This window comes from Erythrolamprus reginae, chromosome 6 (assembly GCF_031021105.1).
Source record: "Erythrolamprus reginae isolate rEryReg1 chromosome 6, rEryReg1.hap1, whole genome shotgun sequence".
In the NCBI taxonomy this organism is placed as follows: Eukaryota; Metazoa; Chordata; class Lepidosauria; order Squamata; family Dipsadidae; genus Erythrolamprus; species Erythrolamprus reginae.
The window spans coordinates 15,452,933-15,724,396 of NC_091955.1; the positions used below are offsets into that span (position 1 = coordinate 15,452,933).

Genomic DNA, 271,464 nt, shown 5'->3' on the forward strand with positions numbered 1-271,464 from the left:
AAGAAGTTTTTTATAAAATTTGGGACAAATGGTATAATTGGCTACAAAAAAGATTTAAAAATGGGAATAGCTAATTTATTTATACTTCAAAGAGGTGCTATTGTAAGATCGAAGAGAAATAATTTTTCCCTTGTGGGTCAGACATGCTATAATGGCACCTTCATGGCAATGGACCAGGGTATCTACGAGACTGCCTTCTGCCGCACAAATCCCAGCGACTGGTTAGGTCCCACAGAGTTGGTCTCCTCCGGGTCCCGTCAACTAAACAATGTCGTTTGGTGGGACCCAGGGGAAGAGCCTTCTCTGTGGCGGCTCCGATCCTCTGGAATCAGCTCCCTCCAGAGATTAGAACTGCCCCCACCTTCCTTGCCTTTCGTAAACTCCTTAAAACCCACCTCTGTCATCAAGCGTGGGGGAACTGAAACATCTCCCCCTGCCTATGTAGTTTTTTGTGTACGATATGACTGTATGTATGTTTTCATATATTGGGGTTTCTTGTTTTTTAGACTTTTTAAATGTATTGTTCTTATTTTAGATTCTAACTATTAGATTTGTCATTATATATTGTTTTTATCATTGCTGTAAGCCGCCCCGAATCTACGGAGAGGGGCGGCATACAAATCTAAATAATAATAATAATAATAATAATAATAATAATAATAATATACATAAATCCTAACTGAACAAAATTGGATCTTTGAGATCTAATAAGAAGTTTCTTTTTACAAACTGGAAAAAATGTATTTATGAAAATCAGTTTTTACCTTTTATTTTTTTATACACTTTGAACTGAATTATATACGTTTATTTTAAAGAGACATAGAGTTAAATTAATAGAACATGAAAAATTGCTGATATGGATAACTACAAATTACTTACCATGTAGAGCTATATATAAAATACAATCGGGAAAGGAAGAGAGAGCAAGGCATCTCGAATTTTTTTAAAAAAATTGTATGTATTGGTGCTTGTTTTCTTTTGTATTATGTACAGTGATACCTCGTCTTACAAACGCCTCGTCATACAAATTTTTTTGCCTCTTCTTACAAACTATTTTCACCTTACAAACCCACCACCACCGCTGGGATACCCCATTTCCGGACTTCCATTGCCAGCGAAGCACCCGTTTTTGCGCTGCTGGGATTCCCCTGAGGCTCCCCTCCTTGGGAAACCCCACTTCCTGACTTCCGTTGCCAGCGAAGCACCTCTTTTTGCACTGCTGGGATTCCCCTGAGGCTCTCTTCCATGGGAAATCCCACCTTTGGACTTCCATTGCCAGCGAAGCACTCGTTTTTCAGCATTGCAAAAACACAGAAGTCCAGAGGTGGGGTTTCCCATGGAGGGGAGCCTCAGGAGAATCCCACCAGCGCAAAAACGGGTGCTTCGGCTCGCAAAAGGGTTGAATTTTGGGCTTGCACACATTAATCGCTTTTCCATTGATTCCTATGGAAAACATTGTTTCATCTTGCAAACTTTTGAACCTCGTCCCGGAACCAATTAAGTTTGTAAGACAAGGTATCACTGTACTTGAATTTATACTGCTTAATAAAAATTAAAGAAAAAAAAGGAAAAAAACCTGCCTTTCTAAACAGAGTAGATCCCAAGTTGTATTGGCTCAGCTGTTTTTCCCTTTTAAATTCAACCCGAACACCTTTTTGCTCTGAGAACACTCCCTGCTCCCTGCTTCTCCCCGTTTAATGCATAATAGCATTAAGTATTCTCACTGATATGGGTCACCAAGAGATACTTTGATATATTTGTCTGTTTGGTTGTGCACAATAGACACAGCAAGCTTGCTGGTTCCTTTTTAAAACCCAACTGCTTCCCTGGGAAGCCAAATGTTTGGTTATAACTCCAGTGAAATAACTTAAAAAGTGGAGGCAGACAAAACCCTGGGAATCTGAAGTCAAAAAGATCTCACCCATAACAGAAATCCGGATTTTGTTTTTAATTGTTGTTGTTGCTACAATGAACTCCAGTGCGTTTTATCTTTACAATGCATTTGTTATGAGACTTTTATCTTCTTTTAAATTCCCTGGAGTAGCTGTGTTCTCAGTAAAAATGGAGGTGACTTGCCGTAGCCAACTCAGGTTTCATTCTTTTGTTAATGCAGCTTAAAGATTCTTCATGTATCATCTGCTTCTTTTGAAAACAACAGAAGGGGGCCATTTGATCGTTCCCATTTCTATAAAGTTTTTTCATCCTTCCTTCAATGGTTTTTTAAGTGGCTTACATACCTGTTTCGCCCCAAATAAGACATTCCCTGATAATAATAATTGGGCTTTTGAGTGCATGGCAGTAAGGCAATGCGCTTATTCCAGGGTTCAAAAAATTATAAGATAGGGTCTTATTTTTGGGAGAACACAGGTATAACCAATTTAAAAATTCAGTCCCACTTCTTGTTCTGTTGGGCTCTCTGGTAGAATCCTCCCAAAAATTCACAGGTACAAATTTCAGACACACACACGTTTGAAAAGTCAAAACAATGTTTTTTATAATGAAAATTCACTTAAACCAAGCCCTCTTTTGGTATAGCAAAGAGCACTCGTCTCCAAACTGGTAATTTATACAAGTCCCTTATCAGTTCTGTGATACTTAGCTTGCAGCTGTGAGGCAATTCACAGTCCTTCTTTCACAAAGTGAAACACACTTTGCTCTGGTTTAGTTTCAAAGCAGGGAAAAATCAGCACACAAAAAGTCAAAGTCAGTAAGCAGTCACGAAACACAACGATCAGATAATCCTCCACAATGGCCAAACCCACAGGCTGCTATTTATAGCAGCCTCCCTAATTACCACAGCCCCACCCAACCACAGGTGGCCTTATTTTCTTTGATAATAATCTCTCAGTTGTTGTTGCCTATGCATCGCTCTCCTCATGCGTGGCTGTAGCATTAACTCTTGTTCTGAATCCAAGGAGGAGCTAGATAATTGATCTCCTTCTGAGCTGTCTGCCACACTCTCCTCCTCCCTGTCACTCATGTCTTCTTGGTCAGAGGAGCCTTCATCAGCAGATTCCACCAGGGGCAAAACAGGCCTGCAGCATGTGGATGTCTCCCCCACATCCACAGTCCTTGGGGCAGGAGCTGGGTCAGAGCTAACCACAACATGGGGGAGGTTGTTTTTACTCTCCCCTGGCTCCAGGGAAGCCTTTGGAGCCTGGGGAGGGCAAAACACAAGCCTACTGGGCCCACCAGAAGTTGGGAAACAGGTCGTTTCCAGCCTCCAGAGTGCCTCCGGGGGTGGAGGAAGCTCCCCACGCATTGAATTATGGGTGTGGGAACTTGCACATGCTATCGCGCATGCGCAAGTTCCCACACCCATAACACGCTCTTTCGGCACCTAAGGGAAAAAAGGTTTCCCATCACTGCTGGATAGTGTGAAGCTATTACACAAAAAAGTGAAGAAATTGCAGGGAAGATGAAGAAGGGGAGATCTTGATATTTATTTATTTATTTATTAATCAGATTTGTATGCCGCCCCTCTCTGCAGTTTCGGGGCAGCTCACAGCAGTAATAGTACAATGCAAACAAATCTAATATTTAAGTTTAAGTTAATTTAAAACCCCAATTTAAAAACCAATCATACATACTAGCATACCATGCATAAATTTTATAAGCCTAGGGGGAGGGAAAGTATCAATTCCCCCATGCCTGATGACAGAGGTGGGTTTTAAGGAGCTTACGAAAGGTTAGGAGGGTGGGGGCAACTCTGATATCCGGGGGGAGTTGGTTCCAAAGGGTCGGGGCCGCCACAGAGAAGGCTCTTCCCCTGGGTCCCGCCAAACGGCATTGTTTAGTTGACAGGACCCGGAGAAGGCCAACTCTGTGGGACCTAACTGGTCGCTGGGATTCGTGCGGCAGAAGGCGGTCCCGGAGATATCCTGGTCCGGTTGTATTCTAGACTAGTTCTGTTTAACCGGTTAAGGATCAATATAAGGCAACATTTTATTTTTCATAATAACCAATGTGATACCTTATCACAATTCAAGGTGTTGGTTATTATATGTCTCAGGGACAGAGTATCTTCGAGACCGCCTTCTGCCACACACCTCCCAGCAATTGGTAAGATCCCATAGGGTTGGTCTTTAGGGGACTATTTAGAAGTTAACGGTATCTAGATGAAATAGGGATTACTATACAGTTTTTAGCTAACATGATAGCTATTAGAGTGGAAGGCCAATTGTTTTAGTTCTGCATGGAGAGCCCTTCTTCACAGGACGCATATCAAGTGCTTATCTTAAGAACATTCAAAGAACTACACATATCATTTGATACTATTTTAATAGCCTCAGCTTGTGTTTTGCTCTTTTCCTTGACCAAAAGGAAGAAATTCTTAAGGAGTAGTTAATAATTGCATACAGATGGGAGGTTGAACAACTAGCCTCGTTGTGCGACAGGAACAATCTGGAACTGAAGACGTTCAAATCCGTAAAAATGGTGGTAGACTTTAGGCGATACCCTCCCATCCTACCACCTCTTACAATACTAGACAATACAGTATCAACAGTAGAGACCTTCAAATTTCTAGGTTCTATCATATCTCAAGATCTAAAATGGTCCCCTAACACCAAAAACATCATCAAAAAAGCACAACAAAGAATGTTCTTTCTGCGCCAACTTAGGAAGCTCAAACTGCCCAAGGAGCTGCTGATACAGTTCTACAGAGGAATCATTGAGTCTGTCATCTGCACCTCTATAACTCTCTGCAACCCAACAAGACAGACAGAGACATCAGAGGGTAATCAGAACTGCAGAAAAAACAATTGCTGCCAACCTGCCTTCCACTGAGGACCTGTATACTGCACGAGTCAAAAAGAGGACTGTGAAAACATTTACTGACCCCTCACATCCTAGACATAAAATGTTTCAACTCCTACCCTCAAAACGTCGCTGTAGAGCACCGCACACCAAGACAACTAGACACAAGAACAGTTTTTTTCCAAAATGCCATCACTCTGCTAAACGAAGAATTCCCTCAACACTGTCAAACTATTTACTAAGACTGCACTACTATTACTACTAGTTTTTTTCTCATCATTCCTGTCACCCAGCTCCTCCCATTTATGACTGTATGGGTATAACTTGTTGCTCGTATCCTTAAGATTTTTATTAATATTAATTGTTTCCTGATTGCTTATTTGACAATCATTAAGTGTTGTACCTCATGATTCTTTACAAATGTGTATTTTCTTTTATGCGCACTGAGAGCATATGCACATGTTCTGCCGGGCTCTTTGGTAGGAGCCTCCCGAAAATTCAAGGGTGCAAATTTCAGACACACAGACGTTTGAAAATTCAAAACAATGTTCTTTATCACAAAATTCAAAATAAAGTAAGCACTCTTTTTGTATTGCAAAAAGCACTCATCCCAAAACAACCGGGTAGTCTGTACAATTTCCCTTAAGCAGTCATTAAGTACTTAGCTAGCAGCTGTGAAGAAACTTCACACCCCTTCTTCTTCCGACGAAGTGAGACACACACACATGTTGCTCTGCTTTGGTTTCAAAGGTGTGAAAAATCAACAAAGTCCAGAAAACAGCAACACATGATTCCTGAAGAACTGCGATCAGATACTCTTCCACAACGGCCAAACCTACACGCTGCTATTTATAGCAGCAGCCCTAATTACTGGAGCCCCACTCAAACACAGGTGGCCTCTCTTATCTCCTGTAATATGTCCTTACTTGGTCTCTTCTATGCATAATTCTGCGCTTGCGTGTGTCTAAGACTTCTTCATCTGAATCAATGTGCCAAGCCCCCCTCTTCCAAGTCACTCCCACCTTCTTCTTCATCAGAGGAAACTAAACTCTGAACTGACTCTGTCAGCAATAACACAGGCCTATGACATGTTGAAGTTTCCCCTGCATCCACCTCCACATTCCCTGGGGCAGGAGCTGGGCCAGAGCCAACCACAACATGCACCAAAGACAAATTCCTTGTGTGTCCAATCACACTTGGCCAATAAGGAATTCTATTCTATTCTATTCTATTCTATTCTTCTTAAGAAGTCTGAGAAAGTTCCATAAAACTATTTCCCTTCTTGGATTATAGCCTAAGATTTCATTGTCAAAATACGTAAATCACAGAGTCCTCCGAGAGGAGCGGCATACAAATCCAATCAATCAATCAATCAATCAATCAATCAATCAATGGTCTCAATCACTTATTGGCAATGATGATTATAAAATCTCCAGGATTTGTTAGAAGGAAATTGGCCAGGTTAATTTTTGGATTGTTGACAAGAGCTAAAGAGCTTCTGGTTTACTGGAAGCAGATTTTAACTCTGAGTTCCTAAATTCTTTCCTATTGGGAGAATAATGCTCCCAACACAGACACATATGCCTGCACTCAAGGAGAAACATGTTTCTCTCAAATAATTGCGGGTGTCATTTTCTTTTCCAAAGCTAGCAAGGTATTTGCTTGTTAAAATCAATAAGGCATGCAATATTTAGATCCACTAGCAGTTCTGGCATTTCGTTTTTCTACTTCTATGGTTCATGATTCAGAAAACACATTTAGGACAACTTGTTAGGAAGGGGAATCAATAAGACTTAAAAGCATTTACCTTTTACTATGTTGCTCTCACTTAAAAGGCAGAACACCGGGGTTCTGTCAATGGGATCCCAGGAGTTATGACCTGGGAGCTGGGGCTAGGAAACCAGAGCTGAAGAATCGAGCAAGGGAACAGAATTGAGGAACAAGGAAAAAATAAAAAAAGCAAACCAGGGCATTTCCCTTTAAATCACAGTTCGCAGAAGGAAGTGTTCTCTGTCCAAGCACAACAGTTTTATTAGCTGCAATCTTCTGCTTATTTATTTTGTCTTATTTAGCTAGCCCTCTCCCAATCCTGGGCAGCAAACAAGGTTTAAAAATAAAACAATATCAATAACTTAAAGTGACAACATACAAAAGAAAAGAAAAATAACCTGGCAACAGAGAATAAAATAATGCCACCCACACATACCAGACTCCACAAAGTTCCTGACCATCATCACTCAGTAAACAATCATATTTTCAATGCTTGGGTGAAGAACATTCTAATTGTGTTGGGTTCTGTTCTGTCTGGGTCACTTCGGAAGCTATGACCAACCCAAAAAGATAAGCCAGACACACCGGTTGAATCCAAACACAGTTTTATAATGATAAAGAGAAAAGAAGCCAACAGAAAATGTCCTTACAGATCAGGAAAACAGTGGAACTCCAAATAGATACACGAAGGCAATTGTTCATACAAAAACACAGGATCCTTGATGCCAAACGAGGCTGTTGCTAACAGACACCAACCTCCCACGGGTCTTCAAGACTGCTGGGCCATGAGCCAGGAACAAAAATGCTGAGAGAAAATGCAGATAACAGCAACTCCACTTTGATAACACTCCACGCTGCCAAAAGGGTTTGCCTGCCTTATAAACCCTTCCCTGCTAATGAGGACCACACCCAACCCCCTGGTGTTCCTCATTCAATGCTGATAATATCTATTCAGTTGATTTCTCCTTTGATCTATGCATCTCTGTCACATACTAATGATAGCTTGTGCGTCGTCCTCCAGGGACTCCAGAGAATCAAAGCTACTTGCTGGAGAGAGCCCTTCCCCAGGGCTCCCAGGCCTTTCATCAGCATCACTTTCATGTCTGACTGCCAAGAACTCTCCTCTCCGCTCTCAGCCTCCCCCGGGCATGGAGCCAGCAGAGATGCAGCTGGTCTTGGATCTGGCTCAGGCTGAACCACAACAGGTTCTGTCTAGCTCTCAAACACCACCAGACTTGGGAGGCCACTAAAACCCAAAGCCTCTCATTGTGGTTTGACAGGTTCAATAACCAGCTTAAATCGCTGATGCCTAAAGCAGGTGCCACCCTGTAGAAATTTCATCTTTAGTGACTTACCATGTGGGACTTCTGATATGACAAGACTAGAGTTAGTGGTATTGTGAGAAATATCCTTCTGGGTTCAGTTCCTAGTGGGGAAAAAGAATAGAATAGAATAGAATAGAATTTTATTGGCCAAGTGTGATTGGACACACAAGGAATTTGTCTTGGTGCATATGCTCTCAGCGTACATAAAATAAAATATACATTTGTCAAGAATCATGTGGTACAACACTTAATGATTGTCATAGGGGTCAAATAAGCAATGAAGAAGCAATATTAATAAAAATCTTAGGATATAAGCAACAAGTTACAGTCATACAGTCAACATGGGAGGAAATGGGTGAAAGGAATGATGAGAAAAACTAGTAGAATAGAAGTGCAGATTTAGTAGAAAGTCTGACAGTGTTGAGGGAATTATTTGTTTAGTAGAGTGATGGCGTTCGGAAAAAAACTGTTCTTGTGTCTAGTTGTCTTGGTGTGCAGTGCTCTGTAGCGACGTTTTGAGGATAGGAGTTGAAACAATTTGTGTCCAGGATGTGAGGGGTCAGTAAATATTTTCCCCGCCCTCTTTTTGACTCGTGCAGTATACAGGTCCTCAATGGAAGGCAGGTTGGCAGCAATTGTTTTTTCTGCAGTTCTGATTATCCTCTGAAGTCTGTGTCGATCCTGTTGGGTTGCAGCACCAAACCAGACAGTTATAGAGGTGCAGATGACAGACTCAGTGATTCCTCTGTAGAACTGTATCAGCAGCTCCTTGGGCAGTTTGAGCTTCCTGAGCTGGCGCAGAAAGAACATTGTTTGTTCTGCTTTTTTGATGATGTTTTTGATGTTAGGTGACCATTTTAGGTCTTGAGATATGATAGAAGGCACTGGATTCATGGAAGTTGCTTGGAAAGAAGGTTTAATGGTGGACAGGAACTACTGAACAGGAAAAAAAGGTGGGTCACATGTTGGGTAAGGTGAGCAAATGTCCTTCTTTTGGCGGGACAGTCCTGATTTTGAGCAATTTGTTCCGCGTCCCGTGGTGTTTTTAAAAAGTCCCGATTTTTTAAAAAATGGGACATCTGGTCACCTTAGCTTTGGAGGTTCTGATTGGTTGGGAGCGCCCGACGCCAACGGAAGCTTTGCCGCGCTGTGCCAAAAATTAAATAGAGGAATGAAACAGAACGACTGGAAGAGATTGAGGGGAGGCCCGTCGGGGTTGTATGAGGCGTTGTGGCCGCTGCTCATGGCTTTTGCTCAGATACGTTTTCATCTTCTCTCTCCTACATTCGACGGTAAATAAATAAACCTAGTTGAATCTTTCCCCATTCGGTGGAGGGGCCGAGGATTTTTCTTCCTCCCCACTCCCACCTCCTCAAAGGAAGGTACAGACCCATGACATAGGTTGACCACATGGAATGTGCGTGGGACTCACCCCTTCGTACACCCGGCCCTCCTGCTCATCCACGCCTACAAGATAGGGGAACTGAGCCTCCCTGCGGATGCTGCCAAAGCAGCCACCCTCCTCAGCAAGCAGCCCTGCACTATCGGGGTCAGGAGGAACCACAGCCCTGCCCACGGCTGCTGTCCTAAAGGTATTTTTACACACACACAAAAAGCCATCTGTTGTCCATCCCCCCGGCAATGTAGTTACTGTATTTACTTTAATAATCTAGTTACTTTAATGTAGGGTGAAGAGAAAAAGACTGAGATGCTGAGGGTGCTTGTTTTATACCCTCTCTTATTTATTTTATTTATTGGATTTGTATGCCGCCCCTCTCCGTAGACTCTTGAACCCCACCTTAAGAGTTTCCTGTTCCTGTACAGAAATGCACCCCATTGGCTGTCAGACACCTAGGGGGCATATTGGGGCAACTCTTTAGGCTATTCTGAATCCAAGGTTGGGCTGACATAATCTCCCCAGGTACCATTGCTGAGATGGGTAGAGGGCTAATCCTATCATGTCCTAAGGATAGAGGCAATAATAATAATAATTTAATTTAATTTATTTTTATGCAGCCCACTCCCTAGGGACTCCTAGGGATAAATAGTGAATAACGAACAATAAATAAAGAATAATGAATAATGAATAATAATTAATAATTAATAATTAATAAATAAAATAAATAAATAATACATAATAATAAATAAAATAATAAATAATAATAAATAAAATAATAATAAATAATAAATAAATAAAATAATAAATAATAAGTAAGAAATAAGAAATAAGAAATAAGAAATAAGAAATAAGAAATAAGAAATAAGAAATAAGAAATAAGAAATAAGAAATAAGAAATAAGAAATAAGAAATAAGAAATAAGAAATAAGAAATAAGAAATAAGAAATAAGAAATAAGAAATAAGAAATAAGAAATAAAAGAAATAAGAAATAAGAAATAAGAAATAAGAAATAAGAAATAAGAAATAAGAAATAAGAAATAAGAAATAAGAAATAAGAAATAAGAAATAAGAAATAAGAAATAAGAAATAAGAAATAAGAAATAAGAAATAAGAAATAAGAAATAAGAAATAAGAAATAAGAAATAAGAAATAAGAAATAAATAAGAAATAAGAAATAAGAAATAAGAAATAAGAAATAGGAAATAAGAAATAAGAATTTTTAGTTTTTAATTTTAATTTCACCCCTGGTTAGTGTTCTGATTTCAGTCTCATACAGATAATACTTGGAACAGATGATTTCTCAATGTGTCTCATTGTAAAACACATCCTCTTTATTTCTCCTCTTAACTAGTGTTGGGAGAACCGAACTTGCAAAGTTCGGGTTCGTGCCGAACCCGAACCTGAACTTTTTTAAAAGTTCAGGTTCGGTGTTCGCTCGAACACCGCGAAGCGCCGCTGCCCAGGAGGAAAGTGGGGAATCCCATTGTGGGATTCCCCACCTCCTTTTGCTTGTGGTGCTGCAAGCAAAACATTATTTCAACAATGAAAAAGCAATGCAAGAGATACCACTAAGACAGGGATTCTCAAACTTTTCAAGTAGATTAAACATAGAAACATAGAAGACTGACGGTAGAAAAAGACCTCATGGTCCATCTAGTCTGGCCTTATACTATTTCCTGTATTTTATCTTACGATGGATATATGTTTATCCCAGGCATGTTTAAATTCAGTTACTGTGGATTTACCAACCACGTCTGCTGGAAGTTTGTTCCAAGGATCTACTACTCTTTCAGTGAAATAATATTTTCTCACGTTGCTTTTGATCTTTCCCCCAACTAACTTCAGATTGTGTCCCCTTGTTCTTGTGTTCACTTTCCTATTAAAAACACTTCCCTCCTGAACCTTATTTAACCTTTTCACATATTTAAATGTTTCGATCATGTCCCCCTTTTCCTTCTGTCTTCCAGACTATACAGATTGAGTTCATTAAGTCTTTCCTGATACGTTTTATGCTTAAGATCTTCCACCATTCTTGTAGCCCAAGAATTGATTTTTCTCATCACTGTTATATACCAAATTTAGGATTCTGCTCTAAAAAAATATAAATTTATCCCTCGAGAAATATAGTTTGGTAATTAAGACTGATAGAAAGTGTATTTCATGCAATAATTCCTCTTGTGATGGATGGCACTTCTCAATAATATGTTAACAAAAATGAGTCCTAGTTATTTTACTCACAGAAATGAGTACATAAGGCGAAATAGCTGAATATCTTTCTTGAATGACAATGATGAAAGCATGAATGCACACAGATAATTTTTCCTTATTTAATTTCCCCTGCTTCTTTTTCATATCGCTGATAATAGCACACAATGAGGTTATTAAAAACCATTTTAAAACATTTGCTAGTTAATAAGCATCAGCTGCAACCCTAAACTAATTGGCCAGACTCTTCCCCAAGAACTGGGCTGATATAATACACATTTATGCCAAGATGTAAATAGGCGTAAAAATACATAGGGCATAAAATTTGGGATAAATTTTCATTCATAAATGCGCACGAGTTTCTAATAAAAATGAACGAGAGAAATTAAAATTTCCTCCAGAGCTTGCATTCCAGTATTGTCAATTAAATGAATGTTAAAATAATTTCCCCTACTCCAATGATGATGAACCATTTTTGGCTCATGTGCCAAAAGGATGTGTGTATGCGCTAGTAGGCACATAGGTGTCCACACCCATGCCCTCCCCTTGCACATATTTACTTACTTACTTACTTACTTACTTACTTACTTACTTACTTACTTACTTACTTACTTACTTACTTACTTACTTACTTACTGTTCTGTCTGGGTCACTCCGGAAGCCAATACCAACCCAAAAATAGAAGCCAGACACACCGGTAAAAGGCAAAGGCAGTTTATAAAATTCAAGAAAAACACAGGTAACAGAAAATGTCCTTACAAACAGGAAAATGCTGTATCTTCAGATATATCCACAAAGGCAAAAGTCCATGCAGCAATACAGGATTCTTGCTGCCAAGACGAGGGTGTAGATAGCAGACCTACACCTCCCACGGGTCTTCCAAACTGCTGGGCCACAAGCCAGGAACAAAGACGCCGAGAACAAAGCAGGACACCGTAGCTCCAACTGATAACACTCCACATGGCTTCAAGGGCTTGCCTACCTTTTAAACCCTACTAAGGAGGACCACACCCAAGCCTAGCTGTTCCAAATTCAGTGCTGATAATACTTCTTTAATTGCTCCTTCCTTTGATCTGAACGTCTCTGTCGCATGTCATTGACGGCCTGTGCTTCATCACCTAATGACTCCAAGCTACTGGATGGGGAGAGCCCCCCCCCCGGGGCTCTCATGCTGTTCTCCTTCATCCCATTCCTGACTTTCCTCTCCCCCATCCGACTGTTCAGCCCCCTCCTCTTCGCTGTCATCCTCCTCCGGGCATGGAGCCAGCAAAGACACAGCCAGTCCCTGAGCAGCCTCAGGCTGAACCACAACACTTACTTACTTACTTACTTACTTACTTACTTACTTACTTACTTACTTACTTACTTACTTACTTACTTACTTACTTACTTACTTACTTATTTACTTATTTACTTATTTACTTATTTACTTATTTACTTATTTACTTATTTACTTATTTACTTATTTACTTACTTACTTACTTACTTACTTACTTATTTATTTATTTATTATTGGATTTGTATGCCGCCCCTCTCCGTAGACTCGGGGCGGCTAACAACAGCAATAAAACAGCACATAATAATAATCCAATACTAAAAACAGTTAAAAACCCATTATTATAAAAACCAAACATACATACAGACATACCATGCATAAAATTGTAAAGACCTAGGGGGAAAGAGTATCTCAATTCCCCCATGCCTGAAGGCAGAGGTGGGTTTTAAGCAGCTTACGAAAGTCAAGGAGGGTAGGGGCAATTCTAATCTCTGGGGGGAGTTGGTTCCAGAGGGCCGGGGCCGCCACAGAGAAGGCTCTTCCCCTGGGTCCCGCCAAGCGACATTGTTAAGTTGACGGGACTCGGAGAAGACCCACTCTGTGGGACCTAACTGGTTGCTGGGATTCGTGCAGCAGAAGGCGGTCCCTGAGATGCACCATCTCCATGCTGCCTCTGCACATGTGCATCAACGCCCCACTGTGCAATGCCTTCCTGAAGCCTCCGGACTCCTGAAGTGAAAAACAGCACTTCCGGTTTGTTCTTTGGGTGATTTTTTTTTCACCTTCAGACAGTGGTAGATTCCTAACCCATGTGGTCCAGAGTACCGCACCAGCAGGAACCCACTGATGATGCAATTTTTGGTGATTTTTTTTCCCGGCGTCTCTGAGTCGGAAGAAGACCTCCCACCTGCCGTTGCCTTAATGTTAACCTTTACTCTTTGTCCGGAGCACAATTGAGAAGCTCCTTCTCAGGAGATACCAGGAAAAAAATTGCCAAAAATTGCATCATCAGTGGGTTCCGGTCTCGCAACTTTTTGCTCTTCAGCCCCTCAGCCTCCAGCAGCCGTCGAATAACACATCCGGCCCCCCTTCCCGTCTTTCTCCCCCCCTTTATATTTTTCGTTCTTTCTTTTTATTTGTTTGCTTCCCCCATCTTATTTATTTATTTATTTTATCTATTTATTGGATTTGTATGCCGCCCCTCTCCGTGGACTCGGGGCAGCTAACAACAGTGATAAAAACAATATATAGCAATCCAATAATAAAATAACAAAAAAAACCTTATTATAAAAACCAGACATACATACTGACATACCATGCATAAACTGTAGAGGCCCAGGGGAAAGAATATCTCAGTTCCCCCATGCCTGACGGCAGAGGTGGGTTTTAAGGAGCTTATGAAAGGCGAGGAGGGTGGGGGCAATTCTGATCTCTGGGGGGAGTTGGTTCCAGAGGGCTGGGGCCGCCACAGAGAAGGCTCTTCCCCTGTGCCCCACCAAACGACATTGTTTAGTTGACGGGACCCGGAGAAGACCCACTCTGGGACCCAATCGGTTGCTGGGATTCATGCAGCAGAAGGCGGTCCCGGAGATAATCTGGCCCGGTGCCATGAAGGGCTTTATAGGTCATAACCAACAGTTTGAATTGTGACCGGAAACTGATCGGCAACCAATGCAGACTGCGGAGTGTTGGTGTGACATGGGCATTTTTGGAAAAGCCCATGATTGCTCTCACAGCTGCATTCTGCACGATCTGAAGTTTCCGAACACTTTTCAAAGGTAGCCCCATGTAGAGAGCATTACAGTAGTCGAGCCTCAAGGTGATGAGGGCTGTTCCTCTTCCACTCTTGCTCGCTCCTCGCCCCTGGCTCCACACCTTCCTGTGGCCACTGCCATGGGGCTGAGCCACCTCCCACTCCCCCAACAGCCCGTCCACTGTGCTTGGAGGTGGGCGGGCAAAGTGGCATTTGTGCTGGGTGAAAAAACCTATCTGCTCCTTCCCAGCAGCAGCTGGCCCAGCGAAGACAGATGGCTCCATCCCGTCCTGGCATTCTCCCCAACGCCGCCAATTGAGCGACTGAATGCACTCTGCTTCTTCCTCTGGGGCGATGTCGCCTCGGAAGAGGTGAGAGAGGCAGTGCAGGAGCCCACCACCGACAGAGAGAGAGAGAGAGAGGAGAAAGAAAGAGAGAGAACGAGAGACAGCAAAAGATAGAGAAAGCAAGAGTGAGTGAGAGAGACAGAGAGAGAGAGAGCAAGAGAGAGAGAAACAGAGAGGGAGGGAGAGAGAAAGAGTGAGAAAGAGAGAGTGAAAAAGAGAGAGAGAAAGAGAGAGGGATAAAGAGAGAGATAAAGAGAAAGAGAGGAAGGGAGGGAGGGAGATAGAAAGAGAAAGAGAGTGAGAAAGAGAAAGAGGGATAGCAAGAGAGAGAGAGAGCAAGAGAGAGAGATAGTAAGAGAGAGAGAGAAAAAAATAGGAAAGGAAGGAAGAGAGAGAGAGAGAGAATTTGGGGGGGGCTAAACTTCCCCCCTTCCCCCCAGCACTCAATGGTGTCCCTCTTTCCCAGTCTTAAAATCTTGTCACTTTAGACTAGATGGATCGTGAGGTCTTTTTCTGTTGTCAATCTTCTATGTTTCTATGTTTCTATAAGATGCACCCAAATTTTCAGCCTCTTTTAGGAGGGGGAAAAGGTGTGTCTTATACTCCGAAAAATGTGGTATTACCTTTTAATACTATTTAGAGCCGGAGTGACGCAGCAGGTAGAGTTCTGTACTGCATTTCCACTGAAGCTGACTGTAGATCTGTAGGTCAGCGGTTCAAATCTCATCACCAGCTCAAGGTTGACTCAGCCTTCCATCCTTCCGAGGTGGGTAAAATGAGGACCCGGATTGTGGGGGCAATAGGCTGGCTCTGTTAAGAACTGCTATTGCTAATGTGTTGCAAACTGCTCTGAGTCTAAGGAGAAGGGCAGGATAAAAATTGAATAAATAAATAAATACATTTTGAAGACAGAAATGTAAGCCAGGCATCATCAGATACTGGTATTGAAGGGGACTAAACTTAGTTTTCCATACCTAGTCAATAATTACATTAAAATATGTGAAATCCTTTCTAAGCCACATTCCAAAATATTTTGTATGTATTATTATTATAATATGCATATCTAAGTTTAAAAGATTATTATTTTGAGGTGTCTCATTTTGTTTCCTTAGCATTGTTGTATAAAACAGAATATAAATTTGATTATGAGACTGTTCTGTTGGTATTATGTTATCACCATGAGTTGATTGATGCTTCTGACTGGCTGAAATGAGATACTGTCAAGAATAATGCCAACATTACCATCAGATGACAAGATTATCAGGAACTCTGGAATAACCATTGTTGCTGCCTTCTTTTCTGCTATTATTGCTATGTTTTTGTTATTATTGCTGTATAAAGACAGAGAGGAAAACTGTATTGCGGTCACAGTGGAAAAATACAGAATATCTTCAAAATGTAAACTTCAGGTGATTGATCTGTAAAAACTTTCATCTGCTCTTTAGATTGCTCTCCCAACCATTGAAGCCTTTCCATTTGAATTTTTTTCCACCCAGAATCACATTCCCCCCCCCCCAGGTTCATAGGGCCTGTAAATACTTCTTGTCTAATCTTAGAAACATTGAAACAGAAGATTGGCGGCAGAAAAAGACCTCATGGTCCATCTAGTCTGCCCTTATACTATTTCCTGTATTTTATCTTACGATGGATATGTGTTTATCCCAGGCATGTTTAAATTCAGTTACTGTGGATTTACCGACTATGTCTGCTGGAAGTTTGTTCCAAGCATCTACTACTCTTTCAGTAAATTAATATTTTCTCATGTTGCTTTTGATCTTTCCCCCAACTAACCTCAGATTGTGCCCCCTTGTTCTTATGTTCACTTTCCTATTAAAAACACTTCCCTCCTGAACCTTATTTAACCCTTTAACATATTTAAATGTTTCGATCATGTCCCCCCTTTCCCTTCTGTCCTCCAGACTCTACAGATTGAGTTCATTAAGTCTTTCCCGATACGTTTTATGCTTAAGACCTTCCACCATTCTTGTAGCCCGTCTTTGGACCCGTTCAATTTTGTCAATATCTTTTTGTACGTGAGGTCTCCAGAACTGAACACAGTATTCCAAATGTGGTCTCACCAGCGCTCTATATAACTGGATCACAATCTCCCTCTTCCTGCTTGTTATACCTCTAGCTATGCAGCCAATCTTTAGTTTGGATGGAATCAGAATTTATTTATTTGTTTATTTATCCGATTTTTATGCCGCCCACTTTCTAGGGGCTCTGGGTGGCTCACAACAAAATATAAACATCCAAAATACTAAAAAAGTCTATAAAAATAGTTTAAAAACTATTAAAATAAGACAGTGAAACCCATGCATACATATATGGCCAGATCTCAACAGTTATCATCATTAGATCAAAGCCTGACAGAAAAACCAGGTCTTTACCACTTTCTGGAAGGCCAACAGGTTGGGAGTAGTCCAGATCTCAGGAGGTAGCTGATTCCAGAGAGCCAGGGCAGCCACAGAGAAGGCCCATTTGGCCAATAAAGAATTCTATTCTATTCTACTATTTTATATAACTGCAGATTATTATGAGTATTTGACAACGAAAATACTTATTTGAAAAACTATTTTATTCATGCCCCATGAGATTTTTTGATTGTCACTTCACAATCTACTTTTGAAAGACATGTAAGATTTAAAAGTGACTTTTCCATATGGCAAAAACAGCTGTTGATCAAGAGGGCTGAACACAGGGACCCAACTGAGCAGAGCAAAGCATTAAAATTCCGACTATATAAAGTGAGGTAAAATATAGTACTCTGGTCACCGATCAGCTTTAAATAACATTAAACATAAGCATAAAATAAAAATGTGATTAAAGATCAAACAAAATAGAAAAATAAACCAGAAATAATAAATTGAATAACCAGTGCAGGTGACATGTTTAAAATTCAAGGAAACCCCTTTGAGTGTAGAAGTTACAAGCAGCACCGATTCAGTGAAACAGACAATGTAAGAGGTAATAAGAACAGATAAACAGAAAAGTTAACCATTTTAGTTATCATTCAATTTTGAGCAAGTTTAATCAAATCAGTTTGTTCCCAGTGAGGTCATGCTGGCTATTAAGCAGTAGTTGGCAACAGAGGAAAATGAATCACTCTGATTAGCTAAAAGATAATTGAGATAAAAAAAGTCAATAAGGCCTGGTATAATTAAGTTAATATAGATTATAATAAATATATCTCAGAGATTTTCATGGGACTAACAGTGAAGAAGCAAGTTGGTTGTTACTATCGCAACAGTGACATGATAGCAGCCCAGTGGTACCTCTACCTATGAACGCCTCTACTTAAGAACTTTTCTAGATAAGAACTGTGTGTTCAAGATTATTTTGCCTCTTCTTAAGAACCATTTTCTACTTAAGAACCCGAGCCCGGAAAATTTCCCAGGAAATTTGAGAGCGGCACGAAGGCCCGGTCAGTTTCTTGCCATTCCCCCTTTAATCCCGGCCATTTTGGGCTTTTCTGGGCTGACAGAGGAGCCTTTCGGTGGCGCTTAAGGAGGCTTTAGCCGCGTTCAATCTAATAGCAAAAATCTACAAAGTCGTAGAAATGACTAATCTACAAAGTCGTAGAAATGACTAAAATCTACAAAGTCGTAGAAATTACAGGACAAGGATATGGAGGATTTTCATAAAACTTGGGACAGATGGTATATCTGGATTGCAAAAAATAAACTAAAAGAAAAGAAAAATGGGAACTTAAAATTAAATTGAGAGGGAAAAATCAAATTGATATTAAGAATACAAAGCATTACTATACCATTGAGAAAATGAAACCAAATGGATACATAAACAGGAAAACTAATAGGATGTATATATATATGTAATAACTATTAAAAGGAAATAATTCCTTTTTTACTATGTATGAGCTGCAAACCAATTATGCCACTATTTAAGTGGTATTGATACTAAGATAAGGTACCAAATACTCCATGTATAAAGCAAGATGCTTTATTTTTTTTCTTTCTTTTTTGTTGCTGTTGTATGTTATATGTATATATTGTTATTTTGTTGTCTTTTTGTACTATTTCTGTTTTAATGTACATATTTAATAAAGTTTTTTTTTTTTAAAGGAGGCTTTGGCAGTCAAAGCGAATGAAGCATTTTCCTTTCTTTGGGCGCTTGGAGAGAGAATAAACCTCTGCCAGCGCCCAGAGAAAAGAAATGCTCCCTTTGCTCTGGGCAGCCCAAAGCATCTGGGCGTGGAAAGGCAAAAGGGGGCATTTTGCCCCGTCCAGATCAACTTGGCTTCAGCCAAACCAAGGAGTCACCGCAGTGAAGGAAAGGCGCCAACTACAAAGTGAGCGAGCGAGAGACAAGGGGAGCCCTTCAGCATGAGAAGGAAGAGGAAGCAGGTACCATCAGCAGCAGCCACTGCTTTTCAATCAAAGGAGCGGGAGGTTCCCACCTCTTGCCCGCCTGGGTTTCTCTCTCTGGCCCAGTGTATGGGAGGCAACCTCGCGCCGGGATTTTGAGAGGCACGTCCTCCTCGCCGCCTCAGAGTCCCTCTTTTTTTTTTAAAGCCTTAAAGTTTTGGATTTTTTTTATTTCCCTCACCTGACCTTCTTTCTTCGGCAGCGACTGTCCTCGTCCTCTTCTTCCTCCTCCTCCTCCCACCCAAATTCTGAGCTTTTATTTCTTTTCCAGTGGGTTTCCACGCATTATTTGCTTTTACATTGATTCCTAAGGGAAAAATTGCTTCTACTGTACTTACAAACTTTTCTACTTAAGAACCTGCTCACGGAACGGATTAAGTTCTTAAGTAGAGGTACCACTGTATTTCAGTGCTTGAGAGGTTGCCACAAAGAATAAGGGGTTAACTTGTTTTTCAAAGCATGAGGGCAAGACAAGAAACAATGGAGGGAAACTAATCAAGAAAAGAAGCAACCTGGAAGTAAGGAGAAATTTTCCTAACAATGAGAGCAATTAACCAGTGGAACAGCTGGCATTCAGAAGTTATGAACGCTTCATCATTGGAAGTTTTTAAAGAAGAGACTGGACAGGCACTTGTCTGAAGTGTTATAGGGCAGTGATGGCAAATCTTTTTTTCCCTCAGGTGCCAAAAAAGAGTGGACGTGTACAAATGCCCACACCCATAATGGTGGGGAGGGTGAAAACAGCTTCCCAGGCCCCCTGGAGGCCCTCTGGAGGCTGGAAACAGCCTGTTTCCCAACTTCTGGTGGGCCCAGTAGGCTCGTGTTTCGCCCTCCCCAAGCTCCCAAGGCTTCCCTGGAGCTGAGGGAGGGTAAAAATACCATCCCCCCAGAGGCCCTCTGGAAGCCAAAAACGCCCTCCCAGAGCCTCTGTGTGAGCCAAAAATCAGCTGACTGGCACACACATGCACATTGAAGCTGACTTAGGGCAGCAGGAAGGAAGGAGGAGATCGCTGCTCCGCTGGACTACGGCAATAACATCAAAAATAAAGGGCTATTTTTAATTAAATTCTGAAAGTCAGCATATAGTCCAGCGAGGTGAGAACTCCCCACCACGAAAGACCTCGGTGCCCTGTTTTTCTGTAGTGGTTTTTGTATTTTTTGCCGCAGAAGAGTCGGGAGCCCCCGATCAGCTGGGACTCGGAAAATGGCGACCGCTCCAATGACTGAGACCGAGATTGAGCTGATTTAAACTGTTTGAGCAGAAGAAGACAGCTGTACTTAGCCAAACAGACCTGATCCATCGAGCCTTCTCCGGGTCCCGTCGACTAAGCAATGTCGTCTGGCAGGACCCAGGGGAAGAGCCTTCTCTGTGGCGGCCCCAACCCTCTGGAACCAACTCCCCCCCAGATATCAGAGTTGCCTCCACCCTCCTTGCCTTTCCTAAGCTCCTTAAAACCCACCTCTGTCGTCAGGCATGGGGGAATTGAGATATTCCATTCCCCCTAGGCTTACATAATTTATGCATGGTATGTTTGTATGTATGATGGGTTTCTTAAATTGGGGTTTTTAAACTACTTTTAATATTAGATTTGCTTATATTGTTTTTTTACTGTTGTTAGCCGCCCCGAGTCTACGGAGAGGGGCGGCATACAAATCTAATAAATGAATGAATGAATGAATGAATGGATGGATGGATGGATGAATGGATGGATGGATGGATGAATAGATGAATAGATGAATAAACAAATAGATAAACAAATAGATAAATAAATAGATAAATAAATAAATAACTCGTGTGCCAGCAGATATGGTTCCAAGTGTCACCTGCGGCACCCGTGCCATAGGTTCACCATCACTGATATAGGGTCACCAATGTGAGCAGGAAGTTGGCTAAAAATACCTCCAAGGTCCCTTCCAGCTTTATTCTGATTGATCCCAGACAAAAACAACATTTTTGATGCTCCTTTGTGCTGGCAGAGCAGCCAGCACAAGGGAGCATCAAAAACTGCTGTCTTTCCATTTCTCCATTGCAGCACAGCACCCAGGATCCATTTTGATAGCAGGGGAGGGTATATTTAACAACCGGTTTGCCCTGGGTCAGGTTGACCATCGTAGCCGGTTCATCCCACATGTGCAGCAGAGCTGGAGGGTGAGGATGGGCGACGTCAAACTGACCCTGGGCGAACCGATTGTTAAGTTACTTGAATCCCACCATTGGCCCTGTTGTGGTTCAGCCTGAGCCAGATCAAAGACCAGCTGCGTCTCTGCTGGCTCCATGCCCGGGGGAGGCTGAGAGCGGAGAGGAGAGTTCTTGGCAGTTGGACAGTGCAGACAGCAGTCACGAAAGTGAAGAGATTGCAAGGCCTGGGAGCCCTGGGGAAGGGCTCTCTCAAGCAAGTAGCTGTGAGTCTCTGGAGTCCCTGGATGACGACGCACAAGCTATCATTAGTATGCGGCAGAGACGCATAGCTCAAAGGAGATCTCAATTGCGTAGATATTATCAGCGGTGAATGAGGAACACCAGGGGGTTGGGTGTGGTCCTCATTAGCAGGGAAGGGTTTATAAGGCATGAGAACCATTCCGGCAGCGTGGAGTGTTATCAAAGGGGAGTTGGTGTTATCTGCATTGTCTCTCAGCGTTTTTGTTCCTGGCTCGTGGCCCAGCAGCCTTGAAGACTGGTGGGAGGTGTGTGTCTGCTTGCTCAACAGCCTCGTCTGGCATTAAGGATCCTGTGTTTCTGTATGAACAATTGCCTTCGTGTATCTATTTGGAGTTCCAGTGTTTTCCTGATCTGTAAGGACATTTTCTGTTGGCTTCTTTTCTCTTTACCATTATAAAACTGTGTTTGGATTCAACCGGTGTGTCTGGCTTATCTTTTTGGGTTGGTCATAGCTTCCGGAGTGACCCAGACAGAACAGGCCCTATTGAACAATAGGCAATTCAATGGTGAGAAAAGTAAGGTCCTGCACTAAGGTAGGAAAAGCCAATTGCATAGGCATAATATAGGAGGCACTTGGCTCAACACTAATAATTTTTAGAGGGTGTCCATTAGCGGATTTCTGCCTGTAAGGCTTGACGCCATTGCACTGGCAGTGAAAATTGAGCTGTGCACGCAGCTCCATGTCTCGGGTGCGTGTGCGTGTGTGTCTGAGCAAGAGATATTTCACTGGGTTTTTTGCTTCTGCAAATGCATGGGGGAAAACCCCACTGAAATCTCACGTGCATGTCCCCTTGCAAGAGTTTGCTTTCTGCGCATGTGCAGAATCAAAATCTCACTCGGACGTGCGGATGTGCATGCTGGAGACTGAAACTGCATGCGCAGCGCATCAGGAGCATCAGGAGCGGCAAACAACCCCCCCCCCAAGGATCCCCTTGTCCTAGTGGAACTCAACAAAGGTCAGAATGGGGCTGGAGGGGCAAGAGACATGTTGTGGTTAGCTCTGGCCCAGCTCCTGCCCCAAGGATTGTGGATGTGGGGGAGACATCCACATGCTGCAGGCCTGTTTTGCCCCCGGTGGAATCTGCTGATGAAGGCTCCTCTGACCAAGAAGACATGAGTGACAGGGAGGAGGAGAGTGGGGCAGACAGCTCAGAAGGAGATCAATTATCTAGCTCCTCCTTGGATTCAGAACAAGAGTTAATGATACAGCCACGCATGCGGAGAGCAATGCATAGGCAACAACAACCGAGAGATTATTATCAAAGAAAATGAGTCCACCTGTGGTTGGGTGGGGCTGTGGTAATTAGTGAGGCTGCTATAAATAGCAGGCTGTGGGTTTGGCCATTGTGGAGGATTATCTGATCGTTGTGTTTCATGACTGCTTTACTGACTTTGACCTTTTGTGTGCTGATTTTTCCCCACTTTGAAACTAAACCAGGGCAAAGGGTGTTTCACTTTGTGAAAGAAGAAGGACTGTGAATTGCCTCACAGCTGCAAGCTAAGTATCACAGAACTGATAAGGGACTTGTACAAATTACCAGTTTGTTTGGAGACCAGTGCTCTTTGCTATACCAAAAGAGGGCTTGATTTAAGTGAATTTTCAGTATAAAGAACATTGTTTTGACTTTTCAAACGTGTGTGCGTCTGAAATTTGTACCTATGAATTTGTGGGAGGAGTCTACCAGAGAGCCCGACAGAACAGAGACAGATGACGATGTTTCTGAAATCATGTGTCTTCTGACTTCTGCAGACATGGTGGGGTTTTGGAATAACCCCCCCCCCCTTTTTTTTTTCTCCAGCATGAGTCAGGCTGCATTTGAACAAACGTAAGATCCGTGCAGAGAGAAAAAATTGTTTCTGGTGACTTTTCCACCTTGAATATTCAAATTCATATGATTGAGAAAGGTCATCCTATAACACACAGCACTTTGAAAGACTTGCAAAGTATTGTAAGGCGATAACAAAGGAATCTGCAAAGGAAATGAGGTGGAATTCACAACTTATTTACCTCCCCCCCCCCCCCCATGCAAACCTATTTACTTAGGTTTCCTCAGAACAGATATTTTTATTGTTCTGGGAGAAGCATGGTGCCCTAGTAAGCAAAGTGAAAATTTGTACTTTACAATTATCTTTCCATTCAGTTGTGGTTTTGTTTTCTCTGCAAACAATTAGCAGTAGAAATAGTAATTTTAATCATCAAAACTGTTGGAAGAAATATCCGGATCTGGTTCATTTCCAAGTCAGGAAAAAGGACACCGGAAACATGGAGGCTGCTTGGAAAGATGGCTTAATGATGAAGCAGAACCACCAAGCATATTGTTTTGGTTCAGTTTGACCATATGGAGTCGAGAATGGGGGGTATGTATACTTTTTCTTGGGCTTTGCACTTGAACTTCCTGTTCCTGTGCAAGAAGATATATTCTATTGGCTATTGTCAGACTTCCACGGGGCCATGCAGGGATCATATTTGACTGAGCTAAGTTTGGTTGAAGTTTGGACTGCTGATGTAATGAAGGGGCATGAGGCAATTCCTATTGTGGCTGAAGGCTAATTGCTGCATGGTATTTTTGTCTATGATTGGAGCTGCCTAGATCTTGCTATCTCTTAAGTGGTGACATCTGCTATGGGCTATTCAGAAAGGCGGGGGCTGCTTTCTCCCTCTAAAAAAACCATGTATCTCTGTTTTTCATCCAGCAAAATATAATACTGTAGTGTGCTTTTAAAAATATTTCTCAAAATATAATAGGAGAGGGGTGGGAGCTAACTTTCTACAAAACATACAGTATTGCTCTCTGGAATTGTGGTGTAAACTATTTAAAAGGGTTGATGCCCCTCACAGTGCATATACATTAGCCTTAGCTAAATTATAAAATCCTATCTGCGATACTAAAATTTTGTGCATTGAGGATGTTTTAAAAACAACAACAACACATAGTTCGATATACCATCTTCAACTACTCAGTTTCCTCTGTTAGTCATTGCCAATTAATGTAATATATAAAAGGCAAACCCTTAATTAAATCAACTGCACAATCTGACCTTTGGAATAAGGATTATGCTATTTTTAATGCCACAGTCTGCTAAATTACCTCACTGAACGGTTGATTTTCAGAGCTCACTATATTTTAATTATTTGCACACACCTCCTAATTTCAACTGACTACTCAAGACTGCAGGAATTTGGTTTGGTGTAGTTAAGTATTTTAAAATTGCTGATTACTAACTCAATCAAAAAAACAACTACCGGTATGTATACCTACAAACTTTCTTGACACTTTTATTTATTTATTTTATTTATTTATTTTATTTTATTTATTTATTTATTAGATTTGTATGCCGCCCCTCTCCGAAGACTTTCCAGGGCTTTCCAGCAATAATCAAGAGAAGGCAGTTCTTGTAAGCTGAAAATGTTTATAAGCTGGTTTTTCAAGTTCTTTTATGGCAGTTAACAAAAGTAGAATTGGATCCAATAATATTATTGGTGATTTTTACATGTCCTAGTAGCATTCAGTAGCTTGTCAAAATGATGCAGGGAAATAATTAAGGGCTCACATAGTAAAAATTTTTTTTTAAAAAGATAGATAGAATTCTTTATTTGCCAAGTGTGATTGGACACACGGGGAATTTGTCTTTGGTGCAGATGCTCTCAGTGTACATAAAGAAAATCTAATTTGTCAAGAATCATGAGGTACAACATGTAATGACGATCATAGAGGTCAAATAAGCAATCAGGAAACAATCAATATTAATAAAAATCTTAAGGATACCAGCAGCAAGTTACAGCCATACAGTCATAAGTGGGAGGAAATGGGTGATAGGAATGATGAGAAAAAAATAGTAGTAATAGTAGTGCACGCTTAGTAAATAGTTTGACAGTGTTGAGGGAATATTATTTGTTTAGCAGAGTGATGGTTTTTTTGTAACAAAACTGTTCTTCTGTCTAGTTGTCTTGGTGTGCAGTGCTCTACCAGGACGTTTTGAGGGTAGGAGTTGAAACAGTTTATGTCCAGGATGCGAGGAATCAGTAAATATTTTCACAGACCTCTTTTTGACTTGTACAGTATCCAGGTCCTCAATGGAAGGCAGGTTGGCAGCAATTGTTTTTTCTGCAGTTCTATTTATCCTCTGAAGTCTGTGTCGGTCTTGTTGGGTTGCAGAACCGAACCAGACTGTTATACAGGGTGCATTCCAAATGTAATGCAATTATTATTTTTAAAAAGTAATTTATTGAACAGATTTGCACAAACACTTAAAATTCTTCAAGTTACTGTCCTTGGGCCTCTACACATATTTTCCAGTGACTCTACCATGACTGGTATGTGCCCTGGAAGGTGTCTTCAAGGACCTCTCGCAAGATTTCGTCACAGCTGATTGGATCACTTCTATGGACAAAAAAACCGGGTTCCTTTCAGGGCTGGGAACAAAAAGAATTTTGCTGGGGCGACGTCAGGGCTATGGGGGGGGGCAGAGTTGGCACTGGTGTTTGGCCAGGAACTTGCGGACTCATAGCGCATTGTGGCAAGGCGCATTTTTCCTCCATAGAAGAGAACCAATCTTCCAAGAGCGCATGCATAAGCGCATCAGCATGCCTACCATCTCTGTCCTAAGTTTCTCTCTTGTTAGTATGTGTTGTGGTTGGCTCTGGGCCAGCTCCTGCCCCAAGGGACTGTGGGGGTGGATGTGGGTGAATCCTCCCAGTGTCAGCAGCCAGTTTTACTGCCAACTGCTTCTGACAACGAAGCGTCTGTAACTGATAGTGAAAGTGAAATGAGATCCTCAGAGGACTCTCTTTGAACTGTTTCCAGGACTTTTGAACTAAATCATAGTCAAGTTTGTGACTTGAGAACTCTTGAAGGAGAGTGGCTGTGACGTCTTCACAGCTGCTTGTGTTCTGGTTTGTGTTTGTTTATTGTTCTTCACAGCATTCAAGGCTGTTACTGAAGCCCGGCAGAACAGTACCAGTTGCGGCCCTATTTGGACAGGGAGTCATTGCTCACAGTCATGCCCTCATCACCTCAAGGTTTGATTACAGCAATGCTCTCTACATGGGGCTACCTTTGAAAAGTGTTTGGAAACTTCAGATCGTGCAGAACGCAGCCGCGAGAGCCATTGTGGGGCTTCCCAGATTCGCTCACGTTTCTTCAACACTCGGTGGCCTGCATTGGCTGCCGATCAGTTTCTGGTCACAATTCAAAGTGTTGGTCATGACCTTTAAAGCCCTACCTGGCATTGGACCAGAGTACCTCCGGAACCGCCTGCTACCGCACGAATCCCAGCGACCGATAAGGTCCCACAGAGTTGGCCTTCTCCGGGTCCTGTTGACTAAACAATGTCATTTGGCGGGGCCCAGGGGAAGAGCCTTTTCTGTGGCAGCGCCAGCCCTCTGGAACCAACTCCCCCCAGAGATTAGAACTGCCCCTACCCTTCCTGTCTTTCGTAAACTACTTAAGACTCACTTATACTGCCAGGCATAGGGGAGTTGAGACACTTTTCCCCCAGGCTATTTTTTATACTTTGTTTTATGTTTGGTATGAATGTTGCTGCTTGGTTTTTAAGTAATGATAGGGTTTTATATGTTTTTAATATTAGATTTGTTCCACTTTATATTGTTTTTATTGCTGTTGTGAGCTGCCCCGAGTCTTCGGAGAGGGGCGGCATACAAATCTAATAAATAAAATAAAATAAATGTATATAAAAATTTCTTTGTACACTACCAATATAGACTTGACAAATAAAATAAAATAAAAATAAATCTCTGTAACCTCCTCAGCAGCCTTGCTACAAAAGTACAAATTTCCAGAATATAGAGAAGATCTCCTCAGGAAGGAAATGTGTCTTTTTGCTTATAAGAGAGATACTGTATAGCAGTGATGGTGAACCTTTTTTAATTTGCGTTCCAAAAGGGGGAGCCCAAATGCCGGAAGTTGGCAAACAGGCCATTTTCAGCCTCCGGAGGGCCTCCAGAGGGGGTGGGGAAGGCCCTTTTCACCCTCCTCGGGCTCCTAGAAAGGCTCTAAGGCCTGGGGAGAGCAAAAACTGGCCTTCCCCATCCCCTCCGGAGGCCAGAAACAGGCTGTTTACAGATTCACAATGGGTCCAGAAGGCCCGATAACCAGCTGGCCGGCATGGACATGCGCCCTCGAACTGATATGGCTCCACGTGCCACTTGGTTTGCCATCATTGCTGTATAGGAATCCGTTTTTAAACCAAATGACTAACCTGAAGTATAAGCAGCCTTTTCTTTCTTATATCTATTTGCCCCATTGACTTTTTAGTTTTACCATAGCTTTCAGGCAATGCAACTCTTACAATCCATTCCCGATTCAGTTATATAACTGTTCTCTTGAGCTGGTAAACAACAAATGTAACCTAAGGCAAGGACAAGTTTTGTTAGAGCTCCCCTTAAGAAATTTCATACAGATGTAAAGAAATTCCAGAAAACTTCATTTGCAAGCTGGGCTTAGCCTTTGAAAGAGTGAGCCAAGTTCATTAGTTGGGGGCATGTTAGGTGAATGCAATGCAAACCAATGACATTTATCAAAGAAGAATGAAGCTGGACAGCTGAGGAAACTTATGTTCTGTAATCTAATCATGTCTTTTGTGATATATTTAATGAACTGCCCTAAAGCATCATCGTAAAATAACTAACATATGGGCTTCTTCCAATTAAATCCATAGAAGCAGCAATAGAATCTGGGAGAACTAACATTTATGTTTGTCTAGGAGTTATTGGAATATTTCCTTAAAATATAAGCTCCGCAGAGAGTTATATGGAATGTAGACAGAACAAAGAGAAGCAATCTCATTTGTGGAAATAATACTGAGGGGGAAGAAAAATAATTGAAAACTAGAAAGAATTATAGACCCAGGGGACTAATGAAGAACTAATCTATGAAAGATTGTGAAAGAAGAAAAAACCCTATATTTTCTCTGCTGTTGTATCCGCTTCAAACTCTTACAAATTTGGTGGCGGGATCACTGAGCACATGTTATATGTTATATGTTGTGTGTGTGTTTTATATTATAAAAATCAATACAAATATTAATTAAAAAAAGATAAAGAAAGAATTACTGTAGGCAAGGGGTGTCAAACCTTTTTTTACAAATACAAATTTTATTTTTCTCCAACATAGGATAAAAAATAGTACACAGGTACAAACACTAAAACCGTGCTTAAAATAAAACATTTTTTTTCTTTTCCTATTAATCATTCAATGGAGGCTTATCTTTCTTCCATTAAAAAACATTCTATAGAACTTATATAATATTATCCAATGAGAAAAACCTCAAAAAAGAAAATAACTAATCTTTTTCCTACCTTACATGAAAAAAAATTATATGACATCAGTATCAACAATATCGAACTCTCTTTTATGCCAATCTTAGCTCAAACTTGCACTTCTATATTAAATTAATTAATCCAGTATCAACCTATCCTGTAATTGCTAGAGGTTCTATATATATCTGAAATAAAAAATACTTATTATCATATATCACATAAACTATATTAGATAATTCTATATGTTTAAATACTTATTAATTAGTACATTTCTGTCATATCATTATATTGTGCTACCACCAATTCTTATCTTGCCATTTGGCTAACAATATTTTAATTCAATTTTCATATCTCATCTTTCACCAAAATAACTAAGTGATTTAATTCAGGGCTGCATCCAGTTTGATCTTGAGTGACTGGAGGAGGGCATGGTCAGCTTCACATCACTCATGTCAGGGCGCCTGTAGTGACCCGAGCAGTCCACCAGTGAAAATGTAGCTCACGAGGGCCATGTGCGACCCATCCGAGCTCCATTTTCACTGACAGAGGGTTTCAAGATGCCATCACAGCCGAAAACGGAGCTTGGGAGCCCATTTTCGCTGACGGAGGGTCCGTTGATCGGGTGGTTTATCTTCTGGATCCAGTCAAAAAAGAGATGTATGACTTTATTAATCGGGTTTTAAACTGTCTTTTAAAACTGTTTTTGATGTTGATTTTCTCTGTAAGCCACACAGACTCCCTCGGGAGTTGGGCAGCATATAAATTTAATAAGTAAGTAAATAAATAATAATAAATATATGAAATCACTCATTATGAATTTCTGAGAAACTGGCTTCAGAAATAATTTCACTGTGAAATGTCCTCAGAACATAGCTGCAGGAGTCTTGCCAAAAGTTAAACAGAAGCAAAGAACTTGGGCCAATAATCTTTTATATATTTACTCAGAAAATATGAGATCATACTCAAATATTTTTTTTAAATCAACTCCATGCTTCCTTTTCATAAATATGGGTGGAATTAAAAATGCCATTAGTTGAAAGCCGAGTAGAAGATTTAATATTTCAAGGGCCGCGACAAAGACAAGGAGGTCAACCTATTTTCCAAAGCACCAAAAGGCAAGACAAGAAACAATAGAACGGAAATTAACCATGGAGAAAAGTAATCTAGAACTATGGAGAAATTTCTAAACAGTGAGAGCATTCAATTAAATGGCTTGCTTTCAAAAGTGATGGGTGGGACAGCACTGGAAGCTTTTAAAAAGAAACTGGACAACCACTTGTCTGGAATGATATAGAGCCATGATGGCAAAACTATAGCCATCTCCCCCCAGAGATTAGAACTGCCCCCACCCTCCTTGTCTTTCGCAAATTACTTAAGACCCACCTGTATCGCCAGGCATGGGGGAACTGAGACACCTCCCCCAGGCTTTTTATATTTTACGTTTGGTATGCGTGTGTTGCATGTTTTTTAAATGATGGGGTTTTTAGATGTTTTTTAATATTAGATTTGTTTCATTGTAACATTGTTATTATTATTGTTGTGAGCTGCCCCGAGTCTTCGGAGAGGGGCGGCATACAAATCTAATATATTATTATTATTATTATTATTATTATTATTATTATTATTATTATTATTATTATGTCAGTACAACACAGCAAACAAGATCACTATGCTGGATTTCGTATTTCATCACCAGTCGGGCGCTTCCCAAGCACCTAGGACTGCGTGATGTAGCGGCGAATTATGTTTGCCGATCCCAGTAAAGTGGCCTTTTGCAATTGACAGATGGAGATTTTGTCAATTCCGATGGTTTTCAAATGTCCGCTGAGATCCTTTGGCACTGCGCCCAGCGTGCCAAGTACCACTGGGACCACTTTCGCGGGCTTACACCAGAATCGTTGCAGCTCGATTTTTAGATCTTTGTATTACACTCATTTCTCTAGCTGCTTCTCCTCAATTCTGCTGTCTCCTGGGATTGCGATGTCGATGATCCATACTTTCTTTTTCTCCACGATCACAATGTCTGGTGTGTTATGCTTCAGAATTCGGTCAGTCTGAAGTCGGAAGTCCCACAGTAGTTTTGCTTGCTCATTTTCGACCACTTTTTCGGGCTTATGATCCCACCAGTTCTTTGCCACTGGTAAATGGTAGTTCCGGCACAAGTTCCAGTGGATCATCTGTGCCACAGCATCATGTCTATGCTTGTAGTCAGTCTGTGCGATCTTTTTGCAGCAGCTGAGTATGTGATCGATTGTTTCATCTGTTTCTTTACAGAGTCTGCACTTTGGATCGTCTGTTGATTTTTCAATTCTGGCTTTGACAGCATTTGTTCTAATGGCCTAGCATTTGTTCTAATTATTATTATTATTATTATTATTATTATTATTATTATTATTATTATTATTATTATTATAGCACTCGTACCACAGGTGGCACAGGGAGCCATATCGGAGGACATGCGAGGTGTTGCCCTATATCAGCTCCAGCAAGCATGTGTGTGCTAGCCAGCTACATTTCTGCCTTGGGCAAGGCCATTTCACCCTCTGGAGGCTTCAGGGAAGCTTCCCTGAAGCTCCAGAGTGCAAAAACTTGCCCAATGGACAAACTGGAAGTTCAGAAAATAGCCTTCTGATTTCCCACTGTGCTGTTTTTCACACTCTGGAGCTTCAGGAAGCACAATGGGCAAACAGGAAGTCCGTTTTTCCAAACTTCCAGTTTGCCTGTTTGTCCATTTTTTCACCATCCCAGGCTTCAGTGAGGCCTGTGCACATGCACAGGAATGGGGGGGATTGTGCACATGCGCAGGGCAGTATCGGAGGCATAGTTCCCTCTAAGCTGAGCAGTGAGCAATCGCTCACTTAAAAATCATCATCAACTCAGAGTTTTCCAAACCTGCCCAGAAGCCGAGAGGGAAAGAGTGAGAGGGAAGGAGAGAGAGAGGAAGAGAGAAAGAGAGAGAAACAGATAGAAAAAAGAGAGGAAGGAAAAGAGAAAGAAAAAGAATGGGAGTAAGGAAGAGAGAAAGAAAATCAAAATCTAGTTTGAAACTATCTCAACTATTTAAGTGGCATTTTGATATTGATAGAGTTGCCCTATTATGAGCTCACTGTTATAGACACACAGTATTTTATTTTGAAATTCTCTGAGGCAAAACAGGGTGGGTTTTTTATTTGTTTGTTTGTTTGTTTATTTATTTATTACTTCTGTGCCGCCCAGTCCCAAAGGGACTGCCGCTCAGACACTATACTTTTCCGCCCCCCCCAAAAAAAATTAGAGGGAACACTGATCGGAGGGGTGTGTTTTTGCATGGGGGAGGGAATGGATATTGGCATGTGTGATCGTGCTAGCAATCCCATACATACCCTTTTGGCACAGGAACCAAAAAAGGTTCGCCATCCCTGATATAGAGTCTCCTGCTTGAGTAGAAGGTAGGATTAGAAGACCCTTCCAACTCTATTATTTTATGTTCTGTGTTCTAACTTCCTGTTTCCAGTTGCTACTGCCTAATTGGCTTGAGACAACTATAACTTCAGACATCAAGAAATAGCAAGATGCAAGCAAAAGCTTCGAAAGCGGCCGATTAGATCCCACAGAGTTGGCCTTCTCCAGGTCCCGTCAACTAAACAATGTCGTCTGGTGGGCCCCAGGGGAAGGGCCTTCTCTGTGGCGGCCCCGGCCCTCTGGAACCAACTCCCCCCAGAGATCAGAACTGCCCCCACCCTCCTTGTCTTTCGCAAACTACTTAAGACCCACCTATATCGCCAGGCATGGAGAAATTGAGACATCTCCCCCAGGCTTTTTATAGTTTTATGTATGGAATGCGTGTGTTGCATGGTTTTTTAAATGAGGGGGTTTTAGATGTTTTTTAATATTAGATTTGTTTACATTGGCACACTGTTTTATTATTCTTGTGAGCCGCCCCGAGTCTTCGGAGAGGAGCGGCATACAAATCTAATAAATTATTATTATTGTTGTTGTTATTGTTGTTGTTGTTGTTTTGCCGGGCTCTCTGGTAGAAGTCTCCTAAAAATTCACCGGTAGAAATTTCAGACACACACACGTTTGAAAGTTCAAAACAATGTCCTTTATCACAAAATTCAAAAGAAACAAAGCACCCTTTTTGTATTGCAAAGACCACTCTTCCCCAAAACAACGTTGTTGGCTGTACAAGTCCCTTAATCAGTCCTTAAGTACTTAGCTAGTAGCTATGAAGAAACGTCACAGCCCTCCTTCTTCCCATGAAGTGAAACACACACACACTTTACTCTGCTTTGGTGTCAAAGGCGTGAAAAATCTACAAACAAAGTTCAGAAACAGCATGGCACGATCCTGAAGAACTGCGATCAGACAATCTTCCACAACGGCCAAACTAGCACGCTGCTATTTATAGCAGCAACTCTAATTACTGGAGCCCCACCCAAACACAGGTGGCCTCTCTTATCTCCTATAATATTTACTCAATTGGTCTCTTCGATGCATAAGTCTGCGCCTGCGTGGGTCTAACACTTCGTCATCCGAATTGACCGAAGATAATGGTGATTGGCTTCCTGGGCTGTGTGCCAAGCCCCCCTCTTCCAAATCACCCCCACCTTCTTCTTCGTCCAAGGAAACTGCACTCCCTGACTGCCGGCAACAAAACAGGCCTAGGACATGTTGATGTTTCCCCTGCCTCCACCTCCACATTCCCTGGGGCAGAGCCAACCACAACACTATTATTATTATTATTATTATTATTATTATTGTTATTGTTGTTATTATTATTATTATTATTATTATTATTATTATTATCTGAGCATGTGTAGAAGCAGAATATTGCCAAAATCATGCGCACGCATGCATCCCCAAGCAAAATTTTACTTCCTGCGCATGCACAGAATCGAAAACATGCTGGGACATGCACACCAGAAACTCAAAGCTGCACAGGCAGCTCAACTTTTACTACTGGTGTTCCATCCTCTACTGTCCGAGTAGGAACCCATTACTGATGAACACCACATAGAGATATTTGCAGTTTACAAAAGATACTATTAATACATGTGCATTTATTTTAAAACTTTACTGATTTTAATTCGCAAGAAATGGATTTTTATGATTACATCCGTACTCTTGTATTAAGAATTAATAACCTGAGATCACGAAAATGCCTGAGAATGAAAATATCTCACAACATCCCGACTTTTTTGATAATATTATTTTTTATGTTGGATTTTTGCCTACTTGTCTTTTGCAGATAAGGGGTGGAAAAAATGGTTTAATAATTGTGCATTAGGGCCCTGCTGATGGCTAATAGAAAAGGGAAGTGGAACAAAGGCGGGTGTGCATGAGTGCATATGAATGACATAGAATGGCATTCTCAGCTTCCCTATACTGTTGCCAGAGCAGCTGTCATCTGGGAAAGTAAGTAAAGCTAGGAGTATTAGTAAATTTAATTTTTCATATAAAATCCATTGCTGTGCTCCAGTTTTCTCCATTTCAGATGATTAATTTTGTTGAAATTTGTTGTTGCTACTGGAAACAACCGGGAGTCAGAAATACTCAGGAGTTCTATTAGTTCATCTTCCTCTATTTTGATCATTCCCGATTTATTGCATCTCTTTCAGCAAGGTAAATTTATTGAGTACAGTGATACCTCGTCTTACAAACCCCTCGTCATACAAACTTTTCGAGATACAAACCCGGGGTTTAAGATTTTTTTTGCCTCTTCTTCCAAACTATTTTCACCTTACAAACCCAAGCCGCCACTGGGATGCCCCGCCTCCGGACTTCTGTTGCCAGCGAAGCACCCGTTTTTGTGCTGCTGGGATTCCCCTGAGGCTCCCCTCCATGGGAAACCCCACCTCTGGACTTCCGTGTTTTTGCGATGCTGCAGGGGAATCCCAGCAGCGCAAAAACGGGTGCTTCGCTGGCAACAGAAGTCCGGAGGTGGGGTTTCCCAGCAAGGGGAGCCTCAGTGAAATCGCAGCATCACAAAAACATGGAAGTCCTCGGAACCCTACCTCCAGGGTTTCAAGGACTTCCGTATTTTTGCGATGCTGCAATTTTGCTGAGGTTCCCCTCGCGGGGAAACCCCACCTCTGGACTTCCGTTGCCAGCGAAGCACCCGTTTTTGCGCTGCTGAGATTCCCCTGCAGCATTGCAAAAACATGGAAGTCCGGAGGTGGGGTTTCCCATGGAGGGGAGCCTCAGGGGAATCCCAGCAGCACAAAAACGGGTGCTTCGGCTGGCAAAATGGGTGAGTTTTGGGCTTGCACACATTAATCGCTTTTCCATTGATTCCTATGGGAAACATTGTTTTGTCTTACAAACTTTTCACCTTACAAACCTTGTCCCGGAACCAATTAAGTCCGTAATGCGAGGTATCAATGTATTTGGTTTCTTTCCATCTTGTTATCCATTTAGTGTTTTTAAAAAATCCCTTGACTTTACACCTTAATAGGCAAAGTACAATATAGAGTACATATGGATCAGCATTAAGCTACCTGTAATGGATTTGGGCAATGAAAGTTGCTTAATTAGAATAACTCATCCGAAGATCTGGTATTAAGGAGTTTATGACAATTTGCCATGGCCAACTCACTATAGGATAACTCACTGTGGGACAAGAGCTACACTAATATGCACAGAACACTTTGCACATGCACAGAGGTAAAAAGAACCCAAATGGAGGCATCTGGGCAGGTGGGTGGAGCCTTGCACTTCCTTCGTGACTGACAACTGACAGGCACAAGCAGTAATGGGCAGCCAAAATTTTTACTGCCACACTGTGGGTGTGGCTTATTTTGTGGGTGTGGCCTAATGGTCATGTAACTGGGTAGGAGTGGCTTGCCAGACATGTGATCAGGTGGGAGTGGCTTGAACGATCATCATCGTTCAAGTGAACTGTTAAGTCCTTGACTTACAACCTTCCCAGTGTCGCTTGCTGGGGTGACAATTTGCTTCGCATTTTCTGCGCTCTCCTTCCTGGGTCACCCCCTCGCCTCAGGCTGTGAATGGGTGCTTTCAGAAGCATCAATGCTGCCAGCACCACTTCCACCCATGTCTTCTGTTTGCACCTCAGGCGGGAGGTGGCCGAGTGAAGCTGGAAGGGAGCCGGGCAGGAGAGAGGGAATCTTGTCCAAGGCCAGGAAGGAGGAAAGAGGGAAAAAGCAAGGAGTGACACAACAAGGAGAGACACAGCAGCAGCAGGGAAAAAAAGGAGACCCAAGCCAAGACCAGTAATCCAGGAAGTGACAGCCGCCGATCAGCTGAAGCTGCGCACACATCTTCATTTACACCTGTAGAACTGCATTCCACCCCTTACTGCCTGCTCCCCACCCCTGGACACAAGCAAACTGGGACCATTTAATCCCTGATCTAAACCTTATCTAATTTCCTTTTTTTCAAATCTCTAATGTCTACTTCTCCGACTGTTTTTTCCCTTTCTATCCAATGATACAACTTATCCCGTATTTCAAAGTATTCCGTCTCCCCCTTGTCTTTCCTCTCTAATGTTAGTCCGTCCATTTCTACACATGTCGACATTTTTCATTATTTCTTCTTCCCATGGATTTTTTCCCCCATTATTACACATAAATCAGTCTTGCCGCAATTGTTATATGTAGAATTAGATATATCTGTCCTTTTTCATATTTCTCATTGATGATTTCTAGTAAAACCATTCTGGTTTCATATCTATGTCCTTATTTAATATCTCTTCTTTTTTATTTTTTTTCCTCCAACTTAAAAACATACATAAATGAAAACACATATACTATCAATGCTTAACATACATAGATAAGATGCCTAACATACATAGATTTTACTTCTTTTAAACTAAAACTAGTTTATTTTAAATAATATTATTTTTCTTTTATGTAAAATTTTCACTTTTATTAACTAAGCTGTTAGATAGATGGAGTAAATATTGTTGAAATGAATTAAGGATGTTTTATTAGTTTTCTATATAAGAAGATTGTATAAGTATTGTTGTGGTTAGCTCTGGCCCAGCTCCTGCCCCAAGGACTATGGATGTGGGGGAGACATCCACATGCTGCAGGCCTGTTTTGCCCCCGGTGGAATCTGATGATGAAGACTCCTCTGACCAAGAAGACATGAGTGACAGGGAGGAGGAGAGTGTGGCAGACAGCTCAGAAGGAGATCAATTATCTAGCTCCTCCTTGGATTCAGAACAAGAGTTAATGATACAGCCACTCATGCGGAGAGCGATGCATAGGCAACAACAACTGAGAGATTATTATCAAAGAAAATGAGGCCACCTGTGGTTCGGTGGGGCTGTGGTAATTAGTGAGGCTGCTATAAATAGCAGCCTGTGGGTTTGGCCATTGTGGAGGATTATCTGATCGTTGTGTTTCGTGACTGCTTTACTGACTTTGACTTTTTGTGTGTGCTGATTTTTCCCCGCTTTGAAACTAAACTAAACTAAAGTGCGTTTCACTTTGTGAAAGAAGAAGGACTGTGACTTGCCTCACAGCTGCAAGCTAAGTATCACAGAACTGATAAGGGACTTGTATAAATTACCAGTTTGTTTGGAGACGAGGGCTCTTTGCTATACCAAAAGAGGGCTTAGGTTAAGTGAATTTTCATTATAAAGAACATTATTTTGAATTTTCAAACGTGTGTGTGTCTGAAATTTGTACCTGTGAATTTTTGGGAGGATTCTACCAGAGAGCCCGAAAGAACAATTTCCAATAGTTTTCTTCATTTTCATAGGGGCAGCGGTGGGCAAACAGCATAGAATTATGGGATATTAACTCTTCCAGAAAATTAGGACTTGCCATTACTGCCAGATGCCATGTTTCTCCTTATGAGCTACTGGCTGCCTGCACTGGCTGCCGATCGGTTTCCGGTCACAATTCAAAGTGTTGGTAATGACCTTTAAAGCCCTACATGGCATTGGGCCAGAATATATCCGGAACTGCCTTCTACCGCACCGAATCCCAGTGGCCGATAAGGTCCCACAGAGTTGGCCTTCTCCGGGTCCCGTCGACCAAACAATGTCATTTGGCAGGCCCCAGGGGAAGAGCCTTCTCTGTGGCGGCCCCAGCCCTCTGAAATCAACTCCCCCCAGGGATTAGAACGGCCCCCACCCTTCTTGTCTTTCGCAAATTACTCAAGACCCACCTTTATCACCAGGCATGGGGGAGTTAGGATATTCCTTCCCCTAGGCCATTACAAGTTATGTATGGTATGTTTGTGCGTATGTTTGGTTTTTATAATAAGGGTTTTTAGTTGTTTTATTGAATTGGATTGTTACATGTTGTTTTTTTATCATTGTTGTTAGCCGTCCCGAGTCTGCAGAGAGGGGCGGCATACAAATCCAATAAATAATAAAATAAATAATAATAATACTCCCAGATTTGCCTATTGGAAGAACAGCTCCCTGCCAACTTGCTATCGTGCAGGGCAGTTTGTGGATAACTTGTGATCAACGGGCGGTGTGTCAGGGTTCAAAATCACTTTTAAAAGTGTCACAAGGATTTTTGTTGGTGACGAAGGACTGCTGATGGTTCTCCTTTTAAAGCTGAAGAAGAGATTTGACAGAGTGAGAAAAGGAAGAAAGGAAACTTGGCACAGGTATTAAGGTAATAATTCTGATATTTTCTCCTGAGAATTTCGGGTGGCTGCTGTGAACATTTATTCCAATTTCTTGGCAAGCGATACTTGTCTCAGCAGCAAGTGCTCGAAATCACAATAGTGAGATAAAAGAAGGAATATTCAGGTTGCGTCAAGGGTGACAATAACATGTTCTTGTGAGATTTGGCACTCTTCTTGGAAATCTAAGGATTCCCAGGTGGTGCTTTAAAAAGTCTGTAATCAGATCTCCAACTTTAACAAGAGTAATATTGCAGAAAGTTAGCACTCATCCTTCTCTTAGAAGAATAAAATATTCTAGGAAATATTAAAAAGGCAGAATATTATACCTCATTGGATGAGAATACCTGGCCCTAGAAAGTTTAGAAATAGCTTGACCCCCTCCTCTTTGTGGCAGACCCTCAAATATTGGAACACTGCTATGCTGTCTTCCCTGGTCCTTCTCTTCTCTTCACTATATTTCTGACTGGTCCAATACATGGCAACTCCAAATCTCAACCAGCAAATGCTCTGTTCTACACATCGGCAAAAAGAATGAGAACTTCAAATACAAACTTAATAAACAAATTATCACAGATAATCCCCACTCGGCCAAGGACCTCGGAAGACTAATTACAAAATACCTAAGTGTCAAAGCCCACTGCAACAACATCACTAAGAAGGCTTCAAGAGTTGTATATCTAATCCTATGTAGCTTCTCCTCTGGAAATCTCTACTTACTACTTACCAGAGTTTACAAAACTTTCACCAGACCCATCCTCAAATACAGCTCATCTGTTTGGAACCCACATCGCATCTCAGACATTAAAACCCTCAAATATGTTCAAAGATACTTCACCAGAAGAGCCCTTCACTCCTCCACTCGAAACAGAATACCCTACGAAACTAGACTTACAATCCTGGGCCTAGAAAGCTTAGAACTACAACGCCTTAAACATGATCTAAGTATTGTCCACAAGATCATATACTGCAACGTCCTGCCTGTCGGCGACTACTTCAGGTTCAACCATAACAACACAAGAGCACACAACAGATTTAAACTTAATATTAACCACTCCAAACTTGACTGTAAAAAATATGACTTCAGTAACCGAGTTGTCGAACCATGGGACTCATTACTGGACTCCATAGTGTCATCCACAAACCCCCAACACTTTACCCTTAGATTATCTACGGTTGACCTATCCAGATTCCTAAGAGGTCAGTAAGGGGTGAGTACAAGTGCACTAGAGTGCCTTCCATCCCCTGTCCTATTGCTCTCCTATATCTCCTATACCTTTCTTCTATTCCTATATCTCTTCTTCTATTCTTTCATTGATATGTTCTATTACTATATCTTCTTTTCTATTATTTCTTAGATATATTTTACTATGAGTATCTCCTCTATAACCTTCATCATGTATTTTACTATGTGTATATAGATATATACCCATTAAAACCCTCATTGTGTATTGGACAAAATAAATAAAAAATAAAAAATAAAAGGCAATACATGCTCTTGGAAAGCAGCCCCCAATTTTGTTAATAGCCCCAGAAACCTGGACCATTCTATCTACAAGACAAAAGCCTGGGCCAGCTTATCTGCAACACAAAACACCTTCATCCTCAGGACATAATAGGATTAGCCTTCTACGCATCTCACTACATGGCACCTGGGAAGATCACATCACCTAGCAAGATTCAACCAGGCCTGAGATTCAAGACAACCTACAAAGTTACCCCTGCAGGGCCTCATGGGAGTCTGACAACCAATCAGAATACATTTCTTTCACAGGAACAGGAAGCAAATCCAAAGCCCAACAGAGGGTATAAATATACAGTGGTACCTCTACCTAAGGACGCCTCTACTTATGAACTTTTCTAGATAAGAACCAGATGTTCAAGATTTTTTTGCCCCTTCTCAAGAACCATTTTCCACTTACAAACCTGAGCCTCTGAAACTATAACCGGAAAAGGTAGGGAGAAGTCTCCGTGGTGCCTCTCTAGGAATCTCCTGGGAGGAAACAGAGCTGGAAATGGTGGGGGGAAGCCTCCGTGGGGCCTATCTAGGAATCTCCTGGGAGAAAACAGGGCCTCCACCCTCCCTGTGTTTTCCCCAATCGCACACATTATTTGCTTTTACATTGATTCCTATAGGAAAAATTGCTTGTTCTTACAAACTTTTCTACTTAAGAACCTGGTCACAGAACGAATTAAGTTCATAAGTAGAGGTAGCACTGTATCTCACTCTCCACTCCATGGGATCAGCTACCCAGGACTTCAAACTCATGTGGTCTTGTCCACCATTAAACCATTTTTCCAATCAGCCTCCATGTTTCCCGTGTCTTTCTTCCTACCTGGAACTGAACCCAGATGGACATTGCTTCCAGCAATATACATAGCAATTTTTTGTGCTTTGAGAAATGGTTATTGCTATGCACTAGACGAAGATACAATATCTGGGGGAGAAGTGAGGGAGTGGAAGAAAGGAAATAAACAAAGCCAAATTTAGCATCAGAGGCAAAAACCTTTGGCGGAATCAATGTGAATATAAATTATCCCACTATCTATTGTTTATTCCATTTATTATTTTGGGGAAGCTGTCCAGATGATAAAGTAATACATTAATGTTTACTAAAATAATCATGCTTTGTGTAAATCATTTTAGAATGTCTTACAATATTCTGCTTTTTAAAATCTGCTTTCCCTAAGAATTAAATTCTTAGGATTTTAAAAAGGATCAATATTAATTTTGTTTCCTGTCCCATTAAAGGCATTGGATTGCTCCTTAAATTAATTCTGCAAATTGCATGATTTTAACAGTCTTGTTGTCACTCTGCTGGGTTTTCACAATAACATAGAGCTAAAACAGATTTAGTTAGATTACTTCCGTTTTCCCCCTTATCTAATGATTTCCAATGTATTTTGCTTGCCATTTAATGTTCTTTCTCTGTGCTTTGCATTGCATTGCTTACATAGAAAAGGAACAGCATCATTGATGAGCATATATGTAATGCTCTGACTAGTCCAACACATGGCAACTCCAAATCTCGACCAGCAAATGCTCTGTCCTACATATCGGCAAAAAGAATCAGAACTTCAAATACAAACTTAACAAACAAACTATCACAGATAATCCCCACTCGGTCAAGGACCTCGGGATACTAATAACTAAAGATCTAAGTGCCAAATCCCACTGCAACAACATCTCTAAGAGTTGTTAATCTAATCCTACGTAGCTTCTGCTCTGCAATCTCACACTACTTATCAGAGCTTACAAAACTTTCGCCAGACCCATCCTTGAATACAGCTCATCTGTTTGGAACCCATATCGCATCTCAGACATTAACACCCTTGAAAATGTCCAAAGATACTTCACCAGAAGAGCCCTTCACTCCTCCACTCGAAATAGAATACCCTACGAAACTAGACTTACAATCCTGGGTCTTGAAAGCTTAGAAATACGACGCCTTAAACATGATCTAAGTATTGCCCACAAGATCATATGTTGCAATGTCCTTCCTGTCAAAGACTACTTCAGCTTCAACCACAACAACACAAAAGCACACAACAGATTCAAGCTTAATATTAACCGCTCCAAACTTGACTGTAAAAAATATGACTTTAGTAATCGGGTTGTTGAAGCATGGAACTCCTTACCGGACTCTATACTATCATCCCCTAACCCCCAACATTTTACCCTTAGACTATCCACGGTTGACCTCTCCAGATTCCTAAGAGGTCAGTGTTCTGTCGGGCTCTCTGGTAGAATCCTCCCAAAAATTCACAGGTACAAATTTCAGACACATACAAGTTTGAAAATTCAAAACAATGTTCTTTATAATGAAAATTCACTTAAACCAAGCCCTCTTTTGGGATAGCAAAGAGCACTCGTCTCCAAACAAACTGGTAATTTGTACAAGTCTCTTATCAGTTCTGTGATACTTAGCTTGCAGCTGTGAGGCAATTCACAGTCCTTCTTCTTTCACAAAGTGACACACACTTTGCTCTGGTTTAGTTTCAAAGCGGGGGAAAATCAGCACACAAAAAGTCAAAGTCAGTAAAGCAGTCACGAAACACAACGATCAGATAATCCTCCACAATGGCCAAACCCACAGGCTGCTATTTATAGCAGCCTCACTAATTACCACAGCCCCACCCAACCACAGGTGGCCTCATTTTCTTTGATAATAATCTCTCAGTTGTTGTTGCCTATGCATCGCTCTCCTCATGCATGGCTGTATCATTAACTCTTGTTCTGAATCCAAGGAGGAGCTAGATAGTTGATCTCCTTCTGAGCTGTCTGCCACACTCTCCTCCTCCCGTCACTCATGTCTTCTTGGTCAGAGGAGCCTTCATCAGCAGATTCCACCGGGGGCAAAACAGGCCTGCAGCCTGTGGATGTCTCCCCCACATCCACAGTCCTTGGGGCAGGAGCTGGGCCAGAGCTAACCACAACAGGTCAGTAAGGGGCGTACATAAGCGCACTAGAGTGCCTTCCGTCCCCTGTCCTATAGTCTCTCGTATTTCTTCTCTACTATATCCTCTATAACCTTCGTTGTGTATTATTGTGTATTGGACAAAATAAATAAATAATAGAATAGAATAGAATAGAATAGAATTTTATTGGCCAAGTGTGATTGGACACACAAGGAACTTGTCTTGGTGCATATGCTCTCAACGTACATAACATAAAATATACATTTGTCAAGAATCATGTGGTACAACACTTAATGATTGTCATAGGGGTCAAATAAGCAATGAAGAAGCAATATTAATAAAAATCTTAGGATATACGCAACAAGTTACAGTCATGCAGTCAACATGGGAGGAAATGGGTGAAAGGAATGATGAGAAAAACTAGTAGAATAGAAGTGCAGATTTAGTAGAAAGTCTGACAGTGTTGAGGGAATTATTTGTTTAGTAGAGTAATAAATGAATAAATAAATAAATAAATAAATAAATAAATAAATAAATAAATAAATAAATAAATAAATAAAAATTAGTTAATGATACTTTTAAACTCCAAGCAAGTTATGAAAGAGGAAAACTGAAACACAGCGTCCCACAGGCCCAGTACTTATTCTTCCCCATCAGAAAGAAGCAGGAATTATCCAGGCATTTAATGTAACCCCACCCACATTCCAGCCAGTAAACTCAAAAGATTTCTCATGCCGGAACGTACATTATTATAAATAGAAACATACACTCCTTGAAACGGATCTCAACAAGAACAAAGCACACAAAACAGAAAAGCAAGGGATTGTCCAACTGTAGGATTTTTCTTCTTTCCTACACACACACACACACAATGTTCAGGTGTTGAAGCGGTAGCTATGAGGAAATCCACAACCACTGAGTCAAAATGAAGCAATGCTTAAATAAGGATCTGACAATCAAGTATTTTTCCTTCATAGCCTTTGCTTGATTACACACTTCATCACTTAAGCAAAGATTTCCCCTTTTTCGAATGCTGCGGATGAAGATTAATACAGTAAGGTAACCATGGCAACAGGAAACGTATCCCCCCCCCCCCCCCCCGTCAACAAAATACAGGGCTAATCTAAATTTCATTCGTACAAAATCCTGGGGATATTTTTTTAAAAAAATTATTTTTGAGTCGTTGGTGATCTCTGAGCTTGGTTGTTTCTCGTAGACGTTTCATTACCTTGCTAGGTAACATCTTCAGTGCCAGAAGGGAATGGGTTTTGCTCTCAAGAGTGTAATTAGCCTATTTATTTATTTATCTATCTATCTATCTATCTATCTATCTATCTATCTATCTATCTATCTATCTGTTCTGTCTGGGTGCCCCCAGACTTCAACACCAACTGGAAAAAGCAGCCAGACACGCTGGTAAAAGCAAAAGCACTTTATAGTTTGAAAAATAAACACAGAGAAAAACCTGTTCTTCCCAACAGGCAGGCTATGAGGCTTCACAGCAAAGTCCTGACGGCCAGACAATACAGCAGACTTCTTGCTGGCACACCCACCACTGTAGAGAATAAGCCCCCACGCCTTTTTCCCCAAGGTTTCAGCCTTCAAGGCCACAAGTCAGAATCAGAGACGCCAAAGATCACAGCCAGGTCCCAGGACTCCCAAAGATACTACTCCACAAGACAGGAAGGGTGGGTCTGCCTTTTCAGCCTTTCTGGGGAGAACCACACCCAAACCCAGCTGTTACCTATTTAGGACTGGAAGTACCTGGCTAATTGTCCCCTTCGTTGTGCTGCTCTTCTCTGCCTGTGATCAATGATGGCTTGAGCATTTTCATCTAAGGACTCCAGGCTGCTTGCTGGGGAGAGCTCCACCCCGGGGGACTCTGGCTGTTCTCCCTCTCCCTCGGCCTGATATTCCTCCTCCCCTTCTGCCTGGGCCTCCTCCTCCTCCTCCTGTTCCTCATCCTCCCCCTCTGAGCAGGGAGCCGGCAGAGGTTCAGCTGTTCCCTGAGGAGCCTCAGACAGAATCACAACACTATCTATCTATCTATCTATTTATCTATCTATCTATTTATTTATTTATTTATTTATTGGATTTGTATGCCGCCCCTCTCTGCAGACTCGGGGCGGCTAACCACAGTGATGAAAAACAGAATGTAAAAATCCAATACTACAACAGTTGAAAACCCTTGTTATAAAACCAATCATACATACAAACATACCATGTACAAATTGTAGAAGCCTAAGGGGAAAGATTATCTTAGGTCCCCCATGCCTGACGGCAGAGGTGGGTTTTGAGGAGCTTACGAAAGGCAAGGAGGGTGGGGGCTATTGTAATCTCTGGGGGGAGTTGGTTCCAGAGGGTCGGGGCCGCCACAGAGAAGGCTCTTCCCCTGGGCCCCGCCAACCAACATTATTTAGTTGACGGGACCCAGAGGAGGCCCACTCTGTGGGACCTAACTGGTCGCTGGGATTCGAACTTCAATTGACATACAAATCTTGAAGATCCAGTTCAGTTTTCTTCAGTGTCCATGTATTGCTTATCTTGACCAGAAAATAGCAGTTTATTTATTCAATTTTATTTATTCGATTTTTATTCCACTCTTCTCCTTAGACTTAGGGCGGCTTACAACATGTTAGCAATAGCACTTTTCAACAGAGCCAGCCTATTGCCCCCACAATCCGGGTCCTCATTTTACCCACCTCGGAAGGATGGGAGGCTGAGTCAACCTTGAGCCGGTGATGAGATTTGAACTGCTGACCTACAGATCTACAGTCAGCTTCAGTGGCCTGCAGTACAGCACTCTACCTGCTGTGCCACCTCAGCTCAAATTGAAATAAATGAGGGGCTGCACTTACCTCCTTTTACCGGGACGCCTCCAGGCGGGCATGGGCAAGCATGGGGCAGTCACAGATGTGCAAATGGGGGTCGCATGCCTGGTGAGAGATTTATTTATTTATTTATTACATTTGTATGCCGCCCCTCTCCGTAGACTCGGCTAACAAAAATAATAAAACAGCGTATGACAAATCTAATATTTAAAATAGTTAAAAACCCTTATTAAAAACCAAGCATACACACAAACATACCATGCATAAATTGTATAGGCCTGGGGGGAAGGAATGTCTCAATTCCCCCATGCCTGACGACAGAGGTGGGTTTTAAGGAGCTTACGAAAGGCGAGGAGGCACAGGAAGCTACATCTCATGCGACGACACTTGGGACTGTGAGATTTTGGCAAATTTCACTGTTTTTTTGCTTCTGCGCATGTGCAGAAGCAAAACATTGCCAAAAATCACCGAAATCGCACAGTTGCATGCATTTTCGCATGAGATTTCACTTTCCGCACATGCTAGTCAGGTGCATCTACTCATGCAGCTCCATTTGCGCAACCGGGACTGCATCCCCCTCCCTATCCCGGGAGCTGCCCGCCCCTAACTTGCCACTTGCATAGTGTCATACCCACAAATATAATTTGTGTATATGCTGTTGTTGTTCTCTGGCCTTGCTGCATTTCCATGCTCAAAATCTACCTAGCAAAACTAAGAGCTATTTTCCTACGGGTTGTCCTTTGACAGGTCAGCCAGCGGGAAAATTACAGTCCCACTATTGGCTACCAGTATTGACAGCCGCTATATAAATAGCAGCCTGACAAAGATTTGCCGGTTGCCAGTTACTGCTTTGTTCTATTGACAGCTGTGCTAAATAAAGGGGTTCCATTCTAATCACCGTCTCACATCAGTTCCTGATCCTGTGGTTTTACCTATAACAGTCCCCATTCAGTTACTCTAGAAAGGGTGCAGAGAAGAGCAACAAAGATGATTAGGGAACTGGAGGTTAAAACATATGAAGAACGGCTGCTGGAATTGGGTAGTTTAATGAAAAGAAGGACTGTGGTGACATGATAGCAGTGATGGGATCTGAAGAAGACTGAGACAGTCGGTCCTTTTAAATTCTTTATTTTGATCAGCAGGAGAAAGCTCTTTTTGGAAAGTGACTTCAGCTCAGAATGCGACTGACTGTAACAGTGTCAGAGCGCTCCTTATATACTTTCAGTTTTCCCGCCTAAACTCAACTGCCATTGTTTCAACCAATCAGAACGCTCGATCCACATTCAACTTATTTACATTGCTTCAATGCATATTTAACAGGATCCTACGTGTATGGCCAGGTACGCAGAACCAGTAGAAAAATTTTGGTCAGGTATGGAGAATTGGTAGAAAAATTTTAGTCAGATTCAGAGAACCGGTAGAAATTTTTTAATTTTTTTCCCCCCCTTCTGAACTCTGGGTATGATTTTCCTATCACAGTAAATGAGGTTGAATGTGTATAATTTTAGAAGAGCTGTGCTTGCGGGTTTTTTGGATATTCAGTAATAGTAAATAGATAGAGAAATTATATCTTTGAGGCGAGGAGAGGCCAGGTACCCTAACCCTAACCCTTGACATGAGTGACATCAAGTTGGCCACCTTTAAGCCAGTCACATGACCTTTAAGCCACCCCCTGGTCACATGATTGTCAAGCCACTCCCACCTGGTTACATGGCACACCCACAAAATAAGCCAAGCCCACAGTGTGGTAGTAAATTTTTTTGCAGCCCTTCACTGCATGATAGCAATGTTCCAATAACTCAGGGGCTACCACAAGTTAGGCAAAGAACTGGAGTTTAGCATGGTAAAGATAACTTACTAAAATGGCTTTTATGAGAAGATTTAAAAATAGGAATTTTACCGTAAATAAAATGATCCGTATGGAACTGGCATTTATTTCTCTTGATAGAAATAATTTACTGTTTGAGACTTCCCGTTTTTTTAAAAAAATCAACCAATGAATGAATGAAGTCGGAGGTTGTTCCTGTGCAAATTACTCAATTATAAATTATTCATCTTTTTTTTTCATAGCTGGAGTTCATGCAGTTTGTTAGCACATAAATCGTTTAACTTGGAGCAAATATAGGATTTTGAGTGGGCAGCAATCAGATTTCAAGGACGTGCCCAGCCTCAAGCACCAAGAAAACCTGTGTTATATCTTACCATCAAGGAAAAAAAGTAATTTTAAACCCCAAAATAACAGAATTCGTGGTCTTCAAGATGATCTTGTTTCCTTTGCTCTCCCAGATGTAGCTGGATTATGTGATTATGTGGAGGAGAAGAACACTGACAGTACAAATCAAACAGGAAATGATTGAAAGGTCTAACATATTATGGAGAATACTGCCATCTTCGGTGTAAGCTTGCATGGCTTCTACGGAAGCATTAATTTTGTACAAGAACTAGAGAAACACTCTAAAATCTACTCTACTAAACAAATAATTCCCTCAACACTGTCAGACTTTCTACTAAATCTACACTTCTATTATACTAGTTTTTCTCATCGTTCCTTTCATCCATTTCCTCCCATGTTGACTGTATGACTGTAACTTGTTGCTTATATCCTAAGATTTTTATTAATATTGCTTCTTCATTGCTTATTTGACCCCTATGACAATCATTAAGTGTTGTACCACATGATTCTTGACAAATGTATATTTTATTTTATGTACGCTGAGAGCATCTGCACCAAGACAAATTCCTTGTGTGTCCAATCACACTTGGCCAATAAAAATTCTATTCTATTCTATTCTAAAATCTTGTAGAGAAGATTATAGAGAATCTTCTATAAGGTGGCAAGGGAGTTGGCATCACAGGTTCTCTGGGACAGTGTTTCCCAACCTTGGCAACTTGAAGATATTTGGACTTCAACTCCCAGAATTCCCCAGACAGCGAATGCTGTCTGGGGAATTCTGGGAGTTGAAATCCAGATACAATGTACAAGAAACCCAAAGTGGGTGCAGTGACAAAAAAAATTGTGGGAAGGTTGTCACTAAAATGGTGACACAGACCATAGAATAATTAGGTTAGAAGGGCCCTTTGAGGGTTGGCCTTTTAGTCCAACCCCCTACTCAAGCAGGTGACCCTCTACCAGAGGTGTCAAATTCAATTTCACTGATGGACACATCAGGGTTGTGCTTCACCCCAGGGGGTGTGGCCAAGGGGGGCGTGGTCAGCTTGACGTTATTTCTGTTGGGGGCACCCGTGGTGGCCCGAGTGCTCTGCCAGAGCAAACCGGCTCCTGAGCTCCGTTTTCGGCTTTGACGGCCTCTTGGAGCCCTCCACAAGCAAAAATAGAGCTCAGGAGGGCTGTGTTGCAGCCCTACAGAGTTCTTTTTTCGCTGGTGGAGGCACTACAGGCTGGTCCTTCCCTGTTTCCAAGGTGGCCCCAGGGGCCAGATCTAAGCACCCAATGGGCTGAATCCAAGAAATTATAAAATAGTACTATTTCATTTCATTTATTCATTTGTCCAATACACAAATACATAGGAAGAAAAATAGACATGTAGTAATATATATAAGGGCAAAAGTAAACTTAGAGGAGCGGATATATGAAAGAAAGAAAATATATATGATAAGTGAGAGAAAGGAAAGACAATTGGACAGGGGAGGAAAGGCACACCAGTGCACTTATGTACGCCCCTTACTGGCCTCTTAGGAACCTGGAGAGGTCAATCGTGGAGAGTCTAAGGGAGAAATGTTGTGGGTTAGGAGTTGACACAATTGAGTCCAGTATATATAAAAGCAATGAAACCAACACAGAAGTGATGCAGCTTCTTAATTCGAATTTATACGTGGAAATACTGGAGGAAGTAAAATCACAATCACAGCACATATTAAGAACATCCTTTGGCAAACAATACAAGGCAAATAGCTAAAGTAGGTGCTAAGCACAAGTATTGGGGTGGTCAAAAGCACATTAAGGTCTTTTTTTATTGTGTGTGACCTCAAAAGCATCACAGGAGGCATTGTTTTACAATATAATCATCAGGAAGAGATCTGAATTCAGACTCTTCAATTTCATGTTGAAAACTTTTGTGATTGATCTTCTCTGCATTTGAATTAGAAATTTATTTCACAGAGAACGCCTTTTTAATAATTCTACAGATCCGAAAATTGTTTCCACCAATCACTGATTCTGAGAGATGCATCTCTAGCTGCTGACATTCATTTCTTGAGAAAAAATGGATCATGTTGTAAAAGAGATGCATCTCTTCCTACACAATAATAATGTGAGCATTTTCTATCTGACCGAGTCTCTTGAATTGAATCCCATGAAATGAGTAGCCACCTGATCTATCCCACTGAAACCGATAGACAGGGAGATCTGAGTTAACCAAGATCTAGTTTGAATTTGCAATGTGATCCAACAGTCCAAGTTGATTCTTTAGGTTGGAAGGATGCAACAAAATGGACAATTGAGTTTTAAATTATGGATATAAAGATGAATATGATTAATAAAAATAAATTGTAGGAACTGATGGAACGATGGAACAGGGTTAGAGGTTATATGGCCAGTAGAATTCAAGACCAAGGTATAAAGAATAAATTGGAATCACTCTATAATATACAAATATTGTAATGTTCTTGGTTTGCCTTGCACCACTAGGAAACCCCGCCTCCAGAGTTCTGTTGCCATCCACAGCGCAGGGATTCCCCTGAGGCTCCCTTCGCTGAGAAACCCTACCTCCAGACTTCCATTGCCAGCCGAAGCACTGGGATTTCCCTGAGGCTCCCATTGCTGGGATTCAAAGCAGTGCCGGCAAAAATGAAGGGATTTCTTTCATTTTTGCCAGCGCTGCTTTGAATCCTAATGAGGGTCCCCTCGGGCTCCGGAGGAGGGGCTACAGACGTCCGGAGGAGGGGTTTCCCATTGAGGGGAGCCTCAGGGGAATCCCCGTGCTTCGGCTGACAATGGAAGTCTGGAGGTGGGGGTATCTCAGCGGTGGCAGCTCGGGTTCGTAAAGTGAAAATAGTTCGGAAGAAGAGGCAAAAAAATGTTAAGCACCGGGTTCGTATCATGAAAAGTTCGTATGAAGAGGGGTTCGTAAGATGAGGTATAACTGTACTTTTATTGGGAACGCTCGACAGTAATATTAAAAAGGATAGCAAATACCTAATTATACATTTGATTACTGCCGCCAGAATTTGTTATGCTCAAAATTAGAAGAAAGACTCCACACCTACCAGTGTACATGTTATAAATAAAATAATGGAATTGGCTGAAATGAATAGATTAACTACGCGCATTAAATAGAAAGAAGACACTGTCTTCTATAAAGTTTGGGACAAATGGCATAATTGGTTACAAAAAAGAATAAGGAATGGGAAAAATGAATTTATTTACATTACAAAGAGGTGCCCAAGATTGAAAATAAATAAATTTTTTTTGTGGGTCAGTCATGCTATAATATATATAAATTAAAATTGGATTAAAATCGGATCTTCGAGATCCAATAAGAAGTTTACTTTATGATCTGGAAAAAATTGTTAAAATTTGTTTTTACCTTTCACTTCTTATATATTTTGAATTGGAGCATATATTTTTATTTTCAAGAGACATAGACTTAAATTTATTGAGCATGAAAAATACCGATATGGAAAACCGCATACTGTTTACTATGTGTTGTGATTCCGTCTGAGGCTCCTCAGGGAACGGCTGAACCTCTGCCGGCTCCATGCTCAGAGGGGGAGGATGAGGAACAGGAGGAGGAGGAGGAGGCCCAGGCAGATGGGGAGGAGGAATATCAGGCCGAGGGAGAGGGAGAACAGCCTGAGTCCCCGGGGTGGAGCTCTCCCCAGCAAGCAGCCTGGAGTCCTTGGATGAAAATGCACAAGCCATCATCGATCTCAGGCAGAGAAGAGCAGCACAACGAAGGGGACAATTAGCCAGGTATTTCCAGCCCTAAATAGGCAACAGCTGGGTTTGGGTGTGGTTCTCCCCAGAAAGGCTGAAAAGGCAGACCCACCCTTCCTGTATTGTGGAGTACTATCTTTGGGAGTCCTGGGACCTGGCTGTGATCTTTGGCGTTTCTGACTCTGGCTTGTGGCCCTGAAGGCTGAAACCTTGGGGGAAAAGACGTGGGTCTTATTCTCTACAGTGGTGTGTGTGCCAGCAAGAAGTCTGCTGTATTGTCTGGCCGTCATGACTCTGCTGTGAAGCCTCATAGCCTGTCTGTTGGGAAGAACATGTTTTTCTCTGTGTTTGTTTTTCCAACTATAAAGTGCCTTTGCTTTTACCAGCGTGTCTGGCTGCTTTTTTCAGTTGGTGTTGAAGTCTGGGGGCACCCAGACAGAACACTATGTAGTGTTATGTATAATATAATAAGGATCTCTTTTAAATTTGTATGTACTTGTGCCTGCTTTTTGTATTTTGTACTTGAATTTATATTGTTCAATAAAGAATTTTAAAAAAAAAAAAATTTAAGAAGAAAGTTCAGTTGACTCCTGAAAAAGCATCTTTTGGGAACACAAGCAATAAGGTGCAATGTTTTGTTGTCTTCTCTGCTGGGTTCCTTGGGTGTTCAGCCACATGTTAGTCTCCAACTGCTGGTTTCCCACACCACTATAAATACATACACTAAGAAGAGAAAGCAGAAAAACCCAGAGGATTTTACCACCATAGAGGGTATGACTCAGCCGACTCGCTTGGAGAATTACCGTTCTTCACTGGGCTGCCTGTAAACATCACCTTTGAAAACAGGTGCCTCCGTTCCAAACACAGGCCAGGCAACTTCAGCAGATACATTGCTATTTTTAACTTCTCATCAGGACAAGTGAGTGATGCAGGAGCCCAAGAGGAAAGCGAGCTGAATACTTACCTCTCTGACTTGCTGGAGATGAGCCAGAGAATTGCAATGGTTAGAGTGCAGCATTGCAGGGTACTTCAGCTAACTGCTAGCTATAGTTCAGCAGTTCAAATCTCGCCACCGGCTTAAGGTTGACTCAGCCTTCCATCCTTCCGAGGTGGGTAAAATGAGGACCCAATACAGTGGTACCTCAACTTACGAACTTAATTCATTCCATGACCAGGTGTATTATGGAACTTCCAAAAACAAGATTTTGATCAATTCAAAGAATCACTGGTAGGCTCTGATGCTAAGAGAAACTACCAGTAATCAGAACGGGCTTGAGAAGAGTAAGGTTTCCTAAAGATATAAGACAATATACAGTGGTACCTCTACTTACGAACTTAATTCATTTCACGACCAGGTTCTTAAGAAGAAAAGTTTATAAGAAGAAGCAATTTTTCCCATAGGAATCAATGTAAAAGCAAATAATGTGTGCGATTGGGGAAACTACAGGGAGGGTGGAGGCCCTGTTTCCTCCCAGGAGATTCCTAGAGAGGCCCCATGGAGGCTTCTCCCACCTTTTCCGCCTCGGTTTCCTCCCAGGAGATTCCTAGAGAGACCCCACAGAGGCTTCTCCCCACCTTTTCCGGTTACAGTTTTGAAGGCTTGGGTTTGTAAGTGGAAAATGGTTATTGAGAAGAGGCAAAAAAATCTTGAATACCCGGTTCTTATCTAGAAAAGTTCATAAGTAGAGGCATTCTTAAATAGAGGTACCATTGTATACTGATTTTGCAAACCACTTAGAGAGGGCTGTAAAAACACTATGAAGCGGTATATAACTAAATGCTAATGCTATTGCTATCTTCACGGCCTGAGGAAGTTGTGGAGGAAGACCTACTTGGTGAAGAAAATCAGAGAAAGAGGAACCTAGCTTGGAAAATAATACCTATAAGATAACAAAAGCCTGGTTTATTTTTAGAGGCAGAATATAACTAATTTAGTTGCATTTCACGCATGACTGGAAGGCGTAGGTGTAAGAGCACTGAAATAGGGTTTATTCCCTGGGCACAAAACATTCACATGGTTCAGATGCTTTGATCCATTCAATATTCTTCTGAAAGCGACGGACTTTTTCTTCCCATAACTGTTCCAAACTTTATCTCTTCCACTAGTCCGAACAGATAAAGGCAGTGATGGGCTTCTACGGGTGCGGTAGAAAATTTTTGAGGTATTCTCTTACTATTTCTTTGCTAATTACCTGTTCTATCTTTCTCAGTGCAGCTTTGGATAGATTGGTCTCATCTGTCCCCCCCGCTTTTTGCATAAAAATATCTACAAAGACGTGGTGGTTCAGTGGCTAAGATACTCAGATTATTGTTCAGAAAGGTTGGTAGTTCAGTGGTTCGAATCCCTAACGCCGCATGATGGAGTGAACTCCCATTACTTGTCCCAGCTTCTGCTAGCAGTTCGAAAGCATGTAAAAATGCAAGTAGAAAAATAGGGACCACCTTGGTGGGAAGGTACCAGTGCTCCATGCACCTTCGGCTTTTAGTAATGCCGGCCAAATGACCACAGAATTGTCATCAGACAGCGCTGGCTCGTCGGATTTGAAATAGAGGTGAGCACCGCCCCCTAGAGTCGGGAATGACTAGCATGTATGTGCAAAGGGAAGTGGGATGGTTAGGTCCCACAGACTTGGCCTTCTCCAGGTCCTGTTGGCCAGACAACGTCATCTAGTGGGTCCTAGGGGAAGAGCCTTCTCTGTGGTGGCCCCAGCCCTCTGGAATGAACTCCCTCCTGCTCTTTCATAAAACTCTGAAGACCTACCTCTGCTGGCGAGCATGGGGACCGTGATTGACGAGATTGTCCCCAGCCGATGTGAATGATTGAATTGGATGAACATGGATGACTGTATAAGGGTTTTTTTTTTAAGATTTTGTATATGTCTTTTTAAAAGTAATTAGATTTCTCACATATATTGTCGGCATTTACAATGTTGTACACCGCCCTGAGTTGCTTCGAGAAGGGCAGCATAGAAGTCTAATACAGTGATCCCTCGATTTTCGCGATCTCGATCTTCGCGAAACGCTATATCGCGATTTTTCAAAAAATATTAATTAAAAATATTTTCCCACCCGATGACGTCACTCTCTTCCTTTCTCATCTTTCTTTCTCTCTCTCTTTCTCTATCTTGCTTCTTCCTCTCTCACACTCTCTTCCTCCCTCTCTCATCTCTTTCTTTCCTTCTCTCTCTTTCTCTATCTCTCCCCCTCTTGCTCTCGAGCGGCGGGCGGCGGGCGGGCGGGCAGCAGCAAGGAGCCGAAGATCGGGGTTTCCCCTTTGCGTGGGCGGCGGGGAAACCCTGATCTTCGGCTCCTCGCTGCTGCCATGCTGCCGAGCAGATCAGCTGCTGGGCGGCCAAAGGAACCTTCCCTGGGTCTTCCCCGCCGCCCACGCAAACTCCACCATCTGCGCATGAGCGGCCATGGAAAAAGGGCACGCATGCGCAGATGGTGTTTTTACTTCCGCACCACTACATCGCGAAAAATCGATTATCGCGAGGGGTCTTGGAAAGGAACCCTCGCGATAATCGAGGGATCACTGTAGATAGATAGATAGATAGATAGATAGATAGATAGATAGATAGATAGATAGATAGATAGATAGATAGATAGATGATAGAGAATGAAAGAAAGAAAGAATGAATGAATGAATTTGCTTTATATACAAAGAAGAAATTAAACAGTTCTGCTTTCTCTATACTGTTCGTCACCTTGCCATCTCCTCCCATTATTGGATCTATTGTTTCCTTAACTTTCTTCTTGCTTTTTAGATATTGAAAAGCAACTTTTAAAATGATTTTTTTGGTATTAGTTACCAAGTCTTAGCTAATTCTGACCGTTATCTTTCCTGACTTCCTCTTTGCAGATTGGGTCTGTTTGCTGGTATTCAGTTTTAGTTATGTGCCTTTCTTTCCATATTATTTTAAATATTTAACCTTTTTCTCCTTCAGTTTATCGGACAGCTCTTTGTACCACTATGATGGTCTCATCTGGTGTCTTTAGTTCTTCTTTCCCTGTGGCGTTATTTTCACTTGGGCCTCATTTTTCAAGGTTTCCCAAGCATCTTCAATTGTTTTACCTTTTACCTAGACTTTCTCTTAGTCTGTTGATGTCAGCTCCATTAAAGTCTAAAACGCTAGTCTGACTTGGCTCAATTATGTGTGGTGAATTATAATGAATTCAAGTATGAATTCATAATCGCTCTCCCCCAATGTTCCTCTAACTTCAACCGCCATTATTTCACTTCTATTAATAAAAATCGAGTCCAGTATAACTGTCCTTCTAGTTCCCTCCTCTACCTTTGAAATGTCAAAGTTTATTTTATTTATTTATTTATTAGTTGGACTTGTATGCCGCCCCTCTCCGAAGACTCGGGGCGGCTCACAACAAGTAAAACAGTCACAACAATCCAATTAATTAAAATATTTAACGATTTAAGAAAACCCCATGTAATAGCAAACACACACACAAACATACCATATATAAATTTAACGTGCCCAGGGGAGATGTTTAGTTTCCCCATGCCTGACGGGGATGTCAGCTGAGCCTCTCAAATTAGCAATCTCTTAGACAAAAAAGCAAGTGTACTGGAAGCTAAAACATATGAAGAATAGCTGCAGGAACTGGGCATGGCTAGACATGATAGCAGTGTTCCAATATCTCAGGGGTTGCCACAAGTTCTGTCCTCCACCTGAGGGTAAAAGAAGAAGCAATGGGGGGAAACTAAACAAGGAGAGAAGCAACTTAGAACTAAGGAGAAATTTTCTGGCAGTTAGAACAATTAACTGTGGAACAGCTTACCTCCAGTAGTTGTGAATGCTCCAACACTGGAAGTTTTTAAGATATTAGATAGCCATCTGTCTGAAGTAGTGCAGGGTTTCCTACCAAAGCAGGAGGTTGGACTAGAAGACCTCCAAGGTAACTTCCAATCACTATACCCTCTAAGCTGCGCACATGCGTGCGCACCCCAAAACACCCCCCGCGCACCCATTTCCAAGGGCGCGCAAGGAGCCGTGGCCGCCCCCACCCCCCAGCACCTCTGGCCCCCTTGCGCCCCTGGCTTCTTGCCGCTCCCCCCACCCGCCTGCCCGATCCGCCTCTCTTTCTCCTCCTTTGCTTCCCGCCTTGGGGTACGGCTCCTCCCGCAGTGGCGGTGGCGGCTGCGGTTTCTCGTCCTCCTCATCCAGCCGCTAGCTGCTCCAAGTGCTTTGGGAACACCCTCTTACAGTCTCTTTGCCGAGAGTGCTTTAATCTCGGGCTGTCAGCCAGGGGGCTGCAGGAGAGGCGAGGCAGGCGTTCTCACCACGGAGGCTGGCAAAGGTGATTTTCAATGTCGGATTTGAAGGTTTTTCTTATTTTGAATGTTACGGGTGGGCTGGCAGGGGGATGGGGAGCGCACGCGCCCGCATGTCCGACATTGAAAATCAGCTTCACCGGCCTCCGCTGTGAGAAGAACGGAGAGAGAATGAGAGAGAGTGAGAGCAACAGACAGAGCAAGATAGAGAGAAAGTGAGAAAGAGAGAGAGAGAGAGAAAGAGGGGGGAGAGAAAGAGAGATAGCAAGAGAGAGATAGAGTGAGTGAGAGAGAAAGAAAACAAGAGAGAGTGAGAGAGAGAGAAAGCAAGAGAGAGAGAAAGAAAATGAGAGAGAGCAAGAGGGGGAGAGGGAGAGAAAGAGAGAGAAAGAAAGCAAGAGAGAGAGAAAGAGAGAGAAAAGAGAGGAAGGAAGAGAGAGAGTGAGAGAGAGAAAGAAAGAGAGAGAAAGAGATGAGAGAGGAAGGAAGGGAATGAGAGAGTGAGAGAGAGGAAGAAAGCAAGAGAGAGAGAGAGACAGAGAAAGCAAGAGAGAGAAGAGTGGAAGGAAGAGAGAGAGAGAAATGATAGAAAAAAGGGGAGAAAGAAAGAGAAATGAGAAAATGATTGAGGCAGAGAATGACAGAAAAGAGAGAGAAACAGAGAGAGAAGTGACTCTTGATTTAAAGCATATGGTAAAAGCACTTAAATAATAACAGAGGAAAAAAAAAACCAGCCCTCACCTGTTTTTATTAATAGTTATGTTTTTGGTTTTGCTGGTTGCTTTAGTTTTAATAGTAATGGATTTTGGGTTTTTTTTAATTATTAATTTCTTTTAATAAAAAAGAAGGGATTTTTTTTCTATCTATCTATCTATCTATCTATCTATCTATCTATCTATCTATTTATTTTCCTATGCCGCCCAGTCCCAAGGGGACTGCTGCTCAGACACTATACTTTTCCGCCCACACCGGAAAAAAATTAGAGGGAACATTGCTTCCAATTCTGTTGTTGTTGTTGTTGTTTCCACAAAAAACAGTAATACATAGCAAATGATATTTATATGCTGGATTTCGTATCACAATATCACAAGTCGAACACTTCCCAAGCGTCTAGAACTGTGTAATGTATTTTTGTATGATGCACACAGATCCAAGTACGGTGGCATTTTGCAACCAATAGATTGTATTTTGTCAATGTTTATTGTTTTCAAATGCTGGCTGAGGTCTTCTGGCACAGCACCCAATGTGCTGATTACTACTGGGATTTTAAGATCCTGATATCAGCTAAGTTTTTCTTGTTTCTTGTTATTATTGTTGTTGTTGATGGTGATGATGTTGTTGTTACTATTACTTTTATTAAAGAAAGGATTTATTTTTTTATTTTTTTTATTTATTCTTTGTCCAATATACAATACATATGAAAGGGAATAGACATTAAGTGATATATAAAAGATAGGAAGTGAAGAAGAAGAGAAGTAGGTGGGAAGGAAAGAATATATATGATAAAAGGGAAAGGAAAGACAATTGGACAGGGGACGAAAGGCACATCAGTGCACTTATGTACGCCCCTTTCTGGCCTCTTAGGAACCTGGAGAGGTCAATCGAGGAGAGTCTGAGGGAGAAATGTTGGGGGTTGGGGGTTGACACTATTGAGTCAGGTAATGAGTTCCACGCTTCGACGACTCGATTGTTAAAGTCATATTTTTTACAGTCAAGTTTGGAGCGATTAACATTGAGTTTGAAGCTGTTGCATGCTCTTGTGTTGTTGCAGTTGAAGCTGAAGTAGTCGTTGACCGGAAGGACATTACAGCGAATGATTTTGTGGGCAATACTTAGATCTTGTTTTAGGCGCCGCAGTTCTAAGCTTTCAAGATCCAGGATAGTTAGTCTGTTTTCGTAGGGTATTCTGTTTCGGGTGGAGGAGTGGAGGGCTCTTCTGGTGAAGTATCTTTGGACGTTTTCGAGAGTGTTGATGTCTGAGATGTGGTGAGGGTTCCAGACAGATGAGCTATATTCGAGGATGGGCCAGAAAAGCCATCATTCTTGATGTACACCTATTGACCCATAAGTAAATCATGGGTTTTTAAAAGAGTAGGCCCCTAAATTCACACTTGCACCAGGAAACTGCACTGGGTTAAAAAAAAATTACAGATGGTCGCTGTTTAATAATCAAGTGTTCTGTGACTGTCTCATCTTGTGATTGTAAAATAGTACTTTTGACTGAACCTTGTATATAAGGCAACACTACACCCCATAGGATCATAGGATCACAATTTGCAATGTTCTCTACCAGACAAAGACAATAATGAACCTGTTAGTAATTGAGCTTCCTGAAGTTCTCATTCAATGATTAATCAATGACAACACCCAAGACTTCCTGAAGTGGCCTTGCAAAACAGAATGGTCATATGTTTGCTTGTTTGTTTTCACTTATTACTACACTGCTCGATGACAGAATTGATGACAGAAGCTTGGCACACTGACAAATCAGATATCAATAGAGCTATAAACAATATCCACAGACTATGCAAAACAGTCAACAAGGCAAATAGGGAACAAAAGAACCCAAATATCTCTCCATCAGCAAGCAGCACCCAGATGGGCACAGATAAATTTATTTATTTATTTATTTATTACTTAGATTTGTATGCCGCCCCTCTCCGAAGACTCGGGGTGGCTCACAACACGTGGAAACAAATCATAAATAATCTGACAGATTTAAAATATTTAAAGATTTAAAAAAGACCCCATATACTAACAGATGTACACACAAGCATGCCATATATAAATTAAACATGCCCAGGGGGAGATGTTTCAGTTCCCCCATGCCTGACGGCAAAGGTGGGTTTTAAGGAGTTTACGGAAGGCAGGAAGAGTAGGGGCAGTTCTAATCTCCGGGGGGAGTTGGTTCCAGAGGGCCGGTGCCGCCACAGAGAAGGCTCTTCCCCTGGGGCCCGCCAACCAACATTGTTTAGTTGACGGGACCTGGAGAAGATTAATGTCAGATCAACAATTAAGTAAATAGCACCCCAGTCAAGAAGCTGGCAACAAGCTAATAGTAAACAGCCCAACCAAAATACTTCTAAGATCACTTCTATTAACATGGACAGGGAGAACCTCTAGAACAGTGATGGTGAACCTTTTTTCCCCTCGGGTGCCAAAAGAGCGTGGGAATCTCGTCTTGTCTAGTTTATCTGTCCACCCCACCAAATTTAGAAGAGAGGTCGTGTTACAGGTTCCATCATCTAAGTGGCATACTTTTCTGCTGTGGTATCCACACTATGGCATCTTTAGCCCTCAGAGATGAGGTCAACATGGGTGAGCTTTTGAGGGTCCCTCAATATCTCTGGTGATGGCAGCACACCCAGAGACCTCAGGAAATGTGTGAACTTGTGAGGCGGTTATTACATCCCTTTTTTTATTTGCCTTTCCTATTTTAGTTTCATTTTTATTGTTTGCTTTTTTTTAAAAAATAATTACTATATGTTCTGTCGGGCTCTCTGGTAGAATCCTCCCAAAAATTCACAGGTACAAATTTCAGACACACATACATTTGAAAATTTAAAACAATGTTCTTTATAATGAAAAGTCACTTAAACTAAGCCCTCTTTTGGTATAGCAAAGAGCACTCGTCTCCAAACAAACTGGTAATTTATACAAGTCCCTTATCAGTTCTGTGATACTTAGCTTGCAGTGTGAGGCAATTCACAGTCCTTCTTCTTTCACAAAGTGAAATACACTTTGCTCTGGTTTAGTTTCAAAGCAGGGAAAAATCAGCACACAAAATGTCAAAGTCAGTAAAGCAGTCACGAAACACAACAATCAGATAATCCTCCACAATGGCCAAACCCACAGGCTGCTTTTTATAGCAGCCTCACTAATCACCACAGCCCCACCCAACCACAGGTGGCCTCATTTTCTTTGATAATAATCTCTCAGTTGTTGTTGCCTATGCATCGCTCTCCACATGCGTGGCCGTATCATTAACTCTTGTTCTGAATCCAAGGAGGAGCTAGATAATTGATCTCCTTCTGAGCTGCCTGCCACACTCTCCTCCTCCCTGTCACTCATGTCTTCTTGGTCAGAGGAGCCTTCATCATCAGATTCCATCGGGGGCAAAACAGGCCTGCAGCATGTGGATGTCTCCCCCACATCCACAGTCCTTGGGGCAGGAGCAGGGCCAGAGCTAACCACAACATTATATCATGGCTTTTTTGTAATGACTGTTTTATACATAGAGACCCATACACATACTGTTTTATTGCATTGATGTAGTGGTTCTCAACCTTTCTAATGCCGTGACCCCCTTAATACAGTTCCTCTTGTTGTGGTGACCCCCACAACATAGTGCTAATTCTCCCGATAGAGCTTTAAGCTGATTGGCAGGAAGGTCAGAGGGACACCCCCACTGTAAACGCCTGATTGGTCGGATTGTAAAAATATGTCCCAAAGCGCCAGAATAGAAGCTTTAGTCCCTAACACTATGGGAAATTTGTTTTTTCCCATGGACTTATGCGACCCCTGTGAAACGGTTGTCTGACCCCCAAAGGGGTCCCGACCCCCAGGTTGAGAACCACTGTACAGAGTCACCTTCCCTGAAAGGGAGAGGGCATATCAATTTGATGTATATACTAATCTAAAATTGGGTGCATTTTACCATTGATAGTTATAACACTTTGGTGTTATAGTGGTGATGAAGAACTTCTCCAAGTCCCAAGATTAAGGTGAAAGATTAAACAATCTGGTCCTTCCCATTTCTGTGACATCACATCCCTGATGTGGGTCCATGCATTGCCAGCAAGGAATGCTAAGAACTTGATTTCTTATTCTGTAACTTTTTTTGGAGTCCCTAGCTGGTTATGAAAATACAGTTGGCCGAAGACATTTCTCTGCCTCAGGCAAAAATCCCGAACTCAAAATGTGCAAAACCCAATGGACTTTGCCACCAAAGACTTTTAAACTCCCCTAGACCTTTTCAACAGTCCTCAGGCTTTTGTGCTTAACTATGTTTGCCAAAGCCGAACTGCCAGTTGTCTTATATTTTCCCTAAGAGAAATGTTATTTTGCTTTTAATTTTTTTTTTTTTGAAACTGCATTTTAAGGCAGATATGGAGGAACTGTGGATAGGATAGGAATGGATAAGATAGGATAGAGATGGAATGGAATGGGTAGAGGAAAGGTAGGGTAAGGTAGGATAAGATAGAAAATGGAATGGAACGGAACAGAATAAAAATAGAATAGAATGGTAGGGTAGGATAAGATACCGTGTTTCCCTGAAAATAAGACACTTTGTATTAATTTTTGCTCCAAAAGTTATGCTATGTCTTATTTTCAGGGGATGCCTTATATTTCTCAAATAAGATAAATTCACAGGCAGAAAAGCTGACACCACCAAAGAAAGTGTACCGTACGGTACACTGATTATGGTACGGTACCGGTCAGTATGGCACCCACACACGCAAACGACGGCACTTATATGGTACAACAGTATACTCCCGCTATTGCAGCTTCTGGCCACTAGAGGAACTACAGTCTACGCACTGTAGTGGAGACTGTAATGGCGGTGAGACAGCAGCAGACTCTGTCTGCTATACTGGACGGTACAAAGCGATGGAAGGGTCCAGCAGGGGATGCCACATTATTAAGGTACCGCTATGAACAGCTTTGAATGGTACCGTATGTTTTTCCACCGCACCGTATGTAAACTTGACTACGCCTTATTTTCGGGGGGTGCCTTATATTAGCAAATTCTGCAAAACCTCTGACATGCCTTACTTTCGGGGTACGTCTTATTTTTGGGGAAACAGGGTAAGATATGATAGAAAATGGAATGGAGTAGAGTAGAGTAGAGTAGAGTAGAGTAGAGTAGAGTAGAGTAGAATAGAATAGAATAGAATAGAATAGAATAGATTTGGACTGATTCTATAGAACTATTAGTAATTTGGCGGCCTGGATTGCTGGAACTGGGTATGACCCAGGCCTGCCATATCTCCGAGCCAGTTCTCTCAGCGATGTCATCAGTACCGCCATTTTGTTTTGTTTTTCAGCACTTGCTTTTTTTATACTACAGCGAATGTGCAGAGGGTTATTTTGGAGAAGTGACAAGTGCGAGAGCGAAGCGAGCAAAATGTACATTTCCATCTTGATGTGAACCAGAGGGGAAGGCAAGTAGACCCCACCCCTGAATAGAATACTTTATTGGTAAAGTATGATTAGAGACACAAAGAGTTTGTCTGTAGTTCAGAAGCACCCAATGTACATACAAAGCAACGGTATAATAATCGTAATCAAACAATGATATCATTACGTGGAGATAGTAAAGAAGATGTGAAGGATAATAATACTACAGCCATACAACATGGGGGAAATATCCTTAGACCTAAGACAGTACTGTAAGATAATCTGCTTTCCCCAATCAGGTATTATTTATTTATTTATTTATTTATTTATTTATTTATTTATTTATCTGTCTATCTGTTTATCTGTTTATCTATTTATCTATTTATCTATTTATCTATTTATCTATTTATCTATTTATCTATTTATCTATTTATCTATTTATCTATTTATCTATTTATCTATTTATCTATTTATCTATTTATCTATTTATCTATTTATCTATTTATCTATTTATCTATTTATCTATTTATCTATTTATCTATTTATCTATTTATCTATTTATCTATTTATCTATCTATTTATTTGTTTATTTATTTATTAATTATTCATTCATTCATTCATTTAATTGGATTTGTATGCCGCCCGTCTCCGAGGACTCGGGGCAGTTCACAGCATATATAAAAACAGAACAATAATGTAAATCCAATTAATACTACAATTTAAAAACAATTAAAAGAAAAACTTATCAACTAAACACTCAACAATCATACATAAGCATTCAGTGGTCAGCGGGAAGATCTAAAAGTCCCAAGAATGGGGGAAAGATGAGTTTTTAAGCTTTTTCAGAAGGCAAGGTGGAAGGGGGCAGTGCGAATCTCTGGGGGGAGCTGATTCCAGAGGGTCGGGGCTCCCACAGAGAAGGCTCTTTTCCTAGGTCCCACCAGCCGACATTGTTTGGTCAATGGGACCCTAAGGAGGCCAACTCTGTGGGACCTCACCGGTCGCTGGGATTTGTGCGGCAGAAGGCGGTCTCGGAGATAATCTGGTCCTGTGCCATGTAGGGTTTTATAGGTCATAACCAATATTTAGATATACAACTTCCCCATTTCTCAACCATCTTGCAATTTCAGGGTAGTTCTCTCATTGTGTTCTGAGGTTTGGTCTGTGAAAAGCTGCAATAGCTCATTTCGAAGCATTGTAATTTTCCTATATGTAGAATGTGACACAGAGGTGGGTTCCTATGCGCCGCTCCAGTAGCGGTTTGGAGTACTCCGGTCTGTTTTTGCCAGTCGGTGCGCGCTGCCATCTTTTTAAAATAATTTTCCATTATTTTCAGCTCTCTGTGCATGGGCAGAAGAAAAATTGTCCCTCTGCGCATGCACAGAAGCAAAATTGTTCTGGGGACGTGCACGTGAGCGTAGCAAGCACAAAATGTCACAATGCGCACACAACCAGGGTTAGGCTACTGCCGAGATGGGGGGAATTTATTTATTTATTTTTATTTATTAGATTTGTATGCCGCCCCTCTCCGAAGACTCGGAATGCAGTGAGGTAGCAAAAATGGAGCTCCACTCCAGAGCACCCAATTTGCACTGAAATATATTTAAAGAAAATGCAGGGCATCCTGCATAAGCCAAGCCCATAGTGTGATAGTAAACATTTTGGTAGTCCTTCACTGCACACAATGCACTGGTAGGAAAAAGGAACCCAACCCTGATGTGACAAAAACTCAAAGCAGGTTCTGAGTGGTTTGCAAGGGGCTCCTTCCTTTAATAGTCCATGCAGAAGACGCCTTTGTGACGCTGAATATTGCCAGCCCTCAGAGACATTCAGTAACTAAAGAGTTAACTTTGTGTGTTTTACTAAGATCCTCCTATTATGATGTAATATTCTGCCAAAACTAACATCACTTTCTTCTTCTTCATGCTGAAACTCTATTCTCCATTTTACCTCTATCATGTGAAGACATGGGCTTCCCCAGGTATGCCCATGTTACACCAACACTCCGCAGTCTGCATTGGTTGCCGATCAATTTCCGGTCACAATTCAAAGTGTTGGTTATGACCTATAAAGCCCTTCATGGCATTGGACCAGAATATCTCCGAGACCGCCTTCTGCTGCACGAATCCCAGCGACCGATTAGGTCCCACAGAGTGGGCCTTCTCCGGGTCCCATCAACTAAACAATGTCGGTTGGCGGGCCCCAGGGGAAGAGCCTTCTCTGTGGCGACCCCGACTCTCTGGAACCAGCTCCCCCCAGAGATTAGAACTGCCCCTACCCTCCTTGCCTTTCGTAAACTCCTCAAAACCCACCTTTGTCGTCAGGCATGGGGGAACTGAGATATTTCCCCCGGGCCTATATACTTTATGTATGGTATGTTTGTATGTATGTCTGCTTAATAATGGGGTTTTTAAAATATTTTAAATTGTAAATTATTGGATTTGTCATGAACTGTTTTATTGTGTTGTGAGCCGCCCCGAGTCTACGGAGAGGGGCGACATACAAATCTAATAAATAAATAAATAAATAAATAAAATAAAATAAAATATTTGTTTTGTCCCTCATGACATGTTTTATTTTTCTACTTTTATAATAAAAGAAATCTTGTTTTGAAGAAATGATTAAAGGCCTCGTCCATCGCCTCCGCAGGGTTAATGTTCAAACGGACATTAATCACTTACAAACCGTGACAATTTCTATTCAAATGAAACTTTAAAAAAAAAATTGATCTGAAAGCCACCTGAAGAAAGTATTCGTTGATGAGTGTCCATATCAGCATGATCGCTCCATCCCACATCCACGCTTGAGAGAGCCTGGTGCCCATTCAAGAGTGAAAAGTACTATTCTTAATATACTCTTGCCTGGAAGGGAGTCTCTTTAAATGACACATCTCCTGCCATAGAATTTTAAATTGCCCCCCTAAACAGCACCGCATATGAGAAGACATCAAATCTCTGGAGGCAAACTCAATCATGCCAAAGAAGAAGGACGGTCCTATCGTTTGGAGAGTGTGCGTGTTTGTGTGCATTCACAAATTATACTTTGCAATTTTGGACTGAGAGCAAAAGAAAGCTGCTCCTTATAACATTGGTATCTTTTTAAATAATTGTCCCTGGGCCAAAAGTTTTCTTTCTTTCTTTCTTTCTTTCTTTCTATCTATCTATCTATCCATCTATCTATTTATTTATTTATTGGATTTGTATGCCACCCCTCTCTGTGAACTCGGGGCGGCTAACAACAGTGGTAAAAACAACATGTGACAATCCAATACTAAAAACAGCTAAAAACCCTTGTTATAAAACCAATCATACATACAAACATACCATGCATAAATTGTAGAAGCCTAGCGGGAAAGAATATCTCAGTTCACCCATGCCTGACGGCAGAGGTGGGTTTTAAGGAGCTTACGAAAGGCAAGGATGGTGGGGGCAATTCTAATCTCTGAGGGGGAGTTGGTTCCAGAGGGCCGGGGCCACCACAGAGAAGGCTCTTCCCCTGGGTCCCGCCAAACGGCATTGTTTAGTTGACGGGACTCGGAGAAGGCCCACTCTGTGGGACCTAACTGGTCGCTGGTATTCGTGCGGCAGAAGGCGGTCCCGGAGATAATCCTTGCTTATAAGCGCACCATTGTGCCTACCGTCCCTGTCCTATTGTCTACTTTTTATCATTACTTATCTAATGTTTTATATGTACAAATTATCACCCTATAATTGTTTGACAAATAAATAAATAAATAAATAAAATAAACAAAAACAAGACCTTTGCTTTTGCTACAGAAATCAGTTTATAATGAATGAATTCTGGAGCATTGCAGAGTTAATCAGACTTTATTGCTAGTTTCTTGCCTTTTACCAGCTGTAGTGTACCGTATTTTTCAGAGTATAAGATGCACCTTTCCACCCCCTAAAAGAGAGTGGAAATGTTGGTGCGTCTTATACACCGAATGCAGCCATTTTTTCGGTCCCAAAGCCCTCTCCCCCACCTGCGGAGAGCTCTTGGGTGCTGGGGAAGGGCAAAGATGGCAATTTTTGTGAACAAGCAGGGAGAACCAGGAAGAGGGAGATTGTGATCCCACTGTAGAGAACGCTGGTGAGACCACATTTGGAATACTGTGTTCAGTTCTGGAGACCTCACCTACAAAAAGATATTGACAAAATTGAAAAGGTCCAGGCTACAAAAATGGTGGAAGGTCTTAAGCATAAAACGTATCAGGAAAGACTTAATGAACTCAATCTGTATAGTCTGGAGGACAGAAGGAAAAGGGGGGGGCATGATTGAAAGATTTAAATATGTTAAAGGGTTAAATAAGGTTCAGGAGGGAAGTGTTTTTAATAGGAAAGTGAACACAAGAACAAGGGGACACAATTTGAGGTTAGTTAGTTGGGGGAAAGATCAGAAGCAACATGAGAAAATATTATTTTACTGAAAGAGTAGTAGATGCTTGGAACAAACTTCCAGCAGACGTGGTTGGCAAATCTACAGTAACTGAATTTAAACATGCCTGGGATAAACATATATCCATCCTGTTCTGTCGGGCTCTCTGGTAGACTCCTCCCAAAAATTCACAGGTACAAATTTCAGACACACACACGTTTGAAAATTCAAAACAATGTTCTTTATAATGAAAATTCCCTTAAACTAAGCCCTTTTTTCGTATAGCAAAGAGCACTCGTCTCCAAACAAACTGGTAATTTGTACAAGTCCCTTATCAGTTCTGTGATACTTAGCTTGCAGCTGTGAGGCAATTCACAGTCCTTCTTCTTTCACAAAGTGAAACACACTGCTCTGGTTTAGTTTCAAAGCGAGGAAAAATCAGCACACAAAAAGTCAAAGTCAGTAAAGCAGTCGCGAAACACAACGATCAGATAATCCTCCACAATGGCCAAACCCACAGGCTGCTATTTATAGCAGCCTCACTAATGACCACAGCCCCACCCAACCACAGGTGGCCTCATTTTCTTTGATAATAATCTCTCAGTTGTTGTTGCCTATGCATCGCTCTCCGCATGCGTGGCTGTATCATTAACTCTTGTTCTGAATCCAAGGAGGAGCTAGAGAATTGATCTCCTTCTGAGCTGTCTGCCACACTCTCCTCCTCCCTGTCACTCGTGTCTTCTTGGTCAGAGGAGCCTTCATCAGCAGATTCCACCGGGGGGGGCAAAACAGGCCTGCAGCATGTGGATGTCTCCCCCACATCCACAGTCCTTGGGGCAGGAGCTGGGCCAGAGTTAACCACAACACATCGTAAGATAAAATACAGGAAGTAGTATAAAGGCAGATTAGATGGACCATGGGGGGGGGGGGGTTATTTGGTCAATCTTCTTTGTTTCTATGTTTCTAATAGAACAGCTAGCTGGTTGGCCCAGCAGTTTCCAGTAGACCCAGATGACTATGGGATTTTATTTGATCCTATAAAAGAAGGACATTGGAATAATCTGTCAAGCTACCCTCTCTTACCTTTTCTCTCTCTCTCCCTCCCTCTCCCTCCCTTCCTCTCTCTCTCTCCTTCTCTATCCATCTAACTGAGGAAGGCAGGAAGATTGCTGTGGTCAGAAATCTAAATTATCGTGGAATATGTTTCCCATGCCACCAGTTTTTTAAAATTGCTAATCATTCACAACCCATCATTTCTCCATATTATCCTCCCTACTTGCAGTCTCAAATAGAGAACTTTCAAGATGATGTTGCCAATCCACAGCTTGTAGAGAATTCCTTTATTTAATCTTTTTTATTTTCACATCCTGTTGGCCAATATTTAGGAACAACAAATGCGGGTGTTGTTGGTTTTTTTTGTTGTTGTTGTTCTATTTTAAGCTGGACCATCACCGAACAGACTGCTCCCACCCCCAGCTTTCAATGTTCCAGGAATAAGCAAATACACCTTCACATACCCTTCACAGAAGACTTTAAAAAAGCTACCAGCTGGACAATATGGAGAGCCGAGATAGAGAATTAAGCATCTGAGCAAATCTACTGGTTTATTTATTTGTTTCTTTCATCAATCAATCAACAATTGCCTCTAAGTGGCAAACCACAGACTAAAAAGAATCGTATCATGGATACAAAAATCAAATGCAAAAATTAGCAACTGAGAAAAACCACCAGAACATGCAGTCAATACAGCCAAGAGATGGAGCTTTTGCACAGATGGAGTCATAGGCATGGTCTTTACTGCCGTACAAAAGGCTAACAGGCGAGCAGGATCTGGGCTAGGCCCATCCTAATCTGTATGTCCTATAGAGCAGATACTACAGCAGGAAAAGTTTGGGTCTTGGTCCCACTAACCTCTTACCTATAAAGCCCTTCATGGTTTAGGACCAGATTATTTATGGGATCATCTTCTGCCTCACATGTCCCAGTGACCAGTTTGGTCGCACAGAGTCGGCCTTCTTTGTTGCAGAGGAGGAGGAGGAGAAGGAGAAGAAGGAGAAGAAGGAGAAGGAGAAAAAGAAGAAGGAGAAGAAGAAGAAGAGGAAGAGGAAGAGGAGGAAGAAGAAGAAGAGGAAGAAGAAGAAGAAGAGGAAGAAGAAGAAGAAGAAGAAGATGATGATGATGATGATGACAAAACAACATGATACCACGAGTAACAATGAGCAGGACCTCCTTGTCTAGGAAATGGGTCAACTGGTCTACAACTCAAAGGTGTTCAAAGGCCCTCCTAGCCATGGCTGCCACTTCTCTTCATGAAGGTGGCAGTAGTAGGAAGGAATGGGAATTTTGCAATATCCTTCCCCCAGGAGTGGTGTCCTTGCAGTATCCTTCTCCTGCCATGTCCACCATGCCACGTCCATCAAGCCACACCTACAACCAGTAGTAAAACAAAATTGAATCCCACCACTGCTTAGATATATCTTGCAGTCTGGCTCTTTCTCTAAGTCACTCCATAGAAGGACTCTTGTATTTATCTATCCTCAGAAAAATCATATTTCTTTTTCAATTCAATTCTTTCTGTCAATGAATTATAATTTTTGATACTTTTTATTTTTATTTATTTATTCATTTGTCCAATACACAAATACATAGGAAGAAAAATAGACATGTAGTAATATATATAAGGGTAAAGTGAACTTAGAGGAGAAGATCTATGAAAGAAAGAAAATATATATGATAAGTGAGAGAAAGGAAAGACAATTGGACAGGGGACAAAAGGCACATCAGTGCACTTACGTACGCCCCTTACTGGCCTCTTAGGAACCTGGAGAGGTCAATCGTGGAGAGTCTAAGGGAGAAATGTTGGGGGTTAGGGGTTGACACAATTGAGTCCGGTAATGAGTTCCATGCTTCGATAACTCGATTGTTGAAATCATATTTTTTACAGTCAAGTTTGGAGCGGTTCGTATTAAGTTTGAATCTGTTGCGTGCTCTTATACTGATGTTTTCTAGTTCTGTTCTCTAATTCCTGTTTCTTAATCATCTATGTACTATTTTCCTGAGCTATTCTCCTCCACCTAAGACTGTCCAGGGATTCTCCAGATTTATCTGTATTCGTTTAATTGCCAGGTTGCAAAGCATTTCTCCCAATTAGATACCATGAGGCAGATTAGAAAGAATGGTTGGTTTTAAAAAGTATTAACGAATGCACCAAGGAGCCTCTAAACAATTCTGTTCGCCATGGAAACAGATTGCTGTTGCAAATTGTAATCCTTATGAAAGTAACAGTAGAGTCCTTCAGGTTTTTTGAAGACTATCTCAAGACTTAAAATGGACACCTAACCTCAAAAACATCATCAAAAAAGCTCAACAAAGAACATTCTTTCTGCGCCAACTCAGGAAGCTCAAACTGGCCAAAGAGCTGCTGATACAGCTCTACAGAGGAAATCAGCTACACCGTAAATGTCTGGTTTGCCTTGCAACACAGACTTAAATGGATAATTAGAATTACAGAAAAAGAACAATTGCTATCAACCTGTCTTCCATTGAGGACATGTAGACTGCATGAGTCAAAAAGAGGGATGTGAAAATATCTACAGACCCCTCACATCCTGGACATAAATTGTTTCAACTTCTACCCTAAAAAAAGGTGTTGCACTATAAGGCATTGCACATCAAAACAACTAGACATAAGTACAGGTGTGAGTGCCCACACCCATAATTCAGTGCCTGGGGAGGACAAAAACAGCTTCCCCCACTCGCCAGAGGCCCTCTGTAGGATGGAAGCATTGTGTTTCCCCACTCCTGGTGGGCCCAGTAGGCTCGTGTTTTGCCTTCCCCAGGCTCCAAAGCCTTCCCTGGAGCCAAGAGAGGGTAAAAATTCCCTCTCCATCCCCCTGGAGGCCCTCTGGAAGCAAAAAATGCCCTCCCAGAGCCTTTGCGTGAGCCAAAAATCAGCTGGCTGGCACACACATGCATGTTGGAGCTGAATTAGGGCAACTGCTCATGTGCCAGCAGATATGGCTCCACTTGCCACCTGTGACACCCATGCCATAGGTTCGCCATCACTGATATATACCATCATCTTTCTCCTCTTACTATACATAATTCCATGATTCTAATATTAGTATCTAGAACAGGTTTGTAATATGTCTTTTGCTCTCTCTCTCTCTCTCTCTCTCTCTCTCTCTCTCTCTCTCTCTCTATCTATCTATCTATCTATATATATATATATATATATATATATATATATATATATATATATCTCACATGATTTTTTGCTGAATTTGAAAATTAAGGGAGACTAGGATAGATCTATTTCAGCCTTATTTTGGCCTCATCAGCTAGCCATACCCATTGGGACTTGAACCTGCAACCTTTGCCTTGTAAGGCAGACAATTATCCTCTAGGCTACAGTATCCAATCCCTTCAGCTCTGCACCAGGGAAGGGTTACATATTTTTGTGTCAAATCACCCTGGTGCATTGAAGGAACATCACAGCTCCTTATTTGCCTCTCGGCCCAACCCAGGTCCATTTCCAAGGCAGTTAATTTTATTGATAGCCGACAATTCTATCTGTATGTGTCATATGTTTTTTTTGCTGAATTTGAAAATTAAGGGAGACTAGGATAGATCTATTTCGGCCTTATTTTGGCCTCATCAGCTAGCCATACCCACTGGGACTTGAACCTGCAATCTTTGCCTTGTAAGGCAGAGAATTATCCTCTAGGCTACAGTATCCAATCCCTTCAGCTCTGCACCAGGGAAGGGTTACATATTTTTGTGTCGAATCACCCTGATGTATTGATATATGAGATCTTATATATGAGATCTCTTTCATATCCCCAATACCATTTAAATAATTTGGAAAAGATTGCCTGGACAATCCTTAAATATTGTACGAGCTGCCCTGAATTAGTGCTGTTTCCCATTAAGCTATGGATTTGTGAGGCAATCTGACAATTAATGATCAGGATATTAAAAGATTAAGTTCACACCTCACATTTTGACACATAAACACATAAACCATATTGTACCGGGTTTCTCCTAAAACACGATCCACCTCAAAAAAGGGGGGGGGGGGGTTAAGACACCTTTAAAAAAAGTCCTAGCCATTTTTTCAGGGGTCAAAAGAAAATAAGACACGGCCGTATTTTCGAAGAAACATGATAATAGTTTCAACAAGTGAAGTAAGTCCTTGTGGTTTCACATGATTGAAAATCCAGACATTTGAGTTTAAAATAAATATGTTTTAAACTCAAGTGAGATCCATTTATTGACTATACCTTACTTCTTTTCTTTTAGTCAGGACTGGTTTTTTTAAAGGGTTGGAATAATTTTTTTTTATCATGTATAGCTGACATTTGTCTTAAGTATTATTTCTATAAGAGATCAAACTCCTATACTATAATACTCTTGCCCATGTCACATGATTGACAGAATTTCGGCGTATCCAAGCCCAAAATTTCATCTGATACCCTTATACAGTGGTACCTCTACTTAAGAACTTAATTCGTTCCGTGACCAGATTCTTAAGTAGAAAAGTTTGTAAGTAGAAGCAATTTTCCCATAGGAATCAACGTAAAAGCAAATAATACATGCAAACCCATTGGGAAAGAAATAAAAGCTTGGAATTTGGGTGGGAGGAGGAGGAGGAAGGAGAAGAGGAGGACAGTCGCTGCTGAAGGAAGAAGGTGAGGTGAGGAGAATCAAAAAAATCCAAAACTTTAAGGCTTAATAAAAAAGAGGGACTCTTAAAATCATAAGATAAAACTATATAGTTTATATTATAACTAACTTAGAAGTGTTTATATTATCTCCTTTTTGTATTACTAATAATTTGTTTATTGCTTTTATATATATATATATATATATATATATATATATATATATATGTATGGATATTATTTTTCATGATTTTTCTTTAAAAAAATGCATAAAGAAACTTAATTAATAATTTTAATTTTAAAAATTTATAACTAAACTTAACGATAATGTAATCTTCAAGTGTGGTTTTTCTGCTTAGATCTGATAATAGTTAGAGTTTTTTATATTCTGTATTAGTTAGACTTCTACGATAAGCGGAGCAATGGTAGCTCCTTAAATGTTCAATGTTGTATGTCTTTGTTCGTTTTCTTTTGAAAATAATAAAAAATATTTTTTTAAAAAAAAAAAAGAGGGACTCTGAGGTGGCGAGAAGGAGCATGTGCCTTCCAAGTACCTGGCGTGAGGCTGCCTCCCATACACTGCACCAGAGAGAGAAATCCAGGCGGGCGAGAGGGGGGAACCTCCCGCTCCTTTGACTGAAAGGCGGCTGCTGCTACCTGCTTCCTCTTCCTTCCCATGCTGAAGGGCTCCCCTCTCCTCTCGCTCACTCGCTTTGTAGCCGGTGCCTTTCCTTCACTGTGGCGACTCCTCGGTTTGGCTGAAGACAAGTTGATCCGGCCGAGGTGAAGTGCCCCCTTTTGCCTTTTTACGCCCAGACGCTCCGGGAGGCAACCTCATGCCGGGTGTATGGGAGGCAGCACAAGGGAGTCACCAGAGCAAAGTGGTTTATTTCCTTCTGCAAGCGCCCAGAGAAAGGAAAACGCTCCGTTCACTCTGGGCTGCCCAGAGCGAAGGGAGTGTTTCTTTTCTCTAAGTGCTGGCAGAGGTTTATTCTCTCTCCAAGCGCCCAGAGAAAGGAAAATGCTCCGTTCACTCTGGGCTGCCCAGAGCAAAGGGAGTGTTTCTTTTCTCTAGGTGCTGGCAGAGGTTTATTCTCTCTCCAAGCGCCCAGAGAAAGGAAAATGCTCCGTTCACTCTGGGCTGCCCAGAGCAAAGGGAGTGTTTCTTTTCTCTAAGTGCTGGCAGAGGTTTATTCTCTCTCCAAGCGCCCAGAGAAAGGAAAATGCTCCGTTCACTCTGGGCTGCCCAGAGCAAAGGGAGTGTTTCTTTTCTCTAGGTGCTGGCAGAGGTTTATTCTCTCTCCAAGCGCCCAGAGAAAGGAAAATGCTCCGTTCACTCTGGGCTGCCCAGAGCGAAGGGAGTGTTTCTTTTCTCTAAGTGCTGGCAGAGGTTTATTCTCTCTCCAAGCGCCCAGAGAAAGGAAAATGCTCCGTTCACTCTGGGCTGCCCAGAGCAAAGGGAGTGTTTCTTTTCTCTAGGTGCTGGCAGAGGTTTATTCTCTCTCCAAGCGCCCAGAGAAAGGAAAATGCTCCGTTCACTCTGGGCTGCCCAGAGCAAAGGGAGTGTTTCTTTTCTCTAGGTGCTGGCAGAGGTTTATTCTCTCTCCAAGCGCCCAGAGAAAGGAAAATGCTTTGTTCGCTCTGGACTGCCAAAGCCTCCTTAGGCACCACCGAAAGGCTCCTCTGGCAGCGCAGAAAAGCCCAAGATGGCTGGGATTAAAGGGGGAATGGCAGGAAACTTTGTGCCACTCTCAAATTTCCTGGAAAACTTTTCCGGGGTCGGGTTCTTAAGTAGAAAATGGTTCTTAAAAAGAGGCAAAAAAATCTTGAACACCCAGTTCTTATCTAGAAAAGTTCTTAAGTAGAGGCATTCTTAAGTAGAGGTACCACTGTATTTTGAGTGTTGCAAATATTCGTGTATGAGACTTGCAATACTGACTGTTAGAAAAACAACAGAGAAAAATATCTGTTTTCCTCTTCCTACGCTGTCGTGCTGATTTCCATTGTCCTGGCTTTTTCTTCTTCGTCTTGGAAGTGTGTGACATTTAAAAACTTTCCATCAAAAGGTATCACTGAGCTATAAAATTATAGCTAAGAGCACATCTACAGAACACTGTCAAAAAGTATTTAGGAAAGCAACTATAAAGTCTTTGCAAAAAAAAAAACATGTCTATTTCGTCTCCCTATCTTATTGACCTAACTCTGAAAATGTGCCAAGTTGTTTCCAGAGAAGTTCATGCCTTGCAGGATTTCAGTGATAAATGTCAGAATCTTCTATTTGTGACAGAAATTGCAGCAAGGAAAAAAATCAGGAAAGGGTGAAGAAAGGATCATCAGCTGTACCCACAATCACCTATTCCACTTGCAAATAATTCCCAATGAACTTTAAAATCCAGCTTCTGGATTTAAATCTGTTCCCCCCACTACGTCTTTTGCCTACAGATCAAAGATGTATTTAGTATCAGATTGCTCATATAGTACATGGGCTAAACTGAGTAAAGTCATTGATTCATATTGACAAAATTGAAGGGGTCCAAAGACGGGCTACAAGAATGGTGGAAGGTCTTAAGCATAAAACGTATCAGGAAAGACTTAATGAACTCAATCTGTAGAGTCTGGAGGACAGAAGGAAAAGGGGGGACATGATCGAAACATTTAAATATGTCAAAGGGTTAAAAAAAGGTTCAGGAGGGAAGTGTTTTAATAGGAAAGGGAGCACAAGAACAAGGGGACACAATCTGAAGCTAGTTGGGAGAAAGATCAGAAGCAACATGAGAAAATGTTATTTTAATGAAAGAGTAGTAGATCCTTGGAACAAACTTCCAGCAGACATGGTTGGTAAATCCACAGTAACTGAATTTAAACATGCCTGGGATAAACATATATCCATCCTAAGATAAAATACAGGAAATAGTATAAGGGCAGACTAGATGGACCATGAGGTCTTTTTCTGCCATCGATCTTCTATGTTTCTATGTTTCTATCACTGCACCCACCCCCATATTGAATGAATGAATACACATGTATGTCAGAGGTGAGTTTTTAGCAGGTTCTGACCAGTTCTGGAGAACTAGAAGCGGGAATTTTGAGTAGTTTGGAATACCAGCAGTGACAATTTTGAGTAGTTCATAGAACCAGTAAATGCCACCTCTGACTGGCCCCTCCTCCGTCTCTTCTTGCCTCCCGAGTCACAGCTGATCGGGAGGAAATGGGGATTTTGCAGTATCCTTTCTGCAAGTGGGGTGGGAATTGAGATTTTACAGTATTTTTCCCTTATCCCGCCCACCAAGCCACACCCACAAAGCCACGCCCTGCCCACAAAGCCACGCCCACAGAACCGGCAATTTTAAAAAACTGAATCCCACCACTTGGGTAAGTGGAGGCATGGATGAGTGGGTTTATCCTAGCCACAAATAATGCAAAAAGTATTTAAAATGCAGGAGGCAGAGGGCAGGAGGGGATGGGACGGGACCCTAATCCCTGTGACTAAAAGAGCAGCACATTTCATCCTGGGAGCCGACAAGAAATACAGAAAACAGCAGGTTCTGAAATAGCAAGTGCGTAATATATTTAATGAGGTTGCCAAGGACACAAAATACAGTAGTACCTCTAGATACGAGCTGCTCTACATGCGAGTGTTTCAAGATACGAGCCAGGAGGGGAGAGACATTTCTGTTCAACTCCCGAGCTCAAATTTGGGATACGAGCCGAGCGTCCACTAGGTGGCGCAAGAATCCTTGCTTTTGGTTATCTCGTAGGGGAAAAACAAAGTCTAAAGCAATTTGTTCCAGCGAGTTTGCTCGAGATACAAGCTCCCTTCTGGAATGAATTATGCTCGTATCTAGGGGTACTACTGTATTTTTAAAAGAAAAAAGCAGCATATTGGTACAGGGCCACTTTTGAGGCAAGTTTTAATTATTGAATTATTATCCTGGTCTATTGGGGGAGGGGGAAATAAGCAAGCCAGTGTCAGCCTCACAGTTAAACCAAGTAATCCTGGCTTACTTAAGCTTGATTTCCATCCACTTTAGTTATCCTGATGGATTGATTGATTGATTGATTGATTGATTGATTGATTGATTGGATTTATATGCTATTTATATACTAACTGGAATTTGTGATCCAGTTAGAGGCTGGATGGCCGGAGAAAGCAGAAATGTGTCAAAAATCGCAAACAAGGCATTCATCTGTATTTGTGTGTTGTGCCAAATTATTATTATTAATAATAATAATAATAATAATAATAATAATAATAATAATAATAATAATAATAATAATAAATTAGTTAAATTTGTATGCCGCCCCTCTCCATAGACTCGGGGCGGCAAATTACTGTTGGAACTGGTAGGTTTTGCAGTATCCTTCCCCTAGAGTGGGGATTTTATTTGTTTCTTTGTTTGTTTGTTTGTTTGTTTGTTTGTTCGTTCGTTCGTTCGTTCGTTCGTTCATTCATTCATTCATTCAATTTTTACGCCACCCTTCTCCTTAGACTCAGGGCGGCCTACAACATGTTAGCAATAGCACTTTTTAACAGAGCCAGCCTATTGCCCCCACAATCCAGGTCCTCATTTTACCAACCTTGGAAGGATGGAAGGCTGAGTCAACCTTGAGCGGGTGATGAGATTTGAACCTACAGATCTACAGTCAGCTTCAGTGGCCTGCAGTACAACACTCTACCTGCTGCGCCACCCCGGCTTTTGCAGTATCCTTCCCCTGGAATGGGGTGAGAATGGGGATTTTGCAGTATCATTCCCCTGCCATGCCCACCAAGCCATGCCCTCAAAACCATATGGAATTTTGAATTTTATCTCGGACTGGACAGGTAGCACATAATGACAAAACCCCATGAAGCGACTATTTCCTTTGTGTGGCCTTCAGAACATCCTCTCCCCATTATTGTTGTAAACTGGCAGCACTTCTTGAAACAGAGGAAGACTTTGGTCAAAGACCTAAAATATACTTACACATGCTGATTGCAAAGCACCACAGCATAAAACATTCCCATCTTTTCAAAGAGTTATGACATGCATGTATGCATACTAAAGAGCCCACAAGTGCATTTTTGAGTGTAATCTAAGAGAAATGGAGCATGCCTAACCCAGTACAAAATTTGTGTTGAACAAACAAACAGATCTTGTTCCAGAGTGTTCTTCTATTTCCAAATAAATGTACATTTGCGCTATATTGCACATTTTGAATGGGTTTCCTTCAAATTTGTCAGCACTCATCAAATCCCAATAATGGTGTCATAGTGGTTAGAATGAAGTATTGCAGGCTAATTCTGCTGACAACTAACTGCCAGATATGGGGCAGTTCGAATCTCACTGGTTCAAGGTTGACTCAGCCTTCCATCTATCCAAGGTGGATAAAATGAGGACCCAAATTCTTGGGGACAATAGGCTGTGTCTGTAAACTGCTTAAAGAGGGCTCTAAAAGCACTGTGAAGGAGTATGTAAGTCTAAGTCCTCTTGCTACCTGTGCTCTAAGATACAAAGCTTATACAGTGATACCTTGTCTTACAAACTTAATTGGTTCCGGGACGAGGTTCTTAAGGTGAAAAGTTTGTAAGACGAAACAATGTTTCCCATAGGAATCAATGGAAAAGCGATTAATGCGTGCAAGCCCAAAATTCACCCCTTTTGCAAGCTGAAGGGCCCATTTTTGTGCTGCTGGGATTTCCCTGAGGCTCCCCTCCGTGGGAAACCCCACCTCAGGACTTCTGTGTTTTTGCGATGCTGCAGGGGAATCCCAGCATCGCAAAAACGAGTGCTTCACTGGCAACGGAAGTCCGGAGGTGGGGTTTCCCAGTGAAGGGAGCATCAGTGAAATCGCAGCATCGCAAAAGCACCAAAGTCCTCAAAACCCCACCTCCAGACCTCTGTGTTTCTGCGATGCTATGATTTCACTGAGGCTCCCCTTGCTGGCAAACCCCACCTCCGGACTTCCGTTGCCAGCGAAGCGCCCGTTTTTGCACTGCTGGGATTCCCCTGCTGGGATTCTCCTGCAGCATCACAAAAACACGGAAGTCCAGAGGTAGGGTTTCCCATGGAGGGGAGCCTCAGGGGAATCCCAGCAATGCAAAAACGGGTACTTCGCTGGCAACGGAAGTCCAGGGGCAGGGCATCCCAGCAGCGGCGGTGGGTTTGTAAGGTGAAAATAATTTGTAAGAGGAGGCAAAAAAATCTTAAACCCCGGATTTGTGTCTCGAAAAGTTTGTATGACGAGGCGTTTGTAAGACAAGGTATCACTGTATATCCCTTTCATAGATACTCTTTTGCTCACTCTGCAGAGTTCTTTAATGTCCTATTTTTTTCCTAGGAAGAGCAAGTTAGACATTTATTCTCCATGTTGGGGAGCATGAATAGATTCTGACAGAATTTACAGAACTAGCTACGCTATTCTGGGGGGGTTTTCAGATTTTCATCTTTGCCCATTCGTAAAATATAAACACTGCAAAAAGTCTTCTTTTGCCAGAACCGAACACATTAAGCAAGGGAGCCCTCTAGCTTCCCTTCTCCATGTCGTTCAACCTCCTCTTCTTGCAATCCTCACAAGGCAATACAATTTACATTAAAATACTTACCAAATTAACACTCTCTATTTAAACTGCATGTATCTAAATTTATTTATTTATTTATTTATTTATTTATTTATTTATTTATTAGATTTGTATGCCACCCCTCTCCGAAGACTCGGGGCGGTTAACAACAATGAAAAGACAATATAAACAAATCTAATATTAAAAATAATCTAAAAAACCCCAATTTAAAGAACCACTCATACATACAAGCATACCATGTACAAATTCTATAAGCCTAGGGGGAAGGGAAATTTCAATTCCCCCATGGCTGACGACAGAGGTGAGTTTTAAGGAGCTTGCGAAAGGCAAGGAGGGTGGGGGCAACTCTGATATCTGGGGGGAGCTGGTTCCAGAGGGTCGGGGCCGCCACAGAGAAGGCTCTTCTCCTGGGTCCCGCCAAACGACATTGCTTAGTTGACGGGACCCGGAGAAGGCCAACTCTGTGGGACCTAACCGGTTGCTGGGATTTGTGCGGCAGAAGGCGGTCTCGGAGATATTCTGGTCCGATGCAATGAAGGGCTTTATAGGTCATAACCAACACTTTGAATTGTGACCGGAAATTGATCGGCAACCAATGCAGACTGCAGAGTGTTGGTGTAACATGGGCATACCTTGGGAAGCCCATGATTGCTCTCGCAGCTGCATTCTGCACGATCTGAAGTTTCCGAACACTTTTCAAAGGTAGCCCCATGTAGAGAGCATTACAGTAGTCGCACCTCAAGGTGATGAGGGCATGAGTGACTGTGAGCAGTGAGTCCCGGTCCAGATATTTAATATTCCCTATATTTTCAGGTGTACAATATGCATCCTTTAAACCAGGGCAGTATTGGATTGCTACCGGTATGGATGAGGGATGGCGCACGGGTAGCGAAAGTTCCGCTGCGCAAGCAGTTCCCACTTGCCTGCGCATGTGCATTGCAGCGTGTTTTCACTTCTGCACATGCCCAGAAAGCAAAACGTCGCAAGTGATGCGCACGCTTGTGAGATTTTGCCATTTTTTTGCCAAAAGCATGCGTTGAAGCAAAAAAAAATCACTGAAATCTCACATCTCACGAGATTTTGCTTCCTGAGCATGTGCTGAAGCAAAAACACACTGGGACGTACACACACACAAAACCAGAAACTGCGTACGCAATGCACTGGTTGTGGCGGTAATGGGAATCTGCCCCGACTGGAGGTGTCAAACGTGATTTCATTGAGGGCCACATCAGGGTTGTTTTTGACCTCGGGGGGCTGAGTTGGGCGTGGCTAGGGTGAGCATGGCCAGCCCGACGTTACTCATGTCAGGGTTGCCTGTGGTGGCCTGAGTGATCTGCAAGCAAAAACAGATTCCCGAGCTCCTTTTTCAGCTCCCACGGCCTCCTGCAACCCCTCCCGAGTTCCGTTTTTACTGGCAGAGGATTGCAGGAGGCTGTGGCAGCTCAGAAGCCCATTTTTGTTGGCAGAAGCACCATGAACCTTTGCTATTATCGGATTCATAAACATACTGCTGGAAAAAAATAAAGGGAACACTTAATAGAATAGATTTTTTTTTATTGGCCAAGTGTGATTGGACACACAAGGAATTTGTCTTGGTGCATATGGTCTCAGCGTACATAAAATAAAATATACATTTGTCAAGAATCATGTGATACAACACTTAATGATTGTCATAGGGGTCAAATAAGCAACGAAGAAGCAATATTATATAGAAAATAGTATAAGGGCAGACTAGATGGACCATGAGGTCTTTTTATGCCGTCAAACTTCTATGTTTCTATGTTTCTATTAATAAAAATCTTAGGATATAAGCAACAAGTTACAGTCATACAGTCAACATGGGAGGAAATGGGTGATAGGAATGATGAGAAAAACTAGTAGAATAGAAGTGCAGATTTAGTAGAAAGTCTGACAGTGTTGAGGGAATTATTTGTTTAGTAGAGTGATGGCGTTCGGAAAAAAACTGTTCTTGTGTCTAGTTGTCTTGGTGTGCAGTGCTCTGTAGCGACGTTTTGAGGGTAGGAGTTGAAACAATATAACTCCAAGTAAAACAAACTTCTGTGATATCAAACTGTCCACTTAGGAAGCAACACTGATTGACAATCAATTTCACATGCTGTTGTGCACATTCAACTTTGTACAGAACAAAGGATTCAATGAGAATATTTCATTCATTCGGATCTAGGATGTGTTATTTGAGTGTTCCCTTTATTTTTTTGAGCAGTGAACATTTTGGCTCATTTCTTTCATATGGTATAGTTTTACTCCCAAACTGCCCGGGTTTTATGAGTAATTAATAATTATCACTTTTGATTTATCAGAATTTCAAGGAATGGACATTCTAAGTGAAGAGCAAGATAATTTGGCTATCCAACCATTGCAGAAATATTTAATTTATAATTGGAGGAGAACAGTAGTACCACCAGCTGTCACATTTTTAAAAAGGTTTTACCATCACCTCTCAATCTTCAGCAATCTAAATCTGCTTATTAAAATAAAACTCATTGTCTGAATGGGGGGGATTTAAATTTCAGGAAATAATTCCCTGGCCTCAGCCATAACTGACTATAAAATATAGTTAAATTAAAATGAGCTAATTGAGTTTTTGGAAATTATTTCCCACGCTGCTTTAGAAAGCTGTTAGGTGCTTAATCACATTTGAGAAATCTAGATTGTTCGTATTTTTCTGAAAAGTTAGATGTGGCTGAAATTAATAGCATTAGAATGAGTTGTGACATGTTTAATTCTCTTTATATATAATTGGACATACATTCTGCTCAACAAAGACAGACTTGCATCTGTCCAAACATGTTGAGTAATAAAATAGAATGTACAGCTAATCTGGGTAAATGAGTCCCTTAACACAACTGTCTACGACCTGGGATTCTTTATATGTATCAAGGGGCATGCAGAAGCACACTAGTGTGCCTACCGTCCCTGTTCCAAAGTCTCCAGGTATATCGTAAAATTTCATGTATTCAAAACCGTGCTTATAGAATGTTCTGTCGGGCTCTCTGGTAGACTCCTCCCAAAAATTCAAAGGTACAAATTTCAGACACACACACGTTTGAAAATTCAAAACAATGTTCTTTATAATGAAAATTCACTTAAACTAAGCCCTCTTTTGGTATAGCAAAGAGCACTGGTCTCCAAACAAACTGGTAATTTGTGCAAGTCCCTTATCAGTTCTGTGATACTTAGCTTGCAGTTGTGAGGCAATTCACAGTCCTTCTTCTTTCACAAAGTGAAATACACTTTGCTCTGGTTTAGTTTCAAAGCGGGGGGAAATCAGCACACAAAAGGTCAAAGTCAGTAAAGCAGTCACGAAACACAACGATCAGATAATCCTCCACAATGGCCAAACCCACAGGCTGCTAATTCTAGCAGCCTCACTAATTACCACAGCCCCACCCAACCACAGGTGGCCTCATTTTCTTTGATAATAATCTCTCAGTTGTTGCTGCCTATGCCTCGCTCTCCACATGCGTGGCTGTATCATTAATTCTTGTTCCAAATCCAAGGAGGAGCTAAATAATTGATCTCCTTCTGAGCTGTCTGCCACACTCTCCTCTTCCCTGTCACTCATGTCTTCTTGGTCAGAGAAGCCTTCATCAGCAGATTCCACCGGGGGCAAAACAGGCCTGCAGCATGTGGATGTCGTCCCCACATCCACAGTCCTTGGGGCAGGAGCTGGCCCAGAGCTAACCACAACATAGAACATGGCGCATGCTGATCCACCAAGGCTGCCAGATATCTGAGGACAGAAGAACAACCATAGCAGAAGAGAAGTGACCATTCTTGTTATGTCTGCGCCCAGTGACAGATTGCTAGCTAGGGCCTCATTGGCTGTTTTCTATCACTGGGTAGCGCTGGGTTTTGGCAGGACAGTTACCGTTTGACTATTGGTTGTCCTGTCAGTAAGCTGCGCGTACAAAGGTTCTGTCAGCGGGCTGTCCCCATTATTGTTGTTATTGTATCCTGACGTGTGATGATTACCTCCACCGTTGTTTCATTGCACATTCAAGTTGAAAGAGATGGTTTTCCATTGCTGCTCAGGCATATTTCATGTAGATGAAGCACTGCAGATATGAAATTATGGTTCTTACGCTTCCCAATCTTGTCAACTTTAATATATGGCTTCAACTCCAACTCAATTCTAATATTGAGAAGCACTGACTTACACTAAAGTTCTAACTATGTAAAGGTAACCCTCATACATATAATAATAATAATAATAATAATAATAATAATAACAACAACAACAACAACAACAACAACAACAGAGCTGGAAGGAACCTGTGCTTTTTAATATTAGATTTGTTTTCGCTTGAATATTGTTTTTATTATTGTTGTGAGCCGCCCCGAGTCTTTGGAGAGGGGCGGCATGCAAATCTAATAAATTGAATTGAATTGAATTGAACTTTGGAGGTCTTCTAGTCCAACCCCCTGCCCAGGCAGGAAACCCTACACTACCTCAGACAGATGGTTATCCAACAGCTGCTTAAAAATTGCCAGTGTTGGGTCATTCACAACTTCTGGAGGCAGGCTGTTCCACTGATCAACTATTCTGACGGTCAGGAAATTTCTCCTTAGTTCTAAGTTACTTCTCTCCTTGTTTAGTTTCCACCCATTGCTTCCTGTTCTGCCCTCAGGTGCTTTGGAGAATAGCTTGACTCCTTCTTTGTGACAACAGCTGAGATATTGGATATCATGTCTCCCCTGGTTCTTCTTTTCATTAAACTGGGGGGATTGAAATATCTCCCCTGGGCCTATACAATTTATACGATTCATATACAATTTATGTATGGTATGCTTGTATGTATGTCTGTTTATTAATGGGGTTTTTAAAATATTTTTAAATTGTAAAGTATTAGATTTGTTATGAACTGTTTTTATTGTGTTGTGAGCCGCCCCGAGTCTATGGAGAGGGGCGGCATACAAATCTAATTAATAATAATAATAATAATAATAATAATAATAATAATAATAATAATAATAATAAACAACAACTAGCCATGCCTAGTTCCTACAACCGTTCTTCATATGTTTTAGTCTTCAGTCCCCTAATCATCTTTGTCGCTCTTCTCTGCACTTTTTCTAGAATTTCAATATCCTTTTTGAATCGTGCTAGTCATATGTGCTAGTCATTTCCAACTCTAGGGGGCGGTGCTCAGCTCAGTTTCAAAGCCGAAGTGTCAACACTGCCTGAAGACATCTCCGTGATCATGTGGCCAGCAGGACCAAAGATGCATGGAACGCTGTTACCTTCCCACCAAAGGGGGTCCCTATTTTTCTACTTGCATTTTTATGTGCTTTTGAAATGCTAGGTTGGCAGAAGCTGGGACAAGTAATGGCAGCTGCCCCCGTTAAGTGCATTAGGGATTTGAATTGCTGAACTGGCGACCTTTCAAACAACAAGTTCAGTGTCTTAGCCACTGAGCCACCACATCCCTTAATTATATAAAAGATACATACTGTACATATACAGTAAATATACATATACATTTATATACAGTGATACCTTGTCTTACAAACGCCTCGTCATACAAATTTTTTGAGATACAAACCCGGGGTTTAAGATTTTTTTTTGCCTTTTCTTACAAACTATTTTCACCTTACAAACCCACCGCCGCCATTGGGATGCCCCGCCTCCAGACTTTCGTTGCCAGCGAAGCACCCATTTTTGTGTTTATGGAACCTGGGTGACCTCTGCATCAATTTGCATGCACATCGGGCACATTAACTATAATTTCAGGGAAAGCAAGGTATCATTTATTCCATGTAGTTTCTGTGACAAATAGAAATTTGGCTCAGGGTGGACAGAGTCATTTTTCTTCTTGTGCTGAATCCAGCAATAGCGCATGAGAAATGATGTTCAGTTCAGTTCTATCACTTCTCTTTCTCTCAAACACTCCGCAGCTAAAGCTTCCGCTACTAATATTGGAAGAAAAACCAGGTCCCGTTCCAAGCCGAGCTGGAAATGTGTTAGAAATAAAATGGAGGCTGACTGGCTGCAAAGAAGGAAGGTTTATTTGGATTCCAGAAACTTCAGTGACAGCAGCAAACTGAAAATATTTGATTAGAACCAAACCAATTCAAATGACAACATATACTGCTCAAAAAAAAATAACACGTCCTAGATCTGAATGAATGAAATATTCTCATTGAATACCTTTGTTCTGTTCAAAGTTGAATATGCACAACAGCATGTAAAATTTATTGTCAATCAGTGTTGCTTCCTAAGTGGACAGTTTGATTTCACAGACGTTTGATTTACTTGGAATTATATTGTGTTAAGTGTTTTATTTGTTTGTTTTGTCAAGTACGTATCGGTGGTATACAAAGATATAATATTTATATACATGATAGTAGTAAAAGAGAAACATTAGGACAGGGGATAGAAGGCATGCTGGTGCTCTTATGCATGCCCCTGACCTCTTAGGAATCAGGAGAGGTCAACAGTACATAACCTAAGGGTAAAGTTTTGGAGGTTAGGTGATGATACTACAAAGTCTGGTAGTGAGTTCCATGCATCAACTACTCAGTTACTGAAGTCGTATTTCCTGCAGTCAAGTTTGGAGCGGTTTACTTTGAGTTTATATCTGTTGTGTGCTCGTGTGTTGCTGTGGTTGAAGCTGAAGTTGACAGGAAGGACTTTGTAGCAGATGATTTTATTTTATCAAGCAACCAACAGTAGGTAAATTTCAGCAAAGCCCACATGTGAACTATGGTGCAAGTTCAGAAATGTAGAACATGTAATATTAAAATTAAAGAAGGAATTGTTTCATTACTATAATTAGTCATAGGGTAACAACTGGGCAAATGTTTGAAACAGCAAACTTGACTGGTTGCTTCAAAAATGAAATGGAGGCCATTTGCAAACAGCATGACTGTTTTTATAAATAAGGGTTTTAAACTGTCTTTTTTAACCATTAGATTTGTACTATGTATTGATGTATTGTTGTTGTAAGCCGTTCCGAGTCTCCGGAGAGGGGCGGCATACAAATCTAAATAATAATAATAATAATGATGATGATGATGATGATGATGATGATGATGATGTGTCCTTTCACACAATACCACTAACTATTATCCATGAAACCAATCAACCAGAGGCATTAAAGTAGTATAAAAGAATTACGAATTCTCTTAACTTCCAGCCTTTCACTGTCTTTTCTGCTTTTCCAGGAAAAGTGTCAAGATGGTCTAGACCAGGCAAAATTGGCTCTTCTATCACATGTGGACTTCAACTCCCAGAATTCCTGAGCTAGCATGATTGGCTCATGAATTCTGGGAGTTGAAGTCCACGTGTCATAGAAGAGCCAACTTTGCCTACCCCTGTCCTAGTCAATGAACTTATGTCCCTCCAATGATCATGAATAATAGCAATATTATCCGCACAACGTCATGCGTGTATCAATTGTAGTGCTTTTCTGGATCATGAGGCCAGAAACAACAAGAGACATTTCTTTGAAATTTATGCTTTGGAATTTAAGATTGTGAAGGAGAAATATTTCTTTACAAAGTATGTGACCAACTTATGGAATATGCCACATGTGATACTGGCCAAGATTTTAGATGACTTCAAAGGGGACTAGATAAATTTCTAAAGATCAGGTCTATCACTGGTTATTGACTTTGCTCATTGGGTGCAGTCTCCAGCTAGGGGAAGAGTTCACCTCTACATAATATGCACACAGATGCAACGGTGGCCACCTTCATCTCTTATTTGTGGATTGAACGACAATGTCTAAGACAGAATATTGGTTAGATGGGCCTAGGCCTAATTCTCACGCTCTCATAAAAGGTTCATATGAAGATGGGCAAGGCCAAAGACAAACATAATGATGGCTTTCTGCCTTTGCCTTCTTTTATTCCTTTCTTGTGTATTGCGACAAGGTTACATTACATTACAAACCATAGGCCAGAAGCCTGGATGCTTTTCCTTTGATAATTTACACAACTACCCTGTTTCCCCGAAAATAAGACGTACCCCAAAAGTAAGGCATGTCAGAGGTTTTGCAGAATTTACTAATATAAGGCACCCCCCGAAAATAAGGCGTAGTCAAGTTTACATACGGTACGGTGGAAAAACATACGGTACCATTCAAAGCTGTTCATAGCGGTACCGTAAGAATGTGGCGTCCCCTGCTGGCTTTGTACCGTCCAGTACAGCAGACACAGTCTGCTGCTGTCTCACCGCCATTACAATCTCCACTATAGTGCGTAGACTGTAGTTCCTCTGGTGACCGGAAGCTGCAATAGCGGGAGTATACTGTTGTACCATATAAGTGCCGTCGTTTGTGTGTGTGGGTGCCATACTGACAGGTACCGTACTGTAATCGGTGTACCGTATGGTACTTTCTTTGGGGTGTCAGCTTTTCTGCCTGTGAATTTGTCTTATTTGAGAAATATAAGGCACCCCCCAAAAATAAGACATAGCACAACCTTTGGAGCAAAAATTAATATAAGACTGTCTTATTTTCAGGGAAACACGGTAGGTTTGTTTTACAATATATATAGTATATGCAATTTACCAATTTATGTGTATAACTTGTTCTCAAGACAACTGAATTCTCAGTCAAAATGGGGGATTAGGTTTGCTATTTGCCAAGTATCTTCTCTGCAGTCAAGCAGAATCCTGATTTTTGTGCATATTCAGAGTTTAAAGTTACTGCAGACATGCATATGGAATTATGATACCAAGATCTATTTATCTTCCTTCCTTCCTTCCTTCCTTCCTTCCTTCCTTCCTTCCTTCCTTTTGTTGTGGTTAGCTCTGGCCCAGCTCCTGCCCCAAGGACTGTGGATGTGGGGAAGACAGCCACATGCTGCAGGCCTGTTTTGCCCCCCCCCCCCGCCCCGGTGGAATCTGCTGATGAAGGCTCCTCTGACCAAGAAGACATGAGTGACAGGGAGGAGGAGAGTGTGGCAGACAGCTCAGAAGGAGATCAATTATCTAGCTCCTCCTTGGATTCAGAACAAGAGTTAATGATACAGCCACGCATGCGGAGAGCGATGCATAGGCAACAACAACTGAGAGATTATTATCAAAGAAAATGAGGCCACCTGTGGTTGGGTGGGGCTGTGGTCATTAGTGAGGCTGCTATAAATAGCAGCCTGGGGGTTTGGCCATTGTGGAGGATTATCTGATCATTGTGTTCGTGACTGCTTTGCTGACTTTGACTTTTTGTGTGCTGATTATTCCCCGCTTTGAAACTAAACCAGAGCAAAGTGTGTTTCACTTTGTGAAAGAAGAAGGACTGTGAATTGCCTCACAGCTGCAGGCTAAGTATCACAGAACTGATAAGGGACTTGCACAAATTACCAGTTTGTTTGGAGACCAGTGCTCTTTGCTATACCAAAAGAGGGCTTGGTTTAAGTGAATTTTCATTATAAAGAACATTGTTTTGAATTTTCAAACGTGTGTGTGTCTGAAATTTGTACCTGTGAATTTTTGGGAGGAGTCTACCAGAGAGCCTGACAAAACACCTTTCCTCCCTCAGATAGCAGATTGAACATTCTTAATTTCTATGAATGCGCTTTTATGTTTCTGACTCAAAACATAGACATTCTTTATGGCTGATCCTTTCACACTTCTCTTAATTTCAAATATTATTTGTGTTTTTCACTGCTTGAGTTCTGCAATTTTGCTGAATTACGTTCTCAATACTATGACTCATATCATACTGCAACAACCTGCAAAAAAGCTTTTGCTAATTAGAACTCATTCTTGAATGTCATTACATTTTTCCAAAAGTATTGCATCAAGGAGCTCAATTATGCTCAAATGTTTAGCATCAGTTCCTATCTTTATATTGGGTTTTTTTTAAAAAAAAAAATTCAATTGTTCACCATTTTTATGATAATCAGGTTCTTCATCTTAATTCAACTCGCTAATAGTTCAGATCCAGACAATGATACATTGTTATCTAAGGTAGGATACAGAACAAAGGTCTTCAAACTTGGCAATTTTAAGACTTGTAGACTTCAACTCACAATTCTTAAATTTGCTAAGTTTGGGGACCCTGATATAGAATAACAGAATTGAAAGTGACCTTGGAAATCTTCTAGTCCAATCCCATTCAAGCAAGAGACCCTATATCATCATGGACAAATGGCTATCCAAAGCAGTGGTGGAACACCCACAACTTCTGGAGGCAAGCCGTTCCACTGATTAATTTTCTTATCAACAGTAAATTTCTCTTTCTTTAGGTTGAATCTCTCTTCAATAAGCTTCCATCAGATGCTTTGGAGAATAGATGAACCGTTGAAACCTACCTGAACGGTCTTCTCGATGCACTGCAAGGAGAGTCCAGGATGGGTAATTCTCAATCTGATTGGTCGGGACTGAGTTTAATTTAAATATTAGGGAGTCACCGCCCCCTTAGCCCTCCAGTCTAAAAGAAAACGAAGGAGCAGTAAAACTAACAAACTTTATTAAACCATGCAAGATAACCTTCTAACAGTAACCCCGGTCCCGAATTCGGGCGGGTCTGGACTCTCCTTGCAGTGCATCGAGAAGACCGTTCAGGTAAGTTTCAACGGTTCTTCTCCAATGCACTTGCAAGGAGAGTCCAGGATGGGATATACCCAAGACATTAACTAAGGGAGGGAGAAGGTCGGACCGGGGGCTCAGAAAAAGAACACACCCGCTGTAATACCCTCCTCCCAAAAGCTGCCTCCGCAGAGGCAAAGGAGTCAATTCGATAGTGTCTGACAAATGAGGACGGAACTGCCCAAGTGGCCGCCCTACAAATGTCTTCTAGTGAAGCCTGGGTCCTCCAGGCCGCTGTAGTAGCCGTGCTGCGTGTGGAATGTCCAGTAAGTCCCTGTGGAATAGGTGATCCCTTAGATCGGTAAGCCTCTCTGATGCAATCACACAACCAGCGGCTTATTGTCCTAGAAGAGACTCTGGTGCCCAAGGTTCTAGTTGCAAAGGAGACGAATAAAGCCTCCGAAGTCCTGAAGTCCTGAGTCCTGCGGATATAAATCTTCAAAGCTCGTCTCACATCGAGCTTATGCCACCGCAGCTCCGAAGGGTGAGTCCCATGGCTACAGAAGTCCGGAAGCACTACCTCCTGTGCCCTGTGAAAAGTAGAGTTGATCTTAGGAAGAAAGGCTGGGTCCAGTCTCAATACAACTCTATCAGGGTGAAACCTACAGAGGTCCTCTCTGGTAGAGAAAGCTGCAATCTCAGAGACCCGCCTGGCAGATGTGATTGCCACCAGGAAGGCAGTCTTGAGTGTTAACATTCTGAGCGATATATGGCGAAACGGTTCGAATGGGGGACCCGTTAAGGCATGGAGAACCAACGACAAATCCCAGGAAGGAAACCGATGTATTGGTGGTGGCCTGATGTTGGTGGCCCCTTTCAGGAAGTCCCTGATCCAAGGATGTTTGGCGAGGGAACGGTAACTGTCTCCACCTATGATTGTGGATAAGGCGGCCACATGACGGCGCAAGGTGTTAGGCGCGAGTCCTTTTTCTAGGCCTGACTGAAGAAAGCTTAAGACTAAGGGAGGGGAAGCTTTTTGTGGATCCACCTCCCGCTCCTCACAGAACCTGGAAAAGGAAGCCCAGGTTGCCTGGTAAATTCGTCTTGTCGAAGGTCTGCGAGCAGCCTGAATCGTGTCGATAACTGCATCTGGCAAATTCTGACGCTTTAGATGTTGCCGCTCAATCTCCACACGGTCAGCTGCCACCACTGAGGCTCTGGGTGGGAGATTGAGCCCTGTGAGAGGGAGATCCGGTGATCCGGGATCCTCCAGGGGGGTGACACTGACAGTTGCATCAAATCCGCAAACCAGATGCGGCGAGGCCAGTAAGGAGCCAGCAACAGCACCTCCGCTCGTTGCTCCAGAAACTTCCGCATTACTCTGGGAATGATGGAGATCGGTGGAAATGCGTACAGAAGACCTGGTGGCCACTGAATTCGAAGGGCGTCGACCCCCTCCGCACCCGGGGTCGGGAAGCGGGAGAAGAAGCGTGGGAGCTGAGAGTTGCTCTGAGTAGCAAACAGGTCCAAGAGTGGCCTCCCGAACTTTTGAACAATGTCCTGAAAAACTGCGGGATCCAGCTGCCACTCCCCTGGATCCAAGGTCTCCCGGCTCAGCCAGTCCGCGCACACATTCTCCACCCCCGAGATGTGCTACGCTGACAGGGAAGCAAGGTTGGCCTCCGCCCACCTGAGTAGGGACTCCGACTCCCTCATCAGTCGTCGAGACCGTGTCCCCCCTTGTCTGTTGATGTGAGACCGGGTGGAGACGTTGTCGGTCCGAACTAGGACATGCTGACCCCTGACCAGGTCTGCGAAACTGAGGAGAGCCAGGGAAACCGCCTTCAACTCCAGGAAGTTGATGTTCACCTCCCTCAGGTCCGATGGATTCCAAAGGCCCTGGGCCAGATTCGAGGAAAGATGGGCTCCCCACCCAGTCAAGCTGGCGTCTGTTGTCACCGTGAGAAGGTGTCGTTCCAGAAAGAGGGAACCCCTTGTCAGAGCTGGGGATACCCACCACCGTAAGGACCGTCGAACCTCTAAGTCGAGATGTACTTGTAGGTGGGAATGGCTGATCTTCCTTCTCTGGAATGGCAAAAGGAACCATTGTAGAGGCCGTAGGTGATACCTGGCCCATGGAATGACATCGATACATGAAACCAGTGTACCGAGAAGTTTGGACAGGAAGGAGAGTCTGGGGTATCGCTGTGATGCCAAAACCTCGAACGAGCTCCCTGATGGTGGACTGCCTCTCCTGGGACAGGAAGACAAGGCCCCTCCTGGAATCTATGCTGGTCCCCAGGTGAGCTAGACGAGTCGTGGGAGTCAAGTGGCTTTTGTCGAAGTTGACCGAAAAGCCATGATCCTGGAGCGTCTGGATGGTTAGATGTAAGTCCTGAAAAGCAAGGTCTCTTGTCCTGGACAGAATCACGATGTCGTCTAGATAGGCCATCAGGCGCACCGATTGCTGCCTGAGACCTGCCGTCAGGACATCCAGCAGCTTCGTGAAGGATCTTGGGGCCGATGAGAGCCCGAAAGGCATGGCCCTGTACTGAAAATGGGCCCCATCTAGGCTGAAACGCAGATATTGACGGTGAGGCCGAAAAATGGGGACATGGAGGTAGGCCTCCTTTAGGTCTATGGACGTCATGTAGTCCCCCTGGCGGATGGCGGCCAGAATGGAACGCAGAGAATGCATTCTGAACCTCCTGTACTTTACATAGTGGTTCAGCCTTCGAAGGTTCAGTATGAGACGTGCCCCTCCTGAGGACTTCGGGACCAAGAAGATCGCCGAGTAGAACCCCATACCCTGTTGAAGTAGGGGGACCTCCTCGATTGCTCCTATGTCCAACAGGTGGGACACCTCTTGGTAGAGGAGCCTCTTCTTGGAAATATCCAAGGGGGCACGACAAGGTAGATAGCGGCAAGGTGGAAGGCGAAGAAACTCGATCTGCAGACCTTGTGAGACCGTGGCAGTCGCCCATGGGTCCGATGAGGTGTTTGTCCAGACGTCTGAGAAATGGATTAGCCGGCCGCCCAAAGGAATGTCCATAGGGGAGTCATTTGGTTTTCCTGAACCCCCTGCCGGAACCTCTAAAGGGGCGGCGGCCCTGGAAGGATCCCCGATCGAATTGCTGGTTCCTGTCCGAACGAAAGGAACCCTGGCCAAAGGATCCTGGAAAGTAGGACCTCGACCTCTGGTTATTGGCCGAGGTGAGGTCATTCCGAAAGGGCTGCCTCCGTTGGTAGGGGGCAAAGCGCCTTCCTTGCTTTTTGCTGGAGCTGGGCATGACCTTTTTCTTGTCCCTGTCCTCCACCAATACATCGTCCAAGATCTCTCCAAAGAGCTTCTTGCCCTTGAACGGTGAAGAAGCAAGGGCCCATTTTGATTTGACATCGGCCTGCCAATTCCTCAACCAGATGAGTCTGCGGGAGGCGACCGACGAGGCCATTGCTCTGGACGCGAACTTAGCGGCATTAACTGTTGCGTCTGCGGAAAACTCTGTGGCCGCCAGCAGTTTATTCAGGTCCTGGCGCAGCCTCGCGTCTTGGGGATCAACTCTGGACTGGATGTCTTTTATCCAGAGGAGCGTAGCTCGATTAAAGAAAGAGGCCGCAGAAGCAGCCCTTACAGCCCAAGCTGACATCTGATGAGTCCTGCGAATGACATTGTCCGCCCTCTTGTCCTCAGCCCTTAATCCTTCTTGAGACTCCGAAGGAACAAGGGCATTCGAGACCAGGCCGGTTACTGGTTTGTCCACTATAGGTAGCTCCAAGAGATCCTCCATGGCCTGGTCAAAGGTGTAGAAGCGCTTGTCCAGGTTAGACGGGCCCTGGGGTGTCGCAGGGTTCTCCCATGGGCGCTGTACTGTCTCTAGGAACAAGTGGGATGATGGGACATTGACAGTCTCCTGCTGTGGAAACACAAACAGGCCCCCCGCAGGCTGACCCAGAGCCGAAGGAGCTCCCTGACCTCCTTCTCCCGCCTGGTCAATGGTCATTTTTGCCTTGTTCAGCAAAGTCCTGAAGAGGGAGGACTTGAACAGACCGGGCAATGCAGGCAGTTTAGGTGGCTCTTCATCTCCGGATAAGTCCTCCTCCGCCTCGCTGAACTCATCCCTGGAAAATTCATCATCATCTTTGGACTCCAGCATGGATTGAGTGGCTGGAGCTATCCAGGGGTCCCTGAACCTAGGTGGAGCAGGATCTGCTGGTAGCTGCTGTTGCTGAGCCACACTAGCCTGCCCCTGAGTATATGCACTAACAATTAAGTCCTGCAGGGCCTGGGGCATATTCTGCCAGGCATCCTGCGCAGTGCGTAATCCAGCTGCCGTGGGGGTGAATGTGGCTGCTTGTGACTGCCCACCTTGTGGATGGATAGGCTGTGGAGCAGCGAATGTGCAGGGCCACGTAGCTTGTTTTCCAAATGCGAGGGCCTCTGGCCTGGGAGAAATGGAGGATTGGAAAGGCCTCTCTGGTGACCAATCCCTTTCAGAGGCCGAGCCTACAACCCCTGGGGTGAAAATGGGGGAGGCTGGCGGGGGAATGGCACCTAAAGGCTGAGCAGTAGATGCAGAAGATCTCTGGGAGGCCTCTAGCTGTTTTTCAAGCGCTTTGATGCGCTTCTCCGCTTCTCTGAGCGAAGCCCCCTGGGAGGATTTGGATTTGGACTTGGAAGCCCTCTCCTTGGGGGTACTGGGCCTGTTGGCACCGGCCTCCTCCCCGGCCTGGACCGTTTGATCAGCCATGGATTCAAAACAACTCACAATTAGCAATCTACGAGGGTGAAGAAACGACTCTGCTCACACACCACCGACAAGAGACACGAGGACAGGGCAGAAAAGCGCCTGCGTGTCTTTGTAACAGAAATAGGCCCTCAGTAAGCTGAGCCAATGGGAAACGCCCCTCACCGGCGCTGGGGAGGGGGCAGCCTGGCAAGAGCAATAACGGCCTGCTGCTATGGCAACCCTTGATACATTTGGGCGCGAAGCAGCTCTCTCGGCCGATGTGCCTCCAAAATGGCCACCGGGCCGTTGCCCCGGCAACCCTGGATACAATTGGGCGCGTCAGGGGCAGTTCGGCTCATTGCGGCCTCCCAACATGGCCGCCGGGCCGTTGCCATGGAAATGGGCGGGAAGCCAAGCTCTCCCGCCCTCCGGCTTCTCTTTCGTCGGCTCCCCCACTGAGGCCTCGCCGACGCCGATCGCTCCTCTCAGCTGGCAGTCGGGTTCGTAGCGCTAATTAAGATAGCGCGGAGCGGTGGGGGGGGGCGCTTGTAAAGCCCTTCACGGAGGCCCCTGTCCGAAGTGACAGGCGGCCTGTGACCTATTCGCGCCGGGAGGGGCGGACCCCCCCGAGGTGTCAGTCACCCCCTCGGCTACCGGGCGCTGCCACGGAAGCAGACAGCCCGGGGGCTCTCTCTGTCTCCCACAGGCCCTTTTCACAATGTGGGGAGAATCACAGAGGAGCAGCAGCTGGCAGAGCAAACCCTCTGGAGGTTTAAACCCTGGCTGCCCGAGGAAATCCAGTCCCCCTGCTGCACCTGAAAGACAAAAGCAAAAGAGAAAAAAATATATTAGTACATTTTATTAATAAAACTCATTTTGTAAACAAAAAAAGAAAGGAGAACAAACTCAAAGTCCCTTTTACTGCGACTGAGTTTTTAGACTGGAGGGCTAAGGGGGCGGTGACTCCCTAATATTTAAATTAAACTCAGTCCCGACCAATCAGATTGAGAATTACCCATCCTGGACTCTCCTTGCAAGTGCATTGGAGAATGACTCTTTATTGTATTCCCTTATCTAATTCATGTATGATGTTAAAAAGTACCAGGCCTAAGTCAGAAGGGATGCAGTGGCTGTGGCTAAGACCTTGTTGATCAAAAGTAGTTCAATGGTTCGAATCCGTAGTGCCACATAACGGGGTGAGCTCCCATTACTTGTCCGCCAACCTAGTAGTTCAAAAGCATGTTAAAAATGCAGGTAAAAAAATAGGGACCACCTTTGGTGGGAATGCAACAGCATTCCGTGCATTTTTGGCATTTAATCATGCTGGCCATATGACCAAAGAGACCTCTTCAGACAGTGCTGGTTCCTTAGCTTTGAAATGGAGATGAGGACCACCCCCTAGAGTCGGGAACGACTAGCACATATGTGCGAGGAGAATCTTCACCTTTACCTTCAAGATAGAGCCTTGAGATACCTCACTGCATGCTTCCCTCCATATAGATATAATTCCATTGAATGTGATTGGTCAGCAAAGTTATGAATTCATCTAGGTCAGGGGTAGGCAAAGTTGGCTCTTCTATGACTTGTGGACTTCAACTCCCAGAATTCCTGAGCCAATCATGCTAGCTCAGGAATTCTGGGAGTTAAAAGTCCACATATCACAGAAGAGCCAACTTTGCCTACCCCTGATCTAGGTGATGTTGTCTATCCCACATTTTTCTACTTTACAAGAAGACTGTTTACTTTGTCAAATGCTTTACCAAAATCTAAGTAAATCATGCCCACTGTATTTTCCTGATCCATTAATTTAGTAACTTTGTCAAAAGACTGCACCAAGCTTTGGCTGGCAAACTCTTTTTGACACATCCATGTTGGCTTTTAATAATAGCTTTGGAGTTTCTAGATATATTTGCAGATCCGTTGCTTGATTATCTTTTCCAGGATCTTCTTAGACATTGATATGAAACTGACTGGTCTGTAGTTTCCAGGATCAATTTGCCCCCCTTTTTGAAGATTGCAATCGCATCAGCTCTTTTCCAATCCTCTGGTAGTTAGTTGATAAGTTGCACTATTTTTTTTCTTTTGAAATTGAGCCAAAATTTATGTCGCTAAGGGAGACCTGTTCACTTTGGTAAGTGAATTTCACTTCATTTTACAATCTTGCCACATTTGTTAAGTGAATCACTGCAGTTGATAAGTTAGTAACTGGCTGTTAAGTGAATCTGGCTTCCCCATTGACTTGGCTTGTCAGGTCGCAAAAGGAGATCACATGATCCTGGGACAGAGCAAAGGTATGAACAATTTGCCAAGCAGCTGGATCACGTGATCATGTGGATGGTGTAAGTGTGAAAATGGTCATAAGCCACATTTTTTTCAGTGCCATTGTAACTTTGAATGATCACTAAATGAATTGTTGCAAGTCAAGGACTATTTGTATGTAAAAATAATTCTTTTCGGAGGAGTGGAGTAGAATAAACAAAAACCAATGACAAATAATGTGCATTCAGTTATGTGGTGGTGTTTAATTTAAGCAGTGGACTACCTTAAGCTATACATTTATAAGCTCATCTTCTCCATCATTATACCCAATAAAACAGTAAAACGTTTCTCTTGAAAATTATTCTAAACTTTTAAAAATAGCTGAATTTACAAATTAAATCCTGAACATTTGGATAAATTATACATATCTTCCAATCTGCACTCACTACAGCATTTTTAAAATTCACTCAGGAACCCAGTGTCTCTCTTTATAACTCACATATTTACAGTCTCTTTGATACCGTTGTTACAATTCTCTTACGTATCTTGCAAGGTTCACATACATATTTAAAATGTATTTAGCAGCATATCAAATTAGGTTAAAAGGAGATTTTTAAAACATGAGATTAAAAGCACTCCATATGGAAAAATAAAACAAGGTCTTTCTCTATGAATACTGCGGTAGGCCAAAGCCTGAATAAAATGTTAATTGGACAGCATTTTAGTTTTTTGTCCTGAGCACGGAGTAGACATAAGCTGCGCTACTTTGGTCAATAAAAGTTCATGGTTATGTAGCATTCATCGTTAGCAGATTATAGGATGCTTCCAGGATTTTATTGTTTTATTATTGTGTAACTTCAACTAAATTATTATGGTGCAGCTTCTCCTGCTTCAACAATTCTCCACGATGAAATCCAGACAAATTCACTGATTTTGAATTTCCAGTCATCCCATTGGATTCCCAGTCATCCTATTTTTGCACCTTTTTCTTTTAGTGGAAAATAAAGTTAAGAAAGATTTATTAGTTGCCCGGTTTCTTTTGATTTATAATGTCAGGAGTCCTCAGTTTGGAAACAGTAACCATCAAGAGCAGTAATCTCTTCCAGTTTATTGACATTCCAGTCTTAATATTTCATACAGCAGCAAAATTCAAGTAAATGCATTAGGACCCCTTCATTCTCTTCTGTTAAAGGCTTTGGAAAAGAGATAAAATATACCGGTATATTTTGGATAACTGTTGAAGTTTCATTCCACAGAAGGGTCAATGTGAGGTACGTAGGGCAACTTCACATTCCAGGTTACAGTTTTCAGACCACCATTCAAGATCACAGATATCCAGTTTGATTTTGCTATTTATACACACAAATTTAGCCATTATAGGTTACAACAAGCAGTCACACAAACCCAGACGAAAGATATATAAAACCAACATTGTGAACGCGGTACATAAGGCAGCTCTTAAGGGCAGCAGTTTTTAGCAGAATACAAATGCCTAAGAGTAGAACAATTAACAATTCTTTCAGGTAGTGTATTACCATTTGCCTATAAATGCAGAGCAACTTCAGCAAAGCTTATCATCAGTGCTGGAGATATCTTAGCAGTGCAACTCTTGTTCAGTTACTGGCAACATCTTCACTTGTGTCACCTGGATCAGAGATCTGTCCATCTAGACTGCTGGGAACTTTCCAGATTTTCACAGTTCGATCACTGTAAAACATTATTAACATTTATTTATTTATTTATTTATTTATTGCATTTGTATGCCGCCCCTCTCCGCAGACTCGGGGCGGCTAACAACAGCAATAAAACAGTATATAACAAAATCCAATACGAAAAACAGTTAAAAACCCATTATATAAAAACCAATCATACATACAGACATACCATGCATAAAATTGTAAAGGACTAGGGGGAAGTGTATCTCAGTTCCCCCATGCCTGGCGGCAGAGGTGGGTTTTAAGCAGCTTTCGAAAAGCAAGGAGGGTGGGCGCAATTCTAATCTCTGGGGGGAGTTGGTTCCAGAGGGCTGGGGCCGCCACAGAGAAGGCTCTTCCTCTGGGTCCCGCCAAGCGAAATTGTTTGGTTGACGGGACCCGGAGAAGACCCACTCTGTGGGACCTAACTGGTTGCTGGGATTCGTGCAGGGGATGAAAAAGAAAGGTTAATTAAATGTTTCAGTTAAATTAAGCTGACCTCTGAAAGACATTACCGTTCTTTATAAGGTAAATACTCATAAATGACAACAATAAGTCTTCTCCATTGGAATAACTTCCTTCCCAGATCACTCAAGATTAATAGAGTTGGAAGGGACCTTACAGGTCATCTAGTCCAACCCCCCCACTCAAGCAGGAGACCTTACGCTGTTTCTGATAAACGGCAGTCCAATCTCTTCTTGAAAGTCTCAAGTGATGAAGCTCCCATAACCTCCGAAGGCAAGCTCTCCCATTGGTTGATTGTTCTCACTGTCAGAAACTTCCTCCTTATTTCTAGGTTGAATCTCTCCTTGATCAGTTTCCATCCATTATTCCTTGTCTGGCTTTCAGGTGCTTTGCAAAACAGCTTGACCTCCACTTCTCTGTGGCAGCTCCTCAAATATTGGAACACTGCTATCATGTCTCCCTTGCTCCTTTTTCTTCTCTTGACTAACCATGCCCAGTTCCTGTTCTTCATATGTTTTGGTCTCCAGTCCCCTAATTATCCTGGCTGCTCTCCTCTGCACATTTTTGTGGAGTCTCAACATTATTTATTTATTTATTTATTCATTCATTCATTCATTCATTCATTCATTCGATTTTTATGCCGCCCTTCTCCTTAGACTCAGGGCGGCTTACAACATGTTATAGTGTAGTGACCAAAACTGGATGCAGTACTCAAAAGTGTGGTCTAACTAAGGCTTTATACTCGATCTTGATTGTATCCCTGTTAATGCAACCTAGGATTGCATTGGCTTTTTTGGCTGCCGCTACACACTTCTGGCTCATATTTAGCTGATTGTCCACCAAGACTCCAAAATCCCTCTTGCAGTCACTGCTGTTAAGCCTGGTTTAACCCAGTTTATATGTATATTTTTGGTTTTTCTTTTTTCTTTTTAATATATATATATGACGGTCTTGGTATATTCGGGTTTCTTCTCGTGTAGGATTTAGAAATTTCTGGCGACGTTTCAACGAGGTCCTCGTCGAAACGTCGCCAGAAATTTCTAAATCCTACACGGGAAGAAACCTGAATATACGAAGACCATCATATCTGTACCCGTGAAAATCTACGAAAACAAATATATATATATAGTTTTTAAAAAAATATTTACATGTTAATGCTTACAGGTGGATCAACATCATATATTTACATTCATCTCAATATTTTTTACAATTATACATTTATGCATATGATATACTATTCCATCTCTTATTATAAATTTGCATTCCTTTTTTTCTATCCATGTGTACCACTTTTTCCAGATTGAATAATAGTCAGAGTCTTTTTGATCATTTAATTCCATGGTTAATCTGTCCATTTCTGCGCATTTGTATATTTTTTTGATTACTTCCTTATCGTGGGTTCTTCCATTTTTGCGCGTATGCAATTCTTGCAGCCGCTACACTGCGTAGTATTAAGTATCTTACACTTTTAACATATGGTTTTTCTTATGTAAGTGTAGGACTTTACTTTTCTCTACGTTGAATTTCATTTTCTTAGATTGGGCCCAGTGTCCAAGTTTGCCAGTGTTCCTTAATAAGATGATTTTTAAAAGAGAAGGGACTAACTTGGCAAGTGTCAATTTATAAATGGGCACAAATGGGAGTTAATACTGTTTTGTCCTCCATGCAGGGGTGTGCAGCAGTCAGTGCTCCCAGGTGTGTGAGACTCCAGTAGGAAAATCCCGGATGCGTGCACAACTGCGTGCCCTCAACGCGCCCCTGCACGGGATTTGGCTTCTGCACATGCGCAGCAAGCCAAATCTTGCACAAGGATGCACGCAAGAGTGAGATTTGGGCATGCGCGGAAATAAAAATATAGGCAAAAATAGCCAAAATCTCGCTCACGCCCATGTTGGTGCGAGATTTGTCTTGCTGCGCATGTGCAAAAGCCAAATCTTGTGCCAACGGGGTGCATGGGAGTTCTAGTAGAAGGTAAGAAGAGCGGCCCTTCACTGCATCCATGGTTTGTTTACAAAAAATGTGGAGCTATGAAACCATATTAGGGGGACGTCAAATACGCGGATTTATTCAGCTGCAAGACCCATTATTATTATTATTATTATTATTATTATTATTATTATTATTATTATTAATTAGATTTGTATGCCGACCCTCTCCGAAGACTCGGGGCGGCATACTGAGTATGTTTCTACTTCGTGTAATTATCTCTTTCTACTAGTTTTTTCTCATCATTCCTAGCATCCTTTTCCTCCCACTTAAGACTGTATGACTCTAACTTGTTGCTTTTATCCTAAGATTTTTATTAATATTGTTTCTTCATTGCTTATTTGACCCCTATGACAATCATTAAGTGTTGTTCTTGATTCTTGACAAATGTATCTTTTTCTTTTATGTACACTGAGAGCATATGCACCAAGACAAATTCCTTGTGTGTTCAATCACACTTGGCCAATAAAGAATTCTATTCTATTCTATATCATTATTTCATAGAGAAGTGTATGTAATCATAATCCTGGGCAATTTTATTATGTTTATTAATGTATTTCTTTATTCAAATGTATTGTAAAAAAAAGGCCCATGCTTCAACTGAATGATAATGCCCTGAATTAATTCCTTATGAAATGACCATAAGTTGAGGTCTACCCGTATAAATATAGAACATTTAAAAAAAAATAACTCACTCAGACGCAGTAAAAATCTGGCTGGAATTGGAGCAGATGGCGTTAATAGGACTGTCATGTGCTTTTAGTTCACAGATTGGGGCAAATGTGTCTCCAGTCCAGAGCTTCAGAATGCCTCCTCGGCAGCCACTCAATAGCACAGAGGAATCCGGAACCACACCCAGAGCACAAACCCAATCCTTATGAGCATTAGGAACTTGCTGAAAAGAAAACCACAAGTTGAGGCACAAAAATGGCAATACCTGTAACTAGGGACAAAACCGTTTGAAAAAATATGAACTGGAAGATAATTAGGGGTGTAAACCAAAATAATGTGCATTTTATTGCAGATAGTCCTCAATGTATGAGCACCAAACTGAGACCAGAACTTCTGTTGTTAACCAGGCACTTTTTAAGTAAGTTGTGCATAATTTTATGACCATTTTTGGTGGTTGTTATGCTAATCACTATAGTCAACTGAATCATGTGGTCATTAAGTGAATCTGGTTTCCCCTATTGATGTGCCTAGTGTTCAAGTCCATCAAGATCCTTCTGAATCCCGACCCTATCTTTTTAACTATTGATTATTTCCTCCAAGTTGGTGTTGTCTGCAAATTTGATGAATTTCTCTTCTATCCCCTTATCTAGCTCATTTATGAACCTTGGGTTACCTACCTGCATGCTTCCTCCATACAGAGGTGGTTCTATTGAGGGTTATATGCTGAATGTAGTTGATCAGCCAATAATGGTCTAGTCTCTAGTGGATAGTATTGTCTATCCTGTATTGTTTTATCTTACCAAGAAATAGACTGTGGTCTACTTTGTCAAATGCCTTACTGAAATCTAAGCAAGCTATATTCATTCCTGAACTACTAATGAGACAACTTAGTAGAATGCAATAAGATGTGTTTGTTTTTGACAAAGCCATGTTGGCTTTTAGTTATATTTTTTCTAATAACAATTGTGACAGTAGTTCTTATATCTTAATGGGGTTTTTTTGTTTTAATATTACCTGAATTAGGTCTTTTTGAGCCAAGTCCCATTTTTTAATTCCATTATCTCTGGATCCACTAAAGAGGTTGTCACCCATAATAGTAAGTGCTTCAATGCCATCATAATGAGGAGGTTCAAAGTTGTGTGTAGGGCTTACAGTTCCAAGAGCTCCTTCAGTTATATCAAACATCTGGAATAGGAAAATGCAGTTTTATATTTGCAGAATTGTTTTGGCGAGCAATTAAGCAAACATGCAAGAGGAAATGCATCCATTATTTTTAATGAATGTACAATAATCCTTCAATGGACTGTTGTATATCATTAATCCCTTGAAAATTTGGGATAGTGCGTTAGTGAAAATTACTAACTCATTTTAAATCTTTGTGAGTTCAAGTAACATGGGCAGTCAGCCAGGGGTGGGTTCTAAACTTGCCATGTTTACTTCGTCCCGTACCACGTGGCTGTGTGCGTGTATGCGCAATGCCAAAAAATCCAAAAAGAAAATGATGATGCATGCACAGTGCCAAAAGCTCGGCTTTTGTGCATGCACAGAAGAAAAATAAACCCCCGAAAAAAATTAAAAATTTTTTTTAAAAAAAAAGGTCAGAGACCGGCACCAACCGAACTGGTCCAAGATGCAATTTGCTACCTGTTCCGGGTGAAACAGTCCGAACCAGGAGAAACCCACTTCTGCCGTCAGCAATCACAAATGCCTAATTTATTTTATTTACATTCTCTCTGAACCAAAAAATGAAATTGTTTTTCAAAGTCTTATTACTAAAATTATTTTACTGCCACTGTATCTCAAGGAATGGACTTGGAGCACTTCTGATTCTATCAATAATCAACTGAGCAAGAGTAACAATAATTAACCTACTGAACAGCAGTATTCTATTCAAAAATTAAAACATGGTTTAACTATTACTTGCCCATATATTAATTATGGAACATGTCAGTGGCAACATTTTAAAATATTTTTAAGTACCAGCAATTATTGGGGATTGATTGGGATCTTATACATATTTATCCAGGCTTAAGAGTATGAAATTAAGGCTCTTTATATCTAAAAATGTGGACAGAAAAGATCCTGTTCATTAAAAGCAGATAACACCGAACTACATATTTTACTCTCAAACTTCCAAACAAAACCCATGAAAAGTTGAATTCTTTTAGACACCTATTAATCCAGGAAATATTCTCTGGAGGGACAAAGGAAGAGGGGACTTATTGGGGGAATTTATTTCAGGGTATGCCCTGAAAAACCATGTTGGGCTTAATATCAGGACATGTCATATTTTTGCGGAAACACAGTACAGTAGTACCTCTAGATATGAGCTGCTCCACATGCGAGTATTCCAAGTTACAAGCCGCGATGCGAGCAAAATTTCTGTTCGACACCCGAGCTCAAATTCGGGATACGAGCCGAGCTTCCACTAGGTGGTGCAAGAATCTCCTTGCTTCCGGTTATCTCGGCGCGAAAAACAAAGTCTAAAGGCATTCGTTCGAGATGCGAGTTGACCGACTTATGAGCTCAGGTCCGGAACGTATTAAACTCGTATGTCGAGGTACCACTGTATATACATATACATACATACATATACACACACCGTGTTTCCACAAAAATATGACATGTCCTGATATTAAGCCCAAGTTAATTCTTGAAGTTTACTTTCATATGATTTAAAAAATGCATGAGAGGCTACCTTTATATAATGGTCCTTGGAGCCAGTAATGATGAGATCTTGTCCATTAGAAATACGATCTACTGTGAGACACATAACTGGGCCCAAGTGACCAGTTAGTTTTCCTGTAGATTGAAATCTAGAAGAATAGCAGAAGATAAAACTTCAGAAACACAAAATAACTTAATTATTTCAAAACCAAACAAAAATTACCTGCACCTTTTTTCAAAACTACACTAATATTAGGCCAGTGCAAATCATTGAACAAGGATAACATCTGTCTGGATCAGTGGTTAAATCGACTTACTTTCCATATCGGTTCAGAAGCGTGCAATTTGCACCCTCACGCTTGCATGCCATCATTATGTGTGCTTTTCACCCTCTGTGCATGCGCAGAAGACTTTACACCATCCACAGAGTTTTTTTTTTAAAAGGCAGCATCTGGGCGGAGCCTCACACTGCCATCACTACCACTGCTCTGGTAACCATTGTACACTCAAACTGGTATCATATTTGTTGGAGATATGAGTCAGCCACAGTTCTACACTTCCCTCTGCCGACTTTGAGCAGTTCTGCAGACACTAAAGGTATTTCCACAAGAATAGCTGGTAAAGCATTTAATATGTTTACTTGGAGGTAAAGGTATAGATGCTAGACTTCTGCACCTCAGGAGGTACATTTTGGATACGACTATGAAGGAATGGTGGTTTTGAGAGAAAAATCAAGCATTCTACTCATATATACAGTGATTACACCAACTCTATTTTAAAGGACTGTCCTTTACTTCAGGAAGTTGTCCCTTACATTTTACTTTTTGAAAACTCAATTCTGTCCATTATTCATGCAAAAATATGGAAATGGAATGGTCTTTCAAAAATAAATTTAAATAGTCTGGTTTTTTAAATATAATTTTATCAGAATATGCATGTTTCTTGGTTTTGGATTTTTTTCCCTTTGTAAAGCAAAAAGGACAAACCTTTCAAAGGACAGACCATTCTCTTACATGTAGTCACCATACATGTACATTGTCACTATTGCCAGCAAAGTCATACATTGCAATTGCATTTGCAATTCAATGCTTGTGCCATGGGAAAAAAATGATGATCTATCAGGGCACCCACCAGTAGTGGGTTTCAATTACAGTGTTCCCTCGATTTTCGCGGGTTCGAACTTCGCGAAACGGCTATACCACGGTTTTTCAAAAATATTAATTAAAAAATGCTTTGCGTTTTTTTCCCCTATACCAGAGTTTTCCCCGCCCGATGACGTCATACGTCATCGCCAAACTTTGGTCCGCCTTTAATAAATACTTTTTTAATAAACTTTAATAAATAAACATGGTGAGTAATAATCTAAATGGTTGCTAAGGGAGTGAGAAATTGCAGTTTAGGGATTTAAAGTGTTAAGGGAAGGCTTGTGATACTGTTCATAGCCAAAAATAGTGTATTTACTTCCGCATCTCTACTTCGTGGAAATTCGACTTTCGCGGGCAGTCTTAGAACGCATCCCCCGCGAAAATTGAGGGAACATTGTACTTTCGCTACTGGTTTGCTATTGGGAGAGAATGCACAGACTGCTACAGTTTTGCCCGATCCAGAGTGAACAAGTAGCAGCACATTCGTACCACCATTGGTACCCACTATACACATTTAATGAACCCTGTTAGTGACCAGTCCTTGCTAGCTTCCAAACTGAAGAAATCTAGTGCAGATTACAACTGCCAATTCATTTTGTCACCAAGAACTGCAATGCTCCAGTGTGATTAGTAAATAATTTTGAAACACTACCTCTTCAGGTCCCACATTCTGACCACGTTTCCTGCAGCTGCATATAGAAAAGTGCCTGTTGGATTTAAGGCAATCTGATTTATCTGGTTCTCACCAGCTGGAATTGTAACAGTTCTATTGGTATTTGCAGAGCAAGCATCCCCTGGCATGGTCTGGCCTGAAGATCTTCATTTTATCAGGGAAAAGAACAAAACAAAACAAGACAAGATTGAATTAGATTAGATTGTTTTTTTAAAAAAAATAGGACTAATGTTATCTGTCCATTGCTGAACCCAATAAGACGATGAATTAATCAAGGTGTCCAGGGGGAAAGGATTTTGAAATTACCTGATATTTCCCTGACATTTCCCTGTAACTTACGATCTAGTTAAGGCATGGTCGTAGATGACATCATACCAAATGGCTAAACCATGGAGAAATATTGATAGCTAAGGAAGCAAGTTGTTGCCACAGTTATGCTCATTTTTGCTTGACTCTGCCAGGCAGCGCAATCCGTTTTTTAAAACATGTTTTTTCCCTGACTTTTAAACATTTCAATAGTTTGGTTTTTATCCCGATTTATTCCATTTTTTCACAAGATAATTCCCTGATATTTCCCGAACCACCGATTTCCCTGATTTCCCTGTTTTCCAGGTTTGCTGGACCCCCTGATTAATACACATTGTTTTAAATGGAAAAACTTCCAATTTATTTATTTATTTAACACATTTTTTTTATTGCTGCCCATCTCACTAAAAGTTACTTTGGAAAGCATACAATCAATAATGGAAACAATATCACAACTAGCCCACAAGATGGTTTTGTTCTATGTGAGATTTGGGTGCATTCTCCCATGATCTTATTTTATATTAATTGTTTTAAGGGTTATTTAAGATTTGTTTTATTTTGTTGTATACACCAATGAGATAGCAGCTAGACACCTTTGATAAAAATATAGAAACATAGAAACATAGAAGTCTGACGGCAGAAAAAGACCTCATGGTCCATCTAGTCTGCCCTTATACTATTTTCTGTATTTTATCTTAGGATGGATATATGTTTATCCCAGGCATGTTTAAATTCAGTTACTGTGGATTTATCTACCACGTCTGCTGGAAGTTTGTTCCAAGGATCTACTACTCTTTCAGTAAAATAACATTTTCTCATGTTGCTTTTGATCTTTCCCCCAACTAACTTCAGATTGTGTCCCCTTGTTCTTGTGTTCACTTTCCTATTAAAAACACTTCCCTCCTGGACCTTATTTAACCCTTTAATATATTTAAATGTTTTGATCATGTCCCCCCTTTTCTTTCTGTCCTCCAGACTATACAGATTGAGTTCATTAAGTCTTTCTGGATACGTTTTATACTTAAGACCTTCCACCATTCTTGTAGCCCGTCTTTGGAAAATAATGTAATGAAAAATAATGTATATTTATTACACACCTTGCTAACATTGAGTATTCTAATCAGGCAGATATTGAGGCCCAATTTAATGTGAATTGATTATCTCTTCCCTTTGAGATAGAAGAGGCCTAATTTAGTGGCTTCCTCCATGATCTGTGATGCTTTGAACTCTCCAGTTAAAAAAATGGGAAATGCTTTAGGCAGAATCAAGACCAGTTGCCTTGGCTTTGAGAAGATTTTCAAAATGTATTTGGATTCAGAGGCTGATGCAGTATAAGGGAAATCAGAAGAGAAATTGCATGCTTCTCTTTATTACAACTTAAATCAATTTGTCACCTTTGGTTACAGTGTTTAATTTTAAAAAAATGTTTTTGTTTTCTCTTGCTGCATATACCTTACAAGTAATTTTTCAATTTGCCGGCTTACCGAGATGTATGCAAAAGTTAAAGAAAACAAAACAGTTATTTTGAACCTGAATATTCTGCATGATTATAATTGTCTTGGCATTTACTGCAAAATCTATTAATGTTGTAAGATTATGTTTTTGCTTTTTAGAGTCTCAACTTACGTTAGTGTTCGAATACATTTAGCAGAATCACGGATGTCCCACACCTTAATATAAGATGTTGAGACTGTGAACACCAAACTAGTATAATTACAGTATTTTACAGATACAACATTGTTAGGATGACCACTCAGAGACATGATTTCCTGTCCAGTAACCAAATTCCATACTTTACAAGTGCGATCTAAAAAGAAAAACAAAATACAACAAATAAAATATACTAGATTAGTTTGCACAATAAAGGCATTCATACTTTCAGTTTATTTGTTGCTTTGTAATGAATTGTTATTTTCAGAAATTACAAAAATATACTGTAAGTAAAAGATTCAAATAAATGTCTAACAGTTATCTTTAAAAGTTGCTCAGTATCAACTAACACTAGCAAAGGAGCAAACACATAGGCAATAAAAATTCCAAAGAAACATTAAAATTGAGAGCAGACAATAATATTTTCAATTTTAAAAAAACCAGAAGTTTTTAAAAAGACTTTTAAAAAAATCTTTGGCTAGATATCAAAAGGATATTTTAATTGCAGCATCCTATAATTATATTTTATAGACACTGAAGTTTCAATTTATTTCAAAAAGAATTTCACCTGCGCCACACTATGATAACCCAACAATAAGTTATATGGAATACAAATTTGCTTTGTAAGAATATCACTACATGCTGAGAAATACCCTTACGGAAAAGGATTGTACCAAATAACAAAAATCAATACAGTTAATGGCCATAATTGTTACACTAGGCCTGGCGCCTTAGGAAAAATAAATAAATGAAAAATAGCTTTTTATACAAGTTTTGAAAAATAAATAAAAAATAAATTGAAGTAGGACACTTTTTGTATTAATTATTTGAAGCAGTCTTTTTGGAAGCAGTGTGGAGCTTTCCATGCTGTTATTACTTGTTATTAATTACTTAATTGTTAATTACTTCATTACTTGTGAAATCTCTTGAAGGTATAGAGCAGTGATGGCAAATCTTTTTTCCCTCAGGTGCCGAAAATGCACATGCAAGTGTCCAATTATGCCTCCTCAGGCATAATTCAATGCCTGGGGGAGGCAAAAACAGCTCCCCCCCCCCTCCAAGGCACTATGGAGGCCATTTTCCAACTTCTGGTGAGCTTGGTAGGCCCGTTTTTCACCCTTCGCAGGCTCCAAGGAAGCACAAAAATGCCCTCCACTGCCCCCTAGAGGCTCTCTGGAAGCTGAAAACGCCCTCGCAGAGCGTCTATGCAAGCCAAAAATCAGCTGGCCAGCACACACATGCGTGCTGGAGCTGAGCTAGGGCAACAGCTCGTGTGCCACCAGATATGGCTCCGCGTGCTACCTGTAGCACATGTGCCATAGGTTTGCCATCCCTGGTATAAAGTTTATAGATACAGTCTTCTAAGAGTTTTATTATCCCCGCTACTATTATCTTGTCCTACAAAAAAATCAGAGTGATATTTCTATGCTTCCCTGCAGCTATTTTATTTCCAGCCAAATTTCACATTGCTCCAAATTGAATCAATTTGCCCTTGAATCTTGAATTGCAAACTTATGTGCCTCCTTGATTTGACTCTCAAATCTTTCATTAAAATGTAATAAATGGATTCACACAGGCTTAAAATGAGTTGGCCTTCTCCGGGTCCCGTCGACCAAACACTGTCGTTTGGCGGACCCCAGGGGAAGAGCCTTCTCTGTGGCGGCCCCGGCCCTCTGGAATCAACTCCCCCCAGAGACTAACGGCCCCCACCCTCCTTGTCTTTCGCAAATTAGTCAAGACCCACCTTTATCACCAGACTTGGGGGGACTGAGACATCCTCTCCCAGGCTTTTATATTTTATGTTTGGTATGTATGTGTTGTATGGTTTTTAAATTGTTGGGGTTTTAGATATGTTTTTATTTTAATATTTGATTTGTCTCACTGTTATATTGTTTTTGTATTACTTTTGTGAGCCGCCCCGAGTCTTCGGAGAGGGGCGGCATACAAATCTAATAAATAATAATAACCTGTTATTCTTAGAACACTTCGTGATCCATTGGCAATCCCCATCAATACTGAAAGCAAATTTTAGAAAGCTACACCAACACAATGGAAACCCATCAAACCTTTTGATCCAGTGAAGAGAAGGTCGTCAGTAGAATCAACGCAAAGCACAGCCTTCATATGACCTTCAGCAATATAGATACATTGAACAGGGGAGGGTCGGACACATTTAAAAAAAACTGGGTTGATTATGCCTCTAAATGGAAAAAGAAACATATATTAGTCATGGTATCAAGTCATTTTTGATCTGATTTTATTATTCCAGCCATCAAACCCTGCATTAGTGGAAATCTTTCATGAAGATATAGATTAAGAATATGAGCCATGCTTGGCGCAGTGGTTAGAATGCAGTACTGCAGGCTATTTCTGCTGCCTGCTGGCTGGCTGCAATTTGGCAGTTCGAATCTCATCAGGCTCAAGGTTGACTCAACCTTCCATCTTTCTGAGGTTGGTAAAATGAAGACCCAGTTTGTTGGGGGCAATGTGCTGACATTGTAAACTGCTTAGAGAGGGCTGTAAATCACTGTGAAGCAGTATATAAGTCTATTGCTGTGGCTATGTAACAGGCCATACACTTGCTTTTTGATCAAGTGAATTTTTCCCAACCTGTGCTTGTTGGCCAAGAGAACAGCAATGGAAAAGATTAGCTTGATCATGGAACCAAGAGTTCTCAGCAGCACACATATTTAGAAACATAGAAACATAGAAGTCTGACGGCAGAAAAAGACCTCATGGTCCATCTAGTCTGCCCTTATACTATTTTCTGTATTTTATCTTAGGATGGATATATGTTTATCCCAGGCATGTTTAAATTCAGTTACTGTGGATTTATCTACCACGTCTGCTGGAAGTTTGTTCCAAGGATCTACTACTCTTTCAGTAAAATATTTTCTCATGTTGCTTTTGATCTTTCCCCCAACTAACTTCAGATTGTGTCCCCTTGTTCTTGTGTTTGAATATAGCTGGAAGATAGTATTTACAAATACTATCTTCCAGCACAATGGACAGGTCTAATTACTGCCCATAAAAATTATGGCCAAATCTGAGTTTGAACTGCACCAAACAGGGCAGTATGTTTCCTATATCCAGTATCCAAATCCATATTCTATGCTAAGGAAAATTAAATTATTCCAAAAAGAAAAATTACTAGCATTTTGAATTATTTAGAAAATGAAGAGAAGGCAAATATATAATTTCCTCATGGTGCTCTTTAACTAATCATGGCTTATATTATGTGTGAGTACACAGATGCTCGCACATTCGTTTACACATACTTCGCTAGTTTCATTCATGATTGTACACACATATACTATTTGGTAATGATACTAACAAAATAATCTTCAAAGTCTCTGAATGATCTTGGGATGATTTCCCCCAAACAATTTATGAAAGATTTTGATTTCCTCCATTGAGCCTATAGAACAAACCTCTCTCGAGGTTAAAGGTAGATGATTTAAAAGATTCTTCGTATAGCCTTAAAAAAAACACTCGACTGTGATCCAGAAAAGCAGGGGAGTTTTGGAGAAAATTATGAATCCTGGATCAAAGAAACTTTTTTTCAGCAGAAACACACCACATCTACACTTGCATAACCTCATAACAAACGAAGCAATATTAGGTTTGGTTAGTACCACTTGGATTTAAAGATTGTGAAGAAATCCCAGGGCTCTAGTTTAGTGTAGAAAGCTGGAGGGGAGTGGGGAGGCAATGGCAAACCGCTTTTCCACAGACACTAAGAAAATATCATGGCCAGGATCTATGGCCAAAGGTGGAGTTCTTGCCTCACAATCAGGAGGTTGTGAATTCGATCCTAGGTGGAGGCAGATTTAGGTTCTATTGCTTGGGTAGAGAGTTGGACTAGATGACCTGCAAGGTCGCTTCCAACTTTGTTTATCTATTAAATCATGGACTTTTTTCAGGTAATCAAATCTGGCTCCAAGGGATCAGAGGTTTATAAAACCTAGATAAACAAGGAGACAACATTTAAAGTTTGGATTCAGGAAAATGAGTAAGATTAATGATGTATCAGATACATACTTATGATTTCATATCGATTAGCAAATCCCTATCCCTGAGATCCTATTAAGCAGAGCCAATTGAATAGTACATTTTCAAGATGTGAAACCTGAAATCTAAATTATAAAGTGAAGAAGCACAGAAGTCAATATTCCTACACTCAGTAGAGTCACTTTGAATATATCTATAGCAGATCTAAAAGATCTCATATATTAAGATGCTAAAGTATAATATATATAATAAAAGAAGAGAGTTATGCAGATTAAATTAAGGCTCAGGAAATATGAAAAATATTTCTACTGTACAAATTATAGATTAGAAGACTGAAGTAAAATTGAAGCATGTATAGCTTTATACCTGCTTAAGGAATACAACTATAATTGTTGTACCAAGAAAAAGACAATAAATACCAATGTTATTAAGAGCCCTTAAGCTCTTCTATTTCTAACAAATTTAGATGTTTAAATGGTAAAAGTTTGGGACTCTTTGTATCTTTCAAATATACGTGCTTTATGTGTAACTAAAAACTTGCAGGCACATCATATATTTATATGAAGTCGGCCAGTGAAAATTGGATTGCAAACAAGGAAGATAGAAACCGTTTAAGAAAAAACTTGCACGTTGTATCAGAAATTTTCTATAAAATAAAACAAGATGAACTGATATTCATTCAATTTTAAAAAAGGAATTACATCTGCCAGAATTTGTCCATATGGGCTATAGATACAGTATTTTGAAATAGAGATCTATGTGCCAAGAGATACTCTCAGTAACAATGAATGAAGAAACAATTAGAATCAGTTCTAAGTATTCGACAGTGTTCTACTACCTGAAAAATATTATTTGTTACTTCATTCTGTACATACATAAATGAAACCACAATTTAAATACCGGGCAGTTGAAAAAAAATATTATAAATAATTTCTAATTTGCAACGTGTTGATTCAGAAATCCTTCGACCTTTAGTTATATCCTAGTCCCCTCTATTGATAATTGGTCTTCGGAGAGGGGCGGCATACAAATCTAATAAATTGAATTGAATTGAATTGGTTGCAGGGGTTGTTTTTGTCTTAAGTTTAAGATTTAAAACTGACAAATGCTTATGTGATTATTGATCATTTCTATTCCCTTTACTCTAATGGCATAGATTTAATAATAATAATAATAATAATAATAATAATAATAATAATAATAATAATAATAGATTTTCCTTACGGATGGACTGCTTTTATCACACCTTTAAAATTCAAGAACTGTTGTGAATGTATGTGAATGTAAAATGAAAAAATGTCTTTTCTACGTAGTTCATTATAGCTTGTCACTTTCAACAAAGCAAATTGAGAATGTTTGCCACGAGTTTATTAAAAGATTTAAGAAAGAGAAAGACACAAGTAAAAACAGGCACACCACCCGGACAGGATTTCCAAAGAGAAATTAGTGCACATGCTAGAGATATATATTTTTAAATCAAACAGAATAAGAATGCTTCAGAAAAAATAAAAATAAAAATGATTCAAGAGACACATGAACGTTTTGAGGAGCATGGGATTAAAAAAAAAAAAGAAATCATGCAAAAATGTTTAGTCAGTTAATTTAGGAACTGCAAGAAAAAATATTAAGCGTAACACTAAGAGTCCAGAAGATGGAAAGGAGGAATACTAAGTACCTGTGTACCTCCGACAGAGAAGAATCACTTTCATCAGACCTACAATAAACAGTAGTAAGATTATGAAGAAGGATTATAGGTATCATCAGAGTAAAGAAAGAAGAGGGTGGGAAAACAGTATTGTTACGAAAAAGTAGAAAAAACAATGTGTAAACTACACCCAAACAGGCCTAACCAGGTTTGGTAATGATGGAAGAATATGCAGAAAACTCTCTTTATTGGGGGGGGGGGGGGGGGATGGAGCTTCTATCAAACAGATTTTCTACAAGCCATTTCCAGCTTCCTTGATTAATTCTTTTAAAAAGCTGTGGGAGAGAACTTTGATAAAATGGCTGGATTTTAACATGTAGTTTTCTGCCTTTTTGTTCCTTTATACATGCATCGGGCGGGGTGAAGGAAAGGGATCAGTTTTGCAATTGCAGTCAAAATTGTAATTGTGGATAAAAAATTAACTGTTTGGGTTTTCTTCTTTTGAATTGAGGCAGTTACAGGCTTGTAATCTTTTAAAAATAGTCCGGTGTTAAAGAATATATCAATATGCTTTTAACAGTTGAATATACTGCATTCCTCAACACAATCAATCAGTTGAAGTCTGAGTAACAATTATGAAAACACAAAGTATATCATTAGTTCTTGTATATCTTAATGTCCAATTTCAATAATGAACACTGTAGAGAATTGCTATTTCATTTCGCTAGTCTAACATCACTCCAAGCATAGGCTCAAAGATCTCAGTGGATTGTAAGAACTGTTAGAAACATTTATAGCAATCACAGATTTGGGAGGGGGAGACGTGACAAAGTATAGAAAGGCCAGACAAGAAATAAGAGGGGGGGGGGAAGGCCCTCAATACTATTGCCAAAAACATGATAGTTAAACAAAATATATTAGCTGTGAAAGTACAGCACACTTGCAATAAAAAAATCTGGATGAATTCAAACAGCTACCACTGGGGAAAAAATAAATACTGCACAAAGCTAGTACTGAAATTTCCCCAAGTCGATATTTCCATTTCTTCCTTTACCCTCAAAGCGTTGTCTTCAGGCAAATGAGAATGCAGATTGCATTATAATGCAATGCAATAATTATATGAAAAGCTGGGCACTGCATTATTCAACAGCAGAGAAATTCACAAGTTATTCCCATGCCTGAAAAAAATATTTAAATGAAAAACTGGCTATTCAGAGGCCACGAGAAAAATGATTTTACACAGGCATAAGTATAGATTTGTGCGAATTTCAGCAGGAAATGTTTACGTAATTAGGAATATCATATTTTAAAGAGTGTGTGGAAGCAACAAATGAGCTACCGTGTTTCCCCGAAAATAAGACCCTGTCTTATGTTTGTTTGAACCCCGAAATAAGCGCTTGGCCTTATTGCCATGCACTCAAAAGCCTAAGGGGTTATTATCAGGGGATGTCTTATTTTGGGGGGAAACAGGATATATTTTTAACTCTTAGCATGAGATGGCCATAGCCAAAGCATTCTGAAGCTCTGTTGCAGGCTTACATGCGCTTTGGGTACCATCGCTGCTATAGGGAATTGTGTCTTTGTGACTTACTTATCCTTCTGAACTGTTGGGCTTCCCTGAGAAACAGTGAGACGGCTAAAAACATTCAGTTCATTACGGGGCCGGCTTGGTGGGGAAGGAGGAGGTGATAGGCTAGCCTCTGAGGTTCCAGAATCTGAGCTACAAGAAAAAAATTAAACATTAAAAACCAATTGTAAATAAAAATAATAAAAAGCAAATTAAATTAAGAGGTTTAAAATTAAGAAAGTATGCTAGGGGTTATAGGTCACTGACACCTTTAATTTACTGCAAACTTCTCTGCTTATAAAAACAAGATTATAAAACAAACCACCACAAGATGGCAGCATAACAACTTAAAACAACGCAAAGGTTAAAAAAAGTGTAAATAAAGAGAGTTCTACAATGGAAAAAAGCTTGGTTTTGAGATTGAGAACCCTCAATGATAAGTATTAATGAAGTTTACACACTGCTTTCCAGTGTGTCATTAAGTGAGATGCAGGAGTAAGAGTTACAAAGGCAGCTTCTTCAACAAAGCAAAATCACTCCCAATTCCGTACAGCGCTATCCATAAAATCAACCTTTATAAACTAAAGCATCTTACTGTTTTTGTTCTTTTGACTTTGGCTTATCTACAGATTTATCATAGCTTTTTCTCTTTGATACAGGTGACGGTTCTAGTATTTTTTTTTCCGTTGGAGAGGATGACTGTTTGGACCTGTCAGAAACAGAAAAAGAAGACAATGGCTGCGATTATTAGTAGTTTTTTGCTGAAGTTATTTGACAAAAGCATAGCATGATGATATGATGATGATCATAGATGATCCATAGTATCATTCCCTAACCCCCAACATTTTACCCGTAGACTGTCCATGGTTGACCTCTCCAGACTCCTAAGAGGTCAGTAAGGGGCGTGCATAAGCGCACTAGAGTGCCTTCTGACCCCTGTCCTATTTTCTCTCCTATATCCCATATTCAAAGTGTTGGTTATGACCTATAAAAGCCCTTAATGGCACCGGACCAGATTATCTCAGGGACCGCCTTCTGCTGCACAAATCCCAGCGACCAGTTTGGTCCCACAGAGTGGGTCTTCTCCGGGTCCCATCAACTAAACAATGTCGCTTGGCGGGACCCAGGGGAAGAGCCTTCTCTGTGGCGGCCCCAGCCCTCTGGAACCAACTCCCTCCAGAGATTAGAATTGCCCCCACCCTCCTTGCCTTTCGTAAGCTACTTAAAACCCACCTCTGCCGCCAGGCAGGCATGGGGGAATTGAGATACCCTTTCCCCCTAGGCCTTTACAATTTTATGCATGGTATATCTGTATGTATGTTTGGTTTTTTATTATAATGGGTTTTAATTGTTTTTTAGTATTGGATTATTGTTATACGCTGTCTTATTATTGCTGTTAGCCGCCCCGAGTCTCCGGAGAGGGACGGCATATAAATCCAATAAATAAATACTGTATCTTCTCTTCTATCCCTATATCTTTATTCTATTCTCTCTTCGATTTATTTTATCCTATATTCTCTCTTCTATTCTTTCACTATTTCTATTTCCTCAAAGCTGTCCTCTATTATCTTCATTATGTATTATTGTGTATTGGACAAAATGAATAAATAAAATAAAATAAAATAAATAATCAGTTTTTAAGAAATTATTGCAAGATACGGATTTCTTTCATATACTATTAAAAGCCACTTAGAATGGGATACACAGCACATTATAAGCAAGCAAGTATAAACAAGTTTCCAAGGGTGAATGTACGAGTGGAAACACCTACGTTATTCCTACTGGTATCATATCAAGGTTTTTTGGATCACGTTTTCAAAAACTGGGAGGTATACTTTCTTGGAGAGGCATAGACAGAACCCAGGGGTATGAAGAATCTTTTAGTTGTATATTGCTATAATAGATCTGCCTTTTCCCCAGGTTTCATTGTATTGTTTTCATTGTCCATTTGTGTTCATTTTGTTGTTTGGAATTTTAGGGGAGGTATGAAAATTAAGACTGCACTAAAGAGAGATAAGACAGCAAAACAAAATAAAAAAAAATAGGGAACCCTGCTGTAGATGGCTTTTGGATTCTTAGTCAACATGGGGCATTGCTACATTGGCTATGACTTATAGGAGTTGTAGTTCCAATATATTAATCAGGGCTCCAAATTAGGGTAGCTTCTTTAAAGATAAAGCCTTTAATAGAGGCAATTCTCTCTATGCAAATAAAACAGGTATCTTTTACCAATATTGTTAACCATCATTGAACTTTATATAGGTAGTCCTCAACTTATGACAACAATTGAGTCCAAAATTTATGTTGCTATGTGAAACATTTCTTAAGTGAACCTCTGCAGCTGTTTTTTACGACCTTTGTTTTGGCACAGTTGTTAAATTAACCACTGCAGCTGTTAATTTAGTAACAAGGTTGTTAAGTGAATCTGGTTTCCCCTTTGACTTTGCTTGTCAGCAGGTCGCAACAGGGGATGACACGACCCCCATCATAAATATGAACCAATTGCCAAACTTCTGAATCTTGGTCACATGACTGCAGGGATGCTGCAAGATTTTAAGTGTGAAAAGCTGTCATAAGTCCCTTTCTTTCAGCACCGTTGTAACTTTGGATGGTACCTAAATGAACTGTTGTAAGTTGAGGACTACCTGTACATCTAAATGCAATATATAAAAGTCTTCCTTTCTATTCTTGTACAAATTTTTAGACAGAGTTTACGGTTGCAATACAAGGAACTGCTATGCAGAAATATTTAACGCTAGAATTCTGCAATTCTCACGTATCCCAGCGACCGATTAGATCGCACAAAGTTGGCTTTCTCCGGGTTCTGTTATCAGTGCTCCTTGTCCACCTCAGGACATGTCAGATTCTGAGGAGGATGAGCCAGGCCCCTCTGGATACCCTGGGCCAGGGGGGTTGCCAGCTGATGCAGAGAGCGAGAATGAGGGAGAAAGTGACCTGAGTAAACCCGAGGAACCACTAGAGGGGGCTGATATGACAATGGGGGAGTGGTCCGAGTCAGAGGATGAGGAAGACATTAGAGTGGAAAGTCAGTGGATAGACCCTCGCTATAGGAGATTGTTGAGAAAGCAAGAGGATTTTCATAGTAAAAGGTATTAGTTTACGGCCTTAGCCTCTTTGGGGTGTGATGTCACTTTCAAGCAGTATAAAGTATGTGGCGGCCCCGGCCCTCTGGAACCAACTCCCCCCAGAGATCAGAATTGCCCCCACCCTCCTCGCCTTTCGTAAGCTCCTTAAAACCCACCTCTGCCGTCAGGCATGGGGGAACTGAGATATTCTTTCCCCCTGGGCCTCTATAGTTTATGCATGGTATGTCTGTATGTATGTCTGGTTTTTATAATAAGGGTTTTTTAGTTGTTTTATTATTGGATTGCTACATACTGTTTTTATCACTGTTGTTAGTCGCCCCGAGTCCACGGAGAGGGGCGGCATACAAATCCAATAAATAAATAAATAAATAAAGGCAAAGGATTTTGAGAAATTGGGTGTGGGGTTTCAACGTCGTTCAATGGAAGAGATGCGAGACTGGGGTGTGTGATTGAACAAAGCTTTAAAAGCATGATTTCTGCCTCAATAAAAGACGTTCTCTGCTGGATGAATGTTGCCTGGGACTTCGGTGAGCAAGTTCTTATGCTTAAATGATAAATGGACTTGTTATCTAAGGAATGCTGATTAGGCCGAGTGTTTGGTGCCTTTCCTGGACATTGTTTATGTTTAGTTCTGAAGAGAAAAATAACTCCTTTTCCCTTGCTGTTTAAAATCTGCTTTTCATTATTGTGTGTTTTTCTCAATTAAGAGTTTAGTTTTATCATAAAATAAGGGATTTTTGAGTTGGTGGGTTCATTTCGAGGGCTGTGCACAGAACAGGTTCCGTTAGTCAAGCAATGTTGACTAGCAGGGAAGGGCCTACTCTGTGGCAGCTCCAGTCCTCTGGAATCAACTCATCCCAGAGATTCGCAACCCCACCCCACCCCCCACTCTCCTGGCCTTCCGAAAGGCTTTAAAAACATGGCTGTGCCGGCAGACCTGGGGCCGTTGAGCGACAACACTTTGCCAGTAGCATGAATGATAGATGGATGAATGTTTTTTTATATCGGGATTTTAAAGTTTGTTATTTGATTTTATTTTTGTGCGCTGCCCTTAGTCCGTCAGGAGAGGGGCGGCTTACAAATTTAAATACATAAATAAATGTACTGGAATTCCTTTGAACAGAAAAGTTGTTCTCTAGGTATCTTGAAGACAAATGAAATGTGGCCAAACATGTATTAAGGAGCCAAGAGGGAATCTTACATGCTGGCAGCCTTAGAAGGGAAGGGCGACTGCAACAGAAGGGCCTCTCTGTCCCTAGCAGGTGGTTCCTTCGGGTCAGAATCCATTCCACTTTCTTGAGCTTCTGCGACCGATGTAAGAGGACTCGACACAGCTGACTCTCCAGCACTGACATCTGATGTTAAATCACCACTATCAGCATACAGCAGTTCCATCTGGGTTGTTGTCCGACGGCGTGCCTGAAACAGATTAGAAAAGAAAGAACAATTCAATAACATACTCTGTTCTTTTTCAGTATTCACAGAATGGTCTGAAATGAAGATAGAATGGAATAATTGACTTGATCCTAAAATAAAATTATTCCTAGTTATCCATACTCACAAAGGCAGCTACTGTCTGAAGGTAACTAGTTCCATTCATAGTTTGTTGATCGCTAGTAGTAAATGGGCTATAATCAGGCGGGGGTTCCAATTGACCACTGCTACTGGTGCTGATGCCCGCGCACCTCTGGATGACTGCCGGGTGCAGGCACCTGTCGGAGTAAGATTTGGCTTCTGCGCATTTATTTATTTATTTAATTTATTTATTCGATTTTTATGCCGCCCTTCTCCTTAGACTCAGGGCGGCTTACAACATGTTAGCAATAGCACTTTTTAACAGAGCTAGGCTATTGCCCCCACAATCCGGGTCCTCATTTTACCCAGCTCGGAAAGATGGAAGGCTGAGTCAACCTTGAGCTGGTGATGAGATTTGAACCGCTGACCTTCAGATCTACAGTCAGATGTCAGTGCATGCCCAGGAAGCAAATCTCATGAGAAGATGGACAGGTATGTGAGATTTTGAGTCCAGATTTTGTGTTGGAAGCCAAATCTCACTCCGACACATGCGCCCGCCCGCCAGTCGCCCATTTCCGCTACCAGTGCAGTGTCCCCCTCCCGTTCTGATAGGAACCCAATACTTGCTATAACATGTAAGATTACTCTTATATTCTTCTGATCCCCTGGCCAACATAGAAAGCACAAAGACAAAAGCGCTCTGAACGAGAAAACTCTCTCATCTTCTTCCAGGTTTTAGTCAATCAATCGAATCATGAAAAGAAAACGTGTAAGAAAAAAGATTATCACTCCCCTTCTCGCATTCTGAATCTGAGCGATTTCAAAGGCTGGAAATGACCCTGTTTGTACAGAATGATGGTATTGCTTTCTAAAATTCTGCCATATTATTGACTGCAGCAGGAGCCAAAAACTAACTTAATCTTGATGAACTTTTAAAAACTTAAGCAAAGTTTATTCTGGATGTGAGAAGATCAAGAAATCCCTAAGCATAGCCTAGATAGGAAAACACCCCTGGCTCTGCAAAATAGAGCATCATGCCATTTCTCTATATTTGCCAAAACCGAACAGGTTTTGACATTACAAGTTTAAGTCAATATGAGTTCTTTACCATTATCATGCTATTACTCATACCTTACCTTATTTTTGGGTTTGACTTCACTACAAAGTTTCATGAGATCAGAAGATAATGAACTGCGAATAAAAACATATATTTAGTGGCAAAATCTCATCTCCCTTCCTCCTATGATGAATTTGAAAGTTATGTGGCTATTCAACTTTTGTGCTATAGCTTTGGAGGGTCCACAATAATAGCAATAATTACGTAGAAACAATAAAAATACCATCCAAAAAAACCAACAATTCACATAGTTCTAAAGCAACACTCTCCAATACATAAACCATAATAATCCTTGGGCTCCAATCTCATTCTATCCCAATGCACTGTGGTTAAGTCCGCTTTTAAAATATTCTGGAAGGCCTCCTTAAAAGAGGCTGAAAAACTGGGTGTGTCTTATACATCAATAAGTGTGTGTGTGTGTGTATATATATATATATTTCAAAACTTCTTTCCATACCTAATGAAGTGCTAACGATCTTCCCAGCTCTTGCAGGCTTTTCATTGTTACTCTCTCCAAATAATGTTTTTCCAGCCCTAAGTCTTTGCAGGGTTTTTTCATTGCTACTTGCTCAGAATAATTTTTCCCCAGCTCTAACGAGGTGCTAACCATCTTCCCAGCTCTTACCAGCTTGCAGGCTTTTTCATTGTTACTTGCTCCAAATTACATTTTTTAAAGCCCTAACCAGGGGATAAAATAATGTGCTGAAGCTAACCAGACTAAGGACGCTAGCCAGATGAATACCTGGTAAGCAGATATTTCCTCCTATTTCCCTTCCCTAAAACTAAGGTGCCTCTTATACTCCAATTTGTCTTATACTCCAAAAAAATACAGTACCACTTCAGTGCTTTACAATCCTCTCCAAGCAGTTTACAAAGTCGGCATATTGTCCTCAACAATCTGGGTCCCAACAAGGACTAATAAGGGGAAAATTGGCCCCAATTGTCAATTCTGGATTTATAATTTGTCTTCATCCAGATATCTAAGTGACTGAGATGTATCTAGACCTCATATGTATTGGTATACATAAATAGATGTATGTAGATTGTTCTGAGTTTGGGTTTTGCCCCATGTAATATTTTGCATGTCTATGCGACGTTTCGGTGAAATCACATTCACCATCATCAGGCTAAAGTTGTAAGCTTCGTGCTGCTGTAAATATAGATGTATGTGTATATATATGTGTGTGTGTGTGACAATGTGTATATAAAAGTAGATCCTCAAGAACTCCAAATACACTTTATGTAAATTGAAACTCAATCATCCGGGCCAAAAATATATTTTTTTCCCATTTTGGGGTGAAACCCCCTGCAGTCTGTATGGCAACAGTTGGTTCATTCCAAAGACTGACTGCCTACCAAAATGTTCATTTTGACCAGAGGTCTTCAAACTTGGCAACTTCAAGACTTGTGGACTTCAACTCCCAGAATTCTCAAGCAAGCATAGCTGGCTGGAGAATTCTGGGAATTGAAGTCCACAAGTCTTAAAGTTGCCAAGTTTGGGGACCCCTGATTTTGATTGAAGAAGTTACTTGGATGAATAATGAAACATTTGCATTTCAATAAAATTTAGTCCCGTTGCTGTGATTTAACCTTTTTTGGATACAAACTAAGCTATGTTCTTTTAGTTAAAGAAAAAGTTTATGGAAATATATGTGTTAACAATCTATAACAACAGATTATCCCCTTTGTTTACCTTTATTTTTTATAGAATCTGTTCAAGAAAATACTGAGAAAGGTTATATTGAACATGTAATGACTATAGTTTGCACTGGTCTCACCTTCCTTCAGCCCCAGGACTATTCAAAGGAGCATCTTCATCAGTACTGTCTTCCACATTTTCTAGAAAATTTTCAAAATCATTATGTTTGCAAGTCAATTTCAAATCAACAAAATATGTATCTGTTGTAAGGACTTTTCATGCTATCTAAAGATCAGAGGGAGATTAATTAGCATTGTATAATATTCTAATAACACTTTTTACTTAAAATAACATTTAATAGAACTGACTTAGCTTCCCATAATACCCTTATATTTAACTCACTTTTTAAAGTTTTCTGAATCAGTAGGAATAGCTATATTTTCTCATTGTCTATCATCCATATGCAGAAGAAAATTGTAAAGACATGATCAAGAAAGTAGAGATCACACATAACAATGGCATAACATCCCAGCACTTACTCCACCATATACTTACTACTTAGAATAATTATTCTGATTTGCATTAATAAAACATAAACTCATAAAATTGTTACTATAACAATTTGCTTAAGAGAAGCACTTGCTTGAGAGCTTCACGTAATGAATGCCAAAAAGGGCTCCTGCTTTATTGCTGGGCATAAATTCAACATTAATATTCACAAGAACATTAGTAGCTGGAAGGAAACCATTTCAAGATATTAAAACAGTAATTTCTGTCAGCCAATATTTATTTTCATCTAGTGCCAGCGGAAGCTGGATAAAACCTTCTGCAGATCACTATACGAATCAAGGATCGAAAGAAAACTTTAATAGTAGTAGTTGTTCAAAACTCTAAGTAGATATCAAATAGAGATTAACAAAACTGTAAAACAAGAGTGTAAAAAATATGACTTCAGTAACCGAGTTGTCGAAGCGTGGAACTCATTACCGGACTCCATAGTGTCATCCCCAAACCCCCAACACTTTACCCTTAGATTATCTACGGTTGACCCATCCAGATTCCTAAGAGGTCCGTAAGGGGCGAGTACAAGTGCACTAGAGTGCCTTCTGTCCCCTCTCCTATTGCTCTCCTATATCGCCTATACCTTTCTTCTATTCCTATATCTCTTCTTCTATTCTTTCATTGATATGTTCTGTTACCATATCTTCTTTTCTATTATTTCTTAGATATATTTTACTATGAGTATCTCCTCTATAACCTTCATCATGTATTTTACTATGTGTATATAGATATATACCCACTAAAACCCTCATTGGGTATTGGACAAAATAAATAAATAATAAATAATAAAAATAATAAAATAACAGACAGACAGACAGACAGATAGATAAAATGTTTCTCAAAAATAGAAAACTCTGCTGGAGAAAATAGGCTAATCTATCTCCTTAGAACATCTGCCAAGGATGCATAACAAGCATATTCCAATCCACATATATATACCCCCAACCCAGGGAGCAAATCACAATTCTTCCTTAGTATGGAACTCCATCCCTCCACAGTGTCTCTCCTACATCTCCTATATCTTCTCCTATATCTTCTCTTCTCTTCTATACCTATATCTTTTTCTGCTATTCTCTCATAGTTATATTTCACTCCTTTATTTTCTCCTCTATTCCCCCTTTAATACATTCTACCTGATTATATCCTCTATAACCCTCATTGTGTATTATTGTGCATTGGACAAAACAAATAAATAAAATAAAAAATAAATTAAAAAACAATCTGGGATCAAAATACCAAAAGAGAGACAAAAACCCCATCTGACACATGCTTCACAGTTGGAATAGCCTTGTTTTAAAGAAGGAGGATCACTTCCTGTAGTTAGCCTTGGGTTAGTCTGGACGATCCTCACAGCTGTCAGATGAAATCTTACGTCTGAGGCTGGACTAGCCAGCAAGACCTGTCGCTACGAAGCCGCGATCCAGTTAGCGGAAAGACAGAGCAGGGGCCCCTGCTGCGTCCGCGATACTAGAACCTGACGCTGTTAAATATAACCTGCCAGTTGTTGGAGAGTCCAAAACTGAGAGAATCCAATTCTGATCTGTCAAATTATAAATGTCTCTCTCGGCCTAGACTGAGTCAAAAACCGGGGCCAGAGCGGCAACAGAGTATGGCTGCAACTTCTTGGTGCATTAACAAAATGGCATGTACTACCACTGAATATGCTTATCTACGCAATGCACATTGAAATACCCAGCATATTTATAAGAAAACTTTTCAAGTTAAACATTCAGCTCACCATAAAGAAGGAAAAGGAACTACTAAAATGTGTTAAAATTATGTTTTTAACTAAAAAAAAAATTGTTACAGGTGTTACAGTCAGAGCACAGCTGTATCAGGACCAACCTATTAGCTACAGCATCCAAATGAACAAAAACATAAGCTTTTAAGTACATTCACAATGGTTGCATTCATGCCTGTTTCAGTTATCATCCAACTAGTGATTTTTGGTAACAAAAGAAACTTTTAAATAAAAATAACTCTGTAAGCGTAAAACAATAAGCGTTATCTGCATGGGTATCTGTAAAAGGGAAGCAATGGGGAAACAATTATAATTTGCTGTGTGATAACGTCAGGACACCAATGTACATTTCCCAAATAGTACATGCAAACTTTATTGACATTCACACTTGATGATGTGCCAGTTAGTGTACACATATAGTTATTAGTATATCATGCAGCTATGCAGGACACAAAGAGCTATACATACTTACCCAATGGTATGCTATCTAGGTCTGTATAAAACAACAGTAAGGAGGAAACAAAAATCAACACACCAATCAAAACCCGTAAATTAGAAGAATGGCAAATCAAAGAGCCCTATGTTGCATTATAAATGGATTAAGACTATGAGAACTATCAGAATAGATGCCATAGATGACACAAAGCTAGATTTTCTAGAACTAAATTTAATTGCTGAGAATTTTATTTTAAGTACTTCAATTTGTAGACTATTTAATTCTGTCGATAAAATTACTTGGTAATTGAATTCATGCTCTTAAGACTACAGTGATCCCCCGATTATCGCGAGGGTTCCGTTCCAAGACCCCTCGCGATAACCGATTTCTCGCGATGTAGCGGTGCGGAAGTAAAAACACCATCTGCGCATGCGCCCCTTTTTCCATGGCCGCGCATGCGCAGATGGTGTTTTTACTTCCGCACCTGGGAAGACCCAGCAGCTGAGGAGCCGCCTGCCTGCCCGCTTGTCCGCCGCTTTTCCGCTTGTCCGCCACTCTGGGAGTTGAAGACCCAGGGAAGGTTCCTTCGGCCGCCCACCAGCTGATCTGCTCGGCAGCGCAATAGCAGCGAGGAGCCGAAGATGGGGTTTCCCCGTTGCCCACGCAAAGGGGAAACCCCATCTTCGGCTCCTCGCTGCTACTGCGCTGCCGAGCAGATCAGCTGGTGGGCGGCCGAAGGAACCTTCCCTGGGTGCCACCCGCCGCTCGAGAGCAAGAGGGGGAGAGATAGAGAAAGAGAGAGAAGGAAAGAAAGAGATGAGAGAGGGAGGAAGAGAGTGTGAGAGAGGAAGAAGCAAGATAGAGAAAGAGAGAGAGAAAGAAAGATGAGAAAGGAAGGGAGTGACGTCATCGGGTGGAAAAATCGCGATATAGCGTTTCGCAAAGATCGAGATCGCGAAACTCGGGGGATCACTGTAATTAACTAGATTTTTCCCCTTGTATTTTCTTGCTGAAGAACAGATCATTTGCAATATGAACCAAACCCCTTTTACATGCACTAACTTTGGAGTCATATTTTATCATAGAATTTAAATACAGCATCTATTCATAAAACACTAAAGAAAAGACATTCCGTATACCATGCTTCATAAACAAATCCAGCAGGCAATATAATTCCATTGTGTAGAACATTCAGGTTACCTTGTAATGCATGACCCAGTAAAGCGTCCAGTTCAGGATTTAATTCTGCTTTCTCTTTAAACATGTGAAATAAGAGTTGGTTTTGGGTAGTAGTGGTGATTTCCGTTTGCTTAAGGCGACCTTCAAGGACTTTGATCTGTGCTTCTTTCTGGGCTGCTTGGAGACCCTGGAGGAGATTTTAAAAGCTTCCCTTATTCTACTTCTTTTGAAAGCCTCAATATGGGCAGCTACCTTACATAACAAACAGCAAGAGCACTTAAAGTTTATATAATGTTTCTTAAGGCTTTTACAGCCCCTCTCTGAGCAATTTACAGAGTTAGCATGTTGCCCCCAATAATCTTGAGTCCTCATTTTACTGATCTTGAAAGAATGGAAGGCTAAGTCAAGCCTGAGCCATTCAGAATCAAATTTCTGGTTGTCAGCAGAATTAGCCTAATGTACAACATTTTAATTACTGTGCCATCACGCAGTGATGGGCCCCACCCAGTACGGATGGAATCGGCGCTCCGTTAGCGCTTTCTGATGGAAAGGAAAAGGGACATGATTGAAACATTTAAATATTAGTGAAAGGGTTAAATAAGGTTCAGGAGGGAAGTGCTTTTAATAGGAAAGTGAACACAAGAACAAGGGGACACAATCTGAAGTTAGTTGGGGGAAAGATCAAAAGCAACGTGAGAAAATATTATTTTACTGAAAGAGTAGTAGATCCTTGGAACAAACTTCCAGCAGACGTGGTTGGTAAATCCACAGTAACTGAATTTAAACATGCCTGGGATAAACATATATCCATCCTAAGATAAAATACAGGAAATAGTATAAGGGCAGACTAGATGAATCATGAGGTCTTTTTCTGCCGTCAGTCTTCTATGATTCTATGTTTCTATGATGGGTTCCGGAGACGGGCCCGGCTGCAAGCACACCCAACATGTGTGCGTGCACCTCTGCGCATGATTTCAATTCTGCGCAAACACCCGAAGCAAAATCTCATGCGAAGATGATTGTGCGGGTGAGATTTCAACCATTTTTGCCCTCTTTTTGCTTCTGACATTGAGCAGAAGCAAAACAAGGTCAAAAATTGCTGAACGCGGTTCTCGCGTGAGATATCATTTCGGGCGTATGTGCAGAAGCAAAATCTGGCACAGGGGTGCGCGCACATGTGTCAGGCATGCCCGCGCCCCAGCCTCAGCATCCCGTACTGGTAGGAAAAAGTAAGTGGAGCCCTTCGCTGCCACCACGGCAAATTAATACATTTTGTTAGGTATGGGAGTCCACCTAAATGGCAGCAGAATATTTACTCAGTACTTAAAGTGAAAGAAATGTGTCCTCTGCCTCTTAGTCAGATAATGGTTTCAATATCATTAATTTCAGAAAAACCTCTTCCCTCTGTTGATTACCTTATTAATGCCCATAGTAAGGAAATGATCGAGTAAATAACGAGCTTCGGTCAGTGTACAGGCGTTAATAACAGCTGTAACATCTAAAGTGTCTCCTTCCTCCTGTACCAAAAACAGAAAATAATCAGAAATTGATCTGCCTGCAATATAGAGGTTACTATATTAGACCTAGGGATTTATTTATTTATTTATTATTTAGATTTGTATGCTGCCCCTCTCCACAGACTCGGATGCGGTGGCTCAGGGGCTAAGACGCCGAGCTTGTCGATCAAAAGGTCGGCAGTTAGGCCAGGGGTTGGCAAAGTTGGCTGTTCTGTGACTTGTGGACTTCAACTCCCAGAATTCCTGAGCCAACCATGTTAGCTCAGGAATTCTGGGAGTTGAAGTCCACATGTCATAGAAGAACCAACTTTGCCTTCTCGAGTTAGGCGGTTCGAATCGCTAGTGTCGCATAACAGGGCGAGAGCCCGTTACTTGTCCCAGTTTCTTCCAACCCAGCAGTTCGAAAGCACATAGAAGTAGAAAAATAGGGACCACCTTTGGTGGGAAGGTAACAGTGTTCCGTGCGCCTTCAACATATAGTCATGCTGGTCACATGACCACAGAGACATCTTCGGACAGCGCTGGGGCTCTTTGGTTTGAGCACCGCCCCCTAGAGTCGGGAATGACTAGCACATATGGGCGAGGGGAACCTTTACCTTTAAATTAGACCTAAATTAAACACTTTTGAAATTGGAATTTTATTTGATTAACAAAAATTGTCAGAATCAAAAACTTCCTATAAAGTTGAAGTTGTATTAATCAAATGAGCAATGGTAATCTGCATTAATTAAATGAGCAATGGCAAGCAATTATGTATGCACAAGACACAAGAATATTCAGAACTGAATACATTATCAATATGTATATTGAAGTTTAAAATCAAGTGAAGCAAAATTCCAACTTTACCGCCTCAATTGTTCTTGTAAGTAAAAAATGTTTGCGAGGGAAGATATAAAAAATGTTACCAATGCAACTAAGGTTATAGTTCTATCTGTATGCAAAATGTAAATCAAATCATTTTTTTTAAAATTTCAGTCATAAACCAGCATAAATTACAATCAGGAAAAACTTTAATAAAATGCAGGTAGTCCTCAATTTGCAATCCAAAATTTAAATCAGAATTTCTATTAAATTTTAATATTGTAAAGATTGATACCAACACCTTAAATGATCTCCACCAACCCAGATTGTTCTGTTCAGTCACTACATAAATCCCTATATTTTACATGGGATAGCACTTACAATATTTTTAAAGTCAGTCTTACATAAAAAATTTCACAGGAAGTAAAAGGCTCCAAAAGATAATTATATTATCTACTGAAACTTAATAATTTTTTTAAAAATATGTGGGACCTGCCTACCTTGGCTTCTTCCATTTGCATGATATTTGCTTGGCAGTCAGAAATACTATCATTGATGTAATCTATATTGGCCATTAGTGACTCCATCTCTTCATTGATATTATGGATGTTTTTATCTGTATCTGGAATACCCTCTTTGATTATTCTCTCCCTTCTTCTGGAAAGCTTTTCTTTTCTTTTGGTTAGTTCTTCACGTTGCTAAAATTCAAAAGTGTACAGAATGTTATCAGCTGGGAAACACAGCCAATCCAGTATTTTATGGTGGAAAAGAAATCTATTATGTTTGCTGTAGTTCAGCGGGAAAGGAACAAACGTACAGCATCCATAATGCAAAAGTAGTTCATCTTTATAATCTTTAGAGTTTGCATCACATTTATATGTTTATTACTAGGGAGATAATGCCCAAAAAAAATTGTCTCCAAATGCTGTACCTTCAATAATCTATTCATATCACTTTCCATATTAGAAATGGTCATCTTTTGCATAATAATCTCCGTTAATCTCCGTTCAAGTAACTGCCATTTCATTCTTGCATTTTTGGAAGTATAAACTCTTGAAGTCATTGCTTTCCTTTGATATTTGCTCCTGTAAACAATTCAGAAATGTATAGCATTTAAGTGATATAGCATTAACAACTGGGTTAGATTTTGTGCCACTAGCAGTAGGAGAAAACACCAGCCTTAATATTTAAACCTTTGGCAAGGAGGAAAGTAGTATTAATTTTCAGAAAATATAAACAATGGCTCCAGATATGAGCTCACAATCATTGCAACAGCTATTTTGTTTTACAAAAGTTTAAATCAAATAGTTCCCAACATTCCAGAATCATATCCTTAGCAGAAATTATATCATATCCCTAGCAGAAATGTATTATCATCAGATATGAAACCTGAAGATGCTCAATAATTAAAAATATTAAAAAGATATTTTTCCTATTTGCATTTATAAACAAGAAATAAATATGCCAAGTTTAGTGTGGATTGATTAACTTCTACATTGTTATAGTAATAGAGTTTGGGTTTTTTTCTTTGCTTTTTCTTTTCTCTTTTTCCTTCCTTTCTTTTTTTAAAAATTATTTTTAGTGGTTAAAGTTTTTTCTTCTTGTAAGGGTTTTGGAGAATACATAAGGAGTAGGCACGATGGCATGCCTGAATTAGTAAAAGGATAATGATTAATTAATAACATTTAAAGGTAATTAAGACTGAATTCAATTAGAAGAAAATTAGATATCTAGATGACAAAATTAGAGGTCAAGGTTGGTGGGTTCGATGAATACTGGAAGTAATTAATTGGGAACTAATAATCTTTTTTGGGGGGACACACAATTATAATTGGTTTACTAAATAGATACTGTTTTTATTGTATTATGAAAGTATTTTTGAAATGTATTGAAAACGTTTGTATGGAGAAAAATAAAAAAAATACCCCCAAGAAAAGGAAAAAAGTGTGTGTTAAAGATGGTCAGAACTAATAGATGTTACATTTAAAAAATGATGCTATGTATAAGTGTCTATATCACAGTACAGTATGTACAATAAATTTTACTGATATGTAAAAATAAATTATTAAACCTCAATAAATGCTGGGGCTTCTAATGCCTAAGCTTGGAATAAAAGTCTCCTCAAACAATCATTGGTAGTTTTCACGTGTTCTTCTATTATTAATTCATCTGCTATTTACAAGCACCAACTATTTAGAACAGAGAATAAAAAGTGTTTTAGAGGATGTATTCTAGCAGATGGAAGATACAATAGAAAGGACACCTGCTTTCCATGCAGAAGATCCAAGATCCAATCTTAGGTTTCTCCCTGCAGAAACAGAACTCTTGTCTGTAATCCTGGAGAGCTGATGGCCATACTGAAGACAATATGAAGCTGGAGAAACAACCATTTCTGTTAGTGGTTTCCTACCTCCTCCACTATAATCTCTTGAGAATTGCCTACACTAGGAAGAAAATGAAATTATATAACAGATCTACCCTGTTCTAATTTATCCCCATAGTTTAAGTATCCGAGAAAGATGAGGAATCAAGAGTCCTTTGGATCCTTCCAGATTGTCTTTCAAGAAAATCCTCTTCATGTTTTCTCAATATCAGTTTCTAGTCTTGGAATCAATAAGCATAAAGGAGCCTTAATGGCACAATGGTTAGAGTGCAATACTGCAAGTACTACTTCTGCTGATCACCAGCTGTCAGCAGTTTGGAAGATCGAATCTCAGTAGCCTCAAGGTTGACTCAGCCTTGCATCCTTTCAAGGTCGCTAAAATGCGGACTCAGATTGTTGAGGGCAATATGCTTACTCTCTGTAAACCGCGTAGAGAGGGCTGTAAAGCCCTAAATAAGTGTAAATGTTATTCCTATTGCTATTGGGTATAGAGAAATCTGGAGGATTTAACTTGAGAAAGAGGTCTGAGTAATCTTATAGTTCCTAAAGCATGGTCCAACCCATCACAGAGTAAGGTAATGTCCTTGCCTTTCGTAAGCTGCTTAAAACCCACCTCTGCCGCCAGGCATGGGGGAATTGAGACACTCTTTCCCCCTAGGCCTTTACAATTTTATGCATGGTATGTCTGTATGTATGTTTGGTTTTTTATAATAATGGGTTTTTAACTGTTTTTAGTGTTGGATTATTGTTATATGCTGTTTCATGTTGCTGTTAGCCGCCCTGAGCCTCTGGAGAGGGGTGGCATACAAATCCAATCAATCAATCAATCAATCAATCAATCAACCAACCAACCAACCAACCAACCAACCAACCAACAAATAAATAATAAATAACAAACAAACAAACAAACAAACAAATAAATAAATAAATAAAAAGAGCCCTTCACTCCTCTACTCGAAATAGAATACCCTATGAGACTAGACTTTCAATCTTGGGCCTAGAAAGCCTAGAACTAAGACGCCTTAAACAAGATCTAAGTATTGCCCATAAGATCATATGCTGCAACGTCCTGCCTGTCGGCGACTTCTTCAGCTTCAACCACAACAACACAAGAGCACACAACAGATTTAAACTTAATATTAACCGCTCCAAACTTGACTGTAAAATATATGACTTCATTAACTGAGTTGTCGAAGCGTGGAACTCATTACCAGACTCCCCAAACCCCCAACACTTTACCCTTAGATTATCTACGGTTTACCTATCCAGATTCCTAAGAGGTCAGTAAGGAGCGAGTACAAGTGCACTAGAGTGCCTTCCGTCCCCTGTCCTATTGCTCTCATATATCTCCTATACCTTTCTTCTATTCCTATATCTCTTCTTCTATTCTTTCATTAATATGTTCTATTACTATATCTTCTTTTCTATTCTTTCTTAGATATATTTTACTATGAGTACCTCCTCCATAACCTTCATCATGTATTTTACTATGTGTATATACCCACTAAAACCCTCATTGTGTATTGGACTAACTAACTAACTAACTAACTAACTAACTAAATAACTAACTAACTAACTAAATAAATAAATAAATAAATAAATAAATGTTCTTAGGAAACCCTGCTGATCATCTGACAGGAAAAAGGAATGATAGTATTTACTCATTTTAATATACACAAAATAGTATTTGCATAGCATTACTTGGTTCCATTTGTTGCAGGCAGTGCCTGGACTCTTGCTACGGGTATTCTCATCTTCTGTTGGGAGACCACTTTTGATCCATCACTGTCCACTGAGGATGAAGCTTCTTGATTTGAGTGCTCAGGTAGACTCAGCTTCCGACTTGCTCTCCCAGACAATTTATCAGATATAGGTCTGGCTTGTCTACGAAGAGCTGTAACCTAAAATAGACAGCCATTTTCATAATTTAGAAGCAGTAGTGGGTTCTAAAGCCCTTTACTGCTGGTTCGCGGAACCTCCCACCGCCGCTACCATCGGTTCTTAGAACTGGGCCAAACTGGGACTAACCCACGACTGCTTAAAAGCTAGATTATATATCATAATTTCAATATAAATGGCAGAACGAAAATAATCTGGTACCTCTTCAGTTCTGCGACGTAGAATAATTTCCTGATTCCTCTTTTGGGCTTCCACAAGTTTTAGCTGATGCTGTAAAGAAGAACAATCAGAATAAGCCAAAACTGCAATTCTTTTTTTTTTTTTTTTTGTAATTTTTAATTTTTTTTTTACCAACTTTACATACATACATACACTGAAGAGCAGCAGCCAGTGCTTCCAGATACATGGCTCCGGGAAGAAAATCCCAGTTGTGTGCACAGCTGCGCCCCCTCCGATGCACACCCACACGAGATTTAGCTTCTGCGCATGCACAGCAAGCCAAATCGTGCGCAAAGAAATGGGCGAGAACGAGATTTCAGCTGTTTTCGCTGATTTTTTGCTTCCGCGCATGCGCAAAAGCAAAAATATAGGTGAAAATAGCCAAAATCTCGCTCTTGCATGTGTCCTCATGTGAGATTTGGCTTGCTGCGCATGCGCAGAAGCCAAATCTTGCACCAACGGTGCTTGTGCACCCGCGACAGCCTCCAAGGGAGCTCCAGTAGCAGGTAAGAAGAGCAGCCCCTCACTGCATACATATACCACATATCAAGAAGTTACACACTTATACATTTTTCCAATATATCATAAACAAATATCTTAAATTTGCACTGTTTATACTTTTATCTCCCGTCTATTTTCCTTCTATATTTTGTTACTCCCCACCCTCTAACTACCTCTCTTCCCTCTCCCATCTTTCTCCCTCTTACCCACTTCCCTCCCATCTCTCTCCCCTTTCTTCCTACTTCCTCTTCCCCCTTCTTATCTTTCCCTGAGTACTTAATCTTAATCTGTTATGTAGTTGACACATGAGCTTTCCAGAACCCTAAATTTATTCCAACATTATTACCATTCCTAAACTAACACCTTCCCTTTCTCTATATTTAAATATATAATACAGTGTTCCCTCGATTTTCGCGGGTTCAAACTTCGCGAAAAGTCTATACCACGAAAAATATTAATTAAAAAATACTTCGTGGTTTTTCCCCCCTGTACCACGGTTTTTCCCGCCCGATGACGTCATATGTCATCGCCAAACTTTCATCCACCTTTAATAAATATTTTTTAAATAAACTTTAATAAATAAACATGGTGAGTAAATGGTTGCTAAGGGAATGGGAAATTGCAATTTAGGGGTTTATAGTGTTAAGGGAAGGCTTGTGATACTATTCATAGCCAAAAATAGTGCATTTATTTCCGCATCTCTACTTCGTGGAAATTCAACTTTCGCGGGCAGTCTTGGAACGCATCCCCCCCGGAAATTGAGGGAACACTGTATATTCTTCTAGTATAACTACTATTATCTAATGCTGCCTCCTTCCTCCTATTTTTGTCACCAGGGTCCACCACCTTTAATTTTCAATTTTCTTTCATATTATTCACCATGACTTTTCTTCCAAATTTCTTCATTCTCTTGTACCTCTTAATTTTAGTCCTTATTCCTCCCTTTCCTCAATTTATATCTTAATTAGTGCTCCCCCCCCCCCAAATGCAATTCTTTCAATGTTAAAACTACAATGGAAAATTTCAATATCGGATAGGATGGGCAATTTCTCAGAAACCAAGGTTCACAACTCAACTTCCTGTTTTTTGGGGTCAGAGAAGCACTATGGAATCATTAGAAAGGAAGAATTTTTTTGGGAAAAATATACCTCTCAACTTTTTTCATTTCCCCCTTTTTCTCTCTTCTTTTCCACACTGGCATTAGTCTTAAAATTCTTGTGTTTAATATTTTCAGTAAAATTATATTTGGAAAAATAAAGATAAGTGGGATCCATTACATTGATATTTAGTGCCGCCTGCACTAAACCAAAGTTTGATCCCCCTCACCTTTAATTCCAGATCACTTACAATTTCTTAAAATAAAAATCCCAGCAAAAAATCTTAGGAAACCAAACCAGGGCTCATTCTTTGCCCAGTTCCACAAAACTCCTGTTTAAAGAATCAAACCAAATTCCCCACAGCTGGGATACTAAATCCCAATGCTATGGCTGCATTTCAATTCAAGCATTAAATATATTTACTTTTTTGTCATGAGAATGCAATAGATATACTGTATTTTGCCCATTGATTAATCACCTCTCGTTTCCTCTGTTCTTTTTTAAGCTGTGCAATCTCTTTGTTTCTTCTAGATTCATTCATCCTGGCTTTCTCTTGTTCTTCTTTCATTTGTTTCATCAAACGAACCTGTAAAAAAATTTATTTTTTTATTTTAAAGCATCTTTAAAATATATATATTTTCTCTTCATAAAGCACAGTAAAACTCCTTTGCATTAAATCTTTTTGCTGTAAATAAAATGTACCTATCATTCATGGTGCTAGACTGCTTATAATAACTTCCTGGCAGTTTTTTATTATTACAACAGGCAGGACAAAAAATTACTGAGCAGAATTCAGCTCAGTCACTGCTTATGACATTGTAACTTGCTGATTTAGGTGAATCGCTATGTCAAAAGCAAAGATCTCTATAGCACCAGCAGAGTTAAATTTAAATTTGCATTCAAGAATAAATATATACAGGAAGGGGACACCGAAAGGAGCTTTTTCAGGAGGCAACTAGACTGTCTTGGGTTTTTTCTTTCTTTTAAAGACGTTTTGCTTCTTTTCCTACCGCCCGACCGCACTGCTCACCCATTTTGAGACTGTCAGAAATCACTACCCCTAAATCCTTCTCTTCTGAAGTTTTTGAGGATTCCTTTTCCCCAAGTGCATTATTTTACATTTGGAAACATTAAACTGCAGTTTCCATTGCTTTGACCATTTATCTTCTTGGATGAGAAACAAAATGTCTTCAAAAGAAAAAACAAGAAAGCTCAGTTGCCTCCCCAAAAAAGCACCTTTGGGATAACCATGATCTCGATGACTCTAAGTCATTCTACAGACTTCAAGAACGGGACAGTTGTGAAAACTTCGATGACGTATGAATGGAAAAGCAGGTGAAAAACATTATTAAGTGACCATTTAATGTGCACCAAGACAAATTCCTTGTGCAGCCACACTTGGCCAATAAAATTCTATTCTATTCTAATTTATGACCAACTGATACATTTGCAGATCAAATCATTTAAATGATTTCAAGCAGCAAAACAAAAGAGAGTAACACAGCTGCTTATTCACGCACACAGTATTAAGAGTTTGTGAGGTGAGGTGGAATATACCTTTGTTTTCTTCATTTCTGCCACATCCTGCTGCAATTTTTTCAGTTGCTTTTCATATTGCGACTGATTTTTAAGTAACCGTGCGTGCTCTTTCTGGGCTGCCTGAAGCCTGTGCAGTTCTTTATTCATGGACTGAAGCTTCTTTTCATATTCACTTTTAATCTTCTTTGCTTTCTCTTCTGAGCAGGTCTCCACAGAACCTAACAATGTTAATGGATTTCTCAGCACATGAATTATGACCATACATATTCTAAGCTGAAATTAAGCTACAATGCCAAGCTGGGCCACTTTTCAATTTTTGCTACAAAATTATGACCCTACTTGCTGTTGCGGTTAGCTCTGGCCCAGCTCCTGCCCCAAGGACTGTGGAGGTGGAGGCGGGGGAAACATCCAAACGTCACAGGCCTGTTTTGCTGCCGACAGATTTGGCCAGTGAATTATCATCTGAAGAAGGAAGTGTCTGTGAGATGGCAGAGTGGGGCCTGGCAGGCAGCCCAGGAAGAAGCCAGTCCTCATTATCTTCAATAGACTCTGATGAGGAAGCAATGATAGACCCATGCATGCGTAGAGCTATGCATAGGAGAGAACAGCTTCAAAAATATTACAGGCGATAAGAGAGTCCACCTGTGGTTGGGTGGGGTTCAAGTAATTAGGGCTGCTGTTAAATGGGCAGCGTGCCGGCCTCGCAGTGTGGAAGATTATCTGATCGTACTTGTGGACCTTGCCTTGCAGTTCAGGATTGTTCTCAGGACTCTGTGTTTGGATTTCAGGACTTTGACCATAAATCATAGTGAGTTTACAGCGTCTGAAGTGTAGTGGCTGGGACGAATTCCAGTTACTGGTTAATTGACTTGAGTTTTATTGTTCTTGTTATCTCACTGCATTTCAAATGTGTTTTGTTTTTACAAGAAATACCTTTGAAATTAAAAAGGGGGTCTTGCTTCTATTTTTCTTTGGATAAAGAAACTATTGCTGCATTTTCCCGTGTGTGTGTGTGTCTGTTTTGGCTACTTTTACATTTAATTGAAGGCTTGTGTCATAAGCCGGCAGAACGCTTACTTTCCTTTTTACCAGTTCTTTTTTTAACCAAAGAAGGGGATGGGTGGAAAAACAAGAGACCTTTTTTCCTCATGTGTCATGGGCCACCATTTTGATACATCCGTCGGCTGCCACAGACATAGTAGAAGAACAGCACAAGACTTTTTCCCCTTCAATTGTCCCTAGTACAGTAGTACCTCTAGATACGAGCTGCTCCACATGCGAGTATTCCAAGATACGAGCCACGAGGGGAGAGAAATTTCTTATCGAGACCCGAGCTCAAATTCGAAATACGAGCCGAGCGTCCACTAGGTGGCGCAAGAATCCTTGCTTCTGGTTATCTCGGAGGGGAAAAACAAAGTCTAAAGCCATTTGTTCCAGATACGAGTTGTTCGACATACAAGCCCCCCTCTGGAACGAATTAAACTCGTATCTAGAGGTACTACTGTATTACCATATTTTTGAGTATAAGATGCACCTTTTTCCTCCCTAAGAGGCTGAAAAATTGGGTGCGTCTTATACTCTAAATATAGCCATTTGTTCCAGATATGAGTTGTTCGACATACAAACTCCCTTCTGGAACGAATTAAACTCATATCTAGAGGTACTACTGTATTACCATATTTTTCAGAGTATAAGACGCACCTTTTTCCTCCCTAAGAGGCTGAAAATTTGGGTGCGTCTTATACTCTAAATATAGCTTTTTTTAAAACCTTTTTTTTCCTTACAAGATACTAACAATCTCGCAAAGCGACGCGTTTGTGTGCTAGATTATGATGATATTTTGGTTTTGCGCAGGCGCAGAAGCAAAAAGATCACCAAAATATCTCTCCGTGCATCCGCTCATGAGATTTTGCTTCCTGCACAGGCGCAGAAGCAAATCTCGCTGGGAAAGTGCACACACGCCCGCTGGACCTTCGGAGCTGTCCGTGCAGCGCTATTTTTACTACCGATGCGGCATCCTCAAACGTACGGTGGAAACCCAATACTGTTACTGTATTATATTATATTATATTGATTATGACTGTAATTATTCCTAATTATTTAGCTTGTGGGCTTTTTCATTTTATTTAATGCTATCCACCTACAATAAAAAGGTGAGTGGCCATATCAACTGTTGAAGTAATAAGCAAACTTCCAGATTTTGCTACAGGCTTTCCTTCCTAATGTAGAACGGTTTCTTGTTTGCTCAGATCTGCAAAAGGAGGTGGTAATCCCTCTCAATGATTGCAGCTCACTTGAATGCTTATCCCACTCCTTTGGAGAAGTGCAGAAATGACCTTGAATTATCTAGTGCATAAGCACCAACTAATCCTGGGAAAGGAGGAGAGAGTAAGAAAGAAATCCAAGATTGCACCATCTCAATTCTATCTTGAGTGGTGGAGAGAGATAATTTATATAAGAAACATAGAAGCATAGAAGACTGACGGCAGAAAAAGACCTCATGGTCCATCTAATCTGCCCTTATACTATTTCCTGTATTTTATCTTAGGAGGGATATATGTTTATCCCAGACATGTTTAAATTCAATTACTGTGGATTTACCAACCATGTCTGCCAAGTTTGTTCCAAGCATCTACTACTCTTTCAGTAAAATAATATTTTCTCACGTTGCTTCTGATCTTTCCCCCAACTAACCTCAGATTGTGGCCCCTTGTTCTTGTGTTCACTTTCCTATTGAAAACACTTCCCTCCTGAACCTTATTTTATCCTTTAATATATTTAAATGTTTCGATCATGTCCCCCATTTCCCTTCTGTCCTCCAGACTGTACAGATTGAGTTCATGAAGTCTTTCCTGATAAGTTTTATGCTCAAGAACTTCCACCATTTTTGTAGCCCGTCTTTGGACCCGTTCAATTTTATCACTATCTTTTTGTAGGTGAGGTCTCCAGAACTGAACACAGTATTCCAAATAAGGCTTCCAAGCAGTGGTGGAAGTTAATTTATTTTTTGTACTACCAGTTCTGTGGGCATGGCTTGGGGTGTGCGGCATGGTGGGTGTGGCTTGGTGGGCATAGCAGGGGAAGGATACTGCAAAATCTTCATTCTCTCCCCACTCGGGGATCAGCCAGCGGTGGTATTTGCCTGTTCTCCAAACTACACAAAATTTCCACTACCAATTTTCCAGAACCTGTCAGAACCTGATGAATTTCACCCCTGCTTCCAAGACTCTGCAATTAACAACAAAATCAGTTTACAGTAGTTTTTAGAATGTCTCTTTCATGAGCTGGTCTCCACAAATATGACAATCACATTGGATGTTTTTATGTAGACCTATTGCATTGCTGCTTTCATCAACAATACTTTTTTAAAAAAATAATGTTCTCTTAATACAATTATCTGGTGAGTGAAAATTGTCTTACCCAAATTCTGAAGCACCTGATCTCTTTCAAGCTGCGTATCTCGAATTTTATGCTGCAACATCATTAGCTTTTCTTCATACTGCCTTTTCAAAGTCTGAAGCCTTCGTTGGCTATTCTCTAGTTCGTCAATGAGCTTCTGTTTTATGGCAATTTCACATGTAATGTTTGCTAAATCTGCCTGATAATTCACTATAATTAAGGAAATTAAAAGCAATAAAAAGATGTGATGCATCGAGGTACTCAAAAGCTAGCTACTTAATAGAAACTTGATTCAAAATTCAGATTTGTTTGGTGCCCTAAACTGTTGGTCTACATGAAATATTTCCAATATATATTTACATTACCATCTTTTTCCTAGATAATACCATCTATACTGCAAAAAAAAAATAAAGAGAATACTCAAACAACACATCCTAGATCTGAATGAATGAAATATTCCCATTGAATATTTCATTTGCACAACTATTCCAATTGTACAACAGCATGTGAAATTGACTGTCAATCAGTGTTGCTTCCTAAGTGGACAGTTTGATTTCATAGAAGTTTGATTTACTTGAAGTTATATTCTGGTTTTTTGTGTTCCCTTTATTTTTCTGAGCAATGTATATGGTCCTTCAATAGGAAGAATTGATGGCTCTTGCATTAAAGCTTCAATTCTCGTGATAGTCCTCGTTACTTATTCATTAGCAAAACTTATTTTTAGTGTACATTTTTAATAATAAAGTTGCAATTAAAGTTCACGCTTACAACAAAGAAATCTTCATCTGGAGTGCATGATTTATGAATGACCTACTGCCTAAAAATAAGCCTATTGTTTTAAAGTTGAACATTCATTCTTTTCAAAACACATTAAATGTTTATATTTATATTATAATCCAAAAGTAAACTGATGGTTAACTTAAAAGCAGAAAGCCTATTTAAAAATGCAGAGGTCTTCAAACTTGGTGACTTTAACACTTGTGGACTTCAACTCCCAGAATTCTCCAGCCAGCTATGCTGGGTGGAGAATTCTGGGAATTGAAGTCCACTAGTCTTAAAGTCGCCATGTTTGGGGCTCTAATGTCTCACTGAAATCTTCATAACCATAGGGTTTCCCTGCTCATAACATATCATAATCATGAGCTCTTCATGAAATACATATTAAATATAATCTCTGGACTTAATCGTCTTAATTTTAAAATACCTGTTTATGTCAAAAGAGATAACGATAACACATTAAATATATCTATCCCTGTGTTCAGCTTACCTTTTTCATCAGAATCAGAATCTGATTCATCTGAACTTTCAACCACCTCCAAATCTTCATCTTCGTCATCTTCTTCTTCATCATCCTCATTATCGCTATGCTCATGACCATCTTCCTACGAGAATAAAAACAGAACCAAAAACAAGAACTCCTTCACTGTTTCGTTTTTAAGTATAATTTTAATTTGACCCCATAACAAATTATATGCACTGCCTCTCAATATTATATTAAGTTATGAAGAAGATAATTCATCTGGGGTGCATGAAACTCCAGATCGTGCAGAACGCAGCCGTGAGAGCCATCGTGGGGCTTCCCAGATTCGCCCACGTATCTACAACACTCCGTGGCCTGCATTGGCTGCCGATCAGTTTCCGGTCACAATTCAAAGTGTTGGTCATGACCTTTAAAGCCCTACATGGCATTGGACCAGAATATCTCTGGAACCGCCTGCTACTGCACGAATCCCAGCGGCCGATAAGGTCCTACAGAGTTGGCCTTCTCCGGGTCCTGTCGACTAAACAATGTCGTCTGGCGGGCCCCAGGGGAAGAGCTTTCTCTGTGGCAGCCCCGGCCCTCTGGAATCAACTCCCCCCGGAGATTAGAATTGCTCCCACCCTCCTTGTCTTCCGTAAACTACTTAAGACCCACCTATACCGCCAGGCATGGGGGATTTGAGACACCTTTCCCCCAGGCTTATTATAATTTATGTTTGGTATGTATGTGTTGTTTGGTTTTTAATTATGATAGGGTTTTTAGTTTTTTTTTAATATTAGATTTGTGCCTGTATAATACTGTTTTTATCGTGTTGTGAGCTGCCCCGAGTCTTCGGAGAGGGGCGGCATACAAATCTAATAAATTATTATTATTATTATTATTATTATTATTATTATTATTATTATTATTATTAAGATAATACGCCTTACAGTCCTTTATTTATATGCATGTCCTTTCTCTTACTCGTTTCTGTTGAAAACATGATTACAAGACAGAAATCGTATTTTCTCTGTCTGCTTTAATGCAGGCTCCTAGAGAACACAAGTCTCATTATTTATACATGACAAGATGTATTACCACAATACTTACTGCTTCGATGTCATTGTTTTCTCTCTCATCTTTTTTCTCCTGCTCATTATCGGTGTTTTCTTCTTTAACAGTACTATGAGAAAAAACATTCAAAGGGGAGGGGGCATTTAACAATTTGAAGCCTAACTTTCACCCACTTCCCAAATTTGCTAAAGAATAACAATTTAAACATTGCACAAACTTTTTGCAGGATCAAAAATCATAAAAATTCAACGCCAGACTCAACTTTGCATTCCATGCACAACACAGCATTGAGGAGGGGAATACAGAAAGGAAGTTAGCACAGTAACCCAGAAACGAGAGATGGGACTGCGTAGCCAAAACCTTTATAGAAATATAGATAAGATTCGTTAGAAAGTCTGCAGAGTGAGTCTGCCTATTTCATGCCAGAGCAGTGTAAGGAAAGCTGGATGTAAAGTTAGAACCACAGGGGGGGGAAACCTGAAGAAACCCATATATTTATGTACATATAATAATTATGCACAATCATAAAGTCAACACTTTAAAACAGAAGAAAAAATGCACAAAAATCTGAAACCGCCTCCAAGACCGAACCTAATCTTGAAAGAAAGTAATTGCAATGTCGAAGTAAGCGAACATAGAAAAAGTAAAACGATACAGGGATTATGGTTACTGTAATGCATGAAGTAACATATTAATAAATCCCATTGTGGTAAATGTAGTTCAACTCCTAGAAATGGAATTTAGAACTGCACCCGAAATATCCTCCAATAATACTGGTCAACACCAAAAAATAATCAGCAAAGGTAATATGTCTGTTTTATAGAGTTGGATGTGCGGATTCCAAAAAAATGCTTAGTTTTGCTGTACCACATAAAGTTTCTGGTATAGAAGTATTTTTGTTATGTTATTTCTACATTTTCAATTTATGTGGTAATTACTGTTTTCTTAATGTCGCCAGTATATTTCCTATACTTTATAATAATGATGCTGCTCCGTCTAAATTATACCTGCTACAGAAAAACTACAGTGATACCTCGTCTTACGAACCCCTCGTCATACGAACTTTTCGAGATATTAAATTCGAGAACCTGGGGTTTAAGATTTTTTTGCCTCTTCTTCCGAACTATTTTCACCTTACGAACCCGCTGCCACCGCTGGGATGCCCCGCCTCTGGACTTCCGTTGCCAGCCGAAGCGCACGTTTTCATGCTGGTGGGATTTCATGGGAAACCCCACCTCTGGATTTTGCGATGTTGCAGGGGAATCCCATCAGAAGGAAAATGGGCGCTTTGGCTGGCAAGGGAAGTCAGGAGGTAGGGTTTCCCAGCGAGGGAAACCTCAGCAAAATCGCAGTATCGCAAATGCTGTGATTTCGCTGAGACTTCCCTCGCTGGGAAACCCCACCTCCGGACTTCCCTTGCCAGCCAAAGTGCCTGTTTTGCGCTGGTGGGATTCCCCTGAAGCTCCTCTCCATGGGAAACCCCGCCTCCAGACTTCCACGTTTTTGCGATGCTGCAGGGGAATCCCAGCATCGCAAAAATGGGCACTTCACTGGCAACAGAAGTCCAGAGGTGGGGTTTCCCATGGAGGAGAGCCTCAGGGGAATCCCACCAGCGTGAAAATGGGTGCTTCGGCTGGCAAAAGGGGTGAATTTTGGGCTTGCATGCATTAATTGCTTTTCCATTGATTCCTATGGGAAACATTGTTTCGTCTTACGAACTTTTCACCTTACGAACCTCGTCCTGGAACCAATTAAGTTCGTAAGACAAGGTATCACTGTATATACATTTTTGAAATCAGAATAAAAAAATGATTCAGAAAAGTAAGTACAAAGTCAACTGTGATGATTACAAAAAATATTTTTGTACACCTGTGTTACTGTTTTCTTAATGTTGCCAGTATATTATATCACTTAAAATATTGATGCTGCTCCATGGAAACTGCACCTGCTGCAGAAAAACTATATACATTTTTGAAATCAGAACAAAAACATGATTTAGAAAAATACAAGGTCAACTGCAATGATTACAAAAAATATTTTTGTAGACCTGTGTAATGGATCAGGATTTTCAAAAAACTCACAACTATACTTTAGGTCAGGGGTCTCCAACCACCGGTCCGCGGACCGGGACCGGGCCGTTGGGGGTTTTCAGCCGGTCCGCGGCGCCAGGGCCCCCTCGGCCTTTCCGCGCTGCCCACCGCCCGCCCGATTTGCCCCCTCTGCTCCTCTGCCACCTCCTGCCTTTCACCGCAGCTCCTCCCGCACCCGGAACGCACGCCCTGCCCGCCTCACATTTGCCGAGAGGACTTTCGCCCCGGGCTCTCAGCAAGGGGGCTGCATGAGAGGCGGGGCCGGCGGAAGGTGATATTCAATGTCGGGGGCGCACGGGCGGTTTTGCGCGCGCTCCCTATCTCCCTGCTAGCCCACTCGGAATACTGTATTCAAAATAAGAAAAGCCTTCGCCGGCAAAGGCTTTTCTTATTTTGAATACAGTATTCCGAGTGGGCTAGCAGGGAGATAGGGAGCGCGCGCAAAACCGCCCGTGCGCCCCCGACATTGAATATCACCTTCCGCCGGCCCCGCCTCTCATGCAAACCCCCTTGCTGAGAGCCCGGGGCGAAAGTCCTCTCGGCAAATGTGAGGCGGGCAGGGCGTGCGCGCGTCACCGCTGAGAAGAACGGAGAGAGAACGAGAGTGAGTGAAAGCAACAGACAGCAAGATAGAAAGTGAGAAAGAGAGAGTGAGAGAAAGGGGGGGAGAGAAAGAGATAGCAAGAGAGAGAGAACAAGAGAGAGAAAGAGCGTGAGAAACAAAACAAGAGAGAAAGAGTGAGAGAGAGAGAAAGCAAAAGAGACAGAAAGAAAACAAGAGAGAGAAAGTGAGAAGAAGAGAGAGAAAGAGGGGGAGAGAGAGAGAAAGAGAGAGGGGGGAGAGAGAGAAAGAGAGGGAGAAAGAGAGGGAAAGGGGGGAGAGATAGCAAGAGAGGGAGAGAGAAAGAGAGAGGGAAAGGGGGAGAGAGGGGGGAGAGAAAGAGGAGATAAAGGAAGAGGAGAGAGAGAAAGGAAGAGAAAGAAAGAAAGAGGGATAGAAAGAGAGAGAGAGTGAGAGATGCTCAGTGAGCCTTTCTTTGAAGTTGCCTTTCTTTCTTTCTTTCTTTCTCTTTCTTTCTTTCTTTCTTGCTCTTTTTCTTTCTCTCTTTTACCTTTCCTTCCTCTATTTCTTTTCTTTCTCCTTCCTACCTTCTTCCCTCCCTCCCTCCAGTCCTTCCTCTCTTACTCTCCCCTTTCATAAGTTTCCTTGCTTCCTTCCTCTGTTCCTGTCCCTTCCCTCTTTCCTTCTTTCTTCCTTCCTTCCTTCCCTCCCTTCCTTTCCTCCCTCCATTTCTTGCTTTCCTTTTCCTTCCTCCCTTCTTTCCTCCCTCATTCCCTTCTTTCACTCCTTCCTCTCTTACTCTCCCCTTTCACACCTTTCTTTGCTTCTTTGCACCCTTCTTCTGTTCCTGTACCTTCCCTCTTTCCTTTCTTCCTTCCCACCCTCCGTCCATTCATTCACCCATTCCTCTCTTGATCGCCCCTTTTACGGCGCCGCTGACAGCTAGCTCCCCCCCCCCCCCCACCGGGCCATGGAAAACTGGTCTAGCTGAAAGCCGGTCCCTGGTGCAAAAAAGGTTGGGGACCTCTGCTTTAGGTAAACTGCCAGAAATATATTCCTTCTACTTCTTAGAAACTGAAGTAGTGCTCCTTGAAATATGAATGACTAGAATAAAAGATTGCCTATGTATTTACATTTATTATATACTTGATATGGTTTTGCATAATTTTGTTTTATTGACTTTTTTCAAAATACATTTGGTTGCATCTACAGTCAAATAAGACTTTCCATATGAAATCATATGCCTCCAATTACATTTGATTAATCAGTAAAAATTTTTGTGCTGTGCAAAATCCTTTCTAATATCAGTATCAAAAATAAATAAATCCAATCATTTTAGATTAGTCCAAATTGAACTGAACAGAGAGACCAAATCAATTGTGTACATTTTCAGCTGCCTAACAATTATATGCAGCCGGATATGAAGTACTTATCCTATTTTTCTTGCAAAATAGCTTACTGATCTAAAACCATGACTATTTCTTTTATTTCAATCTTTGTCCTATTTTAACTAATACCTACAGCAGTTATTCCTAAATTATTGTTTTTAATCAACCTTTCAAATGAACATCATCTGGATTCAAGACTTTGGGATGGATAATTTTTATCCTTCCTACTCCCTTTTTTTTCTAGTCACCAACAGTAGACTTTGTTAAATTCTCATAGAAAAAGGGATATATTGAAAAAGTAAGTAAAATTTAAATCAAAATTATAATAAAGGTGTATTATTGCTTGACCACAGCCGATTCAATTTTAAAGTTAAATTATTACTAAACACCAAGCTTTCTCAGCTAATCTTTCCTGAAGAGTAGAATGTCCCAAATATGTCTTATCATCAAATCAAGTTGGATTTCTGCAATGCTCTCTACATGGGGCACCCTTTGAAAAGTGTTTGGAAACTTCAGATCGTGCAGAATGCAGCCACAAGAGCCATCGTGGGGCTTCCTAGATTCGCCCCGTTTCTACAACACTCCGTGGTTTGCACTGGCTGCCGATCAATTTCCGGTCACAATTCAAAGTGTTGGTTATGACCTTTAAGTCCTACATGGCACTGGACCAGAGTATCTCCCGAACCGCCTGCTACCGCACGAATCCCAGCGGCCGATAAGGTCCCACAGAGTTGGCCTTCTCCGGGTCCCGTCGACAAAACAATGTCGTTTGGCGGGCCCCAGGGGAAAAGCCTTCTCTGTGGCGGCCCCAGCCCTCTGGAATCAACTCCCCCCCCGGAGATCAGAACTGCTCCCACCCTCCTTGTCTTTCGTAAATTACTCAAGACCCACCTATATCACCAGGCATGGGGGAACTGAGACTCCTCCCTAGGCTTTTATATTTTATCATTGGTATGTATGTGTTGTTTGGTTTTAAATGAGGGGTTTTATATGGGTTTCTTTTTAATATTAGATTTGTTCTTTGACATTGTTTTTACTATTGTTGTGAGCCGCCCCGAGTCTTCGGAGAGGGACGGAATACAAATCTAATTTATTATTATTATTATTATTATTATTATTATTATTATTATTATTATTATTATTTCAGATGGAAAGCATGATTGGCGATTCAATCAAATTTACTTTGAAACACATTATTCAAATGAAATTAGCATGCACAACAGTAAACAGGCTCGCAAAATACTCTCTATATTGGAAATCCCAATTATGAATTGGGATAAATCTAGGCTTTAGTAGATATAACAAAACTAATTAGCATAGTCTAGCAAGGCACATGATCAATGATGTTAAAAACTGCTAAGACTTTGTTGTTTGCATCTTTACGATTTATATTGATTGCTTCCTAGTATACTTTGCTTATTTGTACCCTATGACTATCATTAATTGTACCTTATGATTCTTGACAAGTGTGTCTTTTAAAAAAAAAAGATTTTTATTAAACAATTTTACAACACATCCATATCAGTATACCTCCATTATTGTTCAATTTTTCATCTTAAAACTATATTTATACATGTGGTTCTATTATCCTTTATATTTACTAATATATTATTAATAAATATATTATTATATATATTAATAGTAAATATATTACATATTGAGTCTTCGGAGATACAAATCTAATTATTATTATTTTTATTATTATTATTATTATTATTATTATTATTATTATTATTATTATTATTATTATTATTATTATTATTGCTTTATCAACATACATTTTGTATCCCAGATATTTATACAGATTTATTACTGTTTTCTAATTTCTAAATCTTCTTTCCTTAATATTTTTAGTTTTTACACCTTTCCTCTAACCAATTATACCATAGATTCCATACCAGATAGCATTCAGTTTCTCTTTTATTTCTTTTGTTAACTTATCCATCTCTGCACACTAATATTTTTTCTAATCACATTTTCTTCTGTTGGTACATTATTGTTTGTCCAGTTGTGCACGTATGTTATTCTAGCTGCCATTATAACATGTAATATTAAATATTGTATTTTTGAGGCATAATTTTCTGTGAGTATGCCTAATAGAAATATTTCCGGTTTCAGTTCTTTTTGCTATTTAGTTATTTTCACAAACCAATTTCTTATTTTTTTCCAATATTTTCTTGCTAATGGGCATGTCCACCACATATGATAATATACTCCGTGGGTCTGTCTGCATTTCTAGAAATCTGATGATATGGTTTTGCTAATCTCACCAGGGGTATCTTGTCTTTTTATGTACACTGAGAGCATATGCACCAAAGTCAAATTCCTTGTGTATCCAAATCACACTTAGCCAATAAAGAATTCTCTTCTCTTCTCTTCTACATCAATGGGGGTCAGAATGAATGCACTAGATCCAAATTCTGTTAAATATGATCAAGAACCACAAGCTGTTTCAGTACTACCAATGAGGCTCATCTTACTGAAAAAGGCCAGATAGAAACATAGAAGTCTGATGGCAGAAAAAGACCTCATGGTCCATCTAGTCTGCCCTTATACTATTTTCTGTATTTTATCTTAGGATGGATATATGTTTATCCCAGGCATGTTTAAATTCAGTTACTGTGGATTTATCTACCACGTCTGCTGGAAGTTTGTTCCAAGGACCTGCTACTCTTTCAGTAAAATAATATTTTCTCATGTTGCCTTTGATCTTTCCCCCAACTAACCTCAGATTGTGTCCCCTTGTTCTTGTGTTCACTTTCCTATTAAAAACACTTCCCTCCTGGACCTTATTTAACCCTTTAACATATTTAAATGTTTCAATCATGTCCCCCCTTTTCCTTCTGTCCTCCAGACTATACAGATTGAGTTCATTAAGTCTTTCCTGATACGTTTTATGCTTAAGACCTTCCACCATTCTTGTAGCCCGTCTTTGGACCCATTCATTTTGTCAATATCTTTTTGTAGGTGAGAGGTCTCCAGAACTGAACACAGTATTCCAAATGTGGTCTCACCAGCACTCTATATAGCGGGATCATAATCTCCCTCTTCCTGCTTGTTATACCTCTAGCTATGCAGCCAAGCATCCTACTTGCTTTCCCTACCGCCTGACTGCACCACAGATAATTCACTTCTCAAGCTACAGGCCAGGATTGCCAATCTCACAGCGTCACGTTGTCACCACATGATGTATTACAACTCCCCCCTGCCCTTCGTTAAACTGGGGGTCAGCCAGCACATGATACATCTGGTCCATGGGCCATGAGTTTCACACCTCTGCTGTAGGCCAATCACCTTTCCAACAACTAAAAGGTGGCTCCTCAAAGAAAAGCTTTGACCAGATGAAAATGATCAAACTCCACTGTATTCAGTGAAGGCTTCTTCAAGAACACATTGATGAACATATTATTCAAAGTAAGCAGCATTACCACTTCCCACAAGATGCTTTAACCACTGCATGCATCAAACATAAGTCACTTCCTAGGAGGCTTTAACAAATCATAAAAGGCAAGAATCTAAAACATAGGAGGCTAAATACACAGCTTCAAAGACCCTTGATCATCAGGACCAGGGGTAGGCAAAGTTGGCTCTTCTATGACATGTGGACTACAACTCCCAGAATTCCTGTGCTAGCATGACTGGCTTAGGAATTCTGAGAGTTGACGTTCACAACTCATAGAAGAGACAACTTTGCCTACCCCTGATCTGGACCAACAAGTTCAATTTCTTTCCAGATAACCAGGCAAGCCAATCCCTCAGGCAACTTCACAGGATCTATACAAATAAAATGCAATTCCAAGCAACTTATATTCAGCAGATGTTTAGAGTAATTCCCACAGAAGCCTTTAAATGTTGCTATGGACTCTCCTTATCTGTAAGATGGGGATAAAAAAACATAATTTGTCTGTATGAAATAGAAATCCACCTGCTAATGAAAACTGTATACAGTAGTACCTCTAGATACGAGTTTAATTCGTTCCAGAAGGGAGCTTGTATGTCGAACAACTCGTATCTGGAACAAATGGCTTTAGACTTTGTTTTTCCCCTCCGAGATAACCAGAAGCAAGGATTCTTGCGCCACCTAGTGGACGCTCGGCTCGTATCCCGAATTTGAGCTCGGGTCTGGAACAGAAATTTCTCTCCCCTCGTGGCTCGTAACTTGGAATACTCGCATGTGCAGCAGCTCGTATCTAGAGGTACTACTGTATTACAGTGCAATGAATGGTGACAATGAAAGAAATAAGGTTTGTGCCATTTTGAACAAATGGAATCCAGAGGAAAACCTATTCTGTGGCGTGTCATGAGTGGATATGTAGAAAAAAAAGAGAACACAGAATAATAGAGTTGGAAGAGACCTTGGAGGTCTTCTAGACGAACCCGCTGCTCAAGCAGAAAATCCCACACCATTTCAAGCAAATGGTGGTTCAGTCTCTTTTTGAAAGCCCCTAGTAATGGAATACCCACAACTTCTGAAGACAAGCCAGTCCATTGGTTGATTGCTCTCACCGTTAGGAAATTTCTACTGGGTTCTAGGTTGCTTCCAATTATTATCTTCTAGGGCTTTGAAAGTAAGTTGACTGCTTCATCTTTGTAGCAGCCCCTCAAATACTGGAACAGTGTTATCATGTCACACTAGTCCTTCTTTTCATTACACTAAACATGCCCAATTCCTGTAAACATTCTTTATATTTTTTAGCCTCCAGCCCCACCATTTTCATTGCTCTTCTCTGCACTCTTTCCAGCATCTCAATATCTTTTTAACATTGTGTTGACCAGAATTGGTTGCAATATTTCAAGTGTGGTCTAACTACTGCCTTCTAATCACTGTGCCACCCCAGCTCCTGAATGAAAGTGCATGACTTGATTTAATGGCTTATGATGAAAGATTAGATTAAGAGAATTGACAATAGCTACAAGAGGGATTAAGAGACTTTTTGCGTAGAGACAAACCACTCTGATAGTGTCAATAGTAATCCTGCAAAAAATGGACATGAGAGAAAAGACTATATGTGAAAAAAATTACAGCAAAGCTAGAATGATTATAGGAAGTTTAGAGTATGAGTCCTGTTCTATTAAATTAGTATTGGTTTGGGATATGATTCAGTGGTGGGTTGTGTCACGCTGGAAATTGCCAGCCACAGAGACATTCAGTTATTAAAGAGTTAACATGTGCCTTTGCTTTTAATCACTCCCATGTTTACGTCACATCCCACATATCACTTCCGCCTGCTTACGAAAGCACTCTTCTCTCTCTATTCTCTTCTTCTCTAGACGCCATGCTTTAAGCTGCTTAGATTATGTGTCTCTCATGGCACTGTTTGTTTTCTGTTTTAAAATAAAGAAATGCTTGTTTTGATTTACACTGCTTGAGTCTCTTAACTCCGTCGGCCTCCGCCTTTATCACAAAAGGCGACAGGTTGCTCCCGGTTCGGACGGCTTCTTAGAACCGGTAGTGGTAGCGGCGGGAGACTCCGCCCATCAAGGATACTTCTGCACAAGTACAAGCACGCAAACTGGTGGCAAATGAATTCAGAACCCACCACTGATATGTTAATTTATATAAGGTTAATTCAGGTTGAAAACCTGAATTACTGCAAACAGAAGAAAGATAATATGATGAATGAGTTTGGTGACCGTTCATATACCAAAAACCTAGGTTGTTTTGCTTTGCAAATTAAAAAAATGAATTATGACGCTTTACATAAATGAAAAATTAGATCAAATGGGTGAGTTGTAAAGTTTTGTAGAATGTTTACTGAAGATGGGGAAAGGGATAAACAAATTTGAAGATATGCAGATATTTCTAGAACAACAGTGAGCAGCATGTGGACACAATTACAAAATAGATCAAAAAACATAGAATGGATCAAGTGGAAGGAGAAGACTAAGAAAGCTATGCATGTATAGAGATGAAATCGAATTTTTAAAAATAATTCCACTGTCCAAGATAGGAGTTAACGAGATCCCAAAAAATAACAGAAGTAAAAAATTTAAAGAATAGGCAATATATGACGTAGTATATGGATACAGTTTGGGGAAAAGATGATTTACAAGTAAAAAAGGTCAGAATGCTATAGCGAATGGTGCTGATATATATCTAGCTATCTTTCCTTTTCCTCAGCACGCATCTTAATTTTCTGAGATAATCCTTGCCTACTTTATATAATAAAAACTAAAATTGGCACGTTTGCTTCTGAAAAAGTATCATTTTTGAGAATTTAGGAACATCCAAAAAAATGCTATGCAAAGTATTTCTTATTTTGTAAACTATTTGAAGATTCTTTCTAAAAAATCTGTAATTATAAATTATGTGTTTCAAATAATCATTTATATTCAAAAGCGCATCATTTAAAAAAAAAAGTAAAGATGCTTTGTACCACTATTTATAGACTCAAAATCAAAATGACAGTTTTTATTTTTGAAAAATTATATCAAGAGCTGAAGAACTCAGTTTAAAGGATTTCAAATTTGAATCTGAATTTTTGCAGATTTTGGATGCAATACTTCAAACCTCTGCATAAAATCCATTTATCATTTTATATTCAGCGTAGTATAAAAAGTTAAATGTCTATGGAGAATATAAGTCATCAAGGTCATAGTTATCGCAAAGGTGCTTTTTCAAGTGGTAACTCAACTTTGTTTTTTCTTTGAAGATATTTGAGTTCTCATCCAAGAAACTTCTTTAGCTCTGACTGGATGCAGGGGAATAGAATGATTTATGCTCCTTGTAGATAGCTGGTCATTTCCATTCTGTTAGCAAGTCAGAATCAGAGCTGAAGAAGCCTCTTGGATGGCAACTGAAACTTCTCCAAAGAAAAATCAGAAAGTCCAGTTGCCTCTTGGAAAAGGACCTTTGGGACTGTAGAAAGTAAAGTTCTCATGTAGATGAAAACATATGACTCCAACTTAATCTAGGTCATACTGAAAATGGTTATTTGCTAATGAAGTTAAATATTCATGAAAGAGTACAGTGATACCTCGTCTTACAAACGCCTCGTCATACAAACTTTTCGAGATACAAACCAGGGGTTTAAGATTTTTTTGCCTCTTCTTACAAACTATTTTCACCTTACAAACCCACCGCCGCTGCTGGGATGCCCCGCCTCCGAACTTCCGTTGCCAGCGAAGCACCCATTTTTGCGCTGCTGGGATTCCCCTGAGGCTTCCCTCCATGGGAAACCCCACCTCCGGACTTCTGTGTTTTTGTGATGCTGCAGGGGAATCCCAGCAGCGCAAAAACGGGCACTTCGCTGGCAATGGAAGTCCGGAGGTGGGGTTTCCCAGCGAGGGGAGCTTCAGTGAAATCGCAGCATTGCAAAAACACAGAGGTCCGGAGGTGGGGTTTCGCATGGAGGGGAGCCTCAGGGGAATCCCAGCAGCACAAAAACGCGCTTCGGCTGGAAAAGGGGTGAATTTTGGGCTTGCACGCATTAATCGCATTTCCATTGATTCCTATGGGAAACATTGTTTCGTCTTCCAAACTTTTCACCTTAAGAACCTCGTCCCAGAACCAATTAAGTTTGTAAGACAAGGTATCACTGTATTTCATTTTTAAATTTTAACCAGGATTTATTTGTGGTAAGCGCTCGAGGGGAAAAAAACCCCATTAAAAACAGCTACATTGCTGTTATAGCACTATGTTTGTAATCTGCTGCACCTATTGAAATAGGTTTTTAGTTTACACCCAGCCTCCTTTAAACTGCTCCGGTTATCGTCAATCCCAGATGTACACTTATTTTTGGGTGAGGGGGGAATGAGGTAGTAATCTAATAAGGAAAAGGATTAATCCAGCAAAAAAAATTCATATGATGAAACTTCTTTGCTAGATCTACGGAATGTAGAATTATATATGTTTATATATGATCCAAACATTATTTTTCAAATGACAATCAAAAACCTGGGAAGCATTCCAACCTTCGTTCTTCTTGACTGCCTTCCTCAAGTTTCTGCAGCCTTCAAAAGCACCAGGTACAGTATTGGAAGACCAAGCCAATGAAGGACAAACCAGACAGTGAAAGCGAGAGCAACAAGATAAACAAAAAATGACATATGAGCTCATGGATTTCAAAGTATTTTTTTTTAAAGATGATTAAAAAACCATAAATAGTAAAAAAAAAAAAAAAAAAGAGGCAATTCATTCATTACAAAATAATAATAGCCATGCTGGGCGGAATGAGAACTGCACTTCAATACATTTGCACTTCAATATCTATTCTGGAATGATTGCCCACACCTTTAACACTGCAATATAAAGCAAGGGAACAGGTAAGCTTCCTAGCCAATCAAAGTTAGTTCAATCATTTTTTAAATTTATTCAAGCTTAAATTAACCTCCAATTATTTTCCATATGAGTTTGTAGTTGTTGTTGTTGTTTTCAAAATAAAAAACCCGAAAAGGAACTCATTTTCTAAATTCCTATTTTTGCAAGTATTTTTATCCTTTTGAATGTTACTTCAATATTCTGGTGTGTACTTTCTCTACATTTTTGCAAGCAATTTGAAAAAAATAAATAAAGTAGATTACAATTCCTGAACTGGATTGGAAATACAAAGAAGATGATTTTGTTTATTTCCTGTTCCTACTCTTTCTAACCATTTATTTTTCACAGATCAGCAAATAATTTTAACATGTCACGGCCATTTTTTAAAACCTTATAATCGGCGGCTTGGACATCCTACTAAAACCATGATTTAACATTTTAGCAGTATGAGAACCACCTTATTATGCATATAAGAAAGGTGTTAAGAGAAAAGTTGTAATTTCTTTGAAACCTGTTCTGAATGTATTCTGAAAGCAGTACTTCCTTTTGCTCCTTGCCAAAATATTTATTTAATTATAATTCCATTACTGTATATCAATACAGAAGAAACAAAAGTGGCTTTAGGAGAAAATCTTCAGAAAAGTTTAAGCCTCTAAATCAGGGGTGTCAAACTTGATTTCATTGAGGGCCACTTCAAAGTTGTGTTCAACCTTGGGGGCCCAGGGTGGGTGTGGACAACTTGACATCACACGCGTCGGAGCACCTGTGGTGGCTTGAGCCCTCTACCAACCAAACAGGTTCCGCCTTCTTCCGCACGAATCCCAGCGGCCGGTTAGGTCCCACAGAGTTGGTCTTCTCTGGGTCCCGTCGACTAAACAATGTCGTCTGGCGAGACCCAGGGGAAGAGCCTTCTCTGTGGCGGCTCCGACCCTCTGGAACCAACTTCCCCAGAGATTAGGACTGCCCCCACCCTCCTTGCCTTTCGTAAACGCCTTAAAACCCACCTTTGTCGTCAGGCTTGGGGGAACTGAGACATCCCCCCCTTGCCTATGTAGTTTTGTGCATGATATGACTGTGTCTATGTATTTTATACAGTGTTCCCTCGATTTTCGCGGGGGATGCGTTCCGAGACCACCCGCGAAAGTCGAATTTCCGCGAAGTAGAGATGCGGAAGTAAATACACCATTTGTGGCTATGGACAGTATCACAAGCCTTCCCTTAACACTTTAAACCCCTAAATTACCATTTCCCATTCCGTTAGCAACCATTTACTCACCATTATTACTGGTACTCACCATTGAATAAGACACTTAGTAATCCTGATATTTATAAACAGAATTATTTATTAACAATAATTATTATTTTTATTATTTATTTGCAAAAATTATTAGTTTGGCGATGACGTATGATGTCATCGGGCGGGGAAAACCGTGGTATAGAAAAAAACCCATGAAGTATTTTTTAATTAATATTTTTTTAAAAACCGTGGTATAGGCTATTCGCAAAGTTCGAACCCGCAAAAATCGAGGGAACACTGTATATTGGGTTTTTTTCTTTTTAGACTTTTTAATGTTAAATTGTTATTTTAGATTTTAATTATTAGATTTGTAACCATGTATTGTTTTTATCACTGTTGTGAGCCACACCAAGTCTGTGGAGAGGGGCGGCATACAAATCTAATAAATAATAATAATAATAATAATAATAATAATAATAATAATCCCAAGCTCCATTTTCAGTAGTAATGGCCTCCTGCAACCCTCTGCCAGTGAAAACGGAGCTTAGTAGAGCTGTACATGGCCTTCATGAGCCTTGTTTTCAGCTGTGACAGCCTATTGCATCGCTCAGCCAGCGAAAACGGAGCTCAGGAAGGCAGTGTGGGCCCCTCCTGAGCTCCATTGTTGCTGGCAAAGTCACCGCAGGCCAGCCCTTCACTGTTTTCAAGGCCAGATCTAAGCACTGCATGGGTTGGATCTGCCCCTCCCCCAGGCCTTGAGTTTGACATCCCTGCTCCAAATGAAAGACAGTATATTTTAAACATAGAAACATAGAAGTCTAATGGCAGAAAAAGACCTCATGGTCCATCTAGTCTGCCCTTATACTATTTTCTGTATTTTATCTTAGGGTGGATATATGTTTATCCCAGGCATGTTTAAATTCAGTTACTGTGGATTTATCTACCACGTCTGCTGAAAGTTTGTTCCAAGGATCTACTACTCTTTCAGTAAAATTATATTTTCTCATGTTGCTTTTGATCTTTCCCCCAACTAACTTCAGATTGTGTCCCCTTGTTCTTGTGTTCACTTTCCTATTAAAAACACTTCCCTCCTGGACCTTATTTAACCCTTTGACATATTTAAATGTTTCGATCATGTCCCCCCTTTCCCTTCTGTCCTCCAGACTATACAGATTGAGTTCATGAAGTCTTTCCTGATATATTTTATGCTTAAGACCTTCCACCATTCTTGTAGCCCGTCTTTGGACCCGTTCAATTTTGTCAATATCTTTTTGTAGGTGAGGTCTCCAGAACTGAACACATATATCTTCCATGACAAAATCAACTCTTTATATTTTGCCCTAGTAAATTAATGTTTTATAATTCAGTATGTCGATTATTCCTTGTTGGGGAAAAAAAACTTTAGAAGCAAAAAAAGAGAGAGAGGAAGAAAGGAATGAGGAATATTAGACATGATTGCAGAAAATGGTTTATGCTGAAATATGGCACTGAAACTATGAGATGAAGATGTTACTGAAATACATAGTAAATAAAGGCACATTAACTTAATTAAATTAAGGGACATGGCTATTTTTTAAACTAATTTAGCTAATCCATTATAATATATAAGATAATTATTTCACTGAAGAAACACAAAACCTTTGTTTTATTTGTGGGTAAATATTACTTAAAAGCCTTCTGCAGATAACATCACCTACTTCAGTTTGACTGTTTTTAAGAATGTATGAGAATTACCCTACTTTTCGGAGTATAAGATGCACCTTTTTCCTCCCTAGAAGAGGCTGAAAAATTGGGTATGCCTTATACTCTGAATGTAACTTTTTTCAAAACTTTTTTTCAGCCCTAACAAGCTGCTAATGATCTTCCCAGCTCTTCCCAGCTTGCAAGCTCTTTCATTGTTACTCTCTGCACAGAATGCTTTTTCAGCCTTAAGTCTTTGCAGGCTTTTTTTCATTGCTCTACATGCTCCGAATAGGTTTTTCCTCAGCCCTAATGAGGTACTAACAATATTCCCAGCTCTTACCGGCTAGCAGACTCTTTCATTGTTATTATCTCCGAATAAGGGGATAAAATAATGTGCTAAAGCTGACCAGAATAAGGATGCTAGCCAACTGAATACCTGGTAGGCAGATATTTTCCTCCTATTTTCCTTCCCAAAAACTAAGGTGCATCTTATACTCTGAAAAATAAGGTAATTTTAATGTAATGGTTAAGGCATTAGGTTAGACACTGGGAGACTATGAGTTCTAGTTCCACCTTAGGCATAAAGCTGGGTGGCCCTTGACTAATCTCTTTCTCACAGCCCTAGGATCAAATCAAGTATGAAAAACCTTGCCCCAAAACCTGCAACGTCTTGAGAATCAAACACAACCAGTCACAACTAAATGGAAGATAATCGGAGTCGGTTAAATTTACTGTAAACGTAAGGATGACCAACTAACATAAGAGCGGAGGAAAAATAACTGAGATCTTAAAAGGACCATATGACCTTGAAAGCCTTGGGTGTACCCCCAGAGTTTTCCAAAGATTGCTATCAAAATTAGAAGTACCAAATATATAATGGGACTAGGGATGCAAAAAACCTAAACATTTTAGAAAGCTTCGGAGGAAAAGAATATTCCCATTTTGGGAATGGATGGTAATCCTATTAATTTATTATTTTTATTTTTTATTTTTTTTTATTTTTTATTATTATTATTATTATTATTATTATTATTATTACAACAGCTGCATTTAGCTATGGCTTCCTTCTGGCTCCTTGCAGAATCTCAAACAAATGCTTTGGCCTAATTTTCATAAAGACAAGATGGAAGTAGAACATAGTTCAGTTCGTCACTGGAAGTGTTCCGCATTAGCTGCTGATGTGGAGATGGCATTGGAGATATAGTCTTAAATTACCAGAACTGTGGGAATGAGAAATGGGAAGAGATAAGACAGAGGTGTAACGTTTGGGATCAAATATTACTCTAAACAGCTCCAGCTATTGAAGATTTCTAGTTTTGATAAATAAAGGTATGAGTTGATACATCTGAATTGGATTGGCACTGTTTTATCCTTCTAAATATTCATTAGTTTGAAGGCAAATCTGGAGGAAACTGCCGAAGAGTTTTAAGGCATGGTCCAGAGAAGTGTACTGGAAATTCAAAGACCAACATAAGATGTAGTTTACATTGTACAGATGATCCCTAAGGAATGAAGACGATTAACGTTTTATCCACTTAGAAATAAGCCAGGAGGCAGCCTGACTGACAGAGGGAAAATTGCCATCAATATATGCAAGGACTTTTTAAATTCTACATTAGGAAGTAGATAGAATCACGATATAGAACAACGGACAGATGCATTAAGCCAACATTATAAAGCACATAAATATCTTGGTAAAAAAACAGGCTATAAAATATTAATCAGCAAAAAAAACCCAACCCTCTATTGTTGACTAAGAATGGGGAGAATACAGAATATATTCTGTAATATTCTTGTTATAGAATATAGCTGGGGTATCAAAACTAAATGCTAAACAAATATTTGTTTTTAATGTCTCACTGTTTGTAGAAAAGGGGGGGACAGGGACCTGCAATAGTATTCTGTGTTGTTCTTCCACCAAATCTTGAAAGTGCAGAGAAAGTCCTAGTTACATTTAATTAACTATGAGTGCAAATAAAAAGAAATCAAGTTTAGTGTTTGTCCTAGGGCCACTTTTGAAAAAGAAACCCCTTAAAGTATAATTCAAAAGTTATGAGTGGCTCTCAGTTTAGAAAGAAAAATGATATACTCTTGATGAACCGGTATTTATATACAATATTTCTTGGATCCTTGATTATATAATAATTCGGTATAGGATTATTTGTTTTTAAGATGTTATGGAATGGCAAAATAATACAAATATAAAGTAATATGAAATGAAGTGACACAGAAAGGCAGATATAAATTGAGTATGGGAAAAAAACACCCAAAATATGCCAATCTCAACATTAAAGGAAATCCTAATAGCTACCCAAATCAGCATGTAAATCTAGCATGTAGATTATGGTTGTGATTCTATGACACATTACAGTATTCCATGGTGTACCTTAACAACTATTAACTGAATTAGCCAACTGCCTGGGTTCACAAGACTCAACTATAAACTAACTACACTGGATAGGTTCCCACAATACACTGTTCACCACAAACACGGTAAGCATCCTATGCAAATTTAACCTGTACATGTTACCTGTTTTATTTTCAAATTTAAATCCAAAGAAGTTTTCCTGATTTAAATGTATCTTCAAGAATGTTATTCGCTATTGTCTTAAAAATATAAGAGTTGTGTGCCAGACTCATTGGATCATAAAGTCCTAGCTTGTTTGCAAGATGGATGTCAAGATTCAAATAAATAATCTAATTAAAGATTTCAGATAGTTAAGAAGCATTCAATGTTCTGTTTTAATTTCTACCTTTTCTTCTTCTTCCTTTCTTTTTTCTTCAGTTTTTCTAAATCTTTTTTTGCCATATCTAGGATTTCAATCGTCTCCTTATCAGAGGGAAGCATCGAAGCAGAAAATGCTGAGGTTCCACCAAAGAATGTTGACCTTGATGAAGCTCTTGACAAGTTTCGCCGAAGGTTTTCGTTCACTGCTTCGCTTTCGAGTAGCTTAGCTCTTGAAGAAGAAAAACATATTGGGAAGGCAGCAGAGAAAAACTCAAATAAAAAATTAACTAATTAAGAATGCAATCGCTTATTCAAAATTCTAATCAATTCGTTCACATAAATGCAAAAAGCGGCACGCCGAACTGCATGAAGATAGACAAACAGTAATAGCAATAACATTGGTATCATTATACAGTAGTCCCTCGCTATACCGCGCTTCACCTACTGCGGCTTCACTTCATCGCGGGTTTCTGAGGAAGTCGATCGGCAGATTTAAACAGCCCGCCGAACTCGATTGGCAGGTTTTTTTTTAAAAAAAATCTAAAATTGTAAATACTGTATTTAAATACAGTGGAACCTCAAGATACGAACTTAATTGGTTCCAGGGGGAGGTTCGTAACATGAAAGGTTCGTAAGATGAAACATTGTTTCCCATAGGAAACAATGTAAAGTCAATTAATCCGTGCAAAAAAAAAAAAAACCCGCAAAAAAACGCTGCCGCCCGGCTGTCACCTTTTAAAACAGCCGGGCGGCTTCCCAGGAGCCTCCAAACACCAAACCCAGAAGTTCGGATTTTGCGTTCGTAACACGAAAAAAGTTCGTAAGAAGAGGCAAATTTTTTCTGAACCCCGGGTTCGTATCACGAGTTGTTCGTAAGACGAGGGGTTCGTATCTTGAGGTACCACTGTACTGTATCTAAAATAAATACTGTGTGGGAAGGGTTTATAAACACTTAAAACAATGAAAACTTACCAAACAATTACAATATAAATACTCAAATAAGTACTATCAGTCGATAAATTCCCCATCGCGGATTTCACCTATCGCGGCCAGGTCTGGAATGTAACACCAGCGATAGGTGAGGGACTACTGTATAACATTTTTAACAAAGTAGTTTTCTTCTTCGTACCAAACTCTTACATGCTGTTAAAAGAATATGGACAAGCCAATAGATATATGGCCAGTGTCTGTAAGCTTTTCGTTCATCAGCATGAGAAAATAAGATTAGTTTCTAAGATTAGTAAACCACAGTGCAAAACCAGTTTTCCTTGGAAATAATTCAGTAACATGATTAATGAATTGAACTTATAAAAGCTGCTTCAAAGAAGCAATGGCTTAGTGAGATATGAGAACTCAAATTATTTATTTGTTTTATTTTATTTTAGCACAGTTGTATGGGAGAGATTGAAAAATTGACTCAACTACAATTTAGTGTTACAATATATGGTATACTACATCTTGCCTACATCTTACTAATCACAAATTATTAAATAAATCAGCCTACTTCATAAATAAGAGTTTAGACTGTCACAATTTGTCTGGGTTCAAATATTATGCCCTCCTAATGAAAAAAAAAACATGCTGGCTGTGAACTCTGGAACTTGAGAGACTGTCTCAAATATTAAAAAATAGCTACAATCCTTTATATCAGTGGTTCTTAACCTGGGGCTCGGGACCCCTTTGGGGGTTGAACAACCGTTTCATAGGGGAAGACCATGGGAAAAGACAAATTTCCCATGGTGTTAGGAACTAAAGCTTCTATTCTGGCATCTTGGAACATATTTTTACAATCCGACCAATCAGGTGTTTGCAGTGGGGGTGTCCCTCTGACCTTCCTGCCAATCAGTTTAAAGCTCTGTTAGGAGAACTGGCGCTAGACTTATGGTTGGGGTAATCACAACATGCGGAACTGTATCGCGGCATTAGAAAGGTTGAGAACCACTGCTTTATATTCTAATCCTACACAACCAAGCCAAAATTATAACTGTATCAGATACTACCTGAGATCCTCAATTTCTTTGATGTAGTTATGAATCATATTACTGATTTCTTCATTACCCTCTCCTGTAAGAAGAACAAGATTGAGTTAAGTTGAATATTAGATGGACGCAAAGCACATGGTTTTTAAATATACCATACTTGCGCAAGGATATCAAAACATTTAAATAAACCAGTTTCCTGAAGTTTCACAGAATGATTGGGTTTGAAGGGACCTTGGAGGTCTTCCAGTTCAACCCCAGTATTCTGCCCCAGCTAAGAATGTAGCAAACACAGTTTGTTCAAACTTATTTTAATCAATAACCGTATACTAATAACTGTCTTAGTAGAGGTCACACACACACAAACCTCAAAGCAGTATTTTCTTGGAAAAGCCCAACTGTTAATTAGTCATCATTAACAGTTGGCATAAGTTCAAAAAGTCTTAACTCATAGAATAGCAATTAGTATATGATAGTTCACAAAGTTTGGCAAAATGCCTAGAAGTTGTCTTCAATAAAGAAACCAAAGCAGATAAGCAGAGCAGACATTTTCCAGACAGGAGGCACCATAACAAACACACGAATTTCAAATGTTGTTTCCTGCAGAGATTCAACTGCCTCTTGCTTTCCTTAAATAGACTAGGGGAGTGGCCAATTAGCCCCAAGTCTTACTCCCAAGTAGACCTCCTCTCGAGTAACAAGTCTTGCCTTTTGGCAGCTCTGCGTGCTTGTGCAATAAGAAGAGAAGCCTCTTCTTCCTCATCACTGCTATGAGGTGCTGGAGGTTCCGAAGACCCTGGCTGAATCTCTGTCTATGACAGAGTCCTTGCCGGCCTCCTCACTGTCTGACTCAGGTGCCAGCTGCATAGGCCACTAAGTCGGTCTCCTCTCAAACGGGATCCGTTATCAGCTGCATGGGCTGCTGGCGGGTCATAACACCCAGCTCAAGGCAGCAGCCTTATGCCATCCCATTCAAATGGTTGCCCAATCATTTTTGAAAACCTCCAGTGACTAACCACCCACAATTCTGGGAAGCAAATTATTCCATTAATTATTCCCATTGTCAGAAAACTCTTCTTACTTCTAGGTTGGATCTCTCTTTAACAAGCTTCCACCCATTACTTCTTGTCCTGCCCTCTGGCGCTTTTGAAAATAAGTCAATCACCTCTTCTCTGTGACAGCCCCTCAAGTACTGGAAGACAATTATCACAGACTCCTTAATCCTTCTGTTTGATAGTAGCCATAAATAGCTCCCTCAACCGTCCATCATACAATTTAGCCACCAGGGTCCTTATCATCTTCGTTGCTCTTTCATGTTACCTTTTCTAGAGTCTCAACATACCACAATAACCCGAATTGGGTGTGGTATTCCAAGTGTGGCCTCACCAGTGCAGCATTATTATCACTTCACATGATCTTGATACTATAGCAATAGCATTTAGCATTTAGACTTACATACTGCTTCACAGTGCTGTACAGCCCTCTCTAAGCGGTTTACAGAGAGTAAGCATATTGCCTGCAACAATCTGGGTCCTCATTTTACTAACCTTGGAAGGATGGAAGGATGAGTCAACCTTGAACCTACTGAGATTTGATCTGCCAAACAGCTGGCAGCTGGTGATCAGCAGAAGTAGCTGGCACTCTAACCACTGCACCACCGAGGCTCTATCCCTCTGTTGATGCAGTCCAAGACTGTATTGGCTCTTTTCGTAGCTGCAATATACTGCTGGCTCATACTTAAGTGGGGGTCCACTAGGACATCTAGATCTCTCTCAGAGTTACTACCTCTTCAACCAGGTACCACCTATTCTGCACCTGTGCATTTGGATCTATTTTTTTTCCTTTTTCTAGCAAACCCACCAGAACTTCTTACAGAGCTTAATTCATACAGCAATTTAAGTGATAATAGTACACATTACCTGCTCTAGCAAGGACCTGGTTGACCTGATCACAGGAAACCTGTGTGATTCGAGCTCTCAAAGCATCTATAGTCTCTTGCATTGCCTTTATCCTAACTCGCAGATTGTTGTTCTCCGTTTGCAGCATGGCGTTTTCATGAAACATGTCATTAATACTTTCCACACCTTCCTCATCAATGATCTTTTTACCCTTTAAAAAAAGAAAAAGAGAGCAAGGATTTTACCAAGGGCTAAACTTAACAAGAACTCTTCTAAAGAAAAACCCATGAAAACTGTCAATGTAGCAACTTATCTAGTTCTGACCACTTGAATTACAGTTTGTTTGGAATAAAATTATAGTAAAATGTTTTATACACGCTTCAAATGTGCTCAAATACTCTTACATGATTCAGAAAGACCCCACTTAACAATGGTAATTAGTACCATAATTTCCATCCCTTAAGCCAGTGTTTTTCAACCAGTGTGCCGCGGCACACTAGTGTGCCGTGAGATATGGTCAGGTGTGCCGTGAAACTCAGAGAGAGAAAGAAAACAAGAGAGAGAGAAAGAAAGAAAGAGAGAAAGAAAGAAAACAAGAGAGAGAGAAAGCAAGAGAGAAAGAAAGAAAGAGAAAGAACAAGAGAGAGAGAAAGCAAGAGAGCAAGAGAGAGAGGGAAAGAAAGAGAGAGAGAAAGAAAGAGAGAGAGAGAAAGAAAGAAAGAGAGAAAGAAAACAAGAGAGAGAGAAAGCAAGAGAGAAAGAAAGAAAGAGAAAGAACAAGAGAGAAAGAAAGAGAGCAAGAGAGAGAGGGAAAGAAAAAGAGAGAGAAAGAAAAAGAGAGAGAAAGAAAGAGAGAGAGAAAGAAAGAAAGAGAGAAAGAAAACAAGAGAGAGAGAAAGAAAGAGAGAAAGAAAGAAAGAGAAAGAACAAGAGAGAGAGAAAGCAAGAGAGCAAGAGAGAGAGGGAAAGAAAGAGAGAGAGAAAGAAAAAGAGAGAAAGAGAGAGAGAGAAAGAAAGAAAGAAAGAAAGAGAGAAAGAAAGAAAACAAGAGAGAGAGAAAGAAAGAGAGAAAGAAAGAGAAAGAACAAGAGAGAGAAAGCAAGAGAGCAAGGGAGAGAGGGAAAGAAAGAGAAAGAAAGAGAGAGAGAGAGAAAGAGAGGGAAGGTGGGAGAGAGAAAGACAGAGGGAGGGAGGGAGAAAGATCAAAAAAGAGAGGAAGGAAGGGAGAAAGAAAGGGATGGAGAGAGAAAAAAGAGGAAGGGAGAGAAAGAGGGAGAGAGAGAGAAATAGAGCGAAAGGGAGGAAGAGAGAGAAAAAAATTTGTCCAAATTTTTTTTAGCCCCCCCCCCCCCCCTCAATGTGCCTCAGGGTTTTGTAAATGTAAAAAATGTGTCGTGGATCAAAAAAGGTTGAAAATCACTGCCTTAAGCTATGCAATCATATAGGGAGAAAAGGAGCCCAAGCTTCCCAGCCATTTCCAGCCATCACCCGCCGCTGCTGCTTCCTTCCTGGAGTGGTGAGGAGAGAAGGAGGGAGAAATCCAAAAGTTGGGGGGGGGGGGGGCCTGACCGGGTCGTAGTCTTCCCGTCTTCCCTGTCCTCCAAAAGGGATTTGCCCCACCCAGGTCCCACCGAATGGGCCTCCCTATATAAGTTCCATGCTGAATTATACGACCCAACATTGATCGCCCACCCAAAAGGAGTTTACCCTTTGAGCCCTTCCAAGCACCCGCTTTGTGCAGAGAATAAGCTGGACCACTAAAAGCTCTTCTCCGCTACCTGCATGTTGTTTATTACCGGCTCTTCACACCCGCCTGCACCCAGGTAGCGACCGGTTGCCCTGGGTAGCAGCATCTTGTTGGTCTTAGTGTGTGTGTGTTTATGTTTGTGCAGAGCCAGTAACAGCATGCAAGTAGAGGGGAAGTGCTTTTCGCGCCCCCAGCTCGTTCACGCAGGAAAGAGCAGGAGCTCAGAAGAGATTGTAGGGCGGGCTCCTTTTGGGGTAGTTCAACAAGAAGGCTATGTAGAGAGACCCATTCGGAGGGACCTGGGTGGGGCGAGTCCTGCCTAACCTGACTGTTATTTTTCCTTTCCAGGCCAGCTCCAAGCAAGCTGTGCACAAACGTCAGAAGCTCTTGCACCACCACCTGCACCGCTTGCTGGGAGCTGGTCTGGAAAAGAAAATAATTAGGCCGAATTAGGCTCCTTGACTGTTTAAGGCTGCCGATCCTTGCTCTAAACAAAGAAGCTGCTAAACATGGACTATCTGTGCTTTTATTCCTGCTACTGTGTTTCCCTGAAAATAAGACAGCGCCTTATATTAATTTTTGCTCCCAAAGATGTGCTACGTCTTATTTTCAGGGGATGTCTTATTTTTTTCCAATGAATTGTATCCTGTATCCTGCTGCGGCAAAAACGCATCCAAACACGCATGTTGGATGCATTTTAAATCTGATTGATGCAGCATTTTGGGATGCAATTTATGGACAGCAGTGTTATATGTGTTCTGTTCGGGAATGCTGTGAAACGAAACGTCTCCTACGTCTTACTTTCAGGGGATGCCTTATACTAAGTAATTCCATAAAACCTTTCCTATGTCTTACTTTTGGGGATGACTTACTTTTGGGGAAACAGGGTAGCTGTGAATTCCTTCCTGCAACTTGGGCCTTTTACAGACAGCAACATGCATGAATTAGAATGATAAAGATGATGACCTTGGATTCAAAGGTAAAAGGTGCACTGGGTAAACCTGTCTGCCAATCCTAAGGCAGTTCACTCTGGCACTTGAGGCAGAGGGAGGGGGACAAACGAGGCATTTTCAAAGTGTAATTATTCCCATTATGATAATTATAATAAATTCGCTTTTATTTGAAAAAGAGAACAAATCCCAATAAATGTTACCGTTTTATATTCCATGAGTTCCAACTGCAATCGAGTTATCTCACTTCGCAGAGCATTGATCTGCTGGCTAGCCCTGTCCTGATTAACCATCACTTTATTCTTGATATTTCTTGCTCGGTTTGCGTACTTTAAGGTGTTCAACGTTTCCATGAAGTCTCTGTCGGAAGGGCTTACGCAAGCGATCATGACTGTTTGGCTGGAGGCAAAAAAGAGCTGCTACACATCATTTGGAAACAACTCTTAAAAAACATATTGGTTGCCAGGCATTAATAAACAAAAGCTTGATTACAATGACATTGATAGAAGAGACCAAATCTTGACAGAAATCTCTGTCATTTTGCAACCTGGCTACTGTACAAAGTGATAATAATTGCAATTACATATTCTCAGATTTGATGGCAAATCAGGAATAACACATTCACAATTTCTCTGCAATTGGTCCAGCAAGTTTAGATTTCATATATAAACAAAATCATTTAATGCATTTTCTCAACAAAATGTAAAGAGTATTTGAGTGCCAAAAGCCATTTTGGATGAAAAGTGTAGAATTGCTGTAGAATTTTCCTCTCCTGAATTTTTTTCTTTGTTGCGATTTTAAATAGCATATTAAAAAGACGGAATAGCCAATAAAGTGCACATGCAGAGATACAGTCTTCATAAAAACACAATTATCAGCTAGCTCAGGGGCCTCCAACCTTGGCAACTTTAAGACCTGTGGACTTCAACTTCCAGAATTCCTCAGCCAACAAAGGTGGCTTTGGAATTCTGGGAGTTGAAGTCCACAGGTCTTAAAAGTTACTAAGGTTGGAGACCCCTGAGCTAGATAGCCTCACAGCTAGAACTTCCAATATTACATTCACTCAAATAAGTGGGTTACTCAAAGGTTCCATTTAGGCACAGTACTCTTCAATAACTTCATAAATGATCTTGATGAGGAGACTGAAGGGGAACTCATCACATTTGTAGACGGCACCAACCTGATAGGAATAGTCAAAACCCCAGAAGACAAGCTCAAGATGTAATATGATCTTGACAGATTTGAACCCTAGGTCAGGGGAGGGGCTCCAGCCAGAACACTAAATTGGGCTTGCTGCCGCCGTGAGTGCTTGCGGGGCCACCGCCGTGAGTGCTTGCGGGGCCAGCGCTATTTTGCTTCTGCAGCTGTGGAGATAGCAAAATCACGCACGGATCTGCAGGTGCACCCGTGTTTCAGCATGCGCGGAAGCAAAAAACCCTCGCAGAAGCACGGGCTCCGTGCGCGATTTTGCTATCTCCACAGGTACAGAAGCAAAATCGCGCTGGCCCCGCAAGCACTCACGAGCCTTGGCGGCGAGCCCAATTTAGCGTTCTGGCTAGCAGCGCACCCCTGCACTGGGCCCTATTAACAAAATGAAATCCAATTCTTACACTTAGGTAAGAAAAACCAACTCCATAGGTGAAAATTGGCTTAATGCCAGTAAGTGTGAGAGGGGTCAAAGTGCTAGTGGAACAATCACTTAAACATGAATGAACAGTGTGCAGTGTCAGTGCCGTTGTGTGACAGCCCTGGAGCTTCCAAGATGGCTCCAGGGTTGTCACACTTCAGGGCTGAAATCGCAACAGCAACCAAAAAGCCAATGCAATCGTAGACTGCATTAACAAAGGGGCAAAATCAAGATCATGTGAAGTTCTAGTACCACTTCACAAAGCTTTGGTAAGACCACACTTGGAATACTGCATCTAGTTCTGGTCATCACGATATAAAGAAATGTTGAGATTCTGAAAAAAAAGAGTGCAAAGAAGAGCAACAAGAATTATTAGGGAGCTGGAGGCTAAAACATACAAAGAACAGTTACAGGAATTGGGCATATCTAGTCTAATGAAAAAAAGACTGGGGAGACATGATAACAGTGTTCCAATGTTTAAGGGGCTCCTACAAGGACAAGGGGGGTCAACCTATTTTTCAAAGCACCAAAAGGCAAGACAAGAAACCATGTATGGAAACTAACCAAGGAGAGAAGAAACCTATACCTAGGGAGGAAATTCCTAATGGTGAGATCTATCTATCTATCTATCTATCTATCTATCTATCTATCTATCTATCTATCTATCTATCATCTGTCTGTCTGTCTGTCTGTCTACCTACTATCTATCTATCTATCTATCTATCTATCTATCATCCACCTGTCTGTCTGTCTGTCTATCTACCTACCTACTATCTATCTATCTATCTATCTATCTATCATCCACCCACCCACCCACCCACCTACCTATCATCTACCTATCTATCTATCATCCATCCACCTACCTACCTACCTACCTATCATCTATCTATCTATCATCCATCCATCCACCCACCCACCTACCTACCTATCATCTATCTATCTATCTATCTATCTATCTATCTATCTACCTCCCTATCATCTATCTATCTATCTATCTATCTATCTATCTATCTATCTATCTATCTATCTATCTATTCAACTTCTATGTCACCCGATCCCGAAGGACTTGGAAGGACTTGGGAATACAACCAATGGAATAGCTTGGTTGTATTATAGAAATTTTGGGTACTCTATCACTGGAAGCTTTCAAAAACATTTATCTGAAATGGCATAGGGTCTCCTGCTTGAGCAGGGGGATTGACTAGAAGACCTCCAAGGTTCCTTCCAACTCTATTATTCTATCTTCCTTGGAAGATGTGATTTTTTAAAAAGAAAATAATTTATTTGTATTCTACAAAACCAGTTTTATTTCTGTTTATTCTTAAAAATAAATGGCTATATGATGTATGATTTGCAAGGTCATAAAAAGAATTTGCCATTTAACATGTTTTTTAAAGTACAAAAAATATTTAAACGCAGATAAACAGCAGTAGGTCAAAGTTTTTCATTCTTGCTTTCAAACAAGATTTATGTAATTAAATATTTGCTCATACCTATTCCCTCCAAGAGAATCTTGCAATAGCCGTGTTAATTTTGAATCTCTGTATGGTACATGAGTCACCTTCTTGCTCTTATCTCCCAGGGCACTTATTACATTGCCCAATGCCAGCTGAAAATATAAAAATCTCATTGGTCGAACAAAAAGAGAAAACCTTCACAAACGTATGTAAGCAAAATGAAATCACAACATCACTGCCAAAAAATAAAGTAGCTCAAGAACTGTGTAACATAAGCTGTGGAGAAAAATATCTTCTCATATACAAAAGCTCTGCAAATTTAAGGGCAGTTTTGTTTTGTTTTTTAATGGGCAGGAAGCTTTTCGTGAATTGAATACCTTAGTTTCAGCTGATATTGCATTCTGTTTATAAATCTTTAGAGGAGAAAGGCAACATGAGAAATTGACAAGATCCTTCTATGAAATGATTCAAGTTTATTGGGGAGCAGGAAGCAGCAACAGCACTTAGACCTATATGTATATCTTCACAGTGCTTTATAACCCTTTCTAAGCGGTTTACAGAATCAGCATATTGTCCCCAACAATCTGGGTCTTCGTTTTACCAGAAGCATTGAACTCTGCACACCAAGACAACTAGACACAAGAACAGTTTTTTCCCGAACGCCATCACTCTACTAAACAAATAATTCCCTCAAAACTGTCAGACTTTCTACTAAATCTGCACTTCTATTCTACTAGTTTTTCTCATCATTCCTATCACCCATTTCCTCCCATGTTGACTGTATGACTGTAACTTGTTGCGTATATCCTAAGATTTTTATTAATATTGCTTCTTCATTGCTTATTTGACCCCTATGACAATCATTAAGTGTTGTATCACATGATTCTTGACAAATGTATATTTTATTTTATGTACGTTGAGAGCATATGCACCAAGACAAATTCCTTGTGTGTCCAATCACACTTGGCCAATAAAAATTCTATTCTATTCTATTCTATTCTCTGGGGCAATGAGCAGTGAGTTAGCCTGCAATACCACATTCTAACCACAGCACCATCATGGCTTTAAGTTCTAGTCCTGCTGTTCCGACCTAGCTCCCAAAACACAACAAATCCTCTGTATTTAAATCAGTTATTCCTTTATTAGGAGCGCTAGCAGCCCTGGCAAAAAGTTTCTCTCTCAACACAGAGTAACAAGTTTGTCTGGCAGGTTGTCTGCCATGTTTATTCATCTCCGCCCACTGCCTTTTATCCCCAGAGTTATGGTGGGGCTTCGCTAGTAGCGGTGGCTCTTCCATCCCAAGGATCGGCCCATAGATTTCCACTGCTCTCCTCTCCTCTGCCTGCTGCACATCTGCAGATCTGGCACTGGGCCTAACTGTTCATCCTCTTCCTCATCAGTGACCTCCAGACCTAAGGGCTGTTGATTAGTGTTGGGTGAACTGAACTTGCATAGTTCGGGTCCGTGCAGAACTTTGCGGGGTTCGGCATACTGAACCCGAACCCAGACATTTCCAGAAGTCCGTGTTCAGGTTCGGCGTTCGCGGGAGTGGGAGGCGGGGAGGGCTCTGAGGCTCAAGCCACCGACTCGGCTTGGGGGGGCAGGAGAGGCAACTCCAGACCCGGAACCTGACCTCCCCCCTCCCCAGCGCTTCACCTCATGCCGGGCCAGAGGGATGGGGAGGCAGGTTCTGACGGCCGGCTATTCAGGATCCCGGCTGGCAGCTTCAAGCAGGCGGTGGGCAGGAGCCACCAAAATGAGAGAACTAGGGGCAGGGATTTTTGGCGGCTCCCGGAGCCTGACACCCCCCCTCCAGCGCTTTGCCTCTTGCTGGGCCAGGGGTGTTGGGGTTCGGGTTCGGCGAACCTACCCGAACTCTGACGTCAAGTTCGTCCGAACCCGCCGAACCCAAACTTCAACGGATTAGCCCAATACTACTGTTGATTCTCCAGCTGAGGGCTGTCCCTGTCTCCCTCTTCCTCTTCGGAGCTCTCAATTTGCCTTGATGTTGACTCTGATTCCCATACTTCCACATCTGATTTTGCTGACAGACCAGAACACTTGCATTACGCAAGAAAGCCAGCAGGTTGACGTTATTTTTTTAAAAATCATCTTCTATATTAAAGATTTCTATATCCCCTTTTGTGGGTGTGATAACTGACATTGTAGGAATTTAAACTTACAAGTCCACAATTAATAGATATGCCTTCTTTGGCTCGTTCTCCAGTTGCCCCTGTACGTTTTAATCGTTCTGATCCTGCCAGATCCACAAAATGAAACTTAGCGGTAAGAGTTTCAAACTCATTCATCTGAGAGGACTCCATTATTATTCTGTTGTCTGTCACATTGTCCTACAACAGAACAAAAAGCAACAGAAGAAAAAAAGAATTATGTCAAATTATAGAAGGAGAAGGAGAGAAGGAGAAGGAGAAGGAGAAGGAGAAGGAGAGAAGGAGAAGGAGAACAACAACAACAACAACAACTGCAGAAAAAACAATTGCTGCCAACCTGCCTTCCATTGGGGAACTGTATACTGCACGAGTCAAAAAGAGGGCAGGGAAAATATTTACTGACCCCTCACATCCTGGACATAAACTGTTTCAATTCCTACCCTCAAAACGTCGCTACAAAGCACTGCACACCAAGACAATTAGACATAAGAACAGTTTTTCCCCGAATGCCATCACTCTGCTAAACAAATAATTCCCTCAACACTGTCAGACTTTTTACTAAGTCTGCACTTCTATTTCTACTAGTTTTTTCTCATCATTCCTATCACCCTTTTCCTCCCACCTAGGACTGTATGACTGTAACTTGTTGCTTGTATCCCAAGATTTTTATTAATATTGATTGTTTCTTCATTGTTTATTTGACCCCTATGACAATCATTAAGTGTTGTACCACATGATTCTTGACAAACATATATTTTCTTTTATGTACACTGACAGCACATGAACCAAGACAAATTCCTTGTGTGTCCAATCACACTTGGCCAATAAAAAATTCTATTCTATTCTATTCTATTCTAGTAAAATAAGTAACTAAAAATTATTTTTTAAAAATCACAGATCATTATAGTTCTCGTCTTCTTTGAGCAAGGGTTTGTTTGTTTGTTTGTTTATCTATCTATCGATTTATTCATTCATTCATTCATTCATTCATTCATTTATGTTATAAGCCGCCCTGGGAGGTATAAAAATTGATTGATTGATTGATTGATTGATTGATTGATTGATTGATTGATTGATTGATTGATTGATTGATTGATTGATTGATTGATTGATTGATTGATTGATTGATTGATTGATTGATTGATTGAATGAATGGATGAATGGATGAATAGATAAACAAACAAACAAACCCTTGCTCAAGGAAGACGACCTTATACCATTCTGGACAATGGTTGTTCAATTTATCCTTGAAAACCTCCAGTGATGGAACAGCCCTAACTCCAGAAGGCAAGCTGTTCCATTGATTAATTATTCTCACTGTTGGAAAATTTCTCCTTAAGTCCAGATTGGATCTCTCTTTAACAAGATTCCACCCATTATTTCCTGCCTGTCCTCAGGGCAATTTCCTCTTCTCTGCCACTACCCCTCAAGTATTGGAAGACAGCTATCATGAACTAGGCCTGGGGTAGGCAAAGTTGGTTCTTCTATCACTTGTGGACTTCAACTCCCAGAATTCCTGAGCCAATCAAGTAAGCTCAGGAATTCTGGGAATTGAAGTCCGCATGTCACAGAAGAGCCAACTTTGCCTACCCCTGAACTAGGCTACACATACCTAGTTCCCTTAATCCAATGATGGCAAACCTTTTTTGGCTCACATGCCAAAAGGGTGTGCACGCGCATGTGCATGCCCATACCCATGCCCTTCTCTGCACATGCGCACAAGCCCCCCACTGCCCCTCTGTGTGTGTGCATCCCCTCCCCCTGCGTTGCCCCCTGCGAATGTGCACAGGGGCTCATTGAAGCCTAGGGGCAGCAAAAAATGGGCCAAGGGGCCAACTGGAAGTTCGTTTCTGAAAACGGTCGAAAAGGCGCCCAAAAAATCAGCTGGCCAGCACGCGCTGGTGCTGACATATGGCAATAACTTGCATGCCTTCAGATATGGCTCAGGATGCCATCTGTGACACGCTTGCCATAGGTTCGCCATCATTGCCTTAACCGTTTATCACATAGTTTAATCTCTAGATAAGTGGTTCTCAACCTGGGGGTTGGGACCCCTTGGGGGGGGTTGAATGACCTTTTCACAGGGGTTGCCTAAGATCATGGGAAAAGACAAATTTCCCATGGTGTTAGGAACTAAACCTTCTATTCTGGCACCTTGGAACATATTTTTACAATCTAACCAATCGGGCCTTTACAGTGGGGGTGTCCCTCTAACCTTCCTGCCAATCAGCTTAAAGCTCTTTGGAAGATTTCACACTAGACTTATGGTTGGGGGTCACCACAACATGAGGAACTGTATTAAGGGGTCGCAGCATTAGAAAGGCTGAGAACCACTGCTCTAGACCATATTATCAGTTTTACTTTATTTATATTTCCTAGTTCTAAACCTTCCATCTCCTTCAGAGATCTCCATTTTTCCTCTTTTCTACACTCTTAGCATCCTTTTTTGTATTGGAACTGGAAACAGTGATTTGCTTGATTGGAAGAAAAGAAAAGAAATGAAAATGATTCATGTTTTTTTATTATTGTAAGCTGCCTAGAGTCACCCCTATACAAGCTGGGAAGATAAATAAAATAAATAAAATAAATAAAATAAATAAAATAAATAAAATAAATAAAATAAATAAAATAAATAAAATAAATAAAATAAATAAAATAAATAAAATAAATAAAATAAATAAAATAAATAAAATAAATAAAATAAATAAAATAAATAAAATAAATAAAATAAATAAAATAAATAAAATAAATAAAATAAATAAAATAAATAAAATAAATAAAATAAATAAAATAAATAAAATAAATAAAATAAATAAAATAAATAAATAAATAATAAAATAAATAAAATTAAATAATAAAATTAAATTAAGAAATCCAAGCATGACCTTACTGAATTATGCTATAGGATTCATACAGCTGAAAGATATTCCCAATATATTAAGTTAATGTAATGACCTCTGAAAGTCAAAGACATTAAAAACACCACATAACTTATGTATTAAGTTTGGATGCACAGATATGCCTAGAATAAAGAATCCACATCACTTCCTTAGATACCTACAGCATCAAGTGGTGAACAAACTCTAGTCTGGCATAAGTGGATAGTGAAGATGGCATGTGACCGTGAGCTCTGGACATTCATCTGTGTGCTGGCAGTAGTTCGAGATAAAGCCCCCAGCTTCAAGCACTGCAACATCTGTACAAATGGGAAGGAAAAGAGTGACTGATTAACATTTTTAAAGGTATAGGCATCCATCAGAACTGGTTAAGTTTAGCAATGTGGAACTGTTAAAAGTTTACTACCGTGTTTCTCCAAAAATAAGCCCTCCCCTGAAAATGCCATTTCCTCTGTAATATGGTAAATGATTTAGCTTTACTAGATAAATGGTCAAAGCAATGGAAACTGCAGTTTAATGTTTCTAAATGTAAAATAATGCACTTGGGGAAAAGGAATCCTCAATCTGAGTATTGCATTGGCAGTTCTGTGTTAGCAAAAACTTCAGAAGAGAAGGATTTAGGGGTAGTGATTTCTGACAGTCTCAAAATGGTTGAGCAGTGTGGTCAGGCAGTAGGAAAAGCAAGTAGGATGCTTGGCTGCATAGCTAGAGGTATAATAAGCAGGAAGAGGGAGATTGTGATCCCCTTATATAGAGCACTGGTGAGACCACATTTGGAATACTGTGTTCAGTTCTGGAGACCTCACCTACAGAAAGATATTGACAAAATTGAACGGGTCCAAAGACGGGCTACAAGAATGGTGGAAGGTCTTAAGCATAAAACGTATCAGGAAAGACTTAATGAACTCAATCTGTATAGTCTGGAGGACAGAAGGAAAAGGGGGGACATGATTGAAACATTTAAATATATTAAAGGGTTAAATAAGGTTCAAGAGGGAAGTGTTTTTAATAGGAAAGTGAACACAAGAACAAGGGGACACAATCTGAAGTTAGTTGGGGGAAAGATCAAAAGCAACGTGAGGAAATATTATTTCACTGAAAGAGTAGTAGATCCTTGGAACAAACTTCCAGCAGACGTGGTTGGTAAATCCACAGTACTGTAACTGAATTTAAACATGCCTGGGATAAACATATATCCATCCTAAGATAAAACACAGGAAATAGTATAAGGGCAGACTAGATGGACCATGAGGTCTTTTTCTGCCGTCAGTCTTCTATGTTTCTAAGGTTAAGGAGACAGAACTGGAAATCAGGTAAGATGGCAAGAAGAGCCCCATCTTGCTCCACGCACCCCAAAATAATAAGGCCAAAGAAAAATAAGGCCAAGCGCTTATTACGGAGTTCAACAAAATATAAGACAGGGTCTTATTTTGGGGAAAACGTGTTATTTTTATATTGATTTTACTTTACTTAGGAATAATGTTTTTAATTGTACATCCTTCCAAACCGTTGCTATTGCTCATATTCTGCAACAGCAGGGATGTCAAACTCACAGCCCACGGGCCAAATGTGTCACACGCCGGCCATGCACACACCCGGTTTAACAAGGGAGGGAAAAAATCCCAACATGTCATGTGACGCCGCAATGACAACATGAGTTTGATACCCCTGTGCTAAATCAAACCTTAAATAATGCCTTGAAATGATGTAACAGAAATGGTTGTAATCTATACACCAGCTTCCACCCCATTCCCAAACTTATAGGTAGTCTGTACCAGAGTTGAAAAGTAATGGGACCTTTCCTATGTTCTCAGTGGATATCTACAGAACCATATAATTAATTATCAGGGTTATATAAAGAAGGCTTTCCCCCCAGATTTTACTAGTAGTGAAATCCATTTTTTTTACTACTGGTTCTGTGGGCGTGGCTTGATGGGCGTGATGTGGCTTGTTAGGCATGGCAGGGGAAGGATATTGCAAAATCCCCAGTCCCTCCTGTTGTGGTTAGCTCTGGCCCAGCTCCTGCCCCAAGGACTGTGTATGTGGGGGAGACATCCACATGCTGCAGGCCTGTTTTGCCCCTGGTGGAATCTGATGATGAAGGCTCCTCTGACCAAGAAGACATGAGTGACAGGGAGGAGGAGAGTGTGGCAGACAGCTCAGAAGGAGATCAATTATCTAGCTCCTCCTTGGATTCGGAACAAGAGTTAATGATACAGCCACGCATGCGGAGAGCGATGCATAGGCAACAACAACTGAGAGATTATTATCAAAGAAAATGAGGCCACCTGTGGTTGGGTGGGGCTGTGGTCATTAGTGAGGCTGCTATAAATAGTAGCCTGTGGGTTTGGCCATTGTGGAGGATTATCTGATCGTTGTGTTTCGTGACTGCTTTACTGACTTCGACTTTTTGTGTGCTGATTTTCCCCCGCTTTGAAACTAAACCAGAGCAAAGTGTGTTTCACTTTGTGAAAGAAGAAGGACTGTGAATTGCCTCACAGCCGCAAGCTAAGTATCACAAAACTGATAAGGGACTTGTACAAATTACCAGTTTGTTTGGAGACCAGTGCTCTTTGCTATACCAAAAGAGGGTTTAGTTTAAGTGAATTTTCATTATAAAGAACATTGTTTTGAATTTTCAAACGTGTGTGTGTGTCTGAACTTTGTACCCGTGAATTTTTGGGAGGAGTCTACCAGAGAGCCTGACAGAACACCTCCCCACTCCTGGGGAAAGGATATTGCAAAATCTCCATTTCCACCCCAATCAATCTGGGGCAGCCAAAGGTGTTATTTGGCGATTCTCAAACTACTTGTATAGTGGTGTATAACTGCTATTATTACTTATTAAATTTATAGGCATATAAATCCAATAAATAAATAAATGCTCAAAATTTCCGCTACTGGTTCTCTAGAACCTGTCAGAACCTGCTGGATTTCACCTCTGGACCATACTGGATTCAGCTAAATCTCATGAGTGCAAAAATAAATCAATTTCCAGTGAATAGAAGTCTACCTTATGTTGTTATAGTAACTCCAAGTATGCTAACAATGCCCCCTTGTCGTGCCTCTCTCTCACTCTTTGTTCCCTGTAACTGTGCTTTGAATATTTCATGTAACTTCAGCAACAGCCTGGGAAACAGGGAAACAGAAAAGAACTGCTGCTACAGTTTTTCACAGCAAGCTATTGTCGTATCTTACTTTGTTCTGCATTTCTCCATAGCAGCAGAAATAACAGAACTTGACTTTGGTACTTCTGGAGCAAAGCTGGAAAAAGCTAAGGGAGTAGATACCTGAAATATACAATATTACGAAGGCAGCTTTGGGCTGAAGACCAATATAATTTAAATGCTGGACTTGAGATTAAAAGTTACAAAACTCCCTTGGTGACTTAAGGCAACTTATAACTTCTCGCTCTAAAGTTAGTACATAAGGATAAAAATGAAAGCAATCTTGTGTGCTGACTTAATTTCCTGGAAGGAGAAATGAAATATAAACAATTAAACATTTTGGTTGTTTTCAAGAAATAGTGTAATTTGCCCATAGCCACCTCTGATTCTGCGTTCACAGTCCGTGTTGTGACTCCCACTGTATATATTCCTCCTGCTGAATCTTCATGGATTTTGATATTTGACTTTTTGTTCTTTGAATCAATATCACGCGTTGAATCAAACAGGTCGAGCACTTCTTCATTGTAAAGCTAAAATAATAGGGGGAAATGATGTTACTAAGAGTAAAAAGCTGTGTAACAGAATTCAACAGTTAACTAACTAAATGCATCGTTCCTAACATGCCCCCTAAGAAGTTTATTCTGTAAAGTATAATTTAGCCTAAGATTTTTTATATTTGTTTGTTTATTTGTGTTTATTTGTGTGTGTATGTGTGTTTGTTTGTTTCTGCGACTTGTATGCCACCCGACTCTTCCCAGACTCTGGCCAGCTAACAGCAATATAAAAAACAATAACAACAATTATAAAAAACCCTGAGTTGAAGACATTCATTAAAACATTAAAACATTCATCCATTCAACAATATAAAAACAGCAATAAAAAACAGTCCTTAAAAACCTTCATCCATTTGGCCGGGATAAGATGAAGCCATTTACCGGCTCCAGGCCTGCTGGAAAAGCCAAGTTTTACAGTCTTTCGGAAAGCCAAGAGGGTGGGGTTCGTGCGGATCTCGGGGGGAGTTGATTCCACAGAGCCGGAGCAGAGGAGGCCCTCACACGCAATCCCGCCAGCCAACACTGTCTTTATTTTTTTGAGCAGTATATTAATAAGTGTAAGACAGTAGCAGATTTTAATTAAATTATTCAGATCCCTCATCTAGATGCATTTTTCCAAATAGCAGACCAAAGTTACTAATTCTTTTCAACATACAGAACTCTTTTCTATAGGGAGTGAGACAGGAATAATTTTGATTATTAGTTTCGTGCACTTGGAATATTTTTGCCCCGTTGCTATTCTCAAAAGTGCAATTTAAGGTAGTTTTGTTCTATTTTTTTGGAGATTGGGAATATAATTTTGTTTTTCAATCTGTTCATTTTTATCTTTTACGTTTTAGGTTCCATATTGTAATAAAGAATCCATATTTTTACTATCTGTTTAAAAGTAGCAAGTTAAAAGTTAAAAAGGCACTAAGAAAAACCAAAATAAAAATCTGCCCAGTTGGCAGATTTGACATTATTTATCTATCCATGAAAGAAAACAATCAAAGTATGACAAAAGAAAAAAATATTTTAAAAAGCTAAAAGTGTAAAAACAAAGAAAGAAAGCAAATACAAAGAGGTAGATTCTGATTTTCCTTACTGATTTATAAGTACAATTATAAATTTACCTCTTGCTCTATGGTTAATAAAGAATTGTATCATCCATGATGTCATATAAAACAGCTTATTTGCCAATCTGTTTATTTAGTGGTATGAATACAATATTTTTTTTTTAATATGGCTTTGCACCATCTTTTTATTTAAAAATATCACTTATTTTCACTCTTTCTGTTAATTCCATGATGCTGAAAATGAATGGGGTTTTTTTTCTTAAAAAATTATATTTACTTAATATTTTTCTATTATTTTAAATATTTTCAAATCTTATTTCTGGATCCCAGACATCATTCTAATAATAATCATGAACATTTTAATTCAACTACAAATCTATTTCAAAAACCAAAGGGAATGAAATAAAATGTTTTTATTTTGTTCATAGCCTGCCACTTTCTCTACAAAATATGGTAGCAACAATTTAAATATCAAAGACTTTATAAACCAAAATCAAAGAATCAAATTAATCTGTGCATTTATATCTGTTACATATAACTAGCCAAAAAGCTTCAACCCAATGCTTTCAATTAAGAATATCAGGTATGCGCTAATACTGTATACCCAACTAATATACAATTAGGTTGACATATAATTGTCAATCTTAACTTCTTGAAGTGCATTAGGGTGTCTTTTTTTCAACAGCAAAATGTATGTGTGCTATCTATATTTGCGTTGCATACGTACATGTACAGATACACACACACTGCAATTGCTACTTTGACCAAAAAAAGTGAGAATCCTGTGTCTGAAGCTGTGTACGTTTAGGCAACTATAATTTGAACATTCTGCATGTCAATTCTGAACCCTATATTTAGAGGCATTTAAAAAAGGGAACACCCTTCAAAATTACACGGGTTTAAGACAAGACAAATCTTGTTTTATTTATAAAGAGAGAGGAGGCATCATCTTGCTGATCAATACTGCAAAGGTTTTTCTTGACTTTAAATTATACTTTACTTGTATGGTTTATTGGAATGGGATGTTTGGACACTGTAGTTTGTGTTTATAGCAGTATAATTTTAAACTGTTCCATGATGCAGAGATTCCCAATATGAACCAAATTTCAATGCCCTTCCTATTTCCCCAACTAAAATAAATATTAATCTATTTCCTTACGCACACGACAACAGGAAGCTCTGCAATAATGATTACAAACAAATACTTAAATATCTATTCTATTATAAAGACTTACCTCTAAGAACTGAGCATTGACTTTAAATTCTGGAGGTGGAAGCCCTTGCTGAATAGCTGCAAGCTTTTTCTCTTCAATGCACTTGTAAAGATGTTTTACAGCTCGCGGTATAATGCCTTGTTCCTCTTCCATTATATTGACATCAAATCCTGTGCCCATTGTATAAGTCTTACCAGCTCCTGTCTAAAGTTAAAAAGACTAAACATTATAATTATGGAAACACAACTGAGGCCAGAATTTCAATATGAAAAACATAAATTTTTGATTTCTGAGTCCTCGGAGAGGGGCGGCATAAAAGTCCAATTAATAAATAAATAAATAATAAATGCTATTAAAAATTATGGTTTTTAAAAATAGGTTTTATTGTAAGTAACATAACTGATATATATTTTTACCTGTGTTAACTTTAAGAAACTTTTTTTCAAGATGCAGAAATACAATCAAAATAGCTATGGATTTTCAAGAAGCAACAAAATAACAGATATATACAACAGAAAGAGAGACAGACAAACACACACACACATATCTATATACAGTATATATATATGTCTATCTGTTGTCTATCTGTCTGTCTGCCTATCTATATATATGTACAGTATGTGTATATATATGTGTGTGTGTGTGTGTGTATATATATGTATGTATGTGTGTATCTCCCACCATCCATCCAAAAAGTACTAAGGTCAGGTTTTCCCAATCTTGTTTTCCCAGATGATGTTAGACTGTAACTCCATAATTATCAGCATTCCAAATTTAGACACAACAGAAATAATAACAGTGTATAAATAATTACAAAAAGCTGGTTAAATTATACCACTATTTTTAGACAAAACAAATATCATTTGTTGATAATCACAAAACATCTTTACCTATGACTACCAGGCAAGCTTGATTAGGACAAGAACTTCCATTGTTCAGCTGTCATTAAGTAAGTTACTATGGGATTGCACCTGATCTTGGGACCCTTCTTGCCACAGTTGTTAAATGAATCTGGTTTATAATGGTTTAATAATAATAGTTAATAATAGTTAAATATATTAGATTGAAATGTTTATATATAGAGTTTTGTAATAGATGTGTTTATTTCTCTGAATTGATCTAACCTGTAAGACATTGCAACTCTGGAGAAGGTGCAGAAAAGAGCAACCAAAATGATCAGGGGTCTAGAAACCAAGACTTACAAAGAGAGACTGCGGAAACTGGGCATGGATAGCCTAGAGAAAAGGAGGGCCAGAGCAGACTTGATAGCAGTCTACAGGTATACGAGGGGTTGCCACAGAGAGGAGGGGATCACTTTATTCTCCAGGGCACCAGAGGGCCAGACGAGGAACAACAGTTGGAAGCTGACCAAGGAGAGATTCAACCTGGAAATAAGGAAGAACTTCCTGACGGTCAGAACGATCAACCAGTGGAACAACCTACCAGCGGACATTGTGAACTCCAATACTCTGGACATTTTTAAGAGGAAATTGGACTGCCATTTGGCTAGGATGCTATAGGGTTCCTGCTTAGGCAGGGGGTTGGACTTGATGACCCGCATGGTCCCTTCCAACTCTAACAATAAATAGATAGATAGATAGATAGATAGATAGATAGATGGATGGATGGATGGATGGATGGATGGATGGATGGATGGATGGATGGATGGATGGATAGATAATAGTTTTTCCTTTTTGTATTAAGAAAACTTCTATTCTGAGTGGAGCAATTGTAGCTCCTTTCTATGTTATGTGTTTCGTCTGGTCCTTTCATGTTTGTTTGTAATGTTTTGTCTTTTATTTGAAAAACAATTAAAAATATTATTTAAAAAAAGAATCTGGTTTCCCCCTCTGACTTCAGTTGTCAAAAGCTGGCTGGAAGGTCACAAATGATGATCAAGTGACCTTGGGATGCCACAACCATCATAAATACATGCTGGTTGTCAAGTCACTGGAACATGACCACATGAATGCTGCAAAGGACCGGTTGTAAATCAGTTTAATGCCACTGTATCTTCACATGTCAGTAAATGAATAGGGACAGAGCATAGGGTTCAAAGGGGTGAAGGGAGATCTTTTAGTCTAATCTTGGTCAAGCAGAACTTATGCCATCCTGGACAAATGGCTATCGAATCTTTCTCTCAAAATCTCCAGTGATGGACCACCCACCACTTCCAAGGGTAAGCCATTGCGCTGAGTAACTATTCTCACCATTGGGGAGTTTGTTTGTTTGTTTGTTTGTTTGTTCGTTTCATTCATTCAGACAGACAGACAGACAGACAGACAGACAGACAGACAGACAAATTCGTATTGATACAAATACAAAGATATAACAATGTTTATATATGCTGCTCAAAAAAATAAAGGGAACATTCAAATAACACATCCTAGATCTGAATAAATGAAATAATCTCATTGAATACTTCGTTCTGTACAAAGTTGAATGTGCACAACAGCATGTGAAATTGATTGTCAATCAGTGTTGCTTCCTAAGTGGACAGTTTGATTTCACAGAAGTTTGATTTACCTGGAGTTATACTGGGTTGTTTAAGTGTTCCCTTTATTTTTTTTGAGCAGTGTACATGATATTAGTAAAAGAGAAACATTAGGACAGGAGACAGTAGGCACGCTGGTGCACTTATGCACGCCACTTAGTTCTAGGTTCTCCTTAGTTCTAGGTTCGATCTCTCTAATGATCTTCCACATATTAGTTCCACCTATTGCTTTGAAGAATAAGTCTCTGCGACATTCCCTGAAATACTGGAAGAGAGTTATCATGTCTCCCCTGCTGCTGCAACATAGGACTGCAGTAGGTTTTTGGGCAGCTGCAGCACATTGCTCGTTCATACTTAAATAGTGGTCTACTGGGACAACTAGCTCCTTCTTACAGTTGCTACTATTGCCTGCTTCCCTCCATGCTAATGTAGCTCTATTAAGGATTATAATTCCCAGAACAATTAGCCATCACAAAACATAATTGGACATCAGAGGGAATATATTATCATATCTTTTATCGGAGACTTCTCCTTTTTGTGTCCTCCATAAGCTTCAGATTCCAGAAGTGGAATCTGAAGCCAATTACTGGCGGGCCCCAGGGGAAGAGCCTTCTCTGTGGCGGCCCCGGCCCTCTGGAATCAACTCCCCCCGGAGATTAGAACTGCTCCCACCCTCCTTGTCTTCCGTAAACTACTTAAGACCCACTTATACCGCCAGGCATGGGGGATTTGAGACACCTTTCCCCCAGGCTTATTATAATTTATGTTTGGTGTGTATGTGCTGTTTGGTTTTTAATTATGATAGGGTTTTTAGTTTTTTTTTTCTTAATATTAGATTTGTGCCTATATATATTGTTTTATCGTTTGTTGTGAGCCGCCCCGAGTCTTCGGAGAGGGGCGGCATACAAATCTAATAAATTATTATTATTATTATTATTATTATTATTATTATTATTAATTACAGATAGTCCTCAAATTACTAGCATTGCTGCATAAAGATCTCTCTGACAAACTGAGAAAAATTCAACAATTCTACTATCTCCCTATCTGTCACCTCCTTGCCATCTCCTCCCATTAGCGGACTGATTGTTTCCTTGGATTTTTTCTTGCTTCCTACATGCTGAAAGATATTTTTAAAGTAATTTTTGGCATTTGTTGCAAGTCGTAGTTCATTCTAAATCTGAGCTTTCCTGACTTTGTTGTTGAAGATTTGGGCCATTTGCTGTTATTCTGCTTTAGCTGTATACAGTGATCCCCCGAGTTTCGCGATCCCGATCATTGCGAATCGCTATATCGCAATTTTTCCACCCGATGACGTCACTCCCTTCCTTTCTCATCTTTCTTTCTCTCTCTCTTTCTCTATCTTGCTTCTTCCTCTCTCACACTCTTCCTCCCTCTCTCATCTCTTTCTTTCCTTCTCTCTCTTTCTCTATCTCTCCCCCTCTTGCTCTCGAGCGGCGGGTGGCACCCAGGGAAGGTTCCTTCGGCCACCCACCAGCTGATCTGCTCGGCAGCGCGGCAGCAGCGAGGAGCCGAAGATGGGGAAACCCCATCTTCGGCTCCTCGCTGCTGCCGCGCTGCAAGCGAGCGGCAAGCGAGCAGCCGGGTGGGCGGGCGAACGGGCAAGCGGCAAGCGATCTTGGGGTTTCCCCTTTGCCTGGGCAACGGGGAAACCCCATCTTCGGCTCCTCGCTGCTGCCGCGCTGCAAGCGAGCGGTAAGCGAGCGGCAAGCGAGCAGCCGGGCGGGCGGGCGAATGGGCAAGCGGCAAGCGATCTTGGGGTTTCCCCTTTGCCTGGGCAACGGGGAAACCCCATCTTCGGCTCCTCGCTGCTGCCGCGCTGCAAGCGAGCAGCCGGGCGGGCGGGCGAACGGGCAAGCAGCAAGCGATCTTGGAGTTTCCCCTTTGCCTGGGCAACGGGGAAACCCCATCTTCGGCTCCTCGCTGCTGCCGCGCTGCAAGCGAGCAGGCGGGCAGGCAGGTGAACGGGCAAGCGGCAAGCGATCTTGGAGTTTCCCCTTTGCCTGGGCGGCGCCCAACAGCTGATCTGCTCCGCAGCGCGGCAGCAGCGAGGAGCCGAAGATGGGGTTTCCCCGTTGCCTGGGCAACGGGGAAACCCCATCTTCGGCTCCTCGCTGCTGCCGCGCTGCAGAGCAGATCAGCTGTTGGGCGGCCGACCGCCCACACGCAAACTCCACCATCTGCGCATGTGCGGCCATGGAAAAAGGGGGGTGCATGCGCAGATGGTGTTTTTACTTCCGTGCCGCTACATCGCGAGATATCGATTATTGCGAGGGGTCTTGGAACGGAACCCTCGCGATAATCGGGGGATCACTGTATTCCTCTTTCCATTTTTTATACTTGTCCTTATTTTCTCTCTGTTTATCAGAGCTTTTTATGCAACAATGCTGGGAATTCGAGGACTATCAGTAATTGGCTTCAGATTCCACTTTTGGGACCTGAATGTGACTAATGTCATCATACTCAATTACAAGCAAAAATGGAAAAAAAATTATGCAGGCCTATAAATCCCAGAACTAGCCATTACAAAACATAATTGACCATCAAAAACAATATACCGGTATTCTCATATCTTTTACTGCAGTCCTCTCCTTTTTGTGATTTTTCCAAAGTATTTCAGGAGAATTTAAATGAATGTAGATTGTGAATGAAGCCATTCTAATTCAGAGGAGCTTGCATAATTATGTATATCTCTTTCAAAATACTTGCCCCAATATTGCACACTGATGCTGCATTACTATTTATTTATCCATGTACATTTTCTGTATATTGTTAATTTCTTATCAATCAAATCTGTAATTCTTATCTCTGGCAAAATCTGAATGTGTTTTAATAAGCCCAAATTTTCCTTCTTTTATGCAGAGAACATTTTATCAGAAAATTATTCGATTCTTACCTGACCATAAGCAAATACAGTAGCATTGTAACCTTCAAAGCAGCCTTCAATCAATTTTTCTATGCACTGTAAGTAGATGTCCTCTTGCTGGGATTCAATATCAAACACATAATCAAAAGTGAAGGCCTTATCTTTTCCTAGAAACACCTGAGGTTCACCAGGTGTGACTAATGTGCAGATGTGGCATCCTTCTATCTTCTCTTTGGCTAACTGAGGCCTGATTCTATATTTTGAGAGGAAAGATAAAAACAAAAAATACATTGGCATTAAAATACATTTTTTTTAAAACCTTTTATTATACATTATTAAAATGTCAAACTTGGTAGGAAACTGTTGTAGTTAGCTCTGGCCCAGCTCCTGCCCCAAGGACTGTGGATGTGGGGGAGACATCCACATGCTGCAGGCCTGTTTTGCCCCCGGTGGAATCTGCTGATGAAGGCTCCTCTGACCAAGATGACATGAGTGACAGGGAGGAGGAGAGTGTGGCAGACAGCTCAGAAGGAGATCAATTATCTAGCTCCTCCTTGGATTCAGAACAAGAGTTAATGATACAGCCACGCATGCGGAGAGTGATGCATAGGCAACAACAACTGAGAGATTATCAAAGAAAATGAGGCCACCTGTGGTTGGGTGGGGCTGTGGTAATTAGTGAGGCTGCTATAAATAGCAGCCTGTGGGTTTGGCCATTGTGGAGGATTATCTGATCGTTGTGTTTCGTGACTGCTTTACTGACTTTGACCTTTTGTGTGCTGATTTTTCCCCGCTTTGAAACTAAACCAGAGCAAAGTGTGTTTCACTTTGTGAAAGAAGAAGGGCTGTGAATTGCCTCACAGCTGCAAGCTAAGTATCACAGAATTGAGAAGCGACTTGTACAAATTACCAGTTTGTTTGGAGACCAGTGCTCTTTGCTATTCCAAAAGAGGGCTTAGTTTAAGTGACTTTTCATTATAAAGAACATTGTTTTGAATTTTCAAACGTGTGTGTGTCTGAAATTTGTACCTGTGAATTTTTGGGAGAAGTCTACCAGAGAGCCTGACAAAACAGAAACCAACCATGAATATTCATTGATTCTTTGCAGCAAAAAAAAGGGAAGCCTGTGACCTTTATTTATTTTATTTATTTATTTATTTTGTCCAATACACAATACACATTGAAGAGAATAGACAAGTAGTAATATATATAAAGAAAAGGATAGGAGAAAAGATATAAAAATAGAGAAGATATATGAAAGGAAGAAAAGATAAGTGACATAAAGGAGAGACAATTGGTAATTACATTTCACAGGGGAAATGGTAGCAAAGCAATGTTACATTATGCAATGTAAAACACACTAAATACCAGTGATGGTGAACCTATGGCAAGTGTGCCACAGATGGCACGTTGAGCCATATCTGAGGGCATGCGCAGTGTTGCCATATGTCAGCTCCAGTGCACGCCAGTTGATTTTCAGTCTTCTTTTCAGGTGTTTTCATTCTCCTCCGGTGTAAAGCCTCCTGAACCCTAGAGGTGGCAAAAAATGGCACAACGGGCCAACTGGAAATTTGTTTCCAAACTTCCGGTTGGGGCGGGTTTTTTGCCATCTCAAGACTTCAGGAGTCTGTAGGGTTCAGTGAGACCTCTGCGCATGTGCGGGGAGGTTGTGCATCATGTGCGGGGGTGAAGCAAAAAAAGGTTTGTCATCACTGCTATATACAGTATAGAAGGGCAATCATTATGATCTTTATACAAATCTTGTTTACCCCCCCAACCCCCCAAAAATATTTATTAAGATATTTTTTTGTCAAAGAAAACTACAACTCCATTCATTCTCATTATAATTCCACATTGAATCTTCTGGTACCATACATCAGAGGTCCCCAACCGCCGGTCCGCGGACCGGGCCGTTGGGGTTTTCCAGCCGGTCTGCGGCGCCGCTGCCCTCCCGGCAGAGGACATTATGCAGGACAGGGTGGGGCGTCGGGCAGGGCGGGGAGAATCAGGAGGCTCCTTTGGCTGCTGGGGGCTGCCTGGCTTTGTGATTTTGGCTGGGGGGGAGTTAGGAAGGTCCTACTTCTCCCCCCCCAGCCAAAAACTCAAAGCCTATCTGCTGGATACGGGCGATGAGCGGGACGAGCGGCGCCGAAGCCGGTGGCTGTGGCAGCTGCTGCAAGAGGCTTCCGCGCCGCTCTGTCCCACTCATCGCCCGTATCCAGCAGATAGGCTTTGAGTTTTTGGCTGGGGGGGGAGAAGTAGGACCTTCCTAACTCCCCCCCCAGCCAAAATCACAAAGCCAGGCAGCCCCCAGCCGCCAAAGGAGCCTCCTGATTCTCCCCGCCCTGTGGAGAAGTGTGGAGGGCTGTGTCACTAAGCTCCACCCCTCCATAACCCCACCCCCATTTGACCAAAGCCCCCCCCCCCACCGGGCCGTGGAAAACTGGTCTAGCTTAAAGCCGGTCCCTGGTGCAAAAAAGGTTGGGGACCTCTGCCATACATGCAGCTGGTACAGCTCTAAGAGTGTCAGTTATCATTTACTATTATGTATGTCAAAAAAGCCAATGCAACTCTAGGCTGCATTAACAGAAGGATAGAATCAAGGTCACGTGAAGGGTTAGTACCATTTTATAATGCCTCGATAAGATCACACTTGGAGTACTGCATCTAGTTTTGGTCGCCACAACATAAAAAACGTGTTGAGATTATGGAAAGAGTTCCAAAAAGCACAACAAAGATGATTAGGAGGCTGGAGGCTAAAAGAGATGAAGAATGGTTGCAGGAATTGGGTATGTGTAGTGTAGCCAAAAGAAGGACCAGGAGCAACAGGATAGCAGTGTTCAATATTTGAAGAATTGCCAAGACAAGATGGGGTAAACCTGTTTTCCAAAGTGTTGTGGTTGGCTCTGCACCAGCTCCTGCAGCAGAGAATTTTGATGTTGATTCATGGGAATCCTCGGTTTATCAGAGACCTGTTTTGTTTCCAGTGGAATCAGACAGTGAAGTTGGCTCACAGTCAGGGATAGACAGTGGGGGAGAGGAAACAGACGGGGAGATGGGTGCAGCCAGCCCACCAGTCAGTGCTCCAATTAGTGAGTCATCAGAATCAGAGGAGGACCCTCTTGTGGATGCCCATGTGCGCAGGCTTGTGGCAAGAAGGGAACAGTTGCGCAGGCATCTCAGAAGATAAGTGAGCACACCTGTTCAAGGGGTAATTATGTTAATGAGCTTGTGATAAGTATGGGCATTGGGAAGCGTGGGCTGTGGGCATTTACCTGTTTGGGAAAGAGAGACTTTTGAAAGAAGACTACTACAGCATGGAGAGCTTGTAGTATTCAAAGACTTTTAGTGAACTTTGGATATTTCATGGTTAAAGAACTTTTGAGGACTGTTGGCATGTGTGGCTCTGTGGATTTACAGCTGTCTTATGTATTCCTTTGTTTTGGAACGCTTCTGCATCCAAAGACTTTCAGGTGAGAGTAATTTGACTCCTCTCGGAGCTTGTGTTTCAAGACTGTTATATAAATTTGCTTTATTCCTTTTGACTGTGTGTGTTTGAAACTTATTCCGAACTCACTGGGGGCTAATTGCCAATAGCCCAGCAAAACACAAAGCAACAAAACATGAACCAATTGATGAAAAACAATCAAGGACAGAGCCAAGGTAAAACTAAGGAGAAATGTTCTGACAATGATAACAATTAGCTAGTGGAATAGCTTGCTTTCAGTGGTTTTGGATATTCTGTCACTGAAGGTTTTTAAGAAGAGATTGGGCAACCATTTGTCCAAAATGGTATAGGGTCTCCTGCTTATGCAGGGGGTTGGACTAGAGGACCTCCAATATCTCTTCCAAGTCTGTTATTCTAGTACAGTGATGGCAAACCTATGGTATGGGTGCCACAGGTGACACGCGGAGCCATATCTGCTGGCATGTGACCTGTTACCCTAGCTCAGCTCCAACATGCATGTGTGTGCCGGCCAGTGATTTTTGGCTCACACTGAGGCTCTTGGAGGATGTTTTTGGCTTCCAGAGAGCCTCTCAAGGGATGGGGTGGGCATTTTTACCCTCCCCCGGCTCCAGGGAAGTCTTTGGAGCCTGGGGAGGGTGAAACATGAGCCTACTGGGCCCACTTGAAGTTGAGAAACAGGCCATTTCCCGCTTCCAGAGGGCGTCCGGGGGGGATGGGGGAAGCTGTTATCGGCCTCATCAGGGATTGATTTATGGGTGTGGGCACTCATGCATGGCAATAGCACGCATGCACACTCTTTCGGCACACAAGGGGAAAAAGGTTCGCCATCACTGTTCTAGTACTATGCCTCTTTTGAGTCTGGTAGGAAATGACCATAATAATAGTCTTTGAGATTTATGATTTTTTTTCTGAATCAGGAATTAGATATTTGAAACTTTAAGCAAGTATTTTTCTGTTTGATAGTAAAAATAAACCCCACCCTGTAAATACGCTATGTTAACTTGAACAAAGCCAATTGACTGAAAGCTGCAAACATCTCAATGGCAAAAAAAAATTCTTACACTCCCTACATGGCAAACCAAACAATAAGTAATGTACTGTAATGTAAGTAATGTACAATCTAATGCCAAATAATCCCTTTTAGGTGACTCAAGCAAAGCAAAAGTTTGCACCTGTCCCAAACAAACAGGATAAAACTGCAAAAATCATTTATGTCAATTCTTTGTGAACAATTTATTTCAAAATCACAAAACATAATGACAACCTGCCCATTAAAAAAAACAAATATAAATTATGGAAGACAATATAAACATGAGGATAATCTTAAACTGTCTCTATTCTACAAATCTCTTCCAGAAAACATAGTCATGGTTTATACTACCACTAAATTGGGAGTGTTTTCTTAAAACAAATGTTCCAAGAAAAATCCCATATCCTGTTACATAGCTACATATTTGGTGTGGTAGACACTTGTAATGTAGACAACAAAGTTCTGCTTCTGGAAGCAAAAGCTGTTTGTATTACACTCCTACCATGCCCAACATAAATATAAGCTGACTTCTAACATCCCTTCTTTACTTAGAATAACATTCTGGCTATGAATAGCTACCACCACATTTAAGAAAGTTAACCCAGTTGTCACTTAGGTGCTATTTAAAATGTGAGAGATTACTTTATTTGTTGTATGAATACACTACAAGTTTAAAACTTTACATTCTAGTATATCCTAATGTTTCATTCATGAAAATAATGTTTAAATGACCCAAGGGAGAAAAGGATATATGAAAACACAATGCTAAGTTTCAAATTGTTATATCTATCGATGTCATATGTTGTGTTGAAATGTTAAATAATATAATAAGTAATTGCCAATGAAAGCAAAATAATTTTGTGGCATAGAGCAAGGGTCCATTTGCACAAGCTCATGCACAAAGCTCTAATTGTGCAAACGGCGGGCATGCAGACCCATCACTTATGCAAATAGACCTGCCTGTACTCATGAATTTGCTTGCCACTTTCACAAAACTCTCCCCTTCCCTTCCCCTCCCACCAGGCTACCAAGCTGGAAAAGTTGGGGACCACTGGTGTAGAGGAAATCTAAAACTGTATTATTAGAAGTTAATTTTTGAGGGAGCTGTTTTTCTAGAGACATTTAGAAACATAGAAACATAGAAACATAGAAGTCTGACGGCAGAAAAAGACCTCATGGTCCATCTAGTCTGCCCTTATACTATTTTCTGTATTTTATCTTAGGATGGATATATGTTTATCCCAGGCATGTTTAAATTCAGTTACTGTGGATTTATCTACCACGTCTGCTGGAAGTTTGTTCCAAGCATCTACTACTCTTTCAGTAAAATAATATTTTCTCATGTTGCTTTTGATCTTTCCCCCAACTAACTTCAGATTGCGTCCCCTTGTTCTTGTGTTCACTTTCCTATTAAAAACACTTCCCTCCTGAACCTTATTTAACCCTTTAATATATTTAAATGTTTCGATCATGTCCCCCCTTTTCCTTCTGTCCTCCAGACTATACAGATTGAGTTCATGAAGTCTTTCCTGATACGTTTTATGCTTAAGACCTTCCACCATTCTTGTAGCCCGTCTTTGGACCCGTTCAATTTTGTCAATATCTGTTTGTAGGTGAGGTCTCCAGAACTGAACACAGTATTCCAAATGTGGTCTCACCAGCATTCTATATAGCGGGATCACAATCTCCCTCTTCCTGCTTGTTATATATCTAGCTATGCAGCCAAGCATCCTACTTGCTTTCCCTACCGCCTGACTGCACTGTTCACCCATTTTGAGACTGTCAGAAATCATTACCCCTAAATCCTTTTCTTTTGAAGTATTTGCTAACACAGAATTGCCAATACAATACTCAGACTGAGGATTCCTTTTCCCCAAGTGCATTATTTTACATTTGGAAACATTAAACTGCAGTTTCCATTGCTTTGACCATTTATCTAGTAAAGCTAAATCATTTACCATATTACAGACCCCTCCAGGAATATCAACCCTATTGCACACTTTAGAGTCATCGGCAAATAGGCAAACTTTCCGTACCAAACCTTCCCCTATGTCACTCACAAACATATTAAAAAGAATAGGTTTGTGAGTGACATAGGGGAAGGTTTGGTAGGGAAAGTTTGCCTATTTGCCGATGACTCTAAAGTGTGCAATAGGGTTGACCAGGTTTAACCAGGTTTTATCCAATAAGCAGATCTGTTATTTATATATTTACATTTATTTATTTATTATAATTTTTTTATTGATTTTAAAATATTGAGTATACAACACACACACAACACACAACAAGTGCTCAGTAATTATTTACATTTATTTATTAATTTATATGTCTCCCATGTGATTTATCCCAGTGACTCTGGAACACAGAATATAGAACATTAAAAACAACAGGGATTTTTAACCTCAACAACACGGTGATTTGCCAAGAACTGCAACCAAAACAAATGATAAAATCCATCCCCATTTAACTACACCATTTAGCAATGGAAGATCTGGTCCCAACTGTGGTTATTGGTAAATGCAGTAGCAGCCTGCACTGGACCATGGTAGAAGGTTATAGTCTGACTTTTAGTGAACAAACTTCACTGGATTTATTTGGGCTTATATAGAAAATGATAAATGGTCTAATGCACACCAAAACCAATGATTTCAATAATTTAACCAATAGCTAGGCCATATATTATACAACTATAATTTAAACAAAGGCAAGGAGAGGCCTAAGCTAAGAAAATAATAATTTATAAACTAATCCTTCTAAATGGCAAATAAGACAGAGATAAATAATGATGGCAATGAAATTTAATTAAGAAAAAATATGGCTGTGAAATAATTGGATTTGTCTGGCAACAATTCACATATGTTGCTCTGATGGCTTTGGCTTAACAAGATTTATTCTCTTATTTTTTGGATCTCTAACGGGGATGGGCTTTTCTACCCATTAATTGTGTGCATAAGATTCATATTTATTCTACTGCACCACAGTTCTCTGGATGAATGTTCTATTCTGTTTTAGAGTTTTCAGTTCATTTTTTTGGATCTTGGATCTTCATTACTAGACAGTTGCTAACATTACTTGAAAAATAATGAAACTGTGATTTTTCTATTACTGTTTGCCCAGATAATTCCTTGGCTATTTTATCCCAGTCCACCAGCTCAATACAGATGGCATCCACTTAAGCCTGACAAGGTCTTTTGTTTGCTTGCCAGGGGGAAAAAAGAGAAGAAATGGGAAATTATGTGGCTTGGCTTTCAACTAAATAGATCTCTTTTTTCAAAAAGCCACCCAACATTTTCTTTGAAATCACAATGCATTAGATGCAAAGCTTGTTTAATGTTTTTAGGTGAGTATATCTCACTCTATTATTTAATTCTTTTGCTTACCTGAATGTCTTTTATAATATTATTAATATAATGCACAGACAGTTGTGTGTGTTTTTGCCCATAATGCATGTTTCATGCTATTTGTTTGTTTGTTTGTTTGTTTGTTTGTTTGTTTGTGATATTTATATGCAGCCTCACTCTGGGCAGCTAAAAATAATCACTGCTACCAAAAACAGTATAACAATATAACAATAATAAAACAGCAGCAATATAAAATCAGTGATATCTCGTCTTACGAGTCCCTTGTCATATGAACTTTTCGAGATACGAACCCGGGGTTTAAGATTTTTTTGCCTCTTCTTCCAAACTATTTTCACCTTACGAACCCGCTGCCGCCGCTGGGATACCCCGTCTCCAGACTTCCATTGCCAGCCAAAGTGCCGTTTTCACGCTGGTGGGATTCCCCTGAGGCTCCCCTCCATGGGAAACCTCACCTCCGGATTTTGCAATGCTGCAGGGGAATCCCACCAGTGCAAAAACGGGCGTTTTGGCTGGCAAAAGGGGTGAATTTTGGGCTTGCACGCATTAATCACTTTTCCATTGATTCTTATGGGAAACATTGTTTTGTCTTACGAACTTTTCACCTTACGAACCTCGTCCTGGAACCAATTAAGTTCGTAAGACAAGGTATCACTGTACATGAACCAACTCCCCCCTGGAGATTAGAATTGCCCCCACCCTCCTTGCCTTTCATAAGCTCCTTAAAACCCACCTCTGCCATCAGGCATGGGTGAACTGAGATATTCTTTCCCCCTAGGTCTTTACAATTCATGCATGGTATGTTTGTATATATGGATGTTTGGTTTTACAATAAGGGTTTTTTAGTTGTTTTAGTATTGGATTTACATGCTGTTTCTTTGTTACTGTTGTTAGCCGCCCCGAGTCTACGGAGAGGGGCGGCATACAAATCCCATAAATAAATAAATAAATAAATGAAAGGAACATTAACTACCATGCATACAATCATTCATTTAGTATCTGCAAGAGTTATAATGAAAACCACATACAAATTTGGCCAGCGTTAACTCATGCCTCCCAATATTGCCTCTAGATTTCAGTAGACATTAAATGGGGTTTTATTTATTTAGCATATGGCAGGGATGGCGAACCTTTTTTTCCCAGGGTGCCAAAAAAGCATAGGCATGTGCTATCGCACATGCACGAGTGCCCTCATAATAATAATTCATAATAATTTATTAGATTTGTATGCCGGAGCAGCTATCCATAATTCAATGCCTGGGGAGGGCGAAAACAGCTTCCCACGCCCGATGAAGGCTGGAAACACAGTTTCCCAACTTTTGGTGGGTGCAGTAGGCTCGTGTTTTTCCCTCCCCAGGCTCCAAAGGCTTTTCTGGAGCTGAGAGAAAGAACATCCTCCCCCATCCCCTGGGGGGTTCTCTGGAAGCCAAAAATGCCCTCCCAAGCATCTGTGTGAGCCAAAAATCTGCTGACCAACACACACATGCATGTTGGAGTTGAGCTAGGGCCAGTGTTCCCTCTAATTTTTTTGGGGGGTGGGCGGAAAATAGGCGTTGATTGCTTACCTGAACGCCTCTTCTCGTACGGTGAGCGGGTACAGCAGTCACATGGGTTGCTCATGTCCAATCCGGTGGAACTGAGCCTAGTATTAAAAAAGCTTGCCGGATCCGCCCCTTCCCCAGAATTCGCGAATCCATAGACTAGGCTCAGTTGTGAAGCTCTGTAGTGTTCAACTCTCATTGTTAGAGGAAGAAAGAGATAGAAAGGTAAAGAAGACACATACAAGGGCGGGAAGTGACTGCTGTACCCGCTCACCGTACGAGAAGAGGCGTTCAGGTAAGCAATCAACGCCTATTCTCCGTACTGAAGGAGCGGGTCCAGCAGTCACATGGGACATACCCAATAGATGGTCCCTAGGGTGGGATTAGCTTGCTATCGTGTGAGATAACGGATTGGAGTACCCTTCTGCCGAAGGCAGCGTCCGCTGAAGCGTAAGAATCAATTTTGTAGTGCCTGATGAAGGAATTTGGCGAGGCCCAAGTGGCTGCTTTGCAGACCTCCTCCAACGGGGCTTGAGTCGCCCAAGCGGCCGAGGTGGCTGCGCTCCTGGTGGAATGCGCAGTGATGTTCCTTGGAACTGAGAGGGAGGCCGACTCATAGGCCTTAGATATAGTCCCTCTGATCCAACGGCCTATTACTGTTGAAGACACTTTGGCCCCCATGACTCTGGGATGATAGGCTACAAAAAGTGCTTCTGACCTCCGAAAGGGTCCTGTGCGTTGGATATATATTCTCAGCGCTCTGGTGAGATCCAGGGTGTGCCATCTAATTGCCAAGGGATGGTCTCGTTGGAGGCAGAAGGAAGGTAGGACAATATCCTGAGATCTGTGGAACATGGAACTGACCTTGGGTAAGAAGGTGGGGTCCAGTCGCAAGACTACCTTGTCCTGATGGAATTGGCAAAGGTCCTGCCTGATTGAGAGGGCAGCCAGCTCCGAAATGCGTCGGGCAGAGGTAATAGCCACCAGAAAAGCTACCTTAAAGGATAGGTACCTGAGGGACGCCGATTTTAGGGGTTCGTATGGTGCCTGCGTGAGGGAGTGGAGAACCCGTGGCAAATCCCAGGATGGATACCTGTGGACCTTGGAAGGTCTGAGGTTGGCTATGCCCTTGAGGAATTCCTGAACTTCAGGGAAGGATCGGAGAGGCTGTCTGCGGGGGCCCCCTAGGACAGATGAAATGGCTGCCAGATGACGCCGGAGGGTGCTGGTAGAGAGTCCTTTATGGAAACCTTGCATAAGGAAGGAAATAATTCTGTGTATGGGGATGCACAGAGGGGAGAGACCTTCCTGAAGACACCACTGGTGAAACTTGGACCACGTGTGGTCGTAGATTCGGTTGGTCGAGCCCCTTCTGGCCTTTAGAATGACCTCCACTGAATCAGGGTCATGCCCACGCAGCTCTAAATCTCTCCTGATAACAGCCAGGCGGTGAGGTGGAACCACTCCGGGTCTGGATGGAAAGAGGCCCCCTGCCGCAGCATATCCCCCGAAACGGGGAGTCGCCAAGGGTCCTGGACGGACAGCTGTTGGAGATCTGCGAACCAGGGCCGGCGGGGCCAATGAGGGGCGATTAAGATTACTCGGGCCCTCTCGGTGAGGACCTTGTGAATCACGTCCGGGAGGATTGGAATCGGAGGAAATGCATAGAGTAGGCCTGGAGGCCATGGACTCCGGAGGGCATTGATCGCTTCCGCTCCCGGGGATGGAAATCTGGAATAGAAGCGAGGGAGTTGGGCGTTCGCATTGGTCGCGAAGAGATCCAGGACTGGTAGGCCGAATCTGAGGGTGATTTGATGGAACAGGTCTTGATGGAGGTTCCACTCTCCTGGGTCTATCGTTGCCCGGGATAGCCAATCCGCCTGGATGTTGAGACTCCCCGAGATGTGATCGGCTAGGAGCGACTGGAGATGTTTTTCCGCCCAAAGGCCCAGCTTGAGGGCCTCCCTCATGAGAGCCTTGGATCTCGTGCCCCCTTGCCTGCAGATATGGCTTTTTGTGGCAATGTTGTCGGTGAGAATGAGAACGTGCCGGTTGGGGATGCGAGGAGAGAAATGCTTCAGAGCCAGGGAGACGGCTCTTAACTCTAGCCAATTTATTGGCCTGGAAGCTTCCTCCGGGGACCACGTGCCCTGGGCTATCATCCCCTGGGCGTGGGCGCCCCATCCCGATAGACTGGCATCTGTGGTGATGACAAATTGATCCGGGCACCTGAACGGGGATCCTCTGTCCATGGCCGGAGACTTCCACCACTTGAAGGATCTGCGAACACTCAGTGGGATGACAATGCGTCGATTTGAGTTGCTGTGCCCCGATCTCTGAAAAGGCAACAGAAGCCACTGGAGTTCCCTAGCATGAAGGCGAGCCCAGGGAATGATGCCTATGCATGACACCATCTTCCCCAAAAGAGAAGATAGAGTAACTATGGATACTGAAGGATTAGATAAAATGTTAGAAATTAACTCCACTATACTGAGTTTTCTCTCGGGAGAGAGAAAAACCTGGGAAGATTTTGAATCAATAATGGCTCCCAGGTGAGGAATGGAAGTGGAAGGTTGGAGATGACTTTTTTCAAAGTTGATGGAAAACCCATGGTCCTGAAGGACTGACATGGTGACAGAAAGGTCTGATTTCACTCTCTCTAGGGAGTTCCCATGAATTAAAATATCATCAAGATAACATAAAATGTGGATGGGAGACGCCCGGATATAGGCCGCCAGGGACCCCAAGAGCTTTGTGAAGACCCGAGGGGCCGAGGAAAGGCCAAATGGCATCGCCCTATACTGGAAATGCCTGCCTTGAAAGGAAAAACGTAAAAATTTTCTGTGGCATTTGGCTATAGGAATGTGAAGGTAGGCCTCAGTGAGGTCTAAGGAGACCATGAAATCTCCCGAGTGAATGGCGGCCAAAATAGAAGACAAGGAGTGCATTTTAAACTTCCTATATTTGATGAATAGGTTTAGTTTCTTTAAATCCAAAATGGCTCTCCAACCTCCGGAGGACTTTGGAACCATAAATAGGATGGAGTAAAAACCTAGGCCCTTCTGACCGGAAGGGACCGGCTGAATGGCTCTAATGGACAATAGATGAGAAATGGCCTCCTCCATACGGTTACAATCTGAGGATGACCTGGGCGAAGGGCAGGAAATAAAACGTTTAGGGGGAGGAGAAATAAATTCTAAAAGAAGGCCTGATTGAACAGTGTCAATGACCCAAGGGTCCTTGGAGGTGAGACGCCAATTTGCAGCGAAATGAGCTAGGCGACCCCCTATGGGAATGGAGGAAAGGTTACCATCTAGGTTTTTTTGAAGCCCTGTTAGAGGCAGCTCCCCTTTGGAAACGAAAACCCCTACCCCTGGAGTTCCTACCTTGGGAACGAAAGCGGGGGGAATACTGACCTGGAGATCTCTGATAGGAAGCCGCTTGATTTTGCTGGCGCCCTGGGCGACGAAAGGACTGCGTTTTAGTAACCTTTTTTGTGGTTGGGCCCAAAACCTTCTTCTTGTCTGTGGTCTCCGTGAGGAGAGGATCCAGAAGATCACCGAAGAGAAGGTCGCGCTTTAAGGGGCCCTGGGATAACTGCCACTTTTGGCGAACTCCCGCTTGCCAAGGGCGAATCCATAGGAGTCTTCTTGCCGTTGTAGAGGCTGCAATAGACTTAGCAGAAAATCTAGTAGATTGTAAGGTGGCATCAGCCACGTACTGGGCAGCTGCAAAGACCTTGTTGAAGTCTTGTTGACCTCTCAAGTCATCTGGAGGAATGTGCTGTTGAAGTTGGCGAAGCCACAGCAGCATGGCTCTGGAGAAGAAGGAGGCTGCTGCAGAACTTTTAATGGCCCAGGAATCAGCGGAGAAACCTCTTTTGAGCATTTGCTCGATGCGCTTGTCCTCTGGACGGAGGACTTCCTCCGCCTCGCCTGGCACAGCCGCTGCCGAGTGAAGAATTTTGACAGGTTCATCTGGTTTGGGAAAAGATAGAAGCTCTTCATAGGAAGAGGAGAGTTTATACAACTTTCTGTCCTTGGTAGAGGGATTAAGGCCAGAGGCTGGAAAATCCCACTGTTTAAGTAAGGCATCTTTAAATAATTTAGGCATAGGGATTACCTCGTTATCCTCCTGTTCCTCTGTGAAGTAAGGTAAATTCTCCTCCGGGGGATCAGTGGAAGTGGAGGCTTGTTTCTCCTGGGCCGCTAATCCCGTAGAAATTCTAGCTTTGAGGAGGAGAGATTTGAATAGTTGAGAAGGGAAAATAGTAATGGGAGGAGGGACCTTTATTTGGGATTCCTCGTCCTCAGATAAGCCCTGGAAAGGGTCTTCATCCTCCTCTACATCCTCATATTCATCTTGGGAGGACTCTGAGTCATCCTGAATAGGAGCTCTGACCGCTGGGGAAGAACCCAAGGGGCGGGAGGAACGAGAAGGAGGAAGAGGTAAAGGAAGCTCATTGATGGAGGAGAGTTTGGCATCAATGGCTTTGGACAACACAGCAAAAATAGATTGGAACTCAGGAGGTAAACTGGAAATATCAGCAGAAATGGCAGAAGAATCCCTAAAGGCCTGGGAGGATCCTGGCTGGGGGGAATCTTCCATAATATCTGGTTCCTCTGGACCTATGCCCCATAGGTTAGGTTGGGGTCTGTCTAGGTTTGGCTCATCCAGAGATAACACAGGGACCCCAGAAGGAGGCAGGCTAGAGGCCTCTGGTGGGTCTTGACTACTGATTACTTGGGCCTGCACTTTCAAACGTTTTGCTGATTTATCATGAATCTTTTGTAGGGCTAGGTCCCTTCTCTTCTCGGCCCTGGTGACCTTGGTCGAGGGGCGGGCCCCTGGAGAAGAGGAGGAAGAGGCCTGGGGGATACTAGTAATCTCATCGCCTGTAGGCCTGGCCTCTCTGGGACCTTTAGTTGTGCCTCTCTTGGGAAAGGTAGCCATAGTCTGACAATTAACAGAAGACAAGGCTGAGCCAATAATTAAATTATAAGGAGAAGATTTCAAGGACTTCCCAAGAGGAATGGATCCTGCTTCGAGGCCTCGAAGCTGCTGAAACGTGAGGACAATCTGGGCAAACCCAGAGTTCGTGCCCCCAAATCCAGCGGGGCCAGCCTCCCTAAACTTTGCAATTAAGTAAAACCAAGGCACTCTGGTTGGAGGCTAGGCCGGTGGAGAATTTAGCCTGGGACCCCCAAGGCCCGCTCCCGGATCCACGCGGTGGACTGAGGCCTACGCGGCTGGCAGAAGCCAACACGAGAGGCCTAGATATTTTAAGAAAGGGCGCGAAGGCCTTCGCGCCAAAAAATCGCTTCGTAGAATTTCTTAAGGGGAAAAGCGATCGACTAAGTCCAGGAGACTAAAGGCGTCCCACTCCGCAGGAGGTATTTTATAAGCCCTTAAATATAGTTTTATACAATAATTAAGCAATAATCCAATAATAAATACTTGCACCAGGACCTCCAGGCCAAGGGATTAGAAGAATCCACAAGCGGCCGCAGGAATCGTAACCGGCAAAACCGCCGGGGGAAAACGAAACCGCAACTTCTCCCAAGTAAAAAAGCCTAGCCGCTTTTTATTTTTTTTCCTTTTAAAAACGGCTGGCGCAAATAGTGCAAGTAAATGAATAAAGACAATAAATCTTACTACTTTTTTTGAAGGAAAGGTCGAAGGGAAGGTGTTAGAATGTTGAACGAGCATTCACAATACAACCGCAGGATATGCGAACTGAGCGAATTCTGGGGAAGGGGCGGATCCGGCAAGCTTTTTTAATACTAGGCTCAGTTCCACCGGATTGGACATGAGCAACCCATGTGACTGCTGGACCCGCTCCTTCAGTACGGAGAAGTATAGTGTCTAAGCAGCAGTCCCTTTGGGACTGGGCGGCACATACATACATACATACATACATACATACATACATACATACATACATAAACAAACAAACAAACAAACAAACAAACAAACAAAAAACCCACCCTGTTTTGCCTCAGAGAATTTCAAAATAAAATACTGTACTGTGTGTCTATAACAGTGAGCTCATAATAGGGCAACTCTATCAATATCAAAATGCCACTTAAATAGTTGAGCTAGTTTCAAACTAGATTTTGATTTTCTTTCTCTCTTCCTTACTCCCATTCTTTTTCTTTCTCTTTTCCTTCCTCTCTTTTTTCTATCTGTTTCTCTCTCTTCCTCTCTCTCTCCTTCCCTCTCACTCTTTCCCTCTCGGCTTCTGGGCAGGTTTGGAAAACTCTGAGTTGATGATGATTTTTAAGTGAGCGATTGCTCACTGCTCAGCTTAGAGGGAACTATGGCTAGGGCAACAGCTCGTGTGCCAGCAAATATGGCTCCAAGTGCCACCTGTGGAACCTTTTACTTCTACATATCCTCATTATTTTGATTGATACCAGCGCTTTTTAAAACTTAAAAAGTGATATTTAACATATAGTAGATCAGAAATGGGAAATCCCTGTTACTCAGTTCTCCAGCACATAGGTGGGAGTAGGGGGTGGGCTGCTACAGGTTTGCCTGGGTTCAGGAGAACCCATAGGTAACATGATGGTCAGTTCAGAGAACCTCCAGGTGAAGGGTCAGTCACCATTCGGCCCATCTCTTCATCCAACTGTCATTGAAACCAAGGACAAACTAAAGGTTCTCCCTTCCTGCACCTGCAAGGCAGCTTTGGATATTATGATATGCCTTTTCTCATAGGGCGGAGCTAGTCTCCAAGTTCTTCCCTTTTATTGTATAAATTTTCCTGGCTGGCTGATTTGCTTCTAATGACCAACCATCATTTGGTTGGAGGTGCTTCAACAAGTGGCGAGGGGCTCGGACTTGCCATTCATAAGCGCCCTCTCTAGGGACAGGGGCTTTGGTATTTCCCATCCTTCAGACTCAGTCCTGATTGGCTATGGTCGGTGTCATTCTCATCCTTGGAGACTAGCTCCACCTACTATGGAGAACCTCCAAATCCCACTCCTGGCTGGCCCTGTCCACCCCTCGCCACCCAGGAGTCTCCACGTGGCCCATTTTGGATGTGAGGTAAGTTCAGGGTCCTCCAGGAGGCTCGGAGATGGAGAACAATGGGCCTCCCGGAAGCTCCAGAGGGCCTCCAGGGCCCAGGGGAGGCAGTTTTTGTCCTTTCAGAGGAAAGCCTCTGGAGCCTGGGGAAGGCGAAAATGCCCCCCTCATTTTGGTGCAGGAAGCTGACTAGGCCACAGCCACCATGGTTACATTTACCCAGCAAATGGGCAGCCAAATAGGATGGTCTTCTGATCTTTCGCTCAATTTATATTACCAAAGGAAATTCTCCACCTTTGCTTTGCTTCAGGGCTCCTGTTTCATAACTAGATGACTCTGAGTCACTTGAAAAACCTGTATTAATACTTCAGTGTTAACAGGAACATTAGAACACATCAGTTAGACCGTATCAGCTAATATTCCAAGTTTGTGCATCAATCAATGAAGCTTATTTGATAATTTAGAAATCTATGTTTCTCATGTTTTGTCTTTTAAAAAAAAAAAAAAAAAACACTGATCTACCAGCCCCCTTTATCTTACACTGCCTCTATCAATCTGGGAAACTGGTGCAAAGAGTCTTCTTTTTTTAACACCTAAGAGCTTGGCCTTGGGAGGTGCCCCAAATTCTTTCAAGTTAGAACAGAAGCCAACAATCTCTTTTCCATTAGAATGCAAGGTGAACAACAAAGGGCCATTTTCTATCCCCCCCAAAAAAACTTCCTTCTTGCTTTTACAATTGCTTACAAAAACTGATAACTTAAAAATTAGTTTCAAATAAATCCTGCAAAAGACATAAACCCATGTTTGTTTGTTTGTTCATTAATTGGATTTATATGCTGCCCTCTCCGAGGACTCTAAACGTTTTCATAATGTTTATGGTAAGAGTTCCTTTAAAACAATGTTATTGTTATTTTAAAGGAACTCTTAAAACATTCTGAAAACTTTTATCTGAATTTTGAATTTTCTGTTTATTCATGCCTTGAGTTAAGAGTGGTAAAGAGGTAGATCTGAGAGCTTGGTTGTCTTTTAACAGCTGTTCTTCTCAGGGTGTTTGAGGGCTTTAAAAAAAATATTGTTGTTACACTACACTGCCTATATTCAACCCATATAAATTTCAATTTAAAAAACCTTTAAATATATCAACATAAAAGCTAAAATCTAATCTCTTTAACACTGGTGCCAAAACACACAAATCGACCAAAACCACTGAGCTTATCGATCAAAAGGTCAGCAGTTCAGTGGATCGAATCCTTAGTGCTGCGCAATGGCGTGAGCTCCCGTTACTTGTCTCAGCTTCTACCAACATAGCGGTTCGAAAGCACATAAAAAATGCAAGTAGAAAAATAGGGGCCACTTTTGGTGGGAAGGTAATAACGTCCCTTGTGCCTTTGGCATTCAATCATGCTGGCCACATGACCACGGAGATGTCTTAGGACAGACCTGAGTCTTCGGCTTTGAAATGAAGATGAGCACTGCCCCCTAGAGTCAGGAACGACCAGACATTATGTGCAAGGGGAACCTTTACCTTTATTCAATCTTTTAAAGCCAAACAACATTTATACAGTATGGGGGAGGGGGAGAGATACAATTGATGATAGTAAACATTCTTTTAACAGAGCTGATTATCTTGTCTTTGATTGATTATTTACTCTTATTTTTACCTTGTTTCTCTATCCTATCATTCTGGCAGAGGGACACAGCCAGAGTTGCATCAGCCTACATCCTTTCCAAGGGTTTTCGGAGCACGTCAAAATCAAAGAGATCACATTCTCCCTTTGCTTAGGATGTTTTATAGCTTACACTTGCCTTCTGTGATTGATCAATGATCCCAACTTACTCTGGCAAGAACTCTAGAAAAACATTCCTCAGCTGACTCAGGGTTTTTCCACTATAGTCGTATTTCTATCAGCAATTATTGTGTTGTCCTGCAAAAATGTCCCGTTGGGCACTTTCATTCGCTCTTGGTTGCAAAACATGTGAATTTCTAATACTGTATATGACGATCACATTATTGAAGAGATTAGTTCTGAAAAGCATGGGTTAGCACAAAAAACCCACCCTTAATACTACTAGATTTACCCAAAAGATTGCAGCAAATGCGCCTTCCACCCTGAGCAATTTAAAAAGCATCCAACCTACAGTCTTTCCAACTTTGTGCCTTCAGGTTAATTGGGGCAATACGTTGTCCTTATTTATTGACAGTCTTGTTCGGTGATTGTCTGACATTATAGTGCTGAAAAGTAATTTATGGCTGATCCTCAAACGTGTCATGGTGTCCACATGGTGATCTGATTACAATTCAGGTGTTTGACAGCCAGTATAGGTTTATGACTGTTGCACAGTCCCATAGTCACCTGGTCATTATTTGTGACTTTCTCAGCTGGTTTCCAATAAGCAAAGTCAATGGGGAAGCTAACAGGAAGTCACATGTTGTGGTCATGGGATATTAAAATATTAAAAACCCACATGGCTTGCTTAATGACTGCGACGGAACTGATACTGTAAGACAAGCACAATCAGATGTTTTACTTTATGACCGTGTCACTTAGTGACAAAGTTGCTGGTCTGTAAATGAGGACTACTAATTTTTAGAAGTCCTTTGAAGGACGCTGGTTGGTTAATGCTTCGTTTTATATTTATTTATTTATTTATTTTATTAATTGGACTTATATGCCGCCCCTCTCTGTGGACTCGTGGCGGCTCACAACATTTTAGTAAAAAGTACAATAAATAAAATACTCTAGGCCAATTAATAGGATAATAACTTTTAAAAAATTCTCAAAACTAAAAATTTAAAATCAAAAAGTCACACACATACTATCACACCAGATACATTCATTGGGCGGAGGCTGGGGTCTAATAACCCCAAGTCTGGTGACATAAATGTGTTTTCAAATTCTTACGGAAGGCAAGGAGGGTGGAGGCAGTGCGAATCTCTATTGCAATCCCAAATTACCTAGCAAGTAGTAGATCCAAAAATCCTACTTGAAAGCATAGCTTCTGGAATGTTGGTTTGTTTCTGTGATAAAGATTTTATTTATTTATTTATTTATTTGTTTGTTTGTTTGTTTGTTTGTTTATTTGTATGCCGCCCCTCTCCGAAGACTCGGGGCAGCTAACAACAATATAAAAAACAATGTAAACAAATCTAATATTAAAAATACAGTGATCCCTCAAGTATCGCGAGGGTTACGTTCCAAGACCCCTCGCGATACTCGATTTTTCGCAATGTAGTGGTGCGGAAGTAAAAACACCATCTGCGCATGCGCGCCCCTTTTTCCATGGCCACGCATGCGCAGATGGTGTTTTTACTTCCGCACCTGGGAAGACCGAGGGAAGGTTCCTTCCGCCGCCCAGCAGCTGAGGAGCCGCCTGCCTGCCCGCCTGCCCGCCGCTTTTCCGCCCGCCGCTTTTCCGCCGCTTGTCCGCCCGCCGCTTGTCCGTCGCTTGTCCACCGCTTTTCCGCCCGCCGCTTTTCCGCCCGCCGCTTTTCCGCCCGCCGCTTTTCCGCCCGCCGCTTTTCCGTCGCTTGTCCGGCCGCCGCTTGTCCGCCGCTCGGTGCACGATCGGGGTTTCCCCTTTGCGTGGGCGGCGGGGAATTCTGGGAGTTGAAGACCCAGGGAAGGTTCCTTCGGCCGCCCAGCAGCTGATCTGCTCGGCAGGGCAGTAGCAGCGAGGAGCCGAAGATGGGGTTTCCCCATTGCCCACGCAAAGGGGAAACCCCATCTTCGGCTCCTCGCTGCTACTGCGCTGCCGAGCAGATCAGCTGCTGGGCGGCCGAAGGAACCTTCCTTGGGTGCCGCCCGCCGCTCGAGAGCAAGAGGGGGAGAGATAGAGAAAGAGAGAGAAGGAAAGAAAGAGATGAGAGAGGGAGGAAGAGAGTGTGAGAGAGGAAGAAGCAAGATAGAGAAAGAGAGAGAGAAAGAAAGATGAGAAAGGAAGGGAGTGACGTCATCGGGTGGAAAAATCACGATATAGCGTTTCGCAAAGATCGAGATCGCGAAACTCGAGGGATCACTGTAATCTAAAAAAACCCCAATTTAAAGAACCACTCATACATACAAGCATACCATGTATAAATTCTATAAGCCTAGGGGGAAGGGAAAATTTCAATTCCCCCATGCCTGACAACAGAGGTGTGTTTTAAGGAGCTTGCAAAAGGCAAGGAGGGTGGGGGCAACTCTGATATCTGGGGGGAGCTGGTTCCAGAGGGTCGGGGCCGCCACAGAGAAGGCTCTTCCCCTGGGTCCCGCCAAACGACATTGCTTAGTCGACGGGACCCGGAGAAGGCCAATTCTGATATCAGAAATGACCCTTTTGGGCTATTATGGTCTGCAAAAGTCTGCACCAGGCTGTCCCATCCAACAGATAAAGGTTACTGTATAAATATTATTGATGGTTATATTTCATGCTACTGAGGAATTACTTTGCATAATTTCTGGGAACAATTACGGTATTTGCTTACAAACACACACACACAGTGCTCTGACAGTCTCACCCTGTCCCAGTTCATCATTCAAAGTGGTGAAACTGATCTCATCTACCTAATCTTCACTGCTGCTCCTTGGGGACAATGAAAAATCCATTCCAGTCTAATACTAAAAAAATAATAATAATCAAATTATATTGAATCAAAAGTAAGTCCGTTTATAACTTTTAGAAAAGACAGAGAGAATTATTCCAAATGAAAACCTTTCACATTTTCTGCCCGCAGAAAATTACTAAATGCAAATTACTTTTGGTCATTACATGTTAATCTCCCTAGAAATAAAGAAATGAAAAAGAAATAATGCCCCTTAACATAAATACAACATTTTGACTAAAGAGAATGACATATTACTGTTTTTAATCAATTAAATCAATTGACTTTAATTTTAAACCTGTTCTCATATTTCTCAGGCATTTCTGTACTAGTATCAACAACGCAGAGATATTTTTTAGTCTTGTTCCACCTACAAATTGGTTAATACTTTCAACTCATTGATCTTTAGCTTACTCACATACTTGTATGATCACTGTATGAATAAGCTTACAGGAAAACAGGGAAGGAGGAAACTTGCAAGACATATTCACTTAATGCATTTTTAACAATGAGCCATCAAAGTCATTTGCATGTGTATTTTATTAATGTATTTCTACCCCTCCTTTACTACTTTTGCAAATCAATCAAGGTGGCAAACATGTTCAGTACACCTTCTCCTATTGTCCCTACAACAACCTTCTGAGCAGTAATGGGCAGCCAAAATTTTTCCTGCCACACTATGGCTGTGGCTTATTTTGTGGGTGTGGCTTGCTGGCCATGTGACCATGTGGGAGTGGCTTGAACGATCATCATCGTTCAAGTGAACTGTTAAGTCCTCGACATACAACCTCACCAGTGTTGTTCTCTGGGTTAAAATTTGCTTTGCGTTTCCCGCGCTCTCCTTCCTGGGTCGCACCATGCCTCAGGCTGGGTAGCTAGGTGAATGGGTGCCGATCAGCTGTTGAGAAAAGAGTGGGGAGGAAATAGGGCCCCTGCAACTCCTGCCGGTGCTGGTCTCCCTGCCGCTTTCCGAGGAGGAGGAAGAGGATGGGAGGGGGGGATACTCAGCTGAAGCTGGACACACAGCTTCATTTCCACCGGTGGAACTGTGTTCCACCCCATCCTGCCCACTGCCCATTCCTGCTTCTGAGGTGGTCTAGGCTGAAAGCCCAAGGTCATTAAATTCAGCTGACTTTCATGGCTAAGACCTGACTAGAATTCCCAGTCTCTGACCTTCTAGCCTGGTGCCTTAAACCAGTGTTTTTCAACCAGTGTGCCGTGGCACACCAGTGTGCCGTGAGACATGGTCAGGTGTGCCGCGAAGAAGGAAGCTCAGGTTCCGGTCTCGCAACTTTTTGCAGAGAGAGAGAGAGAGAGAGAGAAAGAAAAAGAAAGAAAGAGAGAAGGAGAGAGAGTGAGAGAGAAAGCAAGAGAAAGAAAAGAGAGAAAGAAAGAGAGAAAGCAAGTGTCAGAGAGAAAGAGAGAAAGAAAGCAAGAGAGAAAGAAAACAAGAGAGAGAAAAGGAGAGGAAGAGAGAGAGAAATGAGCAAAAAGGGAGGGGAAAAAAAGGAATGGGAAAATGATTGAGACAGAGAATGAGAGGAAAGAGAGAGAAACAAAAGAGAGAGAGAGAAGTGACTCTTGATTTTAAGCATATGATAAAAAGCACCCAAAGAATAAGAGAGAAAAACCCCCAGCCCTCACCTGTTTTTGGAAATGGTTCAAAAGTGTGTATAAAAATACCCACACAAGAGTGGGGAGGAGACAGGGATGGAAAAAGAGAGGAGAGTGTGCCCCAGGATTTTAAAATGTAAACAATGTGCCGCGGCTCAAAAAAGGTTGAAAATCATTGCCTTAAACTACTAGATGAAACTGGCTAAAATGTTTTGCAAAACCTTTTTAAAAAGCGATGGTAAGAATCTCAAATATGGCATTTTGAAATGCAAGAAACTTTTTAGCACTGGACTTGACTCTTACAAAGCTGCTTTGTACCAGTGACTTATACTATGATCTTTTCTGATTAGCACCAACTTTATCTATAAAATATTTAGACTGTTTTTCATCAAAACTTAACCCAAACTGGCTTACCAACAAAAAAAAAAGCCATATATAATGATAAATGATGAAACAATACACCCTAAGAATTGAGTGTAAAACCAGAAACATTCCACCTTGGGATACTAGATAGAAATATAGAAAAACTATACCAATATATATTACTCATCCATACATCTGTAAGAATTGTACTGGCACAATATTGGAAACAAGGAGGGGTACCAACCAAAAACTTAATAATTAAAAAGATTTTGGATTGCACAGAACTAGATAAATTGACTATTGAACTTAAAGAAAAATAAGATTTGGAATATTATAAAACTTGAAATTTGTTGTGAGTGGCTTGACAGAAGAAAATAAGATAATATATTAAACATTAACACTAATATTATTTGTTTGTTTGTTTGTTTGTTTGTTTGTTTGTTTGTTTGTTTGTTTGTTTGATTTGTATGCCGCCCCTCTCCGCAGACTCGGGGCGGCTCACAGCAACAATAAAACAATGTACAACAAATCTAATAATTTAAAAAACACTAAAACCCCCATTATTAAAAGCAAACATTTAATATTAGTATTAGTATTATAAGGACAAATGAACACCTCTACAGATCTAACAAAGATTCTATATGTAGAGGCATTGATTTTTTTGACAATTTCATATAATTTCCATGGTATTTATGCATTAAAATTAGTAACTTTTTCAATTATTTATAAAAACTGATAGTTAAAAAAACCACTGACAACATATAATCTAAAAGAAATGTACATATGTATTAACTCAAAAGGAAAGTTTAACCAGTAATTTTGAAAGAATAGCTCACTGCTCAGAAATCATTTACTCTTCAGAACTGAGAAAAAAACACACACCCTAATTTCCAGCTAAACATTATTCTTAGTGCCTAAATGCTAGCTTAATAATAAAACTGGATCCTTATTAGATACTTTCATTTAAATTTTAAATGTAAATTTCAAGCATTCCATTCACTTGAATTAGATATACCCATAAGAACAAGAAGCAAAATGGTAAATGATTCACAAGTTCCCTAATCGTATCCTACCCAGCATGGAGATTAGCCGATAGCTTATCCTGTTTCTCTACATAACAATCCAATTTTAAAAACCTATTTTGCTCAATTTGCTCTGCATCTAAAATTATCATAAAGGTCATAAAGCAATTGGACTTTCTATCTTTGATTCCCCCCAATTTTTTTTTTTAAATTGTTTCTCATGTGCATAATTACATACAGAACTCAATTTTATAATATACATTTCCTCACCTTCCATGTAAATTTCAAATATAGCTAAGAAATAATCTTCAGGAGAAACTGCACTATACTCAGTGAATTTTAAAATACGGCATATCCTGATAAAGATTATCTTCTCCATTGCTCTTAACGAATTAAATATATTTTCCAAGGATATAATTAGGATTATTAGCAAATAACAAATATAAAACCATATAACTTAAATATTATAGGTTAAATACAGTATAGAACATCATTTGTTTTTCTACCGGCCAATGATATTTTTAATAGAGATTGTAATACGTATGTGAAATAAAGAACTTGCAGTCTTAAAGAAATAGATAATGCCAAACAGAATCATCCCTGGGGCAGACATTAAAATTACAAAAGCTATAATGTGTTATAGTGTTTTTAATGTGTGCCAGTGCCCACGGAAAAAAACGACAAGAAAGGTTATCTATCTATGTATCAATGGCATATCTACTGTATATATCTAGATAACAAGAAAGAAGCTTTCATTCTTTGGATGATACAATCTCAAGGACCTGACAGTGGACTTAAACTGAACTCAATTGAGACTTATTTAATCTTCTTTTGCTTTCATGCAGGACACAAAGTGTGAAACATTCAAAATCAAACAATGTGCTCTGTTCAGAGAATAATAATGAGAACATAGCAACTATATCGACCAAGAAATTGACTTATGGTATACAGGTTGAAGATCATTAAAAGGTTCGTGAAATGAGTTTCCTTTACAGTTATAATTTATTTAATATATAAACAAGAAGCTTTCACTATTTCAAACTCTAGCGCAATTTCTTACAGAGTTAAAATATCTGTGTATTGTAGATGTGAAATTTTTAGGTTGAATTGTATAAGTTGATATTTCTAAGATCTATGTGCTTATAAAGCTATTAATAACCTCCATATTAAGACCTCAGAAACTGGTTAATGAGCTTACAATAATACCGCCTATCATTTAGACACTATTGTAATGATATTGTTTACACACTGAATTGCTGCACTTATCAATAAAATATTATAATCTGTTATCTTGGAATCGTTTTACAATACAGTGCACTTATCAATAAAATATTATAATCTGTTATCTTGGAATCATTTACAATACAGTGCACTTATCAATAAAATATTATAGTCTGTTATCTTGGAATCATTTACAATACAGCGAAACTTGGCAAAGAATGTTAGACAAATGTAGTTCCATTAAATCAACACCAATAGCATGTCATTGAGACAAAGTGCCACAGGCATTTGAGAATACTGAAAAGAGGAAGTCAGGGCAAGGCATAATAAGTGAATTAGGAAATAGCTTTTTCCCCCAATTCCTTCCACAATAAAAAAATATGTGATGTTCCTCATCTTTTAGACTCCGTAAGCTAGTTCTCCTTCAAAGAATTTGCCCTTTAAACAATATGTTATCTCAGACAGGTTTTGAATACTCGGCTTTTTCCTCATTATCTAGTCTAGGGTGGAGTGTGAGCTAAGTGAGAGATTTGATAAGTTTTTAATGGGTGCATGTTCTACCAGAATGATCTTTATTCTTCCTTTTCTCTTTGTGCTTGTTATTTGCTACTTGTGTTTTTAATGTTGTACATCAACCAGAATTGTTAACAAGCTGGGCGATTTTTTCCCCCTTTCCCTTCCCTTCAATTGTGCCAAATTGTCAAAAACTGCCTAAACAAGTCCCTGACGTTTTCTTGGCAAATTTTTCCAGGAATTGTTTTGCCATTGCCTCCCCAGAAGGCTGAAAGAAAGTGACTAGTCCAAGGTCATCCAGCTGGCTTTGGGTCTAAGGCAGGACTAATTTCTATTACAGTGTTCCCTCGATTTTCATGGGTTCGAACTTCGCGAAATGTCTATACCACGGTTTTTCAAAAATATTAATTAAAAAATACTTCGTGTTTTTCCCTCTATACCACGGTTTTTCCCGCCCAATGATGTCATATGTCATTGCCAAACTTTCGTCTGCCTTTAAAAAACATTTTTTTTAATAAACTTTAATAAATAAACATGGTGAGTAATAATCTAAATGGTTGCTAAGGGAATGGGAAATTGTAATTTAGGGGTTTAAAGTGTTAAGGGAAGGCTTGGGATACTGTTCATAGCCAAAAATAGTGTATTTACTTCCGCATCTCTACTTTGCGGAAATTTGACTTTCGCGGGCAGTCTCGGAACGCATCCCCACGAAAATCGAGGGAACACTGTATACCAAATTGGTTCTATTGGTGGCTTTACAAAACAAGCAAATAAACAAGCCTCTATTAAAGCTGTGGATACAATTTTTGAGAAAGACATATGGGCCCTCTTCAGTAGGTGTCAATTTACCAAATAACTGTCATCAGACTATAATAAAAACGCAGCATTCTGATAAACATGTACAATCTGCTCCCTCTCAAATCCATCCTCCTTCATGATATTTTCCACTATTCCTGCTTATCTTTATCCTTTTTGTTGACAGATGGGATACTGTACTTTCAATTACATGTTTAATCTTTTTAAAGAGTCATTCTTGGAAATACAGTTAATGCCAGAGGATGACAGTCTGCTTTGCTGAGAGCCGGTTTCCATTTTTTAAAAAAGATACTACAGTGGTACCTCGTGATACGAACCCCTCGTGATACGAACATCTCGAGATACGAACACGGGGTTCGGAAATTTTTTGCCTCTTGTTACGAACTTTTTCCGGCTTACGAACCCACCGCAGACCGCAAAATGGCGCTCGGCTGAAACGTGGCCTCCAGGAAGGACGTCTTCATGACGTCAAAGCTCCACCCATGGAATTCCCTATTGGGATTCCCCACCTCCGTTTCAGCCTCCAGATCGGCCGAAAACGCTGCTGCCGATCGCAAAAACGGCTAATGTCCATCCAGTTAAGTATTTTAGACCATTCAATTTCCTACTGCCATTTTTTTACTCCCATGTGTCCTATCAAATGTCTCTATTTCGGAGTAGACCTATTCTAGTTGTTCAACTACTGAATCAGCTTAAACTAACTTTTACCTCTGGATATTTACCATATCTGATATTATGAGGCAATTCCTCTCCCAACAAAGCTCCAATTACACATAAGCTGCACCACTGCAGGTTTAATAACTATACTTTCCGGATATCAGAGAAGACTAATTTGTCTTTCTGAGAACCCAATTATTATGAGTTCTAAAAAGATCACAATGCAATTTCTGTTCCTACTAGGGAGTGATCTCGCCTTTCCCCTTACATGTAATTATCAAATTGCAGAACCATCTTTATTCTGGTTCATTAATTGCCATATTATCAGCATTACTTGAGGGGAAATACTGGGACACTACCAGGTGTGTCAACACCCAAGGTCATGAAGCAGGTGAGACTAAAACAATTGGTTGTATGTGCCTATAGTCTCCATTCTATTACTATGTATAATGTGCTTATCAGATTAAGCCTAAAGAAGGGCAAAAGAGGCTTGTGATTGGCCTATTGGCAGGAAGCCAGGCTCTACAGTGCCAGTTTGTGAATTATAATTCAGTAAGTGCTAGCTGCATTCATATTTATGTAAATTTTTATTTTAACCATATGTTGTTTTTTCTTGTGGCTCGTCACAGTAACGCAACTGTAACTTTATCACTGAAATCATTATCTTAACTGGAATGTTCTGAAAGGCTGTCATTTTTAAAATGTTGGTTTTAAGATAAAAATATTTTTTTAAAGTAAAAATATAAATTAAAAATATAATCTAAGAAAAGAAAATGATATATTTTAAACTTACCGATAGTCGCTGTTTCACTAATGAATTCCCTGCTGTAATACGACTACAAATTTTATTGTACGATGTTTAACGTTTGTTGTGATTCAGCCTGAGGCTCCTCAGGGACCGGCTGCCCAGAGGAGGAGGACAGTGACCAGGAGGGGGAGGACCAGGCAGATGGGGGAGAGGAACGTCAGGAAGAGGAGGAGGGAGAGCAGCCTGAGACCCCCGGGGGGGCCCCTCTCCCCAGCTAGTAGCCTGGATTCATTGGATGAAGATGCACAGGCTATAATAGACATGAGGCAGAGACGTGCAGCTCAAAGAAGGGGCCAATTAGAAAGGTATTTCCATCCCTGAATTGGCAACAGCTGGGTTTGGGTGTGGTTCTCCTCAGCAGGGTTGAAAAGGCAGGCCCGCCCTTACAGTCTTGTGGAGAGTTATCAACTGGGAGTCCTGTGACCTTGCTTCGATTCTTGGCGTCTCTGATCTTGGCTTGTGGCCTAGAAGGCTGAAAGACTTGGGGGAGGCGTGGGTTTTATTATCTCCAGTCTTGTTTTTGCCAGCAAGAATCCTGTTTTATTGCCTGGCCTTCGTGAAACCTCTGTGAAGCTTCATCGTGTTCCTGTCTGTAAGAACAGTTTTTGTTACCTGTGTTTGCTTTCCAGTATATAAACTGCCTTTGCTTTTTACCAGTGTGTCTGACTACTCTTTTTGGTTGGTGTTGGCATCTGGGGGGACACCGTTTAAAGATGTTCCCCTAAAACTTCATATATACATTAATACACTATCCCAAAAATATACTAAATGAGATGATTATATGTAGTCCAAAGTTCCAGGAAGGTGAAGCTACTTCCCAGAGAGCAAAAAAAGTCAACAAAAAGGAGAATTAAGACCTGCCTTTCCCTAGCAATTCACTCAATATATCTATATAGTTATGCAGCAGATAGTTGCGTTAACTTAGGAAGATTCTGTTTATGAATGAATAACAATAAAGAAGTAACTCCTTATATCATTCTATTATACCCTAACTATAATTTTGTGATGAAACTACCATAATTGCAGTTCTTCCAAAATCATTTAAATATTTTTAAGGATAGGAATCCATTGATGGGACTTTATTGGAGATTCCAGTTCTTTAGTCCAGGTTTGAAATACAGTATTCTAAAAATGTCAGCTTTAAAAATACCTTTTGACAAAGACGCATCTTTTTATTCTATCATGGTTAACTTGTTTATTTACTGTATTAACATTGCATGATTAATTTAATTCTCAAATATCATGAATTTATAAACGATTTTAAAAATGAGCACTTTAGCCTTATATTCTCCTTCTAATCTCCTCTTCTTATAGATCAAGCAGTAAAAGTCTGTAATTATGAGATTATCCATGTTTAAATTCTCATAACACATTCTTCTATGAAAGAGAGTAGTAAACAGAAAATAGGAAAAGGACTTTGTTTTCATGCCTGTCATTTTGTTAGATACAGTTAACATCACATACAAATGACGGCAATATAGAACCAGGAAAATATATGCTTCTTAATTCTATTTCCTATGAGGAAATTTCATTGTGTATCACCTTTAATCAGTGTTACTTTAAACTTGTTCTGTAACAAAGTAGAATTACAAGTTTACCCACAGTCATGTTGCAAAGCGTGGGAATAGTATGCAAACGATAAAACAAATCCTTTTTAACCGAACAATCTAGTACAACTCAGGATTAGTTTCATCATCAGCTGTTAACAACAGAAATAAAAGTCACAACATGTTTAAAAATGCTTAGTAGAATTTGGAGAGTCAAGGGCACTAACCATGAATAACAGCAGTGTTTAGATTTTGATCTTTTCGGTCCAAGTTTTGTTTTGGTTAGAATAATATGCTACCGAGTAAGGGAGAATTAAGAAATTAATTCAGCTCTAATTTGGCCTTAGCAAATTGTGCAAAGACAAAAGTACCCAACGTATTACCTTCAACAAAATGACAGCCAGAGAGTCCATTCCTTTTTTGAATGGAACAACTTGTCACAGCCAATTTGCCACGGGACAACTCAACATGGCCAATTCAGCGTGCGACAACGCATTGCGGGACAATTCAACAATTCAATTTAATTATTTAAAATAATTTTTAAAATAAAGTGATACCTCGTCTTACAAACGTCTCATCATACAAACTTTTCGAGATACAAACCCGGGCTTTAAGATTTTTTTGCCTCTTCTTACAAACTATTTTCACCTTACAAACCCACCGCCACCGCTGGGATGCCCCACCTCTGGACTTCCGTTGCCTGCGAAGCACTCGTTTTTGCGCTGCTGGGATTCCCCTGAGGCTCCCCGCCATGGGAAACCCCACCTTCGGACTTCCGTTGCCAGCGAAGCACTCATTTTTGCGATGCTGGGATTCCGCTGCTGGGATTCCCCTGTAGCATCGCAAAAACACAAAAGTCCAGAGGTGGGGTTTCCCATGGAGGGGAGCCTCAGGGGAAACCCAGCAGGACAAAAACGGGCGCTTCGGCTGGCAAAAGGGTTGAATTTTGGGCTTGCACGCATTAATCGCTTTTCCATTGATTCCTATGGAAAACATTGTTTCGTCTTACAAACTTTTCACCTTAAGAACCTCGTCCCGGAACCAATTAAGTTTGCAAGACCAGGTATCACTGTACTTTAATTTTTGTCATTCACATTTTATTTTGTACCGCCTTTGGCACCCTTTAATTATTCTATTCCACTGTTTCTTTTATATTAGTGGACCTCTTACCATGGTGAGCTGTCCCTTGGAGAGTTGGCCAAAGTAAGTCGGCCACAGCAAATTGGCTTTGGCAATTTAGTTGTGGCGAGCCATCATAGACCTTTCCTTCTGGGTGTGTAACATTTGCAATGTACAAAAAAGGAGCGGGCTCTATATTCTTTCATCATGATGGTGCTTTCTGCATGTTGATTCTCCTTGTGCCTCCCTGGCAAATATCACGGTTCTAATTTAATGCCCTCCAGATGTTTGAATTGGAATTTATGAAAATTATACCCCAATATAGTTTTGGGACTCAAGACTGGGGAAGTCTCTGAAATTATGCTTTTGTCTGATCAGTTCTACCCCAAGAATCCTTACATGATTACATATTAGCCGTGAAATAATACCAACAAAATTGCTTAGTCTGTTCAAATACTTTTTAATATCATTGTATTAGCATCATTCTTGAAATCTAATTCTGCAGCTGAAGACGTGGAGGGCAAAAGAAGATCTTTCATTTATGAATATAATGGACTATTTAAATAGAATCTTAGAGTTTAGGTATGTATAGGAATATGAACCAAAACTTCAATATTAAGACAGTAAATTTCATAATAAAAATTGTGACATGTAAGGGCAAAGAGAAAAGGTGTGTCTAGAAATATCTGAACTAAAGAAATACTAGAAGTAATGTATAAAACAATTAAAGCAATTTTTTTCCCAATTTTTATTTTATTTTTGGGCATGTTTCTGGGAAAAACGCTCTCTACATGGGGCTACCTTTACAGAGTGTTCAGAAACTCCAGATCGTGCAGAATGCAGCCCGAAGAGCTATCATGGGGCTCCCTAGGGCTCGCCCACATCTCATCAACACTCCGCAGCCTGCATTGGTTGGCGATTAGTTTCCGGTCACAATTTAATGTGTTGCTAATGACCTATAAAGTCCTACATGGTATTGGACCACAATACCTTTGGAATCATCTTCTGCTGCACGAATCCCAGCGACCAATTAGGTCCCACAGCGTTGGCCTTCTCCGGGTCCTGTCCACTAAAGAATGTCGTCTGGCGGGCCCCAGGGGAAAAGCCTTCTCTGTGGTGGCCCTGGCCCTCTGGAATCAACTCCCCCCGGAGATCAGAACCGCCCTCACCCTCCTTGTCTTTCATAAGTTATTGAAGACCCACCTATGTTTTCAGGCATGGGGAAATTGAGCCCCTGGGTTTATATTATTTATGTATGGTACGTGTTGTATGGTTTTAATAATGGGTTTTTAGATTTTTTTTAAAAAATGTATTAGATTTGTTTGCATTGTTGTTATTGTTATGAGCCACTCCGAGTCTCCGGAGAGGGGCGACATACAAATCGAATAAATTAAATTAAATTAAATTAAATTAAATTGACAGAATTTCTTCTGCAGGCAGATGTATCAGCTGATTCTTCACAGAGACACATAGGAATTTGTGTTCTGGTAATAGAAATTGCTTAGCATGCTCTTCAACCCAACAACAAATGAATGCCTCATAGACACATCTTGACAGATTAGCCACATTGTAATGATGCTAATCCCAATCAGGAATGGAATCAAGAAGGTAGCATCCCACACTCTGCACTGCTTTGGATTAGAAAGCAAAGCCTTTCAGACGACGCGGGATGATGCAGTAACACATTATCCAAAGATTATCTTTTTCTGGGATCAAGCACAAGCTATGAAATATTTAATCTGCTCCTTTTTAGACAAGCTACATTATGCAAAGCATAGGATGGCCATGAATGTGCAAAATAACAGATTAAAGAATATGTAATCTAACAAATTTAAACACAGCATCCATATGTTCTTGACTCTTTTTATTACACGTGCTTATACCCACGATGATTGCATTAACTTGTTTTTATGTTTTATGAGACGTGGCTACTTCTTAATCTATGTAACAAAGTGGGCAGAAGTAATAAATGCTTCAATAAATGCTCATTTTCATTTTTTTTAACATTCATAATAACACCTCCAGTTTTTAAGTAGAAGTCTTTAAATTTGTCCATTCATTTTCTTTTAAGCATTGTACTAAGAAATAAATATTATTCTTCCTTGCAGGACAGGGAGGACATCTGCTCTTCAAAAATTATGATTTAAATCGAGTTGATTAAAATCAAGCCTTTTTACTGGTGATTTAAATCATGATTTAAATGGTGATTTAAATTGACCTGTTTTTAATGGCGGACTACTTACCTTCATATAGTTGTAACCAGGTCTCGCACACCTCGGCCTATTTCTTCTGCAGCTGATAATGCTTTCCCAAAGACCTCTGTAGACGATAACAGAGCTCCGGATCGATCAGCCAAGATATGAGAGGCCTGGTTGCAACTGTCCAAACCCAAAGAAGTTCCTGAAGACCTCTGACAGTGAAAAGAAGGCTGGGGGTGACACACACGTATGAACTTTGGTTGGAGGCTTTCCTGAAGCCTGGGGAGAATGAAAATGGCTGAAAATAAGGGCAAAAATTAGCTGACCAGAGCCTGCATGAGTGCTGGAGCTGACATAGGGCAAAGCCTCGCATGCCCTCAGATATGGCTCCGCCATATGCCATATGTTCTCCATCACTGCTCAGGGAAATAGCCCTCAACCTTTTGGGCACTAGGAACCAGTTTGTGGAGAGAGGTTTTTCCACGGATCAGAGAGGTCATGGCTGTGAAACCATGACTGGTTTGTGTGAACCGGTTCTGGATTGGGTCCCTTGCTCTAGGACAGGGGTAGCCAAAGTTGGCTCTTCTATGACATGTGGACTTCAACTCCCAGGATTCCTGAGCTAGCATCATTGGCTCAGGAATTCTGGGAGTTGAAGTCCACATGTCATAGAAGAGCCAACTTTGCCTACCCCTGCTCTAGGACATCAAAGTTCTTCCTATCTCAGTAGTTATAGGTATTATTTGCTTACTGATTGATTTGTGCAGTCATCATTTGATACTACAACAAGAGAGGTTCTTGTTGCTCTCTGAGCTTGGTTTGTTTTGTTGCAGTTTCATTACCCAAACTCAATAACATCATCAGTGCTAGTCTGTATTAACTAGTTTGGGTAATGAAACATCTGCAAGAAAACCACCAAGATCAGACATCACCTTGAGCTACAAATATTCTACTTTATTGATGTTGCAAGAGGTTTTTTAAAAAAAAAAAATTCAATCAATCCTCAGATTTACAGATGTCACAGCATCCCACAGTCACATTTGCATACTTCGCAACCAGATTGCAACAAGCAGTGTTAGTGGAGAAGGCAGAAATCTTAAATTGCAATCATGTGGTTATTATTATTTTTTGCTTAGTAATTGTGCTATTTTCCTTAATGATCCAAGGGCAAGATGGTAAACCTATTCCAGTCACCTGATTCTTCCTTTTAGCAATAGTGCCATTTAGCAACCAATTTCCTGGTCCCATTTGTGGTCATTGATCAAGGACTATTTATACACCCATTTATTAATCTAGTCAAAACAAAGGAAGGAAAAGACAATTAAACTTCAAAAATTCTTGAAACAAATGTAAAGAAAAGGAAAAGAACACAAATTGCAACGGAGTTCCACCCTAGATCATAATTACAGTGCTCTTTTAATATTAAATTACTGAGTCATTCAATTTCTACTGAAAAAAATTAGAGTCTTTAAATTACATTACCATTTTCATTCTCCAATATAACTGGGTTTGTTGTGACAAGAGTCTAAATAAGACTGGGAGGAACTAGGTCCTCAACATTTATGAACCTATTATTCTACAATATATACTTCAATAAATGAGTCAGCTGACAAATACACAATGTGTGTCACATGAATATACCCTTTGAAGTGTTTATAGGTAGAAGATAACAAAAGTAAAGGCTGAAGTTGATTTTAATGAAACACTTATGTTTGCTTGCATAATATTAAAAACTATAGTGGGATAATCCAAATTACAATTTGTGTCCTACAGTAAAAAAAAACACCTATTAGTAAATGCAATATAATGTCTTCCTTTGTAGGTTAAAATTTAAGTAGCGTTACAAATATGGACTAATTATCATATAACATGTATTTCTTTTTCTTAAATGTTTGATGCCAAAATTAAATTAGCAACTTTTCACTCTTGTTTCTGATATTTAAACAATCCTCATTATTGTTGTTAGTTGTGAAGTCGCCTTTCTGTTTTCTCTGGAGTCCATTTAAGCTCACGAGTACTGTTTCAGTGACTCCATCCAGCCATCTCATTCTGTCGTCCCCTTCTTCTGTTGCTCTCAATCTTTCCCAGCATTAGGCTCTTCTCAAGTGAGTCCTTCCTTCTCATTTGGTGGCTTCATCTTCAGCATCTGGCCTTCTAAAGAGCATTCAGGGTTGAGCTCCTCTAGGACTGACCAGTTTGATCACCTTGGAGTCCAAGGGATTCGCAGGAGTCTTCTTCAGCACCATAGTTCAAAGGCCTCAATTCTTTGGCGGTCAGCCTTTCTTATCCTCCAACTTTTACAGTCATACATTGCAACTGGTAAAAACATAGCCTTGACTATATGCACTTCTAGCTATTCTAGCTCTTCTCTGGAATTCTGTATTATTATTATTATTATTATTATTATTATTATTATTATTATTATTATTATTTATTGGATTTGTATGCCGCCCCTCTCCGCGGCTAACAACAATGATAAAAACAGCATGTAACAATCCAATAATAAAACAACTAAAAACCCTTATTATAAAACCAAACATGCACACAAACATATCATGAATAACTTGTAATGGCCTAGGGGGAAGGAATATCTCAACTCCCCCATGCCTGGCAGTATAAGTAAGTCTTGAGCAGTTTACGAAAGACAGGGACAGGGCAGTTCTAATCTCCGGGGGGAGTTGGTTCCAGAGGGCCGGGGCTGCCACAAAGAAGGCTCTTCCCCTGGGGCCCGCCAAACAACATTGTTTAGTCAACAGGACCCAGAGAAGGCCAACTCTGTGGGACTTTATCGGTCGCTGGGATTCGTGCGGTAGCAGGCGGTTCCGGAGGTAATCTGGTCCAATGCCATGTAGGGCTTTAAAGGTCATGACCAACACTTTGAATTGTGACCGGAAACTGATCGGCAGCCAATGCAAGCCACGGAGTGTTGAAGAAACGTGGGCGAATCTTGGAAGCCCCACGATGGCTCTCGCGGCTGCGTTCTGCACGATCTGAAGTTTCCGAACACTTTTCAAAGGTAGCCCCATGTACAGAGTGTTACAGTAGTCGAGCCTCGAGGTGATGAGGGCATGAATGACTGTGAGCAATGACTCCCTGTCCAAATAGGGCCGCAACTGGTGCACCAGGTGAACCTGAGCAAATGCCCTCCTCGCCACAGCCGAAAGATGATGTTCCAATGTCATTCAATTGGGTGTGTCTTTCTTTTTCTCCCTTGCCTTTTGCTTCCGTTCTTTCCTGAGCTATTTGCAAAGCTTCCTCAGACAGCCATTTTGCTTTCTTGCATCTCCCCCCCCCCCTTGGGGATGGTTTTAGTCGCTACCTCTTGCACAATGTTGTGAACTTCTGTCCATAGCTCTTCAGGCACTCTGTCTATCAGATCTAATTCCTTAAATCTATTTGTCACCTCTGCTGCATATTCATCAGGGATATGATTTAGTTCATATCTGAGTGGCCTAGGGGTTTCCCCTACTTTCTTCAATTTAAGCTTAAATTTTGCAACGAGAAGCTCATGATCTGAACCACGGTCAGCTCCTGGACTTGTTTTTACCAATTGTATAGAGCTTTTCCATCTTTGGCTGCAGAGCACAGTCAATCTGATTTCTGTGTTGATTGTCCGGTGATGTCCATGTGTAGAGTTGACTCGTGGGTTGTTGGAAAAGAGTGTTTGATATGACCATCATATTCTCTTGACAAAATTCTATCAGCCTCTGGCCTGCTTTATTTTGTACTGCAAGGCCAAATTTGCCTGTTATTCCAGTTAACCTCCATGATGAAAAAGACATCATTTTTTGCTGTTAATTCTATAAAGTGTTGTAAGGTTTCATAGAACCAGTCAATTTCATCCTCTTCAGCACCAGTGGTTGGAGCACAGTCTTGGACTACTGTGATATTGAATGGTTGCCTTGGATCAGAACTAAGATAATTCTGTCATTTTGGGAACTGTATCCCAGTATTGCTTTTCCTACTCTTTTATTGATTATGAAGGCTATTCCATTTCCTCTGAGGGATTCTGGCCTCCAGTAGAATACCTGATGGTCATCTGAATTAAATTCACCCATTCCTATCCATTTTAGTGTGCTGATTCCTAAGATGCCGATGTTCAGTCTTGTCATCTCTTGTTTGACAATGTCCTTGATTCATGGATTATTCATGGACTCATTATTACTGAATGCCTCAACCTTTATTGTGTAATTTACAATATAATGTTGGGTGACTGGAACTGAAATCCTACATCAAGTTACAAAGATGCACATAGTTACAGATATATAATCTTTTATATCTGCTAGAAACTTGTCATAATAAAAAGTGGAACTTAGGAACTTGTCTTGATGCTAACATCGGCACCTTTACAAAAGGTGACTGAAAAATTACTGAATTATCTGCAGCCTGCTTATAATTGCAATATATAAAAAGCAAAATTAATTTTCAAAGCTAAGATGTTGAGGTAAGTAATTATAATTAGGAAATGAACTCAAAATTTGACAAAGATGTAATGCAAACTAGAGGATATGAATAGGAAGCAGGTAAATAATATATGAAAATTGTGTGAATGCCGAGAAATCATTTCAGAACACAAATGGATGAAAATGTGACTAATGTGATAAGTAGTCAGAAAGATGGGCAGTATAAGTATCCCAAAATAAATTTTTGAGCTGAAGAAAATTGAAAACAATTACAATGTTAACAAAAGGCTCTCTTGTTTCATAATGGACACATGATACCAGATGTCGCTTTTTTGTAATCAAACTGACAAAGAGACCTTGTCTATCGTTTTTATAAGTGAGAAAAATGAAATGTTTTGATATGTAGGAGTGTGGCACTCTGAAGCTAAATATTTTATCTTAGAGTTTATTCAACATGCAGGTGCACTTCTACTTATTTCCCCTTCCCAGCGATCTCTCTTCATTGGACAAGAGAGGAAACCATTAATAAAGCATTTCATTGATTCATTGATAACATTGGCCAGTCATAACATTCATCAAATTTTGTTCTTCAGTTGCATTAATAAAGAGCTATTTGTAAAAATTACCAACAGTACCTTTGAGTATGAACGCAGTTATATTTGTTTTTCCATATTTGCAAGTATTTAAATGTCAGTAAATATTTTCCCAAAATGTTGGCTTTCACACTTGTTATGCTACCTTCGCATAATGAAGCATCAAAAGAAATGTTCCAGTTTTCCCAACTATTACACTCCTAAAACCAACATCTTGAACACCTAATTATTCCAGAATATTGTACATAATGATGGGATAATGTACCAGATATTCCTGTTGAAGAAATTGTGAAAACTCCAGTAGGCCTTTGGCAAATCATCTGAGCATTCAATGTCCACATAACAGAAATGGACTTGTCTTTCCATAATTAAGAGAGAAATTTAAAACTATAACTTGTTTCAGCTAAAAGAGTTACTATTTCCTCCCTGGTTAATTAAATATTAGTTTTAGGTGCTCTTTTTAATTACCTTTAATAAAGAAGTTAGTTCAGTATAACAACTGCTAGTTTGAAGTGAAAATAAAAATAATTATCAACAAGGTTGCAGAGTCCGTTTAAAAAAAATATGAATGTTTTGCCCACTTCTCCTTTACGGACATCAGAGGTGGGTTCCTCCCAGTTCAGTATGCCCGAAATGGTGGTAGTAGTAGTAGTAGTAGTAGTAGTAGTAGTAGTAGTAGTAGTAATAATAATAATAGTAGTAGTAATAATAATAATAATAATAATAATAATAATAATAATAATAATAATAAATTAGCTTTGTATGCCGCCCCTCTCCGAAGACTCGGAGTGGCTCAAAACAGTAATAAACAATATACAAATCCAATATTTAAAAAACATCTAAAACCCATATAATTAAAAAACCCATACAATTCAGTCATGCCATTCATAAACCATAATAGCCTGGGGATCTCTCAATTACCCCATGCCTAGCGACATAGGTGGGTCTTCAATATCTTATAAAAGGCAAGGAGGGTGGGGGCGGTTCTAATCTCCGTGTGTTGGTTGATAATTGCAATATACATTTGCATGCTTTAGGAAGGCTGGATTATTACTTTGCTCTTATTTCTTACAATAGTTATGTGCATCAGAATTACCCAGTGGGGAAAAAATCTGTATGTAGGTTTGGCCATTTTTGCCTGCTTTTGCTCCTTTATTATATGATGATGATGATGATGATGATGATGATGATGATGATGATGATGATGATACAGAGTTGGAAGGGACCTTGGAGGTATTCTAGTCCAACCCCCTGCTTAGGCAGGAAACCCTACACTACTTCAGACAGATGGTTATCCCAACATCTGCTTAAAAACTTCCAGTTTTGGAGCATTCACAATTTCTGGTAGCAATCTGTTCCACTGATCAACCGTTCTGACTGTCAGGGAATTTCTCCTTAGTTCTAAGTTACTTCTCTCCTTCTTTAGTTTCCATCCATTTCTTCTTGTTCTACCCTCAGGTGCTTTGGAGAATTGGTTGACTCCTTCTTCTTTGTGGCAACCCCTGAGATATTGGAACACTACTATCATGTCTCCCTTGGTCCTTCTTTTCATTAATCTAGCCATGCCCAGTTCCTGCAGCTGTTCTTCATATGTTTTAGTCTCTAATCCCCTAATTATCTTTGTCACTCTTCTCTGAACTTTTTCTAGAGTCCCAATATCCTTTTTGCATCGTGGCGACCAAAACTGAATGCAGTATTCCAAGTGTGGCCTTACCAAGGCATTGTAAAGTGTTATTAACACTTCACGTGATCTTGATTCTATCCCTCTGTTAATGCAGCCTAGAACTGTGTTGGCTTTTTTGGCAGCTGCTGCACACTGCTGGCTCGTATTTAAATGGTTGTCCACTAGGACTACAAGATCCCTCTCACAATTACTACTGTTGAGCAATATACCACATATACTGTACCTGTGCATTTTGTTTTTCTTGCCTAAATGTAGAACCTTACTTTTTTCACCATTGAATGTCATTTTGTTAGATAGCACCCATTATTCAAGTTGTCAAGATGCTTCTGTATTTTGAACCTGTCTTCTGGAGTGTTGGCTATTCCTGCCAGTTTGGTGTCATCTGCAAATGTGGTAAGTTCCCCATCTATCCCCTATTTTGTCATTCCCCCCCCCCTGGATTTTTATTTTGTGAACCATTAAAACCTCTGTGAATCAATGGTACACAAATTTTATTATTATTAATAAAATGCATGCCTGATTAGACAAAAAAGTAGTGTCTTCTGGAATGAACAAATTGGTTACACGCTTCAATGAATGCTAGTCATATCAAATGGAAAAGAGATACTGTACTTTGCAAAAGTCCGTATATAGTGTTCCCTCGATTTCCGCTGGGGATGCGTTCCAAGACCGCCCGCAAAAGTCAAATTTCCGCGAAGTAGGGATGCGGAAGTAAATACACCATTTTTGGCTATGGACAGTATCACAAGCCTTCCCTTAACACTTTAAACCCCTAAATTGCAATTTCCCATTCCCTTAGCAACCATTTACTCACCATTATTACTGGTACTCGCCATTGAATAAGACACTTAGTGATCCTGATATTTATAAACATAATTATTTATTAACAATAATCTTTTTTGTTGTTATTTATTTGCAAAAATTATTAGTTTGGCAATGACATATGACGTCATTGGGTGGGAAAAACCGTGGTATAGGGAAAAAACCGCGAAGTATTTTTTTATTAATATTTTTTTAAAAACCGTAGTATAGGCTATTCGCGAAGTTCGAACCCGCGAAAATCGAGGGAACACTGTACATGAAAACTGTATGTACTGTTTCTTACAGCCTCCACACTGGTATAAAAATCTTGAGCTTCTCGGTGACTATATAGTCCTCTTTGGGACATTTCAAATGCAATCACTCCAAGGATAAAAATCTTATCATCCCATATCAAGATCATGTACTTCCTTTAGCATCCTACCTAGCTACAGAATGAGTAACATCTTTTGTGGGCCCTCAGATAACTGCACGTGAGTTCAGTGCCAAGATAAACGTGACACTGTCACATCACTTTGGGAAAAAATAAAAGCTTACAGCATTCTGAGTTTCATTTCACAGTTCACTGGGCGTTGCCCTGTCATGCAGAAGAAATGTTGCCAAACTCCTTTGCAATAAAAGCATTATCAAAGGTCAGTAGCCTTATCATGATAATTCTTCAACATTCATCACATCCAACTTTTAGGCAATCCCATGGATGCTTGGGTATTTATTTATTTTATTTTTATTTATTAGATTTTGTATGCCGCCCCTCTCCGTAGACTCGGGATGATGCCACAATGAAAACTAAATCTGTGACTTGCAGCAGGATGACTCTATTGTGGTAACAAATCCACCCAACAACTCATTTTAACTCCTGTTGTTATTATTATTTCACATGATAAAAAATATAGATAGAAGGGTTGTGTCTTGTAAACAAGTTATTGCTTCTACTCAGATCACACAAAAACTACAAGTGTTTAAGATGTATGTACTGTAATGCAAAAAGAAAAGGAATCAGGCCAGGCTATGAAAGTGTTTGAGAACAACATCGACAGGGCACTACAAAGGTCTCCATAAGAAAACTTTTGCTGCAATGCTCTGAAACCTTTTTAGCAACTAATACATTTATTCTGCTCTCAGTTCATTTACTTGTCCTTCTCAACTAATATTTTCTTTATATGGGGTGAACCAGAATGATACGTTTGGGCTAGATATCCCTCCAACCTCAAATCTTGCAAATCTGAAATAATAAATGGTGTAATAAAAGGGATGTCAAACTCAAGGATGCTTAAATCTAGCCCAGTGATGGGCTTTTTTTCCTCGGGTACCAAAAGCACAGGAGCGCACGCTATTGTGACCGTGAGAGTTGACACACCCATAATCCAATCCCACCCTTTGCATGCACGTGTGATTCCACAATGCTGCCCCGCCCCCTTTGCATGCATGCACGCACGATCCCCCCCGTTCCCACTTTTCTCGACTTCGGGTGGGGCTGGTAGGCCTATTTTTCACCTTCCCCAGGCTCCAAAGGCATTCTTGTAGCCTGGAGAGGGTGAAAATGGCTTCTCTGCCCCCCAGAGGCCCTCTAGAGCAGTGTTTCCCAACCTTGGCAACTTGAAGATATCTGGACTTCAACTCCCAGAATTCTGAGAGTTGAAGTCCAAATATCTTCAAGTTGCTAAGGTTGGGAAACACTACTCTAGAGGCTGAAAACGCCTCCCTAGAGCCTCTGCACAAGTGAAAAATCAGCTGGCCAGTACACACATACACACTGCAGATTAAATAGGGCAATGTCTCGCATACAGCAGATATGGCTCCGTGTGCCACCTGCGGCACACATGCCATAGGTTCACTATCACTAATCTAGCCCATGGGGCTGCCCTGGAAACAACAAAGGATCAGCTTGTGGTGCCGCTGCCAGCAAAAACGCAGCTCAGGAGGGCTCCCGAGCTCCCTTTTCGCTGGCAGAGAGTTGCAGGATGCCGTCGCAGCCGAAAACGGAGCTTGGGTGCCCATTTTCACCAGCAGAGCACTCAGGCCCCCACAGGAGTCTCCAACACAAGTGACATCAAGCTGGCCACACCCACCCTGGCCACACCCACTCCAGCCCCCCTGAAGTCAAACACAACCCTGATGTGGCCTTCAATGAAATGGAGTTTGACATCCCTGATGTAATATCTCCCTTCAAAAATAAACCACTCAGCTTGAATGCATCTGACAACCACCAAGGAAAGGGATAATTCTGAACCTTGTATCATATCGTATTTCCTAACAGGTAGCAGCCAATATTATATCCAGACGTAACTGAAGAATATACAATTAAATATTCCACCTTTTGGTTTGTTACAAATGAAAGAATGAAATATTAGCACACGGAAAAAAAGATCTTTTTAGTTTTTGGAGTTGTAGGTAAGGGAGGAAATTGTTGGCATAAATCTACTTGATGGGCAAGCTGTACTATAAACACGGCATTAATTTCTAGCGCAGATGAATGATGTTGCAATTTTCCATCATGAATAAAAACCCTCATATGCTCCTCCCTGGTATTTTTGCACTTTCAACTACCAATCCAATTAAAGCCAATTTACTAGCACAGGCCTGTAACAACAGTCACCTCACTAGATCTTCAAAGTCCCCTGAATGCAATTCAGCGCAGTGTACAATGTACACCTCACATGACAGCAACATGGAAGAGAACAGTGGAGAGTAAAATAGGAATATAACTACCCCTTTGTTTGCATTCCTGCAGACAAGGCCCCAAATTGAAGTTACTCCCTTTTTCAAACCTCTCACTGTGGCACAAACCTCAAAGTACCCCTCCCCAAATTCCTCAGGCACAGCACAAATATACCTTCTACCCATAATGCAAAATATATAAAGAAACCAAACACCTTCATTGTATGGTTACAGAGCTGGAATATAAATATCCTATCACTAGAAGGCATATATGTGTGTGAGTGTGAGTGTGAGTGTGTGTGTGTATGTGTGTGTGTGTGTGTGTGTGTGTGTGTGTATGGAAGAAAACAGTGGAGTGTAAAATAGGAATATAACTACCCCTTTGTTTGCATTTCTGCAGATTATATATATATATACAGTATATATATATGGCTAGCTGATGAGGCCAAAATAAGGCCGAAATAGATCTAACCTAGTCTCCCTTAATTTTCAAATTCAGCAAAAAAAAAACCACCATGTGACATAGATAGATAGATAGATAGATAGATAGATAGATAGATAGATAGATAGATAGATAGATAGATAGATAGACCTGTGCTAGTAAATTGGCTTTAATTGGATTGGTAGTTGAAAGTGCAAAAATACCAGGGAGAAGCATGTGAGTATTTGTTTATATATATATAATGGTATGGTTAGCTGATGAAGCCAAAATATATACATACATACACACACACAAACACACACACATATATATATATAAATTTTTCTACCATCCTCTCAAAAATGTCTAGATTTTTTTTAAAAAGTCTTGATAACCACCTAAAAGTAAAGCTACAATTTGGAGAAGGGGAGGGGCAGCTTTCCTTGCTATAGAAGCCCTTCCTTGCAGCATCCTAGTTCTCGGTTGTTGTTGCTACTGCTGCTATTGTTGTTGTTGTTTTTATTAACCACTGCAACATTTTCAACTCTCCTCCGCCCCTCTTATTTGCAAGGACGGCCTCCTCTTCTTCTTCTTTTTACCAATCTTGTCCTTAGGTAAGCCAAGGAGCATCCCGCCAGACAAAAGGTATAAAACTTCACGGGAACCCGCAGAGGAAAATTCAACACCTTAGAACCGGCTTTCTCCGCCTCCTTCGTAGGCTTGTCTCCGGAAGGCCCGACTCCCTCCTTCACCCACCCATGACTAGGGGGGTGGGCTACTGCTTGGAGGGGGGGGAAAGTAGTGGAGTAGCGAAAATGGAACTCCACCCCAGAGCACCCAATTTGCACTGGAAGATGTTGAAAGAAAATGCATAAGCCACGCCCACAGTGTGGTAGTAAAAAGTTTGGTAGCCCTTCACTGCATACATACATACATACATACATACATACATACATACATACATGCATGTTTTTTCATTACGCCTTTTCATTATCAGCAAAATCTCTCTCCCTCACACACACATATATATGCATGTGTGTGCCTAAATACCCACAGGTGCATACATGTGTGTGTATCTATACAAAATCTGCGAAAATAAATACACACATATATGTGTATGTATATGTATGTGTATTCCCTCAACACTGTCAGACTTTCTACTAAATCTGCACTTCTACTAGTTTTTCTCATCATTCCTATCACCCATTTCCTCCCATGTTGACTGTATGACTGTAACTTGTTGCTTATATCCTAAGGTTTTTATTAATATTGCTTCTTCATTGCTTATTTGACCCCTATGACAATCATTAAGTGTCGTACCACATGATTCTTGACAAATGTATATTTTATTTTATGTACGCTGAGAGCATATGCACCAAGACAAATTCCTTGTGTGTCCAATCACACTTGGCCAATAAAATTCTATTCTATTCTATGTGTGTATACACATTTACATACATACATAGATATATACACATATACAGTATACGTATACCAATATGCCAAGACCGTCATATATACTGTATACACATATATACACATATGCATACACACGTATGTATACACACACACACGTGTGTATACATATGTGTGTGTATGCTAATGTGTTTGTGTGTGTGAGAGGTTTTGCTGATAATGAAAAGGATGAAAATACACACACACACACACGATGTGTACGCACGCCCACACAACCCCTTTTATTTCTCGTTAACCTCCTGCCGCTTCAAGTCCCTTGCAAGATAATAATAATAATAATAATAATAATAATATTAATAATAATAATAATAATAATAATAATAATAATAATAATAATAATAATAATAATAATAATAATGCCTGAGAGGATTCAGAGCGCCCTTCCACCCCCCTCACGCGCGGCTCACCTGACGGCGACGCGGACGGAGCTCTCGTCTGGGCCGGCCGACATGGTTGCAAAAAGGCTGAGGCAAAGCCGACGCTCGGAGGAGCATTCAGTCCAAACAGGAGAGAACCAAAAAAAAAAAAGGAGACCCGTGAATCCAAACGGGGAGAGGTGGAATGGCGGTGTCTTGCAATATGCACACGCCCCCCCCACCCCAAAAAAAGGAGACCCTCGAAGTGAAAGCGCCTTTAAGGGGTCGGGTTGTTGGTGCCGCTGGTGCTGCAGCAGCGACGGCGGCGGCCGCTTTGGCTTTCACCTCCTCCTCCTCCTGCCCTGCTGCTGCCACCACCTTCGGCTCTCTCCAGCCATTTTAGGTGACTGCCTGAATGAATAGGTATCGCCGCGGCGGCGGCAGCGGGAGCTTTCTGTACTCCGCCCACTCCAGCGCTTTATATAGGAGCCGTCCGTCCGTCCGCCTGAGGATTTCTGCAAAGCCGCCCGCCTATAATGAGGATGCACGGCGGCGGCGGCGGCGGTGGTGGTCGTAGTAAGCTGCACCGGGGAACCGCGACCGGCCGGTGGGTCTCGCCCAGCCGCCGCGGCTTCAGCGTCTCTCCACAGCAGCCGCAGTGCGAAACGAAGCCCCTCCTCTTGCCGCCGCCTCGGTCTGCCTGTTTTGAGGCGCCCCGGCGAGCTCGGCCATCACCGCCGCCTCCTTTCGGCGGGGTGGAGTCATCACGCGGGCGCCTCTCCGCGCCGGCGCAGCGAGCGGAGTCGCAGGTTCGCCCGGAGCGGCTCTCTGATACTTTTTTTTTTTTTGAGGGGAGGGCAACTTGGTTCCCTCCGGTGCGGCCTCCTTCTCTTTCTGGAGAGGAAGGAGCCGCTGATGATTTTTCTAGCCCTTCCCCCCCCCCCCCCCCTTTGGAGACCACGGGGGTCTATATACTACTGTAGTATCTATTGCAACAGGTGGCAGCGCCTATCTGGTTGGCTTGTGGAGGAAACAAAAACGGAGCCACAACTAAGAGTAAAAGGGGGAAGGGGGGGGTGTCACAGGGAGTGAAAGAATATCCTGGAAAAAAGAGCGATTTCACTAATGCTGCTTAAAAAAAACCCTGCATGGATTCACAATCACCACCTCATGATTTTTATTTTTATTATTTATTAGATTTGTATGCTGCGCCTCTCCTCAGACTCTTGACAAATGTATATTTTCTTTTATGTACACTGAGAGCATATTCCTTGTGTGTACAATTGCGCTTGGCCAATAAAGAATTGTATGAGTAGGCCTGTGGATGTCCTTTTATAGGTAGTCCTCCGCTTGCAACAGTGCATATGTTCTGATTTACAACGGCACTGAAAAAAGGAACTTATGACCATTTTTCACACTTGTGGTTGTGCGTGGCGTCCCCATAGTCTTGGGACACCTGGCAGTTGGTTCATACTTAAGACAGTTGCAGTGTTGTAGTCTCATTTTTCTGTCCCGGCAAGCAAAGTCAATGGGAAAAAATGTGTTACTAATTTAAGAATGCAGTGATACTTACATGTGGTAAGAAAAGTGGTAAAATGGGACACAAGTCACTTAAGCCCTACATGGCTTAGGATCAGACTATTTACTATTTACGGGAACGTCTCCTGATGCATACTGGCCTTTTCCGGATCCCACCGACTAAGCAATACAAGTTGGCAGGATTGTGTGTGAGGGCCTTCTCTGTGGCTACCCTGGCTCTGTGGAACCAACCCCCCCCCCCCCCTGTCTGTATTGCTCTCTCTACTGGTCTTCTGAAAGGCTGCGAAGACCTGGCTTTACCAGCAGGCCTGAGGGCAGTAAATACTAACAACCCTCAAGGCCAAATTGTGTTGTTTTGGTTGGTCAGTATTGTGGGTTTATATTTTAATTGTTTGGTACAGTATTTATATTTGACTTCTTTTATTATTCTATTGCGTTTATATTGTTGTAAGCCGCCCTGAGTCCCAATGGCATTGAGCGGCATAGAAGTCAAAATAATAAATAATAATAAATTTCTCACTTAACATAAATTTTGGGTTCAATTGTGGTCGTATGTTGAGGAGTACCTGACCTGTACTTCTCTGTAAAGCAGGCATAGCTTTAAAATCAAATATAACCTTGCTTTTTGATTACTGTTTTTTTTAATGGACTGTCCACAAGTCATTTAAGCTTTCATTCAAGCTTCTCAATTGTTTTTTCTTCTCATCAAGCGACTCAACTGCCCTAAATTATTTCCTGATTCCAGTCATTGGCTTTAATTGAGCCTTTCAAATCTATAATGACTTATCACACATTCCCAGAGAGAAATGGAAAAGCTGCCTGAAAAACTAGCTTCTTCAGCTGTAAAAGCTTCTTGGATGATCATCAAAATGTCTTCAAAGAAAAGCTAGAAAATCCAGTTGCCTCTTGAAAAATCACCTTTGGCACAACCATGACCTGGATGGCTGAGAATCTCATAAACAATGCAAGAAGTCAACGAAGCAGTGGAAGTGATGTGCCGGACCGGTGCCTGGAGGCTGTTGGGGTCTGGATGGGTGTCAACAGACTCAAACTCAACCCGGATAAGACGGAGTGGCTGTGGGTTCTGCCTCCCAAGGACAATTCCATCTGTCCGTCCATAACCCTGGGGGGGGATTATTGACCCCCTCAGAGAGGGTCCGCAACTTGGGCGTCCTCCTCGATCCACAGCTCACATTAGAGAAACATCTTTCAGCTGTGGCGAGGGGGGCATTTGCCAAGGTTCGCCTGGTGCACCAGTTGCGGCCCTATCTGGACCGGGACTCACTGCTCAGTCACTCATGCCCTCATCACCTCGAGGTTCGACTACTGCAGGGGTCCCCAAACTTTTTACACAGGGGGCCAGTTCACTGTCCCTCAGACTGTTGGAGGGCCGGACTATAAAAAAAACTATGAACAAATCCCTATGCACACTGCACATACCTTGTTTTAACGTAAAAAAACAAAATGGGAACGTACTATTTAGAGGGGGGAGGAGAAGTCTGAAATTCATACATGTTTATGTTTTGTTTTTAATTTTCTTTTGTTAACATCTGATTGGCTATACAAGGTTTTCTTGGTTTATAGAAAAATGTATAAAATATTTATAGAAAAATATATAAAGAAAGAAGGAAGCACTTTGGCATAATGGTTAATAAGTTAGAAATATAATTGGTGTTGTACTTTTTGAAGGAACATTAAGGAGGGGATTTAATTAAAAGAAAAGTATGTACCTGGATGACAACATTAGAAAAAAAAATTTGCAACTTTTTTGATGATTGATATTAGTTACTGACAAAATACTGGATTTTATTCAGGGAAAATTAGATGGTACATTGTATTGTTTGAATGTATGTTGAGAGAAAAATTTAAAAAAATTTACATCCCCCCCCCAAAAGTCCTTCCTTCCTCCGCCCCTCCATTCATTTCATTCTTCCTTCCTTCCTTGTTCCCTCCATTTCTTCTTCCTTCCTTCCTTCTTCCTTTCCTTCCTTCCTTTTCCCTCCATTTCTTCTTCTTTCCCTCTCCCTTATTTTCCTTCTTTCTCATTTGTTTTGTTTCCCTCTCCCTCGTTCTTTCCCTCCATCATTTTCTCATTTTTCTTTTTCTCTCTCACATTCCCTCCCCCTCTCACTTGTTTTCTCTCCCTCTTTCTCTTGCTTTCTTTCTCTCTCTCTCTCCTTTTCTTCTATCTTCCTTCCTCTCTTCTTTTTTTTCCTGCCCTGCAACACGCCGTGGGGCAGTCAGCTGCAAGCAGAAGCTCCAAGACGGTGGCACCGATGTCGGGTCGCAGTACATTGCTGGCGCTGCACTGGGCATGGGCACGGACTGGCACTGGCCCACTGGCTGGGCCGGGACAGAGGTGCCAGCCCCATGCCCTGCGCAGCGCCAGCAATGTGCGGCGTCCTGCAACACATCAAGCTGCCGCCGGCGCCAGTGCCTTGCAGCCAACCGCCCCACCGCCACCCCACGCAACTGCTCAGTGCCCTCCCGCTCGACCCACGTTTGGCTGCGCCACCTTCGCGGCTTGCCCTGCTGCCCCGTGCCCGCCAGAGCTGCCCGGTGCAGACTAAGTGCGGGGCAGAGTAGGCGGCGGCGGTGGCTTCAGGCCCGCCCCCAAGCTGAGCTTCCTTTGGCTTTCTTCGAGGCAAAACTGCAAAGCTCACCTGCCGCCTCCAAGGAAGCCAAAGGAAGCTCAGCTCAACGAGGACCGGCTGTTGGTCTCTTGAAGCTGCCGCCGCCGCCCACTGCAGAGATCCCTTCGCCGGAACGGAGGCAGCGGTGGCGGGCTCAAGGGCCGGTCTTTCTTGGCGCTGAATAGTTGCAGCCTCTGAGGCTGCCTCCGCCTCCAGGCGAAGGGATCTCCTCGGTGGGCGGCATCGGAGGCTGCAGCAACGCAGCTCCGAAAAGGACCGGCTGTTGGTCCCTTGAAGCTGCCGCCGCTGCCGCCTCCATTCGGGCGAAGAGATCTTCGCAGTGGGTGGCGGCGGTGGCGGCAGCTTCAAGGGACCAACAGCCGGTCCTTTTCGGAGCTGCGTTGCTGCAGCCTCCGATGCCGCCCACCGAGGAGATCCCTTCGCCTGGAGGCGGAGGCAGCCTCAGAAGCTGCAACTATTCAGCACCGAGAAAGACCGGCTCTTCGTCCCTTGAGCCCGCCGCCTCCACCTCCATTCGGGCGAAGGGATCTCTGCAGTGGGCGGTGGCGGCGGCAGCTTCAAGAGACCAACAGCCGGTCCTCGTTGAGCTGAGCTTCCTTTGGCTTCCTCCGAGGCGGCAGGTGAGCTTTGCAACTTTGCCTCGAAGGAAGCCAAAGGAAGCTCAGCTTGGAGGCGGGCCTGAAGCCACTGCTGCCGCCTACTTCTCCCCGCGCTTTGGCCGCACCGGGGCCAAGTAAGCCGAGGTTAGGCCTGTCGCCCCCGGCTCCAAGCGCGGGGCCTGGGCGGCGGGCAAGCATCGAGAAGGCCTCGCCGTCGCCTGGCCGGGGAAAAGCTCCCCTCCCCGCGATCCGGCCGTTAACAAGTTAGTGCGCGGGGGTCCTGATGGCTTGTTTACTGTCCCCTCCAGACGCTCTTGCAGGGCTTCCAGGCTCCCCGTGGGGCAGTGAAGAAGCAAAATAGCAGTACTCTCCCGCTGTCTCTGCCCCTCTCTTTCTTGCTTTATTTCTCTCTCTCACTCCCTTTCTATCTCTCCCTCTTTCTCTTTCTCTCTCTCTCCCTCTCCACAGCAGACCCCCCCAACGCAAAAGTGCCCAAACGCGCGCAAACCTCTCCGGTGCAAAGCAAAAAAGCGGCACTGGAGGGACCAAGACGGTCTGCAGCTGAGTGTCTGGAGGAGGAGGAGGCGGAAAGCCAGGGGGCGGGGAGGAAAGCAATTGGCCAATTTCTTTCTCGCCTTTAGGGAGAGGAACTGTTGCTGCTCTGCCATAGGGTGCTTTCCTCCCCGCCCCCTGGCTTTCCTCCTCTTCCTTGCCGCCGCCAGACGCTCAGCAGCAGAGTGGAGGGGAGATTCGGGAACTTAGTATATAGATTGTAAAATCTCGTAGGCTGCTGCGGGCCGGGCAAATGGCCTCAGCGGGCCGCATCCGGCCCGCGGGCCGTAGTTTGGGGACCGCTGGACTACTGTAATGCTCTCTACATGGGGCTACCTTTGAAGTGTTCGGAAATTTCAGATCGTGCAGAATGCAGCTGCGAGAGCAATCATGGGCTTCCCAAGGTATGCCCATGTTACAGCAACATTCCGCAGTCTGCATTGGTTGCCGATCAATTTCCGGTCACAATTCAAAGTGTTGGTTATGACCTATAAAGCCCTTCATGGCACTGGACCAGAATATCTCCGGGACCGCCTTCTGCGGCATGAATCCCAGCGACCGGTTAGGTCCCGCAGAGTTGGCCTTCTCCGGGTCCCGTCGACTAAGCAATGTCGTTTGGCGGGAACCAGCTCCCCCCAGATATCAGAGTTGCCCCCACCCTCCTTGCCTTTCGCAAGCTCCTTAAAACCCACCACTGTCGTCAGGCATGGGGAATTGAAATTTCTCTTCCTCCTAGGCTTATACAATTTATACATGGTATGCTTGTATGTATGAGTGGTTTTTTAAATTGGGGTTTTTTAGATTGTTTTTAATATTAGATTTGTTTACATTGTCTTTTTATATTGTTGTTAACTGCCCCGAGTCTTCGGAGAGGGGCGGCATACAAATCTAATAAATAATAATAATAATAAAAAGAAATAAAGAAAAAATAATTTGGACCAAATGCTCAGGACACTTGATTAAATTGTTTTAAAATTATGCACATTTAGTTGGAGATCTGTTTATCTCATGAGACCTAGTACCAGTAGTCCTCTGTTAGGTCATTCCTACAAGAACCACTATAAGAGAATACACTTCCAATTAACTGAGATGGGTCCAGGAGAACAGGATTGATAGTATCAAGACACTGAAATGTCAAGGAGGATCATAGTGTCATACCCATTCTGCCTCCCTTTACTGAAGTTATCTACCAGCATGACTGATTTTTGTCTCCCAACAAGGAGACAAAAGTAATTTCACTAATCTAATTTGCGAGAGATATTAAATCTCTTTGAGCCAATAATGGTTTTGTGGTGTTCAGGTCTAAAAGGATTATATTGAATCACTGAATGTGAATGGTTTGTATGACTAATTTACATGGTATAAAAATGCTGTTTTGGGAATTAACAAATAGCAGAGTTTTTTTTTTAATTCCTTTGTTAATTTGATCCTCTTGTATTCTTTCCACACCGATAATTTCATTCTTTCCCCTCTGATAATTCCATATCAGTTCCCAAAGATTTCCTCAAATGGAATATAATCCAAAGAATCTAAATATTCTGGCAATTTGAACTAGAATATCTACCACATGTATAAACAGATGTTCATAAGTAGCATTCAGGAGAATGTATCGGGCTTAGAGCAATCTTCCTGAACTTGGTGTTCTTCAGATATTTTCGGAAGTTCATTGCTGTAAACAAACAAGTCCAGGGGTGAATCTTCTGCAGCTACATTTAGCTGTTTCTGAGAAAAAGTAAAGCAGCCTTTGCCCTTTGCAAGAGCAGCAACACACTTCCCCTCTGTTTCCCTTTGTGGTGGTTGGCTCTGGCCCAGCTCCTGCCCCAAGGAATGTGGAGGTGGATGTGGGGGAAACATCCCCATGCCACAGATCTGTTTTGCTCCCGATAGAATCTCTCGACGAAGTCTCCTCTGACGAAGGAAGCGTGGGTAGCAGGGAAGGGGGGAGTTTGGCAGACAGCCCAGGAGGAGATCAATCATCCTTATCATCCCTGGATTCTGAACAAGAACTTATGAGAGATCCACGCATGCGTAGAGTGACGCATAGGAGAGAACAACTGAAGGATTATTACAGGAGATTAGTGAGGCCACCTGTGGTTGGGTGGGGCTGCTGTAATTAGTGAGTAATTAGAGTGCTGGTTTAGCCTTGTGGAAGTTTATCTGCTTCATAGTTGTCAAGATCGTGGTTTTGCTGTTTCCCTGTTCAAGACTGTGTGTGGACTTTCTGGACTTTGGAATTTGGACTCAATTTCCCAGTTACTGGGTGAGAAATTGGCTTGCATTTAACCTGTGCCTTGTGTGTACCAGAAAATCCCTTTGACATTTAAAAAGGGAGTTTTTTCTGCTTTTCTGTTGATAAAAATGTTTGGTTTTCCTTCTATCGTGTGGTGTGTGTCTTTCTGGACTAATTACCCTGTAATTACAGGCCGGCAGAACACCCTTGCTGGATTTTGTTTGGCTCAAGACATCCTGGGCACCTGCCCAGACAAGTGGAGCTTTATCTCTGAGTTCCTGCTAGCACCTCTTTTGGCCCAGCAAGTCCAGGACAAGTGGACTCGACGCCATCTTCTTACTTTCTCTGAAGACAGATGTGGCACCTGTCAAGCCTGGCTGATGCCCTCTAGAAAAGGGCTGAGAATTCTCAGTCAAGAAATGCTCTGTCTTACACATTGGCAGAGCAGCAACAGTTCCTCTCCCTAAAGGCGAGAAAGAAAGGGGCCAATTGCAGGCCCGCTTCCTCCCCGCCCCTTGGCTCTCCTCCTCCTCCAGACGCTCAGCAGCAGTCCCTCCGGTGCTTTTTTGCTTCTTCAGGTCTGGGATTTTGCACCGGTGAAGTTTGCACGCGTTTGGGCACTTTTGGCGTTGGGCAAGGACTCGGGGGTGGAGGGAGGGTCTGCTGCAGAGAGGGAGAGAGCCGCTTTTTTGCTTCTTTGCCACCCCGCAGGGAGGGCGCTGGCCTCTGCGCTCAGCCTGGAAGCCCTGCAAGAACGGCTGGAGGTGCTGAAGGCGCTGCAGGGCCAGTACCTCCGGGGCCGTAAGTATGAGACCACTGGTGCGGCATCCTGCCGACCTCCTGTGCGCAGCTCTCTCACACACACACCCCACAAACACCCCCCCCGTGCTTCAGCTGACGCTCGTGTGCCCCGGCAGGCACTTTCCCCAGCTGCCCTTCGCCACCTCCATATGAGCCGCTGGCCTCTCCGCCGCTGCCTCCCTCTCAGGCGCGTGGTATGAGAGAGAAAGAGAGCAAGAGAGAGAGACTCAGAGAGAGTGAGAGAGAGAAAGAGAGGGGGAGAGAGAAAGAGGAAGGAAAAGAAAAGAAAAGGAGAGAAAGAGAGAGAGAGCAAGAGAGACAGAGAGAGAAAGGAGGAGAGAGAAAGAAAGCAAGGGAGAGAGAAAAAAGGAGAGGGGGAGAGAATGTGAGAGAGAGAAAAAGAGAAAAAGAAAATGATGGAGGGAAAGAACGAAGGAGAGAAAAAGAAACAAATGAGAGAGAAGGAAAAAAAGGGAGAGGGAAGAGAGAAGTGGGAAGGAGGGAAGGAAGGAAGGAAGGAGAAATGGAGGGGAAAGGAAGGAAGAATGAAATGAATGGAAGGACGGAAGAAGGAAGGACTTTTTGGCGGGGGAGAGGTGTAAATTTTTTTTAAAATTTCTCTCAACATAATCACTATGTTTAAATTATGTTGGATTTGTAGCAATGCGAATAGATAATGCAAATCAGCTATTTCCATTTTGAATCATAATTGTAGCAAAATTACAGTTTTGAAGTAGTCACCAAATTTATTTTTTGGATTGGGGTCACCGCAACATGGGGAACTGTATTGCGGGGGTCACGGCATTAGAAAGGTTGAGAACCACTGTTCTAGGAGATCAAACAAATTTATGTTGAATAAAAGTTATCAATCAACAGGTAACACTCAGAATATCTAAACATTATTTCAGAAATGGACATATTATGTCTCTCAAGAATTCCTAAGAGAGATGATGTGGAAGGTGCTGCTACACATGCATCCTGATTGTGGCTTTCCAATCATTCATCAAACACAGAGAATAAAAATCTGGATAGTTTTTGTCTGAATAATTACTTTTTATTCTTATAGCACATAACAGATGTGTGATAATATGACAACTATGTATTTTTCTTTTCAAAATATTATACTCCATTGAAATATATGAATGGAAGAAAGTGACTCAATATCCTCAGTAGTTGAATCTGAAGATGGAGGTAAGTCATCTAGATCAGTGATTTTCAACCTTTTTTGAGCCGCGGCACACTTTTTACATTTACAAAATCCTGGGGCACACCACCAACCAAAATGACATAAAAAGACAGTAAATATTATTTATTTATTTATTCAATTTTTATGCCCCCTTCTCCTTAGACTCGGGGCGGCTTACAACATGTTAGCAATAGCACTTTTTAACAGAGCCAGCATATTGCCCCCACAATCTGGGTCCTCATTTTACCCACTCCCATGTAACATCCCCTTATAAATACAGTCAATTATCAATCATCCCTCCTCAAATTTATACTACTGTCTCATTTCTGTCTCTCCCCCCCCCCCCTCTTATATGTGTGTGTGTACTCAAACCATTTCAAAAACCAGGTGAGGGCTGCGGTTTTATTCTCTTTTATTCTTTTCGAAAACAGGTGAGGGCTGGGGTTTTTTTCTTATTATTTGGGTGCTTTTTACCATATGCTTCAAGAATCACCTCTCTCTCTCTCTCTCTCTCTCTCTCTCTCTCTCTCTTGTTTCTCTCTCCTCTCATTCTCTGCCTCAATCATTTTCTCATTTATCCTTTTTTCTCCCCTTTTTGTTCTCATTTCTCTCCTTTCCTCTTCCTATCTGTCTCTCTTGCTTTCTTTTTTTCTCTCTCTGTCTTGCTTTCTTTCAGTATCTCTTGCTATCTCTCTTTTTCTCTCTTGCTTTTCTTCTCTCGTGCTTTTTCTTGTTCTTTCTCTCTTGCTCTCTCTCATTCTCTTATTTTCTCTCTCTCTCTCTTTTCTTTCTCTCTCTCTTAGTCTCTCTCTCTCTTGTTCTCTCTTATTTTCTTTCTCTCTCTTGTTCTTTCTCTCTCTCTCTCTGTTGCTCTCTCTCATTCTCTCTCTTCCTTTCTTCTCTGTGGAGGCCGGCGAAGGTTTTCCTTAGTTTGAATGTTCCGAGCAAGCTGGCAGGGGGATGGGAAGCAGCCCCTTTACTGACAGCCCGGGACGGGACTGTGAGAGGGGTGGGCGTTCCCACAGTGCTTGGAGCGGCTAGCGGCCGGATCGCCAGCGCCGCTGCAGCCACCACTGTGGAAGAAGCCGCACCCCAAAAAAGCCGGAGAGAAGGAAGAATCGGGCGGGCGGGGACAGCCACAAGTGGAAGCCTCAGCCCTGGAGCCCCCTCGCGCCCATGGCTTCTCGTCGATGCCTCTGCCTGCCCGATCCGCGGGAGTGCTAATAGCGGCGGCGGCGGGAATAGCGGGGGAGAGGGCTCTTGTCCGCCGCCGCTATTAGCACTCCTGCGGATCGGGCAGGCAGAGGCATCGACGAGAAGCCATGGGCGCGAGGGGGCTCCAGGGCTGAAGCTCCCACTTGCAGGAGCCGCGCCCCCCCCGCTATTGCCTGCCGCCGCCGCTATTAGCACTCCTGATGCCACAAGTGAAAGCCTCAGCCGCTGCTATTGCCATCCCGCCGAGTCCCAAGCTCACCTGCTGCACAGAAGGAAGGCACGAAGAAGAAAGGCGCGAAAATGAAGGTGTGAAGAAGGAAGCCGGGACACTCAACTTCCGGTTTGGGAAGCGGAACTTGGCGGCACACCTGACCTTGTCTCGCGGCACACTAGTGTGCCGCGGCACACCGGTTGGGAAACGCTGGTCTAGAGAAGCAATGGAGGAAGAGTAAGCCCAAATTCGATCGAACACTTGTAAGAGCTCATATTAAGACTTACAAAGTGGCGCTCAATGCAGCAAGATGCGTGTAATTCAAAGTGTTGGTTATGACCTATAAAGCCCTTCATGGCATCGGACCAGAATATCTCCGGGACCGCCTTCTGCCGCACGAATCCCAGCGACCGGTTAGGTCCCACAGAGTTGGCCTTCTCCGGGTCCCATCGACTAAACAATGTCATTTGGAGGGACCCAGGGGAAGAGCCTTCTCTGTGACGGCCCCGACCCTCTGGAACCAGCTCCCCCCGGAGATTAGAACTGCCCCCACCCTCCTTGCCTTTCGTAAACTTCTTAAAACCCACCTCTGCCGTCAGGCATGGGGGAATTGAGACATCTCCCCTGGGCCTATACTGTACAGTTTATACATGGTATGTTTGTATGTTTGCTTTTAATAATGGGGTTTTTAGTGTTTTTTAAATTATTAGATTTGTTTTACATTGTCTTTATTATTGCTGTGAGCCGCCCCGAGTCTATGGAGAGGGGTGGCTTACAAATCTAATAAATAATAATAATAATAATAATAATAATAATAATAATAATAATAATATTCCTGACATTTTATCACTATCAATGTTACTAAACTGGAAATAGGCAGATTTTTAAAGTGAAGTGAGTTCTAGTCCCATTTTAGGCACAAAGCCAGCTGGATGATCTTATTTTTATTTATTTTGTCAAAACATGTACATTGGTATAAACATAAACAAAAGTGAAGTAGGTACAGGTAAATTTGGACAATATAGGCCAGTAAGACAGGGACAGTAGGCAAAATGGTGTGCTTATACACGCCCCTTACAGTCGGGTAGTGAATTCCAGGCATTGATTACTCTATTGCTGGTCGTATTTTCTGCAGTCTAGTTTGGAGTGGTTTAAATTTAGTTTGAATCTATTACATGCTCGCGTGTTGTTGCAATTGAAAGTGAAGTAATCATTAACAGAAGGACATTTTGGTATATGATTTTGTGAACTGTGGTTAGATCAGTTCAGAGGCGCCGTAGTTGTAAATTGTCTAATTTCAGTATTTCAAGTGTGGTGAAGTAAGGTATTCAAAAAGAAGCTAAAATATGGGCTGAAAAAAGACATTTAAGCTAAAAAAATAGACTGCTGTTCTGATTCAAAACCCTCCTCCTTCCCCAATTCCCAGGTATCTGTGGGAACACTGCAGCAAACCAAATTTTATGAAAAGCTAATTCTTAAAATCAGGGGTGACCTGCCAAAATGTGCTTTGACACATTGCAGACAGTAATTAAGCTTTGTATTTCCTTAGAAGGCCGGACCAGCAAATGGAAAAAAGGCAAAAAGAATCAAAACTCCAAATACAAACTGAATCAACAAATTATCACAGATAATCCCCACTCGGTCAGGGACCTTATAACTAAATAGCTAATATTTATTTATTTATTTATTGGATTTGTATGCCGCCCCTCTCCGAAGACTTAAGTAATAACTAAAGACTTAAGTGCCAAAGCCCATTGCAACAACATTGCCAAGAAGGCTTTAAGAGTTGTTAATCTAATCCTACGTAGCTTCCGCTCTGGAAATCTCACACTACTTACCAGAGCTTACAAAACTTTCACCAGACCCATCCTAGAATATAGCTCATCTGTTTGGAACCCATACTGCATTTCTGACATTAATACCCTCGAAAATGAGCTCTTCACTCCTCTACCCGGAGCAGAACACCCTACGAAACTAGACTTAGAATCCTGGGTCTAGAAAGCTTAGAACTAAGACGCCTCAAACATGATCTAGGTATTGCCCAATAATTGACTGTAAAAAATAAGACTTTAGTAATCGAGTTGTTGAAGTGTGGAATTCACTACGACTCTGTAGTATCATCCCGAAAACCCCAACACTTTACCCTTAGACCAGTGTTTCCCAACTTTGGCAACTTGAAGATATTTGGACTTCAACTCCCAGAATTCCCCAGCCAGCGAATGCTGGCTGGGGAATTCTGGGAGTTAAAGTTCAGATATCTTCAAGTTGCCAAGGTTGGGAAATACTGCCTTAGACTATCCAGGGTTGACCTCACCAAGTTCCTAAGAGGTCAGTAAGGGGCGTACATAAGTGCACCAGAGTGCCTATGTCCTCTGTCCTATTGTCTCTCCTATATCTCCTCTATCTTCTCTTCTATACCTATATCTTTTCTATTCTGTCATAGTTATATTTCACTCCTTTATTTTCTCTTCTATTCCCCCTTTAATACATTATACCTGATTATATCCTCTATAACCCTCATTCTGTATTATTGTGTATTGGGAAAAACAAACAAACAAACACGTAAATAAAAATAAATAAACCATAGAGTTAAGGAAGGTAAGTCTCCACTCCCCCCTCCCAACTCTATGGTCTTCCTACAGCGATCTCCGGGTGGTAAGAATTTTGAGCGTCACTCTAAAGAAAGAAGGCCAATGGCAAAAAAACCCTCCAAAAAACCTACAAGTTTCACGTCGCACTGAAGCAGGAAAGGGCGGGGCGGCCACTCGTTTTTCTTTCATTGGTCAATAGACTGCGCGGTTGTTTAAACCAACCAATAAAATGGGAGGAAAAGGTTCAAGAGGTTGGCCGATTGGCATTTCAAATGGAATCAGGCGGGTGATTCCAAGGAGGAAGAGTGGCGTTTTCCTTTTACCCCTTTCTGAGGTGAATTCGAATTTAGGCCCGAGGGGTTGGGTTTTTTTGAGGGGGCAGGCGGGAGGGGCACGTTAAAATTAAACGGCTTTCAGACTGCGTGCAAGCGACAAAGGGTGCCGCATAAGCGAAACCTTGCTCACCGCACGACCAGGGGAAACCGAGCTAGGCGCGCAGTCCTCCGAGGAATGTCCTAATTTATCCGTGAACGGTCCACGAGAGCCTCGTGGAGGTAGCTGGCCTGGCGGTGAGGCAGCACGTAAAGTCTGGAGGGGATTGGGCCGGGTATGGAATGTAAAAGTGGCTGGGGGCAAATATATTAGAGCACGAAACGTAATGGGAATTTTTATTTTTTCCTCCCCCTCCCCTCAAAAAAAGGCGATGAGATTTGTCTAGTTTCATTTATTTTTTTTAAAATATATTTCATTGCATTTTGATATTTATATCCTAGTACATTTTAATACTTTCCAGTAGGTTGACATCCATATATTTACATTGATATGTTATTCATTTTTACATTCGTGCACATATTTCTTTTTAAAGTTCCATCTCTTATTGTTGATTTGCTTTTCTTTTTTGTGTCCAATTGTACAGGTAGAGTAGTAATCTGAGTCCTTTTGATCGTTCAGTTCCATAGTTAACTTGTCCATCTCTGCACATTCATATATTTTCTCAATTATCTCCTTGTCACTAGGTATCTGTGGGTTTTCCCATTTTTTTGCGTAGGCTATTCTTGCGGCAGTTATAATGTGTAATATTAAATACTTAACATTTGAAACATATGAATTCCTAATAATGCCTAGGAGAAAGAACTTTGGTGTAAATTATATTGCTACATTCGTTATTTCTTGTAGCCACTTTAAGTTGCTTCCAGTAACTTTTTCGCTTTGGGACATGACCACCATAGATGGAAGAAGGTGCCCTCCTCTTCTTTACACTTCCAACATGTCTGATTGTAATTTGGATATATCTGAGCCAATCATTTTGGTGCTAAGTGCCACTGGTTATAGTTTTATTTATTTATTCAGGATCGCAAGAGTTGGGGGTATACAAGATATAAAGAACAAACTGAATTTCTTGAGAGAGAAAACAACTTTTTGCATTTATGGCCCATGAAGAATTTATTCTGTTGTATATTGCACCGCATGTTGTTTTTGCTTCAATCTAGGGGGGGTGGGGGAAGGTTCTAAATCGGTGTTTTCCAATCATGGCAACTTCAGAATGTGTGAAATTCCAACTCCTAGATTCCCATCCTGGCTGGAGGGGGAATTCTGGGAGTTGAAGTTTATACATTTGTTAAACATTAAACAAGATTTGTATGCCACCCTACTACAGTGGATTCTGGGCAGCTAACAACCAATAAATATTACAGTATCAAAATAAAATAAAAATAAAATATAGAAACAGTTAATAATCCTATTAATAACATTCAAACATTCAGTCATTCATGGTCTCAGGACAGATGGAAAAGCCAGGTTTTAATGGCGTTTAAAGTTGCCAAGGTTGGAAAAGAGTGTTCTCAAAGGATCTGCGGTCTTAACAGTACGCAAAGTTTTATTGGTTTGGAAGTAAACTCTATATAATCCTTATATAGATCTTAATTGCAGTTGCTTCAAAAATGCAAGTAAGAGTGAGGTATCCAACTTGCCAAAAAGCTGGAGGACTACAGACGAAAGTGGAACTCGTTTTTTTGATGGTTTTATAGCCAAGCCAAATGACAGGATCTTCTTGAACTCTGCATGTGTAGTTAACTCTTATATTATAATCTAGAAGTTTTCAATGGAACTAAAGAAGAGAAAGTAATTTAGCTAGGAAATTTATATTTAGAGGAAGATTTCCTCCCCCTCTGGTGTTGTTCAAATAAAGCATAGCTGGGAAGCAATGAAAATAGCTAACTTGAAAATATCATTCCATATCTAAAAGCTAAGGAAGGATACATCTTAAATGTTATGAAGCCAAATCATGATCAGATTTGTTATTCATCTTCATATGGTGTTAAATTATTGTACTGTTATTAAAGGAAGTGACCTGTAATCTTTCATCATACTTTGCTCTCTGAAAAGGCTTTTCAATTTGTAGTACAAACAGAGTTGCACAATTAAGATATCCTAATATTACATTGTTGTAACATATTTGAAATTCCCACCTTCCATGGCAACAATTGTCCAGATTTTTTTAAAAAAAAAATAAATTGTTGTATATGAGGCTAGAGTTCCTATTATAATGAGAATTTGCTGCAAAACCTCTTAGTGGGAGGAAGCACAGAAAAATTATTTGGAGTAAACATTCCAGTCTTAAGAACAAACTCTAATCTGACTTATACAAAGCTTCAAATTCATAAATAGGCTCTAATTTGTCTACTGTAAAATGCAGGAAAAGGTTTCCTGGTTCCTATCAAACCAGGATATTTGCTATACTGTACCTCTGCTGTCACATTAAACAATAGAAATAAATATGATGATGGATGTATATATGATGGATGTAAATACTAAATACAAGAACCAAACTTCAGTCAATTGGGCCATTAATAATATGTTTAGAATATTTAAGTTTCTTATATATAGAGAAAAACATTGGGATTATAACAGCTCTTTGACCATTTTTATTATTACTCTCAATTAATTTTTGGAAAAACAATGTAATAGTTTTAATTATTTAATATCTAACATGAGATGTGAAACTATTTTGCAGCGATACCATGGAAGACAGAAAAACATTGGATTCAGAATGTAAAACAATAGATGTTCCTTCCAATGGTAGGTGTTAAAACAATATGTCATACGGTATCTTCTGACATAACTATTCTGTTGTGACTTTACAGAAAGATACAAAAGTCAATCTAAGTCCACTTGAAGGTAAGAGAAACAGCTTGACAGATCCATAACATGGATCCTACATGGCATCGGACTAGAATACCTACCGCCTTCTGCCACACAAATCCCAGCGGCCAATTAGGTCCCACAGAGTTGGCCTTCTCCAGGTCCTGTCGACTAAACAATGCCGTTTGGCGGGACCTGGGGGTAGAGCCTTCTCTGTGGTGGCCCTGGCCCTCAAATCAACCTCCCCCCTGGAGATTCAAATTGCCCCCACCCTCCTTGCCTTCTGCAAGATGTTAAAGACGCATTTATGCCACCAGGCATGGGGGGGACTAATCCTCTTCTCCCCCCCCCATCTCTCTGACCCTAGCATTTGAGAATGGTGTGATTGTGTAGAATTGAATGTTTTTTAGTAATAATGGGTTTTTTAATTAGTTTTAATATTGGATTTGTATCATATTGTATTTTGTTGCTGTTGTGAGCCGCTCCAAGTCCTTGGATATAATAAATTTTTATCATTATTATTATTATTATTATTATTATTAATTATGATGATGATGACAGGGTAGTTTCTTCCAGGGTGTCCTTTTCTGCACCCAGGACATCCCATTACATCTATTATTTACTTGTTTGTTTGTTTGATTGATTTTTATGCCGCCCTTCTCCTTAGACTCAGGGCAGCTTACAACATGTTAGCAATAGCACTTTTTAACAGAGCCAGCATATTGCCCCCACAATCCGGGTCCTCGTTTTACCCACTTCGGAAGGATGGAAGGCCGAGTCAACCTTGAGCCGGTAATGAGATTTGAACCGCTGATCTACAGTCAGCTTCAGTGGCCTGCAGTACAGCACTCTACCTGCTGCACCACCCCAGCTCACTTATTGATCAGCTTTCAAATTCTTACATCACTATCTCCAAGAAACACAAAGTAAATGTCCGTTAGTCCCTGACTTAAAACAGTTCATTTAGTGCATGTTAAAAGTTACAACGACACTGGAGAAAGTGACCTATGACTGTTTTTCACACTTTATGACTGTTGCAGCTTCCCCATGGTGACATGATCAAAATTTAGATGCTTGGCAACTGACTCACATTTAGGAAAGTTGCAGTATTCCGGGGTCATGTGATCACCTTTTGCAACCTTTTGACAAGCAAGGTCAATGGGAAAGCCATATTAATTTTACAAACAATTCACTTAAATATGGCAAGAAAAATTGTAAAATGGGGCAAAACTCAACAAATTTCTAAATTAACAACATAAATTTGGACTCAATTACAGTCATAAGTTGAGTATCATGTTTAAAATCCCTAATGAAAATAACCAAAGATAATTTTATTTCTTATCATTACTTTTGCTTATGGTTAAAGCTAATGTTTTAACCAAGCCATTTGCTATATGTAGACACTTCCTGCATTGAAATTTTGTTAGGATATAAGTTCAAAAGAAGCTGACTTGCTAACAAATATCTTTCCTATTATAAATGCTATTAACATAGGTTCCACACCAATTAGTAACGCATTCATTCGATTAATATGAATAAATAAAGAGATGTTCCTATCCTGTGAACATCTGTTAAGCAGAGTCAATCCAGTAAACTGAAAGTTCATGAAACCAATGCCTGTTTGAGGCAATATGGTACAATAATTTGAAGGGGTGCTGAATAATAATTTGGTTCCTGTAGGAAAAAAAGTGAATCCCAGGTATGTTTGTTTATTAAATTTATATGCCACCCATCTCACTAACCATTATAAATGTTACAATAGTAATGTATGATGTACTATTGCAATTTCAGATTTTCACCTCCTGACTGAAGAAAAATTTGATTTTGACCTTTCACTATCTCCCACAAGGTAAAATTAGCATTAAAATCAAGGTGCATTAAGAATGGAGAGAAGTATGTGGACCTGACTTAATTTCTCTCCGTTATAGTGGAAATGAAGATGAAGTTTTTATTGGACCAGTGGGCCATAAAGAAAAATGCATTGCTGTGCGCCTTGAATCCCACGGAGAAAGTCAAATTCGATCACATGCACATGACCTCCCTTGGAGCCCTCCTGCAGGAGATAAATTTGTGGAAATATTTAAAGAAGCTCACTTGCTAGCTCTGCAGCTTAAAAATGGAAACAAAATAGAAAAAAATAATACTATTCGTCTGAAGGAGGAAAAGACAGCGATTGTTGAAAAGTTTGTGAAAGAATCAAAGTCAAAACTGAAAATCTTTGAAAAAGGAATAGGGGCAGATAAAATTCCAACAAACACTAGAAGAGAGACATACTGTCTTTGGGAAAGCCCAAGCAAACAACTTCAGAAGGGTTTACGGCAACCTGTCGCAATAATGGACAGCCCACGTTCTCCCCAAGTGTCTCTAAATGCCCCAAGTCCTGATAAAACAGACAAGTTACCTAAAATGGACAGTGTATCCTCACCCCAAGCAAAGAATAACACAAGCCTTAAAAAAAGCAAATTTCAGACTATAAAAGCATCAACTGCACTTAGAAATAACAACTACTTAGTAGCAGGCGAGGTAAAGGTTTTAATTTTGTATTATACCTAAGCTTTCAGTTGTATCATGATATTACAATCTAATTCTAAGTAGAATAGAATTTTTCTGTCTACTTGGTATGTAAATCTGTGAGTTTGTTGATATTTTATGTTTCTGTTTTTGAGAAAGCATGTAGCTCTGTGCTCCTGATTTTTAAGGTTATTGTTTGAATCTGAAACATTTGTGTATTTCCTGGATTGGTCAGAATGTTAGTTGAAAGTGATGAGTATTGGTAGATATAGATTGAGGCTAGGATAATTTATTAAGCAATGGTGTAGAGTTTGCTTAGGCGGGAGGTGATGGCCTACTAGGTGACCTACAAGATCCCTTTCAACTCTCTTAATCTAAGAATCTTATTGCTTATTTAAGTGCCTAATGTTTAAGAGCCGTGGTAGCATAGTGGATAGAATGCAGTACTGCAGGCTACTTCTGCTGACTGCCGGCTGCCAGCAGTTCAACAGTTTGAGTCTCACCTGCTCAAGGTTGACTCAGCTTTCCATCATTCTGAGATTGGGAAGGGGCAATGTGCTGACACTAATCCGCTTAGAGAAGGATGTAAAGCACTGTGAAGTGGTACATAAGTCTAATTGTTATTGCTAATGGTGTTACTGCAAAAATGCATTTAGCCTGACATTTGAATTAGAAACTTTGAACAGGAGGGGAGAGCAAAACTTTAAAGATGCCAAGTAAGAGAGTTACATGAGAGAACCTGAGGCTTTTGAAGATGGTTTATCAGTTGTTTCCCCAATTTCTTGAAATATGGTTAGTTCTGCTTTAACATAAATAGACCTTCAAAGGTTCTAGTTCAAACCTTTTTGGTGTGCCTGGTTATGAAACATGAATATGAACTGGTATGCCATTTTGAATGAGTCAGCAACGGAAAGGAGCTTTGTCTTCATAAGAAGAGACATTGCAAAGCAGAAGACTTGCCTTTTAAATTCAAAGTCATTCCAAAGTCTGACCAGGTCACACCATTATCTTAAGACTTAAATGAATGTTTTAATTCATGCTGATTCATTGTGAAGTATTCAGTATTACTTGAGAAAAATGCTTTTCAATATACACTTCCAACTGTATTTCAGACAGTTGTATACTTTGGAGAGTAGGGAGAGCGTAAATGAATTGGATTTCATAATATTGGAATGTTTAATATTTGCATTCTAATAACATATCACTTGATCCCCTTAACTAATAGCCTGATTATAGTTTGATGCCAAAACTATTCAAGATAGTTTTCATTTAATAGAAATAACATGAGATTTTCGTATTCTGATATTTATTTGTTTTACAAATATTTCAAATCCAAATCTTGCAGCCCAAGCAAGGAAAATTGCCTAGTTCTTCCAACAAGATTTACTCGAACAGTATGGGATCATCTGAAGATTTGCTCTCTGACAAATCAAGCGTAGCTTCAGATGCAGGAGAATTGTCATTTTCTACCAGTTCATCCATGCCAAGCAAGAGAACTCTCCCTACTCCCAGCAAGGTGAATACTTTTTAATCAATCAATTTGGATGTTCAAATACATGTCATTTCAGTATTTTATCTGAAAGTACTTTTTCCATGATTTAAAGTTTTAACATAACAAGTTAATTAAAAAATACATTTTAACTAGTGTATCTTTGAGAACTGTTTTGATTTTCTCCCATGCAATGTATCAAGATGAGAAAATTGATTCAGAAATGTAATTTGCGAAGAAGCAAGTTCTGTCTAATTTGACCTTATTTTTTATACTAAACAGAAGAAAATCCATATGCTATTAATGAAGCAGTACCCAATCTTTCTGCCTCTGTGGACCAACATTGTGGGCAGTGTTCCCTCTAATTTTTTTGGGGGGTGGGCGGAAAAGTATAGTGTCTGAGCGGCAGTCCCTTCGGGACTGGGCGGCACAAAAATAATAAATAAATAAACAAACAAACAAATAAATAAATAAAAAACCCACCCTGTTTTGCCTCAGAGAATTTCAAAATAAAATACTGTACTGTGTGTCTACAACAGTGAGCTCATAATAGGGCAACTCTATCAATATCAAAATGCCACTTAAATAGTTGAGCTAGTTTCAAACTAGATTTTGATTTTCTTTCTCCCTTACTCCCTTTCTTTTTCTTTCTCTTTTCCCTCCTCTCTTTTTTCTATCTGTTTCTCTCTCTTCCTCTCTCTCTCCTTCCCTCTCGGCTTCTGGGCAGGTTTGGAAAACTCTGAGTTGATGATGATTTTTAAGTGAGCGATTGCTCACTGCTCAGCTTAGAGGGAACTATGATTGTGGGAAAGGAGGGGCATGGTTTTGCACATGCATTACTTGCCTGGTCTGGTTCCCAACGGACCCGGCATTGGGTCACAGACCAAAGGTTAGGGACCTCTATTATAATGGAATGGAAGAGATAACCATGTACTTACAATTGCAGTTATTCAGGTAGAGAGATGCAATTTGATGAGGAAAAAAAATCAAAGCATAATGGTCAGAATAATATACCTGATTGTATTTTTTTAGCATACAGCCAAATAATTTATCATTGTCTTTACAGTTGGAAATGAAAACGAGACAACTGAAACCTACTAATGTTCATAGGGGAAGAAATACTTCATCTTCCTCCTCTATTTCCAGCACGAATTCAAGTTTCAATTCAAGTCTGTCAATTTCTCCTAAAAGTGGAAGTGGTAATTATTCAGTTGTAGTTTGATTCTAGTGCATAGCATGGAATGGGAACTGTGACTTAATGAAAACATGTTCAAGTAGTCAGAGTTGAACACTGAGTGGGGAAGGGGAAGGCAGGAGCCACAGCTATTCATAGAAGACAAAACTGCATTAAAGTACAATGACAACGATGCTTCTCTTGAGTAAATTCTTCAACAGCACAAGCATCTTAGCAGCATTTTAAAAGTGTGAAATTTAATAGCAAATGCTTTTAAATATGTTAAAACTGATTGTAAATGTATCAGTACATAAAAGACAAGTACAATAAATTACAGTGGTACACCTACTTAAGAACTTAATTCATTCCGTGACCAGGTTCTTAAGTAGAAACGTTTGTAAGTAGAAGCAATTTTTCCCATAGGAATCAATGTAAAAGAAATAAAAGCTCGGAATTTGGGTGGGAGGAGGAGGAGGAAGAAGAGGAGGAGGACAGTCGCTGCCAAAGGAAGGTGAGGTGAGGGGAATAAAAAAAATCCCAACTTTAAGGCTTAAAAAAAAAAGAGGGACTCTGAGGTGGCGAGGAGGAGCACGTGCCTCCCATACACCCGGTGAAAAGCTGCCTCCCATACACTGCACCAGAGAGAAAAAACCAGGGGGAATGGCAGGAAGCTGGCCAGGTCTTCGTGCCGCTCTCAAGTTTCCTGGGAAATTTTTCCGGCCTTGGGTTTTAAGTAGAAAATGGTTCTTAAGAAGAGGCAAAAAAAATCTTAAACACCCGGTTCTTATCTAGAAAAGTTCTTAAGTAGAGGCGTTCTTAAGTAGAGGTACCAGTGTACTGCTCTATCAAATAAATATCTCTAAGAATTATACAGATCTAAGTCTGAATTGCTCCTATCTGGTTTGATTCATGGGTAATGATGTCTTTAAAATGTGTTGATTAATATTCTAATTAAGTAAGAACAATGACTTGTATGTTCATAGCAAGACAAAGCTAGGTTCAGATGCTATTTTAAGACATAAATAAACTTGGTGACCCAGATGGATAATACGTGTGAAATAAAGGAAGTAATCTTATTTTCTTATATGGCTTCAGATTCCTTTGTGACAGTAGCATCCTCCTGGATTGCTCCAGTGGTTGGGGTGAAGGGTATTGGGGTACAGTAACTCTAGTCCAGCCAAAGTGATCACTTATAAAATAATATATGTCTGGGGACATATGGAATGCTGTTATCTATTTTTCATTTTTGCATGCAGCATCATGACAAATATCTGCTAGTAGGGATACAGTTTGCACAAGGAGCGCACATTGTTTTTGTGATTTTATATACAGTGGTACCTCTACCTAAGAACGCCTCTATTTACGAACTTTTCTAGATAAGAACTGGGTGTTCAGGATTTTTTTGCCTCTTCTCAAGAACAATTTTTCACTTACAAACCCGAGCCTTCGAAACTCTAACCGGAAAAGGCAGGGAGAAGCCTCCATGGGACCTCTCTAGGAATTGCCTGGGGGGGAACAGGGCCGGAAAAGGTGGGGAGAAGCCTCCGTGGGGCCTCTCTAGGAATCAACTGGGAGGAATCAGGGCCAGAAAAGGTGGGGAGAAGCCTCCATGGGGCCTCTAGGAATCTCCTAGGAGGAAACGGCCTCCACCCTCCCTGTGGTTTCCCCAATTGCACACATTATTTGCTTTTACATTGATTCCTATGGGAAAAATTACTTCTTCTTACAAACTTTTCTACTTAAGAACCTGGTCACGGAACGAATTAAGTTCGTAAGTAGAGGTACCACTGTACAAACATGTTTATTGCTATCCGGAATATAAGGTTATTGTAATGTACTGGTGCCTATTTTTGTGATATTAAAAAAAAAAAGCTTGATTACAATTATGATAATGCAGTCTGTGCTGTCTTATTTCCTAGTCAGAACAAGGCACTCTTCTGTAACAAGCAAGATTTCCATAGTTAAACCTATAAGAGGATTTTCAGTGAATGCTGCCCACTCTGATGCATCTGGAAAACAACCCACAACCAAATGTGCTAAAGGAAATCCTGTGAATATACCCAAATATAAAGCTAGCCTGAAATCTGAGAGTGCAGGCAGTAATCTGCAGAAAAGTTTAGATTCTGGTCTTCAGAAAGTATTATCAAAAAACATATCAGGAAATGCAAGTACAAGTTCAAATTTCAAACTTAACTCTAAAGCAGCAGCTCCAAACCTAAAGCGAGGTAAGGAAATTAATCTTAATGCATTAAATTATGCTAACTTTTGGAGAATGTTGATTCTGCGCTTAACATGCCATTGTACACGCTGGCAACAAAAGAGATTAGAATTACATTAAGCAATTGAATATGTATCGAAGAAAATTAATGTGAACACTTCAACTGTATTTTCTGCTTAATTTTTTTTTCTTCAGAAAATGAAGTCGCCAGAGTATTGCAATCAAATCCAGTATTATCCGGTAGCAATATTAAAAGGTAAATTTCTGGTTTCCACTTCAATTGTTAGTCTTCATTGAACTGTTCTATAACATAAGTGGAACCAACTCCCCCCAGAGATTAGAATAGCCCCTACCCTCCTTGCCTTTCGTAAGCTTCTTAAAACCCACCTCTGTCGTCAGGCATTGGGGAACTGAGATATTCTTTCCCCCTAGGCTTCTACAATTTATGTATGGTATGTTTGTATGTATGATTGGTTTTAAAATAAGGGTTTTTAGCTGTTTTAGTATTGGATTGTCGCATGTTGTTTTTACCACTGTTGTTAGCCGCCCCGAGTCTACGGAGAGGGGCGGCATACAAATCAAATCAAATAAATAAATAAATAAATAAATAAATAAATAAATAAATAAATAATAGGTGAACTTTGATAGAATCCAAATTATTTAATTTCCTGTGAAAACAAATGAAGACGCTGTCAAGCTATCCTGCAGTGTTACAATATCCATATATTTAGATAATTTCCATGCCTGCAATTTGCAGAGAGAATTGTAATAAGTTTATCAGAAATTTCAGAGGTTGGTAATAAGTGGGCTAGGCAATTGGCAAGCTTTAGGTTTGCCTGTTAAATAATTGTTAAGCTTAATTATAAAGTACAGGTGACTTGGAACCCTATAAAATACAGGTGGTCCTTGCTGACCGACCCTTTGTGCTGCAACCATTCAAACTTACAATGTTGCTAAACAAGAGTTACTTAGTCCTCATAGTTGTGGCCATCACAGCATCTCCATGATTGTGATCTGGACGCTCAGCAAATGGCTCATGATTACAATGTCACAGTATCCCATGATCACTGATCACCATTTGTGACTTTCCTGCCAGTTTCTAACAGGCAAACAAGCCAGGAAGAGTTTGCAAGTGGCAAGCATGGGATACTGTGACTGCATGGGATTTGCCCATCTGGAAATGCTGGAACTGCCTTCACAAGTTGACGTGGTGGTCACATGACACAATACCTTACAACTGCATCATTTATTGTTGTAATTCCCAGTCTGAATCACTATCAATAAAACAAGGACTGTCTATGTCTTTTGAAACCATTGTGATAAGTTATCCTCCTAATACTTGGACGTAACATGAATAAGCTACCAAAAATAAGGACTCTTAGTTGAAATTTCAGGGTTCTAAATTTGTTATGTTTTCTTAATTTCTGTAGCAATGCTCCATTTTCCACACCTGTCAAACAATTAGAAAGAAATGTATTAAAATCCTGCTCTGCTGTGAAGCAGACTCCTGACAGAAGGAATTCTATATTGCCTATCTATGTTGGTCGAAGTATCTCAGGAATTTCAACACTGACCCCCAAATCAGTGCCCAGAAAAATGTCATCCCCTAATTGTTTAGCTCTTCGACAAGTCTCCAGTGTATCTTTTAAAAAGACTGCGGGAATCAGGTATGTCTTCTGCCATTTTTCCTTATCCTTGCAATTATTGTTTATTAATATACCCTTGGCGTATGTCTGATTTCAGAAAATGCGAATATTATTTATTTATCAAATTTATAGACAGTCAGTTTGATCTATTGATTAAAGGACCAGATTAGAAAATTAGACCATGAGTTCTGATCCTGTCTTGCCTATAAAAGCCAGTCATCCTCTCTCAGCCCAATTCACCTCATAGGGTTGTTGCGGAGAAAATAGAAGAAGAAAAATGTGTTGAATGTGTTTGCTATCTTATTTGTAAAAAAATTAAGGTGGAAAATAAATAAGTTATAAAGTTGGTTATCTACGCCCAAAGGGGATTCTGGCTCAAATCTTGACTTGAATGTTGAGTGCAAGTTTAGCCCTTCTAGAGAAAACTACAAGGTTTCAGCATGGAATTCTCTGTACCAATAAAGGAGAATATTTGTAGGTCAGGGTTGAAATGAAGGGTCCTTGGTGCTCTTTTGAGCTTCTCTGTTTTTGTGCAGATATTTCGTTGCCCTATCTAGGTAACATCATCAGTGGTCATAAAGAGTGCTGTTTGCTCAGTTTATATTCTGGTGTCTTGCCTATCTCTGTGGGTGCAATTGGTCTTTGGCAGGGGTAGGCAAAGTTAGCTCTTCTATGACCAGTCATGTCAACTCAGGAATTCTGGGAGTTGAAGTCCACAAGTCATAGAGCCAACTTTGCCTACCCCTGGTCTTAGGGATTCTTTGGTTGGGCTCTTTACCAATTCTTGTTCTGAAAGAAAAGGAAAGGAAACACATCCCAGAAAAAGTGCAGGGTTTTCTATGATATGCTATACTGGTATCCATCAACTGAATGCATTGGAATTATTCAGCTTATCAATTAGTATACTGTGATGTATTACAATACAGTTATGATTTCTATTGGTTGTGACTGATGTTGTACAAATGATGTAACTATTTATTTACCACAACAATGTATTTCTACGAGAAGCTGTCTTTTTACTGTACAGTATTATAAAGAAAATATGGATCCATGAGTTTTAAGGATTTTGCAAAAGATACATTACCTATTGAAACAAAAATCTTACTGTATCTTAACTATTTTAGTGTAAGTTTTAAGGACAGTCAATTTCTCATGTAATTTTGTTTTCCTGTGAGATTGAGGTAAAGAAACAATTGCAAATACTGAATAGAAATACAGTGATACCTTGTCTTACGAACTTAATTGGTTCCGGGAGGAGGTTCGTAAGGTGAAAGGTTTGTAAGACGAAACAATGTTTCCCATAGGAATCAATGGAAAACCGATTAATGCACGCAAGCCCAAAATTTACCCCTTTTTCAAGCCAAAGCGCATGTTTTTGCGCTTGTGGGATTCCCCTGAAGCTCCCCTCCATGGGAAACCCCACCTCCGGACTTCCGCGTTTTTGCGATGCTGTAGGGAAATCCCAGGATTGCAAAAACGGGCGCTTCGCTTGCAACGGAAGTCCGGAGGTAAGGCATCCCAGCGGCGGTGGCGGGTTCATAAGGTGAAAAAAGTTCGTAAGAAGAGGCAAAAAAATTCCAAACCACGGGTTCGTATCTCGAAAAATTCGTATGACGAGGGGTTCGTATGACGAGGTACCACTGTAAATGATTGCAGGGTTGGAATTCTGAATAAAGATGGTTTTTTCACTGTTTCTACCTAGTTCTAAATGTGTGACTAAGAACAAGACACGGATGTCTTCAAGCACATCTTCAACAGAAGGAGACTTATCTCCACCAAGAATTATACCTATTGCGCTTACATTTTCACCAGATAAATCTTCTATCAAAATAGAACAAGACATTATTAAAAAGGGGGAAACAGGAGAAGTAATTCTAGCTAAGGAGGTAAGTTTATCTGTCATGTCAAAATACAAACCATGTATTTCAGTAAAAATTAATGTTGCAACTACTGTACTGCTTTTAACAGAATTGGAAAGATGCTATCACCCCCTAGTGTACTTATTATGGTAATATTTTATACTAGGAAGGCTTTTATGGTATTTCAAAAATGAAGGGTTTTATTGGTTTTGCTTTTAAATGTGCTTTGCAGATCCATCTCTCCTGAAAATATTATAAATGCAATTCTTTCAAATGTTGGTTACAGTAATAGTCCATCAGTGCCTGCCATCCATACTTTGACATACCGTAAATATTCTTGTTAAGAGTGTCAGTTTTTAGCAAAGGTGGGTTGGGAACTTATTTACACTGATGGCTTAAGGGGACATTTGAATTAGATCACACAAGCTCTAAAATTAAAGGTTGTTTGAAGCAATAGAATATCAAATATTTAGGTATTGTATTTTGGGAGGTGGGAGTACAAGATATGTATCTGACATTCTGCATTTTTGATAGTATTAAAACACTTTTTTTAGGACTTGTTGATAGAATTTGAAACAGATAAAACACCAGTTGCCACCCAGGAATGTGAAAACAAACCTCTCATTGATCTTAACACTCCTGAAATAACTAAACCCTCTCCTTTGAAACCTACAGGGCAGGTAAGGTTATTTTTATCTCACCCTCAGTACTGTTTGTAAGTGTGTGTTGATGATAAAGTTTAATTGCGTATATTTTACATTTAGAGGCACTCAACTATATATTTTAAGCTTTGTCCAATCTGATGTTATATACCGTATATACTCGAGTATAAGCCGACCCGAGTATAAGCCGAGGCACCAATTTTTGCCACAAAAACTGGGAAAACTTATTGACCCGAGTATAAGCCGAGGTTAGAAAATGCAGTGGCTACTGGTAACTTATAAAAATGGAAACCAATAAAATTACATTAATTGAGACATGTTTTAGAATATTTATTTTAAAGAAAACCAGTAAACTAGCTCTGTAAATTTAAAAGAGGGTAAACAAATTAACAATATTAACAAATTAAAAAGTAAAAAAGTAGCTCAATCAGCAACAATGCTAAAACCTAACTAGATTCCTTCTCATCATTAATTGGATTTACATTATTGTTCTGTTTTTATATATGCTGTGAGCCGCCCTGAGTCCTTGGAGAGGGGCAGCATACAAATCCAATTAAATAAATAAATAAATCTGTATGTCCAAACAGCTTCAGCATTAGCTGCTGTGAGGTTATCAGCATAGAAAACCAGATAGATAGATAGATAGATAGATAGATAGATAGATAGATAGATAGATAGATAGATAGATAGAATGATAGATAGATAGATAGAATGATAGATAGATAGAATGATAGATAGATAGAAAGATAGACAGACAGACAGATAGAATGATAGATAGATAAATAGAGAGATAGATAGATAGATTGATTGATTGATAGATAGATAGATAGATATGCTCTCAAACCCACTTTATAAAAGGCAACTTTTAAAGATCCACAAACACACTTAAGAAATTCCTGTCTAGCTCTTGCCTCATTACACATTATTAAATCCTATCCAAGCAAGGACAGCAACTACCACAAGATACCATTTTTTAAACAGTTTAAATCTTTTCAAAAGAGGGGGAGGAGAATCGGACAGCAGGAGGTCTTTTTAATCCAACTAAGGGCAACTCAGAGAGAGAGAGGAATAGTTAAAACCTGTTGGCAAATACACAGGTTAAGGGAGTGAGGAGTAAAAAAACCCCAAATCCTGCTGGTTTAAGCCAGGGGGAAAGGAGGCACTTTGGCTACACCTCCTTCAAAGAGGTAACTGGCATTTTTCAGGGGGGAGGGGGAGGGGGCAGGCAAGCACACAAACAAACACACACACACACACACACTCGCTCTCCAAAATTCATCCTTCCCCTTTTTCTTTGTTGCCTTGGCTTCCCTTTCATTCACAAGCCCACCCCCACGCCGCTCTAGGGCTTCCTGCCAACTCCGATAGGGTTTATTTGTTGACAAATACACACACAGAGGGAGCAAGGAGAAAAAAACCCCTCCCGGTTTCAGCGAGGGAAAAAGAAGTAGCTGGCATTCTTTGCAGGGTGGACAGGCGCTCACACACACACACACCTTCTTCCAAAGCTGATTCTCGATCCTTTTTTTGTTCCCTTGGCTCCCCCTCACTTTCCCAGCCGCCTAAGGCTATGTAGGGTTCTCCTCACCCAGCCCGTGCAAGTGCGAATCAATCAGCTGCCAAATGGTACGTTTTCCTCTCCTCTCAACTCAGGGAGAACTTCAAGCTCTGGGTTTTAAACGCAACCAAACGGGGACACAAGAAGGTAGCCAGCCGCTTCTCATTCAGGCTCGCACTCATTCTCTCTGTGTGCGCTGCCTTTGGAGGCGCCTTTGCTTGAGCTGGGGAGAGGTGGCAATTGCCCCACTCCTCCCACTTCCTCCTCTCGCAGGCTCAAGCAAAGGCACCAGCCGACCAGCCCGATGGCGTGCGAGGAGAAAAAGGCGAGGGGAAGCTGGTGAGGTGGAGGGGGGGAGAGAGAAAGGGTGCACGCAGGCACCGTCTCTCTCTTCTCCCCCACAACTGCCCCGATGGCGTGCGAGGGGAAAAAGGCGAGGGGAAGCCGGTTAGGTGGAGGGGGGGAGAGAGAAAGGGTGCACGCAGGCACCCTCTCTCTCTTCTCCCCCGCGACTGCCCCGATGGCGTGCGAGGGGAAAAAGGCGAGGGGAAGCCGGTTAGGTGGAGGGGGGAGAGAGAAAGGGTGCACGCAGGCACCCTCTCTCTCTTCTCCCCCGCGACTGCCCCGATGGCGTGCGAGGGGAAGCCGGTTAGGTGGAGGGGGGGAGAGAGAAAGGGTGCACGCAACTTTGCTGGAACGGAGAAGGGAAGGTACCTTCCCTACCCTTCCCACAGCCGCAGAGCCCCCTTTTACTTCCTGCTTGGAGCTCCTGCAGCTACGGTACTTCTCCGTTCCAGCAAAGTTGCCAGCCAACTGCTCCGACGAGAGAGGAGCAGACGATGCGAAGGTGGGGGGGGGATTCCTGCTTCATGAGTCCCCCCACCCCACCTTCGCATCGTCTGCTCCTCTCTCGCGCCGTCGGAGCAGTTGGCTGGCAACTTTGCTGGAACGGAGAAGTACCGTAGCTGCAGGAGCTCCAAGCAGGAAGTAAAAGGGGGCTCCGCGGCTGTGGGAAGGGTAGGGCAGCTGCCGGGCTCCCGCGGTGCGCCCTCTTGTGGTCACCCGGCGCCCTCTTGTGGTGACCCGAGTATAAGCCGAGGTCGGGTTTTTCAGCCCATTTTTGGGGCTGAAAAACTCGGCTTATACTCGAGTATATACGGTATATTTCATGTAATATTAGAAAATTTAACCTCAAAATTCTGCCAAAAGCTGGCATTAATAAGCTATATAATATTTGAATTGGGTGCAATTGGTTGTAATCAAAACTGCACTGTTAATGTAGATTTGCTAACAGATTGGGTTCTTTATATTTCCAAGAATGTAAAAGTTGTGCTTAGTCAATGTTTTAATTATATATTTTCTACTTCTAGCTAATAGATCTGAGCTCTCCTTTGATCAAACTAAGTCCTGAAGGAAATAAAGAAAATTTACCTCTTCTGAAATTCTGATTTTTAAAAAATGGTTTTTAAACTTGGAAAAAGTCTAGAGTTAAGCAACTAATAGTTCACTGGAAAAGAGTGAAAAATGGTTCACTGGAAAAAAGACATTAAAATCGGGAACTTGAAATGTTGATATATTTCTGCTAAGAAAAATAGAAAATAGATCGACTTTTTTTACATTATAAGCAATTTTGGTTGTAATAAATGTATTTCCTGGTAAAAATATTTGTTTCAAAATTGTACAAAGTAAATTGTAGATGTTTGTCAAATATATTGAAATAAAGTTAAGCATTTTAAATATTGATTACACTCTTTCATAATTACTGCAAAATATTCAGAGTCTCTGAAGACAATCACAATTCAATATCTGTAAGAATGGCAAATTCTTAAACGCAGAACTATTTATGGCAGGACAGAATGTGTGTCTGACTTTTCCTTTATAGTCAACAACTACGTGTGCAAAAAGGAATGAGTTCTCCAAAATTTTATTTTATTCATTAATTTGAATAATTCAATACAAAACTGCACTATACTGTCCCAAACTACCTTCAATCGTGTTTCAGTTTTTAAAATTATATTCACCTGTCTGGCTAAAAAATGTAGTTAGCAGCAACTGGCTGCTGCTAACTGGGCGTTAGACCCAAACCTTCCATTTCTAACTGGCTTGTCAAGGCAATTCATGTTAGAAAAGTAGTTTGCCTCATAAAATTCCTTATAGCATGAATAATACAAAAATTTTGAAACAAAACGACCATCACATTTCTTTATCTTATTGCAACAACTCAGATGTAGGTGACGTTTTGTCCTATAACATAAAATCGGAGTTGCATATTTTGTTCTCATTATCAAAAGGAAAGAAATGATAACATAAAATACTATTAAGTCATTTCTCTGTTTTTTTTGAAGTATTTTTTTTTGTTTTAGAGCAATTTTGGTAGCCAATCTCTGCTGTGTTTGACCCATTTTTCTCCCCCCCCTTCACAAGAACGGAGAAATTGGATGAGAGATTACAAAACAGTAAGCAGGCACACAATAGGAAAAATACTACTGCCTAGTGTACTTGTGGCTCTCAGCTCTGGAATCAATGCATTGCAGTGTATATTCTCAACACTCTTGTGATCCCTTCCTCTCCACATTTTCCAGTCTGCATTGTGTGTGTGTGTGTTACCTACTTCTTCCAACAGGATTTATTCAAATAGTATGGGATCATCTGAAGATTTGCTCTCTGACAAATCAAGCATAGCTTCAGATGCAGGAGAATTGTCGTTTTCTACCAGTTCAGACTGTTATGCTGCTTTCCCAAACCTGTCAGTGATATCAGGGTAGCTGCCCAGCAAAATCAGATTTCCCATTTCTCTGCATGGCCTCCCATCATTTTTTCATATGGATACATTAAAACATGTTGAGCTCGGAACAGATTTTGAAATGTGTTGGGCACAGTGGAAAAGGCTAGCAGGAAAGACAGAGAGACTAATTGATGCCCAGGTGAGAGTGGCTGTAGAGGACAAGGGCCCTAGGTCACACCTGCACCAACTTCGGGCAGTTATAAAGCATCAGGCCGAACCCATTTCTGGTGAAAGGGATGAAAAATCATTAGGTAACAAGGGAAAAAAGGATACACGGCACCTTTACATTAAGGCTAACTGCAAATGAGGAAAGGTCTTAATTCTTAACCAGTGTTTATCACATTTTAAGAAAGGTCAGGTGACCTGTCTTTACACAAGTTCCTTAAGATGGTTATCCAAGAATATGGGAATCGTAACTAACAGAAGATAGTGTAGTCTTGTGGATGCTGTCAAAGTTCCTGATGAAGACAATGTCTTCAATGGGACTAAGTACAACCCAGCCGTGTGGGGTCACTTACGAACGCGAATCCTGGAAAGAAGACTTGGACACATTCTCTCTCTGGGTGAAGTGACACGGTATAGAGCCATGTACTTCTTTTTATTTGGAAGCATGAACAAACGGGGATAATTACACGTACATGTCAAGTGATACATAACTTCAAACATATCTTTGAGTTCTTCCTTTTCCCACAGATATCACAAAACAATTTCCTAGAAACTTCCTAAGAGCAGATGTTTCTCACACTTAATTTCTCTGAAGCCTTCTGCCTTATCACAACTAATCTTCCTTAATCACCCTCTTGTCCTGTGTATGCTTCAGGCAATGTAAATCTCCCCCTTTGATCCTATAAGGTCCTGTCCAGAGTGATGTAAACTTTGTTTATCAGTGAGATGTTTATTGACCCCTTTTGTTTCCCTTCAGCAGTAATTACCAGGGATATAGACTAGGCAAGTTAGTGCCCTCCTATCCTGGCTTATAGAATCAGGGTAAGCAGAGTATTTTTATGCTAGAGGTCCAGATATATAAATCCTATTCTAACATTTATGCCATACTGCAACATAGTCTTAAGAATTAAAAAAACGCAACCTCTTTATGATAGTGCTTTTCAAACATGGCAACTTGATGTGTGGATTTCAATTCCTAGAATACTCCAGCCTACATGCTGTCTAGGGAAATTCTGGGATTTGGAATTGCTAAGCAGGGAAAATAATAGTTCATAAAAGTATGGAACTTGCCTTGGTGTAAAATAGAATATAATAGTATGGAAATAATGGGGATGGAATGGAAGGGACCTTGAAGATGTTCTAATCCAGCCCTCTATTGAAGCAGGATACCCCCTATACCAGGGAGTTCCAACCTTGGCAATTTTTAAGGCCTGTGGACTTCAACTCCCAGAGCTGGCTGAGGAACTCAACGAAGTCAACGAAGCAGTGGAAGTGATGTGCCGGTGCCTGGAGGCTGTTGGGGCCTGGATGGGTGTCAACAAACTCAAACTCAACCCAGACAAGACGGAGTGGCTGTGGGTATTGCCTCCCAAGGACAATTCCATCTGCCCATCGGTCAGTAGTTCCACCCTGGGGGGGGGAACTACTGACCCCCTCAGAGAGGGTTCGCAAATTGGGCGTCCTCGATCCACAGCTGACATTGGAACATCATCTTTCGGCTGTGACGAGGCGGGCGTTTGCCCAGGTTTGCCTAGTGCACCAGTTGCGGTTCTATTTGGACAGGGAGTCATTGCTCACAGTCGCTCATGCCCTCATCACCTCGAGGTTCGATTACTGCAACGCTCTCTACATGGGGCTACCTTTGAAAAGTGTTCGGAAACTTCAGATCGTGCAGAACGCAGCCGCAACAGCCATCGTGAGGCTTCCAAGATTCGCCCACGTGTCTTCAACACTCTGGCTTGCATTGGCTGCCGATCACTTTCCGGTCACAATTCAAAGTGTTGGCCATGACCTTTAAAGCCCTACATGGCATTGGACCAGATTACCTCTGGAACTGCCTGCTACCACACGAATCTCAGCAACCAATAAGGTCCCACAGAGTTGGCCTTCTCCGGGTCCCGTCGACTAAACAATGTTGTTTGGCGGGCCCCAGGGGAAGAGCCTTCTCTGTGGCGGCCCCGGCCCTCTGGAACCAACTCCCCCGGGAGATTAGAACTGCCCCCCTTCCCTCCCTGTCTTTCGTAAACTATTCAAGTCTCACTTATACCACCAGGCATGGGGGAGTTGAGATATTCCTTCCCCCTAGGCCATTACAATTTATGCATGGTATGTTTCTGTGTATGTTTGGTTTTATAATAAGGGTTTTAGTTGTTTTAGTATTGGATTGTTACATGCTGTTTTTATCATTGTTGTTAGCCGCCCCGAGTACGGAGAGGAGCGGCATACAAATCCAATAAATAAATAAACTCTGGGAGTAGAAGTCCACAAGCCTAAGTTGCCACGGTTGGAGACCCCTGCCCTATACTATTTCAGACAAGTGGCTGAGAAAGTCTCTTAGAAACCTCCAGTAATGAAGCACCCACAACAGGGGTCCCAAAACTTTTTACACAGGGGCCAGTTCACCATCCCTCGGACTGTTGGAGGGCCGGACTATAAAATAAACTGAACAAATCCCTATGCACACTCCACATACCTTATTTTAAAGTAAAAAACAAAATGGGATTTTACTTTTTAGAAGGGGGGGGTCTGAAATTCATATACTGTATTTTTCAGTGTATAAGACACACCTGTGTATAAGGCGCACCTAGATTTTAGAGGAGGAAAACAAGGAAAAATGTATTCTGAACCAAATGGTGCAATATTATATTATTTAATAAAATACCAGTGTAGCAGAATACTTTTTACAACCAAGTATGCTGTTTAAAACCATGTACACTTTTTACAAACTTCAAACTTGACAGCTTCAAGACTTATGGACTTCAACTCCTAGAATTCCTCCTTCAATCATGCTACCTCAGGAATGGGAGTTGAAGTCCACAAGCCTTAAACTTGCCAGGTTTCTAGACCCTTGCACTCCTAACTCGGGGGCTCTTCCAACTTGGAAGTTGGTCTCCAAACCTCTCAGGCAGCTTGCTTCAGGCAGGGGAAGCGGTGGCGACTCCTCAGATAAAGACTTTTTCCAGCGGTGGCCAGCAGCGGCTTTTCTGAGCGGTCAGCAGCGGCAGTAACAGCTTTCCTATTTTGCAAGCCAAGGAAGGAAAGGTGGGTGCTCTCGATCTCTACGTGCGAGACAAACCTACCAAGGGAGAGAGGCACCCACACGACGAAAGATAGAAGCTTGGCTTTCTCCCATGCCGTAAAAGCAGGCATGGGGAAAAGCTGAGCTTCTGTCCTCCATCGCATGGGCGCCTCTCTCCCTTGGTAGGTTTGTCTCGCATGTAGAGATCGAGAGCACCCACCTTTCCTTCCCCACCAAAGAAAGCAGCGTGGCGCTTGCAATGAGAGCCATCTCGGTTGCCCTCCCCATTGGGAGCCTCGCATGCTCAGAAAAGCCGCTGCCGCTGGCCCACACCGCTTACACAGAAGCCAGGATCCGAGGAAGCGGCGGCTGTAAGATTGGGAGCCTTGTGCCAAACGTGTGGGAACGAGTTGGCACCTAAGTCTTTGTGGTGAAAGACTGACCTGCAGCCCTAATTAGCCCACAGCTCGCTGGGAGGAATCGCTGCTGAATTCCTTGCTGAATTCAGCATGGATCTTTTTTTATTTGTATCCCTGGGGAAGAGGAGCCTGCAAGGGGGTCCAGGGGTCTCTAATAAGGGATTGCAGAGAGGCGGCTTGCCACCACCGGACTACAGGAAAGCCACTGCTGACCGCAATCTTCGGCCAGGAAAAGATGCAGCCGTGGAGAGAAAAGTGCTTTTGGAGCACAGGATGAAATGGGGAGGGGGCGGGATGTCCCCAAGGCTGCCCGCCAGCAGATCAGCTGTCGGGCGGGAGAAACGGCACCAGCTCTACTGTGCGGGGTTTGAAAAACCTGCACGGAGTTAGTTGAACAGTGGCCATGAGCACAGGATGCAGACGCATCCTGTGCTTCTGTCACTCACCCCCGGGCCGGATAAATGGCCTCAGCGGGCCACATGCGGCCCCTGGGCCGTAGTTTGGGGACCGCTGACCCACAATTTTTGAAGTCCTCAAGCTTCATATTTGCAGAACAGCAGCAACACCCCTGGCCAACAAATGTTTTATGTGATTGCTGTCTGAATGGGTTTGATAGATTTTTAACGAAATTGGGGATGTTAGATTAGTTTGCCTAGTTTTAACTAATTGGATTTTGATACTCTATTTTATTGTTTCCTTTTATATGCTGTAAACCGCCCAGAGCCCTCAGAGAGAGGTGGCATATTAATCCAATTAATTAATAAATAAACCTATTCAAAAATGAGGGATCCCAAAACAAGTTTAGCGAATCTGCACCCACTCAGTCTGGTACAGCGGTTAAGGCCTCTTGGTTAAAACCCAGGAGTCCCTGAGAGCCAGTCTCTTTTCTCTCAGACCCCCAGAAATTACTTTATATGTAAATAGATATACTGCTCTTGAGGTAAAATGGTATATAGAAATTATGCCCCCATTTTGGTGGAGGGCACTTAACACTGAGCACACTGTTATGTGTTGTGTGAATGTTAAATGATTATATTGTTATGAAAATCAATTTTAAAAAGTTATATGAAAAAGAACCCCAGAAAGCAGAGAAATGCTTGACAAAAACCAGCTCAAAAAATCATCTTCAGGAAAAAAATGCAGGGGTTGGTTCAAGCGGCCGCCAGGAACCATCCCTTGACTCAAGATGCGCGCACAGGTGCACATGCACACGGGTGTCCTCCAGCTGTTGCTCCCATTCCTCCGCCTGGGGTGAATAAAAAAAGGCAGGACGTCAGCTTCCACCATCCTCCTCCTCAGCTGCTGCATGACCCAAAGATAAAAGGACACGAAAGTCCCCTCCCACTGTCGGGATTCTTCCCTCACGCCCCGCCAAAGCTGCCCTCTTCCTCCCGGAGGAGAGCCGAGGGGAAGCCCGGTTTTCCCGGCCTTTTGTGAGCTCAGCTCCGCCCACAGGGGCGGCCCCGTCCTGCTTCTGCCCTTCAGAGATGCCGCGGTCGGGAAAGGAAGCGCGGCCGGCCAGCCTTTTGAGGCAGAGAAGCTAGACCATGATGGGAGCCGCTCGATGGCATGTGGTGTGCGCCATGTCTGTACTTTTTAAAACTCCACCAAAGTTCTAGGGAAATGGCAGCTCTATTTTGAGGGGAAGTGGAGGTGGGTGGGTGTTAAACCCAGTTTCCACATGAACCCAAGATTTTACAGAGACTCCAAAGCTCAGGTTTGAAAGAGGTTCAAAGAAGCCACCTGTCAAAATTGAACAGCCCTTTCTCAACAGACAAGGAAATGATAACATCATTTTTCTCCAATCTACAACACAGTCCTTTCAGCAGTTCCAAGAAGGTTCCATTTACGCCACTCAGGTAACCTTGAGGACACAGATAAACCTCCAGGTGATCTCAAGGACTCTATAAAAACGATGCAAATGACCAGCTGTGTGCAAAAAGTAAATATGCTTACATTCCTCACCATCCAGTCATAGAATCGAATAAGGAATAGAGAATAGAATAGGAATAGGGTCATTCTTTGTCAAGTGGACCAGGTGAAATGAAAGCCTTATTTGAAAAGAAATCATCATGAAAACAACATATATGATAGAAAAAATCTTGATCTTTCTAATGGAGTCAAAATGAAGATGATTGAAGGTGAGAAAACAGAGTAACAGGAAAAATGCTTTTCTAAGGAAGATGATTGAAGGTGAGGAGACAGCTTTCTGTTTTCTCACCTTCGATCATCTTTATTTTTATTTCATTAGAAAGAGATTGATTTCTATCACACATTTGTTGTTTTTGTGATGGTTTCTTTTCAAATAAGGCTGCAAAAATCAGTCAATATACACCTGCAGCACTTGACAAAAATGACCCAATAGGAATGGAACAGGAACAGAATAGAATAAAATCCTTTATTGGCCAAGGGTCATTGGACACACAAGAAATTTGTCTTTGGTGCATATGCTCTCAGTTTACATAAAAGAAAATATACATTTGTCAAGAATCATGAGATACATCACTTAACGATTGTCAAAGGATACAAATAAGCAATCAGGAAACAATCAATATTGACATAAATAATAAGAACCCAAGCATCAAGTTACAGTCATACAATTAGAGATGAAGAAGCTTCTTAGATAAGAAGTGAAACGTCTTCAAAAGAAAAAAACAAGGAAAGTCCAGTTGCCTCTTGAAAAAAGCACCTTTGGGACAACCATGACTTGGATGACTGAGAATCTCTACAGACCTTTTAGCTATACAATTTGGGATGAAGGCCCTTGGCATAGTGTGGAAGTTAGGAATGGATTTCCACAGGGGGAAAAAATCAGACTACAGGAGACAGGAGGACTACTCAGGTGACCCTGAGGACACAGATAAACCTCCCAGTACTTCAACAGATCCTCTAAAACAGGGGTCTCCTCCAGCCTTGGCAACTTTAAGACTCGTGAACTTCAACTCCCAGAGTTCTTCACCAGGAAAAACTTCAAGTCCCAGAGTTCCTCAGCCAACAAAGCTTCTGACAGGATAGTGGCAAAGATGGCTGAGGAACACTGGGAGTTGAAGTCCACAAGTCTTAAAGTTCCCAAGGTTTGGAGACCCCTGCTTTAAAAGGAGGCAAATGACAAGCTGTGTGCAAGGAATAAAAATCCTTCCATTCCTCACTCTCCTGTCAGAAGCTTCCTGGATGTGAAACGAAACGTCTTGGAAAAAAAGCACCTTCAGGACAACTTGGAGGACTGAGACCCTCCGCAAAGGCTGAAAAGCTCCATCCAGTCCGTTTTTTCTGCATTTAACGGAGTT

The 271,464-nt window shown here is 41.0% G+C and overlaps 2 protein-coding genes across 9 annotated transcripts; one reads left to right on the top strand and one right to left on the bottom strand.

The window, feature by feature from the left end:
- Positions 1-97,404: 97,404 nt before the first annotated feature.
- Positions 97,405-232,849, bottom strand: KIF21A (kinesin family member 21A). Of its 7 annotated transcripts, XM_070755324.1 has the most exons (36): positions 232,005-232,849; positions 186,686-186,908; positions 181,296-181,478; positions 178,832-178,981; positions 175,449-175,583; positions 172,400-172,567; positions 170,253-170,368; positions 167,336-167,531; positions 164,457-164,646; positions 162,559-162,622; positions 160,584-160,787; positions 142,647-142,719; positions 141,564-141,678; positions 140,318-140,506; positions 136,916-137,115; positions 135,837-135,944; positions 133,743-133,811; positions 133,344-133,543; positions 130,191-130,344; positions 129,760-129,957; positions 128,357-128,458; positions 126,963-127,128; positions 125,799-125,819; positions 123,164-123,224; positions 121,405-121,459; positions 119,955-120,172; positions 116,242-116,355; positions 115,671-115,799; positions 114,110-114,148; positions 110,490-110,623; positions 108,400-108,580; positions 106,447-106,611; positions 104,681-104,798; positions 102,997-103,167; positions 102,006-102,205; positions 97,405-98,872 (listed from the first exon to the last, which is right to left on the bottom strand). In XM_070755324.1, the coding sequence occupies exons 1-36, from the start codon at positions 232,046-232,048 to the stop codon at positions 98,779-98,781; spliced, it is 4,947 nt and encodes a 1,648-aa protein (XP_070611425.1). In that variant the 5' UTR covers positions 232,049-232,849; the 3' UTR covers positions 97,405-98,778. The 7 variants fall into 7 exon arrangements, with proteins under 7 accessions (XP_070611425.1, XP_070611426.1, XP_070611430.1 ...); XM_070755325.1 differs by lacking the exon at positions 125,799-125,819; XM_070755329.1 differs by lacking the exon at positions 115,671-115,799.
- A 12,896-nt stretch (positions 232,850-245,745) lies between these two features.
- Positions 245,746-263,532, top strand: LOC139169334 (G2 and S phase-expressed protein 1-like). Of its 2 annotated transcripts, none has more exons than XM_070755332.1 (12): positions 245,746-245,865; positions 248,545-248,609; positions 250,464-250,521; positions 250,601-251,195; positions 252,529-252,699; positions 253,739-253,871; positions 255,766-256,071; positions 256,260-256,320; positions 257,495-257,731; positions 259,413-259,596; positions 260,124-260,249; positions 263,160-263,532. In XM_070755332.1, the coding sequence occupies exons 2-12, from the start codon at positions 248,552-248,554 to the stop codon at positions 263,235-263,237; spliced, it is 2,007 nt and encodes a 668-aa protein (XP_070611433.1). In that variant the 5' UTR covers positions 245,746-245,865; positions 248,545-248,551; the 3' UTR covers positions 263,238-263,532. The 2 variants fall into 2 exon arrangements, with proteins under 2 accessions (XP_070611433.1, XP_070611434.1); XM_070755333.1 differs by having other exon boundaries at positions 245,794-246,100.
- The last annotated feature ends 7,932 nt before the right edge of the window (positions 263,533-271,464 follow it).

Coding starts and splice junctions, on each gene's coding strand:
- KIF21A (XM_070755324.1), bottom strand. CDS start 232,048: ATGTCGGCCGGCCCAGACGAGAGCTCCGTCCGCGTCGCCGTCAG. Junction 123,225..125,798: donor CCTAGATAGCATACCATTGG/GTAAGTATGTAT, acceptor AAAATTTTCTAG/AAAATGTGGAAGACAGTACT. Junction 121,460..123,163: donor AGTCCTGGGGCTGAAGGAAG/GTGAGACCAGTG, acceptor TTTTATTCGCAG/TTCATTATCTTCTGATCTCA.
- LOC139169334 (XM_070755332.1), top strand. CDS start 248,552: ATGGAAGACAGAAAAACATTGGATTCAGAATGTAAAACAATAGATGTT. Junction 256,321..257,494: donor TCCGGTAGCAATATTAAAAG/GTAAATTTCTGG, acceptor TAATTTCTGTAG/CAATGCTCCATTTTCCACAC. Junction 260,250..263,159: donor CTTTGAAACCTACAGGGCAG/GTAAGGTTATTT, acceptor TTCTACTTCTAG/CTAATAGATCTGAGCTCTCC.